This window comes from Moschus berezovskii, chromosome 9 (genome assembly GCF_049115385.1).
Source record: "Moschus berezovskii isolate FMDL1 chromosome 9, NW_MosBer_1.0, whole genome shotgun sequence".
Classification (NCBI taxonomy): domain Eukaryota; kingdom Metazoa; phylum Chordata; class Mammalia; order Artiodactyla; family Moschidae; genus Moschus; species Moschus berezovskii.
The window spans coordinates 69186257-69474614 of record NC_142468.1 but is presented as its reverse complement, the minus strand read 5'-3'; the positions used below and the strand labels follow the sequence as shown (position 1 = coordinate 69474614).

At 40.5% G+C, this 288358-nt stretch overlaps 2 protein-coding genes across 2 annotated transcripts; both read right to left on the bottom strand.

Annotated features, from left to right (window-relative positions):
- Positions 1–30527: 30527 nt before the first annotated feature.
- On the bottom strand, positions 30528–118602 carry LOC129562364 (fibrous sheath-interacting protein 1). The gene is made up of 12 exons (XM_088839810.1): positions 118572–118602; positions 112125–112257; positions 100099–100282; positions 93639–93793; positions 92052–92145; positions 61833–61931; positions 59323–59447; positions 57734–57844; positions 47474–47632; positions 35160–35300; positions 33571–34277; positions 30528–31901 (listed from the first exon to the last, which is right to left on the bottom strand). The coding sequence occupies exons 2-11, from the start codon at positions 112248–112250 to the stop codon at positions 34248–34250; spliced, it is 1224 nt and encodes a 407-aa protein (XP_088695936.1). The 5' UTR covers positions 112251–112257; positions 118572–118602; the 3' UTR covers positions 30528–31901; positions 33571–34247.
- Positions 118603–137771: 19169 nt separating this feature from the next.
- GPR176 (G protein-coupled receptor 176) lies at positions 137772–278044 on the bottom strand. Its single transcript, XM_088839809.1, has 3 exons — positions 277003–278044; positions 143753–144005; positions 137772–139164 (listed from the first exon to the last, which is right to left on the bottom strand). Exons 1-3 carry the CDS (start codon positions 277172–277174, stop codon positions 138042–138044), a joined length of 1548 nt encoding a protein of 515 aa, XP_088695935.1. The 5' UTR covers positions 277175–278044; the 3' UTR covers positions 137772–138041.
- Between the last annotated feature and the right edge of the window lie 10314 nt (positions 278045–288358).

The window sequence follows — 288358 nt, the reverse complement described above, 5'->3', positions numbered from 1 at the left end:
TAGAGGACTATATATGACAAGACATCCATATTGTTTTCTTGTCTCATGAAAGGATGCTAAATAATTGTGAAAGCAATTCTTTAATATCATGTAAATTTTAATGCTCTAATCATAGATGTGTTTAAAGTAGATTTTTGTCCCTTAAAATATCATTTATCCCCAAACTCTTCTGCTATAAATTAATTATGCCAAGCACAGATGGAGGAAGTAGATGCCTAGAAGTGGTCAATAGATAAAAGTTCCTGGTCTACTAAAAGCAAAGAAAGAGAACAAAACCAAATATATGTACATAGAAGTGGGTAGAGGCAAAGTATATAAGCAGCAGAGGCATGGATGCTTTCTGGGTGGGTTCTTGGCCAACAGGTCAGCAGAATAGCAGCAGAATAACAGCCCAAATAGCCAACTGATTTCCAGTGTATCAGTCCAAACACAAGTCTACATGTTCTCTAGTTGATCCCTTATCAAACATCTTCAGCTGGAACTTCAAAACTTGACATAAATCTCAACCAAGTAGGTTTATCATGGGAATGCAAGACTAGCTCAATATGCAAAAACCAACCAATGCAATCTACCAGAGTAGTAGTCTACCAGAAAAAAAAAAAAAATTATAATAATAATCACATCAATTGATGCAGAAAAGCATTTGACAAAATTTAATATCCGTTCTTGACTTTAAAATTTGCAGAAAAGTAGGAATAGAAGAGAACTTCAGTTGAATAAAACCTGCAACTAAAACCATACTAAAAAGTAAAAGATTGAATGCTTTCAGCCCAAAATTAAAAACAAAGCAGAAAAGTTCACTTTCACCACCCTATTCAGAATTGTACTGGAAACTCTCACCAGTAAGAACAGAAAGACAAGGAAAAGAAATAAAAGGTGTATAAGACTGGAAATGAAAAAATAAAACTATTCCTATCCCAGACAAGATGATTGGCTATGGAAAAAACCCCACAGTATTAGGAAGGAAAAAAAACCCTCTTGAAACTAATAAGTGATTTTAGCAAGTTCACAGATACAAGTCAACACATAAAAATTCATCATATTTTTATATATACTAGCATGGTATAAGTAAAACTCAAAAACCATACCATTTAGAATAGTTCTAAAAAACAAAATACAGTAAGTACTTTGATATGAGTCTAAAAATGCATGTACAGGATCTATATTGGAGAAGGGAATGGCTACCCACTCCAGTATTCTTGCCTGGAGAATTCCATGGACAGGGGAGTCTGGCAGTCCATTGAGTCTCAAAGAGTTGGACATGACTTAGCAACTTTCACTTCCACTTCCAGGATCTATACACTGAAACTACAAAATGCTACTGAAAGAAATCAGAGACCTAAATCAATAGAACTGTGTACCATGTTGATGAATTGGAAGATTCAACATAATAAAGATGATGAATAAGCCATAATAACAAAGCCATTCCCTTCTCCAGGGGATCTTCTCAACCCAGGGATCAAATCTGAGTCTCCTGCATTGAAGGCAGATTCTGTACCATCTGAGCAACCAGGGAAGCCCCTCCAAAAATTATAATGTATAGGATCTATATACTGAAACTACAAAATACTAGTGAAAGAAATCAAAGACCTAAATAAATAAAAAGGTGTACCATGTTGATGGATTAGAAGATTCAGCTTAATAAAGATGCCAGTTCTCACCAAACTTACCTACAGATTTGTACAACCTCAATCAAAATCCCAGCATGACTGTCCATACACATAGACAAGTTGATTCTAAAATTTATGTGAAAAGACAAAAGAACTAAGATAGCCAAAATAATTGATAAAAGAAAAATAAAGTTGGAGAAACAACATGACCCGATTTGAAGACTTACTATAAAACTACAGTAATTAAGACAGTGCAGTACTGGCAAAGGGACAGACACAATAGATCAATGGAACAGAAAAAGACTCTGGTAATAGATCCACACATACATGGCCAGGTTATTTTTGAAAAGGGTGTAAAAACAATTCAATGAAAAAAAATAGTCCTCACCAAATGGTGTTGGGACAAATAGACATTCCTGGCTCAGACAGTAAAAATCTGCCTGCAATGTGGGAGACCTGGGTTTGATCTCTGGGTTGGGACGATCTCCTAGAGAAGAGTATGTCTACCCACTCCAGTATTCTTGCCTGGAGAATTCCAAGGACAGAGAAGCCTGGTAGGCTACAGTCCATGGGGACTCAAAGAGTTGGATATGACAGAGCAACTAACACTATGCAGAAACAAAAGAACCTTGACCTAAACCTTATACCTTTTATAAATATTTACTCAAAAGGGATCATATGCCTATTGATAAAATCTAAAGCTATAAAACTTTTCAAAGAAAACATAAAAGAAAATCTTTGTTACCTGGGGTTAGGCAAAGATTTCTAGATATGACACCAAAAAAAGAAAATGATAAACTGCCTCAAAATTAAAATTTCCTGCTCTGCAAAAGACACTGTTAAGAAAATGAAAAGACAAGCCAACAAAGTAGAAGAAAATACTTTGCAAAAAAGATACATCAGTCCTTTATCTGATAAAGGACTTGTAAACAGAATATTTAAAGAACTCTCAAACTTCAAGAGAAGGAAAATAAACAGCCCAACTTTTAAAAAGGGCAAAAGAGAGACACTTCACCAAAGATGATATATACATGGGGAACAGGCTTACAAAAATACATTCAAGATCATTAGCCACAGGAAGCTCAGTTTCCATTCCAATCCCAAAGAAAGGCAATGCCGAAGAATGTTCAAAGTACTGCACAATTACACTCATCTCACATGCTAGCAAAGTAATACTCAAAACTGTCCAAGCTAGGCTTCAACAATACGTGAACTGAGAACTTCCAGATGTTCCAGCTGGATTTAGAAAAGGCAGAGGAACCAGAGATCAAATTGCCAACATCTGTTGGATCATAGAAAAACCAAGAGACTTCCAGAAATACATATACTTCTGCTTTATTGACTGTAACTGTATGGATCACAACAAACTGTGGAAAATTCTTAAAGAGACAGGAATACCAGACCACCTTACCTGTCTCCTGAGAAACTTGTAGGCAGGTCAAGAAGCAATAGTTAGAACCAGACAAGGAACACAAACTGGTTCAAAATTGGGAAAGGAGTAGATTAAGGCTGTATATTGTCACCCTGCTTCAGAGTACACCATGTGAAATGCCAGGCTGGATGAAGCACAAGCTGGAATCAAGATTGCTGGGAGAAATATCAATAACCTCAGCTATGCTGATGACACCACCCTTTGGCAGAAAGCAAAGAGAAACTAAAGAGCCTTTTGATGAGGGTGGAAGAGGAGAGTGAAAAAGCTGGCTTAAAACTCAACATTAAAAAAATGAAGATTATGGCATCCAGTCCCATCACTACATGGCAAATAGATGGGTAAACAATGAAAACAGTGACAGACTTTATTTTCTTGGGCTCCAAAATCACTGCAGATGGTGACTGCAGCCATGAAATTTAAAGACCTTTGCTCCTTGGAAGAAAGGCTATGAGAAACCTAGACAGCATATTAAAAAGCAGAGACATTACTTTGCCAACAGAGATCTCTGTAGTCAAAGCTATGGTTTTTCCAGTAGTCATGTACAAATGTAAGAGCTGGACCATAAACAAGGCTGAGCACTGAAGAATTGATGCTTTTGAACTGTGGTGTTGGAGAAGACTCTCCAGAGTCCCTTGGACTGCAAGGAGATCAAATCAGTCAATCCTAAAGGAAGTCAATCCTGAATATTCATTAGAGGGACTTATACTGAAGCTGAAGCTCCAATACTTTGGCCACCTGATGCAAAGAGCTTTAGAAAAGACCCTGATGCTGGGAAAGATTGAAGGTAGGAGGAGAAGGGGACGACAGAGGATGAGATGGTTGGATGGCATCACCGACTCGATGGACATGAGTTTGAGCAAGCTCCAGGAGATGATGAAGGACAGGGAAGCCTGGTGTGTTGCAGTCCATGGGGTCGCAAAGAGTCGGACACAACTGAGTGACAAAATGATGACGAGTCACAGAAAAATACAAATTAAAACAACAATGATATACCACCTCACACTAAAAAGGCTAAAATTTTAAAGTCTAACAATGCCAAGTGTTGGCAAGGCTATGGAACAGTTCCAACTCTCATATGTGGCTGGAGAGGAATACAAAATGTATAGCCACTGTGAAAAATGGAGGTTTGCAATTTCTTCTAAAGGTAAACATATATTTACCAAACTCAGTAATTCACTTTTGATCATTTATCTCAGAGAAATGAAAATTGATACTTGCACAAAAACTTAGATGCGAAGTTTATAATAGTTCTACTTGTAACTGCCAAAGATTGGAAATAGCCCAAATAGCCCTTCAATGGATAAAAGGATAAACTATGGCACATCCATAGAATGAAAAACTACTCATTGTATTTCATAATTCACAATGGAATATGCAAAAAAGGGAGAGAACTATAGATATATGCAAGTTGAATGTCAGACTGCAAAGGCATTATGCTGAGTGAAAGACACCAGATACAAGACTGCATGCTGCGTTACTCCATTTATGTGGTGTCCTCTTGCAGATGTGGGAAGAGGATAACTATAAAGGGACAGCATGGAGAGTTTGGAGAAGCAATGGAGTTGTTCTGTATTCTTACATATGTTAAAATTCATCGGACCTTACACACAAAAATGTCCATTTTATGCATGTTAAACTAACTTTCTGTATGTTAATTTAATGTTTTTAATTTTTTTAATTTTAAATATCCTTGAGATTATTTAATATTAAGGAATTATTATTAATTTTGTTAGGTGAATAATGACATGATGGCTATATTTCTTAAAAACACCCTATCAATTGGAGACTCATACTGAGTATTTATGGGTGAAATGACATGATGTGTTGGATTTGCCTGAAAATAACTCCAATGGGCATAGGGTCAGGACGGGGGTCATAGATCTGATAAATGTTGAAGCTGAGGATGGGTACCTGAATTTTCATCAGACTCCTCTCAATACATTGTATGTGTTTGCAATTTCTCACAATCAATGGCTTTTTAACATAAAACTTTTTTTAAGTTGAACACGAGGAATCCAGAGAGGACACTAAGGTACATGGGGAACATTACTGAAAAGGTTAGAGAACAAAAACGACAGTAATGACTCTTATTTGCCTCACTGCCCATTGGATCCCCAGTGCCAAGCACAGTGCCTGGCGCAGGGGACACCATCCGTAAACCGTTGCTGAATGAATGAAAAACACATGGCGAGCGAGCACGGGGACAGCGTGCTTTTGCCCTTAGCACCACAGAAGGAAACAGCATCGAGAATCCTAATTCTCCTTATTTGAAATGGGAATGGAGAAAATGGCTTAAGATCGTTTTTTAATGTTCAAATCTCAGTTCTTTTCATTATTGCTTCCTTTCCAAAATATCCTAGCCGATACTGGTATTTCTTTTGTGAATCGTTCTAACAAGTGGTCTTAACAATTTCCTACCTGATAAAACACAAGGTTGAAGTGTCCTCTTGTCTATGGTGCCTACGCTTTGGCTTCCTCACCAGATGATAAGAGGAAAACACCTAATGTTCGAGTTTCCCCATCATATACCCAGGCACTGTCCTAAGCACTTTCCTTTCAATCCTGCAAGGTCAGTTCTTACTATCTCCACTCACCGAGGAAGAAACTGAGGCAAAGAGAGGTCAAGCAACTTTTCAAAAGCCACACTACCAGTAAGGGTAGGGCAGGGGCGCAAACACAGGCAATCTGGCTCCACACTTGTCTCAACAGCGCCTCTCATTAGAACCTTGTGAACACACTCCATCACACATACTTCTGTAGTCTTCTCAGACATGACCCCTACACAGTGTTGGGCAGGCAGTAGACACTTTACAACCTAAATAACTGGTGTATTATCTGGGCTGTCTTTGTAAATTCAGAGGGCATCTTTAGAAGTGTTTAGCTAAAGTCTATGTTGTTTTGAAATGCTCTCCTATTTCTTTATTATCTTATTTAATTCCACCATGAGAATTTCTTTGACAAAAAAAAATTATTCAATATGCTAATAATAAAGACAAAATGTTAGTACCTAATCAGATGTTAAGATTCTTTGTGCAAATACTGCTCAAAATGGATACCAAAACAATACTAATAAAGTTAAAATCATCCTGAGGGAATTTATTTTATATCCCAATGAAAGTCAGTTATGATAAATGCATCCCCTCCTCCCATCTGTCCAACCTGTAACTCCCTCCCACATCAAACACACACATAAAGGAATCTTCAAAGATCCTTTGTCACTGAGAACAGAAGATATACCTCTGGGAATCTGATCACTCTTAAGATCTCTATCACCAACAGTTTGTTTCGAAAAACTTCAATATTTGACACTTTTGGAATACACGGATTTAAGGGTAAAGAAAAGAAATGAGTATAGTCAGCTGTCCCTGGCTATCTTTCTAATGAGGTATGTACTTGCTGAATGAACATAGCTAATCTGAAAAAGTATTCTAAAAGGTGGGTTTTCCCATTGATCTTTTTCTTCTATGGCATTCTTCTAAAGAGAGATTAATCCTAGAAGAACAAGAAAGACTTTTAACGAAATCTCACTGCACCTGGCCATCATCCAGAAGTCAGTTAGGTCTCACAATGCACTCCAGACACTCTACATGACTTCCGCATATTCAAATATGAGACCATTTTAATGAAATGGTAAACAATCATGAGCTGCAATTTTCAAGGATAACTCAAATCTTGCTGATATAATTAGCTAACATTAGCAAAAAGAATAACAAAAGTCATCCAGCTAATAAAACTAATTTTAAATAATGAATTTGGAGCAGAATAACTTTAGTGAGCATAACACAGAGGTAAAAACATTATCCTACCAAGGACAACAGTATGTTGGTAGATTCACCACTTATATCTTAAAATGACTTCAGGAAACAACTCTAGCAGGCAACCCACCAATGACACCCAATCAGCACTGGCAAGAAAGAGAATTCAGACATGATGATGCGACCACTAGGTGGCACCTCCACACCGTTTCTTTCATCTCAAAACATTATTTCCTCCTTTACTATGGCCCAAAATACCAGCAAAGCAAAATACAAACACAGGTGCCTCATTTCAACAAAGGAAACAGACAAAGACAAATTTAGAAAACATAACTTTCTACATATAATGCTTTGGTTTATAGTCATCAAAGAATATCTCACCAAACCGTAATTAATGAATTAGTATTCTGTATCCTTCTCTCTTTGGTAATGTATCATTCCAATATCACAGCATAGAACTGGAACATATTTATTTTCTTGTTTTTTGTCACAAATATCATCTAAATGCACATAACAGGAATCTTTTCTGCTCCTCCCTGTATAAGATGGTTAACATTAAACATTATGTCTAACTGGGGGGAGGGAGTAAAGAGTGGCTTCTAATACTTCTCGAATCTCAGTTATAAGATATAGAAGTCCTAGAGATGTAAAAACATGATAAATATAATTAACACTGCTGTATATTATCCCTGGAGGAGGGCATGGCAACCCACTCCAGTATTATTGCATGGAAAATCCCCATGGACAGGGGAGCCTGGCGGGCTGCAGTCCACAAGGTTGCAAAGAGTCAGATACAACTGAGCAACTAAGCACATAGCTGTATATTATATATGAAAGTTTTTAAGTAGGTAAATCCTAAAAGTTCTCATCACAAGGAAAAAGTACTTTTCATTTTGCATCTATATGATATGATGGATGTTCACTAAACTTACCATGGTAATCATTTCTTGATGTGTGTAAGCCAAGTCCTGTCAATGGACAGGACTTACCAAATGGAGCCCAAGGGAATTCACCCTTAGCCGGTGACCTCTGGGCAGCGCCTAGTGACTAAATACCTCTGCTTCAGATTGCCATCGCTGAATGCTCTTCTTTAAGAAGTTAAGTTCCAGATGAGTCTCTGACCTTGACAAGTCAAGGTTCTTTCCACCCAGTCTCATCTATTAAAATCTAAATATTAAAGAGGAGAAATCCCAATGAGGTAAGTTAAAACAGCAGAGAGGATTAATGGGTATACAGTTTTTTTCATGGCAGAAAGGGGACACTGGACAGGAAACTGATATATCTCTCAACTGATATGGTTCTTACCCAGGCCTTTTCTGAAAAGAGAAAGTCTCTAGTTCTCTTACCCACTCTGAATAGACAGCTCTCAAGGGAAAAATCATCAGACTACCTTCTTTATAATTTTCTAAAGATGCTTAAAAACAGTTACACATATTTTTAAAGCATAATTGTTTAAAGAAACCAGAATAGCTAAAGAGTAAAAAATATGGTTTCTTATTTTATGTGAAAAGTGTAAGTGTTAATCGCTCAGTCATGCAACCCTTTGGACTGTAGCCTTCCAGCCTCCTCGGTCCATGGAATACTTCAGGCAAGAATACTGGAGTGGGTAGCCATTCCCTTCCCCAGGGTATCTTCCTAACCCAGGGATCAAACCAAGGTCTCCTGAGTTGCAGGTAAATTCTTTGCCATCTGAGCCACCAGAGAAGCCACTTCTTATTTTATGGTATGAGTAAAATGTAAAATTTTGCACAGTATTCACAACTGGTTCTCTTGAAACTACAAACTGTGATGATTTTCCACCAAGCCTAATAAAAAACAAATAAATAATGCTGGTAGGAAGGGTCATTTCATCAGAAATTTTCTAAGTCTGTAAGCTTAACACTGGAGGAATCGTCCAGTAAATAAGCAGCATAAGGTGGGAGGAAAGAGCCCCCCAAAGCCAGATAAGTCTTCTAACACCAGCTATGCTACTAATCAACCACGTGGCCTGCAGCAGTCACCTCATATGAATCCCTAAATTAACCATGTTGAGGGTTACTACATACCAACAAGATAATTTACATGGGAAATACTTTGCAACTATAAACCATTATTCATCTGTGTTATAATTATGTCCCAACAAATTGTGGTTATTAGTTCACATCCCAAATGTACCTAAGCATCAAATACCATTTTACAAATTGTAAAAGGACATTGCAAAGTCTGAATTACACCCTGGCTAGAAGAAAACAAAGTTCTTTAGAAAAAAAAAAAAAAATGCATCATCCGCATCTTCAACTCCAAGTCCTAAAGGATTTAATCCCATCACATAACACAGCAAAGCCTGTTATCCCATAAAAGGAAAGTACTAAACCCTCAATTTAAGGACTAGTTACAACTGATTATAGTAAGGATACTTATAATTTAGTGTGTAAGAATGTACCCTGAAGTATAATTAGTGCTCTGAATTAAAGCAGGATGGATTAGGCTAATTCATGGAATGCTGGTAGAGAGAAGACACTGGGTTAAAAAAAAGAGAGAGAGAGAGTGGGAAAGAATGATCCTTGTGTTTGCACAGCAGCTAAGCAGCTTAATGTTCTTCTAATCAATCTGAATGGAAAGAAAGGGGAGGTGGAACCCTCTCCATTGCCGGGGCCCCCATTCTGCCTGCTTGGCACAGCAGCCCTCTCAATGTGGGTATGAGCAGAAGGGGCCAGGCTTTGTGCCCTCCACTCATTTCCCAGCTTAATTCATATGGTAATTAGAGCTCTGCTGCCAGAAGGGAGAGCATCTGCCAAAAGTAAAGTCCTCACAATCACAAAACTGACATCTGCTGTGATATGGCCAAAGTGCTGAATAAGAAATTCTTTTATCTCCTTTTGAAGCCATAAAGTACTCTTCGTGTTATTATTAGCTGGGAATTTTTAACAGTCTTGCATTGACAGCAATTATTTAACACATGCACAAAACAATAGAGTTTCACACCACTTAATAAACCTTTGAGCTCTGGGACTTTCAATGCTCTCACTGGCTGGATTTTATGGTCTAGTGGCCCCTGAACAGTAAAGTATACGAACCACAAAAACAATATGAAAATTATTTGAAAAAAACCTCTCTTTGTGCCCCTGCAGATCTAGGGAATGAATGAGGTAAGCTCCATGATCACGGGCTAATTAAAAGATTTGTCTGGCCACTTGATTCTCCACTCTTAACCACTGCAATAAATCTTTGTGAACGAATCAAGCTGAGTGCGTGTGTGGCTATTGACCTATTCCTATATCTAATTTTTTCAAAACATCTGCCAGAGTGGAGCAGGTTTTAACAATCTATTTAACGTAGAGCTGTATTAATACTTTTCTTGAAAAAAAGAATTCATTCAAATATTTGAATACCAAACCCACTAAACCTGAAACAGTATGGCCCCTACAAAGAAGAAAAAAATTAAAAGCATTGCCTTCCAATACCATCTAATTAGGGAGTCATGGTCAAATAATGATGACAGAGGTTATGTATGTTTAAAGAAAGAAAGTGAAAGTGAAGTCGCTCAGTCGTGTCCGACTTTTTGCAACCCCATGGACTGGGGCCTACCAGGCTTCTCCGTCCATCGGATTTTCCAGGCAAGGGTACTGGAGTGGGTTGCCATTTCCTTCTCCATGACAGCTTCCCCACCCAGGGATTGAACCCAGGTCTCCCACATTGTAGGCAGACGCTTTACCGTCTGAGCCACCAGGGAAGTCTTTAAAGAACTCTTCCAGAAGTCAGGAGATATGGGTTACAAGCTGGTCACCTAAACCCCATGTCTTGGTGTCACACCTGTAACAATAGAGGCAGTGATGACTATACCTACCACCAAGGCTGTCATGAAGATCAAGTCATGCTACAGGGACAAGTACTTTCCAAACTATAATGCCCTATAAAAACAAAGGCAATGATGATGCTCTGCAAACATCACTGAGTAGTCTTTATGTTTTTCATGCTAATTCAAAGAGTTTAGTATGTAGCCATCTTGGCCTCTGAGTTCTTGAGATCTCACTCCATTTACTATGAGTTATCATTGGGACTCTCTGAACCCAGAGTCAAGAATATAGAAGTTGGAATATCAAAGTTTTAAGAATTATGAAATTTGTGGAAATGGAATATTCCCTCATAGCTCAGTTGGTAAAGAATTCACCTTCAATGCAGGAGACCCCGGTTCGATTACTGGGTCGGGAAGATCTGCTGGAGAAGGGATAGGCTACCCACTCCAGTAATCTTGGGCCTCCCTTGTGGCTCAGCTGGTAAAGAACCGCCTGTGATGTGGGAGACCTGGTTCGATCCCTGGGTTGGGAAGATCCCCTGGAAAAGGGAACTACCCACTCCAGTATTCTGGCCTGAAGAATTCCATGGATTACACAGTCACAACTGAACGACCTTCATTTTCACACTTTCTTTCACCAGATGGATGGCTAAAACCCAGAAAGCATTATAAAACAAAGTCAACTTTTAAAAGATCCAAATTATATACACAAAATTCTTTAAAACTGTATCAGTTCATGTCTTCATATATTATAAACAAGGGGTGAATTACACTATGACCCAGTTTGCAAAGGTACTTTTAGTCAACTAATTAAATAATTTAAAATGAACATAATGTGAGTTAGGCCCATTGAAAAATCACAGTGAATTACAGTCTCTTTTTCTTAGTCCATTTATTCTCCCATAAATTTGTAGCAGAGATACATTGTCAGTGAGGTTTACATTTTCCCAGGATACAGACCCAAACCACAGGGTTTTAGAGCTCTCTGTTTTGCTTTCACATACACTGTGCTTCTCTCGTATGTGCGTATCTCATTTTACCCGTTTTCTTAGATTGCCTGCAATAGTCATGTCAAGACCACTATTTTGACAAAGTTCCAGCTGACTACCTGGGGTTACTGCTTGACCCCTACATCAGGATCCATTGTCAGTCACTGCCCTTGGTATTCTCTGCCATCCTGCCCTTCACAGTTGCCACTTCCATCCGTATCCTTGTGGCATCCAGCTATTACTCCTCTACTTGTCCCATTCCCCTCCTTCTCTATGAATAACTCAAACCCTGCAGAGGTTTCTGTCACATCTGCCAAAGCGTCAAATACCACCTTCTATACTTTATCCTTCAAAATCTTTATTGCGTCCATTCTCCCACTAGTTATGTATTTATTTGTCTCATGTCCTCTATTTAATCTTAAATTCTTAGAGACACAAATTTAATACATATTATTCATCAAATTTAATATTACCATGTTACTTACACACTCAAAAGTGTAACAGTGGCTAAAAACATCACTTAGTGGGTAAACTTTTCAAACCATGAAAAGCCCTGTGTTTTCATAAGTATTTCAAAACTTTTTGGTTCTCTAGCTTTCAGTTAAGTTCAGTCGCTCAGTTGTGTCCAACTCTTTGCAACCCCATGAATCACAGCACGCCAGGCTTCCCTGTCCATCACCAACTCCCGGAGTTCACTCAAACTCATAGCTTTACTGAGATATAATTAACATATATTAACAACATTGTATATGTTTAAGGCATACAAACATATTGATTGATATATGTTGCAAAAAATGGTTCCAACCATAGCATTATCTACTATCTCCATTCTGTCCCTAATTATTATTTCATTTTTGCATGGGACTATTCAACATTCAAGTATATAATACAGTATCAGTTAACAGATATTTCAAATCCTAATACATTTTTTAAAAATTTACTAACTGCTGCATGTTGCTTGAATAATCAGCTCATAAAATATTCTGAAGGGTAATATCAGATCATTGATGTTGACCGTGTGTATTTTCATATAATATAGTGGTAGAATAAAAATAAAAACCATGTTGGCTAATTCTGTTTTTAACATTAAACTAAAATATTAAAAGTAGACTCCCTGAAGAAAAGAAATTACATTCTTCCATGTTTTTACTTGCCACTGCTTATCTAAAACTTAGATCCAAAGAACTGTAGCTAAGAACAGATTAGCAGCAAACTTCAAAGTCAGTAACAGACACTTTAGCAGGAACATAATTTAGATGGTGATTCCCTGGCACAATTTACTCAAAACATATTCCAGAAAAGATGTAGGGCTTAGACATGAAAGGACATAAATATTTTTGATATACCATTTCAAGAAGCATAAAGCAAGTTACAACAACCCACATACACTTCTCACAAATGACTCCACATGATAATAAGCTAGAAAAACAGCCCCTTGTAAACTTCTTAAATACTGGAAAATAGTATAATTTAACACTCTGGAAATAGTTGGGTCTATAACATATAACAAAGAGTATGCATTCTAAATATATAAAGATAGCTATATATTAAAAAGAAAAACACCTTAATTTTTAATATATATAAATAGAAAATTTACCAAACAAAAATACAAACTGCTAAAAAAAATTTGAAAACATGTCCAAATTCACTACTAACCAAAAGATGCAAACTAAAGCAATGATATCATTTTAAATTATCAGAGTGGTAACAAATTTTTTAATGATAACACAACTGGCATAGATCTAGCACTCTGGAACACTGCTGGTGCATGAAAATATTAAACATGATCTTTGGAGGGTACATTGACAACATCCAGCCAAACTCTTTCTACATATACTCTGACTCAGCAATTCCACTTAGGAACTTATCCTAAGAAAATAACTCAACAAATGCATAGAAGAAAGATGCTCACTCCATCATGGTTTATAACAACAAAAATACTGACCATAACTAGAGATGAACAATTACAGGACTCGCAAAACAGACACACTCATATACTCCTCCTAATAGCATATGACTTAAAATGATGAGGTTGGTATATACTTTATCAACATAGGAAATGTGCCTATTAATGGATGTTAAAGCAAAGAGCAGGCTATGAAATATCTGTAGAAAATGAATCCACTTTTGTACAAAGACAAAGAAACCCAGAAGGAAAGCAAAGAGAGAAGACGGGAAGGGGTTGTGTGTGATGGAGAGCAGCATGTGAACAGGAAAAAAGTCTGGTAGGGTAACAGCCACGGGTTAACTGTGTTTGTGGTATTGGTCATCTTTTCAGGAGGTGACACTACGGGTGAGTTTTCCTTTCTTCTATATATCTTCTGGATTGCTTGAATTCTCTAAAAAGCCATTTTTGCTAACCAGGTTTACATAATTACTTTATTATTAGAGAAATCTTTCAACAAAATCTCCTCCAGTGTCTTTAGAAGCAATTCTCTCTCGCAGACATAGACAACATCCTATGGTTGCCAAGAAGGCTGTGGATGAAGGAGGGGTGGATTGGGAGTTTGAGACTAGCAGATGCAATGTTACATACAGAACAGATAAACAACAAAGTCCTACTGTATACCACAGGGAACTACATTCAGTATCCTGTGATAAACCATAATGAAAAAAAAATTTTTAAAGAATGTATATATGTGTATAACTGAATCTCTTTGCTGTACAGCAAAAACTAACACAATATTATAAATCAACTGTATGCCAATTTAAAAAATAAAAATAATAGAAACAAAACAGAAACAGTCATCTGTTATTTCTAGTTGGGCACAAGAGAATCCCTTGTCTTCACAAAGCATGTCTCTAATCATATCAAAACAAAACAAACTAAAAAACTTCTTGTATGTCTGCAGAAACCTTTTCAAATGTTCTCCAGTACTTCCAGCAGAAAGAACTTCAGTGCGGCTGGGCCCTGCTGAGAGACATCAGACTCTTTGCTACGGTAAACAGAATATCTGATGCTGGTTGACCAAAAAGAGAGTAAAGAGTTAAATACTCTTCGAAATATTTGATTCATTAAATGAACTTAGATAAATAACAATTACATTAGCAAATATTGTTCCCAAATAAAGATTGTTGAGATATTCTAACTTTAGGAATCGAGTTGATATGAAGTTCAATGACTATAATAATGAAGTAATAAAGTCTTTCCTGTGTTCCCCAAATTCATTTTCTCTCATCCCTTCCAATTCAAGAAGGAAAAGGCTGTAATAACAGAATGGTAAAACAGGCTAAATAAATTCCCAACATTTTAGCTAGACATTATGAATAATTACAAAAAGACACAAATAAGTTTCCTACTTCTTAATATATCCTAGAGGTGAAATTGAGAGTATTTTTTCTACTTCCAAGATTACACACATGGTTTCAATAAATATTTTAATTTTCATTTCTTGGTCATCTATTTTTAGATCATATCTAACAACCCAAGTCAGACTCACTTTAAAAAGATGGTTGGACAATTTCAACAGGACTTTTTCCTCACTATTGTTAGATTCTCCTAGAAATTAATTTATGCATATTTCTTCTACTACCCTAGACAAGTAGAATTTTGGTGAAAAAATTTTTTAGAATAAACCAATGCATTTCTATAGCATATAAATCACTTTGTTCTTCTCTAAAACTGCCATGTCCAATACAGTAGTCACTCAGTTCAGTTCAGTTCAGTCGCTCAGTCGTGTCCGACTCTCTGTGACCCCATGAATCACAGCATGCCAGGCCTCCCTGTCCATCACCAACTCCCAGAGGTCACTCAAACTCATGTCCATCGAGTCGGTGATGCCATCCAGCCATCTCATTCTCTGTCATCCCCGTCTCCTCCCGCCCCCAATCCTTCCCAGCATCAGAGTCTTTTCCAGTGAGTCAACTCATCGCATGAGGTGGCCAAAGTATTGGAGTTTCAGCTTTAGCATCAGTCCTTCCAATGAACACCCAGGATTGATCTCCTTGAGAATGGACTGGTTGGATCTCCTTGCAGTCCAAGGGACTCTCAAGAGTCTTCTCCAGCATCACAGTTCAAAAGCATCAATTCTTTGGCAACTAGCTTTCTTCACAGTCCAACTCTCACATCCATACATGACCACTGAAAAAACCATAGCCTTGACTAGACCTTTGTTGGCAAAGTAATGTCTCTGATTTTTAATATACTATCTAGGTTGGTCATAACTGTCCTTCCAAGGAGTAAGCGTCTTTTAATTTCACCAGCCATATGCAGATACTGAGTTCCTAAAATGTGACAGGTTCAGATCAAGACATGAAATGTTAAACATTTTGTATCTAACTGGAAGTAGGATACCATATCAGTCAGTACTGCGTTCATTAAAAAAGAAAAAAAAAAATGCCCAAGGCTGGCTAGTTTTTCTAACTCAAGAGATATGTCAGAATTAAACAGACAAGGGCTGATAAAGTGGCTTCATGATGGTATCACTGTCGCATCCTCCTTTATCTTCCTGCTCTGCCCTCATGGTCTCAAGATGCCTCCTGAAGGCTCAAGAAATATTTTTATGCTTCAACCAAGAAAAAGAGAGAGGATGAAGAGCAAAGGGCATATGTCAGCTGAGTCTTTCTCTTTTTATTTAGGGCATGCCTGCTTCTATCCCATTGCCCAGAATTGGCACACAAGGCCACCCATCGATATTAAGGAAATCTGAGACTGTGAGGTATGCTTAACTAGGTATATGGCTGTCCCAGAGTTTTATCAGTTAGGAAGAAGGGTAAATGGACTTGGGTTAGGCAACTGATGATGTCTACCAAAGACATCATGTTATAATCCTAATACCATGTTATAATCCTAACAAATAAGATTGCAATTCTTCCAGAGAGATAGAAAAACTACCTTAAGAGATGGAGATTACAGAAAAATCCAACATAACCTACAATCTTAATGGAGGGTACAAAATTAGGAGACTAGAAGCCTTGAGAGTATAACAAATATTATGTGAAACTTGCCTGTTACTCCATGTATCTCTTGACTTCCTACATTTGAATTCCGATCCCCGAAGATGAAAAGGACATCTTTTCTGGTGTTAGTTCTAGAAGGTCTTGTAGGTCTTCATAGAACTGTTCAACTTCAGCCTCTTCAGCATTAATGGTTGGGGCATAGACTTGGATTACTGAGATGTTGAATGATTTGCCTTGAAAACAAACTGAAATCATTCTGCTGTTTCTGAGACTGTACCCAAGTACTGCTTTTTGGACTCTTTAATCGACTATGATGGCTACTCCTTTTCTTCCAAGGGATTTTTGCCCACAGTAGTAGATACAAAGGTCATCTGAACTAAATTCACCTAGTCGCATCCATTTTAGTTGATTCCTATAATGCTGATGTTCACTTTGGCCATCTCCTGCTTGACTACATCCATTTACCTTGATTCATGGACCTAACATTACAGCTTCCTATGCAATACTGTTCTTTACAGCATCAAACTTTACTTTCACTACAAGACACACCCACAACTGAACGTTGTTTCTGCTTTGGCCCACCCTCTGCATTCTTTCTGTAGCTATTTCTCTACTCTTCTCCAGTATACTGGGCACCTACCAACCTGGGGGGCTCATCTTCTGCTCTCATATCTTTTTGCCTTTCCATACTGTTCATGGGGTTCTTGAGAAAAGAATACCGGAGTGGCTTGCCATTCCCTTCTCCAGTGGACCACGTTTGTCAGAACTCTCCATAGGAAGTCAGGAGATACCTACAGTAACAAGAAAATTTGGACTTGGAGTAAAAAATGAAGCAGGGCAAAGACTAACAGAGTTTTGTCAGAGTTTCGACCAGTGTTATGACACTTGTCATAGCAAACATCCTCTTCCAACAACACAAGAGATTACTCTACACATGGACATCACCAGATGGTCAATACTGAAATCAGGTTGATTATGTTCTTTGTAGCCAAAGATGGAGAAGCTCTATACAGTCAGCAAATACAAGACCGGGAGCTGACTGTGGTTCAGACCATGAGCTCCTTATTGCAAAATTCAGACTTAAATTGAAGAAACCAGGAAAAACCACTAGGCCATTCATATATGCCCCAAACCAGATCCCTTGTGACTGTGATCCCTTGTGATGAATAGATTCAAGGGATTAGATCTGGTAGACTATGAAGAACTATGGACAGAGGTTCATAATATTACACAGGATGAATTGACCAAACCATCCCAAAGAAAAAGAAATGCAAGAAGGCAAAGTGATTATCTGAGGAGGCTTTACAAATGACTGAGAAAAGAACCAAAGGGCAAAGGAGAAAGGGAAAGATATACCCAACTAAATGCACAGTTCCAGAGAATAGCAAGGAGAGATAAGAAAGCCTTCTTAAGTGAACATTGCAAAGAAATAAAGGAAAACAAAACTGGAAAGACTAGAGATTTCTTTAAGAAAATTGGAGACACCAAGGGAACATTTCACACGAAGATGGGCACAATAAAGGACAGAAATGGCAAGGACCTAACAGAAACAGAAGATATTAAGAAAAGGTGGCAAGAATACACAGAAGAATTATGCAAAACAGATATTAATGATCCAGATAACCATGATGGTGTGGTCACTCACCTAAAGCCAGACATCCTGGAGTGTGAAGTCAAATGTACCTTAGGAAGCATTACTATGAACAAAGCTAGTGGAGGTGATGGAATTCCAGCTGAGCTACTTTAAATCCTAAAAGATGGTTCTGTTAAAGTGTTGCATTCAATATGCCAGCAAATCTGGAAAATTCAGCAGCACTCATAGGACTGGAAAAGGTCAGTTTTCATCCCAATCCCAAAGAAGGGCAATGCCTAAGAAAGTTCAAACTACCATACAACTGTGCTTATTTCACATGCTAGCAAGATTATGCTCAAAATCCTTCAAGCTAGGCCTCAGCAGAACATGAACCAAGAACTTGTAGATGTCAAGCTGGATTTAGAAAAGGCAGAGGAACCAGAGATCAAATTGCCAACATCTACTGGATCACAGAAAAACCACAGGAATTTAGAATACATCTACTTTTGCTTCATTTACTACATTAAAGCCTTTGACTATGCGGATCACAACACTCTGTGGGAAATTCTTAAAAAGACAGAAATACTAGACCACCTTACCTATCTTCTGAGAAACTTGTATGCAGGTCAATAAGCAATAGTTAGAACCAGGCATGGAACAACAAACTGGTTCAAAATTGGGAAAGGAGTATGCCAATGCTGTATATTGTCACCCTGCTTATTTAACTTACATGCAGAGTACATCACACGAAATGCCAGAATGCATGAAGCACAAGCTGAAATCAAGATTGCTGGGAGAAATATCAACAACCTCAGATATGCAGATGATACCACCCAAATGGCAGAAAGCAGAAAGGAAATAAAGAGCCTCTTGATGAAGGTGAAAGAGGAGAGTGAAGAAGCTGGATTAAAACTCAACATTCAAAAAACGAAGATCATGGCATCCGGTCCATCACTTCATGGCAAATAGATGGGGAAACAATGGAAACAGTGACAGACTTTATTTGCTTGGGCTCCAAAATCACTGTAGACGGTGACTGCAGCTATGAACTTAAAAGATGCTTGCAGCTTGGAAAAACAGCTATGACAAACCTAGACAGCGTATTAAAAAGCAGGGACATCTCTTGGCCAACAAAGGTCTGTGTAGTCAAAGCTGTGGCTTTTCTAGTAGTCATGTACAGATGTGAGCTGGACCATAAAGAAGGCTGCGTGTCAAAGAATTGATGCTTTTGAGTTGGGTGTTGGAGAAGACTCTTGCAAGTCCCTTGGACAGCAAGGAAATCAAACCAGTCAATCCTAAAGGAAATCAACCCTGAACATTCATTGGAAGGACTAATGCTGAAGCTGAAGCTCTGATACTTTGCCACCTAAATGCCAAGATTCACTGGAAAAGACCCTGTTGCTGGAAAAGATTGAAGGCAGAAAGAGAAGGGGGTTACAGAGGATGAGATGGTTGGATGGCATCACCGACTCAATGGACATGAGCTTGAAAACACTCTGGAAGATAGCAAAGGACAGGAAACCCTGGAGTGCTGCAGTCCATGGGGTCACAAAGAGTCAGACAAACTTAATGACTGAACAACAACAAATCTGAAAGGTTTCATTTTACTGAACTTCTTTTTTGAATAATCCTTATAGTTACTTTCAGCATCAACTCTGTTGGTCATGAAAGTTCAATTAACACACCAATAAAAACTTTTCTATAAGTTCAATTCAGGTCACATGAAAAAGCTGCTCATACAACTTTATCATAGCCTGCCATTAAATATGGCCCTATTCTTACAATTTTCCTCTGTTCCCTTCCAGTCAAGCTTGATACAAGGAGACCCGTAATCCCAGAAAGGGTTTTATGCCAAGTCATTTGCAAAATTTCAAGCTCCTGTCCCAATCCAATCCAATACAAACTCAGCATTCCACCTCTACATTTATCTGAAGCAACAAGTGTCTTTGCCCTCTTTGCAAATCTCAATAACCACCACTAGAAGAGCTTTTTAAATTACAAAAAAACATAGAAATATTACTTTTAATATCCACAAGCTTTAAGGTCCATGTGATGCCAAGTTGAGACTAGGAGAACTATCCTGGTGGTCAGTGCTGGGCTGGCAACTAGGGATGCTCACTCTCTAAGTGATCCCTCCCAAACAAGAATATTGCAGAAAGCTTGGTTCACATTCTTGCTACAGCAAAGTTCAAGTTTCCAAATTGTCATGTGTCTTTGTGTCACCAGCATGAAGTCAGAACTTTGTATTAATCTATAAATCCTACCGATCTTGCCTGCTGCTGCTGCTGCTAAGTTGCATCAGTCGTGTCCGACTCTGTGCGACCCCATAAACGGCAGCCCACCAGGCTCCCCCATCCCTGGGATTCTCCAGGCAAGAACTATTCCCTAAAAAGGCCCAAGTCTTCACACATCTAGCCCTTTTCTACAAAGTATCTTCTTTCTATAACACCCACCCCCATCTCCATAAAGGAAAGCCCTACTCATTTCCCAAGACTCAACTCAGATTTCACATTTTCCACATAGCCTTTCCAGATCCCTCTGCTATAATCCTTACCTATTTGGAACAAATTGCAGCACTTCCTTTGTACTTCTCTCATGTCCCTTGTTTTTTTCTGCTTAATATTATCATATTTGTTTATTAGTCCTTTCCCACTAGCTCAAAAGCTTGAATCTATGGAATTCCCTGATGGCTCAGATGGTAAAGAATCTGCCTGCAATGAAGGAGACCCAGAATCAATCCCTGGGTTGGAAAGATCCCCTGAAGAAGGAAACGGCAACCTACTCCAGTAATTCTTGCCTGGGAAATCCCATGGACAGAGGAGCCATAGATGAAAAGCTTGAATCTATACTCCACCTTTAAAAGAGTTTTACTCAGAAATTCGTTTGCATTTAATTAAATCTGTATTTGCTTTTTTCTAATGGACAGAAGAGTTAAAATTAATCTTCCAACATCACTGACCAACATGGCTTTTAAAATCTGGCCAGGAATTATAAGCATCAAAATAGTAATTAGCTCACTGCTTTCCACTTAGTATCCAAATAGAGAAAATCATTACAAATATCTGAAGGGATGTATATCTCTGGCTTTTTGAGCAGAGAAGAAATATTGCCTATGAGTGTCTACACAAGACTGCCCATAAGTGTTCCATTAGAAAAGCAGATAAGCACTGGGGAAAAAAATGTATTTCACTAGGAAAAAAATAACAGTGGTGTAGCCATGAAATTAAAAGACGCTTGCTCCTTGGAAGGAAAGTTATGACCAACCTTGATAGTATATTAAAAAGCAGAGACATTACTTTGCCAACCAAGGTCCGTCTAGTCAAGGCAATGGTTTTTCCCGTGGTCATGTATGGATGTGAGAGTTGGACTGTGAAGAAGGCTGACCGCCGAAGAATCGATGCTTTTGAACTGTGGTGTTGGAGAAGACTCTTGAGAGTCCCTTATACTGCAAGGAGATCCAACCAGTCCATTCTGGAGGAGATCAATCCTGGATGTTCATTGGAGGGACTGATGCTAAAGCTGAAACTGCAATACTTTGGCCACCTCATGAGACGAGTTGACTCACTGGAAAAGACTCTGATGCTGGGAAAGGTTGGGGGCGGGAGGAGAAGGGGACGACGGAGAATGAGATGGCTGGATGGCATCACCGACTCTGTGGACATGAGTTTGAGTGAACTCCGGGAGTTGGTGATGGACAGGGAGGCCTGGCGTGCTGTGATTCATGGGGTCGCGGAGAGTCGGACACGACTGAGCGACTGAACTGAACTGATTCTTACAAACGGAGGTTGTGTGTAAGTATACCTTTTTCTTTCTTCTGCCCTAGAGTTCAGAGACTGATAGGCTGTTCTAGAAAAGTTACATAGTAACTTTTCTTTGGCTCGTTCAAAAACACTGGTGGTGTTCTCACTAGAGGGATGATGCAAAACTTTAGAAAACTTACAGAAAAATGAGGGGGAAATAAGTGTAAGTGCCAGGATTCTGAGAAAAGATCAAGGAAGGTCTCATTCCAAGAATTTCCACTTTCATTATATTTTCATTTCTATGAGTTCTTATTGGTTCCATTTCAAACCTTCCTTCGCCATACTCTCAAAAGTCTCTTTGATTTCTTTAAATATATTAAGCAGACTTATTTTACACTCTGAAATAGACTATTCCAAACTGCAGTTTATGTGGAATTGATTCTGCAGTATGTTTTTTCTATTAATTCATGCTTATGGTGGCTTATTTCCTTATGGTTTTTTGAGGGGAGAAGGGGATCTTTATTGTGAATTCATGGGAATTCTGTGAGGATTTAAATTGTATTCTTCTAGAAGAGATTTCCCTTTCCTTTTATCAGGACTCAGGAGTACTGCCAATCTAAGACCACTTTCAACTGAACATTCAACTTGGGCTTTCTCAGGCCCTACAAGTAGTGTGAACTCAAACCCAAAACCTACCTTCATGCTGGCTATTAGTTAGAAATTCTCACAGAAGGCAGACGCGAGAGACGCCCGGCTCCGGCGGCGCAGACGCAAGAGACGCCCGGCTCCGGCGCAACCGACCACGTGCAGAATCGTGGCTGAGAGGAGCTGCCCCGCGCCCAGGGTTAGGGCGGTGGCCGAGAGGAGCTGTACCACGTCCAGGAGGCGGTGGCTGCTTGGGCACCAGAGGGCCGAGAGGAGCTGATCCACATTCAAAGCAGGAGGGGCAGCCTTGAGGAGATACCCCTCGTCCAAGGTAAGGTACAGCGGCTGCACCTTGCTGGAGCAGCTGGGAAGAGATACTCCACGACCAAGTGGAATATAAGAATCCAGTGTTCTGGGGAGGAAGGAACAAGATGGCGGGGGGATAAGACGGCGAGACCACTTTCTCCCCCACAAATTCATCAAAAGAACATTTGAACGTAGAGTAAAGGCCACAAAACAACTTCTGAATACTGGCAGAGGACATCAGGCTCCCAGAAAAGCAGCCCATTGTCTTCTAAAGGAGAGAGAAGAAATCCAGCTCCACCCACCAGAACACCGACACATGCTTCCCTAACCAGGGAACCCGGACAAGTCACCCGTCCAACCCCACACACAGCGAAGAAACTACGTAATAAAGAGAACTCCACAAACTGCAAGAAGAGGGAAAGGCTACCCCAAGCAAAGCAATATAAGCAAGATGAAGAGGCAGAGAAATACCCAGCAAATAAAGGAACAAGATAATTGCCCACCAACACAAACAAAAGAAGAAGATATAGGGAATTTACCTGATAAAGAATTTCAAATTTTGATGGTGAAAATGATTCAAAATCTTGAAAGCAAAATGGAGTTACAGATAAATAACCTGGAGAAAAGGATTGAGAAGATGGAAGAAAGACTTAATAAGGACTTAGAAGAAATAAAAAAGAGTCAGTATACAATGAATAATGCAATAGATGAGATCAGAAACACTCTGGAGGGAACAAACAATAGAATAACAGAGGCAGAAGACAGGATTAGCGAACTAGAAGATAGAATTGTAGAAATAAATGAAACAGAGAGGAAAAAAGAAAAACGAATTAAAAGAAATGAGGACAATATTAGAGCCCTCTGGGACAATATTAAACGCTCCAACATTCGAATCATAGGAGTCCCAGAAGAAGAAGACAAAAAGAAAGACCATGAGAGAATACTTGAAGAGATAATAGTTGAAAACTTCCCTAAAATAGGGAAAGAAATAATCACCCAAGTCCAAGAAACCCAGAGAGTCCCCAACAGGATAAACCCAAGGCAAAATACTCCAAGACACATATTAATCAAATTAACAAAGATCAAACACAAAGAACAAATCTTAAAAGCAGCAAGGAAAAAGCAGCAAATAACACATAAGGGGATTCCCATAAGGATAACAGCTGATCTTTCAACAGAAACTCTTCAGGCCAGGAGGGAGTGGCAAGACATACTTAAAGTGATGAAAGAAAATACCCTACAGCCCAGATTACTATACCCAGCAAGGATCTCATTCAAATATGAAGGAGAAATCAAAAGCTTTACAGATAAGCAAAAGCTGAGGGAATTCAGCATCACCAAACCAGCTCTCCAACAAATGCTAAAGGATCTTCTATAGACAGGAAACACAGAAAGAGTGTATAAACTTGAACCCAAAGCAATAAAGAAAATGGCTATGGGATCATACTTCTCAATAATTACCTTAAACGTAAATGGGTTGAAATTTTCAAAAAGGCTAGGAAACAATTCTCATAGCCATCAATAGTTCAGTGTTGAGTTCATGAATAGTTTTTAAAGTTTGGGACAAACTGTAGTATTTGCTATTTGAAGTACTATTTGTAATTGGCATATTACGATGTGACATTGGTCTTCATTTCCAACTTAAAACGCCTAAAAATGCCTAACAGGTTTTTAGATTTGTGAATTTTAGTTGATATGTATTTTATGATGTTACTGAACCTGCAGAAATATTGAAATATTTCAGAGAACTTATTCACTGTACATTTAATTTATTTTATTTATAAAAGTTATGAACTGTAGAAAAAAAAAAAAAGAAATTCTCACAGAAGACTTTTTTCCATTTCACCAACAATCAAAGCAGAGATAGATATAGATAGATAGAAAAAGGCAAATACAGACATACACACACACACACATACATACATACACACAGGAGAATGCAAGGTCTCTACCACTCCCCCACCAGAGCAAGTTTTTCCTCCTTCACTGAGGTTTTAATCATATGGGTGCCAGTTCCTCAGCCTCAGGGTCTATGTCCTGAGCCCCCTATACATGGTCTGCTAAAACCCAGGCTTTGGGCCATTGGAGATCATTAGCTACCTCAAGGACAAAAGTTGGCTCCAGTGGTTACTTCCCCCCCTGATTCACACTGCCCTTTCATCTCTGTCCTCCAAGAGAGTTCCTTATGTTTCTGCCAGCTCAGCAATGCTTTTAAAATTACTTTTCAAACAACACATCTTATCCAGCATACTTAGGTCTTCCCTACTAAGAGGACAGTCTCTAAACTCTAGTCTGCCCTATAACTAGAAGTCAAATCCACCTACTTAGAGACCTGGCACAGGGACTGGCTGCAAGGCTATTGTTTTCCCTTATTTCTAAGTATAAAACTTTATATGATTCCAGTCAGTATTTTTCACTTTGCTTCAGCTTTTTCAGCGTCCTTCCATGGCTGTCTTCCACATGGCCCAACTGGTTCCGCTCTGGCCCCAGTTTCACAGAATGAATGTGGTTCTGGTCCCCAACCTCACATGGGTCACTCTGGCCTCACAAGAAGAGGTCAAGAATGGACCTGCGCTGAGTGTTCCTCCAAGAATATCCTGCTAGCAAGGCCAGGCCTCAAACTGATTGTTAATGTCCTGCTATGAGAGAAAGAGATATGCCAGAATTTCAATCAGCCATGTCCCTAAGCAAGCTTTTCCTGATGAAGTAAAAAGTACATAGATCTATGTTTTGGTCACATTTCCTTATCCCGCCAGTAGCAAACCGTTTTCTGACCATCAACACTGAGATCACTGCTTTAGATAATCCCTGCTTTGGCCAGAGGGAGTCTGAGATTGTAACCAGAAGTAGAGCTAGAATCCGAAGGTCCAGTGAAAAACTGTACCAGCTGTAGCTGGTTGAAGAAATAATAAAAGGACTAAAGACTATCTATGAATACTAACAGGGGCTACCCTGCTGATTCAATGGTAAAGAATCAGCCTACTAATGCAGCAGACCCAAGAGAGGAGGATTTGATCCGTAGGTCAGGAAGATCCCCTGGAGAAGGAAATGGCAACCCACTCCAGTATTCTTGCCTGGAAAATCCCATGGACAGAGGAGCCTGGCAAGCTATAGTCCATGGGGTCGCAAAGAGTTGGATACAACTTAGCAACTAAACAACAACAACAATGAATACTAATAAAATTTTCATTAGGAAAGAATCATTCAATCATTCACTTAGAATTTAATATACTAAAAGAATGATACTAAAAATGACCTTAGGTGTTGAAAAATAAACAATATTCCTACTCCAAATTAACATTCAAGTAATAGGCTTAATTTTAACGTCTAAAATTGTCATAATTTTTATCTATGCATTCTAATTTTATATTGAAAACTGCTATACTGGTTAAATATATTTTGTGAGTATACATTACAATTTTAATAATATTTATTTTTCTTCATATCTCTCTCTTTAGTTGCTAAATCATGCCCAACTCTTGCAACCCCATGGACTGTAGCCTGTCAGGCTCCTCTATCCATGGGATTCTCCAGGCAAGAATACTGGAGTGGGCTGCCATTTCCTTCTCCATTTACTTTATTTTTTTTTTTAAATATTAAAATTATGATTTATTTCGAGTATCCAAATTTTGGCCCAGACTTTATACAGATCACCTCCATTTACTTTATATAATTATATTTAATTATATTCTTCAATGTGTGATTGTTTGCTTACTTCTTGAATTATGTCCATGCATTGGTCCCATCCATGACACGTGGCCTCAACCAATGAATTCTGAAAATCAATTCAGAAAGCAAAATGTGCTATGCTAAAATCTAACTAGCTTTATTATCTATTCCTAGAGCCTCTCTCAATAGTAAAGCTTTAAGGAAAAACAAAGTTTTTTAGTATTATGAAACAAAGCTGCCATTAAAATTTTCATTTTGAAAATGTCTTTCAAGATATGGCACATTATCATTCAGAAAAGGCACCATACCACACCCAAGTCTGCATTATCATAGTACATGTGAACAGTCAAAAACTAGAAGAAAATATCCTTCATACTTATAAAAATATTTTTGTTATATAAACAGAATATAAGATATATTTACAACTCTTCTTGTTCCAAAATGGATTTAAATCTGAAATTGACTAATGTATTTTATAAATGGATTAAAAATGATAACTGAAACAAAGTAAGTCAACAAAAAAACATCTAATTATCCTTAACATCCTATTTCCAAAGCACTACCGCTGTTTTCAATTCTTCCTATACTATACTCAAATATCTCATGTAACCAATATCTTTTCAAAGGTTACTGGCTCATTTATTCACTCCACAATAATTTCTGAATATCAGCCATGTACCTATAATTGGTACGTGCTGTTTCTCAACCATTAGATGATACTATTCAGTTGCAAGAAGTTTTGTCAAATTTCTGCATTGTTTTATATATATATATATATATATATATATGTTCATGCACACACACAAATATATGTGTAAAATTTTTATGTTCTACTTATTTGTTTCAAAATATGTTTCTCTGTCTATGATTATGAGAACAAATTTTTCATGTTCCGCTTGTTTCAAAATGTATTTCTTGGCCTACAATTAAGAGAAGAAAATTTTTAAGATTTGTTTAACTATCAATGTGTAAATCTCACTCTCAAAATTTCACAGCTAAATATTTTGCATCATTATTGCACATACCGGCCATCACCTACAGAAGAAAAACAAAGGTTACATATGCTATTTAAAAAATACCAATTTTAATGTGTCAATGTTATTTTATCCATCTTCCTAAAAGTTATTACAAATGAAAATATAAAGATTAAATGAACCCTACAGTTCTGAACAATGACACCAAAGAAAGAGTGTAATTACTTTTCCAACTCAGACCTTAATTAGTTAATGTATAAATACTAAAGCTTACTAGTTAGTCTTCTAGTTTAACCACAAACATGTTAGGTTTGTTTGGAGTTCTGTTGAATTCAGAAAAGATGTATAGACAATGACTGCTTAACAGTTTAAGAATAAAGCCCACATTTGTGAGTAGCCCCAAACCTTAGCTGAAAATTGACTGAACTATACTGGTGTGATCTAGAGAGGTTGGGTTTAATGAAATGTCCACAGCTTTAAGTATCAAAAGAATTGGGGATTGGCCCAAGTCTATCAATAACTAATTGTGAGTCTTTGAAAAATCCTTTAGCTGTTCAAGGCAATGGTTTCTGATCCATGGAACTGGTCCACGTGACCTCTAAGGGCCCTTCAGCTCTCACATTCTGTAATTTCGATTCTATGGCATGTTTAAAGCAATTGAAGGTAGACCCTCTATCCATTCACTGAGCAGAAGAAACCCTCCAGTCTTCTGATTGGGGTCTATGTATTCTTGTACTAGGTTAAGTGGCAAGAGCATGTCGAAATAAGAATCAGAACACAAGGATTTATCACCCTTTGTGAACTGCATTCTTATCTTCAATGCTCAGCAACAAGACTTCAAGTACTGAACATTTTGATGCAATCATGACAATGCAGTTCACCAGACAAGGTCAGGCTCAGTGGTTTCCAGGAAACCAAAAAGCAAAAGAATGTAGAAAGAAATAGTAGAGAATTCCAAATGATGAAAAAAATGAATTAAGTTCAAATTGAGATTCGAAAAGAGACACAATAAAGACGTAAAAAGTACGGTCAGTGTATTTAGAATGAATAGGAACCGTGGAAAGCAGTTCCTGACAATAGTAACAAAACATCTCTGAGAAAATTTTATCATTAAAGGAGTAAATGAGATAGATTTATTGACTACTCTTTCTTAGAAAATGCAAAAACTAAAACTGAATTCTTTCATGAAAGCTAGAATTATTATGCAACTTCATTAAAGGAATTTTTATCTAATCCTAGAAATTAAAGATGTTCTTTATTTTTTAAAACATCCTCTTAGTTTTATTATTACAATGGAACACTCAATACCTCAGAAAAATAAGACCACATGAATTATTTCTTTAAATTACCCAAAAAGTTCATCATTAAAGGATTAAAATGTATATAAATAAAACAAGAAAATTAGAAATTGCCTCAATTATGACTCTTTCTTTAGGAGTAAAGAAATTTTAATATAAAGTGGAAAAATAAAGCTAAGCTATTAACACATGTTGTATTTCCCTTTAGACAACTGTCAGTATATATACCTATCTACATTACATAGTTATACCTGACACTTAGAATCCATCTAGAATTTTTTTAATAATTTCATTCCCTCCTTTTATTTATTTATTTAATTTTTGACTGTGCTATGCAGCATGTGGGATCTTTAAAACTCTGAACATTGGAAGTGCAGTCTTAACCACTGGACCATCAGGGAAGTCCCTAGAATTTTTATGTTTTATAGCACTCATTTCCAATCAAAAGTCCTTTACTGACAAAATCCACATACTTGTTATTTTATTAGTCCCATGATAGTATTAAATGGGTTAAGGTTGTATAAATGCTTTAACATTCTATTTGAGAGCATTTAAGTTATTTCTTGTTTGGTTTGGTTTGGGCGTTATTTCTTGAGAAATTTTTTTTTTTAATTTTTTTTAAATTTTTTTTTTATTTTATTGGAGGCAAATTACCTTACATTAATATATTGGTTGGTTTTGCCATACATTAACAAGAATCTGCCCCGGGTGTACATGTGTTCCCTTTCTTGAACCCCCCTCCCACCTCCCTCTTCCCCATATCCTCTCTCCAGGTCATCCCCGTGCACCAGCCCCAAGCATCCTGTATCCTGCGTCGAACCTGGACTGGTGATTCATTTCACATATGATAATATACATGCTACAATGCCATTCTCCCAAGTCATCCCACCTTCACCCTCTCCCACAGAGTCCCAAAGACTGTTCTATATACCTATGTCTCTTTTGCAGTCTCGTATCGGAGAAGGCAATGGCAAGCCACTCCAGTACTCTTGCCTAGAAAATCCCATGGACAGAGGAGCCTGGTAGGCTGCAGTCCGTGGGGTCGCTAAGGGTCGGACACGACTGAGCGACTTCACTTTCACTTTTCACTTTCACACACTGGAGAAGGAAATGGCAACCCACTCCAGTGTTCTTGCCTGGAGAATCCCAGGGACGGGGAAGCCTGGTGGACTTCCGTCTATGGGGTCACACAGAGTCGGACACGACTGAAGTGACTTAGCAGCAGCAGCAGCATACAGGGTTAAGGTTACCATCTTTCTAAATTCCATATATATGCATTAGTATACTGTATTGATGTTTTTCTTTCTGGCTTACTTCACTCTGTATAATAGGCTCCAATTTCATCCACCTCATTAGAACTGATTCAAATGCATTCTTTTTGATGGCTGAAAAATACTCCATTGTGTATATGTACCAAAGTTTAATATTTCTAAAACATTCTTTAGAATTATACAGGTCAAAAATATAAAAAGTATAATAGTTGTTGCTATAACAATTGAACAATTGCTTTCCAAAAGTAAAGGCAACCAATTTAAAAAACTACTTATGAAGTTCAAGGGCTTCCCAGATGGCACCATTGGTAAAAAAAAAAAAAAAAAAACCTACCTGCCAATGCAGGAGACATAAGAGACAAGAGATGTGAGTTCAGTCCCTGGGTAGGGAAAATCCCCTTGAGTAGGAAATGGCAACCCACTCCAGTATTCTTGCCTGGAAAATTCCATGGACAGAGGAAACTGGTGGGCTACAATCCATGGGGTGCCAAAGAGTTGGACACAACTGCATGACTGAGCGATGACGTTCAGCAATGACGTTCACACCAATGACGTTCAAATATTACTGTACCCACCTCCACACCTCTCCACAGTAATGTGATCATATCACATCTACCATTGTTTTTGCTGGTCTGATAAATGTAAATAGTGCCTAATGATTGCCTGAATAGGAACTTTAATCACTAGTGAAGCTGAACATTATTACTTGTGATGGCCCATTCTATTTTTCCAAACGTATAAACACCACCTATTGAGGGACAGTAAGTAGCAATCTTTCATATGCATAAATGCATTTCATATTTTTAAACATTAATTCTATTTATGATTGCAATAAGCATATAAGTTAGAACATAAAAGTATGAGAAATAATATAAAAATCACTCAGAAACCCAACACACTTTTCCCTCTCAATAGCTTACATTATAGAAAGTGAATTTCCTTTTTTACCTCCCCATCTATCCCATCCACACTAAAAGAAAAAACACTCTTAAGCATTTGATATATATCATTCAAGGATTTTTCCATGGCTTTGTTTATAAAAATGGAATAATACTCATCATTGTCTTATGCAACAGGCTCTTTTTCCGTAGTATGGTATCACAGACATCTTTCCAAGATATATAGCTCTACCTCATTCTTTTGATGGCAGTATAGGCTTCTCTTACAGTATAGATAACTTATTGAAACCCAGTTGAAGAAGGGCAAAGGGGTGCCAGCTGCTATCCATGGTATGCATGTATGTGTGTGTGTATATATTATATATGTAAATATATATATATTTATTTTTAAAGTTTTTATTCAATGTGTTACAATATTGCTTCTGTCCCATGTTTTGGTTTTTTTGGCCTTGAGGCATATGGGAGCTTAGCTCCCCAACCAGGGTCTGAACCTATACCCCCTGCATTGGAAGGTGAAGTCCTAACCACTAGACTACCAAGGAAGTCCCATGTTTCTTTTTTTAAAATTTCAGTTATGGTCTCATAGTACCTCCAATTCCCTTTGCCTCCTTGATCTTCCAATGCAATCACCTAACCTCTCCTCAACCCTGCTCAATTAACAACTCATTTTCCCCATTTCTGGTGGACTACAGAGGGCTGTCGGAGAAGACTCCAAGTCTTACTAGCAGGCACCATTTCATAGCTAGGGCTTCCAATCTCAGCTGGGCAGTCATCATTATTCACTACTGCTTCCTTCTCAACCTCACAAGGTCTATTCCCATCCTTTCCTACCCTACTTCAAGGCCCTATACCCACTCTACCTCTTATTCTGACCATATGGTTTGAACTCTAATTTACAGAGAACATTCAGGCACGACCACTCTCACCTTCTCTTCATCTCTGAACCTCCCCTTCTAGACCATCCTTCCCTGCTTTCATCCTAAGTCGGGAAAAGGGTATCTTGATTCTTCTCCAAGGCTTCTCTCTCCGTCTTCAATTTCATCCTCTATACTATATCTGCCCCATCCTTATCATAGAAACAAACTTATGTAAATGCCATATTAATAATGTTAATAATAACAATAATAATAACAACATTTATATAGCACTTGAAATGTATCAGACCCTGTTTGAAGCACTTTACGTGTGTTAACTAATTTAATCTTCATATCAGCCTATGCTGCTACTGCTGCTGTTAAGTCACTTCAGTCGTGTCCGACTCTGTGTGACCCCATAGACGGAAGCCCACCAGGCTCCCCCATCCCTGGGATTATCCAGGCAAGAACCCTGGAGTGGGTTGCCATTTCCTTCTCCAATGTGTGAAAGTGAAAGTGAAGTCGCTCAGTCGTGTCCGACCCTTAGCGACCCCACGGACTGCAGCCTACCAGGCTCCTCCATCCATGGGATTTTCTAGGCAATAGACCTGGAGTGGTTTGCCATTGCCTTCTCCGATAAGCCTATGAGGTAGGTATTAATTACAATGATCCCCATCTCACACATCTAGGAACAGAAGCACTGAGAGGTCAAGAGACCTGTCCAGGGTCACACAGATAGTAAGTACAGAGTTGAGATTCAAACCCAAGTAGTCTGGCTTTTAACCACTATATCCCATGTATAGAAGCTTACGTAACGTGACTATAACCCAGGTAGGTAATGTAAAGCAAAGTGGGGTTAGCAGGCAGTGTGGGCAGAGAAGCCTACAGAGCACCAAAACAAGGGAAAGGGACTCTCAGAGCTAGATGGCAAAGTCAGGGATGAAAGGTACCAGAGGGTACCATAGGAAGAATGATGGAGAGGGTACTTCTGGCATTTGCTGCCTATTCTATGAATATGGCTAGTTCCATTTCCTCCTGCTTCCATCATCTCAAATTATCTCCACACAAGTAGTTTGCCTGACAGATCATGGCCAAAGCCAATGAGAATCAACTAGATGAGAGGTGAATGGCTCAGCACAAATCTTCCCCTACATGTGAAAAAGAGCCCAAAGCACAGCACCTTCACATACTCACCAAACACAAGCCGCTTACTTGTGCTGGAGAAGCTGACCTATACCATCCTCATCCAGCCATCTTTTTATTTCACTGAAGTATATTTGATTTACAACGTTGCGTCAGTTTCAGATGTACAGCAAAGTGATTCAGATAAGACATATACTTTTTCAGATTCTTTTCCATCACATACTATCACACAATATTGAAGATAGTTCCTTGTGCTATATAATATGTCTTTGCTGTTTATATATTTTATATATAGTAGCATGTATCTCAGAGAAGGCAATGGCAAGCCACTCCAGTACTCTTGCCTGAAAATCCCATGGATGGAGGAGGCTGGTGGGCTGCAGTCCATGGGGTCGCTAAGGGTCGGACACAACTGAGCGACTTCACTTTCACTTTTCATTTTCACACATTGGAGAAGGAAATGGCAACCCACTCCAGTGTTCTTGCCTGGAGAGTCCCAGGGGCAGGGGAGCCTGGTGGGCTGACATCTATGGGGTCGCACAGAGTTGGACACAACTGAAGTGACTTAGCAGCAGCAGCAGCAGATACCCTTTAAGTCTGAGCCAGTGCTACTGTCCATGGCGGAAAATAGGAAGAGCAGTTCAGCTGGACAGGACCGTGAAGGGTGAAGAACCTTGGTCAGGATTGGTGGACAGTCTTAAGAGCTCTGAGGAGAGCAGAATCTAATCAGTCACTTACCTGATACTGATTCTCATGGAACAGCTTAAGAAATGGAATACTGAGAGAAGAAAGTGACAAGATTATAAGAGGTTAGACAGGAGGTAACGATGCTGAGAGAAGGATGATACAAGTAGGGACAAAAAAAAGATTTTCAAAAACAAAAAAGGAACAGTGGTAAGACAGAGCCACAAATAGAAGTACTGGTTAACACTTAAAGAGGCCTGAAGTTCACTCAAGATAGTAGGATTTAGTAAGAAACAAAGTAAATACTTCTGACAATTATGATTGACCAGCCCTGGGAGACAACATAGGTAGAATCATAAGTTCAGCCTTGCCATGATTCATTTTAGGTTAAAAACCAAAATTAAACATGCAGCCAAAATTCAGAAACATCCAATAGGTAGCTGGAAAAATCACAATACTATACAGCATTTCTAACAGTCTTAAAATTAAGTTGATTTAAGAGTTTTCTCTCATCAGCAAAAATGCATCTTTAAATGGCAAGCAATTAAAACATGAAATAGACTCAAGATGGATTTAGGATGTATTAATAATAATGAGTATTAATATTAACTAAAATCATGCATCCGGTCCCATCACTTCATGGCAAATAGATGGGGAAACAATGCAAACAGTGTCAGACTTTATTCCGGGGGGCTCCAAAGTCACTGCAGATGGTGATTGCAGCCTTGAAATTAAAAGACACTTGGCTCCTTATGACAAACCTAGACAGCGTATTAAAAAGCAGAGACATTACTTTGTCAACAAAGGTCCATCTAGTCAAAACTATGGTTTTTCCAGTAGTCATGTATGGATGTGAGAGTTGGACTGTAAAGTTGAGCACCGAAAAATTGATGGTTTTGAACTGTCATGTTGGAAAAGACTCTTGAGAGTCCCTTGGACAGCAAGGAGATCCAACCAGTCCATTCTAAAGGAAATCAGCCCTGAATATTCATTGGAAGGACTGATGCTGAAGCTGAAACTCCAATATTTTGGCCATCTGATGTGAAGAACTGACTCATTGGAAAAGACCCTGATGATGGGCAAGATTGAAGGCAGGAGGAGAAGGGGACAACAGAGGATGAGATGGTTGGATTGCATCACCAACTCAATGGACATGAGCTTGAGTAAATTCCAGGAGTTGGTGATGGACAGGGAAGACTGGTGTGCTGCAGTCCATGGGGTCACAAAGAGTCAGACACGAATGAGAGATTGAACTAAACTGAATATTAACGATTAATATTTTTATGAACCATAAGTGGGAGTATTTAAGCTTTAAGTTCAGTATATAAAGATGATCTTATACAGAATAACTACCAAATTTTTCCACACAAAAAAAGAACAATTATGTCTCTTAAGAATATAAGCATATGGATCATTATTCTGACTTCAGATAATACTTCACAGGTTTATTTTGACACATTAATTAATTATAACACTAGTTTAAGTTCTATGAATTATACTTTTAGCTTTTATTCAAATCCTTACTGACAAATCCCCATGTTTTCCTGACCGATGTAACACATAAAAACAGTCATAAATTAGTCAAAGGAAATTGGGACTTTTTAATACAATCAAATGATTACTTTAAATAAAAAAAGATTTACCACATTTTCCTTCATCTTTCTTAGCTTTTCATCTATCTCTCTCAACCGATTCTGCTGATCCCGTTGTTCTTTGGTGTTTTGAAGAACCTTTTCTCCTGGAGTTACTTCTGTATTTCTATCATCACCATTAAGGTCAGGTTTCTAATTAAAAAAAAAAAAAACATACACAGGCTGAAACTGTACCATCACACATTTTTCCAGAGTAACTGAGCCCTGAAGGTTGGCTTTGCTTGTCATACAATATTCCTTCTCTTCAAAATAATACTTAGAAATAATTCTCTAATGTCTTCCTATTTGCGGGGGAAAGGTCCAATTGTACATAAAACAAGAGGTGGTTGTGCAACAATGAGAAGAGAATTGGGCTTCTCAAAGTTAGAAGTTTTGAACTCTGGCTTTTCCTGTTTCCTGACTGAGATGGCCTTCAGTTCAGTTCAGTTCAGTTCAGTCGCTCAGTGGTGTCCGACTCTTTGCGACCCCATGAATCACAGCACACCAGGCCTCCCTGTCCGTCACCAAATCCCAGAGTTCACTCAGACTCATGTCCATCAAGTCGGTGATGCCATCCAGCTACCTCATTCTCTGTCGTCCCCTTCTCCTCCTGCCCCCAATCCTTCCCAGCATCAGACTCTCTTCTAGTGAGTCAGCTCATCGCATGAGGTGGCCAAAGTATTGGAGTTTCAGCTTTAGCATCAGTCCTTCCAATGAACACCCAGGATTGACCTCCTCTAGAATGGACTGGTTGGATCTCCTTGCAGTCCAAGGGACTCTCAAGAGTCTTCTCCAGCACCACAGTTCAAAAGCATCAATTCTTCGGCGATCAGCTTTCTTCACAGTCCAACTCTCACATCCATACAGGACCACTGGAAAAACCATAGCCTTGACTAGACGGACCTTGGTTGGCAAAGTAATGTCTCTGCTTTTTAATATACTATCTAGGTTGGTCATAACTTTCCTTCCAAGGAGTAAGAGTCTTTTAATTTCATGGCTGCAATCAGCATCCGCAGTGATTTTGGAGCCCAAAAATATAAAGTCTGACACTGTTTCCACTGTTACCCCATCTATTTCTCATGAAGTGATGGGACCAGATGCCACGATCTTCATTTTCTGAAAGTTGAGCTTCAAGCCAACCTTTTCACTCTCCTCTTTCACTTTCATCAAGAGGCTTTTGAGTTCCTCTTCACTTTCTGCCATAAGGGTGGTGTTATCTGCATATCTGAGGTTATTGATATTTCTCCCAGCAATCTTGATTCCAGCTCGTGCTTCTTCCAGCCCAGCGTTCCTCATGATGTACTCTGCATATAAGTTAAATAATCAGGGTGACAATACACAACCTTGACATACTCCTTTTCCTATTTGGAACCAGTCTGTTGTTCCATGTACAGTTCTGACTGTTGCTTCCTGACCTGCATACAGGTTTCTCAAGAGGCAGGTCAGGTGGTCTGGTATTCCCATTTCTTTCAGAATTTTCCACAGTTTCACCTGTAGCATACTGGGTACCTACCGACCCGGGGAATTCTTCATTCATTATCCTATTATTTTGCCTTTTGATACTGTTCATGGGGTTCTCAAGGCAAGTATACTGGAGTGGTTTGCCATTCCCTTCTCCAGTGGACCACATTCGGCTGTGGTCCATGTGATCAGATTGACTAGTTTTCTGTGATTATGATTTCAGTGTGTGAGATGGCCTTAGGGGAATCAAAGAACCTCTCTGAGCTTTAATTTCATCATATGCAAAATGATAATAACTTTAAGATCTAGCCCCAAAGTCCTCACAATACATCACATGCATGCATAAATCTTAATAACTAACAAATACAGGATGAATGTGTCCTTTGAAAAGAATGCTGCTGCTGCTGCTAAGTCACTTCAGTCGTGTCCGACTCTGTGTGACCCCATAGACGGAAGCCCACCAGGCTCCCCCGTCCCTGGGATTCTCCAGGCAAGAACACTGGAGTGGGTTGCCATTTCCTTCTCCAATGTGTGAAAGTGAAAAGTGAAAGTGAAGTCGCTCAGTCGTGTCCGACCCTTAGCGACCCCACGGACTGCAGCTTACCAGGCTCCTCCATCCATAAACATTATGTAATGGAAGTATCTCATTAGGCTTCAGTACTATCAGCAATAATTGAATTGACAGAATCATATTCTCCCAAAGTTAGTATTATTTCTGGGTAATTAAAATGGATATTTCTTGACAGAAATCTGGTCTCGTATCTATAACTAAACTTCCTACATTTCTCCCATAGATTTCCTACTCTGTATTGTCATGAGGTTAACGGGCAAAAGTGACATTTTTTAAGTTGCCTTAGGCAGAATCTACCCACATTCTCATTCCTCAGAGTTGGTCACCATTTCACTTTTAATACCTTTTTCAATGCCTTTTTCATCAAGGCCTTTCTCTCTTTCCCACTGCCTCCTCATCATTCACTTGAACTCGTAGTTTTCAGACTCCAGTGTGCTTCAGTGTCACCTCCAGAGCCCGTGAAAATATTCAAAGGCTCAGGCTCCACCCTGGAGACACTGACTCAATAGATAAGAACTAGGGACACCTGAAGAAAGAACTGCTCAAAAATTTGAGAACTACTGACTTAAAGGACAAAGTCCTCACTCCTTCATGGCTCTTTAGGCTCATCTCTTGTTGCTTGGGTCTCGGACTCAAAACTTCAGGGATATTACTGCTAGTTCTCCACTCTCCATGCCTCTTCCTTCCAACTCCTCACAGAGACTCCTACTTTTCTGAGCTCAGCACAAACATATTTCTCTAAAAAATAACTCCTGACACACCCAGTAAGGGCAATTTCTTTCCCAGTCATGCCACATGTTCCCTCACTGCACTCACTACCTTGTCCCTGCCCAGACAGGGATCGTGACTGGTCCCCACCCTGTGTCCCTGTACCCAACACAAACCTGAAGCTGGATCAGCACTGCCAATAGACTGTAATTTTAGTTCTCAGAACTCTGATCACACCGATGTTTTAACGAAATTCATATTGCATAAAGCTCTAATGAAGAGACTATTAAAAGAGTATCTCAATTTCAAGAAGTGACTCTCTTACATCTTATTTCCCCCAAAGGGAACTCGTTTCTGGTAGTTCTAGAAGCATCCACTGAGTAAATTACAAGCGACAAGATCTTTAAGAAGGAAACCTAATGTTAAGGAGGAATTTGTAATAGCTGGTACCAAGGTCTCCCTGCAGCTCTAGGCATCCAGCATTTTATGGCCCACTTTGAAGTTAAGATACACAATGTCTCCATCTGTTTGAGCTGCTATTACAGAATACCACAGATGGGGTGGCTTATAAACAACAGACATGTATTTCTGACAGTTCTGGAGGTGTGGAAGTCTAAGATCAAGGTGCTGGCAGATTTCATATCTAGAGAAGGCCTGCTTCCTACTTCCTAAATGGCCATCTTCTGGCTATGTCCTCACATAATAAAAGCGACACAGAAGCTCTTTGGGTCTCTTTTACAAGGGCACTAACCCTATTCATGGGGGCTCCACCCCATGACCAAATTACTCCCAAAGGCCTCCCTTCAAGATTCAATCACACTGGGGATTAGATTTCAACATATGGATTTGGTGTGTACATAGTCAGTCTATAGAATATAATGACCTGAAAAACACCCAAACTGGATTTCATTTTTTTTTAATTTTTATTTAATAAATGGTACAAAGCACAATGCCAAAAACATTAACAGTTAAAATTTCACCAAATGAAAAAATACTATAAAATACACAGTTGTAAAAAGCTACATTAAGTTATTTTACAACTGCCTCAAGCTGCAAAAAGAAAAAATAAAAGCAAAAATAAACAAATGGGACCTAATTAAAATTAAAAGCTTCTTCACAGCAAAGGAAACTATAAGCAAGGTGAAAAGACAGCCTTCAGAATGGGAGAAAGTAATAGCAAATGAAGCAACTGATAAAGGATTAATCTCAAAAATATACAAGCAACTCCTGAAGCTCAATTCCAGAAAAATAAAAGACCCAATCAAAAAACGGGCCAAAGAACTAAACAGACATTTCTCTAAAGAAGACATAAAGATGGCTAACAAACACATGAAAAGATGCTCAACATCCCTCATAATCAGAGAAATGCAAATTAAAACCACAATGAGGTACCATTTCACACCAGTCAGGATGGCTGCTATCCAAAAGTCTACATTTTTAAATAGAAAAAATATCTTTTAAAGAACATTATTTTTTAAAAATCTACAACTGTGATTTTCTAAAAATCACTGGATAGGCTAAAAAAGAAAAACAGAAAAAAAAATTGTAAAGCAGATTTCATCAATATTTTTAAACTTTACTTATCCAAAGCCACCACTAAGAAAATAGACAAACCACAGGCTGAGAGAAAAATATGACACAGGATTTCCATCCAATATATACAAGGAATTCATACAATTCAATAAAAACAAGAATCAATAATTTTTTTATAATCTAGTTTTAAAATGACTTGGATATACTTCATAAAAAAGATAACATAAATGACAAATAAGCACATGAAAAAGTCCTCAACATCATTAAGTCCTCAACATAGCCACTAGAATAGGACAAAAGAAAAAGTTTGTTAAAATTAAACATTGGAGAGGCATGGAGCAAGCGTTGGTATCAGTATATAATGACACAAACATTTTAAGACCTGCTTGACAGTTTCTTAAAAAATTAAATTGTCTAATCCTATGACTCAACAATTCCACTCCTGTGTCTCCATCTAAGAGAAATGAAAATGATGACTCAAACTTTGAACATGAATATTCAGAGCAGCTTCATGCACTTAGCCAAATGCCTACTAATAAGACCAGAATGATAAACTATAATGAACATTTGATGCAAGCTGGGACACTCCCTCTTTCTCCCTGACCTCTGTCTTGTGGTTAGGTTTAGTCAATGTTGGGAAGGAGTGTTAGAAGGTTCGAGGGCAGCAAGAAAAAGAGTTTGGGGTATTCTCACCTTCCGCTCCCTGCTTTGCCACTATGATTTGGGCAGCAATATATCCTTGACATGCCCATTAAGGGGATTTTCTTAGAGTCAACTGAATATTCATGGTCAAAAACAAACAGGCCACACTTGGAGCCAGTCAATTCAGAAAAATGAGTGCATGCGTGCTCAGTTGCTTAGTCATGTCCAACTCTTTTCAACCCTATGGACTATAGCCCACCAAGCTCCTCTGTCCATGAGATTCTCCAGGGAAGAATACTGGAGTAGGTTGCCATTTGTTCCTCCAGGGAATCTTTCCAACCCAGGAATTGAATCCACGAATCCAGGGTCTCCTGCATTGGCAGCCAGATTCTTTACACTGAGCCACCTGGGAACCCCCAACTCAAAAGGCTATAGGACAGGAAACACAGTGTCAGGCATCCCTGGTCAATGGGGGGTTTTGCTGCAGTCCACATCATAACAATATAGGTACAAGGGGCAAGAAAGCCACCCTGGCTTAAATATTTTATATCCAATAAAAGCTTCATCTGTTGAAATGACTCCATAGGTACATTATCTGGGTCTCAGCAAGGGACATTCCCAGCCACAAGAATCTCTGCATTTATGGCTTCCCCTTCAGGTCTCCATAATTCTTCCAATCCAGAGGTCATTTTTAGCATAAGCAAAGTTGCCTCCTATCATTGTTGACATTCCAACTTTCATCAGATTGTCACAGAAACAGCTCAAATTGTCATGCTGGAGAGGGAGGAGTTGGTTAATCCTCTGCTCAAGCCCATTATGATTACAATTTTGGATGGCAGATTCTTCTACCACAACTCTAGCCTCCCCAAGTTCCATTACAATTTTTTTTCCCCTAGTCCCTGGTGTTAGTCCTTAAGTATCCCAGCATCCCTTATTGGCTCCTTTCTTTAAATCTATAAATAGTTCCTTCATTTCGTTATCTTCAAAATCCAACCTGGGTCAATTTCTGTTTCTTGCCCAGAAATCTGTGTATGTATGTGCACACACTTGTAGAGAAACAGACTGGAAGGAAATTTAACTTGATGGTAAATGGTAAGGTAAGGTAAAAATCTTGATTTTATTTTTCTTAGACGCTTCTGTATTTCCTGAATTTTCTACAGTAAACCTATACTGATTTCATATGCATAAAAAATTATTTTTTATTTTTAAGAAAACAAAACATTACCAAGCCTATCTTCATTCTGCTTTAACAACGTGACTCTCTGTACCAAAAGATACGGTCTCAAGGTTAGATTTTAGCCGAGTTCTGCAAGTCACTCTTTCTTTCTTGGTCTCAACTTCTTCTGAGAAAGTTTCTTCCAGTTCTGAAAGCTGAGTATGCAATTCACCACAATTAAAGCCAAGGATATATAATATCTTTCCTCAGTCTTTGATAGCATAACCATATAGTACAAATATTTGAAGGACAGCATGTGATGAAAGCAGAGGCCAAGAAAAGGTAATCATTTGTTCTGGCAAAGATTACATACTGGTATATTCAAGAAGCTCTGTGGTGCCAGGAGAGGTTCTGTTGTCACATCCAAGTGCCAATCAGTACCGTCTGTTTTCCTGATCATCAGAAAGATCTTGATTTCCTCTGGGTGAAAGTTTTTAGCAGATTTTCTGGCCATGCATATTGTTTCTCTATTTCTTGAGTCATACAGAAATGCCTTTATTCACTTAAAGTAAAATTCAATTCCATAAAAGCTCTCTATATTATGCACAGGACATCGAAGGAGCCACGAGAATAAAACAGATCATGAGGTCAAGATATTTGCCAATTTGACTAATTGATTGCCAAGGGATTCTAAGTTCATTCTTAGAAAAATATCTGTGATGTTGACTGAGCCAACAAGGGTCTTTGAAGCTAAGTAAACCCATTTCTAAAAGCTAAATACAGAGGAAATTACTCACGCCTTCATAAGTTATCTGATATGAAAATAAGGCATTGAGTTAAGGGCCAGAAAAATACAAACCTGCCTAAACAAAGCCATCTTGCCCTGTGTTTTCAAGCTAATGGTATGCTTTTCCACAGGCTACTGCTATTTCCTGTCATCAGATGGATCTTTTGCCTGGCAGTACTAAAACTAAAGAAAAAAATCTTTTAGCCAGATTGCTTTTATCATTTTGAAATACTTCCATGAAATGAAAGAAATCTTGACTATACAAGAGGTTTAGCATAGAAAAACCAAGAAATACAAATATAAACTTCAAAATAATCTGTAAAACACAGGTAGCAAGAATCCCACAGATTTAATTGGGAATGTTTGTCAGGTGGCACAGTGGTAAAGAATCTGCCTGCCAATACAGGAGACACAAGATATGCGGGTTCGATCCGTGGGTCAGGAAGATCCCCTGGAGGAGGGACCAAGAGAAGCCTAGCAGGCTATGGTCCATGGGGGTCACAAAGAGTCTGAATGACTAAGCTTGCACATGCACATGTTTGCCAGGTTAGCATCAGAGGCAAGGATGTCTGAATTAACTTCCTGTTTATTCCTCAATCCAGAAACCCATGCTTTCATGGCATACTTCTATATTTTTTTTAAATGAACAGATGGTTAATAAGATTTCTGTGCTTGTGACTAACATACATTAAAAAACTCCTCAGTTCCTGACCTCAATCAGCATAATAAGTAATTTGAGGTCAAGTGAACAGCTTGGCCATTATTGGAACTCTGCAAATTCCTGAACTCAATAATAAGACATCTTTTAAGATTACACATCAAACCATGTTTTATATTTCCTCAAGGTCAGCTAACATTCAAACAGAAAGAGATCAAAAAACAGTTAATTTCTGGTCAAAATTTTCTTGGCAATAGAAGAGGTAAATACAGCTACAATTTTCCTCAATCAAATGTTTGTTAATACTTGTTTGTCTTATCAAAATCATACACAACTGAATCAACAGTTTAAGAACAAGAAAATAAATCGAGTTGAGGAGAACCTTTATAGTCAATTAAACTAGCTGACTTAAGAACAAAGAAATTCCTCATATGTCAATGAGAGCCATTTCTGAACACTCTCCCAACCAGAAAAACAAAATCTAATGATGAACTGGAATACTAGATTTAGTAAGACTGATTGCATGAGAGATGAATAAATTACACTTCTTTACAAGAGCCAAACTGAATAGAATTTATTATTGAATCCAGTTGCTAAGGACTTAAACTGAGTGCTTACATAACGCCTATAGCTTGGATATTTCTGGAGAAAGCTGGAATGTAACACAGCTGCAAATAAGAAATACAGTAACTAAAATTATAGAACATCACTCAATTTTATGGTGGGATTTACAGTACGTGGAAAGAAAGAACCGATTTGTTGGAGGTTAGGGGATGGATACAAAAAGGTATGCACAGTTAAACCACAGATCCTAAGGAAAAAAATTGCTTCAATTAGTTCTCTTTTGCTATGATGAATGAAAATAAAAAGCAGATGTAAAACTGCAACCACATGATATTACTCACATTACAGCAACAGCAGCCATTCTTTCTTCTGAAAGTGACCACAAGCTTTGTTTTACACTAAAGAAATCAGACATGTGAAAGCCAAATGCTGCTTTTAAAATATCTCCACGAAGCTAACAGCAAGGGCACCTACATGAGAACATTGTAATCAGCAAACTCATAAGGAAGAGATTCCTCATCTGCCCCTTTCACAACAACCAATACTTCCTTAATCTCAGAGTCATCTCTCTGGAGCCCTTCAAATTATTGATTCATCCTGGGCTTATGTGCCTACCAGTTTAGCATCTTATTTTGCCACAGTCAGGTAAGTCAGAAACCCTGCATGTTTCAACTTGTTTGGGAAGCTATTTTCTTGATCAAAATTTTAAAACTTTCAAATGAATTTTTAAAATATTAAAATACCACTCCTTCATCAAACTTTCCTTTCCCTGTGCTCCCCCAGCATATGTTTTCCATACTTCTCATAAGATAAGTTCCCATATTGTGGTACTGCTTTCACTGAATGGCCAGCCCGCTGCACAAACTGGTCTATGTTTATATGTCCTATCCTCTAGTATCCTACGAGCTGCTTTAAGGTTGGAGGTAGAGCCACATACTAATCTGGATACTCAACTTCCACCACCACGTCATCTCTCATGAAATAACAGGCATTCAAAGACGTTTTGATGGCCTGGGCAGGGGCTGGGCAAGTGACTTAAATGCAAGAAGTAGGCCCATGTTTCATAGGCAACGCAATATGGCATGATGGATGGTGCAGCAAACTGGAGAACTCGTGCTTCATGGAAAGCAGCAGTTGCTACTCAGTTCAGTCCTATACTTTGTCAGTCAAGGCTTCAAGCCTAATGTTGCCAGATTTTCTAATTTTTCCAAAGAAACTAGAAATCTGGACTTTTCATATGAGTTCACCCATTTTCACCAGTTTTCAACCTCACGCTATGCGATGTGGCCTTCCCCAGGGACTCTGACCTCCTCTGCCTCACTCACTGGTTTCTCTTCCTCCTCCTATCCCTCACTTGAAATGAACTTTCCTGATATTCCTTACAGATGTGCTTTCTCTCTCTCCTCTGAACCAGCAAAGCACTCAGCTCACAGCCTTCTACTGTTCTTGCCTATGATGTCTTGTACCACAGTTACAGAGAAGGCAATGGCAAGCCACTCCAGTACTCTTGCCTAGAAAATCCCATGGATGGAGGAGCCTGGTAGGCTGAAGTCCATGGGGTCGCTAAGGGTCGGACACGACTGAGCAACTTCACTTTCACTTTTCACTTTCACACATTGGAGAAGGAAATGGCAACCCACTCCAGTGTTCTTGCCTGGAGAATCCCGGGGATGGGGGAGACTGGTGGGCTTCCGTCTATGGGGTCACACAGAGTCGGACACGACTGAAGTGACTTAGCAGCAGCAGCAGCAGCAACCACAGTTATCTGTATATATTCTGTGCCTCTCACAAGGCAATAAGTTCCTTAAGTCACTTATTGTATCAATAATAACATCTTTGGCTGAGTTTGGGGTCAGACACTGTGCTAAGTACTTTACACATATTAACTTGTAACTCGACTACACTTTAAAAGAACCCTCAGGAATAATATTATCATTACTGTTTTACAGATGAAGAAACTGAGGTTTAAAGTGTTTCTGATTAACACCCAAGTCCTCAGAGCCAGTAAGTGAAAGAGCCAGAACCTGAAACAAGGCTTTCTCACTCCACAGCTCTATATGTGCCTGCTGCTGCTGCTAAGTCACTTCAGTCATGTCCGACTCTGTGTGACCCCATAGAGGGAAGCCCACCAGGCTCCCCCGTCCCTGGGATTCTCCAGGCAAGAACACCAGAGTGGGTTGCCATTTCCTTCTCCACTATATGTGCCTGACTCATCTTTAAATGCTCTACAATTCCTTGCATGCAGTGAGCATTTGATTAATATTTAATTGATTGTTGAAAATAGAAATTTATATTCCACTTTAAAGACATTTTTTTCTTAAGGAACATGGAGAAAAAGTACTGATGAGATAATGGTTTGCAGAAAGCTTAAAAACACCATGACTATGCATTATGAATATTTGTGGTTCAGCAATAGACTGGAGGCCATTCATCAACTGCATAGATATGCAGGGTTTATCCTGAGATACTTTTCAGCGTATTATTCAAAAAGAATTCCAATCCAACAATAATATCCGTAAAGTAATCTGCCATACTAGCATTTCTAGCTTGCAAATTCAATGTGCAATACTGGTTTTAGTTAGAAATGAGGAAATGCCAACGGGAAATTGAATAAAAGCTCAAAAGATTTTTTTTTTTAGCATACAAGGAGCATTAATTAACTCCTTTCAATAACTAGGATGTCACCTTTCTGTGTCTGCATCCAACGGGAGTCCCAAAATGCAGTTTTCTCTTTTCTCTAAATATAATTTGTTTCACATAAAAATATATAATACCAGTATGTAACAACTAAGTAATGTACTGGTTTTCCCTTTTATTATTTTTTAAATATTTTATTTAAATCATAAATGCTAACTTTGAAATGTGATTTAAATGACAATGACAGCATCTGATCCTTTTGGGAAAGGGTACCCAGTAAACATAAATAAACTAGTAGCAAAACTGCTGATGTGTCAAAGTCCTAGGGTATATTTGGGTGAGGACAAAGATTCTATAGTTCTCTCTTAGAACTCGGACTCCAATCCAGAAAGCAGTGGTTCCCACTACCACCACTGACCTGTGAAAAGGGCTCAGAGGCAGCTGTGTCTGGTCCTTAGGAATGTAATTTAAGGAAGCTGTGATGGCTCCATAAAGGTTCCCTCACAACCAAACTTTCTTGGGAGCATATTAACACTGCTCCTTTCCCATAAAGTAGTTCAACTGACCGAAATCCAGATCCCTAATCTTCAGCTGGCAGCTTGAAGAAAAGATTCACTATAAAGCACAATTATTACCTATAGACTACTGATATTATTTAAATCTTTTTAAAAACAAGTAAAATCACATGTATCTAATATTGTACAGAAAATGATTTGGTGATACATTTACAAAATTGATAGAGGATTAGTAGACTAACAAAAGACCAGCCATTTTCTTTTCAGGCAAAATTACCACCCAACTGCAAACTAGATCCCACAAAATACTGAAACTTAGGGCAGGAAAAGAATTTACTTTTCCAAAGATGCTGTCATTCTTCTGTTTTTCTTCACCTTCTACTAGCTACATAAAAGAATATCTGAGGGAACTATCAAGTGAAGAATCCTCACAGGATAGAAGTCATCAGCATGGTGAGCTTTGTTGTTTAGTCACTCAATTGTGTCTGACTCTCTCAGACCCCATGGACTGGTATATTTTCAGACAGGCTCCTCTGTTCATGGGATTTTCCAGGCAAGAATACTGGAGTGGGTTGCCATTTCCTCCTGACCCAAGGATTGAACCCATATCTCCTACAAGTCTCCTGTATTGCAGGCAGATTCTTTACCACTGAGCCACCAGGGAAACCCATATGGTGAGCTTCACTGCTTGTTAAATTAAAGGAGCTAGAAGAATGTGGCAGAGTAAGGGACAGTTGACTATCATTGCTAACTCCTAGAACCAAGGAAGAGAGAGAAAAAGAGTCTCAAAGGAACGAGTGCTGTGTTGATTCTCTTCCCTCTCCTCTCCTCTGTTCATGATCAAGAATTAGCTTAAGTCATAAAGCTATTAAAATAAATATTTCCTCAGTAACCCCATCCTAGCAAATTATCAACTGAAAGAATAATGAACAGAAAGTCAGCCAGGGAAAATACACACTGCTGTGGAAATCACTATCACTAAAATGATAGTCTTGGGAAGAAATCTCTTTAGTTAACAAGAAGTTTATCAGACAATGTGAACTAGCATAGGTACATATAAACCTGAAATCTATAGGCTCTAGAATCAAATATACCTCATCATTCCGATGTTCTGGTCTTGGAGAAGAGCTGAAAATTGTTGGGTAGGTGGCAGAAAGTTCTTGGAGTTTTGTATCAATTTCAGCAAGTTGCTCATGCTGGGTGACTGCAAGCGTGTATCCTTCTCCCGGAACCAGCCAGCCACACTGACCTCCCTAAAAGGAAACAAGGGTCACCAGGTCATTCTCACACTACATTTTCCCCAAAATATACCTTTCAAACTGTCACATCAATGCTCCTCACAAAAACAAATAAAAATTCAAAATTAAAAAAACAGAATTAACTTGGGATAGTACAAGAATTAAATAGCTTAAGTTTCATTATCTGCTAACTCTGCATAAAGTATATTCTTATATTTTGCAGGGTTTTCCCACTATGGAATAAATCTCTTAGCCTCACAGTCTGAATCTCATTACATCCATAATTCTCCACTCTGGAAAAGTGGTTTGTTGAATAGGAAGAAATCATGTTTACATTATAGTGGACATGTTATTTTCAAAATTTGTCCCTGGAAAGTAACTGAGTCTATAAACTCGGTTGTTTGGGTTTCAAGATCACAACTGGCCATTCAACCAACATTAGTTTCTCTTTTTTATTTTTAGTTTTGTAAATTAATTTTTTTTTTGTTTTTTGAACAGAGGAAAATTTATGCGTCGAACCTGGACTGGTCACTTATGATAATATACATGCTACAATTCCATTCTCTCCAATCATTCCACCTTCACCCTCTCCCACAGAGTCCCAAAGACTGTTCTAAATGCCTATGTCTCTTTTGCAGTCTCTTATACAGGGTTCAGGTTACCATTTTTCTAAATTCCATATATATGCGTTAATATACGGTATTGATGTTCTTCTTTCTGGCTTACTTCACTCTGTATAATTGGCTCCAATTTCATCCACCTCATTAAAACTGATTCAAATGCATTCTTTTTGATGGCTGAGAAATACTCCATTGTGTATATGTACCAAAGCTTTCTTATCCATTCATCTGCAGATGGACATCTAGGTTGCTTCCATGTCCTGGCTATTATAAACAGTGCTGCAATGAACATTGGAGTACATGTGTCTCTTTCAATTCTGGTTTCCTCGGTGTGTATGCCCAGGAGTGCGATCGCTGGATCATATGGCAGTTCTATTTCCAGTTTTCTGAGGAATCTCCACACTGTTCTCCATAGTGGCTGTACTAGTTTGCATTCCCACCAACAGTGTAAGAGGGTTCCCTTCTCTCCACACCCTCTCCAGCACTTATTGCATGTAGACTTTTGGATAGCAGCCATTCTGACTGGTGTGAAATGGTATCTCATTGTGGATTTGACTCGTACATAGAAAACTATAAAACACTAGTGAAAGTAATCAAAGAGGACACGAATAGATGGAGAAATATACCGTGTTCGTGGATTGGAAGAATAAATATTGTAAAAATGAGTATACTACCCAAAGTAATTTATACATTCAATGCAATCCCTATCAAGCTACCAACAATATTTTTCACAGAACTAGAACAAATAATCTCACAATTTGTATGGAAATACAAAAAACCTCGAATAGCCAAAGCAATCTTGAGGAAGAAGAATGGAACTGGGGGAATTAACCTGCCGGACTTCAGGCTCTATTACAAAGCCACAGTCATCAAGACAGTATGGTACTGGCATAAAGACAGAAATATAGATCAATGGAACAAAATAGAAAGCCCAAAGATAAACCCACGCTCCTATGGACACCTTATCTTCGACAAAGGAGGCAAGAATATAAAATGGAGAAAAGACAGTCTCTTTAACAAGTGGTGCTGGGAAAACTGGTCAGCCACTTGTAAAAGAATGAAACTAGAACACTTCCTAACACCATACACCAAAATAAACTCAAAATGGATTAAAGATCTAAATGTAAGACCAGAAACTATAAAACTCCTAGAGGAGAACGTAGGCAAAACACTCTCCGACATAAATCACAGCAGGATCCTCCAAGACCCACCTCCCAGAATATTGGAAATAAAAGCAAAAATAAACAAATGGGACCTAATTAAAATCAAAAGCTTCTGCACAGCAAAGGAAACTCTAAGCAAGGTGAGAAGACAACCTTCAGAATGGGAGACAATAATAGCAAATGAAGCAACTGATAAAGGATTAATCTCCAAATTATACAAGCAGCTCCTGCAGCTTAATTCCAGAAAACTAAGTGACCCAATCAAAAAATGGGCCAAAGAACTAAACAGACATTTCTCCAAAGAAGACATAAAGATGGCTAATAAACACATGAAAAAATGCTCAACATCCCTCATCATCAGAGAAATGTAAATTAATTTTTATCAGAGTATAGTAGCTTTACAATGTTGTACTGGTTTCTACTATATAGCAAAATGAATATACGTATATGTATACACATATCCCCTCCTTTGGATTTCCTTCCCATTCAGGTCACAACTGAGCATTAAGTAGAGTTCCTTGTGCTATATGGTATGTTCTCATTAGCTATCTATTTTATAAATTGTATCAACAGTGTATATGTGTCAGTCTCAATTTTAGTTTCTTCACAGGTTAAAAGCCATTCATAATATTTCATTCAAAAATGCCCTACTGGACATATGTATACCTGTGGCTGATTCATGTTGATGTTTGGCCGAAAATAACAAAATTCTATAAAGCAATTGCCCTTCAATTAAAAAATAATTTAAAAAAAAAAATCCCCTACTGTGGGGAGGCCTTATACTGGGCACTAGTGATTCAATATGAATCTCACACATTCCTGCCTTTAGGAGTTCTCAGTCCCTTGACAACAAAAATTTTAACAAAGTGTGAAAAGTATTGGGGATCAGGGAGGGTCAACTAGCCTCTCTGAACAGGAAAGAGCAAGGAGAAAAAGTGTTTGGAGAAGGCTTCCTAAAGGAAATAATCAATCTTAGTAATAACTTAGAGAAACAACACAATCAGCTGTGCACTTTAAAACTGGAGCTGGTGAGGGCAAGAGATGGGAGGCAGAAAATCCAATTAAGAAGCAGAAACCATAATCTGAAAGAAGAGTGATGAGTGTCTGAACTTGGAATGTTTCCTAGGAATGCAGAACACAGAACCAATTGCAGAGATACTTAGGAAGCAGAATGTACAGAATCTGGAGATAATTTGATGGAAGAATGAGGGAGGAGTATGAATCAAGCATAAAAACTAAATTTCTGATTTTTATCAACTAGGGGAATAAAGGTCATATGGATCAAAATAAGGAATACCAGACACACAGTAGGTTTGAGGAGGCAAACGATCATAATGAATTCTGTTTGGGGCCTTTCAATATTCACAGATATCCCTAGGATATCCACAGATTATGTCAGGGAGTTAAATATGTTTGTCTGAAGTTCAAGATAGAGACTTGGAAATAAGTATTTTGGATTCACCCATAATTCTTTAGTGGTTCAGACTCTCAGAGCATGGGAATGGGTGAGGTCACAAAGAGAAGCATGAAGACAGAAGAACCATGGAGAACACCAAGAATAAAGGGCAGGTGGAGGGCAAGGACGCCTAAGAACTTCATGTCCTTTGGTTTCGTGACTCTAAAACCAGGGATCAATCCCTAAGTGGTAACCAGAAAAAGTACATGCAAAAACTTGTGCAGAAAGACTTAACATTTGTCTCTCCCTGGCCCCAGCATCCTATCTTCCTTCCTGCCTCAGTGACACTAAGACCGCACAAGCCTCTCTAGGGAACAGGTCCCCCACAGACACTCCTTCTCCCTACCCACTGGCAGCAAGAAGACAAGCAAATGAACTAGATTCAGTCAACTGGAAGTGAACACCCTACCTGGACTTAAGACTTCTGAGGGAGAGAGAGATTCAAAGATGCCAGGAAGGCGGGGAAGAGATTAACAGTGACAGCAACAGCAGTGAGGATCCAGGGCTGGTGGCAGTGAAGGTGGCAGCAGTGATCGTTAGCATGGGTGTCTGGCATCTGGTGGCTGGCTGCAGTGCAACCCTGAACCAGCCTGCTTCTGAGGAGTTTCTAGGGCCATTTTTCTGGCTACCTTGATTTCTGCCTGGTTTACAAACTTGGTCCTTCAAACTTTCCACTGTGCCTTTGAGCTACCCAAGTCTCCCAAAAAAACTCATTTTCTTCCTTTTTTAAACAAAATTTGCCTCCATTTCTTGCAACCCAGAACACTGAATTTTTTTTTGCCATGTTACTTTTAATAAAGGATAATTGCAAAAAGCCCGAAAATAGGGAGAAAGTGAGTTTCTACTATATCCATATAAAATATACTATAGCAATAAACATTTAAAATATACTTGCAAGTTGGCATATGAAAATTACACATAATTATTAAAAAAAATCTAACTAGTCACAAATAAATTCTGATCTTTTTTCCTAACTAAAAGTGATATACTATATGACCTAAAAGAGAAATAAGAATCTGACAAAAAAAAAAAATTATGGAATCAATGATTATATATTGGTTAATAAATTTTAAATTCTTGTTTGAATTGAATTCTTTTTAAATGACACTGGAGGTAAAAGAAACTGTTCAACTAAGTGAAGCAGAAATTGAAATGTTTCATGTTTTATACTGTTACAGAAGAAAATTGTGTGTTGTTGTTCAGTCGCTCAGTCATGTCTGACTCTTTGCAACCCCACGGACTGCAGCACTCCAGGCTTCCCTGTCCTTCACCATCTCCCGAAGTTTGATCAAAGCTATGTCCACTGAGTTGGTGATGCCCTCCAACCATCTCATCCTCTGTCGTCCCCTTCCCCTCCTGCCTTCAACCTTTTCCAGCGTCAGGGTCTTTTCCAGTGAGTTGGCTCTTCTCATTAGCTGGTCAAAGTATTGCAGTTTCAGCTTCAGTCCTTCCAATGAATATTCAGTGTTGATTTCCTTCAAGATTGATTGGTTTGATCTCTGTGCTGTCCAAGGGGCCCTCAAGAGTCTTCTCCAGCACCACAGTTCAAAAGCATCAATTCTTCAGCAGTCAACCTTTTTTATCATCCAGCACTCACATTTGTACATGACTACTGGAAAAACCATAACTTTGACTATAACGGACCTTTGTCAGCAAAGTAATGTCTCTGCTTTTTTAATATGCTGTCTAGGTTGGTCATAGCTTTTCTTCCAAGGAGCAAGCATCTTCTAATTTGATGGCTGCAGTCACCGTCCACAGTAATTTTAGAGCCCAAGAAAATAAAGTTTGTCTCTGTTTCCATTGTTTCCCCATCTATTTGCCATGAAGTGATGGGACTGGATGCCATGATCTTCATTTTTTGAATATTGAGTTTTAAGCCAGCTTTTTTACTCCCCTCTTTCACCTTCATCAAGAGACTCTTTAGTTCCTCTTTGCTTTCTGCCTTAAGACAGATGGTATCATCTGGGTATCTGTGGTTATTGATATATCTCCTGGCAATCTTGATTCCAGCTTGCGCTTCATCCAGCCCAGCATTTCAGATGATGTACTCTGCAAATAAGTTAAATAAGCAGGGTGACAATATACAGCCTCGATGAACTCCTTTCCCAATTTGGAACCAGTCCACTGTTCCACATACGGTTCTAACTGTTGCTTCTTGACCTGCATACAGGTGTGTAACATGTAGTAAGTGATGTCTGTGTTTCTGCCTACACTTGCAATGTGTAGGAGTCTCGCCTCCCTAAGACAGAACCCAGAAAATGCTCTTCACCACCTGCTTTACAGCTAGGATTCAGGCCAGTAATGAGGGTCTACAATCAGATTCACCCGTCTAATACTGATTTAGATGTGAGGAATTTAAGATCTGATGCAAAACCCATTTTGCTGGGAAGGGTGACAGCAGAGGCTTCCGGCTTTGGGGAAAGTCATTAATAGTTGAGTTCCCAACACAGGGAAAAATCTTTAATAAATTCAAAGTATCCTAGACAAATTGAAGAGAACATTACATCCATGCAATGAAACATGACACTATAAGGACCAACCGGCAGGCATGAGTTCTAAGGAATTCAAACATAATTATCATGTTAGTCATCCTCTTTATGTTGGATTTGTCAGAGGTGAAGTGGCAGAGCACTCCAAAAGGACATACAGACACTTGAAAGAATACAGCAAATCTGAAGCATGGCAAGAAGTCTTGGACAGTTTCAGGAAACAATAGATAGATCAGTCCCTTCCTCAAAGTGGCAATCCCTTCCTGCCACATTCACATCTTCCTCCTCTGATCTCTATTCCATCATGTGTCACCACCTTTCTGGCTTCATAGAATCTCCATAGAAAATGTCTGCCTCCCACATCAGATAATAAAAAAAAGGACACTTTCTCCTCGGAGGACTTGCAGAAAAAACTTTCAGCAAATATGAGTTTAAAAAACAATAATAATTGTAAAAATAGCAACAATCTCAAAAGAGGACTACACAAGCAAAGCACGCAGAATAGAGATGTTTGAAACTCAACTAGGAAAACTGTAAAATGAATGCAGATGAGCAAAACGACAGAAAGGATAAAGACAATTAGAAAAATACTTGAAGGCCTGGAGGAGAGACCCAGGAGATTCTATACCCATGCATGGGCTTGGTACATAGACTGACCTGGTCCCCTTTTCCAATCTCCTCCTTCTTTGCCTTCCTCTGCTAAAAAAAAAAAAAAAGTGAAATCCTTAAATCCCCAGTCTTGACTGAACAGCTGTATGAAATGAATGACTGCATCCAGTCTTAGCTTAGCCAGTGAGGTGCAGGTGGAAGTCATTGGGAGACCACAGCTTCTCAAATGAAAAGGCAAAGCTTCAGAGGTATCTCTTTACCCTTTCCTTTCCCCCTTTCTTCCTGCTGGAAAATTTACACATTATCTACAGATACAGCAGTCATCTTGCACACTGAAAAACAAAGACACATTAAGACCATAAGTCAAGAAGATCAAAAGACACTAGCTACTTACACTTGGATTTCTTGTTACAGGGGGAAAAAAAAAAGCAAGTTTCTTATTTAAGTCATGGTTTATAAAGTTTTCTATGACTTGCAGTTAATCCCATTCCCAACTGATATCCCACTTTATAGGAAGCCCAAAAGGAAAGAAAAAGAGATGACAGAAGAGAAGAAATTACAGAAGATAATTTTCTGAATAGATGGAAAAATTGAACCTTCAGGTAAGAGTGCCTACTTAGAAGGTGTCATGCAAGAGCAAAAATGTTTTTAAAGATGCCCCAAATAAGTTCTGATAAAATTGGTGAACTCAAAATAAAGAGAAAAATCCTACAAACTTCCAGAAAATCTATAATTTAGTTCAGTTCAGTTCAGTTCAGTCGCTCAGTCATGTCCGACTCTTTGCGACCCCATGAATCACAGCACGCCAGGCCTCCCTGTCCATCACCAACTCCCGGCGTTCACCCAAACTCATATCCATCGAGTCGGTGATGCCATCCAGCCATCTCATTCTCTGTCGTCCCCTTCTCCTCCCACCCCCAATCCTTCCCAGCATCAGACTCTTTTCCAGTGAGTCAACTCGTTGCATGAGGTGGCCAAAGTATTGCAGTTTCAGCTTCAGCATCAGTCCTTCCAATGAACACCCAGGATTGATCTCCTTTAGAATGGACTGGTTGGATCTCCTTGCAGTCCAAGGGACTCTCAAGACTCTTCTCCAGCACCACAGTTCAAAAGCATCAATTCTTTGGTGATCAGCTTTCTTCACAGTCCAACTCTCACATCCATACATGACCACGGGAAAAACCATAGCCTTGACTAGATGGACCTTGGTTGGCAAAGTAATGTCTCTGCTTTTTAATATGCTATCTAGGTTGGTCATAACTTTCCTTCCAAGGAGTAAGCATCTTTTAATTTCATGGCTGCAATCAGCATCCGCAGTGATTTTGGAGCCCCAAAAAATAAAGACAGCCACTGTTTCCACTATTTCCCCATCTATTTCCCATGAAGTGATGGGACCAGATGCCATGATCTTTGTTTTCTGAATGTTGAGCTTCAAGCCAACCTTTTCACTCTCCTCTTTCACTTTCATCAAGAGGCTTTTGAGTTCCTCTTCACTTCATCTGCATATCTGAGGTTATTGATATTTTTCCCAGCAATCTTGATTCCACCTTGTGCTTCTTCCAGCCCAGTGTTCCTCATGATGTACTCTGCATATAAGTTAAATAAGCAGGGTGACAATATACAACCTTGACGTACTCCTTTTCCTATTTGGAAGCAGTCTGTTGTTCCATGTACAGTTCTGACTGTTGCTTCCTAGGCTGCCATTTGAAGCGATCATTCAAGTGAGAGAAGAATTAATTTTTGAGTATGCAAACACTCAAAAATTATCTGCACACTATCCTATTTAGGGGAATTCTTTTAATTCCAGAAAAATAACTCAGGAAACATGATTTTGACCCCATGGACTGTAGCCCACTAGGCTCCTCTGTCCATGGGATTTTTCAGGCAAGAATATTGCAATGGATTGCCATTTCCTCCTCCAGGGGATCTTCCTGACCCAGGGATCGAACTCGCAACTCCTGCATCTCCTGCATTGCAGCCAATTATTTACCACTGAGCCATCAGAGAAGCCCCAGTAAACAATTAGTTGAGTTTAAATACACAGATAATAAGGTGGTTTTAAAATTTGGCTACTGTTGAGAGAGATTCCTAAAACATAAGAAGCATACTATTTTTAAAAGAAAAACTTATAACATCCTGAAACTAAAATTCCAAGTGATTTCAATGCATTCTAGAGGAGAAAAAATGAGAGAAGAGGGAAATGAATGCATACCAAAGATCCTGCCCTTTTAAGATGTAAGATTTTAGAAATCAATTAATTATTGAAGAACCTCTAGAAAGGAAAGCAGCCCACTGCCAACACTCTGATCCCAGTCCAGTGAGACCAATTTAGGTTTCTGTCCCGGAGAAACTGAGCTGAGAAGACCTACCTTCCTAAGGTGACAGAACTGGGAAGTGACGGATCCTGCTTTCTAACCAGTCTGCCAAGGCCAGCCCTCAACCACTGTCCTAAACCACCTCCAGTCAAAGCCAGCACACTCAACCACTCTGCTAAACCACCTCCGGCGTCTACAGGTTCCATTTTCCATTTCGCCAGAACACAGTGTCAGCTGTGAACACATAACCTGGAGGAATATACAGCAGCCTTTCTTGGAGTGGGAATTATAGAGAGCTGGGTTTTTTTACTCTGAATTTCTAGCTTCTCTGGACAAACTGGAGGGTGCAGGCAGCCCTGGGCGGGCATTTCTATGCAGCAGCCACTGACTGGCATACGGGCCCAGATACTGCTGCACATGCACTGCTTTTTCGCCAGAGCTAAAACTGCCCTCTGAACCTACATGTCTTAGGCTAGGCTCCCGAGAGCCCAAGAGAGGCAGAGATTCCTGTTTAAGTGACTTAGTGGAAGAGTGCTTTCAGGATTAGAGGTGTCAGGACAAGGGAACAAAGCCAGACAAGGATGTTGTCTCAACTGAAGACCGACTGACCCCTGGGGAAGCTCTGGAAGACAAACTGCAGCACAGGGGCTGGGCAGGGTTGCGGGGAGGGTGTCGTCCTGTCCTGGACTCGTCAGCTCCCATTTGGCCCAGGACAATTCTCCAGAGAAGGCGTCAGGCAGGGGATGGATGCACAGATGTGCTAGGTAAAAGGCTGCTGCAGGGTGTCAGCAGCAGTCACCCTATCATCTCTATTAAACACAGGGGAATAAAAATTAGATGACAGCGCTAAGTGTTTCAAGGAACACAGGACAATGCATTTCTTTGTGGAAGTAAGAATAGGGCTAAAAGTTTAGTATGCAAACAAGTGCAAATGCTGAGCCTGCATTACTTATGTGACCTGCCCAGGCCCTGTAAATACTCATATTCACACCCTGGATTCACTCCTCAGACTCAGCCTGTGCTTGCCCCAGACTCTTCAGGGAACTGAATGCCCAACAGTACCTGGACAGGAGCACGATGGTGGTCTTAAGGATTACTAAAGATTACACTGAAATTATGTGGAATCAGTTTAGGGATAATAAGAAATGTTCAAAATAAAAGGATCCAGAGAAACATATCTCTATGTCATCAGTGAGCAAGCCTGTCACATCACAGGCAGAGGGTATTATTGTGAAAGCCAATGTGCAGGTCACTCATAATAACATAAGAGAGTCAATAATGAATCAACAAGAATAAATTAGAAAATTTTGATAAAAATAAATTTGTAAAGCAGGATTTTTTTAAGTTAAAAATACCGCCTTATAATTTGAAAAATTACCGCAACTTTTCTATTTTATCAACAACATGATTTTAAAAATAAAAATTAAGACATGTGGAACCTGTAGAATATCAGAGTTTACTTACCTCAGAACTGGACAGCCCTGAATCACTATCGTCTAAGTCCTTCAAAAGTTCAACCAGCTTTTCCTTTTCTCTGTCAATCATAGCCACTGGTTTACCCGAATTCTTGGCCAACTATAGAATGTATCAGAAGAAAATATTAAATACTCAAAGCAACTCATAGTTCAGGAAAAATTAAAATGGAATCTGAGGCTTCCACAATACAGATTCACTAAGGTAAAATTTGTTATATTAGGCATTTTCATTTGCTGGGTAATTTTATTTTATTCTAAATTTTGGTAGAGCTCCGTTCTCCAAGCAAAGATATTTAACCATCTCAACAAACATTTTATATAAAAAAATAAAACATGGGCAGTTTGCAAACCTCTCTTTATATTAAATGTATCAAATGCAACATACTTGCTGAGACATTTGGGAGGAATCTTACCACTTTCTATGTGACATATATCCACTAAATGAAACTGTTTTTAAGTTTCAAAACTATCACATCAGGAGTTTAAATAGGATTCAGTTACTACTGATAAAAAGGAAAAGGAAAATCTATGGTGGAGCTGCTATCTGTGTCAGCAAGAATGGATATGGGGAAAACCCTACTGCTCTTGGAAAATTATACATTAAGTCAACAAACAATGAGCCAGTGCAAAAAGAGCAAGCTGGAAAAGGTTTCTTTCAGATCATAGGAACATGGAGCATATAAAAGTCAAGAGTCCCAGAGGCCAGTCCTGGCAGTGGCAGGCTGAATCCCATGAATCCAGTCTGCCTGGAAAAGACGTGCTAACTGTGGAAAAAACATCAGGCTTGAACTATGAAGAATTATTTAACTCTCTCCTCTTAAAATGTCACACTTATCAATGTAGCTTTCTAGTGACTTAAAAGCCTGAGTAGCTTGCCATGAACCTTCTGTTCACCATACTTTTATTTCTTGCCATAAATTAATTATTTCGCATTCTGGTCGAATACAGGAGTCCCTGTGCCCTTAGTTAGTCTAAGTCTGCCTTGAGGACAAACCAAGTCAAACTGCACGGCCTTTAAAACCAAGTTAAGCCTCTATATCAGTGAGCTAATCAAAGCAAGAGACAAGTTTCAGGCTGCTCCGGGAGCTGGGCTGGAGTTGGAGAGGAGAGGCAGAGCCAGTAGGCAGACAACCAGTTGACCTCTCCACCTCTGCCAAGAGCATTTTCCACTCAAATTTCTAAATGTACCAACTATAAAATCAGTCTCATTACTTTAAATAAAGCCAATTTTACTAATATGCAATTTCAAATCTGGGAAACGGTGTATAAAACTATTATTTAAATAAATGTTTTTCAAATTGCAGGAACCAGTCATTTCTGGGCAATGAAACAAACATATTACATTGCAGCTAGCAATTTTTAAGAGGGTAGGATGAGATAGAATAGGCTAGGATGGAGCAGAAAATAGTGAAATTAAGCATTGGTTCATAAAACTTCTCTTTAAGTTATATAAACTGCTTCAATTACATATACATGCATCATGGTCAAAAAAAAATTTAAAGACAATGAACATAGCTATCTCCATTTTTTCAACTCATTTAGTCCCACATTCTGGCTTCTAAATTTCCAGGTACATACCTCAATGTTTCTCTTAATAAAATCCTGGCTGTGTTTACCCCTGAGCTCAATCTTTTCTGTATTTGAGAAAGGTTTATTTTCTGCTTTGATCATTGACTCATTTCTTTCCACATCATAGGTAAAATCTAATAATAAAAAAGTTCAAAATTTTTTCAGAATTATAATTGTCCATTATGCCAGAATTTACCTTAAGCATACATTGAAACATATAAGAAATAAGCACACATAGAAAAGGTCCTAAATTTCAGATCAGAAACTTAAGACACACAAATATTTATTCTTAAAAAGATAAATGTGCTACCATCATTTGCAATGAAGTTCTCATAAAACTTTTGTTATTCATTATCATATATCAAACTTCTTGCTGTTGAATCATGGGAGATATGAAAAGAACTTCAAGTGATATACACTTGAAGGAGAAATCGCTGATGTCATGAGAATTTTAACATATTTTATTTTAGTATTTATATGATATAAAACTTACTCTAAAGACTAGAATCATTACCTACTACTCATTGATTCGCTGTTATCTTCTCAGAACAATAAACTTCTCGCTCAAACCTGTTTTTTAAGCCAAGTCGGGGCATAAGTGCTCTGGATGTCCCACATCCTGTCTGCACAAACCCCTAAAGCCCATCTGAGTTTGTCAGTTTTTCTCAACCTTTGAAGAGCTTTGCATCAACGTCAGTTGTTCAGACCCTGAGTGCTCAAGACAAGAGCAAGAAAAATACTTATGGCCTCTCATCCCCTTTATAAAATATCTTGTTTCCACTGTTCAGTTCAGTTCAGTTGCTCAGTCGTGTCCGACTCTTTGCGACCCCATGAATCACAGCACACCAGGCCTCCTTGTCCATCACCAACTCCCAGAGTTCACTCAAACTCATGTCCATCGAGTCGGTGATGCCATCCAGCCATCTCATTCTCTGTCGTCCCCTTCTCCTCCCGCCCCCAACCTTTTCCAGCATCAGAGTCTTTTCCAGTGAGTCAACTCGTCACATGAGGTTTCCACTGTAGTCACATTTAAAACATTTTTGAAAAAGATCATGTGAATCCTTCATTAAAGTTCTAAAAATATGCATAAAAAGAGTCTTCCTAAATGACAAATAGAGCCCACCTTACAAAACAGGATAAACTGCCATATTAAAATTCTACAGAAAAAAAAGAAAAAAAAACAAGAAAAAACACTAGCCAGTAGCTCAATGCAGACAAGGCTTACTTAAAAGTTATCTTTATTTTATGAGAGGTAACCTCAATAAAAAAGATTAAGGGAGCTATTCAACTGGTGTTTTTGTAGTTCATTATCAAAGATTCAGTACAAATTTAATAATTAAAGAATAAATTTTGATAACACTAGTTGGAAAGACCAAGAAAAAGAGTGAGATCTCTGGATTTAATTTCTTTTCAGACTAAAATAAATTTGAGTAAAAAAAAAAAGAAAAAGTTTTACTCAAATTTAAGTTACACATGTCTAGGCAAAAAAAAAAAAATTCTATGCTTTATAACTGAGATTTCATTCTTTAATCAATCCAGTGTCTCAGATGGTAAAGAATCTGCCTGCAATGTGGGAGACCTGGGTTCGATCCCTGGGTCAGGAAGATCCTCTGGAGAAGGAAATGGCAACCCACTCCAGTATTCTTGCCTGGAAAACCCTACTGACAGAGGAGCCTGGAGGCAGTCCATGGGGTCGTATAGAGTTGGACACGACTGAGAGACTTACAATCACCAATAGCTAAAGTATAAGTTATTTTTTTGGTGAGTGGCCTTCTTAGATATAAAATATATAACTCTTTCCCATAATCCAAGTCGTATACAGTCTTTTAAACTGAAATCTGAAGTTTATCCATTCAGCTGAAGTTTCACATTCTCTTAAACAACATATAAACATAAATCAAATTAAATGCATCTTTGTCTACATTTATAATAGTTTCTTTAAAATACACTTTTAATACATCATAGGAAAAAAGTCTTAGATAGTCTGGTAGAAACTATCTGCCTAGAAATGTCCTCTTCTCCTCTTCATCCTGGGAGTGATCCAGGGTAGAAGTTGCCATGTCCCGGTTGTAACCCCAACTCTTGCTGGGTTGGATGAATTGGTTGGACCAAGGGTGGGCACCTAACCCAAGGTGGATCAGTTGGTCTCTTCTCTAGGATTATGGAATTGAATCACCTTCTCAATGACTAGTGAAAGGATATGATTTTAGGAATCAAAGAACCTATCTACCAGGAGGATTCTTTCCATAAATTTTCTTTTTCACTTAAACTAGATTTCCATTACTAGCAGCCAGATTTAACTGTTTATTACACAAAATTTCAAATGTCCTAAAGACGACTGTTATAATGAACCCTCAACAACTAACTTCAATAATGATTAACTCGTGACCAATCCTGTTTCATCTAGAACCTCACCTACTTCCCCTCACCACTAAATTAAATCACATCAAATCATTTCATCTGTAAATATTTGTATATAGAGCTAGTATCTTCCTGTGACAATATGTAAAATCACATACCTTGTTTGACATTCTGTATATGATTTTCATAGTTTTCTGGTGGAACTTGAGTGTGAAACACCGAGAAAAAGGTTTCTTCATGCTTGTTACAAGAAGGATCTAGTGATTTAAAAATCATTTGTTCAGTATCATATGTTAACACATATACATGGAATCTAGAAAGACGGTACTGATGAACCTATTTGTAGGGCAGCAATGGAGATGCAGATATAGAGAACAGACTTATGGACATGGGGCAGCGAGGGGAAGAAGAAGGTGGGACGAACGGAGAGAGTAGCATGGAAACGCATTCACTACCATATGTAAAATAGATAGCCAGCGGGAATTTGCTGTATGACTCAGGGAACTCAAACTGGGGCTCTGTAACAACCTAGAGGGGTGGGATGGGGTGGGAGGTCAGACGGAGGTTCAAAAGGAAGGGAACATATATATACCTATGGCTGATTCATGTTATTATACAGCAGAAATCAACATAATAGTGTAAAGCAATTACGTTTCAATTAAAAATAAATCAATGTTTTAAAAACTGTTTGTTCAATACATACAAAATAAATAAGGAATTGTTTATATAGACAGTTGCTTTTAAAAAAACAGATAAGATCTAATAATGTTCTGTGCAATACTCCTCAATTTCCTCTACACGTTTCTTAAGACAATGTCTTCGTACCATCATCTTTGTACACATGCACCACTGAAACAGAGAAATCAAAGCCAGTCAACAGTTTCCCTAGAACTTCTGTGCAAGAAGTACGCACCAGAGTGTGCTAAAATATCACGTTAATTACCTGGATATAATATACCCAAACACTAACAGTCTCAAAACGGAGGATATGCACATTGAATAACTTCGTGTTTCTAGTCCTTATTTTAGATCCACAAAGCAAGATTTCAGATATATGATCCGTCATTAAAAAAAGAGAACGCATTTGAGAGAAAACTAGAGAGACACTTGGCAGTCAGCTTTCTTTTTCTGATTCTCTTGGGATACTACACATAAAAATTAAGAAACTGTGCTTAACTCTTTCTGTTTAATTTGTCTTATGTTCTACTAAGCTAATTTAGACACCGTACATTTACAAGAAACAGCTAACATAAGTAAATATCACTTTGCCTTAACATGAAAGAATCTGCCAGGCTGTGGCAGAGAAATGTTTTTGCTTAAGAAAACATGACATGTCTTGAAGATATTAGAGGATTCACCACCTACCTCTTAAACACACCTGATTCAAGCACCTGCTTGGAGATGATATGGGCAAGATACATTCACCATGACACAAATACCAACAAATTCAAAACATACAACTTCTGATAGTAAAAACAAATTCATCAATTCAAATTCCCTAATTTGGAATGCATAATAATGTAGTGTCGCATCATCAGGATTGACAGGACAACCATAATCCTTGTCCAATGTTTGATGAGTCAATCTAGCAAATTAGTGGTATAAGCCTTATAAGAAGACAGGTAAGCTACTCAGCAGGCAAAAAGTTTTGAAGTTCTTTTCAAACTTTAATTTTTTTTTCAACCATTGTTATTAGGGTTCTTAAATATTCATTGAACCTTATAGCAAGTCAGCAGTTTGGCAACATTCTGTTATTGGCTTAAGTTGCATCATATATCCAAAATGGTAATAGATTTTTGATCACATAATTCCTCTTTAACAGCAGTTTCACTTAATTTTATACTAAAGTACCTATAGAGGCATAAAAATATGAAAACCTGCAAAACAAAAAACTATTATAGCAAGGTGATACCGAAGGTTTTAAACCAAGGAGTTTTTCTTAGCTGAAATCATTCATGTGACCCTATGGCTCTTCATGCATAGTCTCAGGATATCATTGCCTCAGACAGAAAGGGTACAGCTAGGACAGCCCTAACACAAAGGTCTCATAGCTTAGCTTTGAGTTTAAAAGACAACAGTTGATTAGGGAACAAGATGGCGGAGGAATAGGACGGCGAGACCACTCTCTCCTCCACAAATTCATCAAAAGAACTTTTGAACGCGAGTAAAGTCCACAAAACAACTTCTGAATGCTGGCAGAGGACGTCAGGCACCCAGAAAAGCAGCCCATTGTCTTCGAAAGGAGATTTTTTTAAAACCCACAGATTACCCGCCAAATGGTAACTCCCAGCAGAGAAGCAGCGCAGACGCCTGCATACGCCATTAGCAAGCGGGGGCTGGGCAGGGAGGAGCCGGCTGAACTGCTTAGAGAGAGGACTGGGCTTGAATGCCGCGAGAACAATTTGAGAGAACTGGGGAGAGAAAAGCAGACTGTGGGATAGCTTCCCCACGAAAAGGCGGAAAGCTCTAACCTATGACTTGGCCAGCCCCGCTCACAGAATAAAGGACTGAGCAGAGCGAGCCGGCTGCGGAAGGCCCATCCCCCATTCCCCGCCGAGACAGGCAGGGAGCGCAGCCAGAGCCGGAGCGGGCAACCGCGGCCCCAGAAAGGCATCCGATACAAACTGCAGGCAGGCTTGTTGCTATTCAGGACTTCTTGGGCTCGGGCCGGTCGATATCCCCCTGAGAAGGTGCGCCGGTTGTACACCCAGAAAACTGAGTGGCGGGGACTGGGGAGGCGATAAGTCGCAGAGACCGCGCTCGCCAAACACCTGGTCCCCTGAGCTGCTCGGACTGGGGAAGGCACAAAACGCAGGTCCAACCAAGTCTGCGCCTTTGTGGAGTACCTGAGAACCTGAACTTGAGCCGCTCAGACCTGGGAAGTGCATACAACCCGGTGCCGGCCTCGGACAGTTCCCGGCAGAGCAACCTAGAGCCTGTGCAGTGTAGACTGGGACAGCATACGTGCTGTGAAGGGGGGCAAACCCAGTGTGGCCGAGACGCTGCAAGCACTCCCCACAGACGCCAGAGATAATCGACTGCAGCGTTCCTCCCTTCCCAGAACAGGACTGAACAACTGAGCCTTAAAAGTGTCCACCCACCCCCTAGTATCAGGGCGGAAATTAGACACTGAAGAAACCAGCAAACAGAAGCTAAAACAGAGGGAACCACCTTGGAAATGACAGATAGAGACATCTAGAGACTACTCCAAGAATAAGACCAAAAACCAGAGGCAAGAGGCTTAAGCCCGAATCCTGAGAACACCAGAGAAGTCCTGACTCCAGGGAACATTAATCGATAGGAGCTCATCAAACATCTCCATACCTACGCTAAACCCAAGGGTCAAAAAGTTCCAGAGCAAGACATACCACGCAAATTCTCCAGTAACACAGGAAACTAGCCCTGAGCTTCAATATACAGGCTGCCCAAAGTCACTCCAAACCCACTGACATCTCATAACTCATTACTGGACACTTCATTGCACTCCAGAGAGAAGAAATCCAGCTCCACCCACCAGAACACCGACACAGGCTTCCATAACCAGGGAACCTTGACAAGTCACCTGTCCAACCCCACACACAGCAAGGAAACTACATAATAAAGAGAACTCCACAAACGGCCAGAAGAGGGAAAGGCCACCCCAAGCAAAGCATTATAAGCAAGATGAAGAAAAAGAGAAATACCCAGCAAGTAAAGGAACAAGATAAATGCCCACCAACACAAACAAAAGAGGAAGATATAGGGAATCTACATGAAAAAGAATTTCGAATTTTGGTGGTGAAAATGATTCAAAATCTTGAAAGCAAAATGGAGTTACAGATAAATAACCTGGAGAAAAGGATTGAGAAGATGGAAGAAAGGTTTAATAAGGACTTAGAAGAAATAAAAAAGAGTCAGTATACAATGAATAATACAATAGATGAGATCAGAAACACTCTGGAGGGAACAAACAGTAGAATAACAGAGGCAGAAGACAGGATAAGCGAGCTAGAAGATAGAATTGTAGAAATAAATGAAACAGAGAGGAAAAAAAAAAACAAATTAAAAGAAATGAGAACAATATTAGAGACCTCTGGGAAAATGTTAAACGCTCCAACATTCGAATCATAGGAGTCCCAGAAGAAGAAGACAAAAAGAAAGACCATGAGAGAATACTTGAGGAGATAATAGTTGAAAACTTCCCTAAAATAGGGAAAGAAATAATCACCCAAGTCCAAGAAACCCAGAGAGTCCCCAACAGGATAAACCCAAGGCGAAATACTCCTAGACACATATTAATCAAATTAACAAAGATCAAACACAAAGAACAAATATTAAGAGCAGCAAGGGAAAAACAGCAAATAACACACAAGGGGATTCCCATAAGGATAACAGCTGATCTTTCAACAGAAACTCTTCAGGCCAGGAGGGAATGGCAAGACATACTTAAAGTGATGAAAGAAAATACCCTACAGCCCAGACTACTGTACCCAGCAAGGATCTCATTCAAATATGAAGGAGAAATCAAAAGCTTTACAGACAAGCAAAAGCTGAGAGAATTCAGCATTACCAAACCAGCTCTCCAACAAATGCTAAAGGATCTTTTCTAGACAGGAAACACAGAAAGGGTGTATAAACTCGAACCCAAAGCAATAAAGAAAATGGCTATGGGATCGTACTTATCAATACTTACCTTAAACGTAAATGGGTTGAATGCCCCAACCAAAAGACAAAGGCTGGCTGAATGGATACAAAAACAAGACCCCCATATATGTTGTCTGCAAGAGACTCACCTCAAAACGAGGGACACATACAGACTGAAAGTGAAGGGCTGGAAAAAGATATTCCATGCAAATAGAGACCAAAAGAAAGCAGGAGTAGCAATACTCACATCAGATAAAATAGACTTTAAAACAAAGGCTGTGAAAAGAGACAAAGAAGGAAACTACATAATGATCAAAGGATCAATCCAAGATGAAGATATAACAATTATAAATATTTATGCACCCAACATAGGAGCACCGCAATATGTAAGACAATTACTAACAAGTATGAAAGGGGAAATTAACAATAATGCAATAATAGTGGGAGATTTTAATACCCCACTTACATCTATGGATAGATCAACTAAAAAGAAAATTAACAAGGAAACACAATCTTTAAATGATACAATAGACCAGTTAGACCTAATTGATATCTATAGGACATTTCACCCCAAAACAATGAATTTCACCTTTTTCTCAAGTGCACATGGAACCTTTTCCAGGATAGATCACATCCTGGGCCATAAATCTAGCCTTGGTAAATTCAAAAAAGTTGAAATCATTCCATGCATCTTTTCTGACCACAATGCAGTAAGATTAGATCTCAATTATGGGAGAAAAACTATTAAACATGCCAACATATGGAGGCTGAACAACACGCTGCTGAACAACGAACAAATCATAGAAGAAATCAAAAGAGAAATCAAAATATGCATAGAAATGAGTGAAAATGAAAACACAACAACCCAAAACCTCTGGGACACTGTAAAAGCAGTGCTAAGGGGGAAGTTCATAGCAATACAGGCACACCTCAAGAAACAAGAAAAAAGTCAACTAAATAACCTAACTCTACATCTAAAGCAACTGGAAAAGGAAGAAATGAAGAACCCCAGGGTCAGTAGAAGGAAAGAAATTGTAAAAATTAGGGCAGAGATAAATGCAAAAGAAACAAAAGAGACTATAGCAAAAATCAACAAAGCCAAAAGCTGGTTCTTTGAGAAGGTAAATAAAATTGACAAACCACTAGCCAGACTTATCAAGAAACAAAGGGAGAAGAACCAAATCAATAAAATTAGAAATGAAAATGGAGAGATCACAACTGACAACACAGAAATACAAAGGATTATTAGAGAATACTATCAGGAATTATATGGCAATAAAATGAATAACTTGGAAGAAATGGACAAATTCCTAGAAAAATACAACTTTCCAAAACTGAACCAGGAAGAAATAGAAAATCTGAACAGACCCATCACAAGCACGGAAATTGAAACTGTAATCAAAAATCTCCCAGCAAACAAAAGCCCAGGTCCAGACGGCTTCACAGCTGAATTCTACCAAAAATTTAGAGAAGAGCTAACACCTATTCTACTCAAACTCTTCCAGAAAATTGCTGAGGAAGGGAAACTTCCAAACTCATTCTATGAGGCCATCATCACCCTAATCCCAAAACCTGGTAAAGACCCCACAAAAAAAGAAAACTACAGGCCAATATCACTGATGAACATAGATGCAAAAATCCTTAACAAAATTCTAGCAATCAGAATCCAACAGCATATTAAGAAGATCAAACATCATGACCAAGTGGGCTTCATCCCAGGAATGCAAGGATTCTTCAATATCCGCAAATCAGTCAACGTAATACACCACATTAACAAACTGAAAAATAAAAATCATATGATTATCTCAATAGATGCAGAGAAAGCCTTCGACAAAATTCAACATCCATTTATGATAAAAACCCTCCAGAAAGTGGGAATAGAAGGAACATACCTCAACATAATAAAAGCTATATATGACAAACCCACAGCAAACATTATCCTCAACGGTGAAAAACTGAAAGCATTTCCCCTAAAGTCAGGAACAAGACAAGGGTGCCCACTCTCACCACTACTATTCAATATAGTTCTGGAAGTTTTGGCTACAGCAATCAGAGCAGAAAAAGACATAAAAGGAATACAAATTGGAAAAGAAGAAGTAAAACTTTCACTGTTCACTGATGACATGATCCTCTACACAGAAAACCCTAGAGACTCTACCAGAAAACTACTAGAGCTAATCAAAGATTACAATAACGTTGCAGGATATAAAATCAACACACAGAAATCCCTTGCATTCCTATACACTAATAATGAGAAAATAGAAAGAGAAATTAAGGAAACTATTCCATTCACTGTTGCAACGAAAAGAATTAAATACTTAGGAATATATCTACCTAAGGAAACAAAAGACTTGTACATAGAAAACTATAAAACACTACTGAAAGCAATCAAAGAGGACACTAATAGATGGAGAAATATACCATGTTCATGGATTGGAAGAATAAATATTGTAAAAATGAGTATACTACCCAAAATAATTTATACATTCAATGCAATCCCTATCAAGCTACCAAAGATATTTTTCACAGAACTAGAACCAATAATCTCACAATTTGTATGGAAATACAAAAAACCTCGAATAGCCAAAGCAATCTTGAGGAAGAAAAATGGAACTGGGGGAATTAACCTGCCGGACTTCAGGCTCTACTACAAAGCCACAGTCATCAAGACAGTATGGTACTGGCATAAAGACAGAAATATAGATCAATGGAACAAAATAGAAAGCCCAGAGATAAATCCACGCATCTATGGACACCTCATCTTTGACAAAGGAGGCAAGAATATAAAATGGAGAAAAGACAGTCTCTTTAACAAGTGGTGCTGGGAAAACTGGTCAGTTGTAAAAGAATGAAACTAGAACACTTCCTAACACCATACACCAAAATAAACTCAAAATGGATTAGAGAGCTAAATGTAAGACCAGAAACTATAAAACTCCTAGAGGAGAACGTAGGCAAAACACTCTCCGACATAAATCACAGCAGGATCCTCCATGACCCACCTCCCAGAATATTGGAAATAAAAGCAAAAATAAACAAATGGGACCTAATTAAAATCAAAAGCTTCTGCACAGCAAAGGAAACTATAAGCAAGGTGAAAACACAGCCTTCAGAATGGGAGAAAATAATAGCAAATGAAGCAACGGATAAAGGATTAATCTCCAAAATATACAAGCAGCTCCTGCAGCTCAATTCCAGAAAAATAAATGACCCAATCAAAAAATGGGCCAAAGAACTAAACAGACATTTCTCCAAAGAAGACATAAAGATGGCTAACAAACACATGAAAAAATGCTCAACATCCCTCATAATCAGAGAGATGCAAATCAAAACCACAATGAGATACCATTTCACACCAGTCAGAACGGCTGCTATCCAAAAGTCTACATGCAATAAATGCTGGAGAGGATGTGGAGAGAAAGGAACCCTCTTACACTGTTGGTGGGAATGCAAACTAATACAGCCACTATGGAGAACAGTGTGGAGATTCCTCAAAAAATTGGAAACAGAACTGCCATATGATCCAGCAATCGCACTCCTGGGCATACACACCGAGGAAACCAGAATTGAAAGAGACACATGAACTCCAATGTTCACTGCAGCACTGTTTATAATAGCCAGGACATGGAAGCAACCTAGATGTCCATCTGCAGACGAATGGATAAGAAAGCTTTGGTACATATACACAATGGAGTATTATTCAGCCATTAAAAAGAATACATTTGAATCAGTTCTAATGAGGTGGATGAAACTGGAGCCTATTATACAGAGTGAAGTAAGCCAGAAAGAAAAACACCAATACAGTATACTAACACATATATATGGATTTTAGAAAGATGCAAATGATAACCCTGTATACGAGACAGCAAAAGAGACACAGATGTATAGAACAGTCTTTGGGACTCTATGGGAGAGGGTGAGGGTGGGATGATTTGGGAGAATGGCATTGAAACACGTATGTTGTCATATGTGAAACGAATCACTAGTTCAGGGTCAATGCATGTTATAGGATGCTCGGGGCTGGCATGCGGGGATGACCCAGAGGGAGGATAAAGGGAGGAGGGAGGTGGGAGGGGGGTTCAGGAGGGGGAACTTATGTAAACCCGGGGCAAATTCATATCAATGTATGGCAAAACCAACCAATATAATATTGTAAAATAATTTGCCGCCAATAAAAAATAAATTAATTACATTAAAAAATAAATAAATAAAAGACAACAGTTGTAAAAGGAAGACATTCAATTGTAGAAATTCAATTTCTTCAGAGGAAAAAAGCATTTTCTAAATTACAAAAGTCCTTCATTAGAAAGCTCTTCCTTATAGTTAAAAGCAAACCAAAAAATCTAATTCATGTAGAAAAAATGATGGAATTAGAAAATAATGATTTGCTAACACCATAATAATAACTGATTCAGGTAGAAATTAATGAATAACAGGATAACAGCCCCCAAGTATCCTCTCACAAGATAATTTATCTAGTGCAAAAAGAAAAATAGTAACTTTACAGTGGAGAAATCTAGCAGACACCACCTTAACCAGATGATCAAAGCTAACATCACCAGCGATGGAACAATTGACATCACACACTTCCTGTTATAATTCATTGAGAATACAGTACCACTTCTATGGGATTTCTGCCAAAAATACATAACCTGAACCGAACATGTGGAAACATAAACAAACCCAAACTGAGCAACTGTCTACAAAATAATAGACCTATAGTCTTCAAAACTGTCAATGTCATAAAATACAAAGAATGACTAAAGAGACATGACAATTAAATGCAATGCAAGAGCTTGAATTTTCTTTTGGTAGAAAGGATTTAAGTGGGACAACTGGTGAACCAGGAATAAAGCCTGTTGATTGGATCATAGTATTGTATCAATACTAATTTCCTGATTTGTGTGTGTGTATGTGTGTGTCCAAGAAGCAGACAGAAGATGTGGTAAGATGCTAGTACATGCAATATCTGAGTAAAGAGTATTTGAGAATTCTTCATACTTTTGAGACTGTCAGTCTGAAATTATATCAAATTTAAAGGTTACTAGTTTTTCAAATGTCCTCACTAGCTAAAGGGAAAAAAGAAATCTCCCTTCAGAGATCAAGGGCTGAGCACAATTTTTTAATTAATTTTTTTTATTGAATGAAAGATTCATTGAATTCTATAGTGTTTTACAATTTTCTAAAGTTTTGAGCAGAACTTTTAATACGAGTATGGAAAGAGGAAGATTGAAGGGTTGATTTAAGTTGCTTCCTGTCACCTAGGGAAGAAAGCCCATCCCAGACAATCGGAAAGACCCAGAAGAGCATCACTGGGATGAGTTTAGAGTAGACACAAGTGACTCACAAGTGAGACTGCTCCCTGGCACTCACCCTTTTGGAGGTGAAATCCCGGAGTTAGATTGAGCTCATCAAAGAAAATGGGAAAACAAGAGCACAGGGGGCTCTGCCTCACTGAACACCTGGAATTCTAGGAGACTCCACTCACAGTGCTCCACACCTCCTCCTGACGCTCCAAAGCACCAATGGCAGTGTGGCATGTTTTGAGGGAGACGGGCATGATATATTCACATGCCTTTCTTTCTCCCTATCTCCCCCACTCCTAATAAACACACACACAGAGAAACATATGACATACAATTGCATGGCTGGCCTAGAGCATGGAAGAGAACCAGGAGTGCTTACTTTCCCCTAAGAATTAGAAACAGACCCCTTCCCCCCGCACATCATGACACCAATCAAAAATGTACACAGCCAGGGACTTCGCTGGTGGTCCAGTGGCTGGAGCTCCATGCCCCCAGTGCAGGGGGCCTGGGTTCAATCCCCGGTCGAGGAGCTGGATCCCACATGCTGCAACTAAGACTTGGCACAGTCAAATAAATAAAAACAAATTTTAAAAAAAATGCACACATCCAAATGTCCCATGCAATTAAGAACCACCCTGTTAGACTACAGAGAAAAGTTCAATAAACTCAAACTATCAAAACAATGCCCACAGTATTACAGATTTCTATATTGGCTTTTGAAGCAGAGGGCTTATAAAAGATTCTGGAGAACAAAGGAAAAGCACCATTTTCTAATTAACTATAAGGTCAGTGAGGAAATAAGAGTACAGCAACAACACGCAGAGAATCATGATAATAACACATAAGAAAGAACGCAGTACAGAGCTAAGCCTCTATTCAGAAACAAATTCCTAGCAATGATGCCTTTATCACATTGTTATGGTCTGAATTGTATGCCCCCAAAATTCATACGCTGAAGCCCTAAGCCCCAGTGTGGCTGTACTTTAAGGAGATAATTAAAGTTAAACGAGATTATTAGGTAGGGTTCTAATCCAGTAGAACTGCTGTCCTTACAAGAAGAGGAAGAGGCACCAGAGGTATCTTCACCCCCAACCTCTTCTTCCCCCGGGACACAGAGAAAAGGCCATGTGAGGACACAGTGAGAAGGTGGCCGTCTGTAAGCCAGGAAGAGAGCTCACCAAAAATTAATTTTCCAGTACCTTGATCTTAAACGTATAGTCTCCAAAACCATAAGAAAATAAACTTCTGCTGTTTAAGCCACTCAGTCTGTGGCATTTTTTTAATGGCAAAAATCCCATGGATGAAGGAGCCTGGTAGGCTGCGGTCCACGGTGTCGCTCAAATCCTAGAGTATAATTTTTAAAAAGAGAAAACACTCACTCACTGCTATCAAAGTAGCATGGTACTGGTGAAAGAACAGCCACAAAGACCACTGCAACAGAACGGAGGGTTCAGAAACAGACCCAGAAAAACATATTCAACTTATCTTTAGTTAGTTATTTATTTAGTGAATGTCTCCTTTACATCCATTATTTTGCTGAACATTCATAGCATTACCACAATACAGAGAAGCATTACCTCCATTTACAGATGAGGTAAATCAGGCTCAGAGAGGCAAAGTAATTTCCCCAGAGCCATACAGATAAACGGAGCTTGACTTTTCTGGCATAATACTCCTCCTTGAGAACTATTCTGAGCCTCGCATTATTCTGAGACTGTAACTATGATCTGTTGTTGTTCAGTTGCTCAGTCTTGCCTGACTCTGCAACCCCAGGGACTGCAGCACACTAGGCTTCCCTGTCCATCACCAACTCCCGGAGCTTGTGCAAACTCATGTCCATTAGTCAGAGATGCCATCCAACCATCTCATCCTCTGTTATACCATTCTCCTCCTGCCTTCAATCTTTCCCAGCATCAGGGTCCTTTCTAATGAGTAGGCTCTTCGCATCAGGTGGCCAAAGTATTGGAGCTTCAGCCTCAACATCAGTCCTTCCAATGAATATTTCAGGTTGATTTCCTTTAGGATTGACTGGCTGGATCTCTTTGCAGTCCAGGAGACTCTCAAGAGTCTTCTCCAATACCACAGTTTGAAAACATCAGTTCTTCAGCACTCAGCTTTCTTTACAATCCAACTCTCACAGCCATACATGACTACTGGAAAAACCATAGCTTTGACTAGACAGACCTTTGTTGGCAAAGTAATGCCTGCTTTTTATTTTTTTAATTTATTTATTTTAATTGGAGGCTTTACTTTACGATATTGTAGTGGTTTTTGCCATACATTGACATGAATCAGCCATGAGTGTACATCTGTTCCCCATCCTGAACCCCCTTCCCACTTCCCTCCCCATCCCATCCCTCTGGGTCATCCCAGTGCACCAGCCCCGAGCACCCTGTCACATGCATCAAACCTGGACTGGCAATCTGTTTCACATATGATAATATACATGTTTCAATGCTTTTGTCTCAGATCATCCCACCCTCGTCTTCTCCCACAGAGTCCAAAAGACTGTTCTATACATCTGTGTCTCTTTTGCTGTTTCGCATATAGGGTCATCGTTACAACCTATCTTCAATAAAAGAGCAAGACTTCCGAATAGAGAGAGGATAATCTCTTCAACAAATGGTGCTGGAACAACTGGATATTCACATTCAAAAAGAAAAAGCCAGACACAGACCTTACATTTTTCACAAAAAGGAAATCAAACTGGATTATAACCCAAATGTAAAATGCAAAACTATAAAAATAGGATAAAAATCTATGTGAATTTCAGTTTAGTGATGAGTTTTTATAAACAACACCACAAGTATGATCCATGTCAGGAAGCAACAGTCAGAACTGTACATGGAACAACAGACTGCTTCCAAATAGGAAAAGGAGTGCGTCAAGGCTGTATATTGTCACCTTGCTTATTTAACTTATATGCAGAGTACATCATGAGGAACGCTGGGCTGGAAGAAGCACAAGCTGGAATCAAGATTGCCGGAAGAAATATCAATAATCTCAGATATGCAGATGACATTACCCTTATGGCAGAAAGTAAAGAGGAACTCAAAAGCCTCTTGATGAAAGTGAAAGAGGAGAGTGAAAAGGTTGGCTTGAAGCTCAACATTCAGAAAACAAAGATCATGGCATCTGGTCCCATCACTTCATGGGAAATAGATGGAAAAACAGTGGAAACCATGTCAGACTTTATTTTTTTGGGCTTCAAAATCACTGCAGATGCTGATTGCAACCATGAAATTAAAAGATGCTTACTCCTTGGAAGGAAAGTTATGACCAACCTTGATAATATATTAAAAAGCAGAGACATTACTTTGCCAACAAATGTCCATCTAGTCAAGGCTATGGTTTTTCCCGTGGTCATGTATGGATGTGAGAGTTGGACTGTGAAGAAAGCTGATCGCCAAAGAATTGATGCTTTTGAACTGTGGTGTTGGAGAAGACTCTTGAGAGTCCCTTGCACCGCAAGGAGATCCAACCAGTCCATTCTAAGGGAGATCGATCCTGGGTGTTCATTGGAAGGACTGATGCTAAAGCTGAAACTCCAATACTTTGGCCACCTCATGCAACAAGTTGACTCACTGGAAAAGACTCTGATGCTAGGAAAGGTTGGGGGCGGGAGGAGAAGGGGACGACAGAGAATGAGATGGCTGGATGGCATCACCGACTCTGTGGACATGAGTTTGAGTGAACTCCGGGAGTTGGTGATGGACAGGGAGGCCTGGCGTGCTGTGGTTCATGGGGTCGCGGAGAGTCGGACACGACTGAGTGACTGAACTGAACTGAATATTAAATAACTTCTGCCCTGCAGAAAAGACAAGCCACAGGCTGACAGAAAATACTTGCAAAACACATATCACATAAAGGACTTGCATCCAAAACAAAGAACTCTGAAAACTCAACCATAAGAAAACAAACAATCCAATTTTTTTAATTGGGCAAAATATCTGAACAGACAACTCACTAAAGAAAATACAGATATGGCAAATAAGCACCTGAAAAGATAATGAACAATCGTTTGCCATTCAGTTCAGTCGCTCAGTCGTGTCTGACTCTTTGCGACCCCATGACTCACAGCATGCCAGGCCTCCCTGTCCATCACCAACTCCCGGAGTTCACTCAAACTCATGTCCATCGAGTTGGTGATGCCATCCAGCCATCTCATTCTCTGTCGTCCCCGTGTCCTCCTGCCCCCAATCCCTCCCAGCATCAGAGTCTTTCCCAGTGAGTCAACTCTTCGCATGAGGTAGCCAAAGTATTGGAGTTTCAGCTTTAGCATCAGTCCTTCCAATGAACACCCAGGACTGATCTCCTTTAGAATGGACTGGTTGGATCTCCTTGCAGTCCAAGGGACTCTCAAGAGTCTTCTCCAGCACCACAGTTCAAAAGCATCAATTCTTCTGCGATCAGCTTTCTTCACAGTCCAACTCTCATATCCACACATGACCACGGGAAAAACCATAACCTTGACTAGACGGACCTTGGTTGGCAAAGTAATGTCTGCTTTTTAACATGCTATCTAGGTTGGTCACAACTTTCCTTCCAAGGAGTAAATGTCTTTTAATTTCATGGCTGCAATCAGCATCTGCAGTGATTTTGGAGCCCCAAAAAAAAAGTCTGACACTGTTTCCACTGTTTCCCCATCTATTTCCCACGAAGTGATGGGACCAGATGCCATGATCTTTGTTTTCTGAATGTTGAGCTTCAAGCCAACCTTTTCACTCTCCTCTTTCACTTTCATCAAGAGGCTACAGAAATATAAACGCAAATTAAAACAACGAGATACCAATAAACACCTATTAGAATGGATAAAATCCAAAAACCTGACAATATCAATTGCTGGCAAGGATGCAAAACAAACAACAGGAACTTTCATTTTTGCTGGTGGGAATGCAAAATGGTACAGTCAATATGGAAGACAGACAGTTTCCTACAAAGCTAGACATTTATCATATGATTTAACAGTCCTGCACCTAAATATTCAACTCACAAAATGGAAATTTTATGTCCAAAAATCTGCACACGAATGTTTAAGAAGCTTTATTTATAATCATCAAAAACTGGACACAATCAAGATATCATTCAATAGATGAAGAGAAAAATAAACAGTGAAATTGTCCATAGACTGAAATGCTATTTAGTGACAAAAAGAAATTAGCTATCAAATCACAAAAAGATATAGATGAATCTTAACTGTATACTACTAAATTAAAGAACCCAATCTGAAAAGGCTACTTACAGAATGATTCCAACTTTACAACATTTGGAAAAGGTAAAACTAGAAAGACAGTAAAAAGATCAGTGGTGGCGAGGAGTTTGGAGGAAGATGGGAGGGTTGAATGGGGATTCACCCAGGGGATCTTTAAGGGTGGTAAACCTATTCTGTATGATACCATAACAGTGATTACATGACACTAAGCATTTTTGGAAACCTGTAGCTTCACAGCACAGAGAGTGAATCTTAATGTATGAAAACTATCAAAAGATTATTTAGGATGTAATAAAATCCCAAGACAAAATACAGAATTTGCTAAAAACAATCTGTGTTACTGATGTACGAAATAATTTCACTGAAGAGGGTGGAGGGAAAAATGCTCACTTTAAGTAAACTGGAAATGAATAGAGTCTGCAAGACTAGAGGCAATAGAAATTGCACGTGAGCTTTTTACTCCAGGTGATTAGGTTACATCCTCAAAAATTCTGATATCACTACACATGTACAGCAGAATTGAGCACTTAAGTAAATGGATGGCCAGTGGTGAGGACCAGGTTTTTCACTGTTGGAATGTAGGTTACACACGAGCAAAAGGAAAAGTCTAGAATGATCCATGTGGTAATAAAGTCAGAGACATCAGTATGAACCTATATTTAGCTTAATATAGAGAGACATGGAGAAAGCAATGGCACCCCACTCCAGTACTCTTGTCTGGAAAATCCCATGGGTGGAGGAGCCTGGTAGGCTGCAGTCCATGGGGTCGCTAAGAGTCGGACACGACTGAGTGACTTCACTTTCACTTTTCACTTTCATGCATTGAAGAAGGAAATGGCAACCCACTCCAGTGTTCTTGCCTGGAGAATCCCAGGGATGGGGGAGCCTGGTGGGCTGCCGTCTATTGGGTCGCACAGAGTCGGACATGACTGAAGTGACTTAGCAGCAGCAGCAGCAGAGAAAGATGGTTATACATAGAAATATTTACAGATATGTGTGTAATAGATTAGCATACACATATATGCTTCCTATCTCAGAAGCAACAACTCCCCAACAGCAACAAGTTGATCAAGCATCCAGATCTGGTTTCTAATATCATTCTCCAATAGGAGGAACCAGGGCTTCTTGGAGAAACAGCTGATTTTCTAGGACTTATGTAGGAAATATAGAAGATGAATCTGAAGCATCTTACAGTGGCAGAAAGTAAGGGAGTGCACACAACAACAAAACTCACAATAGAGGAAATATGACTGAACGAGCTCCCAACGGCCAAAGGTGGGAAACATTTGAGCAATAAAACGAAGTGCTATTGGATTATAATCCAGAGTATAAAACAAATATCCACGTCTAGAGTGATATAAATAAATAGGGAGACTAGATGAAAGGCAGAATAAACCTGTATTCCCACACTGAAAAATTCACAATAATTTATGTAAATTCTCTGCCATCAAGGAATTGACACATAACATCCACACTTCTAAGTATGAGATGTGCACAGTAACTTTCTTCCAAAGAAGATAGTATGGCTGCTAAGTCACTTCAGTCGTGTCCGACTCTGTGTGACCCCATAGACAGCAGCCCACCAGGCTCCCCCGTCCCTGGGATTCTCCAGGCAAGAACACTGGAGTGGGTTGCCATTTCCTTCTCCAATGTGTGAAAGTGAAGTCGCTCAGTCGTGTCCGACCCTTAGCGACCCCACGAACTGCAGCCTACCAGGCTCCTCCATCCATGGGATTTTCTAGGCAAGAGTAGTGGAGTGGCTTGCCATTGCCTTCTCTGGGAAAAGGGGAAATACTGGGGAAATTTTACAGTAGAGAAATCTGACAAATATCAATACTTCCTTAGCCAGGTGACAAAAGTTAATATCAATAGTGATGTTATACTGGTAATATGATGTGATGTGATGAAAATGGCACTTTAACTCTGTGGTCTTCCTCCCAAGAACATACAACACAAATATAATCATGTGAAAACCATGACATAAGTCACAACTGCTAGAAATCTACAAAAGACCTGACCAGTACTCCTCAAAACTGCCAAGGTCAACAGAAACAAAAAAGTTTGAGAAAGTGCATAGCCCAGAGTAGCTTAAGGAGATATGAGGACTAAATGTAATGTGGTATCCTGAGTGGGATCTTGGAATAGGAAAAGGACATTAGGTAAAAACTAAACATCTGAATAAAGTATGGACTTTAGTTAATAATAATGTATCAACATCAGTTCATTAATTTTAACAAATGCACCATACTAATCTTAATAAAAGGGAAACTGATTGTGGGTATATGGAAAATCTCTGTACTTCATATTTTTCCTATAATCCAAAACTGATAAAATTAAAAATTAACTTTATGAAACCTCTAGATTAAAAAGAGAAACAAACACTTAACAAAATGAGAAGTAAGAAATGGGGCATATAAACAATAAGAAGGTGAATTATCATTTTTAAACACTAATGGAAACTTTAAAATCTCAGTGACATGGACATATTGCCAAAATTGACTCCAGAAGACTAGTAAACTGAAATACAATAGTAAATATGAAAGACAATGAAAAGAGTTGGAGAATCGCCTCCAAGAAATTATTTGAACCAGATGGTTTTTTCCAGTGAAATCTTTCAAATTTTTAGGGAACAGAAAATCCCCATGTTATATAAACTGTTTCAAAGCATGAAAATAAATGGACAGCTAGCTCCATTCATTTTATGAAGTTAACACAGCCTGAAAAAGCATACACACAACCATTACTAACCCCACCACAACCTGCTCCCCCATGACACACATAAACATGGGCGCACACACACATACACACACACAGAGCTCATCTCACTTATCAATATAGCTGTGAAAATTCTGAATAAATTCAACCTTCACATCTGGTACTAAATTAAAAGAATAATCCTCCATAACCAAGAAATTCATTGACCTAGTAACAAAAGAGTAATTTAGTAATTAAATCTACTAATTTTGAAACATTAGTTTGTCAAGAAGAAAAAACTTTACAATAATTTAAATAGATATTGAAATACATTTCATAAATCTCAACACTTAAGTCTTTACAAAGTTCTCAGAATAGGAATAATTATTGAAAGGGCAAAAATATTATACTATTTCCAGGTGATCATAAACTAACAAAACCCAAAGCAAACAACTAAAGATAATTAGGATAAACAAAATAATTATCACTGAGGGCCTGAGAAAATCAAACAGGCAGAGAGGGCAAATCTTCCTTTCCTCTACATTTTAGTTCCACTCAAGCCTTCAACTAACTAGATGATGACCACCCACAATCTGGAGAGTAATACACTCCACTCAGTCTACTAATTCAAATGCTAGTCTCTTCCACAAACACCCGCACAGATACACCCAGAAACAATGTTTAAACAGACATCTGGGCATCTTGTGATCCAGTCAAGTTGACACATACAATTAGCCATCACAGACACTGCAGGATGATGAAATCATCAGCCAAGACAGAGAAAATATACCAAAGAAGGAATGGGACATAAGGAGAGGGAGAGGAGAGCCAGCAGGGAATAGTGAATCCAGGAAAAACGTTGCTATCTGATGAGTGGTCAACTGTGTCAGATGCTACAGAAATATCAAATAGGATAAAAACCAGGAGTACGTCACTAGATTTACAAGTAGGAAGACCACTGATAAAGCAGTTTCTGTAGTGTGATAAAAGAAAATACAGTTGGGAAGTAAATGGAAGTTGACCAGGTAGCACCAGTAGGTGTAGACTATCCGCTCAAGAAATCTGACCCTAAGAGAGCAGGGAAACAGAGTGCCACCTGTTCGGAAGTATCACAAAGAACCGACGGAGGAGGCTTTATACGCATGTTTAGTTGATTTGGGGCTTCCCTCATGACTCAGCTGGTAAAAGAATCCGCTTGCAATGCGGGAGACCTGGGTTCAATCCCTGAGTTGGGAAGATCCCCTGGAGAAGGGAAAGGCTACCCACTCCAGTATTCTGGCCTGGAGAATTCTGTGGACTATATAGTCCATGGGGTCGCAAAGAGTCAGACACTACTGAGTGACTTTCACTTAGTTGATTTCAGGGCTCTTTGATTCTGTTTTACGGTCAAAAGATTTAAATGTTGTTAACTGAACGGAAGGACCCAGAGGAGATGAAAGAGATAAAGGTGGTAAGAGACAAGAAAATTGATGGGTCAGGAGCCAGGGGCAGAGTGAAAGGCACAGGATATTATTGACTTCGGCCTTGGAGAAAAAGAGCACACATCCTCATTTAAGGGAAGAGGGAAGAGGGTGGAGAAGCACAGTCAGAGTGCAGTTTAGAGGCAGAAAGAAAGAATGGACCCACCCAGTTGGCCCATTTTCTCTGAACACTAAGACTGCCTGGGCTAAGGACTTGCAGAAGAGGACTGGAGGTTAAGCACCCAGTAATAATTCAGAAGAGCCATATTGGAGAATGTAAGAGAAACTGCCAAGCTATACCGAGAATCCAACAGAGGTTAAAAAACAAGACTCCTTAGTTATACCAGTCAGCACAGTTACATGATTTTCTCCCCAAGTCCTCTGCAAACCAAATTTTCTTGGAATATTTCATCTTAACATCCAAGAGCAGTAGCAACAATTTCCTGAATCTCACAGAAAAGCACTTTAAAAGAGATATTTGCAAATTTTGAGAAACTTGATTGATTAAAACATCACTGTTTTGTGCTTACACAAACGTGTACATTTGGAGCTGGAAACACAAGTCACAAATGTGACAGAGGCAAAAAAGAATAACTTTTTCCAAAACACCGGTAACAAACAATCCTATCATGAGATATATTTGTCTCAGAGAGTAGTGAATTTTATCTCTATCCATCAGATACATGCTACAAATGTGGTCCACTGGAGAAGGGAATGGCAAACCACTTCAGTATACTTGCCTTGAGAACCCCATGAACAGTATCAAAAGGCAAAATGATAGGATACTGATTGAGGAATTCCCCAGGTCAGTAGGTGCCCAGTACGCTACTGGAGATCAGTGGAGAAATAACTCCAGAAAGAATGAAGGGATGGAGCCAAAGCAAAACAAATACCCAGTTGTGGATGTGACTGGTGATAGAAGCAAGGTCCGATGCTGTCAAGAGCAATATTGCATAGGAACCTGGAATGTTAGGTCGATGAATCAAGGCAAATTGGAAGTGGTCAAACAGGAGATGACAAGAGTGAACATAGACATTCTAGGAATCAGTGAATTAAAATGGACTGGAATGGGTGAATTTAACTCAGATGACCATTATATCTACTACTATGGGCAGGAATCCCTTAGAAGAAATGGAGTAGCCATCATGGTCAACAAAAGAGTCCAAAATGCAGTACTTGGATGCAATCTTAAAATTGACAGAATGATTTCTGTTCATTTCCAAGGCAAACCATTCAATATTACAGGAATCCAAGCCTATGTTCCAACCAGTAATGGTGAAGAAGCCGAAGTTGAACGGTTCTATGAAGACTTACAAGATCTTTTAGAACTAACATCCAAAAAAGATGTCTTTTTCATTATAGGGGACTGGAATGCAAAAGTAGGAAGTCAAGAAACACCTGGAGGAACAGGCAAATTTGGCCTTGGAGCATGGAATGAAGCAGGGCAAAGGCTAATAGAGTTTTGCCAAGAGAACACACTGGTCATAGCAAACACCCTCTTCCAACAACACAAGAGAAGACTCTACACATGGACATCACCAGATGGTCAACACTGAAATCAGATTGATTATATTCTTTGCAGCCAAAGATGGAGAAGCTCTATACAGTTAGCAAAAACAAGACCAGGAGCTGACTTTGGCTCAGATCATGAACTGCTTATTGCCAAATTCAGACTTAAATTGAAGAAAGTAGGGAAAACCACTAGACAATTCAGATACGACCTAAATCAAATCCCTTATGATTATACAGTGGAAGTAAGAAATAGATTTAAGGGACTAGATCTAATAGAGTGCCTGATGAACTATGGACAGAGGTTCATGACATTGTACAGGAAACAGGGACCAAGACCATTCCCATAGAAAAGAAATGCAAAAAAGCAAAATGGCTGTCTAAGGAGGCCTTACAAATAGCTGTGAAAAGAAGAGAAGCGAAAAGCAAAGGAGAAAAGGAAAGATATAAGCATCTAAATACAGAGTTCCAAAGAATAGCAAGGAGAGATAAGAAAGCCTTCCTCAGCGATCAATGCAAAGAAACAGAGGAAAACAACAGAATAGGAAAAATAAGAGATCTCTTCAAGAAAATTAGAGATATCAAGGGAATATTTCATGCAAAGATGGGCACAATAAAGGACAGAAATGGTATGGACCTAACAGAAGCAGAAGATATTAAGAAGAGGTGGCAAGAATACACAGAAGAACTGTACAAAAAAGAGCTTCACGACGAAGATAATCACGATGGCGTGATCACTCACCTGAAGTCAGACATCTTGGAATGTGAAGTCAAGTGGGCCTTAGAGAGCATCACTACGAACAAAAATAGTGGAGGTGATAGAATTCCAGTTGAGCTATTTCAAATCCTGAAAGATGATGCTGTGAAAGTGCTGCACTCAATATGCCAGCAAATTTGGAAAACTCAGCAGTGGCCACAGGACTGGAAAAGGTCAGTCTTCATTCCAATCCCAAAGAAAGGCAATGCCAAAGAATGCTCAAACGACCGCACAATTGCACTCATCTCACACGCTAGTAAAGTCATGCTCAAAATTCTCCAAGCCAGACTTCAGCAATACATGAACCGTGAACTTCCAGATGTTCAAGCTGAGTTTAGAAAAGGCAGAGGAACCAGAGATCAAATTGCCAACATCCGCTGGATCATGGAGAAAGCAAGAGAGTTCCAGAAAAACATCTATTTCTGCTTCATTGACTATGCCAAAGCCTTTGACTGTGTGGATCACAATAAACTGTGGAACATTCTGAAAGAGATGGGAATCCCAGACTACCTGACCTGCCTCTTGAGAAACCTGTATGCAGGTCAGGAAGCAACAGTTAGAACTGGACATGGAACAACAGACTGGTTCCAAATAGGAAAAGGAGTGCGTCAAGGCTGTATATTGTCACCTTGCTTATTTAACTTATATGCAGAGTACATCATGAGGAACGCTGGGCTGGAAGAAGCACAAGCTGGAATCAAGATTGCCGGGAGAAATATCCATAACCTCAGATATGCAGATGACACCACCCTTATGGCAGAAAGTGAAGAGGAACTCAAAAGCCTCTTGATGAAAGTGAAAGAGGAGAGTGAAAAGGTTGGCTTGAAGCTCAACATTCAGAAAACGAAGATCATGGCATCTGGTCCCATCACTTCATGAGAAATAGATGGGGAAACAGTGGAAACAATGTCAGACTTTTTTTGGGGGGCTCCAAAATCACTGCAGATGCTGATTGCAGCCATGAAATTAAAAGACACTTACTCCTTGGAAGGAAAGTCAGACACGACTGAGCGACTGAACTGAACTGAACTGAACTGAACTGAAGGGAAAACTCCTGGTTCAGTAATTTCATATTTCTCTTGAAAAACTTTAAAGTGATCCTTCAGAAATGTGGTGAGACAGACTTTTAAAATATTTCTGAGATGTCTAGAAAGTACAATACTGTCCCTTTCAAAACCTCAGTATGGGTTATTATCTCTGGTTTATAAAGCTAAAATATAGTTTAAAAAATTAATTTAATGTGGTTTTTATCTTTCTGTTAGAGCCAAGTCCTCATCTGTGTTTCAGTTCAGTTCAGTTCAGTCGCTCAGTCATGTCCGACTCTTTGTGACCCCATGAATCGCAGCACGCCAGGCCTCCCTGTCCATCACCTACTCCCGGAGTTCACTCAAACTCATGTCCATCGAGTTGGTGATGCCATCAAGCCATCTCATTCTCTGTCATCCCCTTCTCCTCCCGCCCCCAATCCCTCCCAGCATCAGAGTCTTTTTCCAATGAGTCAACTCTTCGCATGAGGTTTTGTGTTTAGTACCTATTAAAAATACACAGGTAACTTTTCTTTTTGCTGTTGGTTGTTTGTGATGTTAGAAAGGGACCACAATGCATTTTATGTCTGGGGGGCTGGAAAACAGGTTGGAAACTGCCATTCTGCCACTAGCCTGAAGTCATTTGAATTACTCTTAAGTAAGAAGTTAAGGAAATGACCGGGGAAAATAAAGAATACTCAAAGATTTTTCCCTTAGTTTAAAGGGGAAAAATTTAAAGAATGGTAAATAGTAGGTTTGGATATTTGTAAATGTGCATTTAAAGTTCAAGTCTAAATAAGCCTGGCTCTAAATTCTGCAAGAGGTACTCTTAAAGCACTATTTTAACTAGATGCCGCCACCTACTGGACAGTTTACAAGGGTTTTGCACTTTTCTGGTAACAAAGAAAAAAATGACTGTTGAGGTAAAAAGAGCAAAAGGTTTCTTGTTTTCATAATAAGTTTTACAGGAACACTTTACTTTAAATTTTATGGCTATATATAGGTTTGATCAAAATAATTGCTTAAGTTTTAAATTTTTTACATTTTTAATTAAGAGGGGATAGTTGAAGTTCAGAGAATAATCTGGGAGAGAAACTGCCCTCAGGATGGAACAGATATAAGCAGTGCCACACCATTTCATGATATGAGGCTATGCTGTAATAGCAGAAATACAAGACTGTCAAAATTAGTGTCATGTGGTCAAATCGGACTCTTGCATTTCTGTTCATTTCTTTCACACATGCTAATAATACATTTCATAAACTGAAGATTCCAAAAGTTACCTCTTTGGGAATAAGCTAATAATTTATGTTATATAAAATGTTTTAAAACGTATGATCAGGCTAATAACATAATCTATAGTAAATGCTGGCTTCCCAGGTGGCGATAGTGATAAAGAATTCAATTGCTAATACGGGAAATGTAAGAGACATGGGTTCAATCCCCAAGTCAAGAAGATCCCCAGAAAAGGGAATGGCTACCCACTCCAGTATTCTTGCCTCAAGAATCCCATGGACAGAGGAGCCTGGTGGGCCATATAGTCCATGGGGTCACAAAGAGTTGGACACTTGCTGCTGTTGCTGCTAAGTCGCTTCAGTCGTGTCCGACTCCGTGCGACCCCATAGACGGCAGCCGACCAGGCTCCGCCATCCCTGGGATTCTCCAGGCAAGAACACTGGAGTGGGTTGCCATTTCCTTCTCCAATGGGTGAAAGTGAAAAGTGAAAGTGAAGTCGCTCAGTCGTGTCCAACTAGTAGCGACCCCATGGACTGCAGCCCACCAGGCTCCTCTGTCCATGGGATTTTCTAGGCAAGAGTACTGGAGTGGCTTGCCATTGCCTTCTCCAAGTTGGACACTTAGCATATGCTAAATGCCATCTCTTTTGGGTTTTAAGATTTTTAAAAATCAGATATGTGTGACTACTGAATACAAGACTATGATGTAAAGAGCCAGCAAGAAGCTTCATTAAGAAATTCGCCTCCTATAAAAGACTAGTCATCAAAAAAATCTAATTAAATCTGAAGAACAAGGAATACAATAATAACGTCTCTTCGTTCTGGTGAACTGGTCAAGTGTGAACTAATCAAGACAGACGGCAGCAAGAATAAAGCACAACAGACTCGTCTTGGCTTACCCCAAAGTGTCTTTGATCCCATTTCCTTTTATACTGACCCTGCTTCTACATTTTATCTGCCCTGCACACAACAAACACTGCCAATACATAATAATCAACTAAGAATTCAAAATCTAAAAATTGAAACTTTGAAATAATATTTAAAGCAATGACTTTCTCTGGCTGTAGCTTCTAAGCCTCTATTAACTCCAGCTTTCCACTCATGAAGTCTAAGAAGATTCCATGTTAGAATGTCAGTGGTAACGTAAACGTCTAAGGGTCTATAGCAGTCACGGAACTCCAGAGATACAACGGTGAACCCCATGTTGTTGTTGGTGTCGTCCAGCCGCTCAGTCGTGTCCGACTCTCTGCAAACCACACGAACTGCAGCACACCAGGCCTCCCTGTACCTCACCATCTCCTGGAGCTTGCTCAGACTCATGTCCATTGAGTCTGTGGAGGCATCCAACCATCTCATCCTCTGTCATCCCCTTCTCCCCCTGCCTTCAATCTTTCCCAGAATCAGGGTCTTGTCTAATGAGTCCGGTCTTCACATCATGTGACCAAAGTATTGGAGCTTCAGCTTCAGCAGCAGTCCTTCCAGTGAATATTCAGGGTTGATTTCCTTTAGGATTGACTTAACCAAATAGACCTTCCATGGGCTTTAAAAATTAAATGTATTTGATAGCTCAAATTTGGAAAGGCCAGATGAAAACAAATGTCTTGCCCTCCAGGGCCAAAAGCTCATTCAGTAGTGAACCTGTGATCAAAATGGCTGATGTTAAAAGGCTACCATGGATTCCCTTACAGAGTGGCCTGACTTAAAGTCCTTGCTCCAGAGTCAAGCACAGCAAGTGTGGCCTCTTAGAAATGCCTCAGTGGAGAAATCAGCATTTAACTCCTGCATTCTAGAATACAGATTTTTATCATTGTTGTTCAGTTGCTAAGTCATGTCCAACTCTTTGCAATCCATTGACACCAGGTTCCTCTGTCCTCCACTATCTCCTGGAGTTTGCTCAAATTCATGTCCATTGAGTCAGTGATGCTATTTAACCATCTCATCTTCTGCTGCCCCCTCCTCCTTTTGCCTTCGATCTTTCCCTACTGAATAGCAAATGAAACCATCAATAAAATGAAAAGACAACCTACAGACTGGGGGAACATATTTGCCAACAAGGGCTTAATGTCCAAAATGTACAACAGCTCATACAATTCAATAGCAAAAAAACAAACAACCCAATGAAAAAATGAACAGAAGACCTAAACAGACATGTCTCCGAAGAAGACATACAGATGGCCAACAGGCATATGAAAAGATGCTCCATTACATCACTAATTACTAGAGAAATGCAATTGAAAACAATAATGAGGTATCACCTCACACCATTCAGAATGGCCATTATCAGAAAGTCTACAAATAATAAATGCAGGAGAAGGTGTGGAGAAAAAGGAACTCTCCTCCACTGTTGGTGGGGATGCAAATTGGGGCAGCCACTATGGAGAACAATAGGGAGTTTCCCTTAAAAACTAAAAATAGAACTAACATATGACCCCCGCAATCCCACTTCTAGAAGCCCTACTCAGAGCCAGTCTAATGCCCAAGCAATACTATATGACCAATTTAGATGATGTAGGTTAAAGGATTTCAAAAGTGTCCTGCCAAAAAATACCAACTCTTCCCAATCACTACAACACTCATTACTAAGAAGGTTAAAATAAGTTATATGATTCATAGTACTTCTGCAGAAGAAGAAAAAGAAAAGAAGGAAGAGGAGGAGGCAAATCACAATATACAATTGATCCTTGAATAATGTAAGTTTAAATTGCACCGGTTCACTTATACACAAATTTTTCTCAATAAATGTGTACTATAGTACCACACAATCCTTGATTTGTTGAATCCACAGACTTAAATTGAAGAAAGTGCGGAAAACCACTAGACGATTCAGGGATGACCTAAATCAAATCCCTTATGATTATAGAGTGTAAGTGAGAAATAGATTTAAAGGACTAGATCTGATAGACAGAGTGCCTGATGAACTATGGACGGAGGTTCATGACTCTGTACAGGAGCCTGGGATTAAGACCATTCCCAAGAAAAAGAAATGAAAAAAGGCAAAATGGCAGTCTGAGGAGGCCTTACACATAGCTGTGAAAAGAAGAGAAGCAAAAAGCAAAGGAGAAAAGGAAAGATAGAAGCATCTGAATGCAGAGTTCCAAAGAAAAGCAAGGAGAGATAAGAAAGCCTTCCTCAGTGATCAATGCAAAGAAATAGAGGAAAACAATAGAATGGGAAAGACTAGAGATCTCTTCAAGAAAATCAGAGATACCAAGGGAACATTTCATGCAAAGATGGGCTCAATAAAGGACAGAAATGGTATGGACATAGCAGAAGCAGAAGATATTAAGAAGAGGTGCCAAGAATACACAGAAGAACTGTACAAAAAAGATCTTCATGACTCAGATAATCACGATGGTGTGATCACTCACCTAGAGCCAGACATCCTGGAATGTGAAGTCAAGAGGGCCTTAGGAAGCATCACTATGAACAAAGCTAGTAGAGAGGATGGAACTCCAGTTGAGCTATTTCAAATCCTGAAAGATGATGATGTGAAAGTGCTGCACTTAATATGCCAGCAAATTTGGAAAACTCAGCAGTGGCCACAGGACTGGGAAAGATCAGTTTTCATTCCAATCCCAAAGAAAGGCAATGCCAAAGAATGCTCAAACGACCGTGCAATTGCACTCATCTCACACACTAGTAAAGTCATGCTCAAAATTCTCCAAGCCAGGCTTCAGCAATACGTGAACCATGAACTTCCAGATGTTCAAGTTGGTTTTAGAAAAGGCAGAGGAACCAGAGATCAAATTGCCAACATCCGATGGATCATGGAAAAAGCAAGAGAGTTCCAGAAAAACAGCTATTTCTGCTTTATTGACTATACCAAAGCCTATGACTGTGTGGATCACAATAAACTGTGGAACATTCTGAAAGAGATGGGAATACCTGACCACCTGACCTGCCTCTTGAGAAACCTGTAAGCAGGTCAGGAAGCAACAGTTAGAACTGGACATGGAACAACAGACTGGTTCCAAATAGGAAAAGGAGTACATCAAGGCTGTATATTGTCACCCTACTTATTTAACTTATATGCAAAGTACATCATGAGAAACACTGGGCTGGAAGAAGCACAAGCTGGAATCAAAATTGTTGGGAGAAATATCAATAGCCTCAGATATGCAGATGACACCACCCTTATGGCAGAAAGTGAAGAAGAACTAAAGAGCCTCTTGAAAGTGAAAGAGGAGAGTGAAAAAGTTGGTTTAAAGTTCAACATTCAGAAAACTAAGATCATGGCATCCGGTCCCGTCACTTCATGGCAAATAGATGGGGAAACAGTGAAAACAGTGGCTGTCTTTATTTTAGGGGGCTCCAAAATCACTGCAGATGGTGACTGCAGTCATGAAATTAAAAGCTGCTTACTCTAAGCAAGGTGAAAAGACAGCCTGCAGAATGGGAGAAAATAATAGCAAATGAAGCAACTGATAAAGGATTAATCTCCAAAATATACAAGCAGCTCCTGCAGTTCAATTCCAGAAAACTAAGTGACCCAATCAAAAAATGGGCCAAAGAACTAAACAGACATTTCTCCAAAGAAGACATAAAGATGGCTAACAAACACATGAAAAAATGCTCAACATCCCTCATAATCAGAGAAATGCAAATCAAAACCACAATGAGATACCATTTCACACCAGTCAGAATGGCTGCTATCCAAAAGTCTACATGCAATAAATGCTGGAGAAGATGTGGAGAAAAGGGAACCCTCTTACACTGTTGGTGGGAATGCAAACTAGTACAGCCACTATGGAGAGCAGTGTGGAGATTCCTCAAAAAACTGGAAATAGAACTGCCATATGATCCAGCAATCGCCCTCCTGGGCATACACACCGAGGAAACCAGAATGGAAAGAGACACATGTACTCCAATGTTCATTGCAGCACTGTTTATAATAGCCAGGACATGGAAGCAACCTAGATGTCCATCTGCAGATGAATGGATAAGAAAGCTTTGGTACATATACACAATGGAGTATTTTTCAGCCATCAAAAAGAATGCATTTGAATCAGTTTTAATGAGGTGGATGAAATTGGAGCCAATTATACAGAGTGAAGTAAGCCAGAAAGAAAAACATCAATACAGTATACTAACGCATATATATGGAATTTAGAAAGATGGTAACCTGAACCCTGTATACGAGACTGCAAAAGAGACATAGGCATATAGAACAGTCTTTGGGACTCTGTGGGAGAGGGTGAAGGTGGGATGATTGGGGAGAACGGCATTGTAGCATGTATATTATCATAAGTGACCAGTCCAGGTTCGACGCATGATACAGGATGCTTGGGGCTGGTGCACGGGGATGACATGGAGGGAGGATATGGGGAGGAGGGAGGTGTGAGGGGGGTTCGGGAGGGAGAACACATGTACACCCGGGGCGGATTCATGTCAATGTATAGCAAAACCAACCAATATATTAATGTAAGGTAATTTGCCTCCAATAAAATAAATTAAAAAAATAAAAATAAAAGCTGCTTACTCCTTGGAAAGAAAGTTATGACCAACCTAGACAGCATATTAAAAAGCAGAAACATTACTTTGTCAACAAAGTTCCATCTAGTCAAGGCTATGGTTTTTCCAGTAGTCATGTATGGATGTGAGAGTTGGACTATAAAAAAGCTGAGCGCAGAAGAATTGATGCTTTTGAACTGTGATGTTGGAGAAGACTCTTGAGAGTCCCTTGGACTGCAAGGAGATCCAACCAGTTCATCCTAAAGGAGATCAGTCCTGGGTGTTCACTGGAAGAACTGATGTTGAAGCTGAAACTCCAATGTTTTGGCCACCTGATGCGAAGAGCTGACTCATTTGAGAAGACCCTGATGCTGGGAAAGATTGAGGGCAGGAGGAGAAGGGGACAACTGAGGATGAGATGGTTGGATGGCAACACCAACTCAATGGACATGAGTTTGGGTAGACTCCAGGAGTTGGTGATGGACAGGGAGGCCTGGCATGCTGCAGTTCTTGGGGTCGCAAAGAGTCAGACATGACTGAATGACTGAACTGACCGATGGATGTAGAACCACAGAGACAGAGGGCCAACAATACATTTATATTTGGATTTTCAACTGCACGGGAGCCAGTGCTCCTAAATACCATGTTGTTCAAGGATCAACTGCTACACACACACAAGAGGAGTAGAAACACATGCACAGAATTAACTAGCTGGTCTCATAAAGCAGAGAATAGGAAAAGGACAAATCAGTAACAGATTTTTATAAAAGGTTTCAGAGGCCTGAGTGAGACACCTCATGGGACTTTCTCACACAACTAGGGGACTGTGAGCATAAACTGGGTGTCTGAAGGCAAAGACCTGTTTTGTCTACTTCCTGATTTTTCACTCCCCCGTCTCCTCATCTTTGAGCAGACACAATCCCTAGAAGACTCTGAAACATACCTAAATTCACCATAGTTTCATATAGTCCTACCTAACATGATGGTTTCTCCTAAAGAAAAATTAAACTCACAAAGAAAAAGAAATAACTGAATTTGGAATTTTACTTTAATCCAAATATTCTATGACTCTAGATAAAAATAAAGATGAATCAATTTTACTCACCAATAGTTTCTTCTAATGCAGCAGTCAAAGCTAGAAACTTTTTTGTATTTTCCATCTCCTCATTACTTTGTAAAACTTCACCATTTTTTGCAGACTAATGAAAGAGAATAAAAGCTTAAACATGGGGGAAAAAGGCAACTGTATTCATTGATATTTTTTTAATTCTAAGATGGCTTCCAATTCTGTTCATAAATAAAGGTCATTTCTACTCCTTTAATTAGGAAATCTGTTCATGTTTCCTGTTCCCTCAAAATTCTGTCAATGAGTATTCCTAGTTAAGAGTTGGAATATGTCTATCTCTATATGATAATTACCTTGCTTAAAATTTCTGTTTAGTAATAAGCAAGTTTCATACATTTCAAAATTGATATTGTTTTGATTCCAGTTATAATTCATATTTCCAAGCAAGTAAAAATTTGCTTTGAGATTCAATAGAGGTAAGTGATAGACAAACTTTTCCTGCTAAAATTTATCTCTCTAGCTTAAAACCAGAGAAGGCAATGGCAACACACTCCAGTACTCTTGCCTGGAAAATCCCATGGATGGAGGAGCCTTGTAGGCTGCAGTCCATGGGGTCGCTAGGAGTCGGACATGACTGAGCGACTTCACTTTCACTTTTCACTTTCATGCATTGGAGAAGGAAATGGCAACCCACTCCAGTGTTCTTGCCTGGAGAATCCCAGGGACGGGGGAGCCTGGTGGGCTGCCATCTATGGGGTCACACAGAGTCGGACACGACTGAAGTGACTTAGCAGCAGCAGCAGCAGCTTAAAGCACTGCATTTTATAGACTTACTTTTCCATCCCAGTGGTCTTCCTGGGAACCTTGTAAAAATGTATTCTTAACTACTTTACTGTTAATTTCCCGGGAAATTTCCTAGGAAGTCAGTCAACTAATCAAGGAAGAATTTATCAAAAACAATCCATCTGTTGTTATAATGTTCCTTATCTTAAAAGTGCAATGGCTATACACAGGTCAGTGCCAACATCTGGTCAACTTCCACCCCTCAATACTACAGAGAATAAAAGGTCCAAGAAGGCCAAGGAGAGTTAATCAAGCATTAGAAATTCACTAAGACAGAAGTATATAGAGCATGGTCACAGACCACAAGCATTTTACAGCTTCCCAAAGAGATCTTGACCAGCATGTGAAATAGTCAACTCCTTGCTTGTTCGTCACAAAAGTTTACTCAAATAATAATGGTAACCAGGGGGTTAGGTTTTTTTTTGTTTTTGTGTACGTATCTCCAAACTGTAAGCTTGCTGTAGAAAAAGCTGACATATATAGCTGATGAAAGTAGGCACCAAATTCCTTTCTATTCCAGATATGGAGGAACCCAGGCACCCAGGCCAGACACTGGTGAGAGAAGCCTATTTTGCTGTCTGGGGAATGAAGATACTCAGGGCAACGCCCAAAATCTGGGATCCTGCAAAATCACCTTCTCCATTTCTAGAAAACTGTCTCCCTCACTGCTCCCTCACACATAGAAACACTACTGCCCTACCAAACTAACCAGAGGCCATGCTATTCCTACTTATTAGAGGAAGTTGCTTCTCACATGTCAGCGTAAGGTTATACAACTCTTACCTTAAGTTCCTCCCACAGCTTTATTCTCATTTCTAGACCTTGTTTCTTAATTTCTTTTTCTCTGTATTGTCTCTTCACCAATATCTTGTCAAGCCGCTTCATCTTCCGAATAGCATCCTGAAGTTGAAAATCTAATTCTTTTAATTCAAATTCATCTGTATTATGTTGAAAGTAGGAATGAGCATGAAGTCTATTAAAATCATAAAGCTTTTTTTTTCTTGTTTTACGTTTACTATTTGTTCTTTTGTTCAACAAATGTTTATGGTTGGTGTAATAACTAACACTGGTGTCATGTATCTTGGTTTGGAAAAAAGTGAAAGTGAAAGTGTTAGTCACTCAGTCGTGTCCAACACTTTGCCATCCTATGGACAGTGGCTTTCCAGACTCCTCTGTGCATGACATTTTCCAGGTAAGAATACTGGAATGAGTAGCCATTCCCTTCTCCAGGGGTTCTTCCCAACCCAGGGATCAAATCTGGGCCTTCTGCTTTGCAGGTGGATTCTTTACCATCTGAGCCACCAGGGAAGCCTGCTTTCGCTTTCTTAATTTTTTTTTCCATATAATTATCTAACAACCCTGTGAAACAGACATTTAGTTCTCTTTCACAGTTGAAATAATTTAATCCTTTCAAACAGCTAATAAATTATAGCACTGAATTCAGAAGTGGGTCTCATATTATTTTTAACCCCAAATTCTTTCTCCCTCATTCTGCTATACTTTCTGTATTCATAATTAACAAAGAATAAGACAAAGACCCTATCCTGAAATTGCTTCAGACTAACTGAAAGAGAAGTCACTTACACAAATAGCTATAGTAAAATGTAGCATGTCAGAGACACAGAGTAATTCCACCATGTCAGAAACAAATTCAGAAAAGTATACCATGTGACTAACACCTTTCATCTACACCCCTTCCTGCTCTCCTATTTTCCTGAAACACCTTAAAATAAAAGTGAAAGTTGCTCAGTCATGTCTGACTCTTTGCAAACCCATGGACTGTATAGTCCTGAATTCTCCAGGCCAGAATACTGAAGTTGATAGCCTTTCCCTTCTCCAGGGGATCTTCCCAACCCAGGGACCAAACCCAGGTCTCCTGCATTGCAGGAGGATTCTTTACCAGCTGAGCCACCAGGGAAGCCCAAAACACCCTAAAATGTTCTTGAATTATGGATAATTGATAGTTAGGAACTATTTAGAACTTCTGTTATTTAAGTTTTCACTTATGACTATGATTAATAATATTAATAATTATCATTATGATTAATGGTCATATTAATAATAGCATCTAACGCCTCAGACAGTAAAGAATCCTTCTGCAAAGCAGGAGACCTGGATTCAATCCCTGGGTCGGGAAGATCCCCTGGAGAAAGGAATGCCTATCCACTCAGTATTCTTGCCTGGAAAATCCCATGGACAGAGAAGCCTGGCGGGCTACAAGTCCATGGGGTCACAAAGAGTCAGACATAACTGAGCGACTAATACTACCACTACTACTAACATTTATACGTTTACCTGATAGGCACAGTGTTAAATGCTTTATTTACATTCATTATCTTGTGTAATCCTTACCATAAACCAGTGAGATGGAATAGTTATTGCCCCTATTTTACAAATTAGTAAACTAGCAGAGACATTACTTTGCCAACAAAGGTCCATCTAGTGAAGGCTATGGTTTTTCCCATGGTCATGTATGGATGTGAGAGTTGGACTGTGAAGAAAGCTGATCGCAGAAGAATTGATGCTTTTGAACTGTGGTGTTGGAGAAGACTCTTGAGAGTCCCTTGCACCGCAAGGAGATCCAACCAGTCCATTCTAAGGGAGATCAATCCTGGGTGTTCATTGGAAGGACTGATGCTAAAGCTGAAACTGCAATACTTTGGCCACCTCATGCGACGAGTTGACTCACTGGAAAAGACTCTGATGCTGGGAAGGATTGGGGGCGGGAGGAGAAGGGGACAACCGAGAATGAGATGGCTGGATGGCATCACCGACTCTGTGGACATGAGTTTGAGTGAACTCCGGGAGTTGGTGATGGACAGGGAGGCCTGGTGTGCTGTGATTCATGGGGTCGCGGCGAGTCAGACATGACTGAGCGACTGAACTGAACTGAAACTGAGGCTAATTTGTAACATGTCCAAGATCTATCATCTTATAGCTAGTAAAAGGCAGAGTCAGTCTCTGCCCAGATCTGTGTTGACTCCAGAGCTAAAGCTCTTTTCTGCCAGGAGATAATTCCTCTGTAAAGTCTGATGAAAGATGAAAACTGTAAGGTCGGACCTCAGTGGCCATTTTGGCCTCTCCTCCTCCTCCCCCCTTTCCCGCTGGCGGGGAAAAATCCCACCAGAACTCTATTGTGCTTTGTTCCCTCATTCCCTCCCTGACTGCTGGAGTGTCCTTGATATACCGGTCCCTGGCAGAAATCAACCCTCTCCTAACCTCCCCCTCCTAACCTCCTGTCCAGAAACAGCATCCTGCCCAGAAACAGCAAGACCTATTTCACTGCGTCAGCACAACCTTGAGCAGATTGGGCAACCAACCCGGTCTTGCCACCCCAGCTAACTGACCTATGAGGGACCACCATTCCAAATCTTGCCTTATTCGGGAAAAAATTTCGCTGTTTCTTACTGTAACGCTATGTAAGCTGCCTCTTGTCTTTGTTCGGGCGTGGACCTCCTCAACCTCACTTGCTTGGGTCCGAGAGCCCCACCCGGGAGCACCTCGCCATTAAAGCCTGTTACACTATCCATCTGGTGCCTGGGTCATTTTTACCTTACAATAACCTGGCAATGAGAATAGGTATTCAAGTCCTGAAGTCTCAGGTACCCCAGCTTAGATCATCAGAAATGTCATATTATGCAAAGAAAAGTCAAGTTTTGCAACTTTTGAAAATACAGAGAGTCCAATGGTGTTTCCGTATAATGTACATCACTTTCTCTTAAATGAAAAGGAGATACGTTTAGAGGGAAGAAGCTTACCCAAAAAGAATACTGATCTTACTAATAAGGAGACTCTACAAATTGTATTGTTCACGTACGTCAAACACAAAAGCCTCTAGTTTTAATTCCAACTGGCAGCCCTAGCATGCTCAAGCTCCATGTATACAGGTGGTTTATCCAGCAGGCATTCTGAAGTTAACTCTTGCTACACGGAAACAATCTAATGTAATGTAATATAAACATTACAATGTTTACACTGTAATGTAAATATAATGTAAACAATACAATGTAAATTGGGCCACTAGCTAGTCTCATGGAGAAGGCAATGGCAAGCCACTCCAGTACTCTTGCCTAGAAAATCCCATGAATGGAGGAGCCTGGTGGGCTGCAGTCCATGGGGTCGCCAAGGGTCGGATACGACTGAGCGACTTCACTTTCACTTTTCACTTTCACACATTGAAGAAGGAGGTGGCAACCCACTCCGGTGTTCTTGCCTGGAGAATCCCAGGGACGGGGGAGCCTGGTGGGCTTCCGTCTATGGGGTCGCACAGAGTCGGACACGACTGAAGTGACTTAGCAGCAGCAGCAGCTAGTCTCAACTCTAATACCTCGTTTCCTGATAACTGTAATCCTGAGTCACCTGGTCTGAGAGCTGATCTCATCCAAAACACAATTTAAATCAGTTCTCAAACTTTATGAGCTTGTTACTGAACCCAAACTCATTCTGCTCACCACATGTCAGGCCAATAAATCAGAAAATGAGCTGCTGGAACAAGAAATGACAACTTGAGTCAAAAAACTAGCAGACTGAGAAGATGTCAGACTAGCATCTCAAAAAAACACCTCCCCATCAGTCCAAATCTGGGCTCTTTTTAATATACAACAGGGGGAGGAGGCGGGACCCACTGTGGTTAGTGGCAGTTGCTCACTAACAGTCACTTGCTTGGGGGAGGGGCCCACTGTGGCACCAACCAATGACTGAGCGGGGCCACTATGGCTGGTGTCTGCCTCACTGCTGCTGCTGCTGCTAAGTCGCTTCAGTCGTGTCCGACTCTGTGCGACCCCATAGACAGCAGCCCAGCAGGCTCCCCCGTCCCTGGGATTCTCCAGGCAAGAACACTGGAGTGGGTTGCCATTTCCTTCTCCAATGCATAAAAGTAAAAAGTGAAAGTGAAGTCACTCTGTCGTGTCCAACTCTTAGTGACCCCATGGACTGCAGCCTACCAGGCTCCTCTGCTCAGGGGATTTTCCAGGCAAGAGTAGTGGAGTGGGTTGCCACTGCCTTCTCTACTGCACCCCAAGCAGAAAGGTACAACTGCAGAAAGCAGCCAGGTCTGAACTAGCACCCGGCCGCTCTAGCAACATCATTCTTCAACCCATGGTGCAAGGTGTGCAGGTGGCAGAGACCATTAGTGGCCATGTGGAGATGGCTGACATGCCCAGCAACGAGAACCATTGTCTGAGGCAGTGGGCACTGTGAGCGCAGCCCTCTGCTGGCCATACCAGCCAGCCTGTGACCCCCAGGCAGTCTCAGAGCTGGTGCCCCTGGAGTGGAGCTCCCACCTGGCTCTTTGTGCAGGGGGAGCCAGCCAGTCTGATGGACTAGTCAAGGCCTGAGTGGAGAGGGCCTGAGCTGAGCAGCCCCTGCCTCATTGGAGCCCACAGGTTGGAGCCAGAAAGAGAAGAACTCATCACGCCTCAGGTTCAGGCTGGGGAGGCCATCACTACAAGCTCGGCTCTCCTTTATAGTTTATAAATTAGGGAGAACCCAAAGTAACTTTTGTTTATGTGAGTTATGTCTATGGATAATTACAATTATTAGAAGTCAAAATTGAAGGACATTATAAATATATATTCATTTTTAAATAATAAACACGGCATTACTTATTACATTTAACACAAATATAACACTATAGCTATATTTTCCAAAAAAACTGTTGAGAAGAATAGTGATATTTTCAATCTTTAGTATCTGGATTAATAGAAGACAGCTGGATTCGCGTACCTGCTTCAAAGTCAATCTACTGTAATCTGTTGCTTCAGTTAAAGTATATAAAGAAAATTTGGCCTTACACAGTAGTTGGAAAGGGGAGGAGAAATACCCTTTTCAGATAATGGTGGATATTCTTCTTTAATACTAATATCAAAACTGGACAAGAGGTAGTTTCTTACAGGTTAGTTATAATGTGAAATCTGTAACCCTAGTTATTCCATAAACCCATGGATCTATTTTTCATGTTAAATGGATCTTTTATCCTACATTGGTTATTTGGAAACCAGTGGTTCACTGAATTATTCAAACCTTCCAAATATTAACACATTTCAATATACAATATCAACAAATCACATTTGTTAATATTACCACCAATTTTCATCAGAAAAGTCTAAGTACTAGGAAGTTGTAAAGATCATATTGATATATACAAATTTTCTAAGATTCTAAGTTTTTACTTGAAAGCTCAAATTTTATCATTGACAAAAAATTGTCAGTTGTTTTTCTGAATTAACAGATCCATTTCATTTTTTACAAAAATGTCTGCCAGATACTTAAGTCTGAACAATAATAGTTTGTCTGCCACTTATTCCTTCAAGTGAAAATGGAGTCCCATTAAAAAATGACCAGGTCAACTCTCAAATTACCACACACTTTTCCTCAACACAACCTCCACATTTTGGCATACAGCAGAACTGCTTTATATGTACCTCCCAATTTACCACATAGGATATAAAAAAGATGTGTACTCAAAGGTCAAGATTAATTAGAATTTAAAATTTTTACTGCTCCATCAAGAACATTCTTTAGTGACATCGGCTCTTTCTTCCGCCTATGCCAGGCTTTAAAGAACACAATGACTGTTAGTACACTTTGATGCCATTCATTGTCCTGATTTATGCCAAAGCACCAGCAATTTTACCCATCATTGCTTTTGTACCATCAGTGAAACCATTCAATGGGCAAAAAAGCAAACAATCATTTCAGTATTATAATGAATTATATTACTGATATATCAGTATTACGATGAAACTAGTTTTTACTTTGCAGAGTTCCTAAAAGGGCCTCAGAGTCCAGGGCTCTGCAGCCCATGTTTTGAGAACTGCTGTCCTAATTCACTTTGACCAGTATTAATAACCATGGGAAAAAAGGAGCTTTTGAAATCCAGAAGTTATTAAAATTAAATGGGATTATCCCTTAAAAGGCATTTATATATTACAGGATACATTTTATCATACAATTTTCAAAGAGATAAATAAATCATGTCACAAAATACAGAAATACTTCCTACTTGATTAAAATGATTACAGTAACAATTTTAGTATATGATATATTTTATTACATTTCTACATGTACTTAAGAACTCTTAATATTCTTATAAATAAAAACTTGGGGATTTGTTAGCTCACAAAAAAATGTATCTTATTATTTCTACATAATAAAAATAAATAATAAAAAACATATGTAATTCTAATATTTTAACTAGAGCATCCATAATTATCATTAGCTAATTACCAAGTAATTATCCTACCTGAACATTCAGGGACTATCTGATGTTCACCCAAGTTCAAATCTTCATCTGACCCCTCTTCAGGCAATTTTATTTTCTCAGAGTAGCTTTCCCCTTTATTATCATTACTGTTTCTGCTTTCCTCTGTATTATTGCTTTCTGCGTGGCCTTCTTTACCAGAGTTCAAATTGATTGCAGTATCAACCTAAAAATTATTTCCAAAGAGATAGTTTTCAAAAATAATGTTTTTTATTTTAAATTTCTAGACTATTTTAACTCAAATATATGTAAGGACATGCAGAAAAACATCTATTTCTGCTTTATTGACTATGCCAAAGCCTTTGACTGTGTGGATCACAATAAACTGTGGAACATTCTGAAAGAAATAGGAATACCAGACCACCTGACCTGCCTCTTGAGAAACCTGTATGCAGGTCAGCAAGCAACAGTTAGAACTAGAAATGGAACAACAGACTGGCTCCAAATAGGAAAAGGAGTACGTCAAGGCTGTAGATTGTCACCCTGCTTATTTAACTCATATGCAGAGCACATCGTGAGAAACGCTGGGCTGGAAGAAGCACAAGCTGGAATCAAGATTGCCGGGAGAAATATCAATAACCTCAGATATGCAGATGACACTACCCTTATGGCAGAAAGTGAAGAGGAATTCAAAAGCCTCTTGATGAAAGTGAAAGAGGAAAGTGAAAAAGTTGGCTTAAAGCTCAACATTCAGAAAACTAATATCAGGCATCTGGTCCCATCACTTCATGGGAAATGGATGGAGAAACAGTGGAAACAGTGTCAGACTTTGTTTTTTTGGGCTCCAAAATCACTGTGGATGCTGATTGCAGCCATGAAATTAAAAGACGCTTACTCCTTGGAAGGAAAGTTATGACCAACCTTGATAGCATTTTAAAAAGCAGAGACATTACTTTGCCAACAGAGGTCCATCTAGTCAAGGCTATGGTTTTTCCGTGGTCATGTATGGATGTGAGAGTTGGACTGTGAAGAAAGCTGATAGCCGAAGAATTGATGCTTTTGAACTGTGGTGCTGGAGAAGACTCTTAAGAGTCCCTTGGACTGCAAGGAGATCCAACAAGTCCTTTCTAAAGGAGATCAATCCTGGGTGTTCATTGGAAGGACTGATGCTAAAGCTGAAACTCCGATACTTTGGCCATCTTATGCGACGAGTTGACGCACTGGAAAAGACTCTGATGCTGGGAGGGATTAGGGGCAGAAGGAGAAGGGGACAACAGAGGATGAGATGGCTGGATGGCATCACCGACTCGTGGACGTGAGTTTGAGTGAACTCCAGGAGTTGGTGATGGACAGCGAGGCCTGGCGTGCTGTGATTCATGGGGTCGCAAAGAGTCGCACACGACTGAGCAACTGAACTGAACTGAACTGAAGGACATGCATCATACAGTCGTGTTAAATCATTCTACTAATATAACACTTGATAAAATACAATTTACATACACAATTGAATTTAATAACATTTGCACCAAATATGCACCACTCTCCAGCACTTTCTAGCAATAATAGAGAAGAATCAGTCCCAAAGAGAATCTGTCTCTATCAAGCTCTGAGGATGAGGCAAGATGGTCCCTGCTGCCTGAGCTTACTCTCAGATGGAGAGTCAAGGGTCTAGAGCAGGGCTAATCAACATAGTAGTCACTGGTCACATGTGGCTATTGAACAGCTGCAAAGTGAATAGTCTGAATCACAGTGTGCTTCTGCTGCTGCTGCTAAGTCACTTCAGTCGTGTCCGACTCTGTGCGACCCCATAGACGGCAGCCCACCAGGCTCTCCCCGTCCCTGGGATTCTCCAGGCAAGAAAACTGGAGTGGGTTGCCATTTCCTTCTCCAATGTATGAAAGTGAAAAGTGAAAGTGAAGTTGCTCAGTCGTGTCCGACCCTTAGCGACCCCATGGACTGAAGCCTACCAGGCTCCTCCATCCACGGGATTTTCTAGGCAAGAGTACTGGAGTGGCTTGCCATTCCCTTCTCCGACAGTGTGCTTCTAATGGAGTTCAAATCAGAACCATGTACTTTGGTTAATCATTTACTCCTGTACTAGTCACAGCTTTTCTATTTCATTTTGGTTTCTCTTTCCATTTTAGCAAAGTTCATTTGCTAAAAACTGGTGAAGACACCAGTTTGGTGCAGCTGTGTTTTCCTGAGAGAGAACAGGAAAAGATATCCATGGCTGCACGAAGCAAAAACAAGGATCACAGGGCTTGAAGGCTGTGCTTGGCAGTAAAAGTCACCTTGGAAATTAACACAGCCCACAAGAGAGGAAAAACCTCAGGGAGAGTGGAGACATACCTTTCCCCTCCAACAGAGGGAATGTCTGCTCCAGCTCTGCAGGACTCAGCCGTTGGAGGCTTTTATGCTCATGGTCTACACTTCATCACTGCAATCTGGGTCCCCTTGTGAATCTCCAGGACAGAAGGCGGGTGGTGCTGAGAATTAATCTGCCAGGGTTTAATTGCTTACACGACTGCACAAGCATCTCTCTTCACCTGAACTAGGACATAACCCCAGGAGAACCGAGCTGAGTCAGTAGTATAAAAATCATATCTGACATTTACTGAGGAATTACTACTGGCCAGGTCCTGTGCTGACTGCTTTACACACACTGCCTCAGTCACGTCCCACAACAACCCTCTGGGATAGGTATTACTGCCCCAGTTTAAAAGAGAAGAAAACAGGTACATTATGGATTGAAACTAGTAGAGACCCAATTTATAATAAGCAAAACGCTTACTTTATGTGATCTTGGAAGTGTTAAAGAGGGTTTCCTGTTCAAAAATATTCTTCTGTGAAAGGCCAGGTAAATCCTAAAATTCCATAATATCCAGTAAATTCTTAAGGCTGCACAGTTTCGTGAAAATGCTGAAATTGCTAGGAGAAGTCACATGAGCCCTGTCAGTAATTTATATCTTGGCATAAATGAATCGAGCTGACCTTTCCCTGAGAATGGGTTTTTATACAGGTGTAACTCACTGACTCTGATGCTGGGAAAGGTTGGAGGCAGGAGGAGAAGGGGATGACAGAGAATGAGATGGCTGGATGGCACCACCGACTCTGTGGACATGAGTTTGAGTGAACTCCGGAAGTTGGTGATAGACAGGGAGGCCTGGCATGCTGTGATTCATGGGGTCGCAGAGAGTCGGACACGACTGAGCGACTGAACTGAACATAACTAGTGGAGAAGGCAATGGCAACCCACTCCAGTACTCTTGCCTGGAAAATCCCATGGGTGGAGGAGCCTGGTAGGCTGCAGTCCATGGGGTCGCTGAGTCGGACACGACTGAGCGACTTCGTTTTCACTTTTCCCTTTCATGCATTGGAGAAGGAAATGGCAACCCACTCCAGTGTTGTTGCCTGGAGAATCCCAGGGACGGGGAAGCCTGGTGGGCTGCCATCTATGGGGTCGCACAGAGTCGGACACGACTGAAGCAACTTAGCAGCAGCCACATAACTAGATATTAGCAACTACTCAGATACCATATTTCAGGATACACAAAGATCTTTCACTTGTGTCATCCCATATGATCCTGACACTTAGAATGAGCAGGAAAAATTAGACAAAAGACATAAAACAGAACAAAAGGCAAATACTTCCCATTTCACAGTTTTATCCACAGTTTCCCACTCCACTAGCACCAACCATCTCCCCATCCCACTGCCCACTGGCCTCTCTATTCCCAAACCTTCTGATTGTCTACCCTGTGGCCTGTTTGCTTTTTCTTATTTCTTCATTCTCAAAGCCACATTCAGTCTCCACTTTTCATTGCTCCATGTCCCCTACTTCACCTCCATGTTAGTCCCAGGAAAGGTAGATATTCTATAAAAACACTTCCAAACAATTAGATCCCTACCTGAAAGCCATGAGATTTTTACACCAGTTGCAACAATTGGCTCTTTCAAGAAAAATATTCAGAAGCAACAATAAACCAAAATTCTAAGAATGAGAACTATACCATTACTATAGAAATTTCGTTAAAATTCTAGCATTTTAGGGACTTCCTGGCAGTCCAGTGGTTAAGAATTCATGCTTCCACTAGAGGGGACACGGCTTTAATCCCTGATGGGGAAACTAGATCCCAAAAGCTATACACCATGTGGCAAAAAAAAAAAAAAAAAAACCTCTAGCATTTTAAATTGATTTTCTGCCACTCAGAAATTTTTGCAAGAAATTAATAAAAGATAAATGAGCAATAAAACTAATCAAAATACTAGGATTTATTATTCTAACAATGTAAAAGTTCTTAACAGACACTGAATCATTTGCAGTCAGCAGTCAACATGCAGCATACATGTGGATTTTCTACCCCAACCCCAGATGAACCTTACTGATTGTCCATGAACTTGATTAAGACAAATCACAACTTTTACAGTCTTGCCTTTGATATAAGTATCAAAGTCCTCGTTGGTTAATAAAAATGCTAGAGTTTGTTTTGACCTTTAGCTTAGTGCGTTCAAGTAAAGTATGCCTAGAATTAATTGCTGATATATTTCTCTTAAATAAATTTTGAATGAGGTAATATTAAGCTATATTTTAAAACATGTGCATCAATACTGTGAAGTTGCTGCTTTAAAAACAAATCATCACCCAGGAATATGTAAGCAGAAATACTAATCCTTTGCTACTCTAAAATTAATGGTAAAAATTTCATTCTAAATTTGTTAAACACAGTTATGTGATGAGCTACTATGTGTCTGACTTTACACTGAATCCCATGAAAAATAACATAGGAAGGACTGACCAATTAGGTTAAAGAATTAAAGCCAATTAGCTGAGACGTATTGAGTACTTACTAGGTGCTAGTCACTTCTAAAAATTGTAGATATTTCACTCATTTTATCCCTAAAACATGCCTAAGAGGTGGACAGTATTATTACACCTTTGAACAGATTAGGAAACTGACACAGAGAGTCGAAATATTAATAATTTTCCTCAAATCACATAAAATGTGGTCAGCAGAGCCTATTTTGAACCCATAACTCCAAAGTTTAGGTTTATAATCAGTAAGCTTGAGACTAAAGAGTCTAAAATTGTTTGAGGCTATTGGAATCTAAAATTGCTTTAGATTCCAGTTTGGGCTATATGGAAAACTGAACAAACTGAAACCTTCCATCTACTTAGAAATGAATAGTTCTAAGTTCACAAGGATACTGGGGAAATTGCCAGTCAACAGAAATTAAAAGGAAACTAAAAGCTGAGAAACCTGTATGCAGGTCAAGAAGCAACAGTTAGAACCAGACATGGAACAGTGGGCTGGTTCAAAATTGGGAAAGGATTACGTCAAGGCTATATATTGTCACCCTGATTATTTAACTTATAGGCAGAGTAAATCATGCAAAATGCCAGACTAGATGAATCACAAGCTGGAATCAAGATTGCCAGGAGAAAATATCAGCAACCCCAGATATGAAGATGACACCACCCTAATGGCAGAAAGCAGAGAGGAACTAATGAGACTTTAGATGAAGGTGAAAGAGGAGAGTGAAAAATCTGGCTTAAAACTCAACATTCAAAAAGATAAGTTCACGGCATCGGGTTTCATCACTTCATGGCAAATAAATGGGGAAAAGATGGAAACAGTGACAAACTTTTATTTTCTTGGGCTCCAAAATCAGTGCTCCAATGCAGACAGTGACTGCAGCCATGAAATTAAAAGACACTTGCTCCCTGGGAAAAAAGCTATGACAAAACTTAGACAACATATTAAAAAGCAGAGACATCACTTCACCAACTAAGGCCCATACAGTCAAAGCTATGCTTTTCTCAGTAAAGAAGGCTGAGCACCAAATAATTAATGCTTTGGAATTGTGGTGCTGGAGAAGACTCTTGAGGGTCCCTTGGACAGCAAGAAGATCAAAACAGTCAATCCTAAAAGATATCAACCCTGAATATTCATTGGAAGGACTGGTGCTGAACCTGGAGCTCCAACACTTTAACCACCTGATGCAGAGCTGACACACTGGAAAAGACGATGATGCTGAGAAAGATTGAAGGCAGGAGGAGAAGGGGATGACAGAGGATGAGATAGCTGGATGGCATCACCAACTCAATGGACGTGAGTTTGAACTCTGGGAGATGGTGAAGGACAAGAAAGCCTAGCGTACTGCAGTCTATGGGGTTGCAAGAGTCAGACACAACTTAGAGACAACAACAACAACCAAACTGAAATAGGAACCTTGCAAATCCTTAAAGCAGATCCCTGGTGGGGGCTGGGTGGGAGCACAGTGTGTGTGTGTTAAGTTGCTTCAGTCATGTCTGATTCTTTGCGACCCTATGGACTGCAGCCCACCAGGCTCCTCTGTCCACGGGATTCTCCAGGCAAGAATACTGGAGTGCATTGCCATGCCCTCTTCCAGAGGACCTTCCCAACTCAGGGACTGAACCTGTGTCTCTTATGTCTCCTGCAGGAGAGGTAAAAGAAAAATATGCTGGCCTCAGAAAGCCATGGCCTTGGGCTTTACCACCTACACAGAGCTAGGAGACTAGGACTTGGGCTCATGCAAGACAGGATGGAGAAGACCCTTCCCTCTCCTGCTTCATGAAGCTGGATCCCTTTAAAAGGTGCCTCCTCAGTAACAGTGCAGACTAGAAAAATATATCTATCCAAAAGCACACGATACAAACAAAAAAAACATGTCTGTGTTCCAAGGGAGAAACAGTCTTACCTGAGAATGTGCAACCATGGGGTCATGTTTTACGTGGGTTTGAATTCCAATTAATATTATTCATGTGCTGTGGAATGCTTCAAGATGAAAAATTAGCCAAAAAAAAAAAAAAATTCATGCCAGTGGTATCTCTGAGCCATTTGGTAGAAGCAAACAGAAATTTGCTCTGGAAGGTACAGCTTCAAATCAGGCTCCATAAATTTTCCAAAATTAAAACTTACAATCCCAAATTTCAAAAGCCATGAATACATGACCAACAGCAAGCAAGAGTCAGAATAAACAAAAGAACTTAAGATATTACTATAAAAATCTGATAAAGATAAATATTTTAATGAGTATTAAGAAAGAATCCAAATAACACAAAAAGAATAATGTATTCTTTTTAAGAATTCTCCAGGCCAGAATACTGAAGTGGGTAGCCTTTTCGTTCTCCAGGGGATCTTCCCAACCCTGGGATCCCACATTGCAGGGGGATTCCTTATCAGCTGAACCACAAGGGAAACCCAGAAACACTGGAGTGGGCCTATCCCACTCCAGTAGATCTTCCCAACCGAGGAATCGAACAGGGGTCTCCTGCATTGCAGGCAGATACTTTACCAACTGAGCTACCAGGGAAGCCCTCATAATAAGCAAGATTCAGAATAAACAAAAGAACTTAAGATACTATTATAAAAAGCTGATAAAGATAAATAGTTCTAATGAGTCTGAAAAAGAATCCAAATAACACAAAAAGATTAAGATACATTTGAAAATAAACGACAAAGAACTTCAAGAAGTTAAAAATATATCACTAAGATTAAAAAGAGTTGGACTTTGAAGAAAGCTGATCGCCAAAGAATTGATACTTTTGAACTGTGGCGCTGGAGAAGATTCTTAAGAGTCCCTTGGACTGCAAGGAGATCCAACCAGTCCATTCTCAAGGAGATCAATCCTGGGTGTTCATTGGAAGGACTGATGCTAAAGCTGAAACTCCAATACTTTGGCCACCTCATGCGACAAGTTGACTCACTGGAAAAGACTCTGATGCTGGGAGGGATTGGGGGCGGGAGGAGACGGGGGACGACAGAGAATGAGATGGCTGGATGGCATCACCGACTCGATGGACATGAGTTTGAGTGAACTCCAGGAGTTGGTGATGGACAGGGAGGCCTGGCATGCTGTGATTCATGGGGTGGCAAATAGTCAGACACGACTGAGCGACTGAACTGAACTGAACTGAGATTAAAGAACAGATTTGACATAGTATTAGAAAGAATTTCAAGAAATATATCTTAAAAATTCCCCAGCATGATGCACAGAGAAATAAATGAAATTTTTTTTAAAAAATTTAACAGACATAAAGAGAAAGGTTCAACAGAAATTTTATTAGACTTCCAGGATGTCAAAATAGAAAAAAGAAATGCAGGCAAATTTCAAAACATATTGAAATATGAAAATACAGTGGCTAAGATTTTTTTTATTGGAGAAGGCAATAGCAACCCACTCCAGTACTCTTGCCTGGAAAATCCCATGGACGGAGGACCCTGGTAGGCTGCCGTCTATGGAGTTGCACAGAGTCGGACATGACTGAAGTGACTTAGCAAGAAGTTTTTTAAAAAAAAATAAAAAACACATATCCTTACATTGAAGTAGTATTAGTCTTCAGAAAGACAAATTAAATAAGTCCATACCTAGGGGAGTAATTAGATATCAAAAACAAGGGGAAAAAAATAAAGTGGCCAGAGAAAAATATCTAAACTAGACAACCCACACTGGAATGAATACTGGGCTTATAAAAGCCTTCTCACTGGCAACAAAAGAGGCAAGTATCTAAATGCAAAATATAAAACTATAAAACTTTCAGAAGAAAAAACAGGAAAAAATCTTTGGGAACTTGGGTTAGACAAAGGATTCTTAGATACAACCAAAAAACACAACTCTCAAAAGAAAAAAGCATGATGAATTGCACTTAAAATGTTAAATGCTCTTTAAGAAAGACACAGTTAAAAGAAGAAAAACCAAGCTACAGACTAGGAGAAAATATTTGCAAATCATATATCTGACAAAAGACTATTTACTTACTGTTGACTTTTCAGAGTTCTTTATGTATTCTAGATAGAGTCTTTTGAACATAAACTTTCCAAAAAAGATAGGTGAATTGTAAATAAGCACATAAAAACACATTATTAGTTATCAGGGAAATTCCAGTTACACCCTCAATGAGATACTACTTTATACTTATTGTATGTATGCAAATATTTACAGCAGCTTTATTTATAATCACCAAAATCTGCAAACTACCCAAATGTTCCTCACCTGGGGAATGAATAAGCAAACTGTGGTTTACCCACACAATGGAACACTGCTAAGCAATAAAAAGATGTGAGTGAACAAACATCAACATGGGTGAATCTCAAACGCATTGTGCCAGCAAACAAAAGCCAGACTCAAAAGCCACATTTTTTCTTTAACCTCATTCATATGACCTTCTTGAAAAGGAAAAACTATAGGGACAGAAAACAGATCCAGAGTTTCCAGGGATTAAGAGTAGGAGAGACTGTTTATGAGAGGATAGCATGAGGGCATTTTTGAGAGGTAATGATGGAACTGTTCTATATTGTGATTGTGATAATATCACTCCACACACGTGCCAAACTCAGAATTAAACACCAAAAAAGAGTGAATTTCACAGTATGTTAAAATGTTTAAATTAGAAGCGTGAATTTCACAGTATGTAAAATGTCTAAATTAGAAGCAAAGGAGTCAATGAGATACTATGTAAATAGATGGGAAGATTTACTATCATAAAATTAGAAATTCTCTCCAAATTAATATATAAATTCAAAGCAATTTCAATCAAAACCTCAATAGTATTTTTCATAGAACTTGAAAACTGTTATAAAATATAAAAACAACGAAAAGCCTATACCTAGGACAGTCCTCGGAGAAGGCAATGGCAAGCCACTCCAGTACTCTTGCCTAGAAAATCCCATGGATGGAGGAGCCTGGTAGGCTGCAGTCCGGGGGTCGCTATGGGTCGGACATGACTGAGCGACTTCACTTTCACTTTTCACTTTCACACATTAGAGAAGGAAATGGCAACCCACTCCAGTGTTCTTGCCTGGAGAATCCCAGGGACGGGGGAGCCTGGTGGGCTTCCGTCTGTGGGGTCACACAGAGTCGGACACAAGTGAAGTGACTTAGCAGTAGCAGCAGGACAGTCCTAGAGAATAATATGACGGGGAGACCAATCTCATCAGATATCAAGAATTATTACAATGCTGTAAGAGTTAACACACAGTAATGATGCAGGATTAGATGAAACAAAACATAAGAGTTAAGCTAGAAACTGTATTTTACAAAGCTGCTTGCAGGCTGGATTCTGAATATGTGTTCAGTCAGTTCAGTTCAGTCGCTCAATCGTGTCCGACTCTTTGCGACCCCATGAATCACAGCAAGCCAGGCTTCCCAGTCCATCACCAACTCCCGGAGTTCACTCAAACTCATGTCCATCGAGTCGGTGATGCCATCCAGCCATCTCATTCTCGGTCGTCCCCGTCTCCTCCCACCCCCAATCCTTCCCAGCATCACACTCTTTTCCAGCGAGTCAACTCGTCACATGAGGTGGCCAAAGTATTGGAGTTTCAGCTTTAGCATCAGTCCTTCCAATGAACACCCAGGATTGATCTCCTTTAGAATGGACTGGTTGGATCTCCTTGCAGTCCAAGGGACTCTCAAGAGTCTTCTCCAGCACCACAGTTCAAAAGCATCAACTCTTCGGTGATCAGCTTTCTTCACAGTCCAACTCTCACATCCAAACATGACCACAGGAAAAACCATAGCCTTGACTAGACGGACCTTTGTTGGCAAAGTAATGTCTCTGCTTTTTAATATGCTATCTAGGTTGGTCATAACTTTCCTTCCAAGGAGTAAGCGTCTTTTAATTTCCTGGCTGTAATCAGCATCTGCAGTGATTTTGGAGCCCCAAAATATAAAGTCTGACACTGTTTCCACTGAACATGTGTTAGTTTCGCCCAATTAGGTGCATCTGCACAAAATTTATACCAAAGAAATGAGGTAGAAGCTATCTTGCTAAGCTCCTGATTGTAGCTGGTCTCTTTACTGACTGAGCCACTAGGTAAGCCCTATAATATTGACAAGAAATATCAAAGGCAGTCATCTCTGCATGTCTAGTCACCAGTTTTATGGTTCTGAGAGATGTGTAGAATATCAGAGGCAGCAACAGCAGTAGCTTTCAGATCTCTGGATTTTGGATAAGGTGGTGTGACTGGGCTTCCCTGGTGGCTCAGCAGTATGAAATCTGCCTGCAATGCAGAAGACACAGGAAACCTGGGTTTGATCCTTGAGTAGGGAAGATCCCCTGGAGAAGGAAATGGAAAATCACACAGACAGAGGAGCCTGACAAGCTACAGGCCATGGGGTCACAAAACAGTTGCACGTGACTGAGCATGCACACACAGCGTGACCTGGGAACCAATAATCCAAGGGAAGTCCCCTCCATGGTTTCCTTTTCATGGCTGGCCCTCAATTGATTTAGGAACTGAATTTCTTGTATTCGATCTGGAATACATTCTAGGCTGGAAATGCCTAGAATGCTTTCTATTTCCAGCACTTAATCATGATAGACAATCCTCTAAGAGTTTCATAATGCAGTCTAACCCATAAGTCAAAAGAATAAGTGAGAAAGGAGTCACAAAACTGCAAAGAAAATTTTCACCATAAGCTTCAAAATTTTTGTTTCCCACAACCTTAAGACAAATAAACTGCCCCACATCACAGAGAGAAAAACCGATTCTTTTTAAAAAAAATCGAATTAGATATTTTGAGAAAAGATAGAAAGACTAATAAAGATAAGAAAGGGAGTCACAGCCAGGTAATGTACCTACTAAATATATATCATGTGGTCTTGATCCAGACTCTGTTTTTTAAATTAATGAATCTTTTTCATAATAAGAGTCAATGGTGGCATAGTAGATATTGGAATACAAAACTTTCTTATGGAAGAAGAAAAGTTAACAAATGAGCATTATCAAAGTACAACTATGGAAAAATAAGCCATATTCTATCCTCCCTCCCCCAAAAAGACGGGAAAATAAAGAAGGAAAGAGTACTTTCACATTAAAAGATCTAAAGTAACAAACAAGAAATCTATGAGTGCTCCCAGAACACATCTTTGTATGGCAAAATCAATTCAATAATATAAAGTAATTAGCCTGCAATTAAAATAAATAAATTAAAATAAATAAATAAAGAGGAACCCTAGAAGGGGATGTTAACAACAGCTCTGGTTTACCAATTGTTAGAGATTGAAAGAAGTTGTTTATATCATTTCTACACCAGCAAAGTACCTTGAAGGAAGCTGGTTCCGGTGATAGCACCTCCAAAGAAGCATTTGAACTTCGGCTCCCAGGACGTGTTCTTGAATTTGAGGCTGGTTTTGAAATTCCATCTAAGTTTCCCTTTATAATATCCATTGATATCCTGAAACAAAATTTTAAGCAAGTTCTGACTTGTATGTTTAAATGTTTCATCACTGTTAACATTCAGTTAACTCAGGGCCTTTGTTACAAGGATTATGTTGCTACCAAACTCACAGGACCCTAACTTCATCAAAAGATGTCTATGTTCATGGATCATTACATTTTACATCACTGTAAGTGGAAAAAACATGCTGCCCAGGATGTTAGATTCTGAAAGTGGCTAAAAAAGTGCAGAAGTGAATGCCATTCAGTGGCTCTCTGCATCTCCAAGAGAAACACTTACTGTGTCCTAGGCCTTAGAAGACACTTTCGGAGAACCACACCTCTCAGCCAAGACTCATGCTTCACAGTAATAATTTCCCAAGGCCTCTACTTGCTTTCGGTTTTACTTTCCTTATTCTAGCTCAGCCTTCAGCCTGGGCTCCCTCTCAGCTCTGATTTCTCCTCTCTTCCTTGGTACCGAATCTTCATGGAGTACCAGCTGCTGCTGCTGCTGGTAATCACTCTTCTATCAACCCTGCCCTTCTAAGACCCACAATTCTACTTCTGCCCTGAAACAACAGAGAACTGAACCTACAGACTTTCACTATCTGGATACACATTGCCAATCTCCTTAACTATTTTTCAGGTGACACCATCCAAAGGCCTTGTACCAGTCTGGCTGCTCTATTCCCAGGACTGTTTCCTAAAGCAGGAGATATTAGGCAGGGTGGTTTAATCTAATGAGAAAACTTGAGCATTGCCAGCACCTTGATCCTGCCAAACTGTGCCCTTGATCAGGACCATTCCGGATTTGTTCAATAACACTGGGGTGGCACACATGCCAAATAAAATGCAAGAAACAGAATTTCAGAGTTTGCCTTCTCAATACTTAGCTTTACATGTGTGTGACTGGATATCTTCCAACAAATCCTTTCCTAAATTCCTACTGGTTATGAATCAAACCATTTCTCTCATAAGAGAATAAAGGCAACTGCCTCTCGGGCAGCAAGTGAAACAATGTCCTTTTCTTACCCTACAAAATGACTCATCTATCTTTCTCTTTTTGAACAGAGAAGGCAGAGTCCAAGGAAGTTCCGGACACAGGAGGAAGCCCAAACATGAACAACCCCATGCTCCTCCAAGACACACAGAGGGATAATATGATTTAGCTCCCAACCATTCAATGTACCAAGGCGTCAAGGACCAGTAGGTCAACTCTTTCCATCTCAGCAAATGAAAAAGGCATTGATCCCAACATTATTCAAGTCTGTAAAAGGGTTTTTGGCTCGCTCAGGAAGGCACTGACATTATTATTGTGGGATGACGGATCACCCTGGCCTGTCACATCACAATCAAAAAGCGTAAGTCACTGAAAGGCCAAATGTCTTGTAATGCCCTAAGCAGCCTGTCAAGGGAGACTTATTGCAGTGCACAGAGGGAGCAATGAGATGGAATGAGATGGAAGCCTGTGCAGAGCCCATATAATACACATCAACAATGGGAGGGGCACAGGGAACCACCAGTGGCATGGATCAGCTACGAGGCTCCAGAAGTCTCAATTTGCTTTAGAAATAGGTCTGTTCTTTTATGTTTGCTACTGAAAATCATAAATAAAACACATGTCCCAGGATGGGTAGGGATATAACTAACAATCTTATGATTTGGCCATCTAGAAAAAAAAGTACGAATAAAGGGCAGAGAATTAGGAACTTAGAGATGTATCGGAGTGCATTAAAAAACAATCTCAGTAGCCACAGAGAAATTCCACAAGAAAAATAAAGCATTGTGCAAGAAAGCAAACAATCAAATGATAATTAAATACTTTTAATTATATAAGCACTGAATATTGATTTAACCAAATACTGTGCCATAATTATATTGAGTGTATGTGAGGAGTATATAAAAGGAAATGTATAAAAAAATCTATCTGTCAAAATAGGAAATCAAAGAGAATATCCAAAACTTGATAAATATAAACAAGCATAATGTCTACAAGTTCAAGATATTTGTCCCTGAAGGGTGTGAAATTTTTCCATTGTAAATAATATAATGTAGTTTGACATATTTTACTCTATTACTTTATTTCAAGTTTTTTAAATTGCTTAATAATAAATAAATATAAAATATGAAATCTCCAAGGGATGGGAAGGAAACATACATCTAATTTACATAATAATGAGGTTTTTTGTTGTTGTTTAGTTGCTAAGTCCTGTCCGACTCTTTTGAAACCCCACGGACTACAGCTGCCAGGTTCCTCTGTCCACGGGATCTCCCAGGCAAGAATCATGGGGTGGGTTGCCATTTTCTTCTCCAGGGTATCTTCCCCACCCAGGGATCAAACCCACGTCTCATACTTGGCAGGCAAATTCTTTACCACGGAGCCACCTGGGAAGCCACTTTACCACAGGTTCAGTGCAAAGAATCCGCCTGCCAATGCAGGAGACACAGGCTCCATCCCTGGTTTGGGAAGATCCTGTGGAGGAGGAAACAGCAACCCACTCCAGTATTCTTGGCTGGAGAATCCCATGGACAGAGGAGACTGGTGGGCTACAATTCATAGTGTTACTAAGAATCAGACACAACTGAGCATGCACGAACACACCTCGGAAGCCTAAAAATGAGGTTAGTGACTTACCAAACAGGACATCAAGTGCATAAGTCAAAATATAACTAATAGATGTGATCACATAACATTCACTGCTCTTGAGTATCGAACCAAAAAGAAAAAAAAAACTCTAAATTGAAAGATAGATGAGAAACTGGAGAAAATATATGCAATATAGATAATATACAAAAGATTAATACATTTACATATTTAAAGAGCTCTTATCAACAAGGAAAAGAAGCATTCCAATAGAAAACTGGCAAAAGGCATAGACACAAGGAAGGAAGCAGGAAGGAAGGAAGTCAATATCCTGTTTAAAAAACAAGACCAATTTCTCTAATTAAAGAAATATACAGAGAGGGACCTGAAAGATAATCATAAATCAAAGAAGTAACAATGGTGGGTTCTGGACTAGTAGGTTCACGGATGTTCTCGTGTCTTCTTTTACTTTTTGCTTATCTCTACTTGCTGGTTTTCTAGTATCTTAAATTCATAATTAAAGAATTTACTTACTGTAGCAAATTTTCTGGAATATATTAAAGTATATTCAAAAATAAATAAACATCACCCAGTATTCATCACCCTGAGCTAAACACTGCTGGCACATTTCTTTTCCATTTTTGCTTTTTATATTTTTTCAACAAAATTGGATCCATGTATTTCTCACTTAACATTAAGTGATCAGCATTTTCTTATTACATTAAAGATAGTTCTAAAGTAGAATATTATCACTTCTTGATATTCCACTAAACAGAAGGATATATGACCAGATTCTAACTTGCAACAAATTACTACTAAGAGGTACAAAGTTCTCATAACATTCATTTCAAGTGAGATTAATTTAAACTGTTTCATACAGGCTTGTAAGAAATGCAACCACCATGAATGACTTAAAACCAGAATGGGGACACCGGGCCAATGTAATTTGATGTTTGGGGATGAATGAAAGAATCAGAAGAAAATCAATCCTCCTCTGTTTAGTTATAATGAATAGCCAGCCTTTTTGAAAAGTAGAATTACATTTATCTTCATGATTTTAATGTCTAAAAACTATTTGTGGTGGGGTTTTTTTTTAACTTTCTATATTTATTATGTAAGAAATATTTGCCTATGAGAGGGGAAAAAAAGCAAATAATATAGAACAATGTAAAAGCTTTTCAAGTTCAACTTACCCTCTTCCCAAGAAACACAGTTAATAGATTTTTGTAGGTCTTACTTTCCAACTTTCCATCCTTTAACTACCTGCTGCTGCTGCTAAGTCACTTCAGTCGTGAGCCACTCTGTTCGACCCCACAGACAGCAGCCCACCAGGCTCCCCCGTCCCTGGGGATTCTCCAGGCAAGAACGGGAGTGGGTTGCCATTTCCTTCTCCAACGCATGAAAGTGAAAAGTGAAAGTGAAGTCGCTCAGTCATGTCCGACTCTTCGCGACCCCATGGACTGCAGCCCCCCAGGCTCCTCCGCCCATGGGATTTTCCAGGCAAGATTACTGGAGTGGGTTGCCATTGTCTTCTCTGTTTAACTACTCTGTTGGTGCTTCACAACTTGCTTTTTCACACTTAATGCATTTCAGAGATTTTTCTGTACCACCACACACAAATACATTTCATGCTTTCAAATCATGGCATAGTATTCTATTGCATAGATGTAGCATTTTAAAGGGCTTCCCTTGTGGCTCAGAGGTTAAAGCGTCTGCCTCCAATGCGGGAGACCAGGGTTCGATCCATGGGTCGGGAAGATCCCCTGGAGAAGGAAACAGTAACCCACTCCAGTATTCTTGCCTGGAGAATCCCATGGACGGAGAAGCCTGGTAGGCTACAGTCCAGGGGGTCGCAACGAGTCGGACACGATGGAACGGAGCATTTAAAAAATCAATTTAATTTAGCTTTTATATGGAAGATTTGCTATAAAAAGCAAAACAAAAATTTACTCAAAATTGATCGCAAGCCTAAAAGAAAAACTCAAAACTATAAACTTTCTATAAAATATGTGTGATCATGGGCTAGGCAAAGATGTCTTAGATACAACATCAGAAGTATGATTCATAAAAGAAAATACTGATAAATTGGAAAGCATCAAAGTTTAAAACTTCCACTCTTCAAACAACACTACTGAAAAGGAAAACAAAAGTCAAATATTGGAAGAAAATATTTGCAAAACACATAGCTGACAAAGGACTTATATCCTGAATATATAAAGAAGTATCAAGACTCAATAATAAGAAAGATTTGAGCAGACACATCACCAAAGATGTATAGATAGCAAGCTAGCACAAGAAGACGGTCAACATCATTAAGCCATAGGAAAAATTCAAATTAAAACGATAATGAGATACTGCTACACATTCAAATGGTGAAAATTACTTTTTTAAGAAACTAACAATACCAAGTGCTGACAAAGTTGAAGCAACTGGAACTTTCATATATTGCCAATGAGAATACAAAATGGGATAGCAGTGTTGCAGAACCGCTTGCCACTTTCTTACAGTGTTAAACACATACTTACCTTACGACTCCACAATCTCACACTTGGATATTCACCCAAGAAATGAACATTTATAATCACACAAAAATCTGCACATAAAGGTTTATAGCAACTCCGTTAACAACTACCCCAAACTAGGAACAATCCAAATGTCCCTCAACTAGACAATGAATAAGCAACTGTGGTACATCTATACAATGGAACATTGCTCAGCAGTGTAAGGAAACAAACTACTGACACAAAACTTCAGGCAAATTTCAACTATATAATGCTAAGCTGAAAGAGGCCAGATTCAAAAGTCTCCATAGTATTTGTTTCCAATTATATGGCTTCTAGAATAGAGAAAACTATAGGGACAGAGGGATGACTGTTACCAGGGCTGGGGGTAGGGAAGGGTTAACTACATAAACCGGTGTAAGGGGATTTCTGGGAGAATGACCGCAAGTGTTTTGTATCTTGACTGTGCTGGTAATTACATAAACACAAACTGCATGTGTTTGTCAAAGCTTACAGAACTGCAATTCTAAAAGGGTAAATCTTACGGTATGTAAAGAATACCTCAATTTTAAGTTAACCTCTTTGTACAAATGTTTGCTTAGTTATGTTTATATGTCCAGAATATAAAATTGAATTGCTAAGTAAAAAAAAAAAAAAAATGCAATACGACCCAGAAATCCCACTCCTGGGCATATACCCAGACAAAATTATAATTCAAAAGGATACAAGCACCCCTATGTTCATAGCAGCACTATTTACAATAGCCAAGACATGGAAACAACCTAAATCTGTCCATCGACAGATGAATGGATAAAGAAGAGGCAGTGAAAAAGCGAAAATGAAGTCGCTCAGTCGTGTCTGACTCTTTGTGACCCCATGGACTGTAGCCTACCAGGCTTCTTCGTCCATGGATTTTCTAGGCAAGAGTACTGGAGTGGGTTTACCATTTCCTTCTCCAGGGCATATTCCCAACCCAGGGATTGAACCCAGGTCTCCCGCACTGCAGGCAGATGCTTTACCCTCTGAGCCACCAGGGAAGCCCAAAGACATGGTACATATATACAATTATTTAGCCATTAAATACATTAGTCAGCCATTAAAAAAAAATGAAATAGCACCATTTGCAGCAACACGGAGATTATCATACTAAGCAAAGTCAGTCAGAAAGAGAAAGACAAATACCATATCACTTATATGAGGAATTTAGTACAACACAAGTGAATATACACAAAACAGAAACAGACTCACAGATACAGAGAACAGACTTGTGGTTGCCAAGGGGGAGTGGAAAGAGGAGAGGGGAGGAATGGGAGTTTGGGATTAGCAGAGGCAACCTACTAAAAATAGGATGAATAAACAACAATGTCCTACTGTGCAGCCAGGGAACTATATTCAATATCCTGTGACAAACCATAATGGAAAAGAATATGAAAAAGACTATACATATATATATGTGTATGTATAACTGAGTCACTGCTATACAGAAATTAACATTGTAAATCAACTACACTTCAATACATTTTTTTAAATTGTTGCGTCAAAGAACACTTGCATTTCAAATTTGGTAAACTAGCAAATCGTCCTACAACAAAATTGTACCAGATTACTTTACTACCAACGGGGTATGCTGAGATGAAGGCGTCTGTTTCCCCATCAGGGCCAATCTGATTATGTCAAAGCTTTTCACCTTTGTCAATCTGGTACGTGTCAAAAAGTATCTATGAGTTACATCTCTTTAATTACCAGAGAAGTTGTCTCTAGTCAAATGTCTACTGCCCACCTTTTTTTTTTACCTGTAAAATACCTATTCGCATCCTTGTCACTTACAGACTATTTGAAATGGCTGGTAATTAATTTGTAACACAAGTTCCAGATCTTATGAGCTAGGACAGTGGGAGTCCCTGGTATTAGGTCTTACGGTCTGGAACGTTTGCTGCAGTGTCCAGGAAATCCTGGCACAGCCTTCGAGGAGACGGAAGCCTCTCTGAGGTCAGATCCGCGGCTCCCTCCCAGGACTCCGGGCCGGCCCCCCGCTGACACCCTCCCGCCCATCCCCAGCCCAGCAGCCAGGCGGGACTCCGCTCCACTCTTTCATTGGCTTGTAGTCCGGCGACAGAGCTCCGCTGCTAATCTGTGCGGTCCCTCACCTTCTGGGCGAAAACTAGTGTCCAGTCGTCAGAGCATCGACACTCAGCGCCACCCACTGTCTCCCGAAAGGGAGGGGTCTTTTCCCGCCACCGCAGTTTCTCTTTCTCTACAAGTGGAAGAAGCGGCGGGTCCTAAGCCCTCTTGCCTCTCAGAACGCCGTTCCCTTGGCAACCAGAAGCGGACGCTTCCAGTCTCGCGATAGGAGAAAAGGACAGTACCATCTAGAAACCAGACATGGGAGCCCAAGAACGGCTGGGGCACAACCTGACGAAACCCCGAGACCTGGGGGATCTCTGCTCTCTCGTCTGTCTTCTGGGCGAACGGTGGAAAGTGTGGAATGGTTTGTTCGTATTTAGGTGGAACTTGGAACGAGGATGTATAGATGCTTGTATGCCTCTGTCCTGTTAATATGATGCTCTACAGGTCAGCTCATCCTCTCCGAGTTCAGTTTGCTTCTCCGTAAAATGGGGTGATAATAATTGCTTCCTCACAACATTGTTGTGCCGCTCAAAAACATAATGTTCTGTGAAGTTCTTAGTGAATGTTGGATGGCGTGTAAATAAAAAATAGTAGTTTTGCCCAGATTGGACTACAATCCAAAGAAGGTAATAATTGCTATTTGCACTTTCTTTTGTGGTTCTATAACTCTCAGCGCATGAAGACTACTTCCCTGGGTCCTCAAATGGACTTTTCTTCATCCTCAGTGCCATCAAATGTCTGCTTCTTCCAATATAGGCAGCATTTTACAGTTTACAAGACTTTTTCAATACATGGACCTTTTAGCCTCATTGTTAAGTATTTTTCAGAAGACCAAAAAGTGATGTGTGCAGAACTAGGGCAGTGGTGGGTGTAAAAACCTGACTGTAAATATCATCCATATACTTCTAAATTCTGCATTTCTATCTCCAGCTCTGAAATCCACATGCTTATCTGACTGGGTGACATCGATTTAAGAAGGTCCTCAAACTTAAGATGTCAAAAAACTGAACTCCACAGTCCCTCCTCCACCTCACCTTCTTGCCTATCTTACCTAATCAATAGTAACTGCATCCTGCCAGTCTCAGGCCCTCCTTGGGGCCTGAGATAATAATTGCTTCCTCAAGGTCCTCCTTGTTAGTATTTCTACTCAAGAATTTCTTCCCAGCATTTCTCAGAAACTTTATATGATTTTCCAAATTAAAAGAAAGTCAGTTGAGAAATCAGGAAAATTGGACAGAGAGTTCTAATTCTCCTGCAAGAGTTAAACCTTAGCAATCAAAATAGATATCCACTGATGTCAAGATAAATCAAAAGCAAGGGCAGGAAACACTGTGAATCAGAAGCTGAGATAAACATTCCAGGAACCAGGACAGGAGCACCTGGGAAGGAGGCGATCACAATTTAACCCATCAATTTTGCTTTCAGTTAGTGTGATGTGTGTTTCTGCAGTTTTCTAACGGTCATTCTTGCAAGTAAAATGTTAATAAGTTGATACTTATTGTATACTTTACACTAATTCTATGAGTGATAGTCCAAGGAACAAAATAAGTTCTTAAATGGGCAAGTTCCAACCCATGATTATGTGATGCGCTGTTAGCCTTGCTTGGAGATTTGTGTGTTACATTATTCAAATGGTACCCACCCAATAATGTTCTCTGTGTACTCCAATATTTGAATATTTGCTACAGGCTGCATCTCTTATAAATGTTTTTAATAGTTCTTATTGTTTAAACAAGTGCTTCAGACAGCATGATAATGAGTAAAGAACATGAAGAAGGTTGGAAGTATTTTAAGAATAACTTAAAACTTGGAGAGCTCCTAGCAGTTCTGATTTCTTATTTCTGCATGCCAAAGATTAGTATCTGCTGGGAATTTGGAAATACTACTCCTTCTCCATGTTGTTCTTCCAATATGAATAAACACACATACAGACACAGACACAGACACTCACACACACTGCCTGGAACACAGTTCCCCAGCCTTCCATATGGTTGTTTCTTCTCTTCCTTCAGGTGTCTGCTTCCTCAGGTGGGTTTTTCCTGACCACCCTATATTAAATAATAATTCCCATATCTGTCCCCCCTAAGCTGTTCTATTTGACAGGGAGCTAAGTGGTATCCAGCTCTTTGTGACTTTGTGACCATGGACTGTAATCTGCCAGATACTGTCCATGGATATCCCTGGCGTTGGTTGCTATTTGCTTCTCCAGGGGATCTCCTGACTCAGGGATCCATCCTGGGTCTCCTGCTTAGCAGATGGATTCTTTACCCTGAACCACTATGGAAGCCCTACTCTGTTCCCTTGACAGACACTCTTTTATTTTTATATAAGGAGGAGAGATGCCACTGTTTGGATTCTGATACTAACTGGGCTTCCCTGGTGGCTCAGATGGTAAAGAATCTGCCTGCAATGCAGGAGACCTGGGTTGAGATCCCTGGGTTGGAAGATCCCCTGGAGGAGGGCATGACAACTCACTCCAGTATTCTTGCCTGGAGAAACCCCATGGGCAGAGTCAGATACGACTGAGTGACTAAGCACAGCACAGCACTAAATAGCTGGGTTCAGTTCAGTTCAGTTCAGTCGCTCAGTCGTGTCCGACTCTTTGCGACCCCATGAATCACAGCATGCCAGGCCTCCCTGTCCCTCACCAACTCCCGGAGTTCACTCAAACTCATGTCCATCGAGTCGGTGATGCCATCCAGCCATCTCATTCTCTGTCGTCCCCGTCTCCTCCCACCCCCAATCACTCCTAAAATCAGACTCTTTTCCAGTGAGTCAACTCGTCGCATGAGGTGGCCAAAGTATTGGAGTTTCAGCTTTAGCATCAGTCCTTCCAATGAACACCCAGGATTGATCTCCCTTAGAATGGACTGGTTGGATCTCCTTGCCATCCAAGGGACTCTCAAGAGTCTTCTCCAGCACCACAGTTCAAATAGCTGGGTGGCCTTGGGTAAATCCATAAATTTTTATGGGCTATAATTTCCTCATTCTGTGCTAATTCTGTCAGGTGGAACCCAAGACTCCAACAGGCTCCCAAGTGATGCCAATACTTCTGGTCCACAGATCACTCTCTGAGCAGCTACAGACTAATCTCCAAATGCCCGCACAATACTGGTATTTAATGAATAAAGGCTATTCTTTCCATTTTTATTTTACAATGGTGCTTCCTCAGAAAACAACACATTTCAGATTTCTTGGGGATGTGAGGGGGAAAAAACAACTAAGAAAAATCAGGGTTGTGTCCAGTGCTCATGATTAACTGTTTTCATTTTCTTAAAACTGTTGCTTGCTGCTGCTGCTGCTAAGTCACTTCAGTCGTGTCCGACTCTGTGTGACCCCACAGACAGAAGCCCACCAGGCTCCCCGTCCCTGGGATTCTCCAGGCAAGAACACTGGAGTGGGTTGCCATTTCCTTCTCCAAAACTTACACAGCATAAAATACATATAAAGCAAGTGACTAAAAAGTTCAAGTTCAATAGAAATGTAGTGTCCATTTACTGTTTGTAACCTTTCAAACTAAGTCCCCACTGATTACATTTTGCATAACACTCACCTCATCTTGAATTACTTTCTGTCATTCTCATTTAGTTTATTTACCTTCTTCTGCTTCCCTTTTATAGGTTGTTGAGAGACAGTATGTGCCTTGAGGGCAAACTTTTAATAAATTGTGTTTGTTATGTATTCAGTTCAGTTCAGTCGCTCAGTCGTGTCTGACTCTCCACGACCCCATGAATCACAGCACACCAGGCCTCCCTGTCCATCACCAATTCCCGGAGTTCACTCAAACTCACGTCCACAGAGTCGGTGATGCCATCCAGCCATCTCATTCTCTGTCGTCCCCGTCTCCTCCCACCTCCAATCCCTCCTAGCATCAGACTTTTTTCCAGTGAGTCAACTCGTTATGTATTAGTACACAATAAATTGTCTTTGTTTTTAATTTCCTGAAATACTTCTATGACAACCATTGCTATTACACCCTCAAAACAATTCACATTCAGATATGTTAGAGCACCATATTTTTCTCTGCTTTGTTCATACCCCACCCCAAAAATATTCTGGAAAGAATTATGCCTTTCAAAATAATTCATAAAGATTTCATCTAGAGTCAAGATATTTTAAGCTAAAATTTCCCTGGTCTCATTCCAGGTGGGTGACATAAGGCAGCGTTGGTTTCAAAGCTGGTTTTTGTTTTTGTTTTCAATCTCTCTCTGCTCCTGACATTCTCCTTCTGAGTGGAGTCAGATTTGAATGAGTGAATGAGCCCACATTGTATTCCATCTGGGCTCCAACTATCATTCCAGCCTTGTTGTCCCAATTTCTTTTTTCTCAACATGAGCTTCAGCCAAATGTAACATGGTACTAGGAGAGAAACCTCACTAAGACTTGTATCATAGATTCTACAAACTAGATTTAACAGTCATTTCTTTTGAAGGGCAATTAAAAATGTGTGCTACTGGACAGTTCCCATGACATGTGTAGTTATTAAAAAGTAATATTTACTGAGTGTTTAGGACATGCCTCAGATATGTCGTTTTATGTCACTTCATAACACCTATTCAACAGCACTGTTATTACCCAGATTGGTGCTTGAGAAGCAGAACACAGTGGTTAAGTGATTTTGCCAAGTTCATTTGGTAACTAAATGGTACTTGGATTCCAACCCAGTCCCAAAGTCTGTTTGTTCTCTTCCACCTTCTCACTGGACTGAATTCAAGAAGAAAGTTTACTTGTATCCACTAGATGGTGCTGATTGCCTTCCATTAAAAACAAAACTCCAAATCCGCTTTCAGAAACTCATTTTCCTTGGATTTTAGGTGTGATCCAAGAGGCTACTGAATTGAAATATTCTGTTTGTTTGAATTGTGCTTGGGTACATATTTAAGTGAAGCTTCTCAGGTGGGTACATCTTTAAGTGGGGCTTCATCACTTCATCGGAAATAGATGGGGAAACAGTGGAAGCAGTGTCAGAATTTATTTTTGGGGGCTCCAAAATCACTGCAGATGCTGATTACAGCCATGAAATTAAAAGACGCTTACTCCTTGGAAGGAAAGTTATGACCAACATAGATCGCATATTAAAAAGCAGAGACATTACTTTGCCAACCAAGGTCCGTCTAGTCAAGGCTGTGGTTTTTCCCGTGGTCATGTATGGATGTGAGAGTTGGACTGTGAAGAAAGCTGATCGCTGAATAATTGATGCTTTTGAACTGTGGTGCTGGAGAAGACTCTTGATCCAACCAGTCCATTCTAGAGATCAATCCTGGGTGTTCATTGGAAGGACTGATGCTAAAACTGAAACTCCAATATTTTGGCCACCTCATGCGACGAGTTGACTCACTGGAAAAGACTCTGATGCTGGGAGGGACTGGGGGCAAGAGGAGAAAGGGACGACAGAGAATGAGATGGCTGGATGGCATCACTGACTCGATGGACATGAGTTTGAGTGAACTCCGGGAGTTGGTGATGGACAGGGAGGCCTGGCGTGCTGTGATTCATGGGGTCGCAGAGATTCGGACATGACTGTGCGACTGAACTAACTGAACTCTCAGGTGACTCAGTGGTAAAGAACCTACCTGCAGTGCAGGAGACATGGGTTCTATCCCTGGGTTGGAAAGATCCCCTGCAGAAGGAAATGGCAACCCACTCCAGTATTCTTGCCTGGGAAATCCCATGGACAGAGGAGCCTGATGGGTTATAGTCCATGGGGTCACAAAGAGTCGGACATGACTTAGTGACTGAGCATGCACATCTATAATAGCCATCCAAATAAGAGTGAATTAGATCCCAAAAAAATCAGAGCAGATTTTTTTTTTAAATCTTAGTACATATTATAAACATATGTGTGTGCTCAGTTGTGTCCGCTCTTTGAAACCCCATGGACTGGAGCCTGATGAGAGCCTTAACAGATTTCCCAGGCAAGAATACTGGAGCGGGCTGCAATTTCTGCCTCCAGGGGATCTTCCCCACCCAATGATGGAACCAGCATCTCCTGCATTGCAGGCAAATTCTTTACTGCTGAGTTACCTGGGAAGCTATCCATATTATAAAACTGTTATTGTTCAGTCACCAAGTCTTGTCCGACTCTTCGGGACCCCATGGACTGCAGCATGCCAGGCTCCTATTATTTGATAGCTAATATCAAACAACCATTGGTAATTTTGAAAGACTAGAGTTCTCACCTATTTGTATTCCTATGAAACCTGTAGACTTTTTATAAAAGTCCATGTTTTATTTCATATACCCTTTTACCCAAACTCTACTCTCTCCTGTTCCTCCTGGTCCTGCTTGGCCACAACGCCACCCATGTAATCAAGAGGCAAGACCAGGGGAGTATATCAAGGCTTAAACAGCAAAAAGCAAGTTCTGGAACAAGTAATCCTATTTTTATTCACAGTAAAAATGCATTTAGTATGTGTTTATTTCTTTTTATAGCACTTAAAAGCTATGAAATAAATCTGCTAAAAATGGATTCTCAGATTTTGTTGTTCATGAGGATCATTTCAAGTGTTATTTAAAATGTTGATTTTTGCCATTTGCAGCAACATGGATGGAACTAGAGAGTGTCATACAGAGTGAAGTAAGTCAGAGAAGGAAAAATATCATATGTAAGCCCTTATATGTGAAATCTAAAAAGAAACGATACAAATAAACTTACTTACAAAACAGAAAGAGACTCAGAGAAAATGAACTTGCCGGTAGGCGAAAGGATGTTTAAGGTGTTTGAGAAGGTCATGTACACACTGCCATATTCAAAATGGATAACCAACAAAGACCTACTATATAGCACATGGAACTCAGCTCAAAGTTACGTGCCAGCCTGGATGGGAGAGGAATGTGGGGGAGAATGGATAAATGTGTATGTATGGCTGAGTCCCTTAACTGTTCACCTGAAACTACCATAACATTGGTAGTTTAACATTGTCAGTTGGCTATACCCCAGTGCAAAATAAAAAGTTTAAAGTTTGAAAAATAAATAAATAAATACAATGTTGATTTTAATCCCTATTCTCTGAGTTAGGTCCAGGAATCTTCATTTTAACAAACACTGGTGATTTTGGTGCATTATGACGATGAGCATGTTTTGAAAAACACTGACTTCAAGTTTGCATTTTAAAGGATAAGTGGTGATGAGGTTGCTGCTCTGAAAGGAACCAGAGAGACCCCTGGATCTAGGCAATCCAAGGGCTCTGAACACAGACATTCAGTACTCCCTTTGTGGAGATTAGTAAGCTAGAAAATGACAGTGTTCTCACCTCCCGCTTCCTTGATTCTGAACCCTTTCCTTACTCTATCATGCAATGCTATGGAGAATCAGGGGCTTCCCCAGTGGCTCAGCGGTAAAGAATTCACCTGCAATGAAGGAGACACAAAAGACATGGGTTCTATCACTGGATCAAGAAGATCCCTGGAGCAGGAAATGGCAACCCACTCCAGTATTCTTGCCTGGAGAATCCCATGGACAGAGGAGCCTGGCAGACTACAGTCCATGGGGTTGCAAAGAGTCAGACACAACTGAGCAACTGCACATGCACACATACAGAATCAAGTGCTAGTCAGAGGATGTCCCCATTTTAAAAATCCCTATGGGTTGAAGGGAAGCTTGCTATTTCACAATATCTGGTAGATCAAATACATAATGATACCCTTTGATTTATTAAGTGAAAAGGGTTAACCCATGCACTGTCATGTGATCATGTTTAACTTGTTCATGTGATATGAGTGTCAGTGTGTGGGGGAAAACTGTGCCAGGATCTTGTGGAGATGCATAAAAATCAACATACAAGCACACGGTGCAGCTATATATTTATGGCTCAGAAAGCCAGTTTGATGCTGTGTCCTCAAGTTCTCCTCTGTCCATGGAATTTCTCAGGCAAAAATACTGGAGTGGGTTGCCAGTTCCTTCTCCAAGGGATCTTCCCTCCCCAGGGACCGAATTCTCATCTCCTGCATTACAGACTATTCTTTACCACTGAGCCTCCTGGGAAGCCCCCAGAAAGCTAACGGGTGTTTGCTTTTTTAAAGATACTAAAATAGGGACTTCCCCAGCAACCCAGTGGTTAGGATCCTGACTTTCAATGCAGAAGGTGCAGGTCCGATGCAGGGTGTGCGGCTTTGATCCCTGGTCAGGGAACTAAGATCCCACAATGCCACAGTTCAGTTCAGTTCAGTTCAGTTCAGTCGTGTCCGACTCTTTGCGACCCCATGAATCACAGCACACCAGGCCTCCCTGTCCATCACCAACTCCCGGAGTTCACTCAAACTCATGTCCATCCAGTCGGTGATGCCATCCGGCCATCTCATTCTCTGTCGTCCCCTTCTCCTCCCGCCCCCAATCCTTCCCAGCATCAGAGTCTTTTCCAGTGAGTCAACTCGTCGCATGAGGTGGCCAAAGTATTGGAGTTTCAAGGAGTGACCAAAACTTTTTTTATTTTTTTATAATTTTTATTTAATAAATGGTACAAAGCACAATGCCAAAAACATTAACAGTTAAAAGTTTAAAATTTTTTTAAATTAATTATTTAAAAGGTAGTAAAATAAAGGTAGAGAATAAAGATACATTCTAAAATCCAGAAAAAAATTTTTTTGGCCAGTGGGTTGGGTCATCTCAGTTCTGCCCTCAAGAAATTAGCCTTGCTAAGTGCGTCATTCTCACCAGACAACAGGAGATTTCTCTTCTTGGAGACTCCCCTCACAGTAACAGACTATTTTACTCTTGGTTTATACTGCTGGCTCCACAGTTTGGTCACCTGAGGCAATTCTGTACCAGTGAAGATTTAAAGAGTTGCCAGAAGTTTCCCAAGGCTAGCTGCAGTCTCCATTACGGATGCCAGTTGAGATTACACGGTTCTGCTTCTGGCATTTGGCCCCTGCCAAGAACATGGACGCGAGACGCTGCCAGGGGATAATGGCTGGAGAGAAATTTAGTAATTTCAATGTAACAATTAATCCTGGGCAAAAACTCATGATTTCAGAACACAGTCCAAGGACTGGGTGTCATGCTTCATGCTTGTCTGATTCCAAATCACTTCTGAACTGAGCTAGTTTGTTCATTTTTTGTTTTAAATTGGGTCTCTGTATATTAAACTGTATTCTAGAATTAAAACTTTATAAACATTATTATTATAGAAACCTTTTGATTTAACATAAGGTAAAATGGCAACCCACTCCAGTATTCTTGCCTGGAGAATCCCAGGGACGGGGGAGCATGGTGGGCTGCCATCTATGGGGTCGCACACAGTCAGACACGACTGAAGCGACTTAGCAGCAGCAAAGAAAGTTAAACAAATTTACATTGCACATTGAAATGTATTCAGATCAAACTTCAAAGGTCTTCAGTAACAACAAAGAAAAATTTTTCTTCTCTGAGTTAACATCTGAGAGATAAAGAAGATCAAGGTGAACAATCACAAGGGGTGCTCATTAGCTCTCAGGCTGCCATCCTGATGTTCTTAGTGTCTCACTTACTCCTTACACATATTTTCTCTCAGTTCAAATTCAAAATAATGTTTCTATCTGAACAGATAATAAGTTTATTAGACTAGGAACCAGTCATCATTTTGATGACTATTGGCTTTCTTATTTAAATCCTTTTTCTTATTTGATCATTCAATTACTTATTTGACTGAGATTGGCTTATTTTCCCTTCATTTTATCATTACAGACCAACTGGAATTAATATACTAATTTGGATCAAAATTTATCACATAACTCCAACACTGGCACACAAAACCACTTTAAATTACACATCTCTGCTTTCTCAGCCAGAATTGGCAATGAGCTGACCTAGTCTCTTAATTTCTCTCAATCTGTTTCTCCATCTAGTAAAATAAGGGGCAGGATAAAGATTTCTAAGCTTCCTTTCCGCTCTGAGATTCCGTGAATATCTGACATAAGCAGACTTGGCTCTCTTTGGAAACCACCTGCTCATGTGTTCCAGTCTGAACTTCCACAATATTCATACCAGTGTAAAAAAAAAAAAAATATGTTCAACAAGCGGAGAAGCAAGAATTGCCTGTTCAGAAACATCTGGGCAGTGGTATCAGCCACTGGTCTTGTCCTCTGTGATCTACAAAGAATTAAACAAAGCAAAACCACAATCAGCATGCCCTATTTTACAGCACAATGCAATAGAATGGATTGAAAAATGGTTTAGGTTTTAGGAGATTTAGGTTTACATCTCGCTGTATTGCTGATTCTAGAAGGACAAGCCTCTTCAGTTTTCAAGGGTCCAATTTACACCCATCTATTAAATAATGGGAAGGCAACTTCTGAATACTTTTCCTTAGTTTTTAGAAATAGAGAAATTAAAATGTTCTTGAGATTCTGTATTGAATGTTTTCTTGCAACTGTTAATAAACTGAGTACTTTTGCTTCAAATAAAAGCAACTTTCTAATCTATGCGGAAGAATGAAAAAAGGTGAATTATCACGTTCAATTCATACCTGTCATCCATTAAATGCTCACTTATCTTGTATGTTTTGATACAGATAACTTGGTATTTTTGTGGAAACTGCGAACTATTTTTTGTTATGTATCTAGAGATCATTACCTTGGCCCAAATTTATGGTAATTTTGTATTCAGGTGGCACACTTGCATTCCTGCATTCATTTCTCTACCTTTATGTCATATATGCTGACAAAACTGCTGAGGGAAAATGAAAATTATCCTTCACCGAGAGTGTGCATCTTCCCCAGGGATCTTGTTTTCATGAATGGCAAATTTTTTTTAAATCCAGGAAATTTCTTCCTCCATAAAATGCCCATTTACTTCATATATTCATAGCACTTAGAATTTAAGTGTTGACTTATGTTTAAGTGCTGACTTAGGACTTATGTTGACTCACTTACCCTGAGTCAAATCCTCTAGCAAGCTATTTCTGGGCAAGTGAGCTTTTCAGCCTTTCTCCAGTCATACCTTGTTGCTTGGAGAGCCAGTCAGAGGCAGGTACTAGATGGTCATATTAATCCCTTCCAACTCCTCACCACCACTCATTTTAGATAGCAAGCATCAGAAGTAAGGGGGATTTCCTAGTGCCAATATGTAGTAGCTACCTATCTATTCATGATAAGAGCAGGAAGAAAATGGAAGGCATTAGAGAAATATTTCATCTTCTCAGTGTCATGGAAAAGACATTTTAAAGCACTGGTTTCCCATCCACACATCTTGCTTATGGATTAGGCATTTTTGAAACTCAAGAGTTCTGGTCCATGGCCTTCAAAAAAATCGCTTAATCTCCTGGGCATCCATTTCTTCATATTAAATTACAGAGGTGGTATTTAACTAGGCTAAGATCTTCCAAATTCTAAGTGCTATGAACATGTGAAGTAAATGGGCATTTTATGGAGGAAGAAATTTTCTGGATTTAAAAAACATTTGCCATCCATGTAAACAAGATCCCTGGGGAAGATGCACACTCTCAGTGAAGGATACTTTTCATTTTCCCTCAGCACTTTTGTCAGCATTTGATCATTTACTGCTCTCTGTCTCTTGTGGGGTTTTTTCCTCCCTTAAACTGTCCAGAGGGCAGGGACCATGTCTCGAACACATATTCCATTACAATAATGTGTGTTAAATGCAATAATACTTACTGCTATGAATGAAAGAACCTTGTTAACATTTTGTATGCCTGCATGGAAAAGTATGGTTCAGCATTGGGTGAGAGTGATGTGAAGGCAATGACTCTCAAGTTAAACTAAGGGTAGAGACTAAGGGTAGACTCAGAGCTTCCCTGATAGCTCAGTTGGTAAAGAATCCGCCTGCAATGCAGAAGACCCCTGTTCTATCCCTGGGTTGGGAAGAGCCCCTGGAGAAGGGAACAGCTACCCACTCCAGTATTCTGGCCTGGAGAATTCTGTGGACTGTATAGTCCATGGAGTCTCAAAGAGTCAGACACGACTGAATGACTTTCACTTTCACTTCTTTCAGACTCAGAATTAACAAGGAGGACCTGAGGCAGAAGATGACGACTCTGAGTACTCTCAGCTGAGTGATCTCAGTTTTGGCATTCCAGTAAGTTTCTTAACATTTATTTGAACTGAATGACTCTATCACGAAACAGGAAATCATGAAGCAGAAGGAACTTTGGGAAATAACATTGAGAAAAACAGCTGTCAGGCATTAAGACTTTTAATACAGTCTCCAGCATAGTTTAATAATATGTGCCAAATGGGTATTCAAAAAATAGTCATAATAATGAGTGATGATAATGATCATCCATGCTTTGGAGGATGCAGTGGAAGAGCTGGTTCTTAGTACCTTCTGTACTGTTTTTAGCTCTGTCTCTAATTTGCTTCATTTCTTAGGGCCATCTGTGCATCTAGTTTTCCCATCTGCAAAATAGAGATCATATCATTTCCTACAGAAGTCTGTGGACTGTGCTTTAATATCCTACAGTGAATCATATATAAATACAAAGCAGGCAAAGAGAAGCCAAATGCTACCACCGGAATAAACTTTGAGCCAGACAGAATTATAAATTAAAATTAATTATGATCTTCTAATATTCTAATGATCTGAAGTAGTTATTTCAAAGGACTATATATTACCTTCACTTTAGCTTTTTAACAAACCAGTGTCTCCTGCATTACAGGCATATTCTTTACTGTCTGAGCCACCAGGGCAGTCCCTAAAAGCCGGGGAACGCTTCTCAATACTCTGTAGTGACTCATACAGAGAAAGAATCTTAAAAAGAGTGGATACACGTATAAGTGATTCTCTTTGCCATACAGCAGAACCTAACACAACATTGTAAATCAACTATACTCCAATAAAAATTGTTTTGAAAAAGAAATACTTCTTCTTTGTTATTGAGAAGATATGGGCGCGGATATAATTCAGAACAGCCTACAATTGCCTAGCTCATACGGCCAAACCAAAGGAATTATCTGAGTAAACTGACATCATTTGACATATCAGCAAAAAGCCATTGGTCACTCTCACCCTGAAGGCCTAAATCTCCTTATTTTCTCAATTCTCCTTAAGGATACGTATGATTTCTTATTTCTTTGTTTTGTTCAGTCTGATGGTGCATTGCAAAATTCAGAAGCTTTTTAATAGCCTTTTGTAGGTCTCACTTTTTAAAGTTAATTTGTATTTTTATATTTACACATGGATTAATCTTAAATATAGCAAGAAGGCTCCTCTAATCATGATCTCTCCTGGAGATGGGATAGAGCAGACACTGTGAAGAAGGAAGGAAAGTGGATGTTTAGGAAATGAATGAAGGCATCTGCTTCAACTTATGATGTGTTCATATAAATGCACCCTTATATGTTCAGTCTTCACAAGGACAGAATGTTTTAGTCTTTCTCAAAGTCAACTTCTAGTTAACCACTAGAAAAAACTTGAACAAAGTTTTAGGTACATCTTCTTTTTCAATGCAGTTCCAATTTTCTCATTTCTCTAGACCTGTAGTCATTATTTCATCTATATTTAAAATCAGGTAAAGTCCTAGTATTATCTTTCAAAAGTTGGGTTTGGAAAGAAAATTATCCCTTGATTCATTTGCCTTTTAAATGATCATGCACTTAGATTAAATATTTCTCAGGTTCGAGTCCGATTCTCCGTGGACTTTAGGGTAGTAGTATATAAATAAAACCTGTTTACACCAAATTTCCTCCATAAAATCCACAAGGAAGAAAATGCCAACAAGAATGAGAATTTTGTTAGAGGGAAGTCAAAATAAACTAGAAAAGATTTTTACAACCATGTATTTCTATGTCAAATAATATACTACAGAAGCATAAAATTTCAGAGTTGAAAAGAAACTTAAAACTTCATTCTCCCTTCAGGGTTTAAATACAAATTAATTGCTTCAGTCCCCCACCGTCAAAGTGTGAGAAAATATATAGTTTTCTTTATTATTTTGCTACAGCTTACTTTTCCCCTTGAGACCCTGGGATAATAGAATCTGACAAGCAAGGTTTTCTTCCCTCTCACATGACACCATGGGTGCTGTAGAGCATGAGAGTGGAGACAACCTCTGTCCTCTGTGTCGTTGCCTATGTGGTCATTCCTTGCCTCATTTGATGAGCAGTCCATCCCTTCCATCCCTCTGCAACTTTGGGCTTCCAGCTTTCTCTTTCAGACTTGTATGTAAATACCTGAGTGAAGCCCTGGCTCCTGGACTCACTACCGAACTCTCCACAGGGATGCAGGACCTGGGGAGCGAGGCACACACAGGTCCCCTTGCAATTGCACAAATCTTTGTTTTGCTATATTCTTGGGGCGTTGCCTGGGAGGCAGCAAAAGGACCCCTTTATCTAGAAGGTACAGATGTCTGTTTCTTATCACTTACCCCTGACTTCTCTTCTCTGCTGCTGCTGCTGCTGCTGCTAAGTCACTTCAGTCGTGTCCGACTCTGTGTGACCCCATAGATGGAAGCCCACCAGGCTCCCCCGTCCCTGGGATTCTCCAGGCAAGAACACTGGAGTGGGTTGCCATTTCCTTACTATCCTCAATTACAAGGAAGCTTTTTCTCTCCTGAGGGGCAATGGTTTTCCCTCCTCAAACTGTCTCAAACCTTTGGCTAATCCAAGCTTTCCCAATGTTTGACTCATTCAAGGCTTCTCAGTGTTTCGCTAACTGAAAGTTCCTCAATCACAGTGTTATTGATATTTTGGACCAGATAAGTCTTTGCAGTGGTGGGCTGTCCTGTACATGACGTGGTGTTTAGCAGCATCCCTGGCCTTTACTCACCAGATGCCAGGAGCACCCATAAACTCTTAAAAATCATGACCAAATATCCACTAGGCCAATCCCAAGAGTTCCCTCTGCTTTTCTGAGACCTTGGCTTTGATACACAAAAACTGGAAAGGGGCTCACAGGCTATTTGCTTTCCTTTGAGGTAATGAATGCCTTCACCCCACCTTCTCTGAGGCAATACATGTGAAGGAGCTGAGCAACGTAAGGAGGGAAGAAGAACTAGATGCACTGCTGTGATATGGTTAATATTTCAAGTATTATCCCATCTGTGATGTTCTTTCTCACCTGTTGCCTTAAAAGGTACACCACTGGTCATTCCAGCACCTCCTTTATGTGGATATTACCTTCCTTCTGTACATGGCTGCACTGAATACACAAATAGAAATTTAAAAGGGAGCAAAAAGGGACTTAACCACTAAGTTCTGATCAATACAGAGGACAAAAGGACTACTGTTTATGCCCAACACACATGCCTAGAGCTATATTTCTCAATATTGAACTTCCTTCCAAATTTAGAATTTACACTCACTCTAGTGAATATACAGAGAGGTTCAGGTGTTGAAGGGACAGGTAGATCAAAAACCTTGCATTCAATGCCTTTAACCCTTGTGTGAGTCATTTCAAGGAAATCGATGAGAACCAGCAATAACTCTGACAGAAAATCTTCCTTCAGCTCATTGCCCAGAGAGATTTAGCCACTTCTCCAAGTGCTGTATCTCTTATTTATCCATTTATATCATTCACTCATTTAAGTTTGGAATTAAGTGGCTCCTACAAACCCAGGAGATAATTAGCCATCACAGATTCACATAACACCATGCTGGAGATTACAGTTTGAGCTCTATGAAGGTCACTAGGCCTTTATACTGCCTATTAACTAACTTATTGCCTTGACATAAATGGGAATAAACACTGGTTAAGCCAGAAGCCAACAGGAAAGATATTTTAGCTTCTAAAACCTCATGCAGGCTACGGTCCAGGGGGCTGCAAAGAGTCAGACATGACTGACTGACTAAGCACAACTGCCTCAAAGTACCATCATTATGAATACATATAATTGTTGGGGTAACCGGTGAGAACATCAGTTTAGTATTATTTTCTGAATAATACTGCAAAAAAACCTCAACCACTGTTTTTAATGTAGCAGGTAAGCACTAATATTTATGCAGTTTCACTCTGTTTCAGGCTCTGTGTTGAACAGACCATGCCATTTAATCCTCACGACTACCCCATGAGGTATACTATTGGACTGCCCTGAAAACAGAGCTTGAGATAAGGGCTTTGTGTGGTTGGTTTTGGGGAGGTAATCCTTGAGGGCATGAATAAGGATAGAGAAATCCACACAGAGAAAGAAGAGGAGTCAATAAGAGGCTGCATTAATCAGACACCATGGTGGACAATAGGGACTCAAGCTGCTTGAGCTCCTGAGAAGTAGAAAGATGCCTCCCACAGTTGTCCAGCAGAAAGACAGGAGGCAGGGGCATTTATCCACAGTTGCCCATGCCCCACTGGCCAAGGGTTAACCTCCAGAGCTAGGGAGCTCTCCCAGGGCAGAAAGGAGAAAAGCAAGGCTTTGATGGCTCTCAGGGAGGTAAATGGATGCAGCCAACAATAGCCCACTGCAGACATGGCTAAAATTAGAGGTGAGATATGTGAGTCAGGGCAACAGCAGCTTCTGACACAGTTATTATTTCCCCATTTTACAGAGGGGAAACCAAGATACATGGAGATTACCTCACCCGCTGAAGATCACAAGGTGGGTCAATGGCGGAGTCAGGATTCAGACACTGACCATCAGACTCCAAGGCCACGGTCCCAGCCATAAGGGGCAATGACAGCTGCACTATACTCTTCCCAGGGTAGCTCCACCTACAGGCTTAAGTAGTCCACCCACCAATTCTATTTGGAAACCAGGTTGGGGACATTATTCAAACACTGCACTTTCTTCTTTGGGAATTCATTTCTCAAGTTGCAACAACATAAGAAAATGCTACTAGAATGCTGTATCTACATTTTGGGAAGAAAATAAATACCTATCACTTGAGATCATGCAGGAAGAGAGAGGTTCAGATAGTACACCACTTGAAAGGGGGGGAAAAATCACTCATACAACTTTTTTTGAGTTTAGAAACTGTTTTTTGATTATTTTTATTAAAACATAATTCTTCAAAGAGGATAGAAATACACCTGGCCATGATCTGTTAGATGTCAACCAACCACTTCAAACATACATAAGAAATATCTACCAAATTCTGGCTCACCAGAACTTATTAAGTTGTACATATATATTATCAGAACATCAATGTGGCTACATTTGACAGATTCTTCTAAAGTGGACACAATTTCCTGACAGATTTGTTCCTTCTTGATGAAAGCTGTTACAGCTGTGACTGTGTGAAAGATAAGCTTGAAGGGCCACCAGGGGAAGCAGCAGGACGTGAGGAGCCACAGAGGGCATGCAGGGCCCCGAGAGAGGGGGCGGCAGGCAGGCCCCTGTCTCCACCGTGAGCACACAATGTACAGAGGAGACAAGCACGAAGAGGAAGGCACTCCCTCCTGGGGAGAAGGGTCTTTGGGTTCATAGGAATCGCAAGACAGCACGCCCAGGAACAGACAGGAAAAAGAAACTCCCTGCACACAGTCTGACCTTCCTCCAAGGGACAAGGGCCAGTGTGGTTCAAGGAGATCCGCGAGGACCACTGCCTTTGGGATGTGCTGCTTGCCACTGAGTATGCCCCCTCCCTTCACACTTGCTCAAGGCACTGGATTGGCTCCCTTAGGTACAATAAACAAGAACAAAACACCCATCCGAAAAGAGCAGAGCTGGTGCTTGACTTGCTCTCATTAAGAGTGAAGTGTCATCTGTACTTCGAATTCAGCCTGGTGAAACCCACCTCAAAGTGGTCTCGAATCACTTGTGAGAGCCCCCAGATGACTGATCAGCTGAGGACGTGGTCCTCCCTCTCCTATCCTGTCTGGTTCCTGCTATAACTTCATTGGGAAACAGGAAGCCAAGAGCTTACCTGGGCTAGGTGTTGCCTTGACATTTTACAATGATGAATTCCTTCTCTGTGTTTTGTTCCTCCTTTATGCCCAAAATGAAGGGAGTCATACAAACAGAATGAAAATGAAACTGGCAACACCTGGGGTCTGGAGTCTTCCTTGGAAGAGAACCAAACTTTTCCCACTCTTTTGGGCAGAATCACCTCTCCTAATCAAGTATTTTTAGCTTGACATTTCCAGAGGCCCCCATGTATACTAACTTTGCCTTTTAAAATGATTTTTAATTCCAGAAGTTGGCACAAGATCATCATTTTCAATATCCTTTACCCCAGCTGATTGCTGCATAGAATCTTTCTCATGAGATCATCTGGGAAGATTAAAGACTACTGAGTGTGGGTATTTCTCAGTCTTTCTTCTCCACTTCTTTCACATTTTAAAATCTATCTAATTATGGTCACATGGCTCCATAATTATCTTGGGCTTCTCTTAGAGTACTTGTTCCCTTTGACACTCCATAGACACTCTCCTCTATGTGTACTCTCTGCAGGGCCCCAGAACTGAGATATCCTCAGAAAATGTACACGAAGTTCCCACCCAAGACCCATTCCCCCTACCCAGCTTTTGTCTCCACAGTGAGGAACACGGACTTTACTAAGGACTTGGATCACTGAGATAAACATACATATATAGATAGATATACACATCCTCAATAAAGAGGACATTCGATTTTATAGATAGATTTCCCTCTCATTCATAAGTACTTGGCCCACAGAGGAGGAGTCAACCCATGCTGAGTTGCAATAAGATCATACAAATCACAGGCCCAGTGAAAGAAGAGCAAGAATGTGGAAAGGCCTGTAGCTTCCAAGGATTCACAAGCCTTGCTAGGAATCCACCTTGGGGAAGATGCTCACTTTATTGTTTCTGCTCATCTTCCGCTCTACCCTGCCTACCTTGGGCATCTTTGTCTGGATCAGCTCTTCTGGGGTGTTACCCAAGGGAGGAAGCAGCCTCTTCTTGCTGTTTCGGGTCTCTGAGAGCCACTGGGGAGGCAACTCAAAAGGCCCGAAGCCAAACTGCAGGGAATACTTGTCGGGAAATGTCTCAGATTCCACAGACACTGCTGGTGCTACCTGGGAGATAGAGTCCATGGTGCCCGGGGGTGGTGTGGGAGTTGCAAACTGTGGTCCCAGCTCTGCCTCCAGGCAGGTGGGAAGTAGCTCCTTGGCCTGGAGAGCCCCTGAGCCTGGGTACTTGGCTTCACTCTCTTCCTCATCCTCCGTAGGTTTGAAGATCTGCTGCTGCCCAATGTGGAACATCTCCAGGAGTTGGCTGCCTGAGCGCATGCTGGGCTCCAGGCTGGCATCAGCCATCCCACTCCCTGTGCCCACCACGTTTCGGCGGCTATAGCGGTGGTGCAATTGGACCAAGGTCCCTACCAAGCACTTGCGGACAGATTTGTTCACAGTAAGAAAAAGCACAGGGTTCGCCAGCAGAGAGACTTTGGGCAGCCAAATGGCCGTGAGCAGCAAGAAGACGGAAGTGTCGGGGACATTAAGCACTGTCTGGTAGATGACCAGTGTGGCGTAGGGCACGCTGCATAAGATGAAGACCATCACCATGGACAGCAGCGTGGCATGCAGCTCAGCCTCCCGCTGGGAGGCATAGGGGATAGAGATGGTGTTCTGCGGAGTCCGCAGTGCTGCTATGATGACCTTCTTCTTCTGGCTAGAACTCAGGGCCCGGCGTATCAGTATTAAGAAGAAGAACACCACAGCCACAGGCACGATGACCGTGGTGATGTTGTAGAGCAGAACGTATACCAGGTGGCCCAAAGAGTTGCTCCAGACTTCCGTGCAGGTTGACATGGCATAGATGTCAGCCACATTGGTCACTGCAAACACAGGGACACTGGCCACCACTGCATGGGCCCAAATGTATATCACTAGTTCTCGGGACTTGGCATCAGATATTTTTCTCTCCAGCGGATAGAGGACTGAGTAGTACCTGCCAAATGCACAAGCAAAATTCATTTCACAGAAGATACACTTTAAATTAGGGGAATTTATATTACTAAAAGTAGGAGAGAGGAAAGAAAGGGTCGAGTTCTTTCATTCTGCCTAAGACAGAGGAGATCACTAGGGGAATTTGGAAGCTAGACCTTAAATTTTGAGGACTTTGCCATACAATTCATTGTTAGCTTTATAATTATTGCCACCAGCACTAAATCCCAAAGAGTGCCCTCGATATAAAGGATATCTCCATCTGCTGTGAAGACACTCTTTTTCAATTTAAGGGTAAAGGGTAATTTGTAAATAATTTTACATGGGCTAGAGGAGCTTAAGGGCAATTTCCAAAGCCATGAAGAAAGAGAAATTTGCACACAAATCCAAAGCAAACTCATGCTGCAATATATATCCATGGGTATCATTAGCATTTACAGCTGCTGGGGCAGAAGAACCCAGTGTGAGGGATAGACTCTGACAAAGTCCTTCAAAATCAATTCCGCTGAAAAAATTTTGTGGGCTCAGTAGCCATTTTTGCATGATAATCTCTCAGATTATCTCTAAGAGCAATCAGTAGGTCTAAAACACCCGCACAGTTATATCTTTGTTAAAATCAGAGATTTTTTTCCTTCAAGCTTGACTTGATTATTCCATAACCACCTAATCAGAATTCTCAAAGCACCTTGTTTCAATATCACCCATGACTTGGGGAAACTGAGTAATCTGTTAAACCCCTAGAACCACATCTGTCTCGAATGGGCAGTCAGTAGCCCTCAGAGATACAGCAAGTTTCTTCACCCTTAGCTCACCCCACGTCCGCGCGGTCAGCTAATGCTGGAGTCGACCTTCCAACCCTATTAACATGTATTCCCTCACAGGGCCACCTGAGCATGTGTGCTTTCCTGTCACAAGGATTTCTGAGCACTACCCGTGTGCTACATATGGTGCCAGGCACTGGGCTGCAAAGATGAAAGGATACACAAGAATGTTTCTAAACTACATGGGGGGGAAATGGCATGTAAGCAAACAATTTTCACTGAGGAGAAGATGGCTCTACTGGAGGCAGGCAGAGAGGAGGCCGGGGAAAGGGAGCACCTGGGAAAATGTCAAGAGAAAGTGGTGCTGTGGTGGAGTCTGTCAGGGGACAAGCTGGGGGAGAGGCGATGCCAACACACATGACCATGGATGACCAGAGGTGGATGGAGCACGGTAAAATGGATTCTAGATCGCTTTCTGGGAGGGGAAAAAAAGAGAAAGAAACGTGTAAGTTATGCACACTCTCGACTTTTTCTCTCCAAATATAGATAAACTTTTTTAATCATCATTTAACAAATCCAATATGATGGTCCCACACCCACACATGAATACATGTCCACTATCTCTGATTCCCATTTGCTAAAAGACATGTAATGAACCCCAGTTTTCCATCATTTCTGATTCCATTATATGTCGGGAAATACATGCAACACGAGTGCACAGGTTCACTATACATCGTTTTATTGGAGTGTACGTGTCTAGAGGATGATGCAGAAGTGCACGTGGCCTCACAATAAACTTGCTGACTTGGTGCCATGAAACAAATATCTGAGAAAGAAGTGAGAGAAAGGACTGTTCTCCCTTTGTCTTCATGTACACCACACTTATGCTTTTGAGTAATCACTAAATAATGAAATAGGAATCTACCAACCTTGCTTTTCTACTAAAAGAACTTGTTTACCTTTTTTAAAAAATAGGAATTTGATATTAACAGATGTCCTAAGCCATTTCAGTCATCTCTAATTTTTTGCGACCCTATGGACTGTAGCCTGCCAGGTTCCTCTGTCCATGGGATTCTCCAGGCAAGAATAATATAGTTGGTTGCCATTTCAGGGGATCTTCCTGCCCCAGGGATCAAACCCAAGTCTCTTATGTCCCCTGTATTGGCAGGCAGGTTCTTTATTACTAGCACCACCTGGGAATCCCATTAATAGATTCACAATACTATATATAAAACAGATAAACAATACAAATAAAGACCAGCTATACAGCACAGGGAACTATATTCAATATCTTGTAATAACCTATAATGGAAAAGAATCTGGCAATATTTTATATATATATATATATAATATAACTGAATCACTTTGTTGTAAACTTGAAACATTGTAAATCAACTATACTTCAATAAAAAAAAACCTAAAAGATACACTGGAAAAAACTTTAAAATGATGGCAAAAATACAGTAGATTTTCTGCTGGAAAGATAATATGGATTTCTTATTATTTATGTATCATCTTGCCTAAAACCAGAGGCTCAAAAATAACCCACAGGGATTATTGCACTGTTCTAGGTGGAATAGCAATCTGTCCTGAAGGACATGTTTCCACTCTTGTTGCATCCTATTCTTAAAAAACCTTCAGGATTCATAGCAGCATTATTCACAAGATCCAAAAAGTGGAAACAGCCCAAATGTCCCTTAACTAGTAAACAGATAAACAAACTGTGGTATATGCATCCAATGGAAAATTATTCAGCAATAAAAAGGAATGAAGCAGGTTGTTAAAAGAGTAGGTCAAGGGGCTTCCCTCATTGCTCAGTGGTAAAAATCTGCCTGCCAGTACAGAAGGCATGGGTTCAATCCCTGATCCAGAAAGATCCCACATGCCGTGGAGCAACTAAGATTGTGTGCCACAACTATTGAGCCTATGCACTAGAGACCAGGAACCGCAACAAGAGAAGCCAGAGCCATGAGAAGCCCACACACTGCAACTGGAGAGTAGTCCCTGCTCTCTGCAGCTAGAGAAAAGCCTGCACAGCAATGAAGACCCAACATAGCCAAAAATAAATAAAATTATTTTTTAAAGATAAAAGAGTAGATTGTAACAGTTCTCATCATAAGGAAAATGATATGTTTCTATATGAGATGATGGATGTTGTCTCATTTTTTTAGAATTATTTTCTTGTGGACCATTTTTAAAGTCTTTATTGAATTTGTTACGGTATCATCTCTGTTTTATGTTTTGACTTTTCAGCCATGAGGCATGTGGAATCTTAGCTCCCTGATTAGGGATCAGAACCCACACCCCCTGCTTTGGAAGGTAAAGTCTTAACCACTTGACTGCCAGAGAAGTCTCTGGCTAAATTTCTAGTGAGCCATTTCACAATATGTGTAAGAAAATCCATTACGCCATATACCTTAAAATTATACAGTGCTGTAGTAAAGGGCCTGTTGAGTGATGACCCCCATGTAAAAGAAGGCAGACACACAACTCCAAACTGGTCCATGTCACTTGGTTTTGTCACCTGCCTCATCTGCTCCTGTGGATGGTGAGTTTCTAAGGAGAAATTGTCAAAGAGCTGCAGTGGCTCTCTAGTGGTAAAAGGATTGCAGACAATTTATCTGAGAAAGAATGTGCCAAACAGAAGAGAAGACTAGAGAAAAAAAAAAAAAATCAGTGCAGCCTATCTAAACACAGGCCTCAAACAGTTCATTCAGTTCTTTTTACCCCTGAGGAAACTGAAGCTCAGAGAGGTTTGCCCAAAGCCACCAGCAAGGAAACAGCACAAGTAGGACTTAAAATCAGACTTCTGGCTCCAAGATCCCTCTTTTAAGTACAAAGTCAATGATTTCTGCTAGTATACAGAAGGCTTTGTATGACTTTGTGTCCCGTCATGCAGCTGACACTGGGCAGCTAATGAAATCTGGGTTCCAAGTGAGATAGGGTGAAGTGACTCCAGAGATGGATTTTGCAGTCTATACCCTCAATAGGTCATTAAGGTTTAAGCATGTTTTAAATAGACAAAGAGTATTAAAATTCTAAATTCACCTAAAACATAGTTAAATTTATCACAGGATATAAAGTCAGAAGAATCAGCAACTTCTCCTTTTTGTAAATCTTGAAATCAAAAATTCTTGTGGACACACTAATACTAAAATGTATTATTATCTCAACTGTATTCATGAAGTGCTAGCAACAGCAACAAAAAAAGGCAGGAAGTTGTTGATTACTGAGATCTTTACACTTCGCTGTGATAAATTTGATCAAATTATGTATGATAGCAATAGATAGGATGTAAGATTTATTTCAAATGGACATCTATTAAAAAGTGATGGGAAGAGAAAGCAATCACCATCACAGTATAAAACCTTGGAAATAAATCCTCCAAAGGAATTTCTGGTGCTATCTGGCCAGGTCCAACTGGACTGTCTAATCACTTATTAAATAACTACTGAATTGTTTGTTCTCTTGTTCTTCCAGAAATGTTTTCATCCATCATCAAAAGGCCCTAATTGCAGGGTTAGCAATCTGATGAGCAATCTACTACAAATTGCAAAGCAAATATGGCCAATTCCAACCAGACTGAAACTATATCACGCCCCAGCTCTGCCCCGGGATCCTCATGATGTAGCCTCCTCAACACCACATTTTTTCTCAACAGCCTCATTTTTCCAGTGCTGCTGGTTTTTGTGAGGCATCTGTTTCAGCAATTGATTGTCTTTCTCTTGATCTCAAGCAATATTTGGAACATCAGCTATTCACTAGTTGCTTCACAATGCTAATTTTTCAGTAGACTTAAAAAAAGTTACGCCCCTGGCTACCTAATCTTACCTGTCCAAGGCAATGGCAGGGAAGCTGAGGATAGTCACAGAGCAGAAGACTTTGTGCAAAAACTTGACGACCCTGCAGAAGAGCACGGTGTAGATCCACCAGCAACAGTGAGGACTGGTGCTGAGGACAATGTCGAAGGGCACGCAGACCAGGCTGGCACAAATCCCCGAGCAGGCCAGGTTTCTAATGAACCTGTTGGTGACAGATTTGAACACGGTTGTGCGGCAAGTCGACCATAACACCACGAAGTTTCCTGGCCAGATAGGCAAAAATAAAAACAAAAGAACTTTTAGATAAAAAGAAAGAAGACAGAAAGGAAAGAAGGAAAATACAGGTTTAAAAAAAAAGACTGAAAAACCACATTTGAGAGTTCATTTCAAAGAACTTAAAGGCCATATTATATTATCAATTTATGTGAAATTATTAAATCACTTTCATACATATCAAAAAGCCTAGAAGAATTTTTAGTGGTGAGTTTTGTTATTTAATTTTAGGCATAATAAGTATTATCATGATGATCCTGTCTCACCTGAGTATAACAATTGGCTGGAGAGTACTAAATCTCAGCCAGTCTACTCTGTTAAAGCTTGCAAATGACCTCCAGTTAGCAAACTCTGCCACAGAAACAGGACAAAAGACACACATCTGGCTTACAATTTTCTATTAGCCATATTTTTTAAAACTAAAAAAAAGCAGGTGAAATTCTAATAGCGTATTTTATTGACCCCAATCTATGCTAAACAATATCATTTCAACATGTCATTACTACTTTAAAAAGTACTAACGAAATATTTCCATTCTCATTTTTGTACCACATCTTTGAAATTTGGCATGCATTTTTAAATTGAAATATAAGTAATACATAACATTATATTCATTTTAGGTGTGCACGGTGTACATTTTATTTTACAGTCACAACATATTTTCAGCTCATATTAGTCACATTTCAAGTGCTCCATAGCCACATGCAGCTGGTGGCCACAAAAGAGGCCTGCACTGTTCTAGATCTTTAGCATCTATAACACACTTGCCTGTCTCTCTCTAAGCATTCTCCTCCTGGGGCTTCCACAGGCCCACAGTTACCTGATGTTTCTCCCACCCTCCCACCTCTCCCAGGTCCTAGAGGCTCCTAGTCTTCTTCACCAGGCCCTTTCCCATTTTCTTTCTGCAGCCTCTTACTAGGTTGAATTATCCATTGAGACGTCTTGCTTTTGAAACACTAATGACCCTCACATTCATGCCCCAGACTAGGCCTCTCCTCCCAACTCCAGACTCCTGTTTGCCACTAAATGTTGGATTCTCCATTCCCTCTCAGTCTGTTCTGCCTATCCACTGTCCTCCAGAGCCTACCCAATCCGGGACCAACCTGCCTAATCTCACACCATGCTGCTGGGCACAGTCACACTGCTCTCTTTTTCTGTTCTTGAAACACATCGAGGCTGATTCAGTCTCAGTGCCTATGTACAAGCTTTTATACTGCCTAGCAAGATTCTTGTATGTCTGATTGATTCCTTTTAATCCAGGTCTTTGTATAATTGCTGCCTCCTCAGAGAGGCCTTCTCTAACCATATTTTTATTTTAAACATTCACTGTTCCTCCCTCCACTATACTCGGTTATAATACAGTGGCCTTCTTAGCTTTCATAATTATTCAATTGTTTATTCATTTTCCCTTCATTTCATGAGGACAAAAAAAAAAATGTCAATCTTGTTCACTATTATAACTCCACTGCCTACTTCAATATCTAGCACAGAATAGGCATTCAACAAATATTTAGATGAATGAATTTGTAAAAGGACAAACAACAACTAAAAGTCCCTGCAATAAAATAACCCTTTTGTATCTGGAATATCACAAGAGGCTGTTCTAAGTCAGTAGTTCCCAAACCTTACTATGCATCAGTTCAGTTCAGTCCCTCAGTCGTGTCCGACTCTCCGTGACCCCATGAATCACAGCAAGCCAGGCCTCCCTGTCCTTCACCAACTCCCGGAGTTCACTCAAATTCATGCCCACAGAGTCGGTGATGCCATCCAGCCATCTCATTCTCTGTCGTCCCCTTCTCCTCCCGTCCCCAACCTTTCCTAGCATCAGAGTCTTTTCCAGTGAGTCAACTCGTTGCATGAGGTGGCCAAAGTATTGCAGTTTCAGCTTTAGCATCAGTCCTTCCAATGAACACCCAGGATTGATCTCATCTAGAATGGACTGGTTGGATCTCCTTGCAGTCCAAGGGACTCTCAAGAGTCTTCTCCAGCACCACAGTTCAAAAGCATCAATTCTTCGGCGATCAGCTTTCTTCACAGTCCAACTCTCACATCCATACATGACCACGGGAAAAACCATAGCCTTGACTAGATGGACCTTGGTTGGCAAAGTAATGTCTCTGTTTTTTAATATATTATCAAGGTTGGTCATAACTTTCCTTCCAAGGAGTAAGCGTCTTTTAATTTCAGGGCTGCAATCAGCATCTGCAATGATTTTGGATCCCAAAAAAATAAAGTCTGACACTGTTTCCACTGTTTCCCCATCGATTTCCCATGAAGTGATGGGACCAGATGCCATGATCTTTGTTTTCTGAATGCTGAGCTTCAAGCCAACCTTTTCATTCTCCTCTTTCACTTTCATCAAGAGGCTTTTGAGTTCCTCTTCACTTTCTGCCATAAGGGTGGTGTCATCTGCATATCTGAGGTTATTTCTCCCGGCAATCTTGATTCCAGCGTGTGCTTCTTCCAGCCCAGCGTTCCTCATGATGTACTCTGCATATAAGTTAAATAAGCAGGGTGACAATATACAGCCTTGACATACTCCTTTTCCTATTTGGAACCAGTCTATTGTTCCATGTACAGTTCTAACTGTTGCTTCCTGACCTGCATACAGGTTTCTCAAGAGGCAGGTCAGGTGGTCTGGTATTCCCATCTCTTTCAGAATGTTCCACAGTTTATTGTGATCCACACAGTCAAAGGCTTTGGCATAGTCAATGAAGCAGAAATAAGGATTACTATATCAGACTTCCTGACTCACAGTTACAGGTATAGAATTGGAAACTTGCATTTGTAACAAGCTGGCCCCAGACTGAAGTTTCAGAACTAACTACCATGTCTACTCAGAGACTATAGCCCTTATCCTCAGGGTCTCACAGGGCCCAAGTGCTCAGGTATACCAGGCCGCCTATTCTACTAGGGAGGCTTTCACCTGGTGAGAGACCCAGGACCACATGGCCAATGAGTCATGACCCAAGAATACAGCTGCCTCTTGAGTACAGGCACAGAGAATGCCCTCTAATGAACTGAGCCTGCAGCTCAGCCTCACACAGAAGGACAGCCATGGTGCAGAGTTCAGTGCTGCAGCCAAAGTCACCCCAGGAGCTGCCTCAGTGCCTCAGATATTGACATAACTTTCTGTCAAGAGTCTCTCTTCAAACACAATATTTCACAGCTACTTCTTATTTGCCAGAAAAAAAAGGCACTGTGTTTAGGTAACTAGGCCAGCTGCTTCCAGGAAGTTCTCTAACAAACTTTGCTTACATAAGTATGCTGCCTCAGTGAGATGAAATTTGCAGTGGGAATATATACACACGTGTTCAATACAAGAGCTGTTTATACTAACACCACTACCTCAGGCCTGTCAAGCTCTCCTGTCACCAAGGTTAGAAGCTGAGCAATAATGATGTATTTGAAGGTCCATCTATATGGGGATTTTTTTTCCTGGCCTTTTCCCACTGAAACGCAGAATAGGATCTTGCTGAAACATCATTCCTCACTTAAGTTTTACAGACAGGACTTAAAATCTGGTAACCATTTAATAACAAAACTGCCCACTTAAAGAAATCTTCCATGAAGAGAGTGTCATAATATCATCAATTGCTAATACTGAGGCTGTCTCCAATCCACCGGGGGACTTTCTATAAAGATATAAATGAAGACCCTTAGCATTCTCCTTTTCTCTATAACTATTAATCTTCGTCACTTCATAGGTTACACTGGAAAGCCTTTTCATAGGAAAAGGTCAGTTTTCATTCCAATCCCAAAGAAAGACAATGCCAAAAAATATTCAAACTACTGCACAATTGCACCCATCTCACATGCGAGCAAAGTAACACTCAAAATTCTCCAAGGGAGGCTTCAACAGTATGTGAACCAAGAACTTCCAGATGTTCAAGCTGGATTTAGAAAAGGCAAAAGAACCAGAGGTCAAATTGCCAACATCCACTGGATCACAGAAAAAGCCAGAGAGTTCCAGAAAAACATCTACTTCTGTTTTATTAACTACACCAAAGCCTTTGACTGTGTGGATCACAATAAACTATGGAAAATTCTTAAAGAGATTGGAATACCAGACCACCTCACCTCCTCCTGAGAAATCTGTATGCAGGTCAAGAAGCAACTGTTAGAATGGGACATGGAACTATGGACTGGTTCCAAATTGGGAAAGGAGTACATCAAGGCTGTATATTGTCACCCTGCTTATTTAACTTATATGCAGAATACATCATGCGAAATGCTGGGCTGGCTGAAACACAAGCTGAAATCAAGATTGCTGGGAGAAATATCAGTAACCTCAGACAGGCAAATGACACCACCCTTATGGCAGAAAGTGAAGAAGAACTAAAGAGCCTCTTGATGAAAGTGAAAGAGGAGAGTGAAAAAGTTGGCTTAAAACTCAACATTCAGAAAACTAAGATCATGGCATCTGGTCCCATCACTTCATGGCCAACAGATGGGGAAACAATGGAAACAGTGAGAGACTTCAATTTTGTGGGCTCCAAAATCACTGCAGATGGTGACTGCAGCCATGAAATTATAAGACGCTTGCTCCTTGGAAGAAAAGCTATGGCCAGCCTAGACAACATATTTAAAAAGCAGAAACATTACTTTGCTAACAAACATCTGTCTAGTCAAAGCTATGGTTTTTCTAGTAGTCATGTATGGATGTGAGAGTTGGACTGTGAAGAAAGCTGAAAGCAAAAGAATTGATGCTTTTGAACTGTAGTGTTGGAGAAGACTCTTGAGAGTCCCTTGGACTTCAAGGAGAGCCAACCAGTCCATCCTAAAGGAGATTAGTCCTAGGTGTTCATTGGAAGGACTGATGCTAAAGCTGAAACTCCAATACTTTGGCCACCTGATGCAAAGAATTGACTCTTTGAAAAAGCCCCTGATGCTGGGAAAGATTGAAGGCAGGAGGAGAAGGGGACAACACATGATGAGATGGTTGGATGGCATCACTGACTCAATGGACATGAGTTTCAGCAAGGTCTGGGAATTGGTGATGGACAGGGAAGCCTAGCATACTGCAGTCTGTGGGGTCGCAAAGAGTCGGACATGACCAAGTGACTGAACTGAACAGGCTACGCTGAAAAAAATATTTTATGTAACAAACAAGAAAATGCATTGCAAAGGAGAGGAGAGGGTGTGTGCCAACTTCTCTCATGTACACAGTAAACTGTTTTGCAACTTAACTGAAACTAATCTCAGATATCATTTCCTTCATATTCTAACTCTCTTATTTTTCTCTCTCCCAATTATGAAGGGCACACTTTTTATTGTTTTTTTTAAATCACACACCTTATTAGTATGTCTACACTTATGAATGAGAAAACTTGTTTTCATCAAGTTACTACTGAAAAATCTGAGATGGCTGTAGTCACATTTTATCTCCACTTATTTATAAAACTCTAGGTGGCATCTGAAACCTAACCCCTTTTCCTATTAAGAACTACAGCTGAGACTCTATGTTTTGTTCCTTCTCTAAACTACTTCTCTCTCTCCTCACTTAAAAACTGATGCATTTGGCTCTAAGAACCGGAATTAGAAGAAAGTATTAGGTGAGGGGCATCCATACTCAAGTTTCATTGGCCACACATTTTATAAAAAAGTGTGTATGTGCGCACATGAGTACACACATACACGTACATGCACACAAATACATACACAACAAAGCAAGAAAACTACAGATTTGATCATTTCCTCTCATGAGCACTTTAGATTCTTCTTAGCTTTACAAGGTACACCAAGGGATAATTCAGTATATATTTTAAACAGACTACTCAACCTTGAGACACTTTTTATTTTAGACATCGTGTGTTTTAAATCGCCCAATCCCTTTTAGAGATGATTTGAGTTTCTGTACCCATTCTTTCTCCCTACACATTCACATTATATTTTCTAATGCTGGAGTCCATGACAACATTCAGTGCCAGGGTCGTGGGCACAGTACCAGTTAGTACACACTCATAACACACGCAACCAAAAGGGAAGTGAGAGGTAGAACATGATGGCATTGGTTCAGATCTGCTCTCCCTGGGACTGCTATTACTCTATTATTCCTCATCATATAAATTACAAATCAAGATTTCCCTTTACAAAGTATAACTTGATATCAGATGTGTAAAATGACAAAAAAAGAAAGTAAAAATTGTCAACGCAATGATAACTATCTGTAAACTTTAAAGTATTTATCTTTCCAAACTCCTGTTTGGATATTCAGAGATTTTTATTATGCCACTTGGACCAACTATGCACATGGATTTTTAGATCTTTTTCCATATCAACCATCTTTCTATGACAATAAATACAAACAGATCAATATCATCATTTAACAACCCCATAAAAGCAACAATGCTTCTGTGGTTATACACTAGTGTATTTTGTCTATTGCATATTGATGAGCTTTTTAAAGCTGTTTTCAATGCATCTCTAGTATACAATGTTGAGTTCAACATCCTTATATATTAAAATTTGGAGGAATTCAACTGATTATTTACTGAAGATAAATTTCTAGAAACAGAATTTCCAGGTCAAAGAATTTGCACGTTTTATATATATATATATATATTGCAAAATGACCCTCCGCAAAACGCATATGAGAGCATTGTTTTTCCCACATGCTCGTAAAACTTCTGTGGTCTCACTAAAATATTTGGAATTTTGAATGCTTCCTCAATCCTAGGATTCATGTTTTCCTTACTTCTAGAAAATTTTCATCCATGGCCTCTTTGAATTTTTGCCCTACCCTTTTTCTCCCTATTATCTTTTTCTGAAATTCTTAACAGACTCACGTTAAACTTCATTCTAGTCTCTTAACCTCTCTTTCATGTTCTCCACTTTCCATCAATTTATTGTCTTCTGCAAACTGAAAACTATTTCTCAGGTTTTCCTTCCATTTTATCAATTCTCAATTCATCTAGAAGTAGTAAAATTATCTTTCTTTCTTGTAGCTTATTGGGTATTAAACTTTTTGAAATTTATATTTGGGTCTACTACAAACTGCCTACTCTTTATTTCTAGTGTCTAGTCATCTTACTATGGCTCTGTTCCTTCTTTAATCTTATAACCATGCTTTTAAAGTGCTTATAATTTTCTTTTAGATTATTCTATTGTTTTTAGTTCTCAACATGTTCATTTTGCCATTTGTTTGCAATATTGGCTCTCTTTTTACGGTTTTCCTCACATGGTTTTTAATGTTCAGTTATGAGCTCACAGTATATGGGGGCTGCTTTTCTGGGGCAGGCTATAGACCTGGTCATGGAAATGTTTCAAGTGGCTAGCCAAGCACACATTAATATGTTGTTGCACTTTCATGTGCAAATCAAAGAAAAGGCAGTTGAAGGACCATTCTGAGAAAAGTTTAGTGTTTGGGGAAATTTTTACCCTAGGGAGATGCAGGATACTTTAATGACTAAGAGCACAAACCCTGAAGACTTCCTCTCGTATTCACATCCCAGTTCTACCATTTACTAACTATGTGATCATGGGTGAATTAACTTCCCTGTGCCTCAGTTTCACTGTCTGTAAAGTGGACATGATAACAATGCCTATGTCTCAGAGCCATTACAAGGATTAAATGAGCCCACACAAGTAACATACGTACAGCACTTAGAACAGCTTCTTATGCCTAATAACATGCTATGTAAGGAGATATGTCACTGTTACTTTTAGTTGCACAGCGGTTCCCAAGAAAAGTCTGACAGAGAGAGAAAGAGAGGAAAAGAAACCTGGAGCAGTATATAGAGACAACAGAAGAGGACAGCACCCTGGAGGGACTAATAAGCAATAAGAAATGGGAGACAAGATAGGACTGACTGGCCTGCAGATTTCAAATAACACTAGGGTCCACCAAGGAAAAAAAATCCCTGGATCGTGCTGGCAAAATCACAGCAGACATCTCGTGGGTTCACAATACTTCCTGGGACTACGTGTTTGGGAATTTGTGACAAATTTAGAGTTCTGTTCTCAGGTGTGTGGGACACACACAATCTGTCTCTCCTCTTTACTGTCTTCTGGATTCAGTGACTTCACTAAGGCCCTGTCTCCCTGGTAGGGAGGGCAGGGGCCACTGCAAGACCTGCTCTCCGCTAGGCTTTCCAGCCTCCATTTGAATCACAAATGACAGGTCTCAGATCAAGAACATCTCTTCTCCAGATGCAGTCTTGCTCCTAGAATCCATCGAGTCTATTATAAGACATTTAAAACAGCCTACAGAAATCTTGCAGGAGTACACAGATATGATATATCTTAATAAAGCCCCTCAGTGAATTAAAAACCATAAAGGATCAAGGAAACTGAAAACGGAATCAATGATCTTGACATGGTTTCATAAAGAAAAATGAAAAATCTCAACGTAATGATGACTTCCTCATCATGCTTTCAATTCCACTAGGTAAACAGTGGGAAACCATCAAGAGAGTATTTGTATCATTATGGGGAAAGTTTTTTAAATGCTATCTGGCCAATAATAATGGTACAAGTAATAAAACAATGATCATAACTATACTTCATTATTTGTCTAAAAACTTTTAAAAACAATAGTTACCCACCATGATCCCAATTAAGTAGACACTAAGTACTCTTGTGCATTTAGACACACAGGTTGAGTAATTAAGAATTTTGATCAGAATTTAAATTTTTAAAACATTTTATTCAAAATTGTTTGAAAAAATAAACTACAGTTGGCCGTTGAATAAGGCAGAGGTTGATCTGCATGTAACTTATAGTCAGCCCTCCATACCCACAGTTCCTCCACACCCACGGACACAACCAACTGCAGATTATGTAGCACTCTAGTCATTCCCACTGAAAAACACCCACATTTCAGTGGACCCATGCGGTTCAAACCCATGTTGTTCAAGGGTCAACTGCATTCAGTTTCTTACCACTTTATTAGAAAGTAAAGGTGTCTCTGAATATCTACATTTTATTTAGGCATGATTCAGATGTAGTTTCATTATGAAACTGATTTTTGCAATGAGTTAGTTTTAAAAGACTGTGGGGTGCGGTGCAGGGAGGGATGCAAATTTCTCAACATCATACAACCCTTTAAGACCCCTGGCTCCTCCCGGAATTACTACTCAAAGTTGTAGCATCATGGTAGAATGAAATTTGCCTAGATATCTAAAGGGCAAATCCATGTTTTTCTCTGAACCCTTTAACCTGCTGCCTAAGCAAAACCCTCAAAGGGAACTCCTTTTCATTAGAAAGAGTGAGAGAGAGTGATGGTAAGACAAGATAGGAATAAATAATTCCTCAGAATAAAGAAGGCAAATGGAACCTGGAAAGTTAAAAAAAAAAAAAAAGACACTGTTAAGCTCTGTGAACCTGGAAACACAAACATTAAAATTGAGTTACAAAGTTCACACTTCCAAAGGAAAGTTTAAATAGTTCACAAAAAGGATTCTAATTTATTCTGATTTTTAAAATATTTCTCCATTGAACCTACAGGGGTAAATCTCCCAGCACTGGCAAGGTAATAAGTAGCTACTGGTATTTTTTAAGAATTATGGCCGCAGCAAGAATGTGGAGGAAACCAGCTTGTAGCCAGAGCTCTGTACTTGGTGGTTTTCAATACAACTTGCTCTTCTTCTGAGTCTAAAAGTTTGAGCCTCTCCCTCACTAATGAAGTGTCAATTTGCTATAACTTGTGATTAAACTCTCTGGTATCTGCCCAACTCTTTAAACTGATCATTATTAGCATGAGAAAACTGTTACTTTAATTATAATTAATTTGAATCCAGAAGTTGTTCTGAAATGATACAGAAGGTTCAAATTAAGCAGAAATTGGATTAGCAGGAAGAAGCTATGAAATTAGTTTATTAAAATTCATGGTGAATTTTAAATAATTGTTTCAAATGAAAAGGCTCTTCAGTTCAGTTCAGTTCAGTTCCTCAGTCATCTCCGACTCTGCGACCCCATGGACTGCAGCACTCCCAGGCTTCCTAACTCCCAGAGTTTACACAAACTTATGTCCATTAAATGTCCATTAGAATTAGATGTTTTTCTGGAACTCTCTTGCTTTCTCTATGATCCAGTGGATGTTGGCAGTTTGATCTCTGGTTCCTCTGCCTTTTCTAAATCTAGCTTGAACATCTGGAAGTTCATGGTTCATGTACTGTTGAAGCCTGGCTTGGAGAATTTTGAGCATTACTTTGCTAGCGGGTAAGATGAGTGCTTGTGCTTCTTCCAGCCCAGCGTTCCTCATGATGTACTCTGCATATAAGTTAAATAAGCAGGGTGACAATATACAACCTTGACATACTCCTTTTCCTATTTGGAACCAGTCTGTTGTTCCATGTACAGTTCTGACTATTGCTTCCTGACCTGCATACAGGTTTCGCAAGAGGCAGGTCAGGTGGTCTGGTATTCCCATCTCTTTCAGAATGTTCCACAGTTTATTGTGATCCACACAGTCAAAGGCTTTGGCATAGTCAGTGAAGCAGAAATAGATGTTTTTCTGGAACTCTCTTGCTTTCTCCATGATCCAGCGGATGTTGGCAATTTGATCTCTGGTGCCTCTGCCTTTTCTAAAACCTGCTTGAACATCTGGGAGTTCACGGTTCACATATTGCTGAAGCCTGGCTTGAAGAATTTTGAGCATGACTTTATTAGCGTGTGAGATGAGTGCAATTGTGCAGTAGTTTGAGCATTCTTTGGCATTGCCTTTCTTTGGGATTGGAATGAAGACTGACCTTTTCCAGTCCTGTGGCCACTGCTGAGTTTTCCAAATTTGCTGGCATATTGAGTACAGCACTTTCACAGCATCATCTTTCAAGATTTGAAATAGCTCAACTGGAATTCCATCACCTCCATTAGCTTTGTTCGCAGTTATACTTTCTAAGGCCCACTTGACTTCACATTACAAGATGTCTGGCTCTAGGTCAGTGATCACGTTATCGTGATTATCTTGGTCATGAAGATCTTTTTTGTACAGTTCTTCTGTGTATTCTAGCCACCTCTTAATATCTTCAGCTTCTGTTAGGTTCATACCATTTCTGTCCCTTATCAAGCCCATCTTTGCATGAAATGTTCCCTTAGAATCTCTAATTTTCTTGAAGAGATCTCTTGTTTTTAGAATCAAGATTGCTGGGAGAAATATCAATAACCTCAGATATGCAGATGACACCACCCTTATGGCAGAAAGTGAAGAGGAACTCAAAGGCCTCTTGATGAAAGTGAAAGAGGAGAGTGAAAAGGTTGGCTTGAAGCTCAACATTCAGAAAACTAAGATCATGGCATCTGGTCCCATCACTTCATGGGAAATAGATGGAAAAACAGTGGAAACAGTGTCAGACTTTATTTTTTTGGACTCCAAAATCACTGCGGATGCTGATTGCAGCCATGAAATTAAAAGACGCTTACTCCTTGGAAGGAAAGTTATGACCAACCTAGAGAGCATATTATAAAGCAGAGACATTACTTTGCCAACAAAGGTCCGCCTAGTCAAGGCTATGGTTTTTCCTGTGGTCATGTATGGATGTGAGAGTTGGATTGTGAAGAAAGCTGATCGCCGAAGAATTGATGCTTTTAAACTGTGGTGCTGGACAAGACTCTTGAGAGTCCCTTGGACTGCAAGGAGATCCAACCAGTCCATTCTCAAGGAGATCAATCCTGGGTGTTCATTGGAAGGACTGATGCTAAAGCTGAAACTCCAATACTTTGGCCACCTCATGCGACGAGTTGACTCACTGGAAAAGACTCTGATGCTGGGAAGAATTGGGGGTGGGAGGAGAAGGGGACGACCGAGAATGAGATGGCTGGATGGCATCACCGACTCTGTGGACATGAGTTTGAGTGAACTCCGGGAGTTGGTGATGGACAGGGAGGCCTGGCGTGCTGTGATTCATGGGGTCGCAAAGAGTCGGACACAACTGAGCGACTGAACTGAAGATGAGTGCAATTGTGCAGTAGTTTGAGCATTCTTTGGCATTGCCTTTCTTTGGGATTGGAGTGAAAACTGACCTTTTCCAGTCCTGTGGCCACCGCTGAGTTTTCCAGATTTGCTGGCATATTAAGTGCAGCACTTTTACAGCATCATCGTTTAGGATCTGAAATAGCTCAACTGGAATTCCATCACCTCCACTAGCTTTGTTCGTGGTGATGCTTCCTAGAAGTTCTATACAGTCAGCAAAAACAAGACCAGGAGCAGACTGTGGGTCAGATCATGAACTCCTTCTTGCCAAATTCAGACTTAAATTGAAGAAAGTAGGGAAAACCACTAGACCGTTCAGGTATGACCTAAATCAAATCCCTTACGATTATACAATGGAAGTGAGAAATAGATCCAAGGGATTATATCTGATAGAGTGCCTGAAGAACTATGGACGGATGTTCGTAACATTGTATAGGAGGCAGGGATCAAGACCATCCCCAATATAAAGAAATGCAAAAAGGCAAAATGGTTGTCTGACAAGGCGTTACAGATAGTTGAGAAAAGAAAAGCGAAAGGCAAAGGAGAAAAGGAAATATATACCCATTTGAATGCAGAGTTCCAAAGAATAGCAAGGAGAGATAAGAAAGCCTTCCTCAGTGATCAAGGCAAAGAAATAGAGGAAAACAATAGAATGGAGAGACTAGAGATCTCTTCAAGGAAATTAGAAATACCAAGGGAACATTTCATGCAAAGATAGGCACAATAAAGGACAGAAATGGTATGGACCTAACAGAAGCAGAAGATATTAAGAAGAGGTGGTAAGATTATACAGAAGAACTGTACAAAAAAGATCTTCATGACTCAGATAACCACGATGGTGTGATCACTTAGCTAGAGTCGGATATCCTGGAATACGACGTCAAGTGGGCCTTAGGAAACATTAGTCTAGAGGGATTATTTCTCCAATAAAACACTGCAAGATTATGAAGCCTGAGAGGAACCTAATCTGGAAATTTTATTGACCCTCATGAACACCAACAATGGTTTTATAGCTAGATTAAAAACCCAGATAAATGAATGAATAAAAGCTTGAAGTTCTATATGTCTCTATCAGAATATTTTTCTGTGTACTCAGTTTTGTAGGTACATCTATTGATGGCAACTGCCTTTGATCAACAAACTGAATGCTGACTATCTCCCCAGCACCAGCACACAGTGTCAGAGCAGTTTGAGGGAGACGCATTCAAGGATGTATCACACAATACTGTGATTAGTCTAGCGAACGTACACAGAATACTCATGCATGCTATTCTCCTAGTCCCTCTCTTCCAGTAGCGACAATTGTGCGGTCTGAAAAGGAAAATTATGTTGGAAATATTTCCAAAGTACACAAGAGTGAGATAATTAGAGGGCTAAGAAAGGAAAGTGAGCCCAATCCTGCTTTAGTCCACGGGGACCCAGCATGACTAATAAGAAGTACAGGAATAAGATTTTGGAAATGAGTCTCTTACTCCTCATGAACTGGCACAATCTGACTATGACACTAATCCAGAGTTGAAAATTCCATCCCTTTTTCTTTAGCTAAGTTTGGAAGGAGAGGCAGGAGAAGGGGAAAGGCTGGAAGATGAGGAGCAAGAAATGATATTCTAAAACTTCTCATAACAGATCTCAGACCACTTCCCCACTGCTGAGGAGGTTCCATTTGCTCCAGAGTAGACTCTCCTTCACCACTTTCTCCAATTCCTGCAGGAAAGGAGGAGGCCAGCAGCAGAGGGGTGTTTGTAGAGTGAGGAGCTGGGACTGGGAGAGCCAGAGCAGCAGATGGTACAAAAGGTGGAGGCAGCCAGATCCAATCCAAGGCCAGAGAAATATGGTCAAGGCAGGGAACGTTCTGGAAGGAAGTGATGGATGTGAAAGTCAGAGTACGGTGGAGAATAGAACACACACAAGAGACAATGTAAAGGTGAGTTACAGCACACAGCCCATCAAGGCCAACCAACATGAGAAAACGGGATAAATGGTCAGATAAAATACTAGAGCTCTGTAGGAAGCGAGGAAGTGGCATGTGGGTAACAAGGGAGGAGCTTAATAGTTGAGACAGCCTCAGTCTGGACTCTGAACTTGGATATGACTCCTTGTGAGACAAGAACTGAACCAACAAGATGTATTGAGGTGCAGTGCAGGTGTAATCGGAGAAGGCAATGGCAAGCCACTCCAGTACTCTTGCCTAGAAAATCCCATGGATGGAGGAGCCTGGTAGGCTGCGGTCCGTGGGGTCGCTAAGGGTCGGACACGACTGAGCAACTTCACTTTCCCTTTTCACTTGCACACATTGGAGAAGGAAATGGCAACCCACTCCAGTGTTCTTGCCTGGAGAATCCCAGGGATGGGGGAGCCTGGTGGGCTTCCGTCTATGGGGTCACACACAGTCGGACATGACTGAAGTGACTTAGCAGCAGCAGTAGCAGCAGCAGGTGTAATATGATTTCAGAAATACTTCTAATGAATATGCAGGCATAAAACCTTTCAGAAAGCAGATTCTTAACACTTCCCTTTGTCTCTTTTCCTCTTGTGTCTCCTTCAAGTAGAATCAGAGGATGGAGAAAGAGGAGAGCAAAAACTGAGAGCAAAATAATAAGGAGAATCATTTCAATTCTATTTATCTCCATGCCAAGACCCATTTTTATATGTGTGTTTCCCAGTAACTATTTAAGGCAACCTAGGAGAAGGCAATGGCAAGCCACTCCGGTACTCTTGCCTAGAAAATCCCATGGATGGAGGAGCCTGGTAGGCTTCAGTCCATGGGGTCGCTAAGGGTCGGACATGACTGAGCGACTTCACTTTCACTTTTCACTTTCATACATTGGAGAAGGAAATGGCAACCCACTCCAGTGTTCTTGCCTGGAGAATCCCAGGGACGGGGGAGCCTGGTGGGCTGCCGTCTATGGGGTCACACAGAGTCGGACACGACTGAAGTGACTTAGCAGCAGCAGCAGCAGCAGGCCTTCTCTTAACCCACTCCGGTACTCTTGCCTGAAGAATGCCATGGACGGAGGAGTCTGGCAGGCTATGGTCCATGGGGTCGCAAAGAGTCAGACATGACTGAGCGACTTCACTTTCACTTTTCACTTTCACGCATTGGAGGAGGAAATGGCAACCCACTCCTGTGTTCTTGCCTGGAGAATCCCAGGGACGGGGGAGCCTGGTTGGCTGCCGTCTATGGGGTCGCACAGAGTCAGACACAACTGAAGTGATTTAGCAGCAGCAGGCCTTCTCTTCCTGAATCTTCATTAGTCTCATTGCTGAAAACTGGCAAAAGAATTCTTTTCTTTGTATCATGTTCTAAGAATCCAGGATTCATGATTATGGTAATCACAGTGGTACAGATAAACAAAGAAGGAGAATTCTAATATTTTAGCATTTCATGAATACTCAGCTAGCTTCCAATTCCTGTTTTTTCCTCTACTATTAGTTGATTTGAACAATATTGGGTTATTTACCATGTAATTTTCCTGCTGGTTCAAAATAAAATCAGCATGAAATACTATCACCTTGTTTAAATTACTAAAATCAATGAAGAGATGTGACCTCTTATTTTCCCATTCTAAAACAAAAGGCAGGGGAAGAGCTTTTTATCTTGTGAGATATTGATTTTCCACTTTCTGGGTTAGTAAATTACTGGCTTTCAGAGTAAAGTCAATGTCACTGATTCAATGTGATTGAAGTAAATAAGATAAAATATAAAATATATATAAAATATAAAATCTGTTCACTTTCAATAAGCCCCAGTTTCCTTGCTCCTAACATTTTTCTTATAAAGGTTTATGCATGCAAACACCATGGATGAAGGCAGAACATTGGCTAATAAGTATTAGCCAACAAAATTTAATGTTACTCCAAGTAAGGAAATAAAAGTGAGCATATATACAATGTTCAGGGAAACAGTGACATGCTGCAACATTTATTTATTTATTTAATTTTTTGACCTTACCACGTGGCATGCAGGATCTTAGTTCCTCTGCTGCTCCTGCTAAGTTGCTTCAGTCGTGTCCGACTCTGTGCAACCCCATAGACGGCAGCCCACCAGGCTCCCCCCAGAATCCCCCTGGGATTCTCCAGGCAACAACACTGGAGTGGGTTGCCATTTCCTTCTCCAATGCATGAAAGTGAAAAATGAAAGCGAAGTCGCTCAGTCGTGTCCAACTCTTAGCAACCCCATGGACTGCAGCCTACCAGGCTCCTCCGCCCATGGGATTTTCCAGGCAAGAGTACTGGAGTGGGGTGCCATTGCCTTCTCCGCTTATCAGGGATCAAACCCACGCCCCCTGCACTGGGAGCACAGAGTCTTAACCACTGGACTGCCAGGGAAGTTTCTACATTTTTAAATTGCCATTTTTCCAATTAGAAACTCTGTAATTCTTTAGCAGGAATAAGAAGGTAATCCACAACACTAAATTGACTTTATGTACTCACATGAATGGAAGGAACCTGGAAAAGTCATCTATACCTCTTTGGTTCCACACAAGACTTCCACATAAGTCTTATGCAGAGAAAAGCTATTTTGGCTAACTGTTAAGACTTCTGGAAAAAGCAGTACCTTCAGGCTCCCTATGGTAATCAGCTTCCAAGAGATGGCCAGTGATCCCCACCTCCTGGTTTTCATGGCCCTCTGTAGGCTTCTCCTAAACTGAATAGGTAAATAATGGGATACAGCAAAATGACAGTGAGACTCCCAAGGTTAGGTCATAAAAGACATCACCACTCCTGTCTTAATCTCTTGAATCACATGCCTTGGGAAAAACCAGAAGAGTCTGGCCACTCATCACAAGTTTGGCATTTCCTTCCTCTACCCCTCGGCTTTTTCACAATGAAAACAGCTTCAGTTTATTTCTGAGTGTTTTTTTATTTTAAACTAACACATGTTCACTATTATAAATTCAAATGGTTCAAAAAAGTATAGGAAGAAAGAAAAATTACCTGGAATCCCACCACCTTATAAACATGATTAATATTCTGGTTATCAAGTCTTAATATCTCTCTTTATGTGTATAAACATAGTTTTAAGTAAATGGTATATCACTTGTACATGCTGTCCTTCTTTGTGGATACCAGCATGATTTTCTCACTATATAATCATAAATAAATGTATACACTGTATTTACAGACATATATGACTATATCACCAGAGAAGGCAATGGCAAGCCACTCCAGTACTAGAAAATCCCATGGATGGAGAAGCCTGGTAGACTGCAGTCCATGGGGTCGCTACGAGTCGGACATGACTGAGTGATTTCACTTTCACTTTTCACTTTCACACATTGGAGAAGGAAATGGCAACCCACTCCAGTGTTCTTGCCTGGAGAATCCCAGGGACGGGGGAGCCTGGTGGGCTGCCGTCTATGGGGTCGCACAGAGTCGGACACGACTGAAGTGACTTAGCAGAAGCATGACTATATCACAATTTATTATTCACCCTTTGTTCTCCAAATGGGCATTCACTTGGTTTATAGGTCTTGGCCATTATAAATAATGTTACAATAAATACTGAACATATATTCTATTTTCTGGTGTTTTTATTTCTGTTACTTTGATTTCTCATTTCCACCAGTAATGTGTATAGAAACTTTTCCTCCAAAATTTTTGCCTGTGGCAGGTACCATCACTTCTCATTGATCTTTGCTAATCATTGGCTGAGAAGTTATATAAAGACACAGAAGGGGTAGTCCCTAAGAGCAGTGCCCTAGGCTTCATGGACAAGGCATCTTTGTATGGCATATACTTTTCAGAATGGATTACTGTAACATTTCTGGAAACCCATCCAGCCAGTTTGGGATTGAACACTGCTCTAATCCACTGTAAGCTCAGTAACAGATCTACCTGAGTCAAGCAGGCCCTCCTACATCATGCTCTGTCTCCCAGATCATATACACTGCTTCTGTGGGGGTTAGCACCCACAAGAATGTTAGCATGCATTACACTTGGGTGCCTACTGCACTGCATGCCAGATGAGGAAGACAGAGTTGCAGGAGAGGAAAAAAAGAAAGAAATCGTATGCACCAGAGGAAAGCTACAATCCACAACAAGCCAGGCCCCAGAATTGTAGTATAACTCCAATCCAAGAAACATTCATTCTGAGAAAGTCAGCGTAGGACCAGAAAAGAGGGAATTGGGGTGCCAGCTAGAAGCAGAAATGGAAAATCACTTCTACAAAACTTTACTGGAAAGTGAGGGGTGGGAGTCGTGCGCCTGAAGATGTCATAGAAATCCTGCTTCCATTCCCCAGGCCCTGCCCTCAGCTTCCCTTTCATCTGACTGTGCCCAAGTTATATCATTTTATGATCAACTGAGGATCTTGGACTCTAGTAAGCACCCTCAGAGCTTGAAGACTGATCCAGAGGCAGAAGAGCCCACGACTGAGCCATCGGGAGCACCATTCCAGATGGACTTGGTGGGGAGACCAGGAAGCTAGCTCAATAGCCATCATAAAGGCTTTCCTTCCAGCCAATAAGTGTTTTCAGGAAGTCCTGGCACCTGAAACTAACCCTCAGTCAGTTCAGTTCAGTTCAGTTGCTCAGTCATGTCCGACTCTTTGCGACCCCATGAATCACAGCATGCCAGGCCTTCCTGTCCATCACCAACTCCCGGAGTTCACTCAAACTCATGTCCATCGAGTCGGTGATGACATCCAGCCATCTCATTCTCTGTCGCCCCCTTCTCCTCCTGCCCCCAATCCCTCCCAGCATCAGACTCTTTTCCAGTGAGTCAACTCTTCGCATGAGGTGGCCAAAGTATTGGAGTTTCAGCTTTAGCATCAGTCCTTCCAATAAACACCCAGGATTGATCTTCTTTAGAATGGACTGGTTGGATCTCCTTGCAGTCCAAGGAACTCTCAAGAGTCTTCTCCAGCACCACAGTTCAAAAGCATCAATTCTTCAGCAATCAACTTTCTTCACAGTCCAACTCTCACATCCATACATGACCACGGGAAAAACCATAGCCTTGACTAGACGGACCTTGGCTGGCAAAGTAGGGAGTATCAAATATTGAGAACTCACACAAAGGAAATCACTTGAATACAAGACCCAGCATCAGCCAACCACCAGTAAGCACCCTTAGATGAGTGCAGGACGCCTCATCTAAACAACAAACAAAACAAAAATACAAACCCAGTCACTAGCAAATAGGATTACCACCTCACTCAGCCTTGCCCATCAGAGGAAAAACACACAAACAAAACCTCAGCACAAATCTCACCCTATATGAAGTTTACAGAAACCACTGGACCAACCTTAGGAGGGCAGAAACCAGAAGGAAGAAAGAATTCAACCTTGAAGCCTGGGCAAAGGAGACCTCAAACATAATAAGTTTAAAAAAAAAATAATGAAAAGGCAGAGAAATACTACACAAATGAAGGAACAAATTAGAAACACAGAAGTCCAAATAAATGAGGAAATAAGCAAACTTACTGAAAAAGAATTCAGAATAACAGTTAAGATGATCAAAAACCTTGAAAAATTTACTATTCAGCAAAGGACACTGAGAGGGCGTACACTTCTGAAAAGTATCCACAGCTGGAATAAAGACAGGACCCAGGGATGCTTGAGAGCTAACACAAATTTCTGGAAAGGGGGACCACACAGGAAGATGGACCTAGTTTCAGCAGGGAATGTAGGAGAAAGGCTCAGAAGCTGATGGTCTCTGGGAGTCCTTACCTCTTCATATTCTCCTCCCTCTAAGCCCAACATGGTAGCCACTGGAAGGTCCTCCCCTTGTGCAGAGGGCTCCTCCAGGTTCTGCAGAGAGCAGGGTAGAGCAAGGCATGACCACTGCAGAGCTGGGGCAAAGCCAGAACACCCATAACATCTGTGCACACACATGGCCTGTTTCCTTCTTGTTCCTGTAACCTTTCCAAATGGCATTTACACGAAATTCATCTTGTCAATGGTTTTTAAACCATACAGAACACATCAGCATCTATGGTCAAAATCCACCATTCTCATCAAAGCTGCTTCTTCAAAGCTCTTGCCTGGAGAAACTGAAGCCAATGGAAGCCTAAAAGCAGCTGCAAATGTGCCAGCCAGGTCATCTCCAAGAAAGAACTTTGATTACTGATACAGTGTATCCTCAGGGAATGGCAAAACTGAGAATTCAAATAAAAAGGAGAAAACATTTCTCACCATTAATTAGCAAAAATAAAACAAAAATTTATAAGAGCAAGTATAAAAGAGTATGGGGATATGAACATCTTTATAAGTTTTTGGCGGACAAGTAGATTGCTATAGTGATGGAAAGTAACCTGGTAGTATCTACTAAGTGCACACATCTTCAGCAGTCCTACTTTTGTGAAACTATCCTACAAACAAAAGAATCAATATTTACTGATTCTTTCAACTATATTTCATTCAGCTATATTTGCTGAAGGATTGTTAACCATGATCCCCAAAACTGAAAACAATCTGAATGCCCATCATTAGGATAAACTGTGGCATGACCCTATAGGAAGATACAGAAATATATAGAAAGATACATATCAGGCTGTCAACAGTGATTGTTTCAAGCAAAGTGGGATGGGGGGAATGACATAATTTAAAAAACCGGTAAAGAAACTGCCTGCCAACGCAGGAGATCCAAGAGACACGAGTTTGAGCACTGTGTTGGGAAGACCCCCTGGAGAAGGGGATGGCAACCCACTCCAATATTTTTGCCTGGAGAATCCCTTGAAAAGAGGAGCCTGGCAGGCTGCAGTCCATAGGATTACAAAGAGTTGGACACAACTGAAGCGACTTAGCAAGCATGCACACATAATATATGTGTGTAACAGTTTGTTTCCAAACTTAAAAAAAAAAAAGTGAAATACGTTTAAACATACACACACAACTTTTATTTCTAGCCAGCTTTAGTGTGATGCTGAAAATGTTAGCTTTAGAGGTTAATTTTTTTATTTCCAAAACTCTATTGTTGAAATACAGATATTTCTCAAGTTGTTTGTTGGCCCTTACCACCTGGAGAGATGATGTTTTGCTCACTTTCCAGCAGTGACAGCAGGCTGGGGGAACTTCCTTACCTAGCACAGGTAGGAGCCTGCTGGGGAAGAAAGGGGCAAAGGTGCCCCCCAGCTCCTGGCTGACAGACCCACATCTTGCTGACCCTGAGGGAGAGACATTGAATGGAGAGGTTGATAAGCCTGGTGTTTCCCACCTTTGCTTGAGGCCAGTATGATGCTGCTCAGGCTCCCTTCCTGGTTCACTGGGGGTGAGCATCAACATGGAGTTGGCCCTCTGCCAGCTAAAAGGGCAGCCCACAGAGACCTCAAGGGAGCCACAGACTTAGCACTGGCCGAGACAATAGCAGTGATCAAAGGTGCCAGACATGGTTTTTGCAATCAACTTGGGAAACAGGACAAGTAATCACAAAAGTGTGATTTTCCTCAGCTCCAATAAAATGAAAATGCCTGTCCTTGTTATAGAGAATCAGAAGAATCAATAAGGAGTTTGAGGAGACATCGGCATGTCCTACAGGCATACAAACCACTGCTTCCACGCTGATGTGAACCTGAGGGCTGAGGCTCTCCAGCCTGGACAAGGACAGACAAAACTGCCCTCCTCCCACATCGCCGGTGGGCCTGTTGTTCAGGGGGAGTAACTGGAACGGAAGCAGAAGTGCAAATGTTGGAAAGAATGACTGCTCACCAACTTCAGCAAGCACTTACTGCCTAAGGCTTTACACACACCATGTGCACTTTATAAGGACCCTTTGAGATAGGTTCTATTCAACCCACTCCAGTATTCCTGGGCTTGCTTGGTGGCTCAGCTGGTAAAGAATCCACCTGCAATGCAGGAGATCTGGGTTCAATCCCTGGGTTGGGAAGATCCCCTGGAGAAGGGAATGGCTACCCACTCCAGTATTCTGACCTGGAGAATCCCATGGACAGAGGAGCCTGGCAGGCTACAGTCCATGGGGTCACAAAGATTCGGACACATCTGAGCGACCTTCACTTTCATTTTCACAGGTGAAGAAACTAAGGCACTAGCAAAAGTCATGGTTCAAGTTTATAGAAATAGGAAGTAGGGGAGCTGGAATTCAGTCCCAAGCAGTCAGATTGCAAACTCTAAGGTAAAGAAGAGCCAACACCTGAATGCAACCAGGGATACTAAGAACAAGGACCAAAGATGTGTTCTGGAAATGACCTTAACTCTGGTGGGACGATCTTTGAAAAACCTTGGCTTGAATATGGAAGCCATGAGATGAGAAACAATGCCAAAGTTCCAGGTGAGGTGTGCATATAGGAAAGAAGAAGTTTACAGGCATAACCAATACTCTGGGGCAGAATCTAGCAAAGCCCTGTAGAGTGAGGTTGCAGGTGACTGCAGGGAAAGGTAACTCACACTGAGATGGCAGGGTGAGCTTAGGACACACTAAGAGGACTTGAGAACATAATTGCTTGACAGACTCTAGTCAAAAATTAAAATGAGAATAGCTACTTAAGCCAAGCCTATATAGTGGAATTTGTTAGACTACTTTCCCTGTTATATGTATTCACTTATTGCTTTGACTTTATCAGCACTGTTCCTACCTCACCTGAAAACTTGGCCACCTGGCTTTACAGAGAGTTTAAACATCTCCCTCAAGAACAAAGGTGGTGCAGAGAGAAGTCCCCGTCTCTTCTCTTTGAGCAGGAACCACTCTGCTGCCCACTATATCGAACAACTCTACTCCTAAGCATATATTTCAAGAGAAATGAAAACACAGGTCCACAAAAGAACTTGTAAACAAGTGTTCATAGCAGCACCATTCATAATAGCCAAAAAGTTGAAACAACCCAAATATTAATCAACTGATAAAGATAATGTATTATATCCACACAGGAGTATTATTCAGTCATAAATAGGAATGAAGTTCTGATACACTCTATAACATGCATGAACTCAAAAACATGCTAAGTGAAAAAGCCAGTCACAAAATATGACATATTATATGAGTCCATTAGTATGATACACCCAGAATAGGCAGGTTCTTAGAGACAGAGAGTAGATTAGCAGTTGCCTAGGGCTGGGGGGCCTGGAGGAGAGCATGGGAACCCACTCCAATATTCTTGCCTGGAGAATCCCATGGATAGAGGAGCCTGACCGGCTACAGTCCATAGAGTCACACAGAGTCAGACACGACTGAAGCAACTTAGCACACACGCAGGCACAGGGTTGGGGGTAAGGAGGAAATAGAGACTGACTGCTAATGGGTGTGGGGTTCATTTTTGGAGTGAAGAAAACGTTCGAAAACTGATTGTGGTGCTGGTCATACAACTCTGTGAATATGCTAAAAACACCACTGACTTGTACACTCTAAAAAGGTGAATTATCTGGTTAAGGTGAAGTTTATCTCAATAAGGCTGTTATTGAAAAAGAAAAAAAAAGTTTCAGTGTGTGCCTGAAGGTTTGGGGCACAGAAAAGAGGTAAGTCTTAATATGTATTTAATTACATTTCCCTTAGACATTGCTTTTAGTAACTATTTTGCAGGGAATGTGGTCTCCTGAATCAGACAGAATATAAAGACACTGGTACAGAAGTATGTCTAGCATCTCACACAGGGTCCCCCATTTCATGCACCAGAGGAATTTGGCATTGCTCCCCCATTGGGGTGAGCCTCCTGCTCCCCAGGAAGCCACAGAACAGAGCAGCAAATAGACATACAGTGTTTTGTTTTGAAGACTTTCTCTCTCTTTTTCTCTCACTCACCCACTCACATGCACACACCGAAAACCCATTTTCTAATACTTCTCCCTGATGTTACAGTACCTCCTCTGTCTCTCTGTTTCCTCCTGTCCTAGTTCAGCAAACAGCTTACTCATTTCATAAGATCAAGTTTGTTGCAACCCACTAATAATAAATCACAGGCATATTAGAACCACAAACCTAGCATAGTTAATTCTCTTACTAAAAAAAGTCTGGTTATAAATATTTTTCATAAAATTAAAGAATAACTGCTTAAGAGTTCTAAATCCACTGATGGGCAAAAAGCTATACAATTAAGGTAAAAACAAAAATCTTACATTCCATAAAGATTTATTACAAGAAAGAAGTCAATCAATCATTCTCTATTTTTAGAGACTTGAACAAGAGAAAACAGGAATTGATTGCATCAAAGAAACTTTTTTAAAAATAAAAAAGGAATATTTTGTCCTTAAAGATGATTAAGACCTTTAATAAACTTCCTGGAAAGGCTATGAAATCTCCTTCCCTTAAGGGTAATATCATTGTTATCACTTGAGATCAGATTTGGCTAAACATGAAATAGTAGCTTAAGTGAGGCAAAAAAAAAAAAGTGTTTGTCTCATCTAAGAATCTAGCGACTGTTCAGGGCTGCTTACAGTGGCTCTGCCCAACAAAATTCTCAACATCTTTCCAGCTCACCATTCTATCATCCCAAATAGGAAACCCCCATCCTCATAGAACAAGGTGACAACTAAAGCTCCATGAAACACAGCAGTATTTCAGGCAGCAGGGTGAGGGAAGGGATGAGCTGGGAAAAGGACAGCATGTGTCAACTGTCCTTAAGGAAAATTCCAGGAATCTATCATGTGGTGTTTTGCATTGGTAACAGGACCACACTGGTTGCCATGGAGCCTGTCTTTACTCTAAGCAGCCATGTGTCCACGCTCACAGGCTTCAGTCGTGACTCTTTGCAACCCGATAGGCTATAACCCACCACACTCCTCTGTCCATGCGATTCTCCAGGCAAGAATACTGGAGTGGGTTGCCATTCCCTCCTCCAAGGGATCTCCCCGACTCCAGGATCAAACCTACCTCTCCTGTATTACAGCCAAATTCTTTACCCACTGAGCCACCTGGGAAGCCCCTAAGCAACCATGTGCCCATCTAAAAATCAGGGTTTCTATTGTGATGGAAAGAGCAGGAAAGGCTACTGGAGACCATCCCACAGTCTCTGCCACTGTCTTCAATACTCATTTCTTTTACTTGGACAGACACTTCAAAAGGCGTTTCTTTTTACAAAAAGTGCACAGAAGCTGAGAGAGAAAGAAACAGGAATTTTTCACACTTTGGGTGCTCAGAGATATTTGAATGCCTCCCTATTATCCACAATTTGGGACAAATTTTTACCTTTGTTCTGCTCTAGGTTTGAGAAAGGATGCAATTATCCTAACTCCAAATAGCCAGAATATTATCAAGTACAGGATAAATAACCAATAAATAAAACTATAAAATTAAATAAATAAGCAAAAAAATGAATAAGCCAAAAAAAAAATCCTTATTGTCAAGCTCTTGCACTTAATGCATCACCTGAGACAGTCCACACATGTGACATCAAACAGTCACTTAAATGGGCTACACTGCTGAATCTGGTAGATTCCGCCTAAACTCCTACAGCAGAACCAGCTTTTAGAGAGTATATTTATAGTTTATTTTTACCTGCAGTAACTCATACAGTCCAAACTATCAGACTCCAGTACAGTGGAGAACAGTGAACAGTGAACAGTTCATGACCTACATAGATTTCAGATGAATAAACTCTGGTTTAAATTATGCTGCTGTAAATAATGTATAAAGTGCTTTTTATGTATAATAAATTATCATAAATACAGATATATAATTATTTTTCAGATTTTATTAATACAATTATTAATAACAATAATAAGGATGTAATAAATACTTGATCCTAGAGACAAATACAGATTTTTTTTAGAAAGTGAGAATTGGAATATTTCTTGCAGTATCAATAAACAAGGATGACACAGTCATCCACAATTCCAACCCTCCAATGTGAGTTCCTGAGCCAAAGGGCACTCAATGGGCTTCCCAGGTGACTCAGTGGGTAAAGAATCTGCCTACAATGCAGGATACACAGGCAGAGGCTGCTTCCATCCTGGGTCAAGAATATCCCCTGGAGGAGGGCATGGCAACCCACTCCAATATTCTTGTCTGAAGAATCCCAAGGACAGAGAAGCCTGGAGGGCTACAGTCCAGAGGGTTACAAAGAGTCAGACACACTGAAGTGGCTGAGCATGCACTCAAGGGCATTTAGGAAGGGGTCGAAAACCTGCTATCTAACAGCCATCAGGACTGCAGCTACTCCCTACTGTAAGCCCCAGGGGAGCTCAGGATGTGAAAAAACACAGAATGCTGACTTAGGATAGCTGAGATGCATATGCAAGGAATGATTTCAGTGAGCCCAGACTATGGCATCTTCCTATATATAAAAAAGCACTAAATTCCTTAGCTTGAGATATCTGGTTCTCTTTAATTAACAATAATCTTTTGATGTTCAGACTACCTGCCCTTGTTGCAAAACTTCTATATTACCTGGCTCCTCCCCTCACCTCCTTACAGCAGTTCTCTCAGGGTTACTTGACATGCTGTCTCCAGGGCTTGAAGTCCTAAAAACTCCCACTGAATAAAACATAATTCTCACCTTTCAAGTTGTGACTAATTTTTAAGTGAAAGACAGGTGAAGGACAGGGAAACCTAATGTGCTCCAGTTCATGGGGTTGCAGAGTCAGACACAACTGAGCAACTGAATAACAACAACATATTTTAAGTTGACAAAATATACAACTTTGCATACAAAAGTACACACACACAAAAAAAGTATACACATAATGATTTATGTATACAAAAAATGTATACATTTTAAAAAGTATACAATGACAAAAGTATACAATTAAGTTGACAAAAGTAATTTAAAAATTACTTTAAACAATGATATTCCGTCTAGTCAAGGCTGTTTTTCCAGTGGTCATGTATGAATGTGAGAGTTGGACTATAAAGAAAGCTGAGCACCAAAGAATTGATGCTTTTGAACTGCGGTGTTGGAGAAGACTCTTGAGAGTCCCTTGGACTGCAAGGAGATCCAACCAGTCCATCCTAAAGGAGATCAGTCCTAAATATTCATTGGAAGGACTGATGTTGAAGCTGAAACTCCAATACTTTGGCCACCTGCTGCAAACAGCTGACTCACTGGAAAAGACCCTGATACTGGGAAAGATTGAGGGCAGGAGGAGAAGGGGACAACAGATGATAAGATAGTTGGATGGCATCACCAACTCGATGGACATGGGTTTGGGTGAACTCTGGGAGTTATGGTAATGGACAGGGAGGCCTGGTACACTGTGGTTCATGGGGTTGCAAAGAGTTGGACACGACTGAGTGACTGAACTGAACTGAACATGATACCTAGACAGTCATTGTGGAATTATTTTTATATAAGAAGACTGTCATTTAGTTTCCTACTAAAGTCAATTAAAACTAATATCTGTGAAGTTATCCTAATTGCCTAGGCTAATTATGACAATGTATGCATGTGTGCATTCTCAGCCACTTTAGTCATTTCTGACTCTTTGCGACCCTATGGACTGGGCCCACCAGGCTCCTCTGTCTATAGGATTCTCCAGGCAAGAATACTGGAGTGGGTTGCCATGCCCTCCTCCAGGATATCTTCCCGACCCTAGGATCAATCTGGCAGGCATCTGCCTGCGCCTCCTCCGTCTCCTGAATTGCAGGTGGATCCTTTACCCACCGAGCCACCTGGGAAGCCCATACCAATGTATACATGCCTGTCATTCTGTGCTGAAAGGGTGATAATCACAGCCATCAGCTCCCCACAGATTACAATGCCTCCACAACATTTTAACCTCTCCATGTTATCTCTTCCTTTGCTATGTGTAAATCTGCACTGTCATCATCTGAATGAAATGTGGTATTCCTGACTCACCACGTAATATAGGATCTTGAACCACTCTGTATCAGGAAACTCTAGTCCCATAACCCTTTCCCAACCCACTTTGTACAAGAAAGAGAAATTCAGAGACTTTATAAGAAACTTTAGCCAGTGCTTTGAACACAGGGAGATAAAAAGAGACAAATTTCTGGGAGTCTGGATAAGGAGATAATCTCAGCTTAGCAGAAAGTATAGAAAAGATGCAATTTAAATGAAGAAGACACAAGAAGACAATGTAGAATCGGAACCTGATGGTTGAAATGGAAAAGGAAATAAGTATGACTGATACCCTGATGTCACAGGGCATCCAGACTTTGAAGAGCATGTGTGAAATGTACCATTTGAATCTGAAGAGGGTTGGTGCCCTGTAAGTAGCACAAACCAGCACAAAATGGCCTCACTTGTATGTATGTATAAGGTAAATTATAAACCAAAAAAATTATACTTCTAAATCATTATTTTTATTATCCTTAGTTTAGTCCATCATTAGAATAACCTAGGCATTAAATGCAAATCAAAACTACAGTGAGGTACTACTTCACACCAGCCAGAATGTCCATCTTCAAAAAATCTACAAACAATAAATGCTAGAGAGGGTGTAGAGAAAAGGGAACCCTCTTACACTGTTGGTGGGAATGTAAATTGATACAGCCATAATGGAGAACAATAGGAGGTTCCTTTAAAAAAAATAAAAATAGAACTACCATGTGACCCAACAGTCCCACTCCTGGGCACTTACAGAGTTCAGTTCAGTTGCTCAGCCATGTCCAACTTTGCGACCCCATGAACTGCAGCATGCCAGGCTTCCCTGTCCTTCACCAACTCCCAGAGTTTACTCAAACTCATGTCCATTTGGAGAAGGCAACGGCAAGCCACTCCAGTACTCTTGCCTAGAAAATCCCATGGATGGAGGAGCCTGGTAGGCTGCAGTCCGTGGGGTCGCTGAGGGTCGGACACGACTGAGCGACTTCACTTTCACTTTTCACTTTCACACATTGGAGAAGGAAATGGCAACCCACTCCAGTGTTCTTGCCTGGAGAATCCCAGGGATGGGGGAGCCTGGTGGACTTCCGTCTATGGGGTCACACAGAGTCGGACACGACTGAAGTGACTTAGCAGCATGCCCGTTTAGTCGGTGTGTTGTAGCCACATGTTCCGGGAAACAAACTCACTCAGAAGGACAATACAGATAGTGGAGTGCAGTTTATTACACTGGCGGGCCCAAGGCAGAGTCTCCTCTTAGCCAAGGACCCCAACCAGTTTCTGTGGAAACCTTATATATCTTAAGTGTACGTGCCCAAATCCACCTCCCCAAATTCCCTGAAACTAGTCCGAACAAAGGAAAAAAAAGATACAATCAAAGTTAACCCGTGATTCACATGTCTTAAGCCTAGGTAGTGAACAGTGGACAGTTATCAATAGGCCTGTGGTCATACCCCAATAAGGGTAATAGAATATATGATTCTATTTGGTTACACAGATAATTCAGTTCAGTTCAGTTCAGTTCAGTCGCTCAGTTGTGTCCGACTCTCCGTGACCCCATGAATCACAGCACGCCAGGCCTCCCTGTCCATTACCAACTCCCGGAGTTCACTCAAACTCATGTCCACAGAGTCGGTGATGCCATCCAGCCATCTCATTCTCCGTCGTCCCCTTCTCCTCCCGCCCCCAACCTTTCCCAGCATCAGAGTCTTTTCCAGTGAGTCAACTCGTCGCATGAGGTGGCCAAAGTATTGCAGTTTCAGCTTTAGCATCAGTCCCTCCAATGAACATCCAGGATTGATCTCCTTTAGAATGGACTGGTTGGATCTCCTTGCAGTATAAGGGACTCTCAAGAGTGTTCTCCAACACCACAGATCAAAAGCATCGATTCTTCGGCGATCAGCTTTCTTCACAGTCCAACTCTCACATCCATACATGACCACGGGAAAAACCATTGCCTTGACTAGACGGACCTTGGTTGGCAAAGTAATGTCTCTGCTTTTTAATATACTATCAAGGTTGGTCATAACTTTCCTTCCAAGGAGCAAGTGTCTTTTAATTTCATGGCTGCAATCAGCATCTGCAGTGATTTTGGAGCCCACAAAAATAAAGTCTGACAAGGTTTCCACTGTTTTTCCATCTATTTCCCATGAAGTGATGGGACCAGATGCCATGATCTTTGTTTTCTGAATGTTGAGCTTCAAGCCAACCTTTTCACTCTCCTCTTTCACTTTCATCAAGAGGCTTTTGAGTTCCTCTTCACTTTCTGCCATAAGGGTAGTGTCATCTGCATATCTGAGGTTATTGATATTTCTCCCAGCAATCTTGATTCCAGCTTGCGCTTCTTCCAGCCCAGCGTTCCTCATGATGTACTCTGCATATAAGTTAAATAAGCAAGGTGACAATATACAGCCTTGACGTACTCCTTTTCCTATTTGGAACCAGTCTGTTGTTCCATGTCCAGTTCTAACTGTTGCTTCCTGACCTGCATACAAGTTTCTCAAGAGGCAGGTCAGGTGGTCTGGGATTCGTATTGTTTTAAGCAATGGAGGGGCTCTTCCTTCCGGAGGCCTGGTTTTCCAGGTGGTATGTTGTTTCCACAGATACTGGGCATATAGCTCAAAGTCCACAGTCCGGCCCAAGATGGAGTCCTGCTTTCAAGATAGACCCTGTTCTGTTTTCTCCTTCAGATGATACCATCCAACTATCTCATCCTCTGTCGTCCCCTTCTCTTCCTGCCTTCAATCTTTCCCACATCAAGGGCTTTTCCAATGAGTCAGCTTTTCGCATCAGGTGGCCAAAGTATTGGGAGTTTCAGCTTCAACATCAGTCCTTCCAATGAATATTCAGGACTGATTTCCTTTAGGATGGACTGGTTGGATCTTCTTGCGGTCCAAGGGACTCTCAAGAGTCTTCTCCAACACCACAGTTCAAAAGCATCAATTCTTTGGCACCCAGCTTTATAGTCCAGCTCTCAAATCCATACATGACAACTGTACGGATTTGACTATGGTCTAACCATAGCCTTGACTAGACAGACCTTTGTTGGCAAAGTAATGTCTCTGCTTTTTAATATGTTAAGTCGGTCATAACTTTCCTTCCAAGGAATAAGCGTCTTTTAATTTCATGGCTGCAGTCACCATTTGCAGTGATTTTGGAGCCCAAAAAAATAAAGTCTGCCACTGTTTCCACTGTTTTCCCATCTATTTGCCCAGAGAAAAACATAATTCCAAAAGATACATTCACTCCAATGTTCATTTCAGCATTATTTACAACATCCAGGACATGAAAACAACCTAAATGTCCATTGACAGAGGAATAGATAAAGAAGATGTGGTAGGTATATGCAGTGGAATATTGTGTGTATTCAGTTGCTCAGTTGTGTCTGACTCCTTGCTACCCTATGGACTATAGCCCACCAGGCTGCTCTGCTCATGGTACTTAGCAGGCAAGAACACTAGAGTGTATTGCCATTTCCTACTCCAGGGGATCTTCCTAACTCAGGAACTGAACCCATGTCTCTTGTGTCTCCTGTATTGGCAGGCAGATTATTTACCACAGTGCTATCTGGGAAGCCCAGGTGCAATATTACTCAGCCATAAAAATAGACAAAATTGTGCCATCTGCAGAGATACGCCTGGACCTAGAGACTTTGATACAGAGTGAAGTAAGTCAGAAAGAGAAAAATAAATTTCGTGTATTAACACATATATGTAGAATCTAGAAAATGGTACAGATGAACCTATTTGCAAAGCATATACTGAGACACAGACGTAGAGAACACATGTATGGACACCAAGAGGGGAAGGGGGCTGGGATAAATGGGAGATTGGAGTTGACATATATATGTGCGAGCACGTATGCCTAGGTCGCTTCAGCCATATCTGACTCTTTATAACCCTCTGGACTACAGCCCGTCAGACTCCTCTGTTGATGGAATTCTCCAAGCAAGAATACTGGAGTAGGTTGTCATGCCCTCCTCCAGGGGATCTTCCCAACCCAAGGATTGAACTCGCATCTCCTGCAGCTCCTGCACTGCAGGCAGATTCTTTACTGCTGAGCCACCAGGTAAGCCCTGACATATATATACTACTTATATATAAGGCGGATAACTAACAAGAACCTACTATATAGCACAGAAGGAGAAAAAAGAAGGTACAATCTGTTTGTAGGACATATATAAGTTAACCTTAAAAACAGATTCCAATATATATTAGGTGCAGACAAATACTGCTTGATTCCACTTATACGAGGTACCTAGAATAGTCAAATTCATATAGTCAGAAAGTACACTGGTAGATGTCCGGGGCCAAGGCGTGGTGGTGGAGGGAATAAAGAGTTAGTGTTTAATGGGGACAGAGTTTCAGTTTAGGAAGGTAAAAAATTGGGGAGATGGATGATAGTGAGAGTCGAACAACAATGTGAATATATTTAGTGTCACTGAACTGTATAGTTAAATATGGTTAAAATAGTATGTTCTGTATTATGTGACTTCCACCACAATAAAAAAAATTTTTTTAAAGAGTTTTACTATCTAGCCACTCCTACCCCATATACCACAGCCACCATGAAAGTTGCCATCAACTGAAGCAGAACTCCAGATCAGCCAGAACTCCAGTGAATCAAACAGCCACTCTCAGAAACATATTTTGCAAGTTAGCCCACATCAGGTGTTTGAACTTACCAGTTGATTGACAAAGCAATAGCACACTCTGCTTGTGCAAAAGATTATTATATAAGCATAGCTCTGCTGGAGGAGGGAAAACAGCCAAATTCCCAGCTAAGATGTCATCAGGATTTAAAATGCAATAAATCTCTTTCTAGAGTAGGTATGATTTTTTTTAAATACCAGATATCCGATGGCAGCAGATGCAGTTAACAAGGAAGAAAATGCTGACTTCAACAACAAAAAATAGTTTAAAGATCTGGGAATTTAGCCCAGTTTCAGAACATAGGGTAGCAAGTACTCTTTTCTATGTGACTTTGACTCACTTCCCTCATTTAATTTTCCCTTCATCTCTAGGGGAGGCCTGTAAAGCTGAGAGCAAAAGCTATTAAACTGCTATGAAGATATTACTCTGTCACTTTCCACTCAAGTTCGCTTTCCACTGCTGAAAGTAGAAAGAATAGTTAATAAAGTGTCAGGAGGATTACTACCATTGCTCATCAAGTTTTACCAAAACCTTAATGCCACACAATTAACAGGATGATAATATATAATAAAGCCCTTCAAAATCCCCAGTATTTTTTTCATGACTCTTCCACAAGGAGTAAAACCTGGGGCAGATTTCCCCAATATCCTCTGGACATAATCTAAATAGTATAGAACAACAAAAAAGTGGTCCTCTAATGTCAGATCAATCCTGGGTGTTCATTGGAAGAACTGATGCTAAAGCTGAAACTCCAATACTTTGGCCACCTCATGCGACAAGTTGACTCACTGGAAAAGACTCTGATGCTGGGAAGGATTGCGGGCAGGAGGAGAAGGGGATGGCAAAGAATGAGATGGCTGGATGGCATCACTGACTCGATGGACATGAGTTTGAGTGAACTCCGGGAGTTGGTGATGGACAGGGAGGCCTGCCGTGCTGTGATTCACGGGGTTGCAAAGAGCCGGACATGACTGAGAGACTGAACTGAACTGAGTCACCCAATGGGAGCCCCTCCACATCACCAACCTCTAACTGAAGAAAAATAAAAGATTAGGTGAGAATTTGGAGCAAGAACCAATAGGACACATAGGTCTTGACCCAGGAAGTACCCATTTTTTCCCTTGGTTTGCTGCCTTATACATTAGCTAGCCCTTAACTGTACAAGACTTTGAAAAATCGAACTAGACAGCCCAGCAATGATCTCAAACCATTCCAGTGCCCTCTCAACTTCTTCCCTCCCCAGATCCAACCAGAAGACATGCTGAGATAACTCTCAGACTCTCCTAGGGTGACCACCCATCCTAGTTTTCTCAGAACAAAGGGATTTTGTGAGATGCAGGACTTCCACTGATGAAACTAAGAGAATTCAGAGCAAACTGAGATGAGATATCTGACTTCAGTAATAAACAGAGGTCACACTTGTCACCAGTCATGCTGACTGGCTTCTACTAGACACAGATAACCTCTCCATCCTCACCTGGTTTGGAACTACTTTAAACATTCCCCAAGGTCAAGTCCTCACACCATGTGAGTCACCAGTACCAGGGAGCAACTCCACCAGGATTTCAGACAGAGGGAGGCAGGGTCAGCTAGAATTCTACTCGAGAGGCCATTTCTAGACCAGGCCTATGATTTTTCCAGTAGGCATGTACAGATGTGAGAGTTGGCCATAAAGAAGGCTGAGCACCAAGGAACTGATACTTTCAAACTGTGGTGCTAGTGAAGACTCTTGAGAGTCCCTTGGATAACAAGGTGATCAAACCAGTCAACCCTAAAGAAAACCAACCCTGAATATTCACTGGAAGGACTGATGCTGAAGATGAAGCTCCAATAATTTGGCCACCGGATGCAAAGAGCCAACTCATTGGAAAAGACCCTGATGCTGGGAAAAATTGAGGGCAGAAGGAGAAGACGGCATCAGAAGATGAAATGGTTGGATGGCATCACTGACTCAATGGATATGAGTTTGAGCAAACTCCAGGAATTAGTGTAGGACAGAGAAGTCTGGCGTGTTGCAGTTCATGGGGTCACAAAGAGTTGGATACGACCGAGGAATTAAACAACAACAATACCCAAAAGTTCTGGTTCAAAAGTAGAAACCTCATAACTCTGAAGTCTAACCGGAGCACTCAGAGAGATCAAGTCACATCTAGTCCTTGCTCTCATACCCAGAATCTGCATGGAGTCTCAGCATCCAGAATCTTCAGCAGAAACCCAGTAATTACAAGTAAGAAAGTTTCCCATTCACCAGACTTTAAATTTACTTTTCCTACTAGATAAGACCTAAGTTAGAGAAAAACTAACAAGTTAACAAAAGATAAATTTCAGACAGTACCTAGTAGCGATAAAGTAAAGAAGGGAGGTACTTACTAGATAATCTTAAGTGACTTCAACCTTGGCTACAACCAGGAACCCCCTGAATGCTCTGGAAACTGATACCTGGGCCACTCTCAGAGGTCTGGATTTAATCAATCTGTGATGAATTCACCTGGGCTTAGAGATTTTATTTAATATTACCCTGCTGTTCCCAACATGCACCCAAAATAGAAAACCCCTATGCAGATCAGGAAGCAACAGTCAGAATTGTACATGGAACAACAGACTGGTTCCAAATAGGAAAAGGAGTATGTCAAGGCTGTATATTGTCACCTTGCTTATTTAAATTATATGCAGAGTACATCATGAGGAACGCTGGGCTGGAAGAAGCGCAAGCTGGAATCAAGATTGCTGGGAGAAATATCAATAACCTCAGATATGCAGATAACACTACCCTTATGGCAGAAAGTGAAGAGGAACTCAAAAGCCTCTTGATGAAAGTGAAAGAGGAGAGTGAAAAGGTTGGCTTGAAGCTCAACATTCAGAAAACTAAGATCATGGCATCTGGTCCCATCACTTCATGGGAAATAGATGGGGAAACAGTGGAAACAGTGTCAGACTTTATTTTTTTGGGCTCCAAAATCACTGCAGATGCTGATTGCAGCCACGAAATTAAAAGACACTTACTCCTTGGAAGGAAAGTTATGACCAACCTAGATAGTATATTAAAAAGCAGAGACATTACTTTGCCAACAAAGGTCCGTCTAGTCAAGGCTATGGTTTTTCCTGTGGTCATGTATGGATGTGAGAGTTGGACTGTGAAGAAAGCTGATCGCCGAAGAATTGATGCTTTTGAACTGTGGTGCTGGAGAAGACTCTTGAGTCCCTTGGACTGCAAGGAGATCCAACCAGTCCATTCTAGATGAGATCAATCCTGGGTGTTCATTGGAAGGACTGATGCTAAAGCTGAAACTCCAATACTCTGGCCACCTCGTGCAACGAGTTGACTCACTGGAAAAGACTCTGATGCTGGGAAAGGTTGGGGGCGGGAGGAGAAGGGGACGACCGAGAATGAGATGTCTGGATGGCATCACCGACTCTGTGGACATGAGTTTGAGTGAACTCTGGGAGTTGGTGATGGACAGGGAGGCCTGGCGTGCTGTGATTCATGGGGTCGCAGAGAGTCACACGACTGAGCTACTGAACTGAACTGAACTGACTGAAAGTAGAAATGGAGGGTCTCTCTGAGAAAGAGACCTGTGAATGGAGACCTTAATGAACAGGAGGAAGCTAAAGAAAGAACACTTGAGAATGTGCAAGGCTTTTGAGCAGCAATGATAGAAACAATGTAAGCCCTAGGAGGCAGCGGCTTTGTGCCTAGACATTATGCCCACCCAGTGCCTGGAATATAAAAGAGGCTTCACGTGTATTTGTTGAGAAAATTAATTTTAAAAAGGCCAAAATGCCTGGAGTGAAGTGACCAAAGGGGAGGGAGGCATATGGCAGAGGAAGGAAAAGCAGGCATGGTAGGATTGTGTCCTTCTGAAGGTCGTGGGGGAGCCGCTATTGTGCGTACAGTGGAAGACATTGAAAGATTTAAACAGGAAAGTGATATGGATTACTTCTGTTTTTTAAAGATCATTCTGGACTTCTACTTCTGGGAAGATGCAACAGATGTACTTTTCCCTATTCTTCCCACTGAGTACAATTTAAAACCTTGGACATGATATAAAAAAAATAAAAAGAAGAAGAAGACTATGAAAAGGAAGAGAAGTCAGAAGCTTGGGACCCAGGAACCAATACAGTAGTGAATTCTCTGGACTTTCATTGTGCCTCCTGTTTCTCAGAGCTGAACGTGTCAGTAAACTGGAAACACCAATGGGCCAAGATAAAAACAAAACAATCAAAAAGCCCGCTCCATTCTAGCAAAAGACGAGAAAAGCGGCAGCCTAACAAGATGGAAAACTTTTAGACAATTACTACCCTAGTGGCTCAGAAGGTAAATAAACTGCCTACAATGTGGGAGATCCAGGTTTGATCCCTGGGTTGGGAAGATCCTCTGGAGAAGGGCATGGCAACCCATTCCAGTATTCCTGCTTGGTGAATTCTATGGACTGAGGAGCCTGGTGGGCTCCAGTCCATGGGGTCACAAGAGTCAGACATGGCTGAGTGACTAACACTTTCACTTTCCAGCCAAATAACACAGAAAACACTGTGACTCCAGCCACACATGCCAAGAAAAGCCAAGTGAGGAGCCCAGACTTTCAGCCTTGCCAGGTTGTAAAGGGACCCCATCTCCCCCACTTGAATGGTGTCAGACAAGGCAAAGAAGAGAGGAAGAACTTTCACCACTGACTGTCTCCGTGGTAATGAGGCCAATAAGGTCTGTGAAGGTCATAAAGAGAACAGTAACATGATACTTCTACCCCTCATACCCAGGGAGGAATCAGCAGGAGCCTAGTAGAGAGTCAGAACTAACAACCTACTCAGCTTCCCCGCTGCGCATCAGTGGGACAAAATGGGGAACCTCGGCCTCTATCCTCATTTTACACTAACAGAGTGGTACTCTCACTTCCCCTGTCATAGTGGAATCAGAGCGCAGCAACTAAAATAAGAGGATAAATAGGATTCTCAGCCTCATAATTCCAAAACTGCCCAGGGAGCTCCGTCCCGGGAAGGGAGGCCTAAAAAAAAGAGAGAAGTTTCCAAACACCTGGAAACACTCACTAGCGAGTCTGTGGCGAGCCTTGGAACCTCAGAGGGCCACATAACCGGGAGAAAAAATAAATAAATAATTAAAACCCACAAACTAAGTGCCCAGAGGAAACTCCCAGCGGAGAAGCAGTGCAGACGCCCGCACCCCCCACTAGCATGAGGGGGCAGGGCAGGGAGGCACCTGCGGCAGCGCTTAGAGAGAGGACCAGGTCTGAAGGCCCCAAGGGCAATCTGAGGGTGCTAATGGGAGACATCTAAGCAGACTGGGATAGCGACCCCCGCGAAAAGGCAAAAAGCCTGCAAAAAGCCAAAAAGCCCCAACCTAAGACTCTGCCAGCCCCGCTCACAGAACAAAGGACTGAGCAGAGCAAGCAGGCTGCGGTCAGCCCATCCCCCATCCCCCGCTGGGACAGGCAGGGAGGGCAGCCAAAGCCGGAAGGGGCAACTGCGGCCCCAGAGAGGCATCCGATACGAAGCTGCAGGCAGGCTTCGTTGCTAACCAAGACTTCTTGGGTTTGGGCCAGTCGATATCCACCTGAGAAGGTGCACCAGTTGTACACCCAGAAAACCGAGCGGCAGGGACCAGGGAGGCGGTAAGTCGCAACGACTGCGCTTGCCAAACGCCTGGTCACCTGAGCTGCTCAGACCTGGGAAGGCACAAAACGCAGGCCCAGCCAAGTCTGCAACCAGAGTACCTGAACCTGAGCCGCTCAGACCTGGAAAGTGCATGTAACCCAGCGCCAGCCGCAGACAGCTCCTGGCAGAGCAACCTAGAGCCTGAGCAGCATAAACAGGGAAAGCACACACTCCGCGAGCGGGGAAACTCCCAGTGTAGCCGAGACACTGCAAGCACTCCCAACAGATGCCAGTGATATTTGTTAGCAGCGTTCCTCCCTCCCCACAGCAGGACTGAACAGGTGAGCCGAAAAAAGTGTCCACCACCGCCCCTTGTGTCAGAACAGGAATTAGACACTGAAGAGACCAGCAAACAGAAGAACTTTAACAGAAGGAACTGCCTTGGACGTAACAGATGGAGAAGTCTTGAGCCTACTGCAAGAATAAGACTGAAAACCAGAGGCAGAGGCTTAAGTCCAAATCCTGAGAACACTGGAGATCTCCTGTTCCAGGGAACATTAATTGATAGGAGCGCATCAAATGCCTCCATACACACACTGAAACCAGGCACCACCCAAGGGTCAACTAGTTTCAGAGAAAGACATACCATGCAAATTCTTCAGCAACACAGGAAACTAGCCCTGAGCTTCAATATACAGGCTGCCCAAAGCCACTCCAAACCCACTGACATCTCAAACTCATTACTGGACACTTCATTGCACTCCAGAGAGAAGAAATCCAGCTCCACCCACCAGAACACCGACACAAGTTTCCCTAACCAGGGAACCTTGACAAGCCACCCGTCCAACCCCACACACAGCAAGGAAACTACATAACGAAGAGAACTCCACAAACTGTCAGAAGACAGAAAGGTCACCCCAAGCACAGCAATATAAGCAAGATGAAAAGGCAGAGAAATACCCAGCAGGTAAAGGAACAGGATAAATGCCCACCAACACAAACAAAAGAGGAAGATATAGGGATCCTACCTGATAAAAAATTTCAAATTTTAATTGTGAAAATGATTCAAAATCTGGAAAGTAAAATAGACTTACAGATAAATAAACTGGAGAAACAGATTGAGAATATGCAAGAAATGTTTAATAAGGATTTAGAGGAAATAAAAAAGAGTCAATATACAATGAATAATGCAATAGATGAGATCAGAAACACTTTGGAGGGAACAAACAGTAGAATAATGGAGGCAGAAGATAGCAAAAACGAGCTAGAAGACAGAATTGTAGAAATAAATGAAACAGAGAGCAAAAAAGAAAAACGAATTAAAAGAAACGAGGACAATATTAGAGACCTCTGGGACAATGTTAAACGCCCCAACATTCGAATCATAGGAGTCCCAGAAGAAGAAGGCAAAGACTATGAGCGAATACTTGAGGAGATAATAGTTGAAAATTTCCCTAAAATGGGGAAGGAAATAATCACCCAAGTCCAAGAAACTCAGAGAGTCCCTAACAGGATAAACCCAAGGCGAAATACTCCAAGGCACATATTAATCAAATTAACAAAGATCAAACACAAAGAACAAATATTAAAAGCAGCAAGGGAAAAACAGCAAATAACACACAAGGGGATTCCCATAAGGATAACAGCTGATCTTTCAACAGAAACTCTTCAGGCCAGGAGGGAATGGCAAGATATACGTAAAGTGATGAAAGAGAGTAACCTACAGCCCAGATTACTACACCCAGCAAGGATCTCATTCAAATATGAAGGAGAAATCAAAAGCTTTACAGACAAGCAAAAGCTGAGAGTTCAGCATCACCAAACCAGCTCTCCAACAAATACTAAAAGATCTTCTCTAGACAGGAAACACAGAAAGGGTATATAAACTCGAACCCAAAACAATAAAGAAAATGGCAACAGGATCATACTTATCAATAATCACCTTAAACGTAAATGGGTTGAATGCCCCAACCAAAAGACAAAGGCTGGCTGAATGGATACAAAAACAAGACCCCCATATATGTTGTCTACAAGAGACCCACCTCAAAACGAGGGACATATACAGACTGAAAATGAAGGGCTGAAGAGAGAGATATTCCATGCAAATAGAGACCAAAAGAAAGCAGGAGTAGCAGTACTCATATCAGATAAAATAGACTTCAAAACAAAGGCTGTGAAAAGAGACAAAGAAGGAAACTACATAATGATCAAAGGATCAATCCAAGAAGAAGATATAACAATTATAAATATTTATGCACCCAACATAGGAGCACCGCAATATGTAAGACAATTACTAACAAGTATGAAAGGGGAAATTAACAACAACGCAATAATAGTGGGAGACTTTAATACCCCACTCACACCTATGGATAGATCAACTAAACAGAAAATTAACAAGGAAACACAAACTTTAAATTATACAACAGACCAGTTAGACCTAATAGATCTCTATAGGACATTTCACCCCCAAAACAATGAATTTCACCTTTTTCTCAACCGCACACAGAACCTTTTCCAGGATAGATCACATCCTGGGCCATAAATCTAGCTTTAGTAAATTCAAAAATATTGAAATCATTCCAAGCATCTTTTCTGACCACAATGCAGTAAGACTAGATCTCAATTACAAGAGAAAAACTATTAAAAATTCCAACATATGGAGGCTGAATAACATGCTGCTGAATAATGAACAAATCATAGAAGAAATCAAAAGAGAAATCAAAATATGCATAGAAATGAATGAAAATGAAAACTCAACAATCCAAAACCTCTGGGACACTGTAAAAGCAGTGCTAAGGGGAAGGTTCATAGCAATACAGGCATACCTCAAGAAACAAGGAAAAAGTCAACTAAATAGCCTAACTCTACATCTAAAGAAACTAGAAAAGGAAGAAATGAAGAACCCCAGAGTTAGTAGAAGGAAAGAAATCGTAAAAATTAGGGCAGAAATAAATGCAAAAGAAACAAAAGAGACCATAGCAAAAATCAACAAAGCCAAAAGCTGGTTCTTTGAGAAGGTAAATAAAATTGACAAACCACTAGCCAGACTCATCAAGGAACAAAGGGAGAAGAACCAAATCAATAAAATTAGAAATGAAAATGGAGAGATCACAACTGACAACACAGAAATACAAAGGATTATTAGAGAATACTATCAGCAATTATATGGCAATAAAATGGATAACTTGGAAGAAATGGACAAATTCTTAGAAAAGTACAACTTCCCCAAACTGAACAAGGAAGAAATAGAAAATCTTAACAGACCCATCACAAACATGGAAATAGAAGCTGTAATCAGAAATCTTCCAGCAAACAAAAGCCCAGGTCCAGATAGCTTCACAGCTGAATTCTACCAAAAATTTAGAGAAGAGCTAACACCTATTCTACTCAAACTCTTCCAGAAAATTGCTGAGGAAGGGAAACTTCCAAACTCATTCTATGAGGCCACCATCACCCTAATCCCAAAATCTGATAAAGATCCCACAAAAAAAGAAAACTACAGGCCAATATCACTGATGAACATAGATGCAATAATCCTTAACAAAATTCTAGCAATCAGAATCCAACAACACATTAAGAAGATCATACATCATGACCAAGTGGGCTTTATCCCAGGAATGCAAGGATTCTTCAATATCCGCAAATCAATCAATGTAATACACCACATTAACAAACTGAAAAATAAAAATCATATGATTATATCAACAGATGCAGAGAAAGCCTTCGACAAAATTCACATCCATTTATGATAAAAAACCCTCCAGAAAGTGGGAATAGAAGGGACATATCTCAACATAATAAAAGCTATATATGACAAACCCACAGCAAACATTATCCTCAATGGTGAAAAACTGAAAGCATTTCCCCTAAAGTCAGGAACAAGACAAGCGTGCCCACTCTCACCACTACTATTCAACATAGTTTTGGAAGTTTTGGCCACAGCAATCAGAGCAGAAAAAGACATAAAAGGAATCCAAATTGGAAAAGAAGAAGTAAAACTTTCACTGTTCGCTGATGACATGATCCTCTACACAGAAAACCCTAAAGACTCTACCAAAAAACTATTAGACCTAATCAATGAATACAATAAAGGTGCAGAATATAAAATCAACACACAGAAATCCCTTGCATTCCTATATAATAATAATGAGAAAATAGAAAGAGAAATTAAGGAAACTATTCCATTCACTGTTGAATCCATTGAATTCCATTCCATTCACGAAAAGGATTAAATACTTAGTAATATATCCACCTAAAGAAACAAAAGACTTGTACATAGAAAACTATAAAACACTGGTGAAAGTAATCAAAGAGGACATTGATAGATGGAGAAATATACCGTGTTCGTGGATTGGAAGAATAAATATTGTGAAAATGAGTATACTACCCAAAGTAATTTATAGATTCAATGCAATCCCTATCAAGCTACCAATGATATTTTTCACAGAACTAGAACAAATAATCTCACAATTTGTATGGAAATACAAAACCTCAAATAGCCAAAGCAATCTTGAGGAAGAAGAATGGAACTGGGGGAATCAACCTGCCAGACTTCAGGCTCTACTACAAAGCCACAGTCATCTAGACAGTATGGTACTGGCATAAAGACAGAAATATAGATCAATGGAACAAAATAGAAAGCCCAGAGATAAATCCACGCACCTATGCACATCTTATCTTTGACAAAGGAGGCAAGAATATAAAATGGAGAAAAGACAGTCTCTTTAACAAGTGGTGCTGGGAAAACTGGTCAGCCACTTGTAAAAGAATGAAACTAGAACACTTCCTAACACCATACACAAAAATAAACTCAAAATGGATTAAAGATCTAAATGTAAGACCAGAAACTGTAAAACTCCTAGAGAAGAACAAAGGCAAAACACTCTCTGACATAAATCACAGCAGGATCCTCCAAGACCCACCTCCCAGAATATTGGAAATAAAAGCAAAAATAAACAAATGGGACCTAATTAAAATCAAAAGCTTCTGCACAGCAAAGGAAACTATAAGCAAGGTGAAAAGACAGCCTTCAGAATGGGAGAAAATAATAGCAAATGAAACAACTGACAAAGAATTAATCTCCAAAATATACAAGCAGCTCCTGCAGCTCAATTCCAGAAAAATAAATGACCCAATCAAAAAATGAGCCAAAGAACTAAACAGACATTTCTCCAAAGAAGACATACAGATGCCTAACAAACACATGAAAAAATGCTCAACATCCCTCATAATCAGAGAAATGCAAATGAAAACCACAATGAGATACTATTTCATACCAGTCAGAATGGCTGCTATCCAAAAGTCTACAAGCAATAAATGCTGGAGAGGGTGTGGAGAGAAGGGAACCCTCTTACACTGTTGGTGGGAATGCAAACTAGTACAGCCACTATGGAGAACAGTGTGGAGATTCCTCAAAACACTGGAAATAGAACTGCCATATGATCCAGCAATGCACTCCTGGGCAGACACACTGAGGAAATCAGAATTGAAAGAAACACACGTACTCCAATGTTCATTGCAGTACTGTTTATAATAGCGAGGACATGGAAGCAACCTAGATGTCCATCTGCAGACGAATGGATAAGAAAGCTTTGGTACATATACACAATGGAGTATTATTCAGCCATCAAAAAGAATACACTTGAATCAGTTCTAATGAGGTGGATGAAACTGGAGCCTATTATACAGAGTGAAGTAAGCCAGAAAGAAAAACACCAACACAGTATACTAACGCATATATATGGAGTTTAGAAAGATGGTAACCTGAACCCTGTATACGAGACAGCAAAAGAGACACAGGTGTATAGAACAGTCTTTGGGACTCTGTGGGAGAGGGCGAGGGTGGGATGATTTGGGAGAATAGCATTGAAACATGTATATTATCATATGTGAAACGAATCACCAGTCCAGGTTCGATGCATGTTACAGGATGCTCGGGGCTGGTGCACGGGGATGACCCAGAGGGAGGATATACGGAGGAGGGAGGTGGGAGGGGGTTTCGGGAGGGGAAACTCATGTATACCCGGGGCGGATTCATGTCAATGTATGGCAAAACCAACCAATACAATATTGTAAAGTAATTAGCCTCCAATAATAAAAAATAAAAAAAGATTGAGGGCACTAGGAGAAGGGGATGACAGAGGATGAGATGGTTGGATGGTATCACCGACTCAATGGACATGGGTTTGGGTGGACTCCGGGATTTAGTGATGGACAGAGAGGCCTGGCGTGTTGCGGCTCATGAGGTTGCAAAGAGTCAGACACGACTGAGTGACTGAACTGAACTGATAATCAAAATAGGATATTGTGGCTCAGGCTTGGACAGAAAGCATAGAAAAAGACTTTGGTGCAAATAAGCAATACACATACAAGTGGCAAATAAATATATAAAACAATTCAATTTGTAATAATAGAAAATCTTAAAAATCTTAACAAAATATACTATTTTTCATCTTTGAAAAAAAAGAAAAATGCCAGTAAGCAACTGTGAACATTCTTGAAACAAACAGTAATGTAGAAAGTTATCAGAAAAGAGATAAAATACATAAAGAAGAGCCAAATAGAAATTTTAGAACTGAAAAATACAATAACCAAAACTTTTTAAAACTCAATGAATTCAAGACTCAAAGCATAACAGGGAAGGGACAGAGGGGAGAAACAGTGAACTGGACTACAGAACAACAGAAATTACTTAATCTGAACATAAGAGAGAAAGTAGATTGAAAAAAATGATCCAAGGCTCAGGGATCTGTGAAACTATAACAAAAGATCTAACATTCGTGTCACTGGGATTCTGGATGCAGAAGAGAAAGATGCTGAGGCTGAGAAAGATGGTGAGACTGAAAAAGAACTAAAAAAAAAAAAAATGGCTAAAAATTTCCCAGATTTTTCAAAAATCATAAATGTAAAGTTTCAAGTAGAGTAAATTTCAAAAGAAGATAATCTCAAGGAAGTCCACATCAAGAAACAAAAAATAAGGGAAAAATTAAACTTTATTACCTACAGTGAAGAAACAATTTAAATGATAGTGGATTTTTTTCACCAGAAATCAAAGAGGCCTGAAACAAGTGGTATGACACTTTCCAAGTGCTAAAAGAAAAGACTTGTCAAAACAGGATCATTTGTCTAGTGAAAATATCCTTCAAGAATGAAAGGCAGGGCTTCCCTGATGGCTCAGTGGTAAAGAATCTACTTGCCAATGCAGGAGACATGGGTTGGATCTCTGATCTGGGGAAGATCCCACATGCCTTGGAGCAACTAAGTCTGCAGGCCACAGCTACTGAGCCCATGCTCTAGAGCCCAGGAGCTGCAACTACTTAGCCCACATGCCACAGCTGGTGAAGCCCACAGGCCCTAGAGCCCATGCTCAGCAACAAGAGAAGCTACCACAATGAGAAGCCTACGGACCCCAATTAGAGAGCAGCTCCCACTTGCCACATGAAAGAAAAGCCCACACAGTAATGAAGACCCAGCACAGCCATAAATAAGTAAGTCAATTAATTTTTTAAAAAGAATGAAGGGCAGGCAGACCTACCCCAAAAGAATAATTGAAGAAATTTCTCTTAAATGTAAAAGAAATGATAGAGTGGAATCTTGGATTTTCAGGAAGAAAGAAAAAAAAAGGAACCAGTAAAAATATAGGAAAATACAACATATTGTCTTCTCCTCTTAAGATTTCTAAATTATGTTTGACGGTTAAAATAAAAATTATAACACTAATGTGGTTTTAAATGTATGTAGAGGAAATACTTCCCTGGTGCCTCAGATGGTAAAGCGTCTACCTACAATGTGGGAGACCCGGGTTCAATCCCTGGGTTGGGAAGATCTCCTGGAGAAGGAAATGGCAACCCACTCCAGTATTCTTGCCTGAAGAATCCCATGGACAGAGGAGCCTGGCAGGCTACAGTCCATGGCGTCACTAAGAGTCGGACACAGCTGAGCAACCTCACTTTCACTTTCAGAGGAAATATTTACAAAGATTATACTATAAATAGGAAACCGCAAAGGACATAAAATTTATATAGCATGAATGGGTAAAATTATGGCACCAATAGACAGTAATAAGTTATATGTATGTAATGTAACACCTAGCTGCCAAGCTGCTGCCAAGTCACTTCAGTCGTGTCTGACTCTGTGTGACCTCATAGACGGAAGCCCACCAGGCTCCCCCATCCCTGGGATTCTCCAGACAAGAACACCGGAGTGGGTTGCCATTTCCTTCTCCAATGCGTGAAAGTGAAAAGTGAAAGTGAAGTCGCTCAGTCGTGTCCGACCCTTAGCGACCCCATGGACTGCAGCCTACCAGGCTCTTCCATCCATGGGATTTTCTAGGCAAGAGTAACACCCAGAGCAACCACTAAAAAACTATCCAAAGAGATATAGTCAAAAACATTATAGATAAATATAAATGGAACTCTAAAAAGTGATCAAAAAACCCACAGAAAAGTAGGAGAAATAAAGAAACAAAAAACTGAGAACAAAAAGAAAACAACAAAAAGTCAGACTTAAGCTGTGACATATCAGTAATTACGTTAAATGCAAACGGCCCAAATAAACCAATTAAAAGACAGAGACTGGCAAACAGGATTAAAAAATTATGATCCAGCTATATACTGTCTGCAAGAAATTCATTCCACATACAACGACATACGTGGGTTAAAAGTAAAAGGATGGGAAAATACGTACCATGCAAACATCAAAGAAAACACAGGTGGCTATATCAATATCATATAGACTTCAGAACTACAACAATAAAAATTGCCAGAGGCAGAGAGGAACACCAACCACATAAGGATGAAAGTGTAAATCCAACAAGAAGACATAGCAACCTTAAATGAATGTGAATCACAGAATAAACCATGTGAATCAAAAACTTATAGATCTGAAAGCAGAAATAGACAAATCCACAGTTATAGCTGGAGACTTCAACACCTCTCTTTCAAGCAACTGACAGAACAACTAGCAGAAACATCCTGGATAATATAGAAAAACTTAATACTACCATCAACCAACAGGATCTTATCAACATTTATAGAATACTCTGTCCAACAATAGCAGAATACATATTCTTTTCGAGTGCACATAGAACATATATACCACATATATACCACAGCCATAGTCATTAAAAAAAAAACCTTCAAAAAATTTTTTAAATTTCAAATTATAGAATATATTCTCTGAACACAATAGAATCGAACGAGAAATTGATAAGAAAAATAAAATTAAAATCTCCAAACACTTGCAAACTAAATAATACATTTCTAAATAATCCCTGGGTCAAAGAGAGAGTCTCAAAGTAAATCAAAGGATGTTTTGAACTAAGTGAAAACAAAAAACACAACAGAGTTTAAAAATGAAAATACAACATAACAAAAGTGGTAGGACACAGCTAAATCAGTGCCGAGAAAGAAACTTATAGCACTAAGTGCTTACATTAGAAAACAGGAAAGATCTCAGGTCAGTAACCTTAGCTCCCAACGCAAGAATCTATAAAAAGAGGAGCAAAATAAACACAAAACAAGAAGATGAAAGGAAATAAAAATGAGTAGAAATCAATGACATTTAAAAGAGAAAAACAGCACAGAAAATCAATGAAATGAAGAGCTGGTTCTTTGGAAAAATCAATAAAACTGACAAACCTCTAACAAAAATAACAAAGGAAACAGAGAAGATACATATTACCAATATCAGGTATTATCAAAACAGGCAATATCAATATAGATTGTGCACACATCAAACATATAATAAGCATAATAAATAAGGAAATTACTCCATACACATAAAATTGACAACTTAGATGGAATGGGCTAACTCCTCAAGAAACAAAAACACAGTAGTCCAAACGGATCATTTGAATGATCAGATAACTAATAAGGGGCTTCTCAGGTGGCACTAGTGGTAAAGAACCCACCTGCCAGTGTAGAAGATGTAAGAGACACAGGTTCGATCCCTGGGTTGGGAAGATCCCCTGGAATCCATTCCAGTAGGTTGCATGGAGAATCCCATGGACTGAGGAGCCTGAGGGCTATGGTCCACAGGGCCGCTTAGCACGCGTGTACACATGTACATAACTAATAAAGAAATTTAGTTTGTACTTTAAAAACTTCTCTAAAAAGAAACTTTCAAGCCCAGTAAGTGTCACTGGAAAATTTTACCAAATGTTTAAAATTTAACATCAGTTCTACACAATCTCTTACAGAATTTTTAATAGAAGAGGAAAGAATACTTCCCACTTCATTTCATGAAGCTAGTATTATCTTGATATCAAAAAATCAAAAAGGTACAAAAAGAAAGGAAGAGAGGGAGGAAAGTGGAGACAAACAGAGAATTATAAAACAATATCCCTTGTGAATATATATGCAAAAATCCTTTACACATACTAGTAAACAGAATTCAGCAATACATAAAAATAAATATGCATCATTCCCAAGACCACTTCAACATTTGAAAATCAATCAATGTAATCTGCTATATTAATCTGCTATATTACCACACTAAAGAAGAAAGATGATTATATCAATCCAGGAAGAAAAGAACCTAATTAAAAATAATTTATTTTATTTTTTTTTTCCAATTTTATTTATTTTTTTCAAGTTGAACAGACTAAATTTCTTTAAACAAACTTACTTATACTCCAGAGTCCTTTAAAAACTTAATAGCATTTATACATTGAAGGTATTTGATTTTCTTGTAACTAGCACTTCAAATGCAACAAGCATTTGAAGCAACAAGCATTTGACCCAACAAGTAAAACTTTCTACAGTTCATAACTTTTATAAATAAAATAAATTAAATGTACAGTGAATAAGTTCTCTGAAATATTTCAATATTTCTGCAGGTTTAGTAACATCATAAAATACATTTCAACTAAAATTCACAAATCTAAAAACCTGTTAGGCATTTTTAGGCGTTTTAAGTTGGAAATGAAGACCAATGTTACATCGTAATATGCCAATTACAAATAGTACTTCAAATAGCAAATACTACAGATGGAATGGGCTAACTCCTCCCTTAAATTAGCCCATTCCATCTTTCAACACTCGATTAAAAATAATAAGTCTCAGAAAAATAAGAATAGAGAGGAACTTCCCCAACTTGACGAAGAACATGTACCAAAAACCTACATTACAAATAATGGTGAAAGAATGAATGCTTTCCTCCTAAGACCAGAAGCAATTAAGGCACGTTCACTATCACCACTCTTCAAAATAAATGTTCTAGACATGCTTACTAGTATGATTCCACCAACACAACATCTCTGAAAAGACAAAAACTAAGGAAATGAAGATTAGATTAGTGGTTGCTAGGGGTTAAGGTGAGGCTAGTGGTAAAAGGGAAGTAGTTGTCATTATAAAAGTCCTTGTGATGAAAATGTTCTGTTCTGTATCTTGATGTCAGTCAGTCAGTCACTTCAGTCGCTCAGTCATGTCCATGTAGAGATGTCAATTTCTGAACTGTGATATTATACTATAATCATGCAAGATGTTACCATTTGGGAAAACTGGTACATGGGATCTCTGTATTATTTCTTAGAACTACATGTCAATCAACAGTTATCTCAAAATAAAATGTTTAACTTCAAATATATATGTGATAATATATAAGAATATATTAATATACATATATTATTTTGGGGGCTCCAAAATCACTGCAGAGGGTGACTGCAGCCCGGAAATTAAAAGATGCTTGCTCCTTGGAAAAAAAGCTATGACAAACCTAAACAGCATATTAAAAACCTGAGATATTACTTTGCCAACAAAGATCCATCTAGTTAAAGCTATGGTTTTTCCAAGAGTCATGTACGGATATGAGAGTTGGACCATAAAGAAAGCTGAGCGCTGAAGAACTGATGCCTTTCAACTGTGGTGCTGGAGAAGACTCTTGAGAGTCCCTTGGACTGCAAGGAGATCCAACCAGTCCATCCTAAAGGAGATCAGTCCTGGATATTCATTGGAAGGACTGCTGCTGAAGCTGAAGCTCTAATACTTTGGCCACCTGATGAGAAAAACTGACTCATTGGAAAAGGCCCTGATGCTGGGAAAGATTGAAAGCAGGAGGAGAAGGGGACAAGAGAGGATGAGATGGTTGGATGGCATCACCAACTCAACGGATATAGTTTGAGTAAGCTTTGGGAGTTGGTGATGGACAGGGAGGCCTGGCGTGCTGCAGTCCATGGGGTTGCAAAGAGTCAAACACAACCAAGCGACTGAACTGATGACATATATGCAAATAAAATCATCCTGTCAGCTGTGGGGAGGATGAATGGTAAAAAACAGGGGTAGTGAGGGAGAGATCAGTTAGGAGAACATGAAGTCATCCAGGTAAGAGATGACTGTCCTACAACTACCACAGTGGGAAGTGAAACAGAGAGGTGGGTAGATTGGGGATGCACTGTGCAGGTATAAGCAACGGTACTTGCTGATGGGTTACCTGTGGAGAGTGAAAGAAAGAGAAAAGTGAAAAGTGACTCCAAGCTTTCTTACCTGAACAACTAACTTGAGAATGATGCCATTAACTGAAGTGAGGAACAGTCTGTTCTCCATAAATATTCGGGATTTGAGGTCATTGTTCAGTTAGCTTATCCTCTTCTTGAACAACATTCACAATTTGGATGTCAGTTGTTGCCCCTACACTTTTAGAGCTACCAAAGTTCTACACAGGTTACGTTGATTTCAAGAAAAGCAATGCATATATATATAAAACATAAGCCTGAAAAGACCAGAAATAAGCACTGCTGAGTCAGAAACCCTTGCTTCCACCGTTTATTCAAGAATTGGAATATCAAGAGTAAGAGAGAACAGGACTTTGTTGCTTATTCTGAATTTGTAAATCAACTATTTCAGGTGAGTTGTCAACTGAAAAAAAATTTTCCCACTCAAACTGATGTTCTAGTTGAGGGGTTTTCTTCCTGATGCTTCATACAATTAAAGATAATTGGAGGGCCTAACCCAAAAAACAGATGACCTTACAGCATCAGAGAACTTATCTCCTCTGAGGTACAAGTTGAGGGCCCAGAACTTTAACAAATACCAGGTTCACTCTTCCTCTAAGGCAGTGCTGGATTCTCAACCATAAACATCAACTCTTATTTTCCTTAGGAACACAAGTCAGTGGGCTGCAGCCCCTGGTTGTCATAGCAACTGAAATTTCACACATGAAATGTTTTGCTCAGAACATAGACTTAGTGTGGCACACTTTTTTTTGAGCATGTATTTTATTTTAGCACATGAAGGATTTAGTGCCATTTTCAGTCATTTCTTCCATCTCAAATATATTCATTTCTTTTCTAAAATGCCACAGTGACTGAAGACTAAGACCAAAAAAGGATGACCAGGTTTCTCTCTTAATTAGACATTTGATTGTAATTGCGCCTTTGGTTGCTATCTACCCTTGAACAATCTCCTTTCGTTATTGTGGTTCCAGAGTAACATAAGGCCACGTAATCAGATTCAGCCCACCAGGCCACCATAATCTACTGATATATTCTGAAAGAAAGGACCTACCTATTCCTTTATATCATGCTGTCCTTACTCTTCTGGTTTATTATTTCCTGCTAGCCCAGAAAAGAAAAAAGAATGATGCACTGGCTCAACTTTAATATTACGAGAAATAGGGAAAAGAATCCTGAAGGCAATGGTTTCTTGTTCAAGAACAGTTTCCCAATGACCCCAGAGCACATATAAAGCACATGTATTAATACTACCACTCCCAACTAGAGAAGGAAATGGCAACCTACTCCAGTTTTCTTGCCTGGGGAATCCCATGGACAGAGGAGCCTGGGGGCTACAGTCCACAGGGTTGCAAAGAGTCACACAAGGCTCAGCAACTAAACAACCCCAACTTTCAACATAACAAACACTGAAAAACTGCCACAGTTCTCTTTGCCTTGGAGCCCAGTACAAGACCTCAGAATCTTTCTCAACACTGCACTACGTGCAGCTGCTACCAATCAACTGGAGATGTAAGAACGCTGACACCTATTTGCTATCTGGGACTAGAATCTTAGCCAATGTTTCAAAAATCATGTACAGCACACTGTTTGACTATAGCAGTCAAAAAATAATCCTAAGATTTTGCAAAACAAGCTTAAAACTAGTCTGTTACTTGCTGGGTCACTCACTTGCAAAGTCAATCAGTCGGTTATCAACTATCAAACATATTATTTGATTTACCTTGAGACTCCCATCTTTGCCCTATGGGTTATTTAGAAATGTGTTAGCTAATGCAAACAAAGTCATAGGGGAATTACAGAGAGCCTGTTAACTTTTCCTTTTGCCCAGAGATTATGTCCTTAACTCTAAATAGCTATGCTACAAGTACATAACAGGAGAGTTAGATGGCCTCTTTGAAGCACACACACAGAGTCAAGTACTCGCAATGTGGTGTGTTTTCCTACAGATTTCATCCTGTTTGTGATCTGTAATTTTGGAATGTCTGTTAGGAAATGACTTAATTTGTCATCATTTTCTAGTCATTGGCTATACCTCCTGTAGTTGGTTAAAGCTGGACAATAAAGAAGAAAGATCATAAAGATCTGAGGGCTCAGAACGCAGGCTGGCCCTAGCATGGATGAGAGAAGCCAATTTCAACCTGCTTGCTTACAGGGATTTTAGGATGATGCTCCACCACATCAGGAGAACCCTTGCTGACTCTGCTCTTTTATATGTATTTACACTGCATGCATGCATGCTAAGTCGCTTCAGTCGTGGCCAACTCTGCGACCCTATGGACTGTAGCCTGCCAGGCTCCTCTGTCCATGGGATTCTCCAGGCAAGAACACCTGGAGTGGGTTGCCATGCCCTCCTCATGTATTTACATTACCCAATGTTAAGGCCCACCTGAAAATGAAACATAAATTCTGTTCTTAAGTATTACAGTGCTTTGGAATATCCAGAAACTGGCTCCATTTAGAAAGTAGGAACCAAGTGGACCAACTAAGGAATTAGCAGCAGTTAATTAACTGAAGAAGAGAACCTCTGAGATAGTCCTGATTGTGAACATTCTGCTCATCGTGGCCTCAATAAATCTCTGAAATGTCCCAGAATTTCAGTGTTTCAGTGAACTGTGAATGAAGTCAATAACCTCTAGGTGGAAAGCCTCCAAACATTCTCCTTATGTAAGAAAAAAAAATTCACACAATTGTAATAAGAGCTTGCAAAGCTTATCAACTATGACATAACGTAGTTCAGTTCAGTTGCTCAGTCATGTCCAACTCATTGCGACCCCATGGACCGCAGGCTTCACTGTCTCCCAGAGCTTGCTGAAATTCATGTCCATCGAGTCAGTGATGCCATCCACCATCTCATCCTCTGTTGTCCCCTTCTCCTCCTGCCTTCAATCTTGCAAAGCATCAGGGTCTTTCCCAATGAGTCGGCTCTTCTCATCAGGTGGCCAAAGTATTGGAGTTTCAGCTTCAGTAGCAGTCCTTCCAATAAATATTCAGGGTTGATTTCCTTTAGGATTGATATATTATAGTCATGGCAGCAAATATTTTCAGGAATTATTAATATATAGTATAAGTTATTTTACCTATAGTATGAAAAGTGAATAATTTAATTATAAAACTATATTTTAGTATCAACATGACTAAGAAACTGTACCTTTATCAAGGCTTTGAAAAATAAATCATTTTTCAAAGATGTGACAATTCCCATTTAACATTCTATGCCCTTTATGAGTAGGATAAACTGTGCCACAGCAGGAAACCTGACATCAGTTCACATCACAGAAACATCAGTTAGCTGTCAGCTGGAAAGCTTTTAGTATTTCAATTCAAATTTTTTTCATAAAAAATGTTGAGTTGTGTTTCACAAAAGAAGCAGTGACTTGATGTCAAATCTTAACAAGATGACTGCTCTGGACCTTCATACTCAGCGTTGAACTATCAACCCAAACCCTGTGCATTTTACCGTGTTTACTCAAGTACCCTTGGGGGTTTGAGACAGGGCCTTTGGGCATGCTCCCTCTGTTCCAAGCAATTGTTTAGGACTCTTTCCTCCTTTGGGACCCTTTAGAAACTTCCATTCCAGTGGAGTTCTATGGAATGAATGTTTGTGATCCCACCAAAATTCACATGTTGAAACCTAATCCCTACTGTGATGGTAACTGAAGGTGGGGCAGTTTGGAGGATGATTAGGTTAGGAGGATGAAGTGAAGTGAAAGTTGCTCCATTGTATCTGACTCTTTGCAACCTTGGACTGTAGCCTGCCAGGCTCCTCTGTCCATGGAATTCTCCAGGCAACCATACTGGAGTGGGTAGCCGTTCCCTTCTCCAGGGGATCTTCCCAACCCAGGGGTCAAACCCAGGTCTCCCAAATTGCAGGCAGATTTTTACCATCTGAGTCACCAGGGTAGCCCACATGAATGGGATTAGGGCCCTTATAGAAGAGACTAGGAGAGTTACCTCAGTCGTGTCTGACCCATAGCGACCCCACGCAGCAGCAGGAGAGTTACCTGGGCCCTTCAACCCTGTGCGAACACAGGAAGAAGATGCCCATCTGTGATCCAGGAAGTGAGCTCTGAGCAGACACCACATCTGCCAGTCCTTCCCAGCCTCCAGAACTGTAAGAAATACATTTCTGTTGTTTAGAAGTTCAGTGGTAAAGAATCTGCCTGCAGCGCAGGAAACCTGGCTTTGATCCCTGGGTCAGGAAGATACCCTGGAGAAAGGAATGGGAATCCACTCCAGTATTCTTGCCTGGAGAATTCCATGGACAGAGGAGCCTGGCAGGCTATAGCCCACGGGGTCACAAAGAGTTGAACACGACTGAGCAACTAACACTTTCACTTTTTTCACATCTATGGTATTCTGTTATAGTGGCCTAAATAGACTAAAACAGGCTGTTTGCTTGACTTCTGATCCTTTTGGTTTAGTCTCCATTTCTGATGCTGCCTCTGCCCTTGAAGTGAGAATTTACTTCTCCGAGTTTGACTTTCAGTGTTTGCGCTGTCCTTGTCCCCTGGCTCCAGCATGTGTTGTCCCTAGTTCTTTGGTTAACACATCCCCATTCTTAGAAGTAGAGTAGCTAACCGACTCCAAACACACACAAACAATTTGAAACTAAACTGATTTCCAAATTTCCATACTGTTTTGTGTGTTTGGTTAGGAAGTTTTGTTCCATATTGTTTGAACATTAATTTTCACTAGCACAATCTAAAACCAGAGCTCAAAATAATAAAAATAAAATTAAAAATTCAGAAATGGTCAAAATGTCATGTTTTATGAGTCATTTCACTAAAATATAAAAAGCTTTCCTATAGAAACAAAAGGTAAGAACTTTTAAACATGATATTCTACCTGATGAAATAAGAAAAGCAGGCTCACTGATAAGTTTGCTGGCATGTGATCTGATTTCATATAAATAAATTAAAAAGAAAACAGAGCTGAAATTCATAAACATTCTAAGATTCTTTCCAAAAGTCAGTGGCTCACTATAATTAGTTGCAAGTCACATATCTGCAACAATTCTATAAATAACATATCTGATCCTCAACTAGATGTAGCAGCTCATGTTAGAAAATCATTCACACTTGTTCAGGGTTATTCAGTTCAAATGAAGGCTCTGAAATCATTTAGTGATCATCAAATGAGAAATGATGTCTTGCCATATATTAATAAGATTTCTGATGTCTACGTCTGCTCTTGAAATAATATGAATAAAGTCTCAACTGCCAAAATGTATTTTTAACCATTGAAAATGTTGCCATTATGTTTAAATTTCCAAAGATTCCTGAAAATTTTAAGCCAAAACTTGAGCAAATGAAGAGATACTACTTGATCTTACCTAAGCCTACTGAACATTATAAAGATATCAACTTTCTCAAGTTAACATATAATTTTAACATGAATCCAGTAATAAAAACCAGTAAGTTTATTTTACTCTGGAAATTGATGCATCAATTTTAAATGTCATATGAAAAAAGATCAATCCAAAAAAATTAGGAAAACTGAAAAAGAAGAGAAATGTGAAGGAAATAGTTCTATTGCTATTAAAAACAACCCAAGAAGCTTCTTTGATTAAAGTAGAACAGATGGGGTAAAAAACAGAATAGAAAAAATACACAAATTACATTTGGAAATATAGATTATGATAAAGATGGCATCACAACTCACTGAGCAAAAAAAGAAGAGAGTTTATAATAATAGGGCTGTGTCAATTAGATAACATTTAGAAAAAATCATTTTAGTTCCACACTTCATAACATACACTAGAATAATTCTAAATGGGTCAGATTTAAATGTAAAAAAATGAAAGCATGCAAGTACTAGAAGAAAAGATAGTGAGTTCTTTTATAATCTAGAAGTAGGAAACAGGGCAGCAGGCTCAAGCTGGGGTTCAGGCTCCAGATTTTGAGGATGAGAATGAGGCAGAGAAAGATGCCTCAAAGACAGCATGTGCCGAGACAGGGAGGTCTGGAAATGCATGACCTTTCAGGAAACTGCTGATAATGAGGGTGGCAAGGGGGTGGGCCAGATGTGAAAGGAGCTGAGGAGTTTGAACTTCACTCTGAGGCTATTGAAGGCCATGGAAGGATTTCATACAGCTGAGTGAAATAAGCAGATAGAGATTTTAGAACCACCAGAGGAGAGTGGGACAGACAGGAGGCACAGAGACGTAGTTCTCAGCAGAGGAAGATAAGATTAGAGAGGAGTAAGCCTGAGTCAAGACAGAGGGTCAGGACAGAGTGGAAGCAGGGCTGAGGCGGAGGGAGGAGCCTGGAGTGTCCTGACCACTCTGTACAATGGGTGATGAGAACTGTAGCATCTTCGCTCAAGTAGTTCTGGAATAAGAGATAAGCTGGGCACCTGGTAAACAAGATTTTATATAAACTTTGAAGTCTCTTCCAGTCTTAACTGGATTCTAGCTATGTGCTCAGGCTGATCCAACCAAGACGGAGGTCACGATGCCACCCTCAGCGTCAATAAATGACATCTCACTAGAAAAGTGGGTTGGGGCTGTAAGGACCTCTCACCATCACCTATAAACTGCTAGGCGAGAAGGGAAGCAAAAATGAATGAATGAAGATTTATGCTGGTCCAAAAAGAAAGCAGAAGCCGGAAGATACAAACAGAAAATAAGTCTAGGAGCATGAACAGTCATCCACCAACGGATTTCTTCAGGCTCTTGGAGTCTTTGTTACTTTTCTGATAAACCTGGCAGTTGGTTCAGAGTAAGTGATCGGTGAGGTGATCAGAACACAGTATGCAGGAAAACACAGGCTTTACTCAGCAAAACCAATCTGTAAATCTGGCTTAGACCCCAGTGCCAACTGTGGGTTTAGGGGAGCTTCTAAATGAAAGCAATGCAGCAGGCAGAGTTAGAGGATTTTAGCAAAACATACAGTGAGACACAAAATAAGAACTAACAACTTGAGCACTTCTTCACCAGGACATGCACATTTAAGTATCACCTAAATCAAATCCCTTACAATTATACAGTGGAAGTGACAAATAGATTCAAGGGATTAGATCTGATAGAGTCCCTGAAGAACTATGGATGGATGTTCGTGATATTGTGCAGGAGGCAGGGATCAAGACCATCCCCAAGATAAAGAAATGCTAAAAGGCAAAATGGTTGTCTGACGAGGCCTTACAAATAACTGTGAAAAGAAGAGAAGTGAAAGGCAAAGGAGAAAAGGAAAGATATACCCATTTGAATGCTGAGTTCCAAAGAATAGCAAGGGGAGATAAGAAAGCCTTCCTCAGTGAAACAGAGGAAAACAATAGAATGGGAAAGGCTAGAAATCTCTTCAAGAAAACTAGAGATACCAAGGGAATATTTCATGCAAAGATGGGCACAATAAAGGACAGAAATGGTATGGACCTAACAGAAGCAGAAGATATTAAGAAGAGGTGGCAAGAATACACAGAAGAACTATACAGAAAAGATCTTCATGACCCAGATAATCACGATGGTGTGATCACTCACCTAGAGCCAGATATCCTGGAATGAGAAGTCAAGTGGGCCTTAGGAAGCACCACTACAAACAAAGCCAGTGGAGGTGATGGAATTCCAGTTGCGCTATTTCAAATCCTAAAAGATGATGCTGTGAAAGTGCCGCATTCAATATGCCAGCGAAATTGGAAAACTCAGCAGAGTCCACAGGACTTGAAAAGGTCAGTTTTCATTCCAAAGAATTGATGCTTTTGAACTGTGGTGTTGGAGAAGACTCTTGAGAGTCCCTTGGACTGCAAGGAGATCCAACCAGTCCATCCTAAAGGAGATTAGTCCTGGGTGTTCATTGGAAGGACTGCTGCTGAAGCTGAAACTCCAATACTTTGGCCACTTGATGTGAAGTACTGACTCATTGGAAAAGCCCCTGATGCTGGGAAAATTTAAAGGCGGGAGGAGAAGGGGATGACAGAGGATGAGATGGTTGGATGGCATCACCAACTCAATGGACGTGGGTTTGAGTAAACTTCGGGAGTTGGTGATGGACAGGGAAGCCTGGCATCTGCAGTCCATGGGGTCACAAAGAGCTGGACATGACTGAGCGACTGAACTGAACTGAACTGAAAGTGCCGTGGACTGAATGTTTGTTTCCCCCCCAAATTCACATGTTGAAGTTCTAATGGCTAAGTGGTACTATTAAGAGGTGGGGCCTTTGGGAGAAATTAGGTTTAGATCAGATCATGAGGGTGGCTTCCCAGGTGGTGCAATGCTTAAGAATCCACCTGCTAATACAGGAGACACAGGAGACATGGGTTCGATCCCTGGGTTGGGAAGATCCCCTGAATACTATTCAGTACATACACATACACACACACACATAAGGGTAGGACCCTCGTGATGGGATTAGTGCCCTTATAAGAAGAAGAGAAAGAGGTTTGCATGTGCACACACTGAGAAAAGGCCATGTGATCACACAGCAGGAAAGTGGCCATCTGCAAGCCAGGAAGAAGGTCTTCACAGAGAACTTCTGGCAGGCACCTTGATCTTGGAATTCTCTGTCTCCATAACTATAAAGTATTTGTTGTTTGAGACACCCAGTATGTGGCATTTTGTTATTACAAATAAAAACTGACAAAGTAAGCATCTTATGTAGAGCAAAGAGGTCACCCCAAGACACAGTAATGCTTTATGCTTACAGCCAATTTTAGAAACTACTTTTCCAAAATGCTTGCTGTGCTTTTATGGGCTCTCAAGACAGAGGCTTTATTAGGACACATATCTTTAATTAAGTGCTAATATGAGTCCATTAATCGTGTGATTACAATTAAAGGTGGGACTAGACCAAAATTTCAGTAACCAGTTTGATCATTCACTTCCTGGACAATGTGTGTGCCTACAGGAAGGAGCAAAGGGGCCAGCCCTGAGTCTCTCCCTCTTTGGACACTTGACCTTCACCTGAGTGACCTTTCTTCCGCAAGGTAGCAGGTTCAGTTTCATAACAGGGTCTGACTACAGAGAAGAAGGAATGGGCTTGCTACTGAAATAAGTGTTCCTCGAGCCAGCACCTTAGCCCTACAGAATGTTCTCTGAGACATCTAAGGTTCCAAAAACACTGTTCATACACTCCCCTCTTCATTTCATTCAAGTAGCAGCACTCCCCTTCACCTCATACATCTGTTTGTTTTTGCAAGTTAAACGGTAGAGAACCCTTTGGTGAGCTTTCTGTTTTGCATTTTCAGGACCTATAATTTTAATTTACTTAGGATTCTGTTATGGGTATTTCAAAAATTCGTAGGCTTGGTGAAATTAAATAAAAGTACTCAATACCTTTTCCTCCGTAAATCTGTTTAAAGGGAAAGTAGAGATTCTTAAATCTGGAGCCCCAGACACTCAGCAGGAGAAGTCATGGGAGAGTGTAGCAAGCTGCTCCTGTGACAGCCCTTCTGAGCTGTGGAGAAGCAAGGGCTCTGTTGTCATCACCTCTGGCAGGTCTCTCGGCTCCCGGAGGTCCAACCTTGAGCCAACAACCCTCCAGATGGAGGCTACTTGTCACAAGCTATTTACAGAGCGAGTCTGCATAGCCAAACTGTACTTCTCAGTCACTTCTTTCATCTTTTCTCTCTTCCCCTCATCTTCATATCCTCCTCTTTTAATCTTTTTCTCTCTTTATAAGCCCTCCTTGCTTTCATTTTCTTTTTTTAAAATATTTGTTTATTTGGCTATGCCAGGTCTTAGTTGCAGCATGCAGGATCTCTTAATTGCAGATGTAGGATCTAGTTCCCTGACCTAGGGAAAAAATTAAAATTTTTAATTTATTTTTAATTGAAGGATACTAGCTTTACAGTATTGTGTTGGTTTCTGCCAAACATCAACATGAATAAGCCATAGGTATACATATGTCCCCTCCCTCCTGAACCTCCCTCTCACCTCCTACCCCATCCCACCCTTCTAGGTTGTTACAGAACCCAGGTTTGAGTTGCCTGAGTCATACAGGAAATTCCCATTGGCTATGGTAATGCACGTTTCCATGTTACTCCCTTGATGAGTTCTTATTCAAAGGCTAACTGCCTCCTTGCAATAGCACATATTAATCCTTCGCCCCAATCACATTCTATTCTTAGAGATATTCCCCATCATCTTTTCCAACTTGGTCTCCAAATAATCTCAGTACATTCAATGAAAAACAAATGTAGACATCATAGCTGTCTCATTAACAAATATGTGGGGTGTTGACGTATCTAGAATTTTATGGAGTTAATAGGGGGTGTGTTAGTATCTTAGGAATGCTATAACAAATCACCACAAATTGAGTGGCTTACAACAATATTAATTACTTTCTCACAGTTTGGAGGTCAGAGGTCCAAAATCAGTTTCCCTGGGCTAGAGTTAAGGGGATGGGTCCTTCAGAAACTCTAGGGGAGGATCTAGAGCCCTGCCTTTCCAGCTTCTGGAGGCTGCCTGTGTTCTATGGCTCATGAACTGTACCTCTGATCTCTCCAACCTCCAGCTCATCACATCTCCTCTGTAGTTAAATCTCCCCTGCCTTCCTACATTGTGATTACACACTTAAATCCCACTCAGGTGATCTCAGATAATCTCACCTTAAAATCCTAAACTTAATCACATCTGCCTAACACAACACTATAAAGCAACTATGCCTGCTCAGTTGCTCATTACTGTCCAACTCTTTTCAAACCCATGGACTGTAGCCCGCCAGGCTGCTCTGTCCACAGGATTTTTCAGGCAAGAGTATCGGAGTGGCTTGCCATTTCCTCCTCCAGGGGATCTTCAACTATACTCCCCCAAAAAAATAATTTAAAAAGAAAAAAATTTCACATCTGGAAAATCCCTTCTATTTTATCAGGCAGTAGTCATAGGTTCCCAGGATTAGGAGGTGGATATTTTGAGAGGTCATTATTTAGCCTAGCACAGGGGACTTAAGAAACTCCATCCATTTTTGTTCCTTACAGGCAAGCCAGTGAAAGGGAGTGACCTCATTCGGGGATAACCATGAATCTGCTCTCTTTAGGGGAAAATGGTAAATTCTAGTACTTTATTAGTAGCATATTATCTGTAACATCTTACAACTTATCATGTGTCCTAACACCACCATTAGAAAACTGATAAAATGGAGAATTGATGTGGCAGGCAGAATTCTAAAATGACCCCTATTCCCCACCTTGGTATATGCACCCTATATTATCTTCTGCCCTTGAGTATGGGTGGAACCTGTGAATGATGAAATGTCAGCCCCTTGATTGCATTGTATGATACATGAGACTTCATCACAGCTGACTAGACTGAGATTCTCCTGACAACCTTGAAGAAGCAACTTGCTGTTTTGAGAGGGTCAAGTCACTATGACCTGAGAGTGACTCAAAGCAATCCCAACAAGAAAATGACTCTGAGCATTGCCCTAGAACTGCAAGAAAATAAATTTTTCCAACAACCTGAATGAGTTTGGATGAGGACTCCCACTTCAGAGGAGGTCACTGCTGCAGTTGACATCTTGATTTCAGCCTGGTGAGAGCAGAGGACCCTAATAACCTGTGCCCAGACTCCTGACTCACAGAAAAACTGAGATTAAAAAATTGTGTTGTTTTAAGCGACTATTTGCCTGCCAATGCAGGAAAATAGTGTCAGGAAGATCCTCTGGAGGAGGAAATAGCAACTCACTCCAGTATTCTTGCCTGGAAAATTCCATGGACAGAGGTGCCTGGCAGGTTACAGTCCATGGGGTCACAAAGAGCTGGACACGACTGAGTGACTGAACATACACACAAGCCACTAAGTTTGTGGCTATCTGTTATGTAGTAATGGAAAACTAACACAGTTGGAAAATATGAAATTTGAACAGGGAGTTACATGGATAGACTTCGGGCGGGTCAACAAACTATCTGAAATCACATTAATATTTTAGAGGGCACATATACATGTGTATTTAACTAAGGAATGGATCCACAACTTCCATCAGATTCTCAACAAACCAGTGACCCATACAAATGAAGAACACTAAATTAGGGTCTAGTGGAGCAGTCAAAAAATACTTTTTTGAGATATTTCTCTTGAGATGTCCATCTGGCATGTATCAGAGAGTAGAGAGATTCTATAAAGAAAAAATAGGGAATAATAAACCATTCTTTGTTAATATCCTTCCATCTCTTACCACACAAAATGAAAGTGGAGAGTGGAGACGTAGGAGTATATTTCATTGCAAAGTATTTCTGTAGAAAGAAATGTATAACCTCCCTCCCTCAAGGCAGGTCTCATGGGCTTTAAAGTACCCAGCAGTTCCCAGTAGAGGGAAAAAGTTGGCTTAAAGCTCAACGTTCATCTGTTCCCATCACTTCATGGCAAATAGATGGGGAAACAGTGGCTGACTTTATTTTTCTGGGCTCCAAATCACTGCAGATGGTGATTGCAGCCATGAAATTAAAAGACGCTTATTCCTTGGAAGGAAAGTTATGACCAACCTAGACAGCATATTAAAAAGCAGAGATATTACTTTGCCAACAAAGGTCTGTCTAGTCAAGGCTATGGTTTTTCTAGTGGTCATGTATGATTGTGAAAGTTGGACTATAAAGAAAGCTGAGCACAGAAGAATTGATGCTTTTGAACTGTCATGTTGGAGAAGACTCTTGAGAGTCCCTTGGACTGCAAGGAGATCCAACCAGTCCATCCTAAAGGAGAGCAGTCCTGGGTGTTCATTGGAAGGACTGATGTTGAAGCTGAAACTCCAATACTTTGGCCACCTGATGCGAAGAGCTGACTCATTTGAAAAGACCCTGATGGTGGGAAAGATTGAGGGCAGGAGGAGAAGGGGACGACAGAGGATGAGATGGTTGGATGGAATCACCAACTCGATGGACATGGGTTTGGGTGGACTCCGGGAGTTGGTGACGGAACTGAACTGAACCCAGTACATGCTTAAGTTGCTGTTGTTGTTGTTGCTGTTCAGTCACTCAGTTGTGTCTGACTCTTTCAACCCCATGGACTGCAGCATGCCAGGCTTCCCTGTCCTTCACTTTCTCCCAGAGTTTGTTCAAACTCATGTCCATTAAGTCAGCAATGCCATCCAACCACCTCATCCACTGTCTAGGTTTGTCATAGCTTTTCTTCCAAGTCTATTCATTAAGCACATCTTTATTACCAAGCAGAAATGTGCAAAGCCAGATGGTGAAATTCCAAGTGATACAATTTACCTACATTAATGGTTCTTATTAAAGATTTTCCAGGCTAGATGTTAAAACTTCTGGGTAAAATGAAATTTGTGAAATCAACCAGCCATTTTTTTACTAAAACATAACATGAAAAACTCAAAATATATTATATAAAAGTTGGTATCTATTTTTAATACTGCGACTCGATGGACATGAGTTTGAGTGAACTCCAGGAGTTGGTGATGGACAGGGAGGCCTGGCGTGCTGTGATTCACAGGGTCGCAAAGAGTCGGACACGACTGAGCGACTGAACTGAACTGAACTGAATCCCTTCTTAAATAACAAACATCAAAGTTTTTCCACATCGTCAATTACTTTTTTTCACCTCTGTTGTGTATTGTTAATTGCATAGGTATGGTGGTTTGCATGTATTACATGATTCCTTTAGAAACTTCCTGATGTTAGGGTTTCCCTGGTGGCTTAGTGGCAAAAACCCCATGCCAACCAGGCCTCATAGCTGCTGGGGACTGCGCCCAGCCCCTCTAGTGGCCACAACCCCAGAGCATTAAGACTTGAAAAAGAAAGCACAATTGAAGGAGAAAGTGTACCCAGCAGCAGCCTGGGTGCATGTCGTGGCCCTGGGTGACTGAGACCCCAGTCAGTCTTCCTGGGGGACTGATTCTTTTTTTTTTTTATTATTATTGCACAACTCTGCCCCAGGGGGGGACTTTTATACACATCTGCCTGCCAATGCAGGAGACAGGGGTTCGACCCCTGATCTGGGAAGATCCCACATGGTTTACAGCAACTAAGCCCATGCACCACAACTTTTGAGCCTGTGCTCTAGAGTCCATGTGCCACAACTACTGAAGGCCACGTGCAGTACAGCCCCTGCTCCACAACAAAGAAATGATGCAGTAAGAAGCCCGTGCACCACAACTAAAGAGAAGCCCCCACTCGCTACAAGCACAGAAAATCCCAAGCAGCAACGAAGACCCAGAGCAACCAAAAATAAATAAATAAAATTATTTTTTTAAAAAGTAAACTTCCTGATGTTAAATTAGCCATCTTGCACACTTGAAGAATTCAACATTGTCTCTTCACCTTTGATCATTTTTATTTTCTTCAGACCCAATAATAATTGGAGTAATAGAATACTCCTCATAACTTTCATATACATTATATGAGCTTAATGATGTTCACAAAACCCCTCAAAATTAGGTACAAGTCCAGCAAACATGAAACCAGTAAAGACTACTAGAAAAGGGAAGTTACTCCAAAACCAATACCGCATCTGTTGGTGTCAGGCATAGTTGATTCCCTTTTGTTAGGGAAGGTTGTTTTCTTTCTAACTGTCCAAGTTGTGTTTTTTTTAATACCTAAATATAAGAGGTGCTATCTTATTTTTGAGCACAGTAAAAGTAAAAGCAACCATTTCTGAAAACATCTTAGATTATTATGACAATAAGCATGTCAATGTCTATTTGTTTATTTAACTAAAAAGGTATCATAATTAGGTAAGATTTGTTTTCAGAGGAATATTTGTCTTTGAAAATTTCACACTAGTTGCACATATAGTGACATTTAAAAGGCATTATTGGATAAATGCATATGTTTGTACACAAGAAAAGTTGACTCATTCATAAATACTGGGATTTTCAATGCTATATTTGTAGATGGTGATAATGGTTTAGTTGCTAAGTTGTGTCCAACTTTTGTGACTCCATGGACTGCAGCCCGCCAGGCTCCTCTGTCCACGGGATTTCCCAGGCAAGAATACTGGAATGAATTGCCATTTCCTTCTCCAGGGGATTTTCCCCACACAGGGATTGAACCTAGGTCCCCTGCATTGCATGCTGTCTCCTGCACTGCAGGTGGATTCATTACTGACAGTACTACCAGAGAAGCCCCAAGATAGTACAGAGTATTAGAAAGATCACTAGACTGAGAGTCAAGAACCAGACACTCATCCAAACTGCCACTCTAAGAGCTTGGTCAAATCTATGAGATTGGTTTTAGGAGCTTGCTCAAATCCTCTCTTTTTCTTCACATATAAAATGGGGATTATAATGCCAATCCTCTTTACCTAATGGGTCTGTAAAAAAAATGAAATAAAATATGTGAAAATGGTTTAAAAACTGTGAAGTATGATAAACATTTAAAATAGTCTCATTATCATTTTGCTTAACTCAAAGAAGTTTCTCATATGTACACATACACTCATCAACTGTCATCAACTTATTTATCTGGTGTGTACTTTTTGCAGATATATGAATCTATTCTAAATTCCTCCCAAAGTTTACTGTTTTTAAAAGAATAGAATATTGGGCAGTATTATTTTAAAAACTGCTTCAGCATTCATACACCTGTAAACCCTTTCAAGGTCCTCTGTTCAGTTCAGTCGCTCAGTCATGTCCGACTCTTTGCGACCCCATGAATCACAGCACGCCAGGCCTCCCTGTCCATCACCAACTCCCAGAGTTCACTCAAACTCATGTCCATCGAGTCGGTGATACCATCCAACCATCTCATTCTCTGTTGTCCCTGTCTCCTCCCACCCCCAATCCCTCCTAGCATCAGACTCTTTTCCAGTGAGTCAACTCGTCGCATGAGGTGGCTACAGTATTGGAGTTTCAGCTTTAGCATCAGTCCTTCCAATGAATACCCAGGATTGATCTCCTCTAGAATGGACTGGTTGGATCTCCTTGCAGTCCAAGGGACTCTCAAGAGTCTTCTCCAGCACCACGGTTCAAAAGCATCAATTCTTCGGCGATCAGCTTTCTTCACAGTCCAACTCTCACATCCATACATAACCACGGGAAAAACCATAGCCTTGACTAGACAGACCTTGGTTGGCAAAGTAATGTCTCTGCTTTTTAATATGCTATCTAGGTTGGTCATAACTTTCCTACCAAGGAGTAAGCGTCTTTTAATTTCATGGCTGCAATCAGCATCTGCAGTGATTCTGGAGCCCAAAAAAATAAAGTCTGACACTGTTTCCACTGTTTCCCCATCTATTTCCCATGAAGTGATGGGACCAGATGCCATGATCTTCGTTTTCTGAATGTTGAGCTTCAAGCCAAACTTTTCACTCTCCTCTTTCACTTTCATCAAGAGGCTTTTTAGTTCCTCTTTACTTTCTGCCATAAGGATGGTGTCATCTGCATATCTGAGGTACAAGAGAAGACTCTACACATGGACATCACCAGATGGTCAACACCGAAATCAGATTGATTATATTCTTTGCAGCCAAAGATGGAGAAGCTCTATACAGTCAGCAAAAACAAGACCAGGAGCTGACTGTGGCTCAGATCATGAACTCCTTATTGCCAAATTCAGACTTAAATTGAAGAAAGTAGGGAAAACCACTAGACTTTTCAGATAAGACCTAAATCAAATCCCTTATGATTATACAGTGGAAGTAAGAAATAGATTTAAGGGACTAGATCTGATAGATAGAGTGCCTGGTGAACTCTGGATGGAGGTTCGTGACATTGTACAGGAGACAGGGACCAAGACCATCCCCATGGAAAAGAAATGCAAAAAAGCAAAATGGCTGTCTGAGGAGGCCTTACAAATAGCTATGAAAAGAAGAGAAGCGAAAAGCAAAGGAGAAAAGGAAAGATATAAGCATCTGAATGCAGAGTTCCAAAGAATAGCAAGGAGAGATAAGAAAGCCTTCCTCAGTGATCAATGCAAAGAAATAGAGGAAAACAACAGAATAGGAAAAACAAGAGATCTTTTCAAGAAAATTAAAGATATCAAGGGAACATTTCATGCAAAGATGAGCTCGATAAAGGACAGAAATGGTATGGACCTAACAGAAGCAGAAGATATTAAGAAGAGGTGGCAAGAATACACAGAAGAACTGTACAAAAAAGATCTTCACGACCAAGATAATCATGATGGCTTGATCACTCACCTGGAGCCAGACATCTTGCAATATGAAGTCAAGTGGGCCTTAGAGAGCATCACGACGAACAAAACTAGTGGAGGTGATGGAATTCCAATTGAGCTATTTCAAATCCTGAAAGATGATGCTGTGAAAGTGCTGCACTCAATATGCCAGCAAATTTGGAAAACTCAGCAGTGGCCACAGCACTGGAAAAGGTCACTCTTCATTCCAATCCCAAAGAAAGGCAATGCCAAAGAATGCTCAAACTACCGCACAATTGCACTCATCTCACACGCTAGTAAAGTCATGCTCAAAATTCTCCAAGCCAGGCTTTAGCAATATGTGAACAGTGAAGTTCCAGATGTTCAAGCAGGTTTTAGAAAAGGCAGAGGAACCAGAGATCAAATAGCCAACATCCGCTGGATCATGGAGAAAGCAAGAGAGTTCCAGAAAAACATCTATTTCTGCTTCATTGACTATGCCAAAGCCTTTGACTGTGTGGATCACAATAAACTGTGGAACATTCTGAAAGAGATGGGAATACCAGACCACCTGACCTGCCTCTTGAAAAACCTGTATGCAGGTCAGGAAGCAACAGTTAGAACTGGTCATGGAACAACAGACTGGTTCCAAATAGGAAAAGGAGTACGTCAAGGTTGTATATTGTCACCCTGCTAATTCAAGGTCCTAGTAACATGCATTTAAAATTGATGTTAAACAAATAAAATAAGTAACAGATGCAATACTCCATTAAGGGGAAATTTCAGGAATCTCTTTTTCTTTGCACTTGGGGAATCTCATTGTTAGCATCCAAGTGTACACAGGGAATTCAGTCCCAATAAGACTGGATTTCCCACACCTTCTCTCTCATCCTCTAGAATCCTAGATCTGTATGGGCTGCAGTTCTCAAACTGGTCTCCTACCAGTTTGCATATTCCAATACAAGATATATAATGTTAATGGTTTTTGTTGTTCTTGTTGTTTAGTTGCTAAGTTGTGTCCGACTCTTCTGCAACCCCATGCACTATAGCCAGTCAGGCTCCTCTGTCCATGGGATTTCCCAGGCAAGAATACTGGAGTGCACTGCCATTTCCTTCTCCAGGGGAGCTTCTCAACCCAGGGACTGAACCTATGTCTCCTGAATTGGGAGGAAGATTCTTTATCACTGAGCCACCAGGGAAGCTCATTAACAATTTTATGTTTATATTAAAGATTTTTATACTTTAATTACTATTGCTGTGATTAGGGGATGCCCTATTCAATATCTCATGGAAACTAACATTTTTCTTAGCTTATATTCTGGTGGGAAATTTTCACAAAGGCCAAGTAGGTGATCCAAGAATACATGGTCTACAATATCTTTTGTTCCTTCAAAATGGTCTTGGAATCAAGGGGGAAAAATGGTTGTTTATTCAACTTACAAATAGTGTCACCTCTCCATTTCCAGAGCTTGGCTGCTTTATCTATTTTATCCTATTTTTCTTAAAAATTCAATTAAAAGTCTCATACACACACACACACACACACACCAACGAATTACTGAGTCTAGCAGCTCTGAAAACACCTAACAGAAATCCATTGTTGGTCCCCAGTGCTTTTTATATTCTCTCTTCTTTCAGTCTTTGGTTTGTTGTCTCATTAGCCTTGGGAAGATCTCTTTTAACAAAGTTACTGTTGCCAGGAAACGTAAGAACAAGATGGAGAACAAAAGCTAAGAGCAGAATAGGTTCATCTTTCCCCCTCAGAATCCACACAGATATGTTCAAATAAACATCCCTGAACACATAACCATCTATAATCACATTCACTCAGACCCATCCACATCCAAATGTAGGCTGTAAACACAACACATGCCCCATCAAATTCGAGCAAATGCTGTTCTAAATATCATTGCCCCTTTTCCAACTAGCATCCACCTCTGGGACTTCCCTGGCAACTCAGTGGTTAAGACTTCAAGCTTCCACTGCAGGCGTCACAGGATTGATCCCTGATTGGGGAACTAAGATTGCACATGCTGTGCAGCCAACAATAAAACAGCATCCACCTCTGAACTAGGTAACAGGTATATTAAACCCAGGTCTCCTGGTTCCTGACCCCCTGCTCTTTTTACTATACATGCAGTACTTCCTGATAGGAGTGTTCTAAAAACTGAGGCATGTGCATTTTCCTTCATTACAAATATTTCTTGCCATTAGTTATGAAACCAATTTAAAGCTCTTTGGAAAATAAAGCTCATCATTACACCAAAGAAGAGAAAGAGACAAAAAAAAATGAACAGAATGACAGTGAGGGAGGGCGGGCTGGCTGAAGGTCTATCCTTTGCAGTCAGGTGAATGGAACACTCAAGAAACCCCTATGTGTTTAGGCTCTGAGGACACAGTCCTTCCTGAATGTCACAGGTGAAGTAAAATGAGAGTAGGCAGTACCTGACTTGCATGAGTGTGTCTATGCCTGGAAGGTGGCCCATCCTGGTGGAGATTACAGTGAAAGGTCAATGAGTGCTATAATGGTATCACAATAGTACCAAAAGCACCACATCTAGTAGAAGAATACCAGAGGACAAATGGGATCAACATACCATTTCACAGACTATCTGGTTTACCCCTTCACTTTAAATATGAAGACTCTAAAAGGGAAAGTAATTTGCCCAAGACCATAAACGAGGTCAGAGGAAGAGCTCAGACTAAAACCCAATTTTTATCTTTCTGTCCAGTGCTGAATGTTGAGCAAGTATGATGATGCTCCATGGAAAAGCCCAGCTGACCTTATTCTGTGATGTTGGAAAAATATGGTAACAGGAGCTACACATTCCTGACTAGAACCAGTCAGTGGTCATCAGTTGATTTTTAGATGCCTGTGGAACACCTGAAGCAACTTTATCCCAAAGATATACTGAAATGTTAAGGCCCGTGAATTCTACCACACTTCACATCCTTGTCATATATCCAAAATTGTACTCTGCTTTGTGCTCTCATCACCACATTGCTCAGGGATGCCTCCCTCTGCCCTAGCTCTCCTCCCCTTCTTCTCTTGCCTATCACTGTACCCTCTGAAACTTTTATTCCAAGATTAAGACCAACACTTGATACTATCAAGTGCCTGCTTCACAGACTATTCCCTGTAGCCTTGGGCCTTAACTGAAATCCAAGAGCCCTGCTTCCCCACTGGGTACTACTACTGACTCTACTATGCACTCCACCTCAGGGCTGGGCATTGGATCATCAGATTCCTCACTCCCCATCCCACAACAGAACACTGTCCTTCCATATTCTTGTAAACCGTGGGTCCTTTAAGGCTCATGTTCTCTGACTATATTTCCTTCTGCTTCCTCTTCTATAATCTGCAAAGTTCTAGGTTGTTAATTTGCTGAAGATTTTAGTGCCTAACTCACAGCCTCTGTCCTCTCCAGGCCTTACCATTATCTAGAATAATTTCAAACTCCCATGTAAGTGACCAGACCCACAATTTCTGTACCTGTCAACTCCAGTGAACTTGACCTTCTCTTTTCTTCACTCACTTACATAGTGAATACCCTCAAAACCTTGTTATTGCTGAACTTCTCTGACTAGGAAAACTAATATTGACCACAATGGGTTAAAGTGAAGTGAAGTCGCTCAGTCGTCTCCGACTCTTTGTGAGCCCATGGACTGTAGACTACAAGGCTCCTCCATCCATGGAATTTTCCAGGCAAGAGTCCTGGAGTGGGTTGCCATTTCCTTCTCCAGTGGATCTTCCTGATCCAGGGATCGAACCCAGGTCCCCTCACTGCAGGCAGACATTTTACCATCTGCACCCAGGTGGCTTAAGGGAGAAGCTTACTCTCCCTCCACTTTTCCTGCTTCCACTTATTCCTTGAACCACAGTGATCTACCCCCACCACTCTTTTGAAACTATTCTCAAAGGTCATCATGTGTTCCTCTTTGTCATTCAAATGGACATCACCTAGTCTTTCTCCACTGGGTTTGATGCCATTTGTCATTCTCTTCTGGAAACTCTCTGCTCCCTTCATTTCTGGGACACTTCACAACCATGGTCCTCCTCCCACCTCTGTGACTATCCCTTCACTGTCTCCTTCACAAGATTCCTTTTAACTTGCTTTTTAAAATGCCTCCTCGACATCCTCTCATTAGGTGAACTTATCCACACTCTTGTGGTTTGATCATCTACTATGATGTCTTCTACATTTTTACCCTCATGCTTTAGAGTCTTATAACTCACTAGGTATTCCACAGGGACCTCAAACTCAACTTGTACCAAACTTAAAACCTTTCCCCTTCACACCCTGCTTTATCCCACCTGCTTCTCCCCTTCAACTCAATCTCTCTATTAATGACACCACCACAAATATCCTATCTAGAAAACTAATCAACACCTTCAATTCTGCCTTAACCCAACCTTCACCCCCACATCTGCTCAATCATCAAGCCCTGACAATCTTATCTCCTATATTTTTTATTGAAGGATAATTGCTTTACAGAATTTTGTTGTTTTCTGTCAAACCTCAACCTGAATCAGTCATAGGTATACATATATTCCCTCTCTTTTGAACTTCCCTCCCAGTTCCCTCTCCATCCCACCCCTTTAGGTTGATACAGAACCCCTGTTTGAGTTTCTTAGCCACACAACAAATTCCCATTGGCTATCTATCTTATACATGGTGATGTGAATTTCCATGTTACGCTTTCCATACATCTCACCCCCTCCTCCCCTCTCCCCATGTCCACAAGTCTATTCTCTAGTCTGTTTCTCCACTGCTGTCCTGGAAGTAAATTCTCCAGTACCATTTTTCTAGATTCCATATACATGCGTTAGAATACGATACTTATCTTTCTCTTTCTGTCTCACTTCACTTTGTATAATAGATTCTAGGTTCATCCACCTCATTAGAACTGACTCAAAGGTGTTCCTTTTTATGGCTGAGTAATAGTCCATTGTGTACATGTACCACAACTTCTTTATCCTTTCATCTGTCAATGGACATCTAGGTTGCTTCCATGTTCAAGCTATTGTAAATAGTGCTGCAATGAACAATGGCATACATGTGCCTTTTTCAATTTTCCTCAGGGTATATGCCTATGAGTAGGATTTCTGGGACATATGGTGGTTTTATGCCTAGTTTTTAAAGGAATCTCCATACCATCCTACATAGTGGCTGTATCAATTTACATTCCCACCAACAGTGCAAGAGCATTCCCTTTTCTCCACACCCTCTCCAGCATTTATTGTTTGCAGACTTTTTGATGACGCCCATTCTGACCAGTGTGAGGTAGTATCTCATTGTCATTTTGATTTGCATTTCTCTAATAATGAGTGATGTTGAGCAGCTTTTCATGTGTTGGTTAGCCATCTGTAGGTCTTCTTTGGAGAAATGTCTGTTTAGGTCTTCTTCCCCACTTTTCGATTGGGTTGCTTGTTTTTCTGGTATTGAGTTGTATGAGCTGCTTGTATATTTTGGAAATTAATCCTTTGTCAGTTGTTTCACTTGCTATTATTTTCTCCCATTCTGAAGGCTGCCTTTTCACCTTGCTTATAATTTCCTTTGCTGTGAAGAAACTTTTAAATTTAATCAGGTCTCACTTGTTTACTTTTGTTTTTATCTCCATTACTCTAGGAGGTGGGTCACAGAGGATCTTGCTTTGATTTATGTCATCGAGTGTTCTGCTTATGTTTTCCTCTAAGAGTTTTATAGTTTCTGGTCTTACAGTTAGGTCTTTAATCCATTTTGAGTTTATCTTTGTGTATGGTGCGTGGAAGTGTTCTAATTTCATTCTTTTACATGCAGCTGTCCAGTTTCCCCGGAACCATCTATTGAAGAGGCTGTGTTTGCCCCATTGTATATTCTTGCCTCCTTTGTCAAATACAAGGTACCCATAGGTGCATGGGTTTATTTCTGGGCTTTCTATCTTTTTCCATTGGTTTATGTTTCTGTTTTTGTGCCAGTACCATAGTGTCTTAATGACTGTAGCTTTGTAGTATAATGTGAAGTCAGGAAGGTTGATTCCTCCAGCTCCATTCTTCTTTCTCAAGACTGCTTTGGCTATTTGGGGTCTTTTGTATTTCCATATGAATTATGAAAATTTTTGTTCTAGTTCTGTGAACTAGACTCTTTGCGACTCCACGAATCACAGCATGCCAGGTCTGCCTGTCCATCACCAACTCCTGGAGTCCACCCAAACCCATGGCCATCGAGTCAGTGATGCCATCCAACATCTCATCCTCTGTCGTTCCCTTCTCCTCCTGCCCTCAATCTTTCCCAGCATCAGGATCTTTTCAAATGAGTCAGCTCTTCGCATCAGGTGGCCAAAGTAGTAGAGTTTCAGCTTCAACATCAGTCCTTCCAATAAACACCCAGGACTGATCTCCTTTAGGATGGACGGGTTGGATCTCCTTGCAGTCCAAGGGACTCTCAAGAGTCTTCTCCAACACCACAGTTCAAAAGCATCGATTCTTCGGCCCTCAGCTTTCTTTATAGTCCAACTCTCACATCCATACATGGCCACTGGAAAAACCATAGCCTTGACTAGGCGGACCTTTGTTGGCAAAGTAATGTCTCTGCTTTTTAATATGCTGTCTAAGTTGGTCATAACTTTCCTTCCAAGGAGTAAGCATCTTTTAATTTCATGGCTGCAATCACCATCTGCAGTGATTTGGAGCCCAGAAAAATAAAGTCAGCCACTGTTTCCACTGATTACCCATCTATTTGCCATGAAGTAATGGGACCAAATGCCATGATCTTAGTTTTCTGAATGTTTTCTGAATGTTTTTTGAGCTTTAAGCCAACTTTTTCACTCTCCTCTTTCACTTTCATCAAGAGGCTCTTTAGTTCTTCTTCACTTACCAATAGAAGACTCTACACATGGACATCACCAGATGGTCGACACCGAAATCAGATTGACTGTATTCTTTGCAGCCAAAGATGGAGAAGCTCTATACAGTCAGCAAAAACAAGACCAGGACCTGACTGTGGCTCAGATCATGAACTCCTTATTGCCAAATTCAGACTGAAATTGAAGAAAATGGAGAAAACCACTAGACCATTCAGGTATGACCTAAATCAAATCCCTTATGATTATACAGTGGAAGTGAGAAATAGATTTAAGGGACTAGATCTGATAGAGTGCCTGATGAACTATCGATGGAGGTTCATGACATTGTACAGGAGACAGGAATCAAGACCATCCCCAAGAAAAAGAAATGCAAAAAAGCAAAATGGCTATCTGAGGAGGCCTTACAAATAGCTGTGAAAAGAAGGGAAGCAAAAAGCAAAGGAGAAAAGGAAAGATAAACCCATTTGAATGCAGAGTTCCAAAGAATAGGAGGAGAGATAAGAAAGCCTTCCTCAGTGATCAATGCAAAGAAATAGAGGAAATCAATAGAATGGGAAAAACTGGAGATCTCTTCAAAAAAATTAGAGATACCAAGGGAACATTTCATGCAAAGATTCACTGATTAGCTCTAGCAATTTTCTGATACTATCTTTAGGGTTCTGTATGTACAGTATCATGTCATCTGCAAACAGTGAGAGCTTTACTTCTTTTCTGATCTGGACTCCTTTTCTTTCTTTTTCTTCTCTGATTGCTGTAGCTAAGACTTCCAGAATTATGTTGAATAATAGTGGGGAATTTGGCCAGACTCATCAAGAAAAAAAGAGATAAGAATCAAATCAACAAAGTTAGAAATGAAAAAGGAGAGGTTACAACAGACAATGAAGAAATACAAAGACTATTATGAACAACTATATGGCAATAAAATGGATAACCTGGAAGAAATGGACAGATCCCTAGAAAAGTTCAATCTTCCAAGACTGAACCAGGAATAAACAGAAATTATGAATAACCCAATTACAAGAACTGAAATTGAAGCTGTCATCAAAAATCTCCCAAAAAACAAAAAACCAGGACCAGATGGCTTCACAGGAGAATTCTATCAAACATTTAGAGAAGAGCTAATACCTCTCCTTCTAAAACTCTTTCAAAATATTGCAGAGGAAGGAACATTTCCAAACTCATTCTACAAGGCCACCATCAACCTGATACCAAAACCAGACAAAGACAACACACAAAAGAGAAAACTACAGGCCAATATCACTGATGAGCATAGATGCAAAAATCCTCAACAAAATTTTAGCAAACAGAATTCAGCAATTCATCCAAGAGCTCAGACACCATGATCAAGTTGGGTTTATTCCAAGGATGCAAGGATTCTTCAATATATGCAAATCAATCAATATGATATACCATATTAACAAACTGAAAGATAAAAACCATATTATAATCTCAATAGATGCAGAAAAAGCCTGACAAAATTCAGCACCCTTTATGATTAAAACTCTTCAAAACATGGGCATATAAGGAATCTACCTCAACATAGTAAAGTCCATATATGATAAGCCTACAACAAACACTATTATCACTGGTGAAAAACTGAAAGCATTCCCCCTAAGATCAGGAACAAGACAAGGGTGTCCTATGTTTCTTAATATGTCACCAGTTCTTCATCCCTATTGCCACGCCTTGGTCTAAGTTCTCATCATATCTTACCTAGAATTCAACAACATCCTCCTAATCGGTTTTACTGCTTCTAAACTTGTCTCCATCAAATCTATCCTTAACACAGCTAACAGAGTAATCTGACTAAAATATAAACCTGACCTTGTCCTGCCCTATTTAAAACCACACTGTGGCTCCCTGGAAAACACCCTGATGCTGGGAAGGATTGAAGGCAGGAGGAGAAGGGGATGACAGAATACGAGATGGTTGGATGGCATCACTGACTCGATGGACATGAGTCTGAGCAAGCTCTGGGAGTTGGTGATGGACAGGAAAGTCTGGCGTGCTGCAGTCCATGGGGTAGCAAAGAGTTGGACATGACTAAGCAACTGAACTCAGGCTTCCTGAGGCTCAAAGAATAATTTCCAAGCATCCTCACAGTCAGGTTCAGCCTTGTGAGATCCAGTTGCTGCTCACTCATGAGTAGAACAGTAGAGACCTAGTAGACACTGAAGAAATCAAGAGGAAATGGAAACAATATATGGAAGAAATATACAAAAAAGATCTTAATGAAGTGGATTGCCGTGATGGGGTAGTCAGTCACCAGAGCCAGATATTCTGGAATGTGAAGTCAAGTGGCCCTTAGGAAGAACTGCTGTTAACAAAGCTAGTGGGTGTGATGGAATTCCAATTGCTGCTGCTGCTGCTAAGTCACTTCAGTCGTGTCTGACTCTGTGTGGCCCCTTAGACGGAAGCCCACCAGGCTCCCCCGTCCCTGGGATTCTCCAGGCAAGAACACTGGAGTGGGTTGCCATTTCCTTCTCCAACGTGTGAAAGTGAAAAGTGAAAGTGAAGTCGCTCAGTCGTGTCCGACCCTTAGCGATCCCACAGACTGCAGCCTACCAGGCTCCTCCATCCATGGGATTTTCTAGGCAAGAGTACTGGAGTGGCTTGCCATTGCCTTCTCTGGGAATCCCAGGAGAGCTATTCAAAACCCTAAAGAATGATGCCATCAAGGTGTTCCATTCAACATATCAGCATATCTAGAAGACCCAGCAGTGGACACAGGACTGAAAAAGGTCAATCCTCATCCCAATTCTGAAGAAGGGTAGTACTAAACCATGTTTTAAACATCAGACAATTGCACTCATCTCCCATGCTAGTAAGGTCATGCTTAAAATCTTGCGTGCTAGGCTTCAACATTATGCAAACCAAGAACTTCCAGATGTCAAAGCTGGGTTTAGAAAAAGGAAGAGGAGCCAGAGATAAAATTGCCATCATTCACTGGAACATAGAGAAATCAAGATAATTCCAGAAAAACATCTACCTCTGTTTCATCAACTATGCTAAAGCCTTTGACTGTGTGAATCATAACAAACTGTGGAAAGCTCTTAAAGAGATGGGAATACCAACCCATCTTACCTGTCTCCCGAGAAACCCATAGGCGGGTCAAGAAACAACAGTCAGAACTCAGAATGGACCAAATGATTGGTTCAAGATTGAGAAAGGAGTATAACAAGGCTGTCTGCTGTCATCCTGTTTGTTTAACCTACATGCTGAGCACATCATGAGAAATGCCAGGCTGGATGAGTTACAAGCTGGAATCAAGATAGGCAAGAGAAACATCAACAACTTCAGATATGCTGATGGTACCACTCTAATGGTAGAAAGGGAAGAACTAAAGAACCTCTTGATGAGAGTGAAAGAGGACAGTGACGGAGCCAACTTAAAACTGAATATTACAAAAACTAAGATCATGGCATCAAGCCCCATTCAGTTCAGTTCAGTCGCTCAGTCTTCTCTGACTCTTTGAGACCCCATGGACTGCAGCACGCCAGGCCTCCCTGTCCATCACCAACTCCTGGAGTTTACTCAAACTCACGTCCATTGAGTCAGTGATACCATCCAACCATCTAATCCTCTGTCGTCCCCTTTTCCTCCCACCTTCAATTGTTCCCAGCATCAGGGTCTTTCCAAAGGAGTCAGTTCTTTACATCAGGTGGCCAAAGTATTAGAGTTTCAGTATCAGTCCTTCCAATGAATATTCAGGACTGGTCTCCTTTAGGATGGACTGGTTGGATCTCCTTGCAGTCCAAGGGACTCTCAAGAGTCTTCTCCAACACCACAGTTCAAAAGCATCAATTCTTTGGCCCTCAGCTTTCTTTATAGTCCAACTCTCACATGCATACATGACCACTGGAAAAACCATAGCTTTGGCTAGACGGACCTTTGTTGACAAAGTAATGTCTCTGCTTTTAAATATGCTATCTAGGCTGGTCATAACTTTCCTTCCAAGGAGTAAGTGTCTTTTAATTTCATGGCTGCAATCAGCATCTGCATGATTTTGGAGCCCACAAAAATAAAGTCTGACACTGTTTCCACTGTTTCCCCATCTATTTCCCATGAAGTGATGGGACCAGATGCCATGATCTTCATTTTCTGAATGTTGAGCTTCAAGCCAAACTTTTCACTCTCCTCTTTCACCCTCATCAAGAGGCCTTTGAGTTCCTCTTCACTTTCTGCCATAAGGGTGGTGTCATCTGCATATCTGAGGTTATTGATATTTCTCCCAGCAATCTTGATATGGAGAACAGTGTGGAGATTCCTTAAAAAACTGGAAATAGAACTGCCATATGACCCAGCAATCCCACTGCTGGGCATACACACTGAGGAACTGAAAGAGACACATGGGATTGCTGGGTCATATGACAGTTCTAGTTCCAGTTTTTTAAGGAATCTCCACACTGTTCTCCATAGTGGCTGTACTAGTTTGCATTCCCACCAACAGTGTAACAGGGTTCCCTTTTCTCCACCTCCTCTCCAGCATTTGTTGTTTGTAGACTTTTTGATGGCAGCCATTCTGACCGGTGTGAGATGGGATTTATATTTCTCTGATAATGAGTGACATTGAGTATCTTTTCATGTGTTTATTAGCCACCTGTATGTCTTCTTTGGAGAAATGACTGTTTAGTTCTTTGGCCCACTTTTTGATTGTGTTGGTTATTTTTCTGGTATTGAACTACATGAGCTGCTTGTATATTTTGGAGATTAATTCTTTGTCAGTTGTTTCATTTGCTATTAATTTCTCCCATTCTGGAGGCTGCCTTTTCACCTTGCTTATAGCATCCTTTGTTGTGCAAAAGCTTTTACATTTAATTAGGTCCCATTTGTTTACTTTTGTTTTTATTTCCATTACTCTGGGAGGTGGATCATAGAGGATCTTGCTGTGATTTATGTCAGAGAGTGTTCTGCCTATGTTTTCCTCTAAGAGTTTAATAGCTTCTGGTCTTATATTTAGATCTTTAATCTATTTTGAGTTTATTTTTGTGTATGGTGTTAGAAAGAGTTCTAGTTTCATTCTTTTACAGGTGGCTGACCGGTTTTCCCAGCACCACTTGTTAAAGATATTGTCTTTTCTCCATTGTATATTTTTGCCTCCTTTGTCAAAGAAAAGGTGTCCATAGGTGCGTGGATTTACCTCTGGGCTTTCTATTTTGTTCTATTGATCTATATTTCTGTCTTTGTGCCAGTACCATACTGATGCTGGGAAAGATTGAGGGCAGAAGGAGAAGAGGGCATCAGAGGATGAGATGGCTGGATGGCATCACCAATGCAATGGACATGAACTTGGGCAAACTCTGGGAGATGGTGAGGGACAGGGAGGCCTGTTGTGCTGCAGTTCACTGGGTCACAAAGAGTCTGACACAACTGGGCAACTGAACAACAACAGTACGAATTCAAGGGAGAAGTACTTTAAAACTTTTGCTTCTGTCTCTCACCAAAAAACTCATCAATAAAAGACACTTTTCACTGGAAAAGGTGCCTTAGGATCAATGATGATGGAATAACCAGCTAGCTCTGTTTCCAGGGAGGGAGGAGAGTGCTACACAAATAAAAGAAGCTTTCCGTTCCGTCGCTCAGTCATGTCCGACTCTATGTGACCCCGTGGACTATAGCCTACCAGGCTTCTCCGTCCATGGGATTCTCCAGGCAAGAATACTGGAGTGGGTTACCGTTTCCTTCTCCATGCAAAACACCCACTGCTTTATTCACTACAATGGATAAGACACAACAACATGCCTCCTGATCGTAACCTGAGGGTGTAGGAAATAGTTTAAAACATGAGTATAATCAAATGACAGCCACTGTGCATTTGTCTTCTCAGCATGCTCTGCAACAAAATGGACAGAGATGCCTAGATTGGTTGTTCCCGCCAGAAGTGCTCTGACTGTCACCTTTTGAACCGAGGGATGAGGCTAAAGCATTCCTGTTCTACACAGACAGCATCAGGAAGAAGCAGCTCTGTGGTTTCGGGTGGCAAATGTCAGCAGTACAGTTGGTCATTTGATTTTCCTGATCCTCTCACTCAGGAATACAACATATTTCTTTTGAATATTGAAAATAAACTATAGAGACTCTTTGAGAAGACTGAAGGGCAAATTTCAGGAAGATATTCTTGCAGACTTACAGATTTATCATCTGATGAAACACTGACTAGTCTTCATGTGAAAAATCACACCATCATTTCTGGACACAAGTTCAATTTGAATAATCCAATTTCTTAAACTGACAGAGCTATCATATGCTTGCTGCCACTCCTGACAAAAATTATGAAGTATTTTCTATTTTAGTAAAATAAGGAGAAAGAAAAAAATCACTGGGTATGAAATTGATCATCTTGCTAAACATTAGGTATTAAATTGCAAATAATAGCTTTCACTTGTATAAGGGAAGCATTTACTATTAATTTTTCAAGCTTTTTTGGCAGCTAAATAGACATTTATTACCAATCTGCTGATAAACATGGGATTTTTTTATTGTTGCTCTTTTTTCTTTTTTTTTATTTGAAAGGGATTTTTTTTAATTGAAATATAGTTGATGTACAATATGTTACAGGTGTATAAAACAGTGATTCACAATTTTTAAAGATTATACTCTGTTTATAGTTATTATAAAATATTGTTTATATTCCCTGTATTGTACAATATACCCCCATAGCATATCTATTTTCTACATAACAGTTTGTACTTTTTAATCCCCTACTCTGCCTTGCCCCTCCTACCTTTGCTCTCCCCACTGGCAACCTCTAGTTTGTTCTTTAAATCCGTGAGCCTGTTTTATTTTTGTTATGTACCTGTTGGTCATCTGAATGTCCCCTTTGGAAAATGTCTCTTCAGGTCTTCTGATCATTTTTTAATGGTCAAGGGGTGGCACTTACATGCTAGACAGAAAGCAGAAAAGGCCTAGGCTAAAGACAAAGGTATGTCCCAGTTTGACCTATCCCTTATCACCAGAAAAAAAAAAGATATTTCCAGAGCTCCATCCAGTAAACTTCCACTTACTACTAACTGGCCAGACGCACCCCTATCAGCAAAGGGATCTGGAAAGTACTTCTATCTAGGCACTCTGTCACCCTAAATAAAATCAGAATCTTTTAAGAAAGGAATAAATAAGAAGAGGATAGACACTGTGACAGCTACACGATAAAGAACACTGGGTTTCACTCAAGTTTAACAGGTCAAAAGTCATTGACTCAGACCTTTACTAACTACAGAGGTTTCTCCCCCCAAGAAATAGTTCTTGATCATTTTCTATCAAACTTACCATGCTTGAATGATTTATGTTACCCTGCTTCCCCAAAAAGACTGACCAGACTCTAGAAAACATCATGTTAGTAACCAAGATTCACTGGCTCATCAGCACTACCTGAGGGAACTGAGCCAAACTCTCGAGCTTTGCTCTGTTTGTTGAATGTTTATTCTTGCTGATTCCACCTTCAGATGTGTCTGTGCACCTGTGGAAAACCAGAATGGTCTCCAAAGCAAGCCAGGTAAAGAAGGAGGAATGTGAAATGCAAAACAAAAGAAAGCTTCCCCCACCTTTGCTCCAAGCAGCCTCTCCTGCCCATTTTCCAAATCACCTATCAGTCTCCAAAGTAAATTAGAGACAAGGCTTCCGATTCATTAACTACGGCACAACTATCACCAGACTTGGTAATCACAGCATACTTGCCCTCCTAGGCACTGAAGACAGTCCCCTGGCCCATGTAATCAGCCAAGCACCGTTCCTTCCTTCCAGAAAGCCAGTGCTCAGTGGTACGGAACAAGACACAGAGAAAGACACAATTTCCCCAAATCTTAGACTAAATCTACAATTCAACACAGTGTCCCTGCTTTCACAGGGGAATGCTAAATAACGTGTCTTTAGAAATGGGAATCTTGGATTTGTCTGCCAAGAGCTGTGAGACTCAGCAGTGAACTTGTCAGGAACACTTCCCTCTTGCTGGGAACCAGTCCAGGGAAGGTAAGAACACTCACCTAGAAGAGGCAAGACCTGGGGCCTGCTGCACACCCAGATAAGTCGCCTCCTCTTCCCCAACCTTGATTTTCACATCTATAAAATGATGGCATTGGACACAACTAAAGATATCTGTGCTGTTTCGCCTCAGCAGCAGGCCAAAGGGTCAGAAGCATCAAAGTGTGGGACTGAATGATTTTTAAAATGTTACTGATTTGAAAGAAGCAATACTTGGTACACGAGTACTAGAAGGTCAGAGAACAGGAAAAGGGCACAAAATGTATTTACTCACACTGAGTTCCTTTTTCTCAACCATCATGCAAACGTCCATAACATAATAATAGCAGGATTAAATTTTAGCAGCTAAAAACAAAATAATTGATTATGTTCACCTTCAGCTGTAATGGTTAATTGATCTGGGCCTGTTAACATCAGTGTGTCACATAATAGTGATCTTTGGGAAGGGGACTTGTCCCTACTGGCCTAACAAATGGTGTGGGTATCCTAATTTAAACAGAAAAATGAGGCTCCAACCCTTTCCCAGGCTTACCTGCAGGGACAGGTAGGCAGTTTTTGTTCCAATGGGATTCAGGTTGGACTCCAGGGAAACTCTGAGGCTATTTCCTAACAGTCTCTGAGTCTAAACCAGTGACTGTCAAACTTTAGTGTACCCATGAATCACCTGAGAAACTTATTAAAAATGCAAATTCCTAAACCCCACTCTAGAGACTGGTTCAGTAGGTTTGGGGCACATCATCACAGGAATGGGTATTTTAGAGATGTACCAGAAGGCCACTGTGATATAGGTAATCCAAAACCCATAGCTGAAGACACACACTCTACATAGGTACTCTGTCAAGTCCAACTTTGCAACCCCATGGACTGTATCCCACCAGGCTCCTCTGTCCATAGGATTTCCCAGGTAAGAATACTGGAGTGGGTTGCCATTCCTCCTCCAGGGGATCTTCCCAACCCAGGGATCGAACACTCATCTTCTGCTTTCCAGGCAGATTCTTCTACTGCTGAGTCATCCAGGAAGACACAATGGTCATTCCAAAATAGTTGAAAAGGGCCCTTGTACTAGAAAAGGGCCTGGGTTTCCTTTGTTTGGCTAAAAATCTCACAGTCAAGAATTAAATTCCAAGCCAGCATGAAGAACTTTGCTTCTAAGGAAGATGGAGATGGCCTGGGCATGAATGAGCAATGCATATTCCAGATAAACAGAGACATGAATGGTCTACAATCTACATTCGCTGGAATGATGACACTGAGTAAGGCAGCAGTATCATTAGACATTATGTATGAATGGATCATTCATTTGACAGGTGAAAAGCACTATGGGCAGAGGTCCTGGAGAGCCCTGAAACCCAAGCAGGACTTACAAAGCATCAAACAGGTAATTTCCAACAAAGTTTGTTGTTGGAAATTACTGTTCCTGCTTCTGCTTATCTAAAGCTTTTGAGTTTCCTAACGACCTACCTTCCTAGACAAAAATTTCACTTGATTTGAGGTTCTTCACCAAGAATCCTAACTTCTCTTCCAAAGGAGCATGTATTGTTATCCTTCTCCCTGAGCTCTGCCAGTAGCTTCTCCAAGGCCTTTCTTATCCTTCTTGAAGATGTAGATCTTTGCAACTGTTTGATAAGATTTCAGTTGCCAGAATCTTGTCCACTTTATAACCTTCCAGCTCATTAACTTTTAATGAGGAAGACCAATGGCTTGCAATTAAGTCACCTCCTCTGGATTAGTTAGGGAACTAAAACTCCAAGCAAGACCCTTATCTTCTCTGTCATTTTAATTCCCACCCCTTGTGGCATACTGCTAATGCTCCTGGTGTTGCAAGGTTTAGGGTCTCTGCCAATTCAAGGTGGGGACAACTCAGAGAGCAATGCTACTTTCTCCCTCACAATCCCGGCTTTAAGCGCAGCAAAAATTAAATGAGCCCATTCTATTTTCCTCACTGAATAAAGTGTTATGGGACCTTGACTCAAATTGTCCCCAGATATGAGAATGCTAGCGTCTCAAAAAGTTGAGAGTGGAAATTTCTGAAACCTCTTGCTGGGATGTAAATACCACAAAGGCAGGGACTTCGGCTTGTTCATTCTTACACCCCCAGTACCTAGAGCAGTGCATGACATAAAGCAGGTGGAAAAACAACACTAGGAAAAGCCACACCAGCATCTCCACAGACCTTCCATGGCTGGACTAAGGCACATCCCCTCAGTGCTGTATTCACAGTGGCAAGCAGGAACCCATTCCCAGCTCAGGAGAGCTGAACGTACATATCTATTCCCAGAACCACTTCAGTGAGATCACATCGGTAGCTTGAAATTCGTGGTGGGAATATCTACACCATCACAATTGGCAAACACATCAAGTCAAGGTGTTTTTCCAAGAGACAGCTGGTTGTTAAACATTTACCAACATACCATTTACCAACATACCACTGCCCTTAAGACTTACAACATCTCTTTTCGGTGAATACAAAGGCTGGAAAAAATGAAGTTCAGTTTTTGACAGCTCCAATCTAGAAAACAAAGCAGTATTATGTAAAAGAATCTCCTATTTATTTTTTAAAAGAATCAATTCACCCCAGCCCCTGATTCAGGTTCCCTTCACAGCTCTATACAAGAGACTGCAATGAAATCTGAATGGTCTCCACTGTGAGGATGCTTCCCATCTGCAGAAGGTTACAGTTAATAAGAGGTAACTGAGCAAAGACAAAAACCTGATAACAATGATGAAGGAAAGCCTGAGGAGATGAGCCTCAGACCCAGGCCACTAAGAGCCTAGGCAGCCGCCAAATGTAAAGCTCTTCTGAGCTGAGCAGTATGGAATCATAGACAATGATTTTAACTATAAATTACACTTTCTATTGTATTTTCAAACATGTTTACAGCATTTACTATGTGACAAGCAATAGTCAATTTGCTTAGCAAAAGTTTATTCATTATTTTAGCTGCAAGTACCATACAAGTGTCCAGTATTACCCAAACTAAAGAAACCTTTTTGACTTTTACCCTTTGGCTCACAAAAAAGCAGAAACACAAATCTGCTCATCACCCACTTAATGACTCTGGACTTGGTGAGAAAACTGAAGTTGAGGTCCACCTAACCATGGATGAGCTGGACTTGACTAGATCTCCTTAGGGGCCACAGACTAAATTTAGCACCATGGTATATGTCTTCTATGGAGTTTAGTGGAAAAAGACAGAAGCTAAGGAGAAGGAAGCAGTCAGTGTTGCCAGAGGCCTTTTCCTTTTTGAAAAGGTAGAAGACTGGATTAGGAAGCCTCTTAAATCTTTTCCAGCTATGTAACAATGATGATAATAAAGACAAAACAAACTATAAAGCTGGTTCTATTTACCTGTTCAGATATTACACCCCAATATGAAATCATCTCTCAGACCCAGAACAGTATTGACAATAAATTTAAAAATCTCCTTAAAGAGTAAATGATATGCCAGGAGAATCTGCTTATGCTATTTTTGAGCCTAAATAGGCTAGAACCCCAGAATGAGAGTAAAATACAATACTGATATGCTAAATAGAAATTTTAAATCAAAGAGAAAACAACAGTCTACCTGAATAATTTAAGCTATCAAGATAGACCCATTCTCAAACAACTAGAATTTTGGAAATCAGATATGAGGCTTCATTATTTCCTGATTCATTTATTATAATTACCATTTTATGACATCTTTTGAAGTGACTCACAGCTCTCAAATTATATTAATTTAAACTGGCAACTTGGAGTTTCAGGAACATCTATTCCCCTCTCTTGCTTTTCCCACTAGACAACACACATAACTGAAATGCACATTAAATTCACACAGTTGTGAACTACAAGATTTGACATTATATTAAAACCAAGATAGATATAGTAGCCAGTTGTGCCAATCTTTCAATGGACTGCAACAATTTTCTGTTTGTTTTTTAACTCAAAAGAAATACTTTAAATAAACCCAACACTGTCTTTCCCCTCAACCTTCCACCTTCACACACATTTTTAAAGGCAGTTTTAAAAGAGCACTGGGATAGATTTTCACACAAATTCTCTATCACAACAAAGACTTACAATTCAGTTAGACTTTATTTTCTTTTTTAAACAACAGATAACTATGGTGGTTGAGCACTTACTGATTTCAGCAGCAGCAGCAACTAAAACTGGAGTGAGGATGGGCCTGTAGAGGGAGCTCTCATGCCTCACGGGGATAGTCAATTACTTGGAAAAGGAGATGTACACCTACATCTGTAACAGAAAGGTGATGCCTACTTCACTATCCAGGCTTCCCTACTACCCTACTTCCCTTCCCAGGTGGCTCAGCGGTTAAAAAAAAAAAAAAACCTGCCTGCCAATTCAGGAGACACAGGTTCAATCCCTGGGTCAGGAAGATCCCCTGGAGAAAGAAACTGGCAACCCATTCCAGTATTCCTGCCTGGGAAATCCCATTGGCAAAGAAGCCAAGTGGGCTTCAGGATATGGGGTTGAAAAGAATCCAACTCAACTTAGAGTCTAAACAACAATAATTTTACTATCCAGCAGGATGAAGAAAATCCTCCCTCCCACCTCCCACACACATAAACACACTCTGATCAGAGACTGTAGCAATCCAACCAATGAACTGGTTGATTCTTCTATGGGGAGAGGCTCCATACTTTGGACTCACAGCTTCCTCCAATGGACTCTTTGGTTATTACAGCCCCTGCCCTGTTCCCTCCTCCTCACTATAATAGCAAGTTCCCCTCCCTTGTTCTATGGATTTGCCTATAGTCTTCCATAGTTCACATACCCCAAGTTGCAATTCCTCTGGCTGTTCTTAAATAAGCTTGCTTTTACTGGTAAAATATTTGGCTGTTATATTACAGAAACTGACAGTATGGACAATAGCGATATTAAAGCAAAGACTAGAAACACTGACAATATTTACGTATTTGCCAGTCATCGTGCTAGTGCTCTGCAGATATTAGCATATAGCCCCCCAGCATTATGATACAGATAAATAAGAAAACTGGTGCTCAGCATAATTGTTTACCCTTTATTCTGCTTTCAGTTATCAAGAATTTCAAAAGCAAATATTAAAAATGTACAAATAAAAAACTCCATAACACCCTTTCTAGGAAAAAACCCCACTGAGAAAAAAACTTAGACAAATATCTTTTTTTAATTAAAAGATACTCATCACAGCACTACTCTTCACGCTTTAAAAAAAGAAACATCTTCCATGTCCAAAAATATAAGAATGGTTAAATGATTAAATACCTGAATACCACACAATGGTGCTTTTAACAAATGTTTAATGATATAAGAAAACTCATGAATGTTTACTCTTCTTCACAACTTTCTGTGTTTTCTAAATGCTCTACTATTTTACAATGAGACAAACATTACCTTAAAAATAATAACAATTAGCACAAGGACAAAATGCTAACAAGTGCCATAACCAGAACACTCAGAACTATCTAATTCTAGAGCCCTTTGGCCCATTACCCAACACTGATCCTATCTAAAGTGTTAGTTGCTCAGTCATGTCTGACTCTTTGCGGACCCATGGACTGTACCCTGCCAGGTTCCTCTGTCCATGGAATTCTCCAGGCAAGAATACTGCAGTGGGTAGCCATTTCCTTCTCCAGGGCATCTTCCTGACCCAGGAATCGAACCCGGGGCCTCCTGCATTGCAGGCAGATTCTTTATCACCTGAGCTATTTTTATCCCAAGAACATTATCCTCAAAAAAGGAGTAAGTTTGGCATGACCTACTTTTTCACAAAATAGACTATTATGACTGAGCTTTCATAATTCAAAATATTGCTTCTAGTTCTGTTTGTTCTTTTCCTTAGTTTTCTGGTGCAACATACCAGAGCAGAGTTCAATGTGAATAAATGTTATTATACCAAAAGGCAACATAAACCAAGTGAGTCATTTGCCCAGAGATAGACTGGCCAGGAAACCAGTGCAAAGAATGGAGACCAGAGCTCCCACTCAATGCATTTCGGCTGGAAAGTAATTCATCAACAGTTCCATATCCCTGGTGAAAAGGAAATTATACCAGCAGATGCTCTATCCTTAATGAAACTGACCATCCCTATTCTCTTTTGCACGTCTTCCTCTAGGATTCCTTGGGACTCTAGGACAGAACATGATCCAGCAGGCAGAAAACTACACTAGCAAGTGTGTTAGTCGCTCAGCTGTGTCTGACTCTTTGAGACCCCATCAGCTGCAACCCATCAGGCTCCTCTGCCCATGGAATTCTCCAGGCAAGAGTACTGGAGTCGGTTGCCATTTCCTTCTCCAGGGGATCTTCCCAACCCAGGAATCAAACCTTGGTCTCCTGCATTGCAGGCAGATTCTTTACCATCTGAGCCACAGAGAAGCCCAACACACTACCACAAACAGTTCCTTAATAAAAACCCTTCATTTAATTTCAAATAGTTCACATATTTTATATTCGCTCCACACACATTTACAGAATACCTATTGTGTACAAAGGATTAATATTTATCTCTGAAACACACACATTAAGACCATTTTGCAAATAAGGTTTTAAGTCTACTAGCCCTTCTACTTCCACCTTTCCCCATCCCTTCTCATATCTGCAAGTGCCATGGCAATAATGCATCTGATAGCAAATTGCATTTGTTGCCTGCGAGATCATGACCACAGTTATGGAAAACATTTTAAAATTTTATTAAAAAACTTTATCTGGTCATAGCCTCATTTTTTTTGGACTTAATTTAATTTATTTCAAGTTCAGAGCATCTAGAGCTTGAATAATCAGCTTGAATAATTCATCCTGTGTCTGCATCTTTTCAGGCAGCTTTCCATCTCTATTCCCTGTTACTGTCAAGAAACCCCAATTCATTCCGTGATTTGCATGAGGCCACTCGAAGCCAGCAAGAGACTCTGTCACTTTGCTCCCAAGGGTTGCCAATGTAAGATGTTGTCAAAGTTCTGAATTATCATCTGAAAACCTTACCATTCATCACTGTCTATGTGGCCCACATTAGTGACAATATTTTAATCTGATAAAATATTTTTATTTTATTGCTTCATTCCTACGAAGTTATAATGTCAGTATGGTCTTAATGGTCTTAATGTGTGTGTTTCAGAGATAAATCTTAATCCTTTGTACACAATAGGTATTATGTAAATGTGTGTGGAGCGAATATAAAATATGTGAACTATTTGAAGTTATAACGTCAATAAATATTACATAGGTCAGGTAGACTAATTCACACAATGAAAACTAATTTAAAATATTCTTTTCCCTCTTCATTTATAGTTATGTCTGCCCTTTTTAAAAAGATTATGATGATTTTACCAAGTGACTTGTTATTCTTAAAACCTTTCAGTAAGAATGATCATGGCAAGATAACACCTCCTTACACCAGTTCTGCAGTTATAGGTGCAGGTCAGAATGGAAACGTACAAGTACCTCTCTTTTCAATCATTCTTGAATTATGTGAACAATAACTATAAGCAGAGATGTAAGCTTATGTTTCTAAGAGGAGACAGAGTGAAAGGAATATCTGAAGAATGAGAGCAGTTAGCCAAAGAAGAGCCTTTATGGATAAAGGAACAACAGAAGAGGAGACTGGGAAGAAAATAATGTGCCCTGGGAACCACGGGTGGTTTGGAATTCCTGGAGTGGAAGAAGAGAGCTGGAGAGAGAAACAGGGGCCAGGTTGCAGAATGTCACTATAAGGAAACAGAGGGAATAGGAGGTTAGGGAAAGGTTCCAAATAGGAGAGTGACATGATCAGAGTCGTTAACTGAAGGATAATCAGGACAGGCGAAGATGGAAGTATAAAACATGTTCTCCCAAGAAGTCTAACTGTGAACAGAAGAAGAAAGACACTAAAGGGGGAGAAATGCAAAAGAGATTGACAAAAGAGCCAGGTGGAGTAAGAGGACATTAAAGGTAAAGGAATGAGACAGAGGACGGTTGGAGGATATGGATACTAATGAGCTTTTAAGTATTGAAATAAGAACTTGAAAGCTTTACTCACCAGAGACCTCCTTCCTGTTCTAAGTTCAGTTCAGTTCAATTCAGTCGCTCAGTTGTGTCCGACTCTCTGCGACCCCATGAATCACAGCACACCAGGCCTCCCTATCCATCACCAACTCCCGGAGTTCACTCAAACTCACCTCCATCGAGTCGGTGATGCCATCCAGCTATCTCATCCTCTGTCGTCCCCGTCTCCTCCCACCCCCAATCCCTCCCAGCATGAGACTCTTTTCCAGTGAGTCAACTCATCGCATGAGGTGGCCAAAGTATTGGAGCTTCAGGTAGCATCAGTCCTTCCAGTGAACACCCAGGACTGATCTCCTTTAGAATGGACTGGTTGGATCTCCTTGCAGTCCAAGGGACTCTCAAGAGTCTTCTCCAACACCACAGTTCAAAAGCATCGATTCTTCAGCGCTCAGCTTTCTTCACAGTCCAACTCTCACATCTATACATGACCACAGGAAAAACCATAGCCTTAACTAGACGGACCTTTGTTGGCAAAGTAATGTCTCTGCTTTTTAATATGCTGTCTAGGTTGGTCATAACTTTTCTTCCAAGGAGTAAGCATCTTTTAATTTCATGGCTGCAATCAGTATCCAAAGTGATTTTGGAGCCCAAAAAAATAAAGTCTGACACTGTTTCCACTGTTTCCCCATCTATTTCCCATGAAGTGATGGGACCAGATCCCATGATCTTAGTTTTCTGAACGTTGAGCTTCAAGCCAACTTTTTCACTCTCCTCTTTCACTTTTCATCAAGAGGCTTATCACTTTCTGCCATAAGGGTGGTGTCATCTGCATATCTGACGTTATTGATATTTCTCCCGGCAATCTTGATGCCAGCCTGTGCTTCTTCCAGCCCAGCGTTCCTCATGATGTACTCTGCATATAAGTTAAATAAGCAGGGTGACAATATACAACCTTGACGTACTCCTTTTCCGATTTGGAACCAGTCTGTTGTTCCATGTCCAGTTCTAACTGTTGCTTCCTGACCTGCAAACAGGTTTCTCAAGAGGCAGGGCAGGTGATCTGGTATTCCCATCTCTTTCAGAATGTTCCACAGTTTGTTGTGATCCACACAGTCAACGGCTTTGGCATAGTCAATGAAGCAGATATAGATGTTTTTCTGGAACTCTCTTGTTTTTTCCATGATCCAGCGGATGTTGGCAATTTGATCTCTGGTTCCTCTGCCTTTTCTAAAACCAGCTTGAACATCTGGAAGTTCACAGTTTACGTATTGCTGAAGCATGGCAGTTCACATATTGTTGAGGCCTGGTTCCTCTGCCTTTTCTAAAACCAGCTTGAACATCTGGAAGTTCACGGTTCACATATTGCTGAAGCCTGGCTGACAGAATGTGGTCCACTGGAGAAGGGAATGGCAAACCACTTTAGTATACTTGCCTTGAGAACCCCATGAACAGTATCAAAAGGCAAAATGATAGGATACTGAATGAGGAATTCCCCAGGTCGGTAGGTGCCCAGTATGCTACTGGAGATCAGTGGAGAAATAACTCCAGAAAGAATGAAGGGATGGAGCCAAAGCAAAAACAATACCCAGTTGTGGATGGGACTGGTGATAGAAGCAAGGTCCAATGCTGTAAAGAGCAATACTGCATAGGAACCTGGAATGTTAGGTCCATGAATCAAGGCAAATTGGAAGTGGTCAAACGGGAGATGGGAAGAGTGAACGTAGACATTCTAGGAATCAGTGAACTAAAATGGACTGGAATGGGTGAATTTAACTCAGATGACCATTATATCTACTATTGTGGGCAGGAATCCTTTAGAAGAAATGGAGTAGCCATCATGGTCAACAAAAGAGTCCGAAATGCAGTACTTGGATGCAATCTCAAAAATGACAGGATGATCTCTGTTCATTTCCAAGGCAAACCATTCAATATTACAGTAATCCAAGCCTATGCTCCAACCAGTAACACTGAAGAAGCTGAAGTTGAAAGGTTCTATGAAGACCTACAAGACCTTTTAGAACTAACACCCAAAAAAGATGTCCTTTTCATTATAGGGGACTGGAATGCAAAGGTAGGAAATCAAGAAACACCTGGAGTAACAGGCAAATTTGACCTTGGAGCACAGAATGAAGCAGGGCAAAGGCTAATAGAGTTTTGCCAAGAGAACGCACTGGTCATAGCAAACACCCTCTTCCAACAACACAAGAGAAGACTCTACACATGGACATCACCAGATGGTCAACACCGAAATCAGATTGATTATATTCTTTGCAGCCAAAGATGGACAAGCTCTATACAGTTAGCAAAAACAAGACTGGGAGCTGACTGTGGCTCAGATCATGAATTCCTTATTGCCAAATTCAGACTTAAATTGAAGAAAGTAGGGAAAACCACTAGACCAATCAGGTAAGACCTAAATCGAATCCTGTTCTAAAGGAACATTCAAATCTAAATTTCTCATCCAGAATGCCAAGTCTTCTGGTTTCGAGCTACACAGAGTGTAGTCTGAGGACCAATAGCATCAATAGCATCTAGAAGCTTGTTAGAAATGCAGAATCTCAAGCTCCATCCCAGACCTCCAGAATTAGAACCTCTATTGTATCAAGATCTCTGGCAGATTCACTTACACACTGAAGTTTGAGAAGCACAACTGCAGACTAACTCTGGAGACCTTTAAGGAATTATGAAGAATAGGAAAGGAACCAGAAGACTAGAGACAGGAAAAAGAGGAGAAAAAAATACAGCAAAATTCATACTAGTCAACTTGACACTAGTATGAACTAGTGACAGGATGACCAGAAGTAATCACTAGGGGCCAGCATGGATGCACTAGGTATAAATCATGCCCCAGAGAACAGATTTCTGGTTGTCAAAAGAGGGTGGGTTGGGGGAGTGATAGAGTGGGAGGTTGGGGTTAGTAGGTGGAAGCTATTATACGTGGAATGGACAAACAACAAGGCCCTACTGTGTATCACAGGGAACTACTCAATATCCTGTGATAAACTACCATGATGGGAAAAAAATACCAAGAAAGAATATATAAAACTGAGTCACTGCTATAAAGCAGAAATTAACACAGAATTGTAAATCAACTATTACTTCAATTTGAAAAAAGAATAAATCATGCCAGATTTTCTTTGTTTTCTATCAGCAAGCCCAGGAGATACAATAGACATATCTGGTTTTCGACAAAGCATCTGATAAAATGTCTCAAAATATTTTTGGTAAGTAAGATATGTATGGACTGGGTAATAGTTCTATTCAATCCATTCATAATTGGTTTAATAATTATTTCAAAAGGGTTTTAATTAGTAAATTAAAAGTAGCCTAGATTTTACCAGATCTCTAATGACAAGACTTCCCACCTTCTCTCCCTAACCATTCAACACTTTTTAAAAGTTATATACCAGATCTCTAATGACAAGACTTCCAACTTTCTTTCCCTAGATCATTCAACACTTTTTAAAATTTTGATAATTTCAGTTCAGTTCAGTTCAGTTCAGTCGCTCAGTCGTGTCCGACTCTCCGCGACCCCATGAATCACAGCATGCCAGGCCTCCCTGTCCATCACCAACTCCCGGAGTACACTCAAACTCATGTCCACAGAGTTGGTGATGCCATCCAGCCATCTCATTCTCCGTCGTCCCCTTCTCCTCCCGCCCCCAACCTTTCCCAGCATCACAGTCTTTTCCAGTGAGTCAACTCGTCGCATGAGGTGGCCAAAGTATTGCAGTTTCAGCTTTAGCATCAGTCCCTCCAATGAACATCCAGGTTGATCTCCTTTAGAATGGACTGGTTGGATCTCCTTGCAGTATAAGGGACTCTCAAGAGTCTTCTCCAACACCACAGTTCAAAAGCATCGATTCTTCGGCAATCAGCCTTCTTCACAGTCCAACTCTCACATCCATACATGACCACGGGAAAAACCATTGCCTTGACTAGACGGACCTTGGTTGGCAAAGTAATGTCTCTGCTTTTTAACATACTATCAAGGTTGGTCATAACTTTCCTTCCAAGGAGCAAGCGTCTTTTAATTTCATGGCTGCAATCAGCATCTGCAGTGATTTTGGAGCCCAAAAAAATAAAGTCTGACACTGTTTCCACTGTTTTTCCATCTATTTCCCATGAAGTGATGGGACCAGATGCCATGATCTTTGTTTTCTGAATGTTGAGCTTCAAGCCAACCTTTTCACTCTCCTCTTTTACTTTCATCAAGAGGCTTTTGAGTTCCTCTTCACTTTCTGCCATAATGGTAGTGTCATCTGCATATCTGAGGTTATTGATAATTTAGGAGACACCAAAGATACACTTCCCTGGTAGCTCAGTGGTAAAGAATCCACCTGCAATGCAGGAGATGCAGGATTGATCCCTAGGTCAGGAAGATCCCCTGGAGAAGGAAATGACAACCCATTCCAGCATTCTTTCCTGGGAAATCCCAAGGACAGAGGAGCCTGGCAGGCTACAGTCCATGGGCTCACGAACAGTCGAACACAACTTAGCAACTCAAAAACAACAACCAAAGATACACAGCTGGTTATCACTGAAAGCAAAAATGTTACTTGGCATCATCAAGATCCACTTCCCCCACAAAATCAACAGGTTGATACAAAGAATTAAAACTTCTTAAAACCCACTCCAGTATTCTTGCCTGGAGAATCCCATGGACGGAGAAGCCTGGTAGGCTACAGTCCACAGGGTCGCAAAGAGTCGGACACGACTGAGCGACTGAACAGAACAGAACAGAACAGTTATATTTAGATGAATTTAAATGATGATGAAACTAACCTGGGCTCCTAAACAATAAAAACAGGATAATGAAAAAGAAGCATAACAGCAGCAAAATAAAGGGAGTTTGAGAGATGCTAAATTCGAGACATTAACATGAAGTCAACAGGATGTGAGTTCAGTTCAACCTACCTGCCAAACTCCCTAACAATACAAGACTCATGTAAGATTAAAAGAGGGCAGCAAAAAATAAATAAATAAATAAGTAAAAATAAAAGAGGGCAGCAGAGATTTTTTTTTAAGCAGAGATTTAAATTAGCTTTTGCATTCTGTAACTTTAGATAGTACACAAAGATCCCATAGTAAAAATTTTAAATGCATGATATTAAAAATAAGAAGTCCTAATAAGCAGACCAAATTGAAGTGCACTTTAGAGATGCCCACATACTCCCTTGTTGTCCATATTCTAACAAGAGATTTGCATGCTAAATAAGTCATAATTCTCCCCAAAGTCAAATAGCCCTTCATTGGTCCTTCTGATCACCTACTTGCCCTCTGTGTTCTCCTTTGTGCCAAGCTTAACATGACCCTTGACTATATCATGTGTGTTCCCATAACTTCACCGCTTGTGGCTTTTTTTATAAAGACTTAATTTCCCAGTATGGGATCGTTGCTGCATACATATTGGATATTTAGAGGGCATATTTAGGCTTAAAGCATCTGAGGGATACTGTTGGCCTGGGAAATCCAGACTCGTGACAGATGGGTGGAACTTCAAGGCTTTAATTACTGAAGTATTAAGAAGCCCCAGAAGAAGGTAGAACCCAGCATGAATAAAAGGAATAAAGGCAAAAGAAGCCCAAAATACTAGGGATGGCATATGACATGTACCCATAAGATGATGCGTATTGTCTAAAATTTTATTTCAATCTGAAAGTTTTGTGAGTAAAAAATAAATTCTGCATAGTACAAATGGAAGGATGATTTAGTGTTTTCCAGTTTAGGTAACTTCAGACAGTTCTATCATGTTTCTGACTACTAACTATTCCAGTTGAAATTCCATATGGAGATATGAGGTTGCGAGACAGAGAAGGAGCACCTGAAAATAAGATGAAGTACTCATGTTACCCCACCACTACTTTTATAAAGGATATACCTCAAAAGGCAACCAACCTCCTGTCTTTTGAATAAATAATTTAGTTATTACTTATAGGATATGGGCTGAGATGGAGATGGCTAGCAGAGGCAGAATTAGGAAATTAATCTCACTCATAAAATTTTGAGGTAAGTTTCATTATCTAAGTCAGATTTGAGAAGGGGTCCTGCTTATTGAAATCCTGAGTATCTGTTCCATATTACCTTCAGATATTAAGTAACACTAGCTATTAAAAGAGGTGTAGAACTGGTGGCAATAACCCCAAACTTAAATTTCTACTTCCTCCCCATCCCAATCACTCTTTGCAAGAATGAGTTGACTAAGAGTGATTTCCCAGGTGGCTCAGATGGTAAAGCATCTGCCTACAATGCGTGAGACCTGGGTTCAATCCCTGGGTCGGGAAGATCTCCTGGAGAAGGAAATGGCAACCCACTCCAGTATGCTTGCCTGGAAAATCCCATGGATGGAGGAGCCTGATAGGACAGTCCAGGGTTGCAAAGAGTCGGACATGACTGAGCGACTTCACTTTCTTTAACTTAATGCTACTACTCCCGTAGGAGGAAAAAAAACACATCTTCTAATGACCCAGACACTTCAGTAACCAGTCTTTCCCTTCACTCCCCTAACATCTACCCTCACTGTTTGGCTCCTGGGGCTATAACTTGTGAGTTAACCTGCATGATACCCACCTAAGAAGACACTTAGAAGTTGGCTGGGCATCCCTCAGATGAATGTTAAAGTGTGAAGCACCTGCATCAAAATCACATAGAGCATTCATTAAAAACATGGGCTGCAAGACCCCAGGCCAGGGGTCTTGGAGCCTATGGTGGCTCAGTAGTAAAGAACCTGCCTGCCAATGATCTGCCTGCCAATGCAGGAGACACAGGTTTGATCCCTGGTCCAGGAAGATCCTACAGGCCATGTGGCAACTAAGCCCACACACCACAACTATTGAGCCTGTGCCACAACTACCGAAGCCCTCATGTTCTAGAGCCTGTGCTCTGCAACAAGAGAAGCCACTGCAATGAGAAGCCCACCTACCCCAATGAAGAGTAGCCCCTACTTGCCACAACTAGAGAAAGCTCATGTGAAGCAACAAAGACCCACCACAGTCAAAAATAAATAAATAAAATTATATTTTAAAAAGACCCCAGGCCAAACCCACTGAAACAGAATTTCTGATGGTGGAACTCAGGAACCTGCACTTTTTACCGAGTGATTTTTATGCACACTACGTTTAAGAATCTCAGCCTCTCAATAGCAATCACAAAGAGAGACGAAGTGATTTACCATGTCAACCCATCACTCAACAGTAGGGCCAGGCTAGAATCCACCATTCCTCAGCACTTGGTGTGAACTTCACCAACTAGAGCCCAAGGGCTTGGTACCAAATAGAAAAAATGATTGGGCGCTCTACAGAGAAAAGTCCGATCCAATCTTAACAATAATGGCATCCCACAGAGAAATAGCTGTCTAGTCCTTAATCCTGCCTTTCACGTGGCAGAGGCAGAAAGCTTCATTTTAGGGCTTCTGATAATTTGTAGAATCACCACCGCTAAAAGTTCACAGCCTTGGCAGAAGGCCGTGGAAACAACAGGACAAACACAAAAGGTGCTATTTTCATCAATCAGTGAGAGGGTCTGGAAACTGAAATTTGATTATTTTGTCTCAGCTTGAGTCTTGCTTGAACTTTATGTTCCTGGAAATTACATTCACACTCAGGTTGACTACAGAGAGTTATTCTTTCTTTTCCATTTAGCAGCATTTGGAAGTGCTTTTTGTCCTAAGACACTGCACAGGAAGCCCCCACAAAAAGAAGCTATAATTAAAGGTGTAAATGAGCACACACATGGACACTCAGGGAACCAGGGAGTAAACATCACAAACCCTCTAACATGAGGCAGAGGTATGCTCAAACATTCTTACTCAGAAAATACAAAGTCATTCTTAATACAAGACACTCTCAACTACTTTATTCGGAACAAGTAATAAATTACTTAATTTGGAATTTTGTCTGCAGAAGGCATAATGACCTAAAATTATCACATTCAATATTATTTTCAGTTCAGTTCAGTTCAGTTCAGTCGCTCAGTCGTGTCCGACTCTTTGCGACCCCATGAATCACAGCACGCCAGGCCTCCCTGTCCATCACCAACTCCCGGAGGTCACTCAAACTCATGTCCATCGAGTCGGTGATGCCATCCAGCCATCTCATTCTCTGTCGTCCCCGTCTAAGGTCATCTGATGAAATATCAGTAATTTTAATAGGAGGTAACAGTAGCATTCATGTTTCACAGGCACGTGAACTCACAACTGCAAGTTTTATCAGCTCTCATTAAAAAGCCATACATAATAATGTCATAGAGTTTGTGAATGGCAACCAGACAAATACGGAGACCAAAAACTGTCCTAAAGGAATCAGAATGCAGTGTAAGTTTACAAAAAATAAAATAAAAGCAGAAAGCTGATCGCTGAAGAATCGATGCTTTTGAACTGTGGCGTTGGAGAAGACTCTTGAGAGTCCCTTATACTGCAAGGAGATCCAACCAGTCCATTCTAAAGGAGATCAATCCTGGATGTTCATTGGAGGGACTGATGCTAAAGCTGAAACTGCAATACTTTGGCCACCTCATGCGACGAGTTGACTCACTGGAAAAGACTCTGATGCTGGGAAAGGTTGGAGGCGGGAGGAGAAGGGGACGAAGGAGAATGAGATGGCTGGATGGTATCACCAACTCTGTGGACATGAGTTTGAGTGAACTCCGGGAGTTGGTGATGAACAGGGAGGCCTGGCGTGCTGTGATTCATGGGGTCGCAGAGAGTCGGACACGACTGAGCAACTGAACTGAACTGAACTCTTACCCAGCTTGGAAGTGATTATGGGCCCTAAAAACTGTATAAAACGTGAAAGTGTAGTTGCGCAGCCTTGTCCAACTCTTTGAAACCCCATGAACTGTAGCCTGCCATGCTCCTCTATCCACAGACTTCTCCAGGCAAGAATCGTGGAGTGGATTTCCATTCCCTTCTCCAGAGGATCTTCCAAACCCAGGGATTGAACCCGGGTCTCCCACATTGCAGGCAGATTCTTTACTGTCTCAGCCACCAGAGAAACCAAAGAAAAACCCTATAAAAGTAGCTCTAAAATGCTTTCTGCAAAAGCAGTTGCTGATATGAAAGAGATATGTATAAAATTTGAACAAAATCGCTTCATCAATTTTAAGTAGGAAAAAAGGCTGGATGAAGCATAATCAGGAATCAAGATTTCTGGGAGAAATATCAATAACCTCAGATATGCAGATGATACCACCCAAATGGCAGAAATCAGGGAGGAACTAAAGAGCCTCCTGATGAAAGTGAAATGGGAGAGTGAAAAAGCTGGCTTAAAACTCAACATTCAAAAAATGAAGATCATGGCATCTGGTCCCATCAGTTCAGTTCAGTTCAGTTCAGTCGCTCAGTCGTGTTCAACACTTTGCGACCCCATGGACTGCAGTACGCCAGGACTCCCTGTCCATCACCAACTCCCAGAGTTTACTCGAACTCAAGTCCATTGAGTCAGTGGTGCCACCCAATAATCTCATCCTCTGCCGTCCCCTTCTCCTCCTGCCCTCCCCTTCTCCTCCTGCCCTCAATAGTTCCCAGCATCAAGGTCTTTTCAAACGAGTCAGTACTTCACATCAAGTGGCCAAAGTATTGGAGCTCCAGCTTCAGCATCAGTCCTTCTAATGAATATTCAGGACTGATTTCCTTTAGGATGGACTGGTCTTCCCCAACACCACAGTTCAAAAGCATCAATTCTTCGGCACTCAGCTTTCTTTATAGGCCAGCTCTCACATTTCACTATTGGAAAAAGCATAGCTTTAACTAGACGGACTTTGTTGGCAAAGTAATGTCTCTCTAGTTTGGTCATAGTTGTTCTTCAAAGGAGCAAGCGTCATTTAATTTCCTGGCAGTCACCATCTGCAGTGATTTTAGAGCCCCCCAAAAAAGTCTGTCACTGTTTCCATTGTCTCCCCATCTATTTGCCATGAAGTGATGGGACCAGATGCCATGATCTTTGTTTTCTGAATGTTGAGCTTCAAGCCAACTTTTTCACTCTCTTCTTTCACTTTCATCAAGAGGCTCTTTAGTTCTTCACTTTCTGCCATAAGGGTGGTGTCATCTGCATATCTGAGGTTATTGATATTTCTCCCAGCAATCTTGAGTCCAGCTTGTGCTTCATCCAGCCCAGGATTTCACATGATGTACTCTGCATATAAGTTAAATAAGCAGGATGACCATATACAGTCTTGATGTACTCGTGTCCCTATTTGGAACCAGTCTGTTTTTCCATGGCCAGTTCTAACTGCTGCTTCTTGACCTGCATACAGATTTCTTAGGAGGCAGGTCAGGTGGTCTGGTATTCCCATCTCTTTCAGAATTTTCCACAATTTGTTGTGATCCACATAATCAAAGGCTTTGGCATAGTCAATAAAGCAGAAATAGATATTTTTTCTGGAACTCTCTTGCTTTTTTTATGATCCAATGGATGTTGGCAATTTGATCTCTGGTTCCTCTGCCTTTTCTAAATTCAGCTTGAACATCTGGAATTTTATGGTTCATGTACTGCTGAAGGCTGGCTTCAAGAATTTTGAGCATTACTTTACTAGGGTGTGAGATGAGTGCAATTGTGCGGTAGTTTGAGGTAGTTTGGCATTGCCTTTCTTTGGGATTGGAATGAAAACTGACCTTTCCAAGTCCTGTGGCCACTGCTGAGTTTTCCAAATTTGCAGACATATTGAGTGCAGCACTTTCACAGCATCATCTTTCAGGATGTGAAATAGCTCAACTGGAATTCCATCACCTCCACTAGCTTTGTTCATAGTGATGCTTTCTAAGACCCAATTGAATTTGCATTCCAGGATGTCTGGCTCTAGATGAATGTGAGTGATCACACCATCATGATTGTCTGGGTCATGAAGATCTTTTTTGTACAATTCTTCTGGGTATTCTTGCCACCTCTCTTTAATATCTTCTGCTTCTGTTAGGTCCATACCATTTCTGTCCTTTATTAAAGTGCCCATCTTTGCATGAAATTGTCCCTTGGTATCTCTAATTTTCTTGAAGAAATCTTTAGTCTTTCCCATTCTATTGTTTTCTTCTATTTCTTTGCACTGATCACTGAGGAAGGCTTTCTTATCTCTCCTTGATATTCTTTGGAACTCTGCGTTCAGATGGGTATATCTTTCCTTTTCTCCTTTACTTTTCGCTTCTCTTCTTAGTTATTTGTAAGGCCTCCTCAGACAGCCAGTTTTCTTTTTTGCATTTCTTTTTCTTTGGGATGGTCTTGATCCCTGTCTCCTATGCAATGTCACGAACCTCTGTCCTTGGTTCTTCAGGCACTCTATCAGATCTTATCCCTTGAATCTATTTCTCACTTCCACTTTATAGGGATTTGATTTAGGTCATACCTGAATAATCTAGTGGTTTTCCCTACTTTTTTCAATTTAAGTCTGAATTTGGCAATAAGGAGTTCATGATCTGAGCCACAATCAGCTTCCAGTCTTGTTTTTGCTGACTGTATAGAGCTTCTCCATCTTTGGCTGCAAAGAACATAATCAATCTGATTTTTGTATTACCATCTGGTGATGTCCATGTGTAGAGTCATCTCTTGTGTTGTTGGAAGAGGGTGTTTGCTATGACCAGTGCGTTCTCTTGGCAAAACTCTATTCACCTTTGCCAACTGCTTCATTTTGTAATCCAAGGTCAAATTTGCCTGCCCCATCACTTCATGGCAAATAGATGGGGAAACAATGGAAACCATGACAGACTTTATTTTGAGGGGCTCCAAAATCACTGCAGATGGTGACTGTAGCCATGATATTAAAAGACACTTGCTCCTTGGAAGTAAAGCTATGACCAACCTAGACAGCATATTAAAAACCTAAGACATTACTTTACTGACAAAGGTCTGTCTAGTGAATGCTATGGTTTTTCCAGTAGTCATGTATGGATGGGAGAGTTGGACCATAAAGAAAACTGAGTGCCATAGAACTGATGCTTTTGAACTGTGGTATTGGACAAGACTCATGAGAATCCCATGGACTGCAAGGAGATCAAACTAGTCAATCCTAAAGGAAATCAATCCTGGATATTCATTGGAAGGACTGATGCTGAAGCTGAAGTTCCAATACTTTGGCCGCTTAATGTGAAGTATTGACTCATTTGAACACACCCTGATGCTGGCAACTATTGAGGGCGGGAGGAGAAGGGGACGGCAGAGGATGAGATGATTGGGTGGCATCACCGGCTCAACGGACATGAGTTTAAGCAAGCTTGGGAGCTGATGATGGGCAGGGAAGCCTAGCATGCTGCAGTCCATGGGGTCACAAAGAGTCGGACACAACTGAACTGACTGACTGACCAAAGCATCAAGACACATTAAAGTATATCAAAGTAAGGAAGTCAGATCAAGAAACACATTTTTCAAAGTCATGTCCAAATGGGCTTAACACTTGATTCCTCACCCACCTGGAAGAATAGATGGAGAGCTGTGCCCACCACTGAGTCCCACCCACCCAGGTGAGTGCCCATCTCTCCCCTCAAGCCTAGAAAGAAGCTTCAACAAGCCCATGCAGACAGCTTGGTGTGTAAACCCTTACAACTGAAGTTCACCGTGAACAGTGACTGGTTCCCATCTGAGAAACCTACAGGGCAAGAGATGGGTTGATGGGCTGTTTAAAGAAGAGGTTAAAGTGGGCAGCCTGCACTCCCAGAATTTTGGGGACCAAGGATTAATGTGTGTTCCCTTGGATCAGATGTGGGCTATGGTTTAAAAGCAATGGCATGGGGTCAGATCATGACTTCTCCAAGAGGGTCACCTGCAAGGATAAACAGTCCTCAGCAGAAAGAAGCTGGAGGCCCAGCAGCATTCACAGAAGCTGAGGACAGAGTGGGCTATCAAACAAGAATATGTGAAGACATCACCACCATCAAGGGATAGGTGATAGTCCAGAGAGCATGACGCCAATTACAACAGGATGAGTCTTTCTGGTCTTTTCTGTCCCTCCCACATTTCCCCTCTCCACCCCCATACTATCAGGCACAACTTCAGCTTCAATCCAAAAAGTCAAGAAACATTGGCCAGAGCTCAAGATAGGAAAGGAAGCCAACCAGACACCTTTACCCAACTTCAAGCTTCTCCCAGGCAACAGACCTGGACTGGGGGTTGTGGGAAAGGGAGAAGTTTTCATTTTCAATCAAGTTTGGTGTTTTGCCTCTTTCATCAGACTTGCATACACCATATACTAAATTGGGAGTGTTTTAAGACTTAAGAATAACCAGAAAAGTTGCAGAGTTGCTCATGCTTTCATTTAAGAAGTCATGTAAATGGAATTGAAATTAAAAGGAACAAAACACTGAAACACACAATTAAGATGAATCTTCAGGAATTATATTGAGTGAAAAAACCAACCCCAAAAGGTTCCAACAATATTATCCTATTTATATAATCATCTTGAAATGACAAAATTATAGAAACTGAGGTCAAATTAGTGATTGCAGAGTAAGAAAGGGTAGGAGCAAGAGGAAAGTGGATGTGGTTACAAAGGGGCAACAAGAGGCTTAAAACAACAGAAATTTATTGTCTCACAGTTATGGAAGCTAGAAGTCTGATATCAACGTGTTGGCAGGGCCATGTTCCCTCTGAAACCTGTAGGGGAATCCTTCCTTGTCTATTCCTAGCTTCTGGTGGCTTGCCAGAAATCTTTGGTGTTCCTTGGCTTACAGCTGCATAACTCAATCTCTGTCTTTACTTCTTTCTCTGTTCCCCTGGGTTCTGTCTTCACTTAGACTTCTTAGCCCTCACAAGGACATGTCCTTTAATGTTGGATTAAAGGCCCACCCTACTCCAGTATGACCTCACTGAAAGTAATTACATCTACAATAACCTTATTGCCACACAAGGCCACATCCTGAGGTACTAGGGGTCAGGACTTCTACATATCTTTTGGGCGGAGTAAGGATACACAACCTATAATACTTGGCTAGGGTAAAAATATTGGGTTTTTTCATATCTTATTCACATACCCATTCCTACCACAGAGCTTCCCAGATAAGACAGATAGAAGGATGAACAGATAGTGGTTCCCTAACAATTGACAGAAACTCCAGGGCATCACTCTGACCTCACACAGCCAGGAGCCACCTGTCTCAGTATAGACAGTCAATGCCACCTGTAGCTCCATAATGACAACACTGCCTCTTAGCCACCCTCCCACAGGAATGTCCCTAGGCCATTTCAGCAATCACTTTTATTTTGTCTAGGGTCCAAAAGCCTGTAAGAGCTATACTGACATCCTCATACACATTATGCTGCCAGGTTCAAAATGCTGCCTGTCTTACTTCTCAGGCTCCCTCTAAATTAAATCAGGCTATAACTTCTGTCCTTGTGGATCTCCTATCATGGGACCTGCTGTCTCTCATGATATCTGGCTTTTATGAGCTCCACTCTAGGCTACTGGATATGACTGTATCTGAGTCCTGGCTGTGGGCAAAATTCACGGTCAGAATGCACCTAAGCCTCATGCAAATCAGGATAGTGGCTATTTAATTAACTGTTCTGTTTAGTTGCCCCCAAGAATCTCATTCAATAAATACTTACTGAGCATCAACTACATACCAGACACTGTTCCAGATGCTGGGGACACAGTGGTACATTAAACAAACTCTCTGTCCGTGTGGTTCTGCATCCCAGTGGAGAGAAAGAGAATGCTAAACAAACAAAACAATTTCAGGGATTGTAACTGCTATAGAGGAAATAAACAGGATGATGTGACAGAAGTGGAGAGGGCACATTTGACCTGCAATTTAAAGGATGAACACAAGTCAGTCACAGGATGTGTCTAGGGAAGAACACTGCAAAGCAAAGAGAACAGCAAGGACAATGGCCTTTACAAGTATTGAACTTGACATGTTAAATTGGGCTTCCCTGGTGGCTCAACGGGTAAAGAATCTGCCTACAATGCGGGAGACCCGGGTTCATTCCCTGGGTTGGGAAGATCCCCTAGAGAAGGGAAAGGCTACCCACTCCAGTATTCCGGCCTGGAGAATTCCATGGACTGTATAGCCCATGGGGTCACAAAGAGTTGAACACGACTGAGTGACTTTCACTTCACTTCACTTCAGAAACTTATGTGGGACATCTCTGCTTTGCTCCTTTTGACTTTCTGCTACTTGCTGCATACCTTCTGCCTCTGTATGGTCTTTTTTTTAATTTTTATTTTATATTGAAGCATAGTTGATTAACAATGCTGTGTTAGTTTCAGCAAAGTGATTCAGTTATACATATACATGCATATATTCTTTTTCAACTTCTTTTCCCATTTAGCTTATTACAGAATATTGAGTGGAATTCCTTGTGATATACAGTAGGTCCTTGTTAGTTATGTATTTTAAATATAGTAGTGTGTATATGTCAATCCCAAATTCCCAGTTTATATTTCCCACATCCTTCCCCCTCAACTATAAAAAGATACTCAACATCACTAATTATTAGAAAAATGCAAACCAAAACTACAAAGTGATATCGCCTCACGCCTGTCAGAATGGCCATCATCAAAAAATCTACAAACAATAAATCCTGGAAAGAGCGTGGACAAAAGGAAACCTTCCTACACTGTTGGCAGGAATGTAAATTGGTACAGCTACTACAGAGAACAGGATGGAGTTCCTTAAAAAACTAAAAATAGAGCTACCATGTGATCCTGCAATCCCAGTCCTGGGCATATATCTGAAGAAAAACATAGTTTGAAAGGATGCATGCACCCCAACGTTCACTGCAGCTCTATTTACAATAGCCAAGACATAGAAGCAACCTAAATGTCCATCAACAGATGAATGGATAAAGAAAATGTGGTACATATAAGCAAAGGAGTATTCAATTCAGTTCAGTTGTGTCCAACTCTTTGCGGCCCCATGAACCAGAGCACACCAGGCTTCCCTGTCCATCACCAACTCCCAGAGTTCACCCAAACCCATGTCCATTGAATCAGTGATGCCATCCAACCATCTCATCCTCTGTCGTCCCCTTCTCCTCCTGCCCTCAATCTTTCCCAGCATCAGGATCTTATCAAATGAGTCAGTTCTTCACATCAGGTGGCCAAAGTATTGGAGTTTCAGCTTCAATATCAATCCTTCCAATGAACACCCAGGACTGATCTCCTTTAGGATGGACTGGTTGGCTCTCCTTGCAGTCCAAGGGACTCTCCAGCACCACAGTTCAAAAGCATCAAAAGCATCAGTTCTTCAGCCCTCAGCTTTCTTTATAGTCCAACTCTCACATCCATACATAACCACTGGAAAAACCACAGCCTTGACTAGACGGACCTTTGTTGGCAAAGTAATGTCTCTGCTTTTTAATATGCTGTCTAGGTTGGTCATAACTTTCCTTCCAAGGAGTAAGCATCTTTTAATTTCATGGCTGCAATCACCATCTGCAGTGATTTTGGAGCCCAGAAAAATAAAGTCAGCCACTGTTTCCACTGTTTCCCCATCTATTTACTATCAGGTGATGGGACCAGATGCCACAATCTTAGCTTTCTGAATGTTGAGCTTTAAGCCAACTTTTTCACTCTTCTCTTTCACTTTCATCAAGAGGTTCTTTAGTTCCTCTTCACTTTCTGCCATAAGGGTAGTGTCATCTGCCTATCTGAGGTTATTTCTCCCAGCAATCTTGATTCTAGCTTGTGCTTCTTCCAGCCCAGCGTTCCTCATTATGTACTCTGCATATAAGTTAAATAAGCAGGGTGACAATATACAGCCTTGGCATACTACTTTCCCTATTTGGAACCAGTCTGTTGTTCCATGGCCAGTTCTAACTGTTGCTTCCTGACCTGCATACAGGTTTCTCAAGAGGCAGGTCAGGTGATCTGGTATTCCCATCTCTTTCAGAATTTTCCAGTTTGTTGTGATCCACAGTCAAAGGCTTTGGCATAGTCAATGAAGCAGAAATAGATGTTTTTCTGGAACTCTCTTGCTTTTTTCCCAATCCAACGGATGTTGGCAATTTGATCTTTGGTCCCTCTGCTTTTTCTAAATTCAGCTTGAACATCTGGAAGTTCACGGTTCACATATTGCTGAAGCCTGGCTTGGAGAATTTTGAGCATTACTTTACTAGCATGTGAGATGAGAGGAATTGTGTGGTTGTTTGAGCATTCTTTGGCATTGTCTTTCTTTGGGATTGGAATGAAAACTGACCTTTCCCAGTCCTGTGGCCACTGCTGAGTTTTCCAAATTTGCTGACATATTGAGTGCAGCACTTTCACAGCATCATCTTTCAGGATTTGAAATAGCTCAACTGGAATTCCATCACCTCCACTAGCTTTGTTCATAGTGATGCTTCCTAAGGCCCACTTGACTTCACATTCCAGGATGTCTGACTCTAGGTGAATGTGAGTGATCACACCATTGTGATTATCTGGGTCGTGAAGATCTTTTTTGCACAGTTCTGTGTATTCTTGCTACCTATTCTTAATATCTTCTGCTTCTGTTAGGTCCATACCATTTCTGTCCTTTATTGTGCCCATCTTTGCATGAAATTGTCCCTTGTTATCTCTAATTTTCTTGAAGAAATCTCTAGTCTTCCCCATTCTATTGTTTTCCTCTATTTCTTTGCATTGATCTTATATCTCCTTGCTATTCTTTGGAATTCAGCATTCAAATGGGTATATCTTTCCTTTTCTCCTTTTGTTTTTCGCTTCTCTTCTTTTCACAGCTATTTTTAAGGCCTCATCAGACAGCCATTTTGGTTTTTTGCATTTCTTTTACTCAACCATTAAAAAGAATGAAATAAAGCCATTTGTGGCAACATGGGTGGACCTGGAAATTATCATACTAAGTGAAGTAAGTCAGACAGAGAAAGACAAATATATGATATAGTTTATATACAGAGTCTTAAAAACTGATACAAATGAGTTTATTTACAAAACAGAAACAGACTCACAGACTTAGAAAATGAACTTGTATACTATCTGTTTAGGTTGACAATGCCCACATGTATTTGGCCTGGTTTCTTCCCTGCACTTGAATGCCTGGACTTTATGCTGACAAACCTCCCACTGTCCTACCTATGCCCTGGGCTTGGATCAATGGAGGACATTCATTTCACCCCTTACAGAAGTGATCTGCTTCAACAGTCGTGAGAGGTGGACACTGGCCATGGTGAAATTTAAAGCAGAAAACATGGAGCAGCTCATTTCTCCAACCATATACCTGTCAAGTGTCCAGGACCCCAACTACATGCCACAGCTAACTGTGGTGAGGGTGGTATTTCCCAGGATTCAGCCATAGCCTCGCCCTATGACCTCCCCAGAATATTTGTAAACACTCAGGAAGCAGAAGCTAGTTTATGACCCAGAACCTGGTGAGCTCATCATCTCCTGGGAGGCTCCAAACAATGGCAAATTTTCCCTCTTCTAACACAGATCTTTTTCCCCTAGCTTCTAAATTTTCATATTAGGAATTAAATTTTTATGTTAATTAACAACTATTTATGTGTAAGTAACTTGATTTTTTAAAACAATGAGGGAGAAAAAGCAACAGAAGCTCTGTGCTGATTCAGAACCAACGTCACTGTATTTCCTGGTCCAGTAGAATCTCCTCTGGGCATCTGCCCCTGTACACGCACAGGCAGCTTTCAGCCTCTTTTACATTCCTGGGCTTATTTTCCACTCCTGACCTCTGGCACTGCTAGACTTAGAGTCACCCTCAGTGTATGTGAGCATCTCTCCAGCTGCCAGCCCGTCTCTGGCTCTTATTCAGCTCAGGGCTCTGGGTCTCAGCTGCTCTTCTTTCCTGGGCATCAGACATTCATGGCATCAGGCCCTACCTGGTTCTGAGAATATGCTCACATGCATGTCACTCCCCCTCCGAACTTGTTTACACAAATGCAGCATATGAATGGTGATGGCAACACTATATAAATCAAGCAAGATGTTTCTGTCGTGCATGACAAGAAACCAACTCACAGACGTTGATGCAAAAAGGGAGATGCTGGGTGTTTTGGGTTCATGTAGTTCGAAAACACAATCTCTGAACCTCCAGGGACTCACACATTATCACCAGGATAGCTTTTATGTCACCCTTCTCCTTCCTTTCACCCTTACCTCTACCCTCATTCTCTACGGACCAGCTTGCTTTACCTCTGCTCAGCAGTCCCTTTGGAAAAGAGAGGCTCTCTACACCAATGGCATTGACCAAGCTTAGGTCCCATGACCCATTACTGGACTAACCACTGAAGACAGGGAAATAGGATTCTGGGACCAGCAAGGCCTGGATCATGTGCCCTCCACTGTCTCCCAGATGGCATGGAGTCAAGCAGAGTATTGTGAGGGGCTATCATATAAGGAACCGCACAAAGTAAAAAGTGGTAGATACCACAGTTTGGTTCACTAAATATTCATTCCATAATCTTCCAACCATCTGCTACCCTCTGCAACAAAGGCTGGAAAGCTAAAAATAACACTTTTTCAGACAGCCTTGCAGTTAGAGCACAGGCTTATATCCAAGTTCTGGCCAGCAGATGTTCCCAAGAAAAGCAGACATGATTAATGTGAGGTGGTGGCCGATACAGTCATCAGATTTCTTGTAAGTACAAGAGAATGACAGATGCCTTTGGTCCTTCACAGCCAGCTATGTCATAGGGTTCTAGAGTCTAATATCTACATCACTGATGGTACACAACAACAGCTTCATTTCTGCTAGAACTAGTGATATGCTGTGCATATTTCCTGATGAGGTACCAGCTCTGTAGCATTCAGGCTTGGTTCCCTGAATCCCATAAATTTTGTAAGCAACTTAATATCCTGAAGGAAATTTCTTTCCTCATCATCAACAGGCTAGTTTCATGTAGAAGAAAAACTAACACTTTGTGCTGTTGCAGTATGCAAAAATGTGCATATTATATCATCTGGTCAGGAGTAAACAAACATATGTCTGCTCTCTGAGTCCCACCACTCCCCCAAAATAAAGACAATAAAAAGATCCAGGATCACACTGTCTAGCTCTGGTCCCCAAAATAACTGAAATTGTGAATCTTTCCTGTAAATTACCAACTCAATAAAAACAACTTTATTGTTTTGCAACTTTATTGACTTTTACAGTCACCTCTTTTACTTTCAACCTCACCTCTACCCTCATTCTCTATGGATGAACTTGCTTTATCTCTGCTCAGCAATCCCTTTGGAAAAGAGGGGTTCTCTACACCAGTGGCATTGACCAAGCTTAGATCCCATGACCCATTCCTGGACTAATCACTGAAGACAGGGAAATATGATCCCAGGATGATATGACACACATATGACATATCTGAAGATATGACATAATCTTTGAGGTTACAACACTCATGTGAGATAACTGTCTTTTTCCCTACAGTGAGCAGAGTAACTGTAAACATGGTAATCTTGGGATTGTTGTTTAGTTGCTAAGTCATGTCTGACTCTCCTGCAACCCCATGGACTGTACCTCGCCAGGCTCCTCTCTCCATGAGATTTCCCAGACAAGAATACTGGAGTGGGTTGCCATTTCCTTCTCCAGGGTATCTCCCCGACCCAGGGATCGAACCTGCATCTCCTGCATTGGCGGGTAGATTCTTTACCACTGAGTCACCAGGGAAGCCCAATCTTGCGGTTGCTTTTTTAAAAATAACTGTTTGCTGTGTATTTCATTTTGGAAGCCAGTCCTTCAAAAACCTGAACTCCCTTGCAATCCACCTTTGTAAATAAAACGTTTTTCTTTCTAGAACAGCTTTATGGCTGTGTCTTCTTTTGAAAATAAGCTCTGTTATTTGCAGTTAAGAGCTCTCACAAATACGGGAAGGGAAGTTCACCAGTGGATACTCATGTGTTGTTGAGGGAGAGGAGTACTGTTAGAGGGAGAGGATGAGTTGAGAAAATTAAAACAGAAAATTGTCCCTACATTGTTTCATAATTCATATTATGATTAATAATGTGGTATTATTATAAACTATAAAATCCAGTGTACATATAAGGCTAAAGCAGTATTCTTGATTGGCAGTTACCATTTGGCAGGTAAGTCAAGGGCACCTACATTGTATGGGTAGCATCCATCTCCCATTAGCTAAACCCTGCTTGTCTTTTGAAGACCCTTCAAGAAGTTCCTAAACTGCCCACGTGTATTGTCTTCCTAGATAATGTGACCATCCTATGGCAATTAACATTGCATATGGAGTCATCTATCCATGTAACAGGTATCGACCAAGCGTCAACTGACAAAAACATGATCACAGGCCAGCATCAAGCAGCACCACCAGGACACAGACAGGGAGGACGATTATTCTGGACACCTGATTCAATGTAGCCATCAGCACTAAAGAGATGGGAAAGCAGGGGTAGTGGGCTAGGAAGAGGCACAAGGGGAGACGCATGTTACATCTTAATCAACAGAAAACAAGTATGACAAAATGTTACCACTTGTTATTTCTGAATAGTGGGCTTATAATTTGTTAATATTTTTCTGTATTTTTAAAGCTTCTCAAAGGAGAAAAAAGTGAGGCAGCCAGAAAGAGAAAGTGTATATACACTTCATGCTTTGCCTCTATCTTTGCAATTTGGCTCCTCAGGAGAACCTTTCATCAGAAAAAATATTAATTTAAAAAGAAAACTGAATTCTACAACTGATGTTAAACCATTGCTAGAAATTTATTTAAAGTGGGAAGGTGCCTAGGCATCACTGGTTAAGATTAAACTGGAGGAGAAGGAACAAGATGGTGGAGGAATAGGACAGTGAGACCACTCTCTCCCCCACAAATTCATCAAAAGAACATTTGAACACGGAGTAAAGTCCACAAAACAACTTCTGAATGCTGGCAGAGGACATCAGGCACCCAGAAAAGCAGCCCATTGTCTCCGAAAGGAGGTAGGAAAATACATAAAAGATAAAAAGAGAGGCAAAAGAGGTAAGGACGGAGCTCCGTCCTGGGAAGGGAGGCTTTAAAAAGAGAGAAGTTTCCAAACACCAGGAAACACTCTCACTGGCTAGTCTGTGGCGAGCCTTGGAACCTCAGAGGGCCACATAACCTGGAGGAAAAAAGAAAGAAAGAATTAAAACCCACAGATTACTCGCCAAACGGTAACTCCCAGGGGAGAAGCAGCGCAGACGCCTGCATACACCATTAGCAAGCGGGGGCTGGGCAGGGAGGAGCCGGCTGAACTGCTTAGAGAGAGGACTGGGCTTGAATGCCATGAGAACAATCTGAGAGATCTAACAGGGGATAGCAAAGCAGACTGGGATAGCTTCCCCACGAAAAGTCAGAAAGCTCTAACCTAAGATTCCGCCAGGCCCGCTCACAGAACAAAGGACTGAGCAGAGCAAGCCGACTGTGGTCGGCCCATCCTCCATCCCCCGCCGAGGCAGGCAGGGAGGTCAGCCAGAGCCGGAGGGGGCAACCGCAGCCCGAGAAAGGCATCCAATACAAACTGCAGGCAGGCTTGTTGCTAATCAAGACTTCTTGGGCTCAGGCCGGTCGATATACGCCTGAGAAGGTGCACCGGTTGTATACCCAGAAAACCGAGTGGCAGGGACGCAATAAGTCACAGCGACTGCGCTCACCAAACACCTGGTCACCTGAGCTGCTCAGACAGGGGAAGGCACAAAACGCAGGCCCAACCAAGTCTGCGCCTTTGTGGAGTACTCAAGAAACTGAACTTGAGACGCTCAGACCTGGGAAGTGCATACAACCCAGCATCAGCCTCGGACAGTTCCCGGCAGAGCAACCTAGAGCCTGTGCAGTGTAGACTGGGACAACACACGCACTGTGAGCGGGGGCAAACCCAGTGTGGCTGAGACGCTGTGAGCACTCCCCACAGACACCAGAGATATTTGTCTGCAGCGTTCCTCCCTTCCCAGAACAGGAATGAACAACTGAGCCTTAAAAAGTGTCCACCCGCCCCCTAGTATCAGGGTGGAATTTAGACACTGAAGAGACCAGCAAACAGAGGCTAAAACAGAGGGAGCCACCTTGGAAATGACAGATAGAGGTCTAGAGACTACTCCAAGAATAAGACCAAAAACCAGAGGCAAGAGGCTTAAGCCTGAATCCTGAGAACACCAGAGAACTCCTGACTCCAGGGAACATTAATCGATAGGAGCTCATCAAACGCCTCCATACCTACACTAAAACCAAGCACCACCCAAGGGTCAACAAGTTCCAGAGCAAGACATACCACGCAAATTCTCCAGCAACACAGGAAACTAGCCCTGAGCTTCAATATACAGGCTGCCCAAAGTCACTCCAAACCCACTGACATCTCATAACGCATTACTGGACACTTCATTGCACTCCAGAGAGAAGAAATCCAGCTCCACCCACCAGAACACCGACACAAGCTTCCCTAACCAGGGAACCTTGACAAGTCACCCGTCCAACCCCACACACAATGAGGAAACTACATAATAAAGAGAACTCCACAAACGACCAGAAGAGGGAAAGGCCACCCCAAGCAAAGCAACATAAGCAAGATGAAGAGGCAGAGAAATACCCAGCAAGTAAAGGAACAAGATAAATGCCCACTGACACAAACAAAAGAGGAAGATATAGGGAGTCTACCTGATTAAAGAATTTCAAATTTTGATGGTGAAAATGATTCAAAATCTTGAAAGCAAAATGGAGTTACAGATAAATAACCTGGAGAAAAGGATAGAGAAGATGGAAGAAAGGTTTAATAAGGACTTAGAGGAAACAAAAAAGAGTCAATATAAAATGAATAATGCAATAGAAGAGATCAGAAACACTCTGGAGGGAACAAACAGTAGAATAACAGAGGCAGAAGACAGGATAAGCGAGCTAGAAGATAGAATTGTAGAAATATATGAAACAGAGAGGAAAAAGGAAAAACGAATTAAAAGAAATGGGGACAATATTAGAGACCTCTGGGACAATGTTAAACGCTCAAACATTCGAATCATAGGAGTCCCAGAAGAAGAAGACAAAAAGAAAGACCATGAGAGAATACTTGAGGAGATAATAGTTGAAAACTTCCCTAAAATGGGGAAAGAAATAATCACCCAAGTCCAAGAAACCCAGAGAGTCCCAAACAGGATAAACCCAAGGACAAATACTCCAAGACACATATTAATTAAATTAACAAAGATCAAACAAAAAGAACAAATATTAAAAGCAGCAAGGGAAAAACAGCAAATAACACACAAGGGGATTCCCATAAGGATAACAGCTGATCTTTCAACAGAAACTCTTCAGGCCAGGAGGGAATGGCAAGACATACTTAAAGTGATGAAAGAAAATAACCTACAGCCCAGATTACTGTACCCAGCAAGGATCTCATTCAAATATGAAGGAGAAATCAAAAGCTTTACAGACAAGCAAAAGCTGAGAGAATTCAGCATCACCAAACCAGCTCTTCAACAAATGCTAAAGGATCTTCTCTAGACTGGAAACACAGAAAGGGTGTATAAACTCGAACCCAAAGCAATAAAGAAAATGGCAACGGGATCATACTTATCAATAATCACCTTAAACGTAAATGGGTTGAATGCCCCAACCAAAAGACAAAGGCTGGCTGAATGGATACAAAAACAAGACCCCCATATATGTTGTCTACAAGAGACCTACCTCAAAACGAGGGACACATACAGACTGAAAGTGAAGGGCTGGAAAAAGATACTCCATGCAAATAGAGACCAAAAGAAAGCAGGGGTAGCAATACTCATATCAGATATAATAGACTTCAAAACAAAGGCTGTGAAAAGAGACAAAGAAGGAAACTACATAATGATCAAAGGATCAATCCATGAAGAAAATATAACAATTATAAATATTTATGCACCCAACATAGGAGCACCACAATATGTAAGACAATTACTAACAAGTATGAAAGTGGAAATTAACAACAATGCAATAATAGTGGGAGATTTTAATACCCCACTTACATCTATGGATAGATCAACTAAACAGAAAATTAACAAGGAAACACAAACTTTAAATGATACATTAGACCAGTTAGACCTAATAGATATCTATAGGACATTTCACCCCAAAACAATGAATTTCACCTTTTTCTCAAGCGCACACGGAACTTTTCCAGCATAGATCACATCCTGGGCCATAAATCTAGCCTTGGTAATTTCAAAAAAATTGAAATCATTCCAAGCATCTTTTCTGACCACAATGCAGTAAGATTAGATCGCAATTACGGGAGAAAAACCATTAAAAATGCCAACATATGGAGGCTGAACAACACGCTGCTGAATAATGAACAAATCATAGGAGAAATCAAAAGAGAAATCAAAACATGCATAGAAATGAATGAAAATGAAAACAAAACAACACAAAACCTCTCAGTCAGTTCAGTTCAGTTCAGTCGCTCAGTCGTGTCCGACTCTCCGCGACCCCATGAATCACAGCACGCCAGGCCTCCCTGTCCATCACCAACTCCCGGAGTACACTCAAACTCATGTCCACAGAGTCGGTGATGCCATCCAGCCATCTCATTCTCCGTCGTCCCCTTCTCCTCCCGCCCCCAACCTTTCCCAGCATCAGAGTCTTTTCCAGTGAGTCAACTCGTCTCATGAGGTGGCCAAAGTATTGGAGTTTCAGCTTTAGCATCAGTCCCTCCAATGAACATCCAGGATTGATCTCCTTTAGAATGGACTGGTTGGATCTCCTTGCAGTATAAGGGACTCTCAAGAGTCTTCTCCAACACCACAGTTCAAAAGCATCGATTCTTCGGCGATCAGCTTTCTTCACAGTCCAACTCTCACATCCATACATGACCACGGGAAAAACCATTGCCTTGACTAGACGGACCTTGGTCGGCAAAGTAATGTCTCTGCTTTTTAATATACTATCAAGGTTGGTCATAACTTTCCCTGGGACACTGTAAAAGCAGTGCTAAGGGGGAAGTTCATAGCAATACAGGCACACCTCATGAAACAAGAAAAAAGTCAACTAAATAACCTAACCCTACATCTAAAGAAACTAGAAAAAGAAGAAATGAAGAACCCCAGGGTTAGTAGAAGGAAAGAAATCGTAAAAATTTAGGGCAGAGATAAATGCAAAAGAAACAAAAGAGACCATAGCAAAAATCAACAAAGCCAAAAGCTGGTTCTTTGAGAAGGTAAATAAAATTGAAAAACCACTAGCCAGACTCATCAAGAAACAAAGGGAGAAGAACCAAATCAATAAAACGAGAAATGAAAATGGAGAGATCACAACTGACAACACAGAAATACAAAGGATTATTAAAGAATACTATCAGCAATTATATGGCAATAAAATGAATAACCTGGAAGAAATGGACAAATTCGTAGAAAAGGACAACTTTCCAAAACTGAACCAGGAAGAAACAGAAAATCTGAACAGACCCATCACAAGCACGGAACTAGAGGCTGTAATCAGTAATCTTCCAGCAAACAAAAGCCCAGGTCCAGACGGCTTCACAGCTGAATTCTACCAAAAATTTAGAGAAGAGCTAACACCTGTTCTACTCAAACTCTTCCAGAAAATTGCTGAGGAAGGGACACTTCCAAACTCATTCTATGAGGCCACCATCACCCTAATCCCAAAATCTGATAAAGATCCCACAAAAAAAAGAAAACTACAGGCCAATATCACTGATGAACATAGATGCAAAAATCCTTAACAAAATTCTAGCAATCAGAATCCAACAACAAATTAAGATCATACATCATGACCAAGTGGGCTTTATCCCAGGAATGCAAGGATTCTTCAATATCCACAAATCAATCAACATAATACACCACATTAACAAACTGAAAAATAAAAATCATATGACTATCTCAATAGATGCAGAGAATGTCTTCGACAAAATTCAACATCCATTTATGATAAAAACCCTCCAGAAAGTGGGAATAGAAGGGACATATCTCAACATAATAAAAGCTATATATGACAAACCCACAGCAAACATTATCCTCAACGGTGAAAAACTGAAAGCATTTCCCCTAAAGTCAGGAACAAGACAAGGGTGCCCACTCTCACCACTACTATTCAACATAGTTCTGGAAGTTTTGGCTACAGCAATTAGAACAGAAAAAGACATAAAAGGAATACAAATTGGAAAAGAAGAAGTAAAACTTTCACTGTTCGCTGATGACATGATCCTCTACACAGAAAACCCTAAAGACTCTACCAGAAAACTACTAGAGCTAATCAATGATTACAGTAAAGTCGCAGGATATAAAATCAACACACAGAAATCACCTGCATTCCTATACACTAATGAGAAAATAGAAAGAGAAATTAAGGAAACTATTCCATTCACTGTTGCAATGAAAAGAATTAAATACTTAGGAATATATCTACCTAAGGAAACAAAAGACTTGTACATAGAAAACTATAAAACACTACTGAAAGTAATCAAAGAGGACACTAATAGATGGAGAAATATACCATGTTCGTGGATTGGAAGAATAAATATTGTGAAAATGAGTATACTACCCAAAGTAATTTATACATTCAATGCAATCCCTATCAAGCTACCAATGATATTTTTCACAGAACTAGAACAAATAATCTCACAATTTGTCTGGAAATACAGAAAACCTCGAATAGCCAAAGCAATCTTGAGGAAGAAGAATGGAACTGGGGGAATTAACCTGCTTGACTTCAGGCTCTACTACAAAGCCACAGTCATCAAGACAGTATGGTACTGGCATAAAGACAGAAATATAGATGAATGGAACGAAATAGAAAGCCCAGAGATAAATCCACGCACCTATGGACATCTTATCTTTGACAAAGGAGGCAAGAATATAAAATGAAGAAAAGACAGTCTCTTTAACAAGTGGTGCTGGGAAAACTGGTCAGCCACCTGTAAAAGAATGAAACTAGAACACTTCCTAACACCATACACAAAAATAAACTCAAAATGGATTAGAGAGCTGAATGTAAGACCAGAAACTATAAAACTCCTAGAGGAGAACATAGGCAAAACACTCTCCGACATAAATCACAGCAGGATCCTCCAAGACCCACCTCCCAGAATATTGGAAATAAAAGCAAAAATAAACAAATGGGACCTAATTAAAATCAAAAGCTTCTGCACAGCAAAGGAAACTATAAGTAAGGTGAAAAGACAGCCTTCAGAATGGGAGAAAATAATAGCAAATGAAGCAACTGATAAAGGATTAATCTCCAAAATATACAAGCAGCTCCTGCAGCTCAATTTCAGAAAAATAAGTGACCCAATCAAAAAATGGGCCAAAGAACTAAACAGACATTTCTCCAAAGAAGACATAAAGATGGCTAACAAACACATGAAAAAATGCTCAACATCCCTCATAATCAGAGAAATGCAAATCAAGACCACAATGAGATACCATTTCACACCAGTCAGAATGGGTGCTATCCAAAAGTCTACAAGCAATAAATGCTGGAGAGGGTGTGGAGAGAAGGGAACCCTCTTACACTGTTGGTGGGAATGCAAACTAGTACAGCCACTATGGAGAATAGAGTGGAGATTCCTCAAAAAACTGGAAATAGAACTGCCACATGATCCAGCAATTGCACTCCTGGGCATACACACCAAGGAAACCAGAATTGAAAGAGACACGTGTACTCCAATGTTCATTGCAGCATTGTTTATAATAGCCAGGACATGGAAGCAACCTAGATGTCCATCTGCAGACGAATGGATAAGAAAGCTTTGGTACATATACACAATGGAGTATTACTCAGCCATTAAAAAGAATGCATTTGAGCCAGTTCTAATGAGGTGGATGATACTAGAGCCTATTATACAGAGTGAAGCCAGAAAGAAAAACACCAATACAATATACTAACACATATATATGGAATTTAGAAAGATGCAAATGATAACCCTGTATACGAGACAGCAAAAGAGACACAGATATATAAAACAGTCTTTGGGACTCTGTGGGAGAGGGTGAGGGTGGGATGGTTTGGGAGAATGGCATTGAAACATGTATATTATCATATGTGAAACAAATCGCCAGTCCAGGGTCGATGCATGTTACATGATGCTCGGGGCTGGTATGCGGGGATGACCCAGAGGGAGGATAAGGGGAGGAGGGAGGTGGGAGGGGGGTTCGGGAGGGGGAACTCATGTACACCCGGGGCGGATTCATGTCAATGTGCGGCAAAACCAACCAGTATAATATTGTAAAATAATTAGCCTCCAATAAAAATTTTAAAAAAAAAAGATTAAACTGGAAGTTTTTCAGAGTATCTCAGATTTGGTGAAGCAAATATGCAGTGCAGGCCAAAAAAAAAAAAAGTTTCCCAACATTCTTCAGAATCAAGTGTGGCCACCAATCGAAATATTGCTTACAGCCATTTGAAGGCATTTCCCTGGAAATTCCTTGTAAATGCAAAAGCAAAAGAAAACAACAAAATTCCTGAGTGTTTTTGTTTCTGGAGGCCTCCTGAAAGAAATCGTGTGTGTGTGTGTGTATGTGTGTGTGTACATACTGTGGGGAAGGAGGTGTTAATTGACAGGGTTCAGGGGTAGTGTGTGTGTGTGTGTGTGTGTGTGTGTGTGTGTATGTACATACTGTGGGGAAGGGGGTGTTAATTGACCTGTGTGTGTGTGTGCGCATGTGTACATACTGTGGGGAAGGAGGTGTTAATTGACAGGGTTCAGGGCTACATTTTTGGCTCACTGAATCTTGGCCATACCTTACAGTGTGTTAAAGGAAGCTTTATTTACACTTATTTTCCTTTTGTCAGTAATGCTTTATAATAATAATAAAAAAAAAATACCCTAGCTTCATGTTAGAATTTTAGGAGAATTCAGTTCAGTTCAGTTCAGTCGCTCAGTCATGTCCGACTCTTCGCGACTCCATGAATCACAGCACGCCAGGCCTCCCTGTCCATCACCAACTCCCGGAGTTCACTCAAACTCATGTCCATAGAGTCGGTGATGCCATCCAGCCATCTCATTCTCTGTCGTCCCCGTCTCCTCCCACCCTCAATCCCTCCCAGCATCAGAGTCTTTTCCAGTGAGTCAACTCATCGCATGAGGTGGCCAAACTATTGGAGCTTCAGCTTTAGCATCAGTCCTTCCAATGAACACCCAGGATTGATCTCCTTTAGAATGGACTGGTTGGATCTCCTTGCAGTCCAAGGGACTCTCAAGAGTCTCCTCCAGCACCACAGTTCAAAAGCATCAATTCTTCGGCGATCAGCTTTCTTCACAGTCCAACTCTCACATCCATACGTGACCACAGGAAAAACCATAGCCTTGAATTAAACGAACACAAATCAAGACCGCATAATTAAGTCCTGTAATATATTAATTGACCTAAGTTTAGGAAAAGGAGTTGGCTAGGAGATAGTCAGTTATACAATAGGTATAGCACTGGTGGTGGTGGTTTAGCCACTAAGCCGTGTCCAACTTTTGTGACCCCATGGACTGTAACCAGTCAGGTTCCTCTGTCCAAGGGGTTCTCCAGGCAAGAATACTGGAGTGGGTTGCCATTTCTTTCTCCAGAGGATGTTCCTGACCCAGGGATTGAACCCCGGTCTCCTGCACTGCAGGCAGCTTCTTCAGCGACTGAGCAACCAGAGAAGCTATACTAGGTATAGCACTAGTTACAGTATAATGGCTAAAGTTGGGTTTAAAACTATTTTGGCTAAAAATCCCAAGTGTGCCCCCAACCTCCATCCTATCAACCCTCAAAGTTGTAGGTTTTGCATCTGACCTAGGAGCTACATTCTCAGATACCCAGGAACTATGGGATTAGAAGGAAAGAGAAATTTTAATGTTTTATGAAGTGTAAAGTAACTAGAACACAACTTTTACTCGTTCATCCATTCAATAAAAACTTATTGAAGTCCCAATGGTTCAGTGGCAAATAATCTGCTTGCAAAGCAAGAGACACGAGCTCCATCCCCAGGTCGTAAAGATCCCCTGGTTAAGGAAATGGTAACCCACGCCAGTACTCTTGCCTAGGAAATCCCATGGACAGAGGAGCCTGGTAACTACAGTCCATGGTGTCAAAGAAGAGTCAGACATGACTTAGCAACTAAACACGCAACCTATGTACCCTCAATGTTCTTTAGACTAGATTCCTAAACCTTCTTAAGCTCTCTTTCCTCATTCACTTTTTTATTTTCCCTATTCTGAGCTAATGCCATCACCCCATTTTATGGTAGCATATATCCTAAAATCAAATCTAGCAATCATTCCACCTTCTATTTTAATATGTTTTCCTTATTCTCCAACTAAGACACTTGCTCCTTGGAAGAAAATTTATGACAAATGTAGACAGCGTATTAAAAAGCAGAGACATTACTTTGCCAACAAAGGTCTCTATGGTTTTTCAGCAGTCATCTACGGATGTGAGAGGTAGACCATAAAGAATGCTGAGCGCTGAAGAATTGATGCTTTTGAACTATGGTGTTGGAGAACTCTTGAGAGTCCCTTGGACTGCAGGATCAAACCAGTCAATCCTAAAGAAAATCAATCCTGAACATTCATTGGAGGGACTGATGCTGAGGCTGAAGCTCCACTATTTCGGCCACCTGATCTGAAGAGCTGACTCATTAGAAAAGACCCTGATGCTGGGAAAGATTGGAGGCAGGAAGAAAAGGGGACAACAGAGGATGAGATGGTTGGATGGCATCACTGACTCAATGGATATGAGTTTGAGCAAGCTCTGGAGATGGTGAAGGACAGGGAAGCCTGGTATGCTGCAGTCCATGGGTTCACAAAGAGTCAGACATGACTTGAGTGACTGAACAATACAACAATTCTCCAACTTCCAATTCTGGCTCCATGGCAGAACTTAGAACACTGCTACAAACACCTAGAAGTGTTGGATAAAACAAAAGAGATCTTTAAATTCACTGCAAACTTTATAAGAAATACCAACTGCCTAAAACAGAGACCAAAGAGCTTGCACTGAGGGGCAATTTTCAGATCAGGAAATAGGCTCTAACTTTGGGTTTCTACAGCTATACACAAACTGAATGAGACTGGACACTCCTTGAAGCAGGTAGTTGGAATAAAATCCCTGCATGAAGCCAGAATCCTCCAAGAATGGCCACCTCAGTGAAAGAGAAGGTGAAAAACTGCATCCTCTACCTCAAAGTGATGACAAAGAAATGAACCTTTTCCTGCAGTTGAGATCCTGGGCTAGTGATGGCCCTATGATACCTGGCAGAAACAAATGTGAAACTGAAAGTCACTTGTACAGCCAAGACCTCACACAATCCTTCAGAAAAAGGAGATGGACTCACAATTAAAAACTTACAAGCATTCAAGGAAGTGATCCACCACAAGAAAGAATCAGCAGAAATAATAAACATCGCAAGATAACAATCTGACACAATACGTCTGAAATTATACAAGAGGGAAATAAAACCATGAAAAAGAGAGCAAGACACTAGTATAAATTGATACCCTCCTGCTCCTTTACATGACAGGTGTGAGCTTATACCCTCAACTTTTCTAAATGCCCTACATGCAATCACAGTCTTGCCTATATGATGATGTCACTAGAAGTTCCAAAAAGATCCACTCCATCCATTTCTTCTCAACACGTCAATACATGAAATGCTCAATGTAGTCACCCTTCTTGCTTAAGATAGTGATTTTTTTAAAAAGTACTCTTAAGGTCAATGTATTGATGTAATAATATCTGTAAACATCAACGTCTGAAGTGGTTTATTTATTTACCACTCCACCATGAGGGAATGGAATTCAGTTCCCTTTAAGTTTAAAAGAGGGAAGACAAGTAAGCAATTCAGAACAAGGTCACTGGGCATCCAAAAGCACAAGAAGAAAACAAGAGATGTCTGAAAGAGATGGAGTGAATATGAGAACATAAAAACTCTGAAAACAGGTGTTGATTTTTCGAAGATAGTTTTCTTACTTTTCAGTTTTGCCTAGGGTAAATTCTTACTTCTTAGATTTCACCTAGAGTTACTCATGACTTTCAGCCTAGTCAAAAACTCCTCTCAGATTTTATACTTTATTGCTAACAAAGATTTTCCACCCAGCCAATCTGGAAGTTCCTTGACAATAAAACGGTTTTCACAACAGCTTCCAGTCACAACCAATCTAAATGACTTATTCAGAATAATGACATGTAGAGAAACCCTTGAGCAAACTCAAAGGAAGAGATAATTTCAGAGACTTGGACACCCCAGAGAAAAACAAAGCCATAGATATTGTTCTCATTTTGAGACCAATTTCCCCCCTTTCTACAAAATTCCAATAAAGTAAAAGGATATGTCTTGCAGAACCATGAATATTTGGAGTTGAGACTCTTGGATCAAAAATAATAAAGGTGAAAATTTCAGACAATCAATTAATTTAGTTGCTTTGTCTACCAGCATTAAAATGTTCTGTGCTGTGCTGTGCTAAGTCACTTAAGTTGTGTCCAACCCTATGAACTGTGACCCGCCAGTCTCCTCTGTCCATGGAATTTTTCCAGGCAAGAATACTGGTGTGGGTTGTCACACCCTTCTCCAGGGGATCTTCCAAACCCAGGGACCAAACCCACATCTCTTATGTCTCCTGCACTAGCAGGCGGGTTCTTTTACAACTAGCACCACCTAGGAAGCCCTTCAATTCAGTTCAGTTCAGTTCAGTCGCTCAGTTGTGTCCGACTCTCCGCGACCCCATGAATCACAGCACGCCAGGCCTCCCTGTCCATCACCAACTCCCGGAGTTCACTCAAACTCATGTCCACAGAGTCGGTGATGCCATCCAGCCATCTCATTCTCCGTCGTCCCCTTCTCCTCTCGCCCCCAACCATTCCCAACATCAGAGTCTTTTCCAGTGAGTCAACTCGTCGCATGAGGTGGCCAAAGTATTGCAGTTTCAGCTTTAGCATCAGTCCTTCCAATGAACACCCAGGATTGATCTCCTTTAGAATGGACTGGTTGGATCTCCTTGCAGTACAAGGGACTCTCAACATATGCAGGCATACCCCCAAAATACTGTGGGTTCAGTTCTAGACCAATGCAAACAAGGGAACACTGCAGTAAAGCGAGTCACATGAATTTTTAGTTTCCTAGTGGATATGAAAGTTAGGTTTATACTACACTGTAAGTCTATTAAATGTGTAATAGCATGTCTAAAAGCACAATGTACATACCTCAATTGAAAAAAAACTTTATTGCCATATTTCAAATTTTTTAATCTATATAATTTACTCCAAACTCTCTTTTTAAAATGTCTACAAACTTTATAGGTCACACTACTTTAATACTACTAATTATACCTACTGTTATTTATCAAATAAAGTGTCTACAAGAGAAAATCTATTTAATAGATGTTCATATACACACACAAAAAAAACTTTATTGCTAAAAAATGCTAACCATCATCTGAATCTTCAACAAGCCATAATATTTTTGCTGATGAGCCATGTTGATGGCTGCTGACTGATCAGGGTGGTGGCTGCTAAAGGATGAGGTGGCTTTGGCAATTTCTAAAAATAAGACAATGAAGTTTGCCTCATTGATTTCAAGCATGCAATACTGTTTGATAGGATTTTACCCACAGTAGAACTTCTTTCGAATTTGTAGTCAATCCTCTCAAACCCTGCCACTGCTTTATCAACTACATTTATGTCATATTCTAAATCCTTTACTATCATCTCATCAGTCTTCACAGCATCTTTACCAGGAGTAGATTTCCTCTCAAGAAAACTACATTCCCTGCTCATTCATAAGATGTAAGTTCTCATCTGTTCAAGTTTTATCATAAGATTGCAGCAATTTAGTCACATCTTCAGGCTCCATTTCTAATTCTTAGCTCTCTAGCTGTTTCTACCGCATCTGCAATTACTTCCTCTACTGAAGTCTTGAACCCTTCAAAGTCATCCATGAGGCTTGGAATCAACTCCTTCTAAACCTTTGTTATTGTTGATATTTTGACCTCTTCTCATGAATCACAAGTGTTCTTAATGGCGTCTAGAATGGTGTATCCTTTCCAGAAGGTTTTCAATTTACTTCACCCAGATCTAGCAAAGGAATCATTATCCTGGCAGCTATAACCTTACAAAATATATTTCTTAAAGAATAAGACCTGAAAGACTAAAGTACATCTTGGTATATGGGCTGCAGAATGGGTATCGTGTTAGCAAGCATGAAAACAACATGAATCTCATTGCACATCTTCATCAGAGCTCTTGGGTGACTAGGTGCCCAAGAGCTCATTGTTAATGAGCAGTAATATTTTAAAAGGAATCTTTTCCTCTGAGCAGTAGGTCTCAACAGTAAGCTTAAAATATTCAGTAAAACCATGTAAACAGATGTGCAGTGATTCAGGCTTTGGGTTCCATTTACAGAGCACAGGCAGAGTAGATCTGGAATAATTCTTAAGGGCTCTAGGGTTTTCAGAACGGTGAGTATCAGCTTCAACTTCAAGTCACCAGCTACATTAAATCCTAATAAGAGTCAGACTATTTGAAGCTTGAAGCCCGGCACTGACTTCTCCTTTCTAGTTATGAAAGTCCCAGATGGCATCTTCTTCCAATACAAAGTTGTTTTGTCTACACTGAAAATCTATATTTTAGTGTAGCCACTTTTATTCATTATCTTAGCTAAATCTTCTGGATAACTTACTGCAGTTTCTATATTAGCACTTGTTGGTGCACCTTGCACTTTTATGTTATGGAGATGGCTTCTTTCCTTAAACCTCATGAATCAATCTCTGCTAGCTTCAAACTTTTCTTCTGAAGCTACCTTACCTCTCTCAGCCTTTACAAAATTGAATAAAGTTAGGGTTTTGCTCTGGATTAGGCTTTGGCTTAAGAGAATGTTGTGGCTGGTTTGATCTTCTACCCAAACCACTAAACTTTCTCCATATCAACAATAAGGCTGTTTTACTTTCTTACTATTTATGTATTCACTGGAGTAGCATTTTTAATTTCCTTCAAAAATTTTTCTTTGCATTTACAACTTGGCTAACTGTTTAGCACAAGAAGCCTTACTTTCAACCCTATTTTAGCCTTCAGCATGCCTTCCTCACTAATCTTAATCATTCTAGCTTTTGACGTAAAGTGAGATACATGCAATTCTTCCTTTCACTTGAACACTTAGAGGCCAGTGCAGGATTATTAACTGGCTTAATTTCAATACTGTTGTGTTTCAGAGAATACAGAGATGAAAGGAGAAGGAAACAGATAAGAATGGCTGTGCAGTACAGTGGACAGCTAGGGCTCAGGGCATCTAGAGGAAACGAGAAGGAACTACTATGGATATGTGATTTCTTTGGGGGGGTATTAAAAAGTTTCCTGAAATTCAATAGTGGTGATGGCTGCATAATTCCATGAATATACCAAAAACCATTGAACTGTATACTATAATTGGGTGAAATGTGTAATAAATGAATTTTAATAAAGTTTTTTTTACGTTTTCACAGTAGAATTTCCAGAAGAACTGGTAAATTCAAGGCCTAGAAAGGAAAAACAAAGGATTATCCAAAGCATTTCATTCAGATGGAAGTCAGATTGCTTTTCTGCATGATACAGATAACATTATAAAAGAATGGGGTGGTGAAATGCATATAGCATATGGAAATCAAAGGCAACATGAGGCAGCTTGAGTCAATATATTAGGAGTTCATCTACCCAGGCTGATAACTATTGACCTCACCACTTCAAACTCCTTAGGTCAATTCAGGAAACCTTATTCTTGAAGTAGTCTACTAGGTTTCTAAACATTAGAAAAACAGAATAAAGCAGGTATAATAAGGCTGATGATATCACATTATTACTGGCTATAATTATGGTAAAGATATTTATCATGATATATATATTTATATCATGAAAAGAACATTTTATGCAAAGATGGGCAGAATAAAGGACAGAAACAGTATGGACCTAACAGAAGCAGAAGATATTAAGAAGAGGTGGACAGATTAGTCTGAACTATACAGAAAAGATCTTAATGACTCAGATAACCACGATGGTGTGGTCACTCACCTAGAGTCAGACATCTTGGAGTGTGAAGTCAAGTGGGCCTTAGGAAGCCTCACTACAAACAAAGCTAGTGGAATTGATGGAATTCCAGCTGAGCTATTTCAAATCCTAAAAGATGATGCTGTGAAAGTGCTGCATTCAATATGCTAGCAATCTGGAAAAGGTCAGGACTGGAAAAGGTCAGTCTTCATTCCAATCCCAAAGAAAGGCAATGGCAAAGAATGTTTAAACTACCGTGCAATTGTACTCATTTCACGCACTAGCAAAGTAATGCTCAAAATTCTCCAAGCAAGGCTTCAACAGTATGTGAACCAAGAACTTCCAGATGTTCAAGATGGATTCAGAAAAAGCAGAACCAGAGATCAAATTGCCAACATCCACTGGATCATAGAAAAAGCAAGAGAGTTTCAGGAAAACATCTACTTCTGCTTTATTGACTATGCCAAAGACTTTGACAGCGTGGATCACAACAAACTGTGGAAAATCCTTAAAGAGATGGGAGTTCCAGACTACTTTACCTGCCTCCTGAGAAATCTGTATGCAGGTCAAGAAGCAACAGTTAGAACCAGACATGGAATAACAGACTGGTTCCAAATCGTAAAAGGAGTACATCAAGGATGTATACTGTTACCCTGCTTATTTAACTTACATGCTGAGTACACCATGAGAAATGCCAGGCTGGATGAAGCTCAGACTGGAATCAAGACTGCTGGGAGAAATATCAATACTCAGATATGCAGATGACACCACCTTAATAGCAGAAAATGAAGAGTAACTAAAGAGCCTCTTGATGAAAGTGAAAGAAGAGAGTGAAAAAGTTGGCTTAAAACTCAACATTCAAATAACTATAATCATGGCACCCAGTCCCATCACTCCATGGCAAATAGATGGGGAAACAATGAAAATAGTGACAAACTTTATTTTTTGGGGCTCCAAAACCACTTCAGACAGTGACTGAAGCCATGAAATTAAAAGATGCTTGCTCCTTGGAAAAAAAGCTATGACCAACCTAGACAGCGTATTAAAAAGCAGAGACATTACTTTGCCAACAAAGGTCCATCTAGTCAAAGCTATGGTTTTTCCAGCAGTCATGTATGGATGTGAGAGTTGGACCATAAAGAAGGCTAAGTACCAAAGGACTGATGCTTTTGAACTGTGGTGTTGGAGAAGACAAGATCTTGAGAGTCCCTTGGACTGCAAGGAAATCAAACCAGTCAATCCTAAAGGAAATCAGTCCTGAATATTCACTGGAAGGACTGATGCTGAAGCTGAAGCTCCAATACCTTGGACACCTGATGCAAAAAAACTGACTCATTAGAAAAGACCCTGATGCTGGCAAAGATTGAAGGCAGGAAGAGAAGGGTATGACAGAAAACAAGACGATTAGATAGCACCACTGACTCAATGGAAATGAGTTTGAGCAAGCTCTAGAGATGGTGAGGGACAGGGAAGCCTGGCATGCTGCCAAGTTCATGGAATTGCCAAGAGTTGGATACAACTGAGCAAATGAACAACAACAATATATTTATTATATTATAGTATCATATATATTATCATATTTACTATCATATATAGTGCGTGTGTGTGTGCGCACGCGTGCGCGCGCGCGCGCATGCTCAGTTGTATCTGACTCTTGGTGGCCTCATGGACTGTGGATTGCCAGGCTCCTCCATCCAGGGAATTTTCCAGGCAAGAATACTGGAGTAGGTTGCCATTTCCTACTCCAAGAGATCTTCCTGACCTAAGGATTGAACCCATGTCTCTTGCATCTCCTGCATTGGCAAGCGAATTCTTTACCACTGAGTCACCAGGGAAGCCATATATATATTTATATGTACGTATATGTATATATGTATGTATACAGACATTACTATTACATTGCTATTGGCTATAATTATGGCCAACATACTATATTGTATATAATTATGAAAAATCATCCTTGTACGTAGGCCTTATGAACACAAACTAGCAGTAACATTGTTTCTCTCAAAAATTTAACTAAGGAGCTCCAAGAACTATCCAGCTATTAACTGATTAATTGCAACTAGTATCAAAAGCACAAATATATTTCTCTGTCAAACAAGTGCCATGAACACTGCTGGTACTCAATATAATTTTGTTGAATGATTACAGACAATCATGAACAAAAATAGTGTTCCTCCGTATCACCTGTCAAATCAATTCAACATATAATTTCCCTCCCTCTTTCCTTTGAAATTATTACTTCAATGACCATCTCAAGAAATCACGCAACAGACAACTTGAACCTTTATTTGAGGTCATCAACTTCATATAGGTATAGTCTGTTTACAGTAGACTATTGCTAAGGAAAAGGGAGATAGCTCAAAATTAAGAACAGTGCATACGGTGGTTTGGCAAGAGGATGGCAGGCTGATTTCTCTATTTTAAAATAAATTTCAGGGTAGGATACATACTTGTTGGCTATTGTCTACAGTGTTAATTTTCTTTAAATAAGAGCAAATTCATTTATAAAAATCTAAATGCTTCCAATGATGATAATAATGGGTAAGAGGCAATCTTTCCAGAATCAGCTGATAGGTAATACACTAGGTCATAGCCACTGACATTTTTCAAGTCAAAGCAACAGAATGGGTCCAGCTCTCCAGGTCCTTGGATTGTGAATCCAAAGAGAATAAGGGAAAAGAAAAAGATCAACTCTGAGGAGTTAGAATCAAGACATTTATTGGAAATGATGGTTCCAATTCTTTTTTAGTCTTTGATTTCACATTGCTCACTACTAATGCTATACATTTATCAAAGGGCAATCTAAACTATTTGACTCTTTCAACATCTACAGTATATCTGAAGATATTCCAAGATGTTGCACAAAAAGGGCTGAGAGACACTAACTCACACAAACCTTCAAAAGGCATTATTTGAATAATATTATATACAATTCTCGAGTTCATTTTCAACACAGCAAATAATGTTCCCTAGAGTTGAAATATTATAGCTATTCCTTGATGTTATTTTTTCTCATGCAAGGCACTAAAAGAGTTTTCAAAAGAAGCTGTAAGATGTCAACAGTACAAAGAAATTTTCACATATAGCAAGTTTCTGGAAATCCCAACAAAAAATCTATGTTGACAATATGGGAAGTATATTTGAATCTACTGAAAGGGAAAAATTCATTCTCCCATGTTTAGAGATAAGGGAAACAAGCAGATTAAATCAGTGTCATATGCTATTCCAGATACTATTCACTCTTCTGTTTACTTTTTATCCTAGATTCTTCTGGGATAATTTTTCTCTCTTTTGGGGCTTCATGAAACTAGGCTTCCCAAGTTTACTTGCCATGCAACTGACTACACATGGCTCTGGAACTTAAGCTCTGAGAGCCTCAACTGGCATTTACCAGGATTTAATGACATAGTCGTGTTTGTATGGGTCAAATTCTCAGAGAACAATGAACCAATAATACCAGTAACAAGTGCACAGGGCAATGCTATGTAGCTAAGCTTTTATGAAAACCAGAAGTGCCTTTCACGTTTGCACAAGTTCTCTGACTTTTGATCTCTAGAAATTTAACCATATTTAGATCCAACCAGTCCATTCTAAGGGAGATCGATCCTGGGTGTTCATTGGAAGGACTGATGCTAAAGCTGAAACTCCAATACTTTGGCCACCTCATGCGACGAGTTGACTCACTGGAAAAGACTGTGACGCTGGGAAGGGTTGGGGGCGGGAGGAGAAGGGGACGACAGAGAATGAGATGGCTGGATGGTATCACCGACTCTGTGGACATGAGTTTGAGTGAACTCCGGGAATTGGTGATGGACAGGGAGGCCTGGCGTGCTGTGATTCATGGGGTCGCGGAGAGTAGGACAGGACTGAGCGACTGAACTGAACTGAACTGATGGTGCCTCAGAGGTTAAAGCATCTGCCTGCAATGAGGAAGACCCGGGTTCGATCCCTGGGTTGGGAAGATATCCTGGCGAAGGAAATGGCAACCCACTCCAGTATTCTTGCCTGGAGAATCCCCTGGACAGAGGAGTCTGGTGTGCTACAGTCCACGGGGTCGCAAAGAGTCGGACATGACTGAGCCAGCGACTTAACTTATACCTCTAATAAAATATAAAAAGGAGTAAATGGAATTCTCTCTTAGAAGGGCTTAAGTCATGTGTAAGGGGGAATCCTGACTAGGTCAAGTCAAGTATAACCAAAGATCAGGAGCAAAATCAGTCTTCTCTTTGAAGATATCCATAAAAGCAGTTTTTGCATGTCAATTAAAGTGCTGTGTGGAAAAAGTTTAATTAAGGGCATATTTACCTAGGAATTCCTGAGTCCAATGCAAGTTACCAGAACTGAAAGTACATGGCAAGCAAAGCATTAGTTACCTGTGCTTTGTTTGTTCTGTCCTTTATATACATGCTCTGTTTTCTATTTCAATAGTACTAAAGTTTTTAGATTCAACCTATGAGAAAATTTCTCTAGGCACCATCTTTCTTCAGGGTTAAAGTTACCCATGAAAAAAGCAAAACATTCTCTCCTCTCTCTCTCATATATACACATATATGCAGATACATGCAGAATAAATGCAGAAATAAAAATGCAGCCACTTCTACAGCCTCCCCAATAATAATCTACTCTTTAAGTAAACGTGGAAATACTATAATTTAACTCTCAAAACTCTGTAGTGCATTGTGCCTGATACCCAGTTGGTATTCACTGTTTACTGTTTGTGACACAAGCTTTTGCTTTGTTATTGTGCATATATATTTCACTCATAAAAACACACAACATACACACATAAATCTACATATAGCCCATTAGTGTCAGCTCCTGAAAATGTCCTCATTACAAAAAGCGAAAGATAAATATGCTAGAATGGGACAGGATGATGACAATTACAGAAGTTACATAAGGAAATTAAAAACAATTCTTCCTTAGTCTGTTTTTTTATTTATTACAGTGTGTTATTCTTTCTTTTTCTTTTAAATTGGGGTATAGTTGATGTTTCATGGTCTTTTCGATGTCAATTATCTTGGTTTCCATGGAAATTCACAGGTGTCTACAAAAAAGTAATCTATTCCTACTTTGAAATTTTAAGACTGCTCTTGGCCATAATATCACACATAATTACAAACAATCTTTTCATAACCTTCAGTTCAGTTCGGTCGCTCAGTCGTATGACCCCATGAATCACAGCATGCCAGGCCGCCCTGTCCATCACCAACTCCCGGAGTCCACTCAAACTCACAACCTTATAAATGCCATCATCAGAGAATTTATATTTGAAAGGAAGCCACATATTTATAAGTAATATGCAACATGAACAACAAATCTCAACAAAAATGAATATTCAGAGTAGCTACCAGAAGTTCTGGTAATTCTCACATTAGTGCACTAACATTTTTACTAACCACTCATTTCATTTCGTTGGTCTTTTCCTCCCCCAACAAGTATTCCTAAATTTGTTGTGTGTAGTGTTTTGTGTTTTTTCTCCTGCCTTTATTCTGTACTTTAAAAACAAAAAAACCTAGGGAGAAAAGTATATTGGGATTTATTTCGTTTCGGGGTTTAAAAATATCTGAAGGCAACACAGAGCTTAACTCCACAAGGTTGTTTACCAGGAGGTTGGTGTTCCGAAGAAGCAAGCCATTTTTTCAAAAGCGCGCAAAATAAGGTTTTTGGGGAAAAAACCAAAAATGTATACAAAAAATAGTTAAGAGCGCAAAACACATCAGTCATCAGCAACAAAACTGAAGCTTTGTGGCTCTGTATTTGAACAAGAAGTTGGGGCCAGCGCCCCACCATGGTACCCAAGATGTTAAGTATGATGGGCACAACCCCGTGCCCATCCCAAAGCGGTCCGCAAAGAGCCGCCTGGAGAGGTTGACCTCCGCCGGGACCAGGCAACCGGTCCTCCACTCGGGACCAAACCCTACCGGAACTCTTCTGTTTCCAGCTTGGGGGCTGCAGTCGACCATCCCTGCCTAATTTCCTTCAGTTACCCTGGCATTCTTAAACCTCTTTCAACTATCTGCACTTTTTCCAGGCACCCCGAGACCCAAGGAGGCTCCAGCGACCCCCGATCCCGGCTCTCCGAGCCTTAGCTCTCGGGGAAGCCCACCCGGGAGGCGCCCCGGCGGGCGGCTTACCGAGCAGCGAGCCTATGAAGATGACGACCTGCACGGTGGTGGTGAACTGGCGGTACAGCTGCGCCTCGCCAAACTCCCCGAGCGCGCTGCGGTTGGCGCCCGCCGCCTCGGCGCCGGACGCGTTGCGCGGCTCGCTGGCATTTCGGGAAATCCAGCTACCGTTATGCCCCATGGCGAGGCCGGGGCTCCCGCTCCGTCGTCGGCCGCCCGTGCGCTCGCCTCGGACCCGCGCGCCACCTTCTCCAGCCCCGGGCGCGGAGGAACGCGCGGGTGCCTGGTGGAGTCCTGGAGAACCCCGAGCAGCCGCGGGTCCCCTCAGGTCTCCACATCGCCAGCCCCGGCTCCTGGGAGGCGGGGAGCTGAGAGGGCGAGGCTTCGCCCCATGCCCGCTCCCTCCCGGGTCCCCGTCAGCAGCCACATGAAGGCGGCACGGTCAGAGCCCGCCAAGCGTCGTCCGTCCCTCCTGGGTGGTCAGCTCGGCCAAGAGAGGGAAACACAGGTTTCTGATAGTCAAGGAGGGCGCTCTCTGCTCCCGCCGCCCTCTTCAACCTCAGCTCCCACCACCGAAGGCCGGGAGAGTCCTCTCGAGTCTCCTCAGACTGGCAGACTCAGGCCCTCTCCTCAGAGGGAAGAACACATGTGGCTGAAGCCCTTTTTCAGTTCTGCTGGCTTCGAGGCTAGATGGCCATGGGAAACCTGGAAAATGGCCAGGTCAAATGCTTGGAGTCCCGAGGGGACCCTGGAGCCCCTCACAGCGCTCATGATCAGGGTGGAAAGCTCTGAACCTCCCCAATAGCCTCGCCCTCAACGCCCGGCCCGGCTGTTGCCTCAGAATGCCCGCGAGGTCTCCCGCCCAGCCCCTCGCTGAGTGCTCAGACCTCCCGCCTCAGCGCGGGCTGCAGGGGTCTTGTTCGGCAGCCCCTTTGCTTCTGCACGGCCCAGCGCCCGGTTTCCTGGGCCCGCTCCGGCTCTCAGCTGCAGCGAGAGAGCCTCCAGACTTTGCGGGGACACGAGAAGACACCCCTAGGAGTGCAGAGCCACCGTCCGCGAGGGCGCCCGACTGAATGGGGAGCGCGCGGCCCGAGAGCGCGGTCACGTGACGCGCGGCCCCGCCCTCACGCTCAGCCTGGGAGAAGGGAAGGCCGGCGCCATCTTGCCCCCCCCCCCCCCCCGCAACCTACGATCTTGACAGCCTCGGCGGGGAATGGCAGGCACTGAGGAGCCGGGTCTGGCTCCGGTGGACAAGCCCGGTGCTCCTCCGGGGTTTCGCATCTTTCAATGCTGTCGTTAACTACTCCTTATCTCTTCAGCTGGGGCTGCCTGAGGCTAACAATTCCACGTCGTCGTTGCCACCAGGGCATGGACCCCAGTCTCGTCCATCAGGCCTTGGGTGTAGCTGAAGTTATTTAAGAAAGATGGGATTTAGAAATCCAGTGCACTAGTTTCCTGGGCCTTTTCATTTAATCCCATTTCGTGGTGCAGTGGTAAAGAATCCGTTTGCCAGTGCAAGAGGCATAAGAGACTAGAGTTACATCTCTGGGTGGGGAAGATCCTGTGTAACTGGAAATGGCAACCCGCTCCAGTATTCTTGCCTGGAAAATTCCATGGGCAGAGGAGCCTGGAGGTCTACAGTCCATGGGTCACACACGCATAGGGTACAACCCATAGGGACACACACAACCCACACATACACACAACCCACCCACCCACACCCCAACCCCAACAGGGTGGATTCTGGGATTGAGGACTGAGCAACTTTTTGCCCGCTGATGCAAACAATTGGGAAGCTGGGATGACCCAGTAAACGAGAAAAAAACGGGACAGAGAAGCCTAATCGGAAAAGGAACAGGTATGGCATCCAAACAGGATCAGGGGAAAAGAGAAAAGGGGAAATGAGATGAAAAGACGACTAAAAATTTGCCTGTTTGACCTTATTTTTTTTGTTTTAATAAGTGAAGGACACAGTAAAGGGCTTTGACATAGTGATGGGTAGGACTAGGTCCCAGGACAATAACTTACGAATTGATTAAAATTACAGTTATTTCTTGGTTGTCTCAAGGCTAATCATGCCACCGTAGGGCTACTTCTCTTTCCCTGGTAACCCTACTTACTTTTCTTTTTTTTCTTATTTAAATCGTAGGATAATTACTTTACAATATTGTGATGGGTTTTGCCATACATCAACATGAATCAGCCTCAGGCATACAGTGTTCCCTCCCTCTTGAACCCCCGTTCCACCTCCCTCTGCACCTAATTACTTTTCTTGAAAGGGCTCTCCAAAGACCTACCTTCTTAAATCTTCCCAGTGTTAGCATATGGGTGCTGATAAGTATTTCCATACCTATAGAAAGATATAGGATCCATTTATGTTCAAAAGAATTCCTGGATTCCAACTTTCTTGACTATGTATCAAAGAGCAGGAAGGGACTTGGGTAAGAGAAAGAAGAGATGGAATAGGACTGGAGATAACTGCAAAGACCAAGGGGAAGGTTGGGGGGAAGTGAGGAGGAGCCCATGAGTTTTATTGCCCCCTTCCTTCTTCCCTTTCATCATTGACTGTCTCCTCCTCCCTTGTGTCCCCAGCACTACACTGTCACATGTCCCTGCATGGCCTCTCACTAAAGGTGGAGAGAAGAAAAAAGCTGGGAGTGTTTGCATCAGTAAACCCAAGCAGCAGTGTGCTAAGAGGTATCCTCCATTTCATACCAGTCAGAATGGCTGCTATCCAAAAGTCTACACGCAATAAGTGCTGGAGAGGGTGTGGAGAAAAGGGAACCCTCTTACACTGTTGGTGGGAATGCAAACTAGTACAGCCACTATGGAGAACAGTGTGGAGATTCCTCAAAAAACTGGAAATAGAACTGCCATATGATCCAGCAGTCGCACTCCTGGGCATACACACTGAGGAAACCAGAACTGAAAGAGACACGTGTACTCCAATGTTCATTGCAGCACTGTTTATAATAGCGAGGACATGGAAGCAACCTAGATGTCCATCTGCAGATGAATGGATAAGAAAGCTTTGGTACATATACACAATGGAGTATTACTCAGCCATCAAAAAGAATACATTTGAATCAGTTCTAATTAGGTGGGTGAAACTGAAGCCTATTATAGAGAGTGAAGTAAGCCAGAAAGAAAAACATCAATACAGTATACTAACGCATATATATGGAATTTAGAAAGATGGTAATGATAACCCTGTATACGAGACAGCAAAAGAAACACAGGTGTATAGATCAGTATTTGGGACTCTGTGGGAGAGAGCAAGGGTTGGATGATTTGGGAGAATGGCATCGAAATATGTATATTATCATTTGTGAAATGAATCACCAGTCCAGGTTCGACGCATGATACAGGATGCTCGGGGCTGGTGCACAGGGATGACCCGGAGGGAGGATAAGGGGAGGAGGGAGGTGGGAGGGGGGTTCAAGAAGAGGAACACATGTACACCTGGGGCGGATTCATGTCAAAGTATGGCAAAACCAACCAATATAATATTGTAAAGTAATTCGCCTCCAATAAAAAAAATAATAAAAAAGAAAAGAGGTATCCTTATGGCTGCTGGCTACTCATCTGGACTAAGTAGTTCCATTTCCAAATGTCTATTGCTGTACCTATAGAACAGACATAGACAATTTCAGGTTATTATGCAAACATCACTAGTATTCAGCGGTATCTCATTCTCCTCTTCTTTTCAGCATTTGTAGTTGTTGTTTAGTCACTAAGTCATGTCCAACTCTTTTGTGACCCCGTCGACTGCAGCCCACCAGGTTCCTCTGTCCATGGAATTTCCCAGGCAAGGATACTGGAGCAGGTTGCCATTTCCTTCTCCAGGGGATCTTCCTGACTCAGGGATAGAACCCAGGTCTCCTGCATTGCAGGCAGATTCTAGACTGTCTAAGCCTTATCGGGATACAGAAAACTATTTTTCTCATCTGCCTCTGCAAATGAGCAAGGTCATGTGACTACAATAACTAATGATATGTAAGCAGAAGTGATAAATCATTTCTGGGCAGTGGTAGTGAAAAGCCGGTTGTGATTCTCAAGTCTCTCTACTGCCTTCCATTGTGATTGTGGAAGGGGACTTGTGTTGAACTGGAAGAGCTGAAATACTGAAGCAGCCTGTGCTTCTGAGTCACAATATTGGGAGGGCAGGTGTTGCAGATGCCCTCAAGATCCACCCAGACATAACATAAAATTTTATATAAGCAAGAAATAAATATTTATTATACTAAACAACCAAGGTTTTTGGAGCTGCTCATTATCAGGGCATAAACCAGCCTATCCTGGCAGATAGAATCCTGAAAACTGGGGCCTGCATATTTAAGAGAGCATGGACTTTATTTCTGGAGAATAGAAGGTGAGTCAGGACTTAAAAAAAAAAAAATCTGTGTATATTGGTAGCAATAAGGATATCCTAGGTGCTTGTAAAATGAAAGTGGTAGCTCATAATAAAGCCCCTGGGCATCTCTGATTTAAATTATTGGATTTTTCATGTCCAAAAACCTACTGGTCTCCGATAAATTTATCATTTAAATAGCTGCTTTGGGGAGTATTTAAGCTTAGCATACTCAGCTTGTCTCTTTACACAGACAAACCTACCAACTCCCTCAAGGGAAAGAGTATAATATGGGGGAGGGGGCAAGGAGGAGAGACATGATGGTGTCAGTTGAACCTGGGTTTTAATGCCTATTGCCTCATTTCTACTTGTGACACTGGGCAGTTATATGACCTCTCTAAGCTCAGTTTCCTCCTCTATCAAATAGGGATAAAAAATGCCTATTTTGCAAGGCTGTTTAGAGGACAATAAAATACTAAATTAATGAAAATCTCTAACAGTACCTGGCATATCATAGGAAATAAATAAAGCATAACTATGTAAGATTGAATCCTGTTTATTGATGTTTAAAGATGACATATATTAAAAAAAGCATTATCTCTCATTTTAAACAATTCTCTCTTTGTAGATATGAATAAAATCCTGCTGAACAAGCCCTGTATTTTAAAAAAAATGGAAGAACCACTTCTTCTGCTACTAACAAAGGACATAATTGGCTTTCAGAGAAATTTTGTTTGAAGATTTAGAAGTCCAGGATTTAGCTTTTACACTTGAGTTAAATATATTTACTTTATGGTTTTTAGTCTGGCATAAGTTAAATTATCATCAAAGCAATTATTTGTTTAAAAAATCCCAAGACAGTCGTTTTCATATTCCAAATTATCTCAATAAGTGGAGTAGGAAATGGTTTTCTACTGATATGCATCTATAATTCCTAATGCAGTGTCTCAATCTGTAATAGTCATTGTACCTATAGATTGCTATTAAATTCATCCAGTATACCTAGAAGGTGAAAGACTGAATACCTCTTCCCCCAGAAAGCCTCAGTAATTTCACACACACATATACACTTAGTGATTATAAAGCAACCTAATTTTTTGATAGCAAGTATGACAAAGAATGAGATGGATGGATGGCATCACCGACTCGATGGACATGTGTTTGAGTTAACTCCGGGAGTTGGTGAGGGACAGGGAGGCCTGGCATGCTGTGATTCATGGGGTCGCAAAGAGTCGGACACGACTGAGCGACTGACCTGACCTGAACTGAACTGATGCCAAAAATAAAATATCCATAAATATTATCTATAACATTTTAAAAAGTCACCTTGGGAAACTTTAACTGTTGAAGAACGCTATGGTTTCTCAATACTTTGGGGGACTCTCTTTTATAATTTATTTTTATAATTACCATCACTTCATGGAAAATAGATGGGGAAACAGTGGAAACAATGTCAGACTTTATTTTGGGGGGGCTCCAAAATCACTGCAGATGGTGATTGCAGCCATGAAATTAAAAGACCCTTGCTCCTTGGAAGGAAAGTTATGACCAACCTAGATACCATATTAAAAAGCAGAGACATTACTTTGCCAACCAAGGTCCATCTAGTCAAGGGTATGGTTTTTCCAGTGGTCATGTATGGATGTGAGAGTTGGACTATAAAGAAAGCTGAGTGTCAAAGAATTGATGCTTTTGAACTGTGGTGTTGGAGAAGACCCTTGAGAGTCCCTTGGACTGCAGGAGATCCAACCAGTCCATCCTAAAGGAGATCAGTCCTGGGTGTTCATTGGAAGGACTGATGTTGAAGCTGAAACTCCAATCCTTTGGCCACCTGATGCGAAGAGCTGACTCATTTCAAAGACCCTAATGCTGGGAAAGATTGAGGACAGGAGGAGAAGGGGAAGACAGAGGATGAGATGGTTGGATGGCATCACCGACTCAATGGACATGGGTTTGGGTGGACTCTGGGAGTTGGTGATGGACAGGGAGGCTTGGCATGCTGCGGTTCATGGGGTTGCAAAGAGTCGGACATGACTGAGCGACTGAACTAAACTGACTGAACTTTTATAATTAATTTCAGAAGCGGGACTTCTTTCCTGTATCATAAAAGGAAACATTCTTTCACTGATGGTGACAAATATGTTCTTTAAGAATAAATTTGAAATTTTTTGAAAGAGCCAAAAATTATCAAAGATCGATTTTGGTGAATTAGGAGGTCAAGACAGCATCTTCTTTGCTAAAAGAGGAGATATGATTATAAAATAGTATGACTGGGAAGTAGTGGCACAGTTTTGGATTAAAAATATATACTTAAATTATTCCATAATTTAAAGGACAAGATTCATTTGGGTATATAAATATGTAGCTGCATACAAATACCCACAAAGTGATGCCAAAAGAGGGCAGTTTTTATTTCACACTTTCTTGAGCAGCAGGAGCCACATTGCCTCTCCTACTCCTGCCAGGCCAGAGAGAGCTATAAGAACAGGTAAATGCTTTTACTTCCTATAAGGATAACCTAACCAGAGCAGGTCAGAAAAAGTATTCAAAGAGATGATTTGAATATGAAGATTTCCCATATTTGGCAAAAATCATAAGCCTACAGATTCAAGAAGCTAAGTGAGTTCTAAGCAGAATAAACTCAAATCTATACCAAGACACATTATAATCAAACTTCTGGATACTAAAACAAAGAAAAAAAATCTTTAAAAGTAGCCATAGTGAAAGGCCACTTCATCTATAGGGAAAAACGATGTGAATGATAGTAGAGATCTAATTCAGACTACATAGGCCAGAAAGAAGTGGCATAACATTTTCAAGTGCTGATAGAAAAGAACCACTGACCCCAAATTCTATATATATCCAGTGAAAATATCCTTTAGGAAAGAGTGAGATTATAATTTAAAAATTTGGGGACACAATCTGGGAGTTTTCCCTTGGAAAATTGAGGGTAAACAGCAAGTCCAGGAGATGTATTGATACTTTGGAGAAACAAGGAGGGCACAGGTAAAAAGAGACTCTTCCTTGGAGAACTGATCTAAGGATTTAAGGAAGAGCTAGAAACTAAGGAAATCTTGGGGTGTCCTGAAAATTGTATGTGAAGCCCATTTATAAAAAAACACACTTAGCAGGCTGAATACTCCCAGAGTTTAGAGGTTATTTGTTGGAAGCCAGGCAAAGGGGCAGTCTTTACTTTCAAATGATCCAAAGCCTGCTGTTATTTCATGCAAGGCAACCAAATACAATGTGTGGACCTTGTTTGGATCCTAATACAAAGCACTGTAAAACAAAACAAAACAAATCTCTTCCTTTTAACAGACTATTAGGGTATAACTGACATACAATAGTGTTAGTTGCTCAGTTGTGTCCAATTCTTTGTGACCCCGTGGACTCTACCCCACCAGGTTCCTCTGTCCATGGGAGTCTCTAGGCATGAATACTGAAGTGGTTGCCATGCCAGTCTCCAGGGGATCTTCCCAACCCAGGGATCGAACCCGAGTCTCTTGCATCTCCTGTGGGTTCTTTACCACTAACACTCCTGGGAAGGGTATCAGTTCAGTTCAGTTCAGTTCAGTGGCTCAGTCATGTCTGACTCTTTGCGACCCCATGAATCACAGCATGCCAGGTCTCCCTGTCCATCGCCAACTCCCGGAGTTCACTCAAACTCATGTCCATTGAGTCAGTGATGCCATCCAGCCATCTCATTCTCCGTCGTCCCCATCTCCTCCCACCCCCAATCCCTCCTAGCATCAGACTCTTTTCCAGTGAGTCAACTCGTCGCATGAGGTGGCCAAAGTATCGGAGTTTCAGCTTTAGCATCAGTCCTTCCAATGAACACCCAGGACTGATCTCCTCTAGAATGGGAAGGGTATAACTGACATAAAATAAATTGCATATATTGTACAGTTTGATCAGTTTTAATATATGCAAACACCTGTGAAACAACATAATTAAGATAATGAATATATCCATCACTCCATTCTTCTGGAATCCCTTCCTGTGGCTCACCTCTGTCATCCTAACCCCAGGCAATTGCTTACCTTCTCTCTATCACTAAGTTTGTTTGTTCTTAGAATTTTGTGTAAGTGGAATCATACAGTATGTACTCTTTTGTCTGGATTCTCTCACTCAGCAAAATTATTTTGAGATTCACCGATGTTATTACTATACCTAGCATATCTCTTTTTATTGCTGAATAGTGTTCTGTTGATTTTATTGATACATCTCAGTTTGTTTTTACCTCAATTTGTCCATCACTTTTTGTTTTCAGTTTGGTGATTAAGGGCTATGAACATTCAATTACAAGTCTTTATATGGACATATGCTCTCATTTCTCTTTGATAAATAAATACCTAGTCATATGGTCGGTATATGTTTACACTTTAACTAAAACTCATGACAGGCCTAAATGTAAAACCAAAACAACAAAAGTTCTAGATGAATACATGGAGGAAAATCTTTGTGAGTTCGAGTTAGGCAAAAATGTCTTGGATAGGACGATAAAACATAATTCATAAAAGATAAAAACTGATAAACTGAACTCCCTCAAAAGTAAGAACTATTCTCTTTGTAAAACATTGTTAAGATAATAAAAAGGCAAGCCACAGACTAGGAGAAAATCTTTGCAAATTACATATTTGATAATGAACTTACTTCAGAGTATATAAAGGATTCTCAAAACTCAATAATAAGAATATAAACAACCTAATTTGTAAAATGAGCAAAAGGTGTGAACAAACGAGATATAGGAATGACAAATAAGCACATGAAAAGCTGACAAACATTATTTATCATCAGAAAAATGTAAATTAAGGCTCAATGAGATACTGCTGCTGCTTCAGTCGTGTCCGACTCTGTGTGACCCCATAGACGGAAGCCCACCAGACTCCCCCGTCCCTGGGATTTTCCAGGCAAGAACACTGGAGTGGGTTGCCATTTCCTTCTCCAATGTGTGAAAGTGAAAAGTGAAAGTGAAGTCGCTCAGTCGTGTCCGACCCTTAGCGACCCCACAGACTGCAGCCTACCAGGCTCCTCCATCCATGGGATTTTCTAGGCAATAGTACTACACACCAATTACAAATTTTTTAAATTGGGAATGCCCACTTTGGAAAACAGCTTGCCAAGTTTTTGTTGTTGTGAAATTTTGACTTTGAAATAATTTCAAACTTACATAAAAGATAAGAATTATTCGAAGAATTCTCATATATCCTCCACCTAAATCCCCCAGTGGTCAACATCTATGCTTGATTTATCATGCCTCTATTTTCTATCACTTGGGAGATAATTGGAAATGTAATAACCTATTACCCCTTAAGATTTGAGTGGAAATTTCCTAATAACAAGGACATTTTATATTTGACCACAGGACAACCATTAAAGTCAGGAAATTAACACTGATATAATACTGCTGTCTAATCCACAAGACCCTCTTCAAATTTTACTGATTGTTCTGATAATATCTTTATAGGTCCAGAATCTAGTACAGATTCTAATTTTAGACAGAGGGAGAATTTTGAACATAAATTGAATATTAAATTATGCTAAGCAATTTTTATTTTTTAGGGTGTAAGATAGTATTATGTTATCTTTGTAAAATATCCTTATCTGTTAGAGATATGTACTTAAGTGTTTATAGAAAGAATGATATGATATCTGAAATTTTCTTTGAGATTCATTCCTAGGGAGAGGTGTGTGTGTGTGTGTGTGTGTGTGTGTGTGTGTGTGTGTGTGTTGGGGGCTGAGGAGAGGGGAGAAATTAAATAAGATTGGCAAGATATCTAAATTTGTTGAAACTGGGTGATGAGTATGGGCAGGTGATAATATTTCCTCTGCTTTTAATGTATGTGTGAAAATTTCCAAAATTAGAATACTCACTGGAAAAGACTCTGATGCTAGGAAAGGTTGGGGGCGGGAGGAGAAGGGGAGGACAGAGAATGAGATGGCTGGATGGCATCACTGAGTCTGTGGACATGAGTTTGAGTGAACTCCGGGAGTTGGTGATGGACAGGGAAGCCTGGCGTGCTGTGATTCATGGGGTCGCGGAGAGTCGGACACGACTGAGCGACTGAATTTTTTTTAATGGAGAAATGGAAGGATTTTAGGGATTGGAGTGATATGACCATGTTTTTTACTTAGAAACATTACTTTGGCTGCAATAGGAAGAATGGCTTAAAGTGGGGCAAGAATGAAAGCACTGACTAGTTTCCCAACTGCTGAAGTCATCCAGGGAAGAGATCATGGTGACTGACCAAGTTAGTGTCATTGGGATAGAGTGAAGTGGATGAATGAAAGAAATGGTAACTCTCTCGATGTCCAGGATTACTCTTGGGTTGGGCTTGGGAGGCAGTGGTGCTATTTACCTAGATGGGTATCACTGGAAGACAAACAAACAGGTCCCCCAGGGAAGGAAGATTTGAAGGGGATTTCGGTCAGACTAGTGCCTTGTATTATCTGGCCAAAATTGAGTATATAGATGACAGCAAGAAAATTAAATAATCATTATTTAGCAAACAGTATATGGAGAAGGAAATGGCAACCCACTCCAGTATCCTTGCTTGGAAAATCCTGGTGGGCTTCAGTCCATGGGGTTGCAAAGGGTTGGGCGACTAACAACAACAACAGCAACAGGTAGCGCCACCATTAAAAACCCCGCCTGCCAATGTAAGAGACATAAGAGACGTGGGTTCAGTCCCTGGGCAGGGAAGAGTCCCTGGAGGAGTAAATGGCCACCCACTTCAATATTCTTGCCTGGAGACTCCCATGGACAGAGCAGCCTGGTGGGCTACAGTCCGTAGGGTCACAAAGAGTCGTACAAGACTGAAGCGACTTAACACAACACACATATGGGTAAGCAAGGTAGACAGAAGGAAATGTCACTTAAATCTAACTTGAGGTAATATGATTATTCTAAATCAATATGCAGCATCAGTAGCCAACTGAAGATGAAATGCAATGACAAGGCCCAGGTAGATAGGTTATTTTATAAACTTGAAAAAATATGATTGGAGACAGGAC

Bases quoted from the DNA above. Each gene is read 5' to 3' on its own strand.
- LOC129562364 (XM_088839810.1), bottom strand. From the start codon at position 112,250: ATGGATATTATAAAGGGAAACTTAGATGGAATTTCAAAACCAGCCTCA. The intron at 93,794-100,098 runs GTAGGATAATTA...AACATAATACAG, and splicing joins GATAGTCCCTGAATGTTCAG to ATGAATTTGAATTAAAAGAA. The intron at 92,146-93,638 runs GTAAGAGTTGTA...CTCTTTCATTAG, and splicing joins AGCTGTGGGAGGAACTTAAG to TCTGCAAAAAATGGTGAAGT.
- GPR176 (XM_088839809.1), bottom strand. From the start codon at position 277,174: ATGGGGCATAACGGTAGCTGGATTTCCCGAAATGCCAGCGAGCCGCGC. The intron at 144,006-277,002 runs GTAAGCCGCCCG...CTATCTGGCCAG, and splicing joins CTTCATAGGCTCGCTGCTCG to GAAACTTCGTGGTGTTATGG. The intron at 139,165-143,752 runs GTAAGATTAGGT...TGCATTTGGCAG, and splicing joins CCTGCCATTGCCTTGGACAG to GTACTACTCAGTCCTCTATC.